This window comes from Lissotriton helveticus, chromosome 4_1 (assembly GCF_964261635.1).
Source record: "Lissotriton helveticus chromosome 4_1, aLisHel1.1, whole genome shotgun sequence".
Taxonomy (NCBI): Eukaryota; Metazoa; Chordata; class Amphibia; order Caudata; family Salamandridae; genus Lissotriton; species Lissotriton helveticus.
This window is the reverse complement of record NC_136063.1, coordinates 483,322,013-483,610,370: the sequence shown is the minus strand read 5'-3', so window position 1 is coordinate 483,610,370 and position 288,358 is coordinate 483,322,013. Positions and strand designations below refer to the sequence as shown.

The 288,358-nt window shown below is 44.9% G+C and overlaps 1 long non-coding RNA gene across 1 annotated transcript; it reads left to right on the top strand.

Annotated features, from left to right (window-relative positions):
* Positions 1-85,858: 85,858 nt before the first annotated feature.
* LOC144827200 (uncharacterized) lies at positions 85,859-267,739 on the top strand. Its single transcript, XR_013610074.1, has 3 exons — positions 85,859-85,989; positions 183,201-183,260; positions 267,615-267,739. It is a non-coding gene; the product is annotated as an uncharacterized LOC144827200 (long non-coding RNA).
* The last annotated feature ends 20,619 nt before the right edge of the window (positions 267,740-288,358 follow it).

The following is a 288,358-nucleotide window of genomic DNA, read 5'->3' as shown; positions in this document are numbered from 1 at the left end:
GGATGATACAGTCAGGGTCGCGATAGCTGGCAGCCGCAGGGACTAACGGCACCTCATCGATCTTAGATTCACTGGTGCCTCTGCTCCCAAAACCAAAAGCAGCCCTGTACCTGGACACAGCCGGAGGGGCGCAACAACACACTTCACAGGTTCTCGCAGTTAACACCGCGCCCGACACATCCCCTCGAGCACTTCAAAGCAGTAATTAATTCATCCGGTGAGGAGTTGGGCACAGCCGGCAGCTTCCGGTCCCCTCATGGGGTGTTGTTGCGTTCGCCGCCGGCCACAGTGGCCACGCAAGTCTCATACTTCAATGATGCACCGCTTCGGCCTCCGAGCACGCAGCGGGCCCTTAGCGGCTCCTATGCCTACCGCTCCCTCTCTGCCGGCCGATGCACCCTACGGCGCTGCAGGATAATAACAGAATTCTGGGGGCAAGGCACGGGTCACACGGAGCTACTGGCCTACGCGGCCATCTTGGATGCCCACGTAGCTCCTCCCTCGTGAATTGCATTTTGGAGAATGTGAATAGTTCTACTGTAGTACTGCTTTATATACTACAAAACACAGTTTCCTATTTGAGCCTTATGTTTTAGGTATAACTAGGAACTGTAGTGAGCCTCCCCTTAATTTTTAATCAGTAATCTGGTGTCTAAGTAGACTCTCATGACAGAAGACTTTTCATGTACCAGGGAAGATGTTACAGAAATTCTCTCCCCCATAAACCACTTTCTGCCTTGTCAATTCTGACCTCCTTAGACCTTGGGAAAGCTGTAATCCATCCTCCTCAACAGCCTGGTCAATGGTTCTTGTTGTGCAGCATGAGAGATAAAATGAAAACTCCTTTTCACACTATCCAAATTCCAAGATATCAAACTGCTATGTATGAACTAAGGTCAACAATTAAACGCAGGTTAATTTGTTTACTGTAAACTCTAAAACAAAATAATATACACCAGTCTAAGCATAATAGTATAGAAATTCAAAGCAAATAAAATTAATCCAAATCTCCAGAACTTTTCACCCTATATAGCAAAAAAAAATGACTAGTTCAATCACAGCCACATCAGGAGACAAAAATCTATGTTGGATTGTGTCAAAGTTCCATTCAGAAACCCTTACAAGTCTCTAACTGTCAATATAGTACCCTAAAGTGGAAATCCTGGTCTAAGGCATGTTTCAGTAAAGGTGAAAAGTGTGTCAGTTGTCAGAGTCTTCCGAAAAAGTAACTACAACCGGAGTCATGTATCATAAAGACACAGCATCCAAAGATGAGGTCTGTACCTCAAGGCATCCTAAAGTAAAAGTCTCAGCTGTTCCTAACTACATTTCATCACAAGCAATCACCGAATCAAGGTGCCTCCCACACTTTTACTAGTATTTTTTCTTTATTTCAGCATCCTCCAGCTTCTTCTCTCCACCTGCAAGTTCACATGTTGAGGCTTTTCGTATGTCCTTGGTGCCATCTCATCTCTAACGAGAACTTGTCCCCCATCCGTTATTGCAATTCTTCTCAGGCTTCTCTATCGACTAGAAACACACTAACTCTTTCTCTAAACTAATGTATATTTGTCCACCTGTAGTGGGTACACAAGATACATGCAACATTCAACGGTGCAAAACAAATATGCATTCAAACATTAGCTAGAAAATAATTTGGAAATGCGTTTCAGGTCTACAGTTAAGCTAAATTAACAACACACAGGTTACATTTTGTGAGCCCTTCGAAAAGCAAAAAAATCATACTTTTGATATCTACCTTAACAGTTATAAATTACATTTGATATCACAAGTATGACATTAAACCAAATTAGCAAACACATTAAGGGGCCTATTAGGATGGCGGACGGAAACGGGTTCCGTCCGACATGGGCGCGGCAAAAATACTCACGACCACTCCGCGGATAAACCGCCGGCGCGATTAGGATAATAATGTGAAGAAACTCCGACTGCGGCGGACGGATCACAGCAAACACCGTCCGCGGCGGACGGAGCACACCAAAGACTGCCGCAAGCGGACGGTACCAAAGAAACACCCTCCGCCGCGGACGGACATGACCGCGCGAACAGGCACATCCGCCGCAATACCTGCGGAGCCTCCGGCCTCGCAATTAGGATAACGCCGCCAGTCCAACGGAACTCACATCCTACCTCGACCGCAGCGGAAACAATACATCGACAAACGGAGCATGACTGCGGAAGGACCACAGGAACACCATTACTTCCGTCAAACCGATTACAAAATGGTTGATGGAAGTAAATGCAAAACACACTAAACAGTACACCCACCCACCTGAAACACCCAGCCACAGCAACTACACGACACAATGACACCCCCCCAAGCACCGAAAAATGCACCCAAGTCAACACACCGACAGAACACCTGACTGGCAACAACCATTGGGACACAACCACCACACAGAGTATAAAATGGATCCCTCCCACAACCACAATCCTTTGCTTCACAGCATAGCTGCAAGCAAGAGGCTGAATACCACGAACAGCAGACACACAAAAACACACATACAACCTGCACACAAAGACACCCACCACACAAACACCCATCACACCATCCCTACACACCACACACCTGCACATCCCACCACACCCCACCAACACCTTGCACATCACACACCATGGCACCAAAGAAAAATCCCAAGTTCACAGAGAGTGAGTTGAAGGCCATGGTGGATGAAATCATCCGTGTCGAACCACATCTCTTCGGCACCCTAGTCCAGCAGACCACCATGGCAACCAAAAACAACATGTGGGACAGGATAGTGACCAGAGTGAATGCGTCAGGGACCGTGCCACGCACCAAACACGAGATCCAGAGGCGGTGGCACGACCTCAAGACAAGGGTGAAAGGCATCAGGGCAAAGAACCACCTGCGGGCACACCACACTGGCGGCGGCACTCCCCTGGAGCCTATACCATATGCAGAATGGGAGGAGAAGGTGCTGGGCATACTGCACCCTGAGAGCCTGGAAGGTATCGAGGAGGGACTAGAGGCTGGTAAGTACATACCAATGACCACTAGCACACTGCCATGGTCTGCCTTGCACAACTGCCAACACACATCTCCCAGGCTCCAATCCATGCATGTGGCCCACATAGTCACCCAAATGTAAAGTCTTGGCCTCAAATGCACACACCATGACCAAACACAAATGTTGCCACCTACTTTTCCAACCTTGCATGTTGGCAAAGCAGCCAGCACTACAACTCCCAGCAGGCCCCCATGTCCACAGGGAGGGTGGTGGGGTGTGTGTGAGAGGTGGGTGGGGTGTGTGTTAGACCAGCACTACAACTCCCAACAGGCCCCCAGGTCCACAGGGAGGGTGGTGATGGGTGGGGTGTGTGAGAGACCAGCACTACAACTCCCAACAGGCCCCCAGGTCCACAGGGAGGGTGGTGGGGTGTGTGTGAGAGGTGGGTGGGGTGTGTGTTAGGCCTGCACTACAAATCCCAACAGGCCCCCAGGTCCACAGGGAGGGTGGTGGTGGGTGGGGTGTCTGAGAGACCAGCACTACAACTCCCAACAGGCCCCCATGTCCACAGGGAGGGTGGTGGTGGGTGGGGCGTGTGAGAGACCAGCACTACAACTCCCAACATGCCCCCAGGTCCACAGGGAGGGTGGTGGGGTGTGTGTGAGAGGTGGGTGGGGTGTGTGTTAGACCAGCACTACAACTCCCAACAGGCCCCTAGGTCCACAGGGAGGGTGGTGGGGTGTGTTTGAGAGGTGGGTGGGGTGTGTGTTAGACCAGCACTACAACTCCCAACAGGCCCCCATGTCCACAGGGAGGGTGGTGGTGGGTGGGGCGTGTGAGAGACCAGCACTACAACTCCCAACAGGCCCCCAGGTCCACAGGGAGGGTGGTGGGGTGTGTATGAGAGGTGGGTGGGGTGTGTGTTAGACCAGCACAACAACTCCCAACAGGCCCCCAGGTCCACAGGGAGGGTGGTGGTGGGTGGGGTGTGTGAGAGACCAGCACTACAACTCCCAACAGGCCCCCATGTCCACAGGGAGGGTGGTGGTGGATGGGGTGTGTGAGAGACCAGCACTACAACTCCCAACAGGCCCCCAGGTCCAAAGGGAGGGTGGTGGGGTGTGTGTGAGAGGTGGGTGGGGTGTGTGTTAGACCAGCACTACAACTCCTAACAGGTCCCCAGGTCCACAGGAAGGGTGGTGGGGTGTGTGTGTGAGGTGGGTGTGGTGTGTGTTAGACCAGCACTACAACTCCCAACAGGCCCCCAGGTCCAAAGGGAGGGTGGTGGTCGGTGGGGTGTGTGAGAAAGGTTATTGATTTGTAATGTTGGTACCAAAAACATGTCATGTCCACAGCATTGATCATGATAATCTTGTCCCTCAGGTGATCGAAACTTGACTGGCGAAAGCAGCAACCGCCAGCACCAGTCGCCCCCCTCACAGCACGGACTCTCTGGGGACGATCCCATTGCCAGCTCGGGTGCAGAGGACGATGCGGGCCCAAGCAGACTTCCAGGGCCATCAGGCTCCCAGGACATCACTGCCTCCACCACCTCGGCCTGTGTCACCACACCAACACCTGCCATTGTGAGCTGTGCAGCCACCTCCACCACCACCACCACCACCACCACCACCACTCCTGCCTGTGCCACACTGCCTGACCCATGGGCCGATGATGGGCCATCAACATCCCAGGCAAGCAGGGAGAGTGGACGTGAGAGGACACAGGTGAGGGCACAGCTCACAACCAGGAGTGCAGTTGTTAGGCGAGGTGGGGAAGGACACCCACCCCATCCTGGCACCGAAACCCTGGAAGCCATCACCAGAGTCCATGCCTCCTATGAGCGGTCGCAGGCAGAGTCTGATCGGGCCCACCAAGACTCACAAGAGAGCAGTCATCTGTTGCGGCCCATTGATACCCGCATAGGCCAAATTGTGGACCTCATGGGCCAGCAAACTGCTCTGTGGAGGGACTGGCTATCCCGCACCACACCACCACCCCCTCACCCAAGTGCCCAGTGGGACCGGTCACCAACACCACCGCCACCCACACCTGAGCCCACGGACAGGGAGGTGGCCCCTGACCAACCTGCCCCCACAGCTGTCTCCGCTCCGGCTCCAAGATGGAGGGGCCGTCCGAGGCTGGATCCCGGTGAGAGCAGCGGTAATGCCCCATCTACCCGCTCTATGAGGGGCCGCCAATGACTTCACCCTTGCTTGAGCCTGCCATTCAATCTGCCAACTATCCTGCCCCACAATGCCAAGCATTGGCACACGTCTGTTGGACTAGCTGGACATCACACAATGTGGTGTCCCCACGGTGTTTTCATCTGCCATGACCTTCAACTCTCACTCCCCCCCAACACTTCTTTGTAAATATGCACCAACATCAATCCTCAACCTGTTAATAAACATCACGTAAACACTTAATGATGTGTGGCCTCCATGTTTTAATCACATGATTGTCTTAGAATGTAATGTTACCAGGTGCAGGGATCAATGTTGTTGAGAATCATGCCTCTGTGGGAGTGACCTAGGGATAATGAGAGAACAACAAACACAGGTCAGGAAATGATACACACCCATCACAACACACTGTACTGCAACATCCCACAAACCACACTCATCACCAATTAAGTGGATCACAGGACACACATCAGGGAGCATTGAATGTACACCATCTACCACACACATTTGCAAACAGAACATACCAGAACAGGCATCATAGACACACCACATCCACACTCCACCAGCAAACATACATCACGCATTGTCTGGCTGCACAAGAGGTAGTTACTCACATTCAAGGGAAATAGCGATCAATGAGCTGACGCCTCTGGTCCACACCTTCTTCCTCACCACTATCCTCATCAGTCGACATGGGTGGGATGGGAGGTCGAGCAACCTGTTGGTCTTCAGGGTCCATGATCAGTTCAATGTTATTGCGCAAGGCCAGTTTGTGGGGCACGCAGCACGCAATCACGATTCTGAATACTTTGCCTGGTGAGTATGGTGGCCCCCTCCGGTTCTATCCAGGCAGCGAAACCTAGACTTCAGCAGTACAAAAGTACGTTCCACCACTCGACGTGTCCTCCCATGGGCATCATTATAACGCATTTCACCAGGTGTTGTAGGATTACGTATGGGTCGGTTTGGGTACGCAGAGTCACCTATGTGGGGGGAAGACAGACATTAATATCATTACCAGGATTGGTGGGTACACCATTCGACACATACAACACAACTGTCCTCACAGCATACTCACCTACAAGCCACGCACGTTCTGGACGCAGATTAGCCATCCGTTGGGGGACAATGCTGCTCCGCAGGATGTGTGAGTCATGTGCGGAGCCTGGAAATCTGGCACACACATGGGAGATGATGTTGTCAGCCAGGCACACCACCTGCACGTTCATCGAATGGTAGTGCTTTCGATTGCGATATACAGGCTAACGTGCCTGGGGTGGAATGAGACCGATATGTGTGCCATCAATGGAACCCAATACGTGTGGTATCTGTGCCAGGGCATAGAAGTCCCCTTTGACTGCTGCCAACTCTGCCGGCCGTGGAAAATGCATGTACTCATCTTTGTAAAGCATCGTGGCATTCAGAACATCCCGCATTACCATGCTGAACATGGATTGTGACCTCCCCCGGCATGTCCAACTGTGTACTGGAAGGTGCCAGTTGCAAAGAAGTGAAGTGCCGCCATCACCTTTGCTGTGGGTGTAATAGCTCCAGGATATGTTCTGCGTGGCTGCAGATGAGGTGACAATTGGGCTACAAGCTCCAGCAATCTACGTCGATCAAGCCCGAATTTGCGGATCACTTCCTCGTCAACCATGTCCTCCAGCACAGTGTATGGTCGATGCACATTTGGAGCCCTCCTGTGTGGGAGTAGATGGGAGCAGATGTCAACTGACTGACAACGCCTAGCTGTTCCACACTATCACATGTTGACAAACACAATACAAATAAGACATGTTGCCGACAATGCTCATATGTGTTATGTGACCAATATTTAATGCAATACAGATAAATACAAAACAAGTGTTGTGCCACACACAACATCAGGTGTGCAAACATGTCCAATGTAACGTGCACACATGTCTAAAGAAGTGCCAACAACACATGACTGAGGACCCAAATGTGGACAAGTGTCACCACAGACACACATGCATGTGCACACACAATATGAACATGGAACACACACTCCTTGTCTTCATGCACCAATGACCCCACCTACAATGCTGGGCATCCTCACATGACATGCATGGGCACACAACAGGCAACACACATATGCATACACAGAATGCATGAATACCCCCATCATTGTTACTTGCACACACAAACCACACACTCACAACAGCTTCTGAATGTGGTTAGACACCCTTGAAGTACTGTGTAGATGTGTATGAATTTAAACGTGTGTACGCAAAACCAAGATGTCAACACGTCGCCATGCACATGTGTTGCAACTTGGGTGCACATCAATAGCCATAGTTAACCACTGGCAAGGTCAATAGTATGACTACACATGACAAAAAGTGGATATGAAATGCACACGTGGCCACGGGCCATGGACTTGACACCATGATAGTTGCAGCATTCTGTACATGTCCTAAGACACATGTACAACTGTCAACATTACATGTGTGCGGAGACATGCAGTGTGTGTACATATGCCATGTGTGGACGCCTTCCACCTACACAGAAGATGATCGTTGTTCATGATATTGTGCATGACATATGCTGTATGGACAAGTACCATCACGGCCACACCCCTCATAACGCATGTGCGTACTACCGCGGCGGTGCATCATTTGAGAATGAACAGTCAGTGGCATTGCTATGGCGGTGCACGCATTCCGCGTGGGCAGTGCAGGCCAACACATACTTTAGAATTTGCAATACAAAATGGCAGTTGATACCCCCCCTTACAGTCACATTGCAGCACCCAGTCACCCACCGCCGGTCCAGGCCGGTCACCCACCGTCGGTCCAGGCCGGTCACCCACCGCTGGTCAAGGCCGGTCACCCACTGCCAGTCCAGGCCAGTCACCCACCGCCGTAAGGTGGCCGGTCAAACACCAACGGGTGCTGGCGGTGTGTGACCGGCCACCACCCGGCGGTGGGTGACTGGCCTGGACCGGCGGTGTGTGACCCGCCACCACCCGGCAGTGGGTGGCTGGCCTGGACCGGCGGTGGGTGACCGGCCACCACCCGGCGGTGGGTGACTGGCCTGGACCGGCGGTGGGTGACCGGCCTGGACCGGCAGTGGGTGACCGGCCTGGACCGGCGGTGGGTGACCAGCCTGGACCGGCAGTGGGTGACCGGTGGTGGGTGACCGGCGGTGGGTGACCGGCCTGGACCGGCAGTGGGTGACCGGCCTGGACCGGCGGTGGGTGACCGGCCTGGACCGGCGGTGGGTGACCGGCCTGGACTGGCGGTGGGTGACTGGCCTGGACCAGCAGTGGGTGACCGGCCACCACCCAGCAGTGGGCGACTGGCCTGGACCGGCATTGGGTGACCGGCCTGGACTAGCGGTGTGTGACTGGCCACCGCCTGGCGGTGGGTAACTGGCCTAGACCGGCGGTGGGTGACCGGCCTGGACCGGCGGTGGGTGACCGGCCTGGACTGGCAGTGGGTGACCGGCCTGGCCCGGCGGTGGGTGACTGGCCTGGACCAGTGGTGGGTGACCGGCCTGGACCGGTAGTGGGTGACCTGCCTGGACCGGCGGTGGGTGACTGGCCTGGACCGGCGGTGGGTGACTGGCCTGGACCGGCGGTGGGTGACCGGCCTGGACTAGTGATGTGTGACCGGCCACCACCCGGCAGTGGGTGACTGGCCTGGACCGGCGATGGGTGCCCAGCCACCACCCAGTGGTGGGTGACTGGCCTGGACCTGCGGTGGGTGACTGGACTGGACCGGCGGTGGGTGACGGTCTTGGACCGGCGGTGTGTGACCGGCCACCACCCAGTGGTGGGTGACTGGCCTGGACCAGCGGTGGGTGACCAGTTTGGACCGGCGGTGGGTGACCGGCCTGGACCGGCGGTGGGTGACCGGCCACCACCCGGCAGTGGATGACTGGCATGGACCGGCGGTGGGTGACTGGCCTGGACCGGTGGTGGGTGACCGGCCTGGACCGGCAGTGGGTGACCGGCCTGGACCGGCGGTGGGTGACTGGCCTGGACCGGCGGTGGGTGACCGGCCTGGACTGTCGGTGGGTGACCGGCCTGGACCGGCGGTGGGTGACTGGCCTGGACCGGAGGTGGGTGACTGGCCTGGACCAGCGGTGTGTGACCAGCCACCACCCAGCGGTGGGTGACTGACCTGGACCAGCGGTGGGTGACCGGCCACCACCCGGCGGTGGGTGACTGGCCTGGACCGGCGGTGGGTGACTGGCCTGGACCAGTGGTGGGTGACCGGCCTGGACCGGCGGTGTGTGACCGGCCACCACCCGGCGGTGGGTGACTGGCCTGGACCAGCGGTGGGTGACCGGCCTGGACTGGCGGTGGGTGACCGGCCTTGAATGGCGGTGGGTGACTGGCCTGGACTGGCGGAGGGTGACCGGCCTGGACCGGCGGTGTGTGACCGGCCACCATCTGGCAGTGGGTAACTGGCCTGGACCAGCGGTGGGTGACCGGCCACCACCCGGCGGTGGGTGACTGGCCTGGACCAGCGGTGGGTGACCGGCCTGGACCGGCGGTGTGTGACCGGCCACCACCCGGCGGTGGGTGACTGGCCTGGACCGGCAGTGGGTGACCGGCCTGGACCGGCGGTGTGTGACCGGCCACCACCCGTAGGTGGGTGACTGGCCTGGACCGGCGGTGGGTGACCGGCCTGGACCGGCGGTGGGTGACCGCCTTGGACCGGCGGTGGGTGACTGGCCTGGACCTGCGGTGGGTGACCGGCCTGGACTGGCGGTGGGTGACCGGCCTGGACCAGCAGTGGGTGACTGGCCTGGACCGGCGGTGGGTGACTGGCCTGGACTGGCAGTGGGTGACCGGTCTGGACCGGCGGTGTGTGAACGGCCACCACCCAGCGGTGGGTGACTGGCCTGGACCAGCGGTGGGTGACCGGCCACCACCCGGCGGTGGGTGACTGGCCTGGACCGGCGGTGGGTGACTGGCCTGGACTGGCGGTGGGTGACCAGCCTGGACTGGCGGTGTGTGAATGGCCACCACCCGGCAGTGGGTGACTGGCCTGGACCGGCAGTGGGTGACCGGCCTGGACCGGCGGTGGGTGACCGGCCTTGAACGGCGGTGGGTGACCGGCCACCACCCAGCGGTGGGTGACTGGCCTGGACCGGCGGTGGGTGACCGGCCTGGACCGGCGGTGTGTGACCGGCCACCACCCGGCAGTGGGTGACTGGCCTGGACCGGTGGTGGTTGAACGGTCACCACCCGGTGGTGGGTGACTGGCCTGGACCGGCGGTGGGTGACTGGCCTGGACCAGCAGTGGGTGACCGGCCTGGACCGGCGGTGTGTGACTGGCCACCACCCGGCAGTGGGTGACTGGCCTGGACCGGTGGTGGGTGACCGGCCTGGACCGGCGGTGGGTGACCGACCACCACCCGGCGGTGGGTGACTGGCCTGGAGCGGCGGTGGGTGACTGGCCTGGAACGGCGGTGGGTGACCGGCCTGGACCGGCGGTGTGTGGTGGGTGCTGCAATGTGACTGTAAGGGGGGCATCAACTGACATTTTGAATTGCATATTAAAAAGTAAGTGTTAGCCTGCACCGCCCACGCATAATGCGTGCACCGCCATGGTGACGCAAGGCTTTGATATTGTTCAAATGATGCACCGTGGCGGAAGCGCGCACATGCGGTTGCAGATCTGTGACCGTGACGGTCCGTGCACATGTAGCCAATAGAAATAGGTAACGCGGGGCGCGTATGCACATTCAAATGTAGCGGAAGCCATGCACCGCCACCCCAGGACCACTCATTGGCTCTTTTTGAATGAGGCATCCCGGGAAAACCAATAGCTGCAGACGTGTGCCACTGATATGAGCTCTGGGCCCTATATATGTGTGAATTTCGGCTGCACACATTCACTGCTTTCAGCCACTGCTGCCTGGGACCATCACCTCGACCTGCTGCTGCTGAGATATCCAACAACTGCTGCCTGTGGCCATCACCTCGACCTGCTGCTGCTGAGATATCCAACAACTGCTGCCTGCGACCATCACCTCGACCTGCTGCTGCTGAGATATCCAACAACTGCTTCGGTACTGCCACGTTCGTGAACGTTGCCATGCAGGGAGTGCGAGAGACCCGGTCTCGTCCCTTCTCCGCAGCGGAGCTGGAAGTCCTTGTAGACGGTGTGCTCAGCCAGTATGACTGGCTATACGGTGCCCCCGGACAGGTGGTAAGTGCAGTGTGGAACATGTTGGTGGCCATGAGGTGATCACTGACTCCTGGCTTCTGCAAGCTTGGCGGCGTGCTAAGGGGCACATGTGTTGTACTGAGCATGGCTGCATGAAGATATGTGTTTCTGCTATGTTTGTGAATGTCAAACGGTCCACTGACGTTTCCCTCTTGTCTCCCATCATGGTAGGTCAAGCTGCACCTTTGCAAGGCCGTGTGGAGGACAATGGCACGTGATATACGGGCAGTGGGGGTGTGCAAGAGACGACACACACACTGCCACAAGCGCTGGGACGACATATCCAGGCTGAGCAAGAATGTTGCCAAGATGACACTGGGGATGATTCCAAGATCAACCCGTCTGGCCCGACGCACTATGTTATGTTATGTTATGTTATGTTATACAGGTTTTTTGTATAGCGTGCGGCTACTCGAAAGAGTGTCCCGACGCTTTAAATTGCACACTAATCTCATAACACAACAGGGAAAATGAACAGAAACAGAAAAAAGAGGAAAACTAATAGGACCTGAAACTAAGAAGTGAAAAGCCAAGTTTTAAGCCCCTTCCTAAAGGCCAACAAGTTGGGAGTGCTGCGCAGGGACACAGGTAGTTTGTTCCACAGCTGAGGCGCTAATAATTTAAAGGAGCGACCACCGATGCGAGCTCTCTTCACGCGGGGCACAACAGCAAGAAAAAAGGCTTCAGACCTAAGCGACCTGGCAGGAAGGTAAAAGGACAGCCTTTTCTGAAGATATTTTGCTCCGGAGGTGTGCAAGGCTTTGTGTGCCAGGGTGAGAGTTTTAAAAACTATCCGCTTCCGGACAGGAAGCCAGTGCAGAGCCTCCAAGAGGCCCGAGGCTCTGGCACGGCAGGATAGTCCAAAGATAGCACGTGCTGCCGAATTCTGAACAACCTGTAATCGTTGAAGCAGGTATTCTGGCAGGCCGAGATAAAGGACGTTGGAATAGTCTATTCTCGAGCCTACAATCGCCTGCACCGTGATCTTCCTGTGTTCCTCCGATAACAAGGGAAGGAACTTGCGAAGCATCCGGAGTAAGCCAAAACAGGTGCCAGTGAGACCGATTATCTGCGAGCGAAGTGTGAGGCCATTGTCGATCTTAATCCCAAGGTTTTTAGCTACCTGGGACGAATTTGCTGGTGGAAACATGTTCTCAGGCCACCACTCTTGCCAATCCGGGTCCGAACTGCACCCAAAAAAGAGGACCTCGGATTTATCCGAGTTGCACTTGAGGCTGTTATGATGGAACCACTGAAACACAGCCTCAAGGCAACCCTGGATCCTACCTCCATCGAAGTCCGCACCCCTCTCACAGGTGAAGAGGAGCTGGGTGTCATCGGCGTAAGAAACGATCTGGGCCCCGAAGGACTCCGCCAGAGCCGCCAGAGGGGTCATGAAGATATTGAAAAGAGTTGGGCTCAGGACGGAGCCCTGAGGAACTCCGACACCCAATGGCGACATCTCGGCGGAGCAAGCAGAAGCCCAGACCGTTTGTCGCCGGCCTGCCAGGAAAGATCGAAACCACTGGAGCACCGTCCCTCGAAGACCGATCTCTGAGAGTCTAGCCAGCAGATCCTCATGAGGGACGGTGTCAAAGGCCGCCGACAGGTCTAACATCACCAGCATCACTCTCCCACCCGAATCCAGCACCTCCTTTATCGCCTCCGAGACTTCCAGGAGGGCTGTTTCGGTGCTAAGATTGGCGCGGAAACCCGACTGGGTAGGGTGCAGTAGGTCGTGGGACTCCAGGTAATCGGCAAGCACCTTATGCACGTGCTTTTCAATGACCTTTGCAAAAGCCGGCAGGAGCGAGATAGGTCTATAATTCGCTAACACCTCCACATCCAGACCAGGCTTTTTTAGCAGGGGAATAATCATTGCCTGCTTCCAGGACTGGGGAACCACACCCTGTGCAAGAGAGCAGTTCAACAGGGGGTTCACGAGTGGATTAATGACCGCTGCCATTTTAGCCAGAAATTTTGCGGGGCAAGCATCCCGAGGGGAACCTGACTTTAGTCCCGCCATCAGGTCAAAAGAAGCTGACAGCGAGAGAGGAGGGAACGCTGCCAAGGCCACCCCGGCGTTCGGTCGGGTAACAACGGCATTCTCCGCCCGACCTGACACCTTAGGCTCCAGCACAAGGAAGGAGTCCTGAATGCGCTGGATCTTAGAGGTGAAAACGTCCGCAATCGCCCTGACCCAAGGTGCAGGAGGGGGGGTCTGGGCAGGTGCTGCGCGAGAGGTTGTAAACTCCCGCACAATGGCGAAAAGCTCCTTACAGGAGTTGGACGCGGCTTCAATTTTTCTAGCGAAATAAGCCTTCTTCTCCGCGAGGATGTTCCGATGGTACGCTTTCGCCAGAGACCTGTAGGTGAGTTTCGCCGTCGCGTCGTATTTCACGCGCCATGCTCTTTCCGCTTCCTTGCATTGCCGACGGGAGGCCGCCAATGTTTCCGTAAACCAAGGGGCAGAAGCACCTTTTCCGGGTTTGCGGAGAGGTCTCAGAGGAGCAAGATCATTAAGCCTCTCTGAGAGCCAGACCTGCAGACGCTCCACATCCTCCTCTAAATTCCCCGTTAAAGCACAGGGGTGATCGGTGCAGGACTGTGCCAACAATTCCGGAGTAATCCGGAGAAGTGCCCTGAAACCCACGGAGGTCTGCCGGGGGACACCGGAAGGCTTCCCAGCTACTGAGAAATAAAATTTCACCAGCCTGTGGTCAGACCAAAGCACCTGGGTGGGGGCCAACATCTCTATAGGAATCGTAGAGAAGGTCAAATCAAGGGTATGTCCCTTCTCATGGGTCGGCCCGACATGATAGGGAACCAGGCCCATAGGGGCTGTGACCTCCAACATTTTCATCGCATCGGCGTCCGTTTCCACGTCCATATGGACGTTGAAGTCCCCGGCGACAATGCAATGCTCTGATGTAAGTAACAAAGAAGAGGTCACCGACTGGAACTCTTCAAAAAACGAGCCCGTGGGCCCCGGCGGCCGATAGACTAGGAGACCCTTCATCGATTGGTGTGGTGACAAGACAATGGCGAAAGCAAGGGATTCACAATCCTTGATCGCGTCCGATGGGATGATGGTGACCCCTCTAATGCACCGTATCATTGCTGTGACGCATCTTGACCTCTCCGCCCGACTGGGAGGGGATCAACAGCAAACTAGTGGTAAGCAGACTGTATGTGTGTGAGACTTGTGAGTGCATGCATGTGTTGGTGCTCATACACAGGAGTGACATCCGTGGTGAGTTTGTTTGGCTGCAATTGCATGTAGGTGCCATTAGCGGAGTGAGCGTTAGCCTCCATATCCGCCAGGTGGTCATGCCACTTGCTTTGTATTTGAGGGTTCCAGGACATGCCCTTGAGGTCTGTGGTCCCATGGCATGACATGTGTGCTGGACTGCATGCAGTTGCCCTGTTTGTATTATGTACATGTTTCACAGCCAACACCGGTTCTTTGCAATGAGGATGTCTGGTAGGGGTGGTTCGTGTGCAGGATGGGTGATACATGTTATTCGACTGTAAGGAAAGTTATGATTTTTTAGCATTCAATACGTGATTTGTGGCACCTAGGTAAAACTCTTTTCTCTCTCAGCTTTGGCAGAGGGCACGGACCCACAGACTACAGAGATGAGTGTGGTGGAGAAGTGTGGCTCAATGGTTAGAGCGGCAGACCCTGATGCAGAGGTCTAGCCTGGGACCAGGGTTCAATTCCCCGCCTCGGCGGGTCTTGGGCTCAAAATTCCACGGACCTGATAATTCTCGCCTCGGTGCCTATTCCAATAATGGAGTCCCACTCTGCAACTCTGGGCAATAGCTTGCTTAATCTCCACAACGGCCCCCACAACGCTAAGGATGCCTGGCCTCCACCTTGGGGGTGCCCAGGCGTGGACACCTCACAGGGAAAGCCAGGATGGGTTCCACAGCGGTATTCGTACAAGCGCCTTGAGACCCTTGCGGGTGAGTAGTGCGATATACAAGTATCAATTTTTTTACATTTACATGAGTGGTGGCAATGCATCCGGATCCGAAATCATACACACGCAGACTGACACTGAAGGGGGCAGCCACGGAGAGGGGGACAGAACCGTACCAGAGGACTCACAAGTGGAAACACCATCTTCCTCATCATCAAACAGTGTTGGTGAGTCACCACTGTTGTCACAGACAGGGAGTGGGCAATCAACACCTTCAGTCGGGACACAGCACACAGGGCCCACACTGCCACCCACTGCAACATGTACTGCTCGTGCTCGCCAGAGGAGGGGGATCAGAGTTGCCTTCGGTGCAGGCACCGCAGAGCCTGCCCCTGTGACACAAAGTGCACTTTGTGCTGAGGCAGTAGATCTGCTGCGACAGCTGTGTCTAGGGCAGACCAACATGATCAATGCATTCCAAGACCACGATAGGAAGTTGGGGCAGGAGGTGGCATTCATGGAGGGGATGCATGGCGATGTTGCTGGTCTCCACAAAATAGTTCAGTCATTAGCAAACACTGTGTCTTCAGCCATTGTACAGTCGCATAGACAGGGTGCTACTTCTGTACCACCATCCACACCACTTGATGTTTCAGGGGAGAGTGAATTTTCAAACCAGGCCTCTTATTCAGGTTATTTCACTAGAAGCAGCCACAGGCAGCAAGGCAGGGCACGGAGGGCACAGACACCATCCCCTAGGACTGAGATATCTTTCACCGAAGACGACGTGAGCTACACTGGAGTTGACACACAGGATCATCAAGGGGTGTTTGGGGAAATGGCTTCACATGGTACACAGGCATCCCCCACAAAAGGTACTCCCAAGGCAAGGGCGCCTCCCAAGTCCAGGGACACTCCCAAGGACAAAGACACTATAAAGGATAGGGCACCTACCAAGAGCAGGGACACTCCCAAGGACAAGGACACTACAAAGGAAATGGCACCTCCCAAGAGCAGGGACACTCACAAGGACAAGGACACTACAAAGGAAAGGGCACCTCCCAAGAGCAGGGACACTCCCAAGGACAAGGACACTACAAAGGAAAGGGCACCTCCCAAGAGCAGGGACACTCCCAAGGACAAGGACACTACAAAGGAAAGGGCACCTCCCAAGAGCAGGGACACTCCCAAGGACAAGGACACTACAAAGGAAAGGGCACCTCCCAAGAGCAGGGAAACTCCCAAGGGCAAGGTCGCTTCAAAGGAGAGGGACACTACAATGGACAAGTCTGCACCCAGGGACAGGGCACCGCCCAGGGATCAGGGACATTCCAGAGACAGGACACCTCCTACGTCCAAGGCACATCCCATGGCCAAGGGTTCTCCCATGGACACGAGCTCCATCAAGGACAGTCATACATCACCCCTGGCTGCACTGAGCCTGATGTTGTTGAAGGAACGTACAACACATGTGTCAGCGGTGGAGTCCCCCTATACCTTTACTCCCATCCACGCCCCGCAGAAGCAGAGGAAGGAGTACACTGTTGTTGCATCCCCCATTACACATGATGCAGAGGGCAGAAGGCAGGCCCACAGCAAACGACAGGCAGGGTCCAGCACGTCCCCAGAGAGCAGACCACCACAAGCACATGATCCAGCTTTGATGTCTGATGATGCCACTCCACTTACCAGTCCAGTCATGTCCGGGGTGCCCCTACATTTCACAAAGAAACGGAGGCACACACCAGTGACACCTGACCACCTCAATGTCGCTCCAGTACAGCTTTCCCCAGCTCCCACAGCCACCCTGCCTCCTGGCCCATACAGCCCTGTGGCTCATCATTTCAGTATTCCTAGTGGCTCAGCTGCAGTTCAATCTCATGTGTCAGATAGTGGCACTGTGTCTATTGTTCGCTGTCATGCATCATGTAGTAGCACTGTGTCAGTTGTGCCCTCTCCTGTTGCAGGTACTGGCACTGTGTGTGTCCGCCACTCTCATGTGTCAGATGCAGGCATGTTATTTGTTGGTCACTGTACAGGGACATGTCCTGGCAGTGTGTCTGGGTCTATGGCTCATGTGTAAGTCAATAGATCTGTGGCTGTGTCTCACACTCCTGTTTCTGGTGCTGGCAGTGTGTCTGGGTCTATGGCTCATGTTTCAGTCACCACAGCTGTGGCTGTGTCTCAAACTCCTGTTGCTGGTGCTGGCAGTGTGTCTGGGTCTATGGCTCATGTGTCAGTCAGTAGATCTGTGGCTGTGTCTCACACTCCTGTTTCTGGTGCTGGCAGTGTGTCTGGGTCTATGGCTCATGTGTCAGTCAGTAGATCGGTGGCTGTGTGTCACACTCCTGTTGCTGGTGCTGGCAGTGTGTCTGGGTCTTTGGCTCATGTGTCAGTCACTACAGCTGTGGCTGTGTCTCAAACTCCTGTTGCTGGTGCTGGCAGTGTGTCTGGGTCTATGGCTCATGTGTCAGTCAGTAGATCGGTGGCTGTGTCTCACACTCCAGTTTCTGGTGCTGGAAGTGTGTCCGAGGCGAGTAGTTCAAGCAGTCCACAGATTCTGTGATGTGAGGTTTAGTTTACATCACTCACATGTCATTTTACTTTGTGTGTAGATTGACAAATGTAACCACCCTAGCATTATTAATGTCCTTGGGACGGGTCGCTTGACACACGTACTTGGGTAGCCAGTGATGTACCTGTTCTGTGCAATGGACTGTTGATGCACTTAGCCCCTCTCACGTGCTGCCAGTGAAGTACCTGCTCTGTTGGCCACAATGCCCTGTTGCTGTTCTGATAATGCATTCTGCCCTCTCATATGCTGCCAGTGATATACCTGCTCTGTTAGCCACAATGCCCTGTTGCTGTTCTGATAATGCATTCTGCCCTCCCATATGCTGCCAGTGCTGTACCTGTTCTGTGCAATGGACTGTTGATGCACTTAGCCCCTCTCACGTGCTGCCAGTGATGTACCTGCTCTGTTGGCCACAATGCCCTGTTGCTGTTCTGATAATGCATCCTGTCCTCTCATATGCTGCCAGTGATGTACCCGCTCTGTTGGCCACAATGCCCTGTTGCTGTTCTGATAATGCATTCTGCCCTCTCATATGCTGCCAGTGATGTACCTGTTCTTTGCAATGGACTGTTGATGCACTTAGCCCCTCTCACATGTTGCCAATGATGTACCTGTTCTGTGCAATGGACTGTTGATGCACTTAGCCACTCTCACGTGCTGCCAGTGATGTACCTGCTCTGTTGGCTACAATGCCCTGTTGCTGTTCTGATAATGCATTCTGCCCTCTCATATGCTGCCAGTGATGTACCTGCTCTGTTAGCCACAATGCCCTGTTGCTGTTCTGATAATGCATTCTGCCCTCTCATATGCTGCCAGTGCTGTACCTGTTCTGTGCAATGGACTGTTGATGCACTTAGCCCCTCTCACGTGCTGCCAGTGATGTACCTGCTCTGTTGGCCACAATGCCCTGTTGCTGTTCTGATAATGCATCCTGTCCTCTCATATGCTGACAGTGATGTACCTGTTCCGTGCAATGTACTGTTGATGCACTTAGCCCCTCTCACGTGCTGCCAATGATGTACCTGTTCTGTGCAATGGACTGATGATGCACTTAGCCCCTCTCACGTGCTGCCAATGATGTACCTGTTCTGTGCAATGGACTGTTGATGCACTTAGCCCCTCTCACGTGCTGCCAGTGATGTACCTGTTCTGTGCAATGGACTGTTGATGCACTTAGCCCCTCTCACGTGCTGCCAGTGATGTACCTGCTCTGTTGGCCACAATGCCCTGTTGCTGTTCTGATAATGCATTCTGCCCTCTCATATGCTGCCAGTGATGTACCTGTTCTGTGCAATAGACTGTTGATGCACTTAGCCCCTCTCACGTGCTGCTAATGATGTACCTGTTCTGTGCAATGGACTGTTGATGCACTTAGCCCCTCTCACGTGCTGCCAATGATGTACCTTGTCTGTGCAATGGACTGTTGATGCACTTAGCCCCTCTCACGTGCTGCCAGTGATGTACCTGTTCTGTGCAATGGACTGTTGATGCACTTAGCCCCTCTCACGTGCTGCCAGTGATGTACCTGCTCTGTTGGCCACAATGCCCTGTTGCTGTTCTGATAATGCATTCTGCCCTCTCATATGCTGCCAGTGATGTACCTGCTCTGTTGGCCACAATGCCATGTTGCTGTTCTGATAATGCATTCTGCCCTCTCTTATGCTGCCAGTGATGTACCTGTTCTGTGGAATGGACTGTTGATGCACTTAGCCCCTCTCACGTGCTGCCAATGATGTACCTGTTCTGTGCAATGGACTGTTGATGCACTTAGCCCCTCTCACGTGCTGCCAATGATGTACCTGTTCTGTGCAATGGACTGTTGATGCACTTAGCCCCTCTCACGTGCTGCCAATGATGTACCTGTTCTGTGCAATGGACTGTTGTTGCACTTAGCCCCTCTCACGTGCTGCCAGTGATGTACCTGCTCTGTTGGCCACAATGCCCTGTTGCTGTTCTGATAATGCATTCTGCCCTCCCATATGCTGCCAGTGATGTAACTGCTCTGTTGGCCACAATGCCCTGTTGCTGTTCTGATAATGCATTCTGCCCTCTCATATGCTGCCAGTGCTGTACCTGTTATGTGCAATGGACTGTTGATGCACTTAGCCCCTCTCACATGCTGCCAGTGATTTACCTGCTCTGTTGGCCACAATGCCCTGTTGCTGTTCTGATTATGCGTTCTGCCCTCTCATATGCTGCCAGTGATGCACCTGCTCTGTTGGCCACAATGCCCTGTTGCTGTTCTGATAATGCATTCTGACCTCTCATTTGCGGCCAGTGATGTACCTGTTCTGTGCAATGGACTGTTGATGCACTTATCCACTCTCACGTGCTGCCAGTGATGTACCTGCTCTGTTGGCCACAATGCCCATGCTCTTGAATACTCTGAGATTATACACTTATTATGTTAAATAAAGCTAGAAAATCATGTTTTGTTGTTTGTCGTTGTCATTCCTGGTTGTGTACTTCAATTGTGGATATATTGATGAAATCGTCAATGTAGTTTCTCAAACATGACACTCCCCCTTCCAACGTCACAGCCCTGGCAGGTACTCCCCTTCCGACAGCAATTGGTGGGTTGGCATACCTGCGTCGTCGTCGATGATGGTCCATGACTTGCTGGTGGTGGAGCACGAAGAGTATCGGAAATGCCTGTAGTGCAGGGTCCATGACGGCGATCTGCTTGTGGTGGGTATCTCTGCAATGTGTTGAATCTTCGATGTGGGGAATCCGCCGTGTTCAGGCAAGTTGTTTTTCCGCAGCGATTTTATGTCTGTTTTCCGGCATCGTGATTTGGAGGACGGTCGGAGACGTCATTCCGTACGGCGGTGTCTCTGGCGGACGGAGTGACCACGGCAGGCGGACAGGAAAAAGACATTTTCCGCCTACTCCAGGTCGGCGATGGCCCTTCCGTCCGCCATCGTAATCGACCCCTTAGTTTGTTATCCCTTAACTAAGTATTAATTCTCAATCCTGTCAATTCCATTTCTGAAGTTCAAGTGATTTGCGTTAATCATGAGGAGACTTTAACATCTCATACTCCTCTTTCTTGTTGTTCATGTATTTGTCACACAGAATATATGCGAGTGCAGACTACCCGTGATTATAACACACTCCTACTGTCAATTCAAAAAACGGGCCCCAAATACTCTCCTCCATCCTCACCACTGGGACGTCCTCTCCAACAAACTTCAAGACAAATCCTCCCTTCTCATATTTGATCCACAGTTTGTGGTCACCTCTTCAGTTTCATGTAGCTGCTCAGCTGACATATTTCATAAATGACCTTATGACTATCCCCATCCCACACTCCGATCTTGGTCTCAGAAACAAAGAAAACAATGATATATGTGACACTTGCAATGCACTGTCTTTGGATTGTGTTGTTAAGTATGGCTCTCATAGAGAGTCTCTATCACTTATTTCAGTTTGTAGATGCCGTAACTCCCTGGTATGGCATACCCAGTCTTGCCATGTCAGAAAGGCCCTCCAGGCCAGGCTGACAAGCCTCCCTGAAAGCCAGTCAGTGCAGCGCTGCTTGTCTGTTTTGAATGAAAGTAGAACGCAGAGCCGCAGCAGAGGAAAGGAAAGCAGGAAAGTTTGTGGGATATTTTGTTACTTTTTTGGACAGGTATACATAACAGAGGCCATGTTATGCATATGCCATAGGCACCCCCTCATCCGTCTCTTTATAGCTGTTGAAAGCAGGAGCAGAAGATTTTGGAGGCATACAAAACATGAAATTCTAGATGGGTAAGGAGAGAATTATGGGGATATTTTTCACCTTTGGGTTCTGAATTACATCATAGATAACTCAAGTTACACTCTTTGATGTCACTCAGGACGCCTCAGTGAAGAACATCCCTGAAATTCACTGTTACCCATCTATAATTCTATATATTGAACATTAATCACCTTCACTCTCTTTTTACGTAGCTATACTCCTACCTACAAACTAATGGATTGCTTGATACTATTATCTCTAACATATGTACAAGGAGGGCAAACCCATGCTAGGATTTCCATATAAGCATTTACTATATGGCTTTCTGATTAATTTAAATTGAATTAGATTAATTTAACTTAAATGTATCTTAGGTGTAAATAAAATTTCTGTATGTAGATTTCTTTGAGCGACGGTAAGGTTCTAGATGCTTTAAAAACTGGTGTTAGAAATGCCTGGGTGAAAGGTAGACTCTTTGTATACCTCACCTAGTCTGTGATGGTCCCTGCAATAACTTGTTTTCATAGATGGATAATTTCCAAATTAAAGTAGCGGGTCATATTTTAAAAACATTTCTCTCTTAATGTAACTGTCTCCTCTTTCAATCATGTTTTCTTGCAAATTCTAGCATTGCCCAAAAGATGTACACGTCTCTGTGTATTGGCACTGGAGACGAAAAGATGACAAAATCTTGCTCAGGGGGAAGTTTACATTTTTTTACCTCTTGATGACAGTGTCCCAAGTTCTTATGTGGTCTACCAAGTGCCTATTTGTATTCTTTGTGAGGATATAATCATTTGACCAATGCTAGAAACTCGTGTGTAGTAGATTATGAATTTGACTCTTGCCTATAATTGAGCAGCTTCTCCCCACCAGCAGTATCAGGGGGGGTCCCTGGTCATTTGACTATGTGATTCACACATATGTAACTTTTATTTTGTAAATAAACAATTCAAACTCTCAACTTAGCATGTGAGGAGAGTAATTAGAGAAGTCACAGCAATTTAAAGCAGAGTATTTAAGACCTCCAAAAACCAGGCCCAACTTGCTGTGATGTTCGAATATGGGGGGTCATTGGGATGTAGGGCGGATTGCCACCGCCTGCATGGTGGTGGCGATCTGCCCTACATCCTTCCCTGGCAGCCACACATTTACCCCCACCACATTAGTATGGCGGGGGTACTGTGGCGGAAGGGAAGACCGTCTGACGCTTTTCCGCCTGGTCGACAAGTCGACCGGGCGGAAAAGGGTTTAATATCGTGGCAGTGTCTGCTACACACCGCCAGCCATATTAGTATGCGGGCAGAAACATGCCTTTCTGTGGTGCCATTGCCGCCAGGGAAAGGCATGCGGAGTTCACTTACGGGGGCCCATTACGGGCCACCAGGGAATCTGGGGGGTGGGGGTGCACATGGGGGGTACCTATGGTACCCCTCTGCATTGTCATGGACATGGTGGCAGGCACTTCGCGGTGCCTGTCACCTTGTGCATGACAATGCACGCAGTGCATTCCCAGCATTGTGGCGGGCGGTGCTGTGAGCACCTCCCGCCACAATGCTGGGAATGGATGATGCCACTGCCAGGGTGGCATCCTAATCGTCGGAGCGGGACCGCCGCACTACAGGCTAGGGTGGCGGGTGGACAGAAGTCCGCCCGCCATCCTAATGGCCCCCATAGATTCTACGGTACCTGGATTTTTTATTTGTTGTGGTTTGTGATGCTTCCTATTTTAGTTCCAACTCTCAGTATGACATCCTGTGACTCTGAATGATACAATAACATTGGTATATCTAATGCGTGTTCCTCATCAAAGGTAATGAAGCAGAACTATTTTACAAGATTTTAAAGTATACAACATCATTTCGAATTAACATTGTGTTCTAAGAGCAGTACGAAAAGCAAGGACTTACTGGCTCAATGAGCCCATAAAAACACAAACGTTCTTATTTTTGCATTTCAGTGCCAATCCATTTTATTGTGTTCTGTGTGCTAAAAGTATAAACATTCAAGACTGAACACAAGGCCTTGGAAATACCTACTGTAAATTGAGAATAAATCCCTGCTGGGCCGTTTTATGACTTCATAGGTCTTCCTCCAGCAAAAATGTACAGTTAAAAAGGTATTTATAGATGATGGATTGGTACATGAAGGCTAGTAACTCAATATTTTTTTTTATTTCACCTCCCACAGATAAATGAGTTGCTTTCCCTGACTCAGACAAAGGTTGCACAGCTGTTCTTTCCCTCTCCATGTTACAGTCACTATTAAGGCAACTAAACCTCGACAGAAAACTGGAAAAACGTTTGCCTTAAAGACGTGCGTTCGTTCATCTAGAGAATGGTGAATTTAGATAATCTTTTTCTTACTCAAATTATACTGTTTACAACAACGCTCATGCCAACATGATAATTCGAACTGACCCAAGTGTTGGTAGGAAACAATTTCCTAATCCATACCCGATAGTATCTGACCTTACTCTGAGCCAGTGTCCACTAAAATGCTATGAAACATACCCCACACATTGTCCCTCCTATAGCAGATGTTCAAGAAAGTTTCCATGGGGCTGTGTCCGTCGATTTCATAGACTTTCTAAAGCTTTGAAAATTGGTGCCTAAAGCTTCTAGTAGATTGACATCCAGATCTTTAACTACCAAAGTCACATTGTCACTGGACAAACATTGCTGTCACCCTTGACTTTTAAATAAGGAATTTATGGGAGTCAAATATCCTCGTCACAGCAAGGTTCGAAGCCACACTTGGGCAGTACTGCACAACATCAGATGCCTTATTTCTGTGGTCCTGCAGAAGACATGAACTTCCTAGCAAAAAGATCTAAGTGGGACTAACAAGAAAATCTTGTTTTCTAGGATTGCGCTTCTGCGGATTAGCCTTAGCACCTTGTCTCAATCCCACTTCACAACAAATATCTATCATCTTCATAGCTATTCCCAGACGTTGAAACTTTCATTAACATTTTCTATTATAGAAACCACAGACTTCTCAACCATTTAGTTCAGCAAGTGCTCCAGCCAAAGTACAGTCCCACTTTCCTGGCTAAAGATGCCTCAATTCCTATTCTCCCTGTGATTGTACAGCTGACCCTCAATATGGCATGCATCTCTAGAGAATTGAGAGAAAGCTTGTTCACTTAGGTGACCGTAGTATACTGCCTGCAAGTTCTTCTTGTCCTCCAACTTTCAGCAATTTCCACTTGGGCAACCTGAGTTTATAGGGCGTAAGCCAGCAAGGATTGAATGTTACCCTACCCTTATCGCTGTAAAATTTTAACACCCTCTCCACATATTGTTTGGAGTGTTCCTTGGTTTCCTGTGGTGAAGTGGAAATTTCATTTAGACAAACGATACGGGTTTCAAGTGATGCAGTATGCGTTGGCGCCTGCTCGTGTGTACGTAGGTATGTGAAACAAGTCAATGGAAAAAGGTGCCTCAGGCAGGGGGATAACCCCAGACCCTCAGGGTAGACACAAGGTCTTTGAACGAATGAAGCAAGTGGCCTGTGCACACGTGAAAAATAAAAGCAGGGTGAATACTGCGAGTCTAGAATACAAGTCTAAGCAACATAACAATTACTGTTGTCCAAAGTCGTGTTTTGTTCTTCGTTTAATGCCGATAGGATGCCCAGCCAACACGTGTTTCGTCAGGGTACTGGACCCTTGACTTCTTCAGGCCTAAAGAATGTACAATGGTATAATGTCAAAACACTGTTACATCCCCCATGGGGCTGTACATTACAATCGAACACTGTGACTCAAGTGCTACAAACACCCAAAGTGGCATTTGTAAGAAAGGAAACATACATCATGGGAAAGCACACAATTCATTCCCACCTTTGTCCTCAGCGTACTCCTTGATGGTAATGGCCACTGTATAATTTTAATGCTCATTTTTGTGGAGACACTCACCCACAGCAGCCAGGATGGAAGTACAACTGGCGTAGAGGTGAGCCTCCTGACTTTTACTCTTTCACCAGGACTTGTTGCATTGCTTTTCTAGTAGGGCTTTACTAATTTGGGGGTCTTATTCGCTTCTGATATCACAGATAGACCACCTCCTAGCCTATCGGCCTAATAGGTAAGTGCAGCTCTGTTGCCTGTGACCTTAGAGTACTCTCTCTAGTACTTAGAGACACTTGTTGGTTAACCCCTCTACCTGTTCCCTCTTTTTCCTCCTTTTTCCTTCCCCCTCCTCCCTCTTTTTCGGCTTCTTTGACAATCCTCTCCAGTATTCATTTGTCACTCTAAGATATTGTGGTTCGACTTGCCGTGCTTGTATACCCAAGCAAATGTGCATATTTCGAACACAATTGTTTTCGTACTTAGATAATGTTACTACTGCCAATTAATCAGTAATCTATGTGTGCTTGACAACACATTAACGTTGCATCGATTGCTAATTGGCATATGATCTGCCGTAACACAATGCACACATATCACAGGTCTGCCAATGATCGACGAAAGTCACATTGTGTACTTTGCCATTTTGTCTATTTCCTTTCTTACAAATTTCACTTTGGGTGTTTGGTCGCACTTGAGTCACAGTGTTCGCCTGTAATGTACAGCCCCATGGGGGATGTAACAGTGTTTTCACATTATGCCATTGTACATTCTTTAGCCCTGAAGAAGTCGAGGGTCCAACACCCTGATGAAACACATGTTGGCTGGGCATCCTATTGGCATTAAACAAAGAACAAAACGCAACTTTGGACTACTGTAATTGTTGTGCTGCTTAGACTTGTATTCTAGACTCGCAGTTTTCACTCTGCTTCTATTTTTCACGTGTGCACAGGCCACTTGCTTCATTTGGAAATGTCATTTAATTTGTAGGCGTGCATCATAATCACGTGTAGAGTGTACCCGCATATAATCTTGCAAAAATATGTAAAAGTGAAGTGCTAGAATTGTGAAATGTGTTAAAATAATTACGTGACGTATCTTAGGCTATTGACAAGTAGCATGGAGAACTAATGTAGAAAATGAATGTATCTAGCAGAAGGTTAACATGAATAACTTTTGTTGTGAAACTCACAATTATTTGTGTACTAAATGTGCTTATTAATTTAGTCATTTCATATGTGGGTAAATGTATTAGTAGAAATTGCATTAATGTTTATGTAGATTCATAAAGCTTACATGGTGCATTCTTATGTTAGCTGAATTTGAAGGCCTGAAATGCAAGTCCCTGGCAACTCTTGCTTTAAAATTTAATAGTTGAATTTTATGTGTGCTCTGAGGTCTGTTCTTTCTCACGTTTTTGTATTGATATCATGGAGGAAGATTGGGTGTCCAACTTTCAATCAATGGGCCAGGGCCCTATGGTTTACCTAGAGCAGACAGACAGGGACGTCAACACTGTGGCAGTGGTCTTTGAGCAGAAAGAGGTTGAGGCGGGGATTGCCAGCCTAACCTGTAACAAGACACCGGGCCCGTATGGCATCCCACCGGACCTCTACAAATCAGATCCATCTTTTTGGGTACCGATTCTTGTGGCTGTGCTTAACGCCGCAGCCAGGAACCGTTGCCCAGATTTTTGGGCTACTTCTAACATTGTGCCAGTGTTCCAGAAGGGTGACTGCAATAGCACTTTTTGCTAAAGGCCGATCTCCCTTCTCGACTCAGTAGTAAAGGTAACGGGAGGGGTGTTAATGGGGAGATTATCCTCCTCGGCAGAGCAACACAAGATAATTTCTGACATTCAATATGGGTTTCACCCTGGGCGGTAAACTGTGGCCCAATGCCTTAACCTTTGCCTGATCCTCGGGACGTACACAATTGCTCTCCCAGGTATGATCTACCCGGCCTTCATGGACCTTTCTTCCGCATTTGATTGCATCGATTGGGCCAAGCTGTGGCAGTCCATGAGGGTCATGGGGATGGAGGACAATATCGTCAACTTCCTAAAGGATCTGCATAGGGACTCCAAGGCGAACATCAGATATGCTCAGGATCTCCTTGTTTCCAGGGATTTTAAAGGCGGGAAAGGGGTTTGGCAGGGTTGCATTATGGCCCCTTTTCTGTTCAACCTCGATGTAAATGATCTAGATGGGGCCTTGGTCGGTACAGGGGCAGATTTTTTGTATGAAGTGGGACGGGGTTTCCCAGTCCTTCTATATGCGGATGATGCGGTCCTCATCTCTAGAACTGCTAGAGGACTCCAAACCCTGCTTGATACCTTTCTAAATGTTATGGGGTCCTGAGATTTGGCTATCAATAATGCCAAATCCTATGTTCTGCAGGTAAGGATGCGTCCCAAGAAAAATATCTCTTTAGTGTAGATCCCGAGAAGGTTCCCCTGACAACTGCTTTTTCGTACTTGGGGGTTTTACTGGATGACCGTCTGAAGTGGGGACCCCTTATCCAAAAGAAAAATAAGGAGTTTACAAGGGTAATCGCTGCTATTTTTAACTTTGCTTCAAAGATGGGTAAGCTCCCAATAGCAGCTATGTTGAAAATCTACCAGGCTAAAGGCGTACCAACCTGCCTGCTATGGCAGTGAAATCTGGGGACATACCACCACAGATGTATTGCATGTGGTTGAGAATAACTTCTTAAAGCACTTGCTGGGGGTGCCAAGTGGTACATCAAACCTGGTGGTCCAATAGGAACTGGGGGCACCTTTTTTATGTGACACCCTGGCCATGCACCCCTTAGTGTTCTGGCTTAAGTGCTGGCTGAATAAGGATTTAGCTCTCAGTCAGCAGATTATAACCGATTGTATGAGCCTTGACCACATGTCCCGTATTCCATGGCTAATATATATCAGAGGTTGTTTTGTAGAGCTGGGGCGTCCTGAACTTTTTTTAAAGCCTGACACTATTGTATAAAAGGTAGTGGAGTTTGTAAAGAAAGCCTTTAGCTGTATAAGGAAGCTAGAAAAAGGTGAGTTGGAAGGGCGAAAACCCAGCTTCTGTATGTTTCTGGCGCTAAAAACATACTCGTTGATAGAGCCTTATCTCCGGGGGTCACTGTCCACTTATGAACTTTTTTTATTGTCCAGGTTTTGTCTGGACCTTTTCCATTTGTTACTTGCTGTTCCAAGAGGGTGCTGCAGAGCTCAGGTGGTACAAAAGGGGTGGTGGTGATGGACGGAGCATCTGAACCAATCAAACACTCACACCCAGTCAACAGATCTGGGTTTAATCCTTCACCGTTCCTTAGGCCACTCTGCCACCCCCAGTCCAGACATGGCCATAAGCAAATCAGTATGACCATGTGCCTCATGGGAAAGTACAGCCTGAACTGTCAAGCCATGCCCTCCCTGGACTGGAAACAATCTTCCTAGGGCAGGTTTCTGGCATTTCAGCCGTCTTCGGCCAGGCTTGCTTGAATCCAGTGGCAACGTGAGCAAGGGACTCACGTCTGAGCATACCCTGCCAACTTATGGCGAACAAAGCGGTACAAAAGTTGGTGGTGATGGACAGAGCATCTGAACCAATCAAACACTCACACCCAGTCAACAGATCTGGGTTTAATCCATCACCGTTCTTTAGGCCACTCTGCCACCCCAGTCCAGACAAGGCCATATGAAAATCAGTCTGACACTGTGCCTCATGGGACAGTCCAGCCCGAACTGCCAAGCCATGCCTTCCCTGGACCGGAAACAAGCTTCCTAGGACCGGTTTCTGGCATTTCAGCCATCTTCAGCCAGGTTTGCTTGAATCCAGTGGCAAAGTGAGCAAGGGACTCACGTCTGAGCATACCCTGCCAACTTATGGTGAACAAAGTGGTTCAAAAGGGGGTGGTGATGGCAGAGGTCAGGTGTTAGCCGCCTGTGGCTGCGACGGCGTGTCTCCACAGGATTTGCTACACTTCATGTTACTCTGTAAATTTTATGAGGTACCCCGGAGATATTTTTTACTTCCCCTCTCAAAGAGGCTGAATTTTAACCAGGTTTGTCCGCGCTTTTTTATCTGCGACTGTGTAAAGCAGATTGTATCTTTTTAATCGTGGGCTACCGGAATCAACGGTGAGAACCAGGGCTTGTCTGGAAAAATAGCTATTTTATTGGTAGAAAGCACCTCTTGTTTTAACGTGTGGTATATATGTCTTTTTACCAATGGATCCATTTTCTCTTTCATCACTGATATGAACTGTAATTTTTTAAACCTCATGTTTTAAATGATTTTTGGATGCTGTGTACCTTTTTTGGTTTTCTATTTGTGTGTCAATCTCCGCAGGAAGGTAAAGAAGCAAAATGGTAGTAGACCCACTCTGATGCAAGAAATTCTGAATTTTATCTGTGACAGCTAGTAGAGCAGATTCACTACTGTAGATGGATCAGAACCTTGATTGGAACAGTCAAGCATGTTATACAAGATAATCAGTAGGTTTTCAGTTTACTCCCTCCAGAGTTTGGTCCAAAAAAAGCAGAAGAGAAATAGGCCAGCAAAAGAGAAATCGGCCTTGTGAGAAAGTTCTTCTTTTTGCATGGTAACCCATATTATTCTGCTGACTGGTATTGCTGTTTTTTTAACTTTGCACACTGGGGCTTTGCCGCTCAGGCCTCAATATTTATGCTCTGACCCTTGAACAAGGTAAAATTGGCTAATCCCTAAACTACATATTTAATTTAACAGGAAGGGCATAGTATATAGTGCACCGATTATATGGAAAGTTAAATATCACCTATCTCTAGAGCACCCCATTGTGCCATCCGATAGAGACAAGAAAACATGGCTTTTGGCAAATCTGTCAAAATAACACTTTTTGACAGGAAAGAATCTTCCTTTAAAATGTAAAGTAAGTCAACCCTAAATAGGTCTTGTAGGTATGATGCCTAGTATTTAAAAGTTGTACATGCAAGAATGTTGTGTTGGCGTGTGCCTACAGATACTAGCCTCCACGAGCTATTTTCAACACCATGTGATGTAGCTGTCCTATGAAAAAAACTAAAGTTCAGAGTAAACTCATAGTGCTATTACCTTTGTGGTGTAACAAACACTCATAATTCAAACACTCTTTTCAATGTTTATTAAAATCCAATTCAGTGGTTAAGTCAGATTTTTGATAAATATTTAGGAACTGTGACTACTAAAATGTTAGACTCTGTCCTCCTGAACTTCCAGTGGGCTAATTAGCGATGGCCTGCCAGCTTCTTGTCTTTCCGTACTTCCGTTAATGAGATGTGAAAACTGCCATCAGAGCATAAATATTGGATTAGGGCTCTTGGCAGGAAAACCAGGGTTTGAGGAATGTGACACATAGCAGCTCAGGAAGGCCAGCCTTGGGAGGGGGTGGGAACTTCTTTATCATGAAAGGCACCAGAGGCTTGGGGGAAAAAGCCTTTTGTTTTGTGAACAATTTGGTGCCAGCTTGGCACGAGGCCAGTGGGGGGGAGGGCTGTCCCACAACCGGTTTGGTTTAGCTGAGGAGGAAGGGATCTTTCATTTTGTCCTAAACACACCTTGTATTCACACTGCAGCCACCTCCAAGTGCAAAACGGTTGTGACATCTTGCATTTTGCTCAGAATAGTGCATTGTGTGATAGTTTGCAGTAAGGTAAGCAGGATGTGCTGCAAAAGTGGGAAAAATTGCCCATAGGAACATTCTTCTCAATGTGAGAAAGTGGGCCATTAGCTGGGGAGGATGGTAGTCCACCACAAGTAATAATGCTGCTGTTTTATCACAAGAGCCCAGAGGCTAATATTATGCATTATTCCTTTAACACCACTCCACCAACACTTGAAAGAACATTACATTATAAAACAAAAGGAAATCTAGAATGGAAAATTCACAACAGATAAGAAGTTTCATGGATGAATGAGGATTAAGAAAAACAGCAACTGTGAAGCTCCTTAGAATGATTGAACTTCTAGATGTTATTGTTGTGGGGATTCTGCTCATGCACAGAACTATGTGCAGGAAACCAGGACCTCAGTGAATTGCGATGTACCAAAATCTCACCTCAGTACCCAGAACCCCTATCTGACTAGCATCAGTGTCTCATTGGTTCTCCGTCCTACCACGAAGCTACCAATGATTAGACAACCCAGAACAAGCAACTTAGAATACTCTCAGAAAGGTGGGAATCAAGAACACTCTTTCGTTTATATTCTCATTCAACTCCACAACATGAGTAATCAGAGACACAGTAACATTTAAAATGTTTATTTTAAGTACGTGCTCTAAGATGCAGTATTTTGGCTAACATAAGCAGGCATATGATTTAGAAATAAAACAATCAGCATTGTTACAATTCCCTAAAACAGAAAGGGAGAAATCTTATTATAATGATAGTGGAAACAGGTCTTATAGCTCCTTGTGTACCACCCTCCCCTGGCTAGGAGCTAGGTTTTATAATAATAGAAGGTCTCTAGGTTTAAATGGGGAACCCCGTACCTCCAAGATCAGCTGAGGTGAATCACATCACAGGATCAGCAAGCTCTCTGTAGATGGAAAGGTTTTTCTCCAAGTGCCGGAAAACATGCATGCAGTGTAATATTAAAGGCACTCGAGTTTCAGCTATTCACATCTGGGTGCATGTTGTGTCTAGAGTGTGGGCCGATCAACCTGAATCAACAGCATACATTGTTATTTGACCTTGAAGCCTGCAGCACCAAATGTAGAGACTGAGGTTACTGTGTAAGTCTAGGGATGTGGAAAGCATACCGTTCTCATGTGAAGAAAATAAAGCAGTTTAACTTACAACAACAGATACATGAAGTGTTGTATACAAAAGCTGCAAAGTAGCAAAATAGAATTTAGAATTCTAATACGCTTATAGCAATGTGTGCAGGCCGAATCCGGTCTTCACTACACCCTCCCCTAATCGGACCACGAACAAAAAGGGAAGCAAGTTTAGGAAAGCAGAGTTCAAGTTCGAGTGAGATAAAAGCAAGTTCATATTTTGCCAAACCGTGTAATTGGAAGTGATAAGTTCGAAGTAGTGAGGCAAAAAATAAAAAACAAGAATGGTATACTGCCCAATATGGATAAAAAACAAAAGTAAAATGTAAAAAAATCTGAATTTAGTAAGCGCTCTTAGCTGGATAACTGCCTATTCAATTCAACAGCGTATAGGCACAGAATATTGCAACAGCGTCCCAAAAGGAAGTCATTGTTCTCATCAGCAAAGAGTTCAGCCATCCAATTTAATAAAGGGAACAAACATACTTGTTCTTCGAGTACTGGAGCCTCTAGCACCATCAGAGGACAACAAGCGTGTTCTTCGAGGTAAATTGGTGACAGGTAGTCATTTGCCGCCACACATATGTCCCAATTACCTAGCACTCCATGCGCAGCTGCACAGACCATAATACCGATGCCAGAACAGTCCAACTCATGAGCCACAAAGGGACTCATCAGTTGATCATAATCCGGGGCAGGAGACGCCGTATTTGAGAGTCACAAATCCAAAGACCATTCAAATGAACAATCCAGGCAATGAAACACCGGCTGAACGCAAGTAAAGTTTGAGAACCGGAAGGATAATCCATATACCACACTCAAAGTTGCCAGAGGTAGCATTCCATAAAATTCAAGCATCTGGTTGCGAAGCTGGAACAGCTGGGGCAGGCTGTCTGATGACACAGATAGTGCAGCCATTTCAGAGCAAGCAAATCAACAGCAGTACACCGGCAGCCAAGGGGAGAATAAAAGGTAACCTACTGAAGACGCTGGAAAAAATAGAATGAAAAAATGCCGGTATCACAACAAATATTGTTTGGAACGAGGTCACAAGGCCAGATCCCACAACTTTAAAAAAGTGTGCCAAGCCAGTTGCCTTAGAGGCATTGAATATGGTGTGGATCAAGGCGCTGAAATGAAGTGGGAGATCGGTATTTAAAAGATCAGGCACCTCTGTACGGGTGTTAGCCACGTGAAGGACAGATGTTTCATGAGAAGAAGTTAGGGCAACTTATTTTTGGGACAATAGAGCCCTTATTCTGCTCATTTTGTTGAACTCTCCTTTCAAGGTTGGAATGGAAGGTCAGATAGATACATCAAGTCTCTCACGCGGGGCGGGAAAAGCACTTTTTTGCAGAAAACTACACATTGGGAGACAGTTACAATGTACGGAATCCCTGCTAGCATCCCACAGCATGCTTTATTATTTAAAAGTAAATAACTAACATTAGCTTGTAATGTAAAAGCTGGTGTTATTGCCGGTACTGGAGTACCTTTTAAAATGCAAGTTAAATTGGGGGCTTCCGTGTTACACATTCCGTGCAATTGTATATTTGTGCACACCAGTGAGTGATCAGGTATGAAATGTACTTCTCGCCTTTCAAATAAACTTCTTTACCATTTCGCATGCGCCTGTATGTGAATGGCAGAGACCAAACTTCATGGGAAAAAACACTACCCAGTGGTTCATATCTGCCTAGGGCATAATGTTTCATACATGAACTAAATTTAAACAAGGGGAAAGGCAATGTTATTAACCTGTGAATAAGCCATACAGCAGAATTCGATTCAGTGACAGAAAATGGTAAGTGTGTCAATTTTTCTATATGCAAAAGTGAATCTGTTGCATCCTTCATGGATATGAACTGTTGTTTATCAGTTAAATTAAACAGTAAAACCAAAGATGAGGTATTCATGTGGTCCCAAGGAACTTTACCAGACTTAAATGTTTGCAAAGTCCAAGCAAATTGCATTATCGAATGCAATTGATTTTGACCATGGAACAAAATAGAAACATCATCTTGCACAACAACCACAACAGATGAAACAATAATATCTAAAGTGTAAATTCTGGAAGAAAGAGTATTAATGCTATTATCAACTACTGCAAGCACTTTTTTCTAAATTAACTTGATCAATAGCCCTTAATCTAGAAGAAGCTTCAATTTGAGACAATTTTCAAACTTCGTTGTAAATAGCATAAACCATCTTTTGGACCTGCCTTCTACAGGGCATTTAACAAAGTCATTCAAATCAACATTGTCAGTCAATTGTGATAAGTGCTGCTTAACTGATGCCAAGGTGGAATGTTTAAGCCAATTTTAACATAATTTGCATACGGAACAGGTAGTAACAGCATGGTAGTTTTCAAAATGGGGGTCCACCCTAACCTGCGTATAGCCCGGGGCCAGACCCAGAAAACAATGTTGAAATGAATCAGAACTTTTTTGCCATAGCAACAGATCTTGGGGATCCAAGCTGGAAATATTGAAGGCGGTATTAGTAAGTAGGGACTGCAGTTCATCAATTGACATATCTGTGTGATTGTCCCAAGTAGGATAAGCACCCAGATCAGGAATGGTAGAGGCTTTCATCTTAACAACATGTGGGCTGGGATAAGGCACGCGCGATGTAAGGCTTCTGTGCCTTGTATATACCAGGTTTTAGAACCCAAACAGATTTAAGATAAATGGTATCTTTCCACAGCTCATAGCCACCTATAGCTAATTGACCAATAAAGGATTTTGAGTACAATATTTTGCGTGAGTGAGTCTAACTTTGGAAGAGGACTTAGTAGCTGTTTTAAAATAGAAGGCTTCTGGTTTGGATTGACTAAAATCAGGGAAATATGTACATTTTTTCAAAAGAGTTTTCGAACTGCCTTCAATGGGGGCTGGAGAATGTTCCCATTGTGTATAATTAACCACATTTCTAAATGTATTTGCTTTATGCATCAAAAGCAGCATAATATTCCAAATCAGTAAAAAGATCCTCTACGGCTTGGACATCCCAATCATCAGAGCGTATGTTATGTTTCACAATGTCCCCCATAGAAACACGAAGTACATTGGGGACATTTATCACCTCTGTGTGGCCATGAATTTAAAATTGTACAGCTTACCATACAATCCCATCTTAAACAGGCCAAGCAGTTATATTAACAAAGGTCTGGTCCCTTTACATTCTGTGTGATGAGGAGTGGGGTGTCAAAGTTCCATTAACCAAACTAATTGCACATCTTTCAATTAGGTAATGTTCATTAATTAAACAAAAAAAGAAAAACGCAAATCCAATCGACATGAATAAAAAAATCGAGATGAATACCCACCAGATGTACGTCCAAGGGAGTATCAAAAAATGTCTTTTAAACCGAACAGAAAAAAGTGAAATTTTCGATGGGGCTATTGATCTTGTAGAGCTAGAGTCAAATGAAAAACGTGAATGGTCAGCTGCACTTGTTTGCACGCCAGGCAATGACACATCAGTGGGATAGGTATACTCAGTATCTTCATTGGGATCAACAGTCGGTGGATTCAATAATGGATCAGTAACTGTATGCATCTCAATGGCAATGTCAGGCCTGTTCGTATTTCCGGGGCCAAAACAGAATTTCTCAGCATTGCTGGACAAGAGGTAGCTGGAGTCACACTAAGAAGAATCGGCCACTTGCTCTAGTTTTACATTGTCAATGGAGAGGTGCCTGTTATCCTTGCGACCACGAAGTGGAGGTAACACAGCAGAATGATTATCTAAGTCAAAAGGAACGGCTGACGCCGCCATGTCTAGACCATCAAGGTCTGGGACAAACATTTTTATGCCAAAGAGCCTTTCGTATGGGGTCCGCCCACCCAGAGACCTTCTAGGGAGATTATTAAGTGCATGTTGTACGCTATACAAATGGGCGAACCAGTTCCTGCCAGTGCCTAAAACCCTAGCTGTCAAGGATTGCTTTAAGTCACGTTCATTCACTCAACAACAGAATTGCCCTCAGGCCAGTATGGAGAAAAAAAATTGTCTTGGACCCCCCAAAGACCTCATGGCTTCCTTGTACGCATTAGAGGCGAACGCTGGACCTTGGGCAGAATGGAAGGTACCACATGCAAAAATTCCCACAAAGACAAGCAAATCCCTGATGACAGTTCGAGCATCAGCGCTGCGTGGTGGCCAGACCCATAGAAAGCGTGTGCACGAATCCACTGCAACTAAGATGAACTTATACGCAGTATCAGAGGGGAATGGACCGCAGAGATCCAAATAAACACACCCAAGTAGCTTATTGGATATGTACAACTGTGTTTGTGGTGGACGCGCTGGCAAATGTCACAAGAGAGGACATAATCAAGCATTTGTTTGTACAGCCCGCGCCACCAGTAACGTTGCTGCAAGATAGTGACAGTCGCTAAAACGCCTGCATGAGCCAAGGCCATGTCCTCGAGCCGAGGCCATGTCCTCGTGTGCGGCTGTTTGGCTTGTCTGGGGTCCACGTTGGGAATCAATCTGTCACCAATGTTGTTAATTCTGACATAGGGAACTTTATCAGGACTTTAATGATAAGAGTACTTCGAAGGGAAACCTCTAGGGTAATTTTCACCCATCTATGTAGCAGCGATAACCGCCAAGATGTCATCATGAATCTTACTTTTGGATCTTGTAACTACTGCTACTAAGTATGTCGCCACTGCTGTCTTTGCTGCTTCGTCAGCTAGACTGTTACCAACGCGATACAAAAGGAGATGATGGACGGAGCGTTTGAGCAAATCAAACACTCACCCCCAGTCAACTGATCTGGGTTTAATCCATCACCATTCTTTAACTCACTCGGCCACCCCAGTTCAGACATGGCAATATGCAAATCAGTCTGACCCTGTGCCTCATGGGAACAGTCCAGCCCGAACTACCAAGCCATGTCTTCCCTGGACCGGAAACAAGCATCCTGAGACCGGTTTCGGATTCATAATCCTCATCAGCCAGGCTATCTTGAATCCAGTGGCCAAGTGAGCAAGGGACTCACGTCTGAGCATACCCTGCCACACTTAGGGCGAACAAAGCGATACAAAAGGAGATGATGGACGGAGCGTTTGAGCAAATCAAACACTCACCCCAGTCAACTGATCTGGGTTTAATCCATCACCATTCTTTAACTCACTCGGCCACCCCAGTTCAGACATGGCAATATGCAAATCAGTCTGACACAGTGCCTCATGGGAACAGTTCAGCCCGAACTACCAAGCCATGTCTTCCCTGGACCGGAAACAAGCATCCTGGGACCGGTTTCGGATTCATAATCCTCATCAGCCAGGCTATCTTGAATCCAGTGGCCAAGTGAGCAAGGGACTCACGTCTGAGCATACCCTGCCACACTTAGGGCGAACAAAGCGATACAAAAGGAGATGATGGACGGAGCGTTTGAGCAAATCAAACACTCACCCCCAGTCAACTGATCTGGGTTTAATCCATCACCATTCTTTAACTCACTCGGCCACCCCAGTTCAGACATGGCAATATGCAAATCAGTCTGACCCTGTGCCTCATGGGAACAGTCCAGCCCGAACTACCAAGCCATGTCTTCCCTGGACCGGAAACAAGCATCCTGGGACCGGTTTCGGATTCATAATCCTCATCAGCCAGGCTATCTTGAATCCAGTGGCCAAGTGAGCAAGGGACTCACGTCTGAGCATACCCTGCCACACTTAGGGCGAACAAAGCGATACAAAAGGAGATGATGGACGGAGTCCCATGCTCTCTGCACCACTGGAGTCAAGCTATCCAGGCTGATGAAGGCTGATAGCCAGAAACCGGTCCTTGGATGCTTGATTCCGGTCCAGGAAAGACATGGCTTGGCAGTTCGGCTGGGCTGTTCCCATGAGGCACAGGGTCAAGGCTGATTTGCATATGGCCATGTCTGACCTGGGGTGGTGTGGAGTGCAAAAAAACAATGGATTTAGGCCCAGATCCTTGTACTGGGGTGAATGTATGACATTGTTCTACATTCTGTCCATCAACTGTGTTTTTTGCAATTTTCACCCCGAGTGGGCTGGGTATGCTCAGACGTGAGTCCCAGGTTCTCCACACCACTGGAGTCAAGCTATCCAGGCTGACGAAGGCTGATAGTCAGAAACCGTTCCTTGGATGCTTGATTCCGGTCTGGGAAAGACATGGCTTGGTAGTTCGGACTGGACTATTCCCATGAGGCACAGGGTCAGAGCTGATTTGCATATAGCCAGTGTCTAACCCAGGGTGGCGTGGAGTGCAAACAAACGATGGATTTAGGCCCAGATCCTTGTACTGGGGTGAATGTATGACATTGTTCTACATTCTGTCCATCAACTGTGTTTTTTGCAGACTGTTACCAGCAGCGTGTACTCCTACTCTCTGGTGACCAAGAGTATGAATTACATTCACGAGAGACAGACATTCTTTTAGTTCTGCGACTCGAACCCAAAGCATTTTATGCTTGATTGTGCTACCTTTGGAACCACAATAGTCATTCTGAGTCCAAAAGAATAAATTGTCGTTGAAAGACTGAACACAGTAGTAAGAGTCACTTACAAATAAAGTAGTCACACAAGGGTCAGCAAACACTAGTGCAAGCACCAGAGCACGTAGCTCTGCCAGCTGGGTGGTACTTCCCCTAATGACTGCGTATGCACGACATCTGACTTGAATTCACCATTCACTGTGGTACCTTACGCAGGCCGCTGAATAAGAATGCTTAGGATCCGACACCGGCTGCACCAAACCATCTGTATAAATGATGCAATGAAAATCCTCAAGCGGGCGCATGGACAAAAGAGCAGGATGAACAAATTCATACTGTAAAAACTCCTGAGTTTGCAATGAGGGATCAAAGATAAACATGACATCCGGAGATGTCAGTGAAGTAGCCCATTGTTTCCAATGCGGATGTTAAGCTTTTGAATTAGGTACACTGGCTCTCGTCACTGCCTCAAGGGCAGGATACGGTGTAACAACCAACATGCATTTCCCCTGCGATAGCGCTCTTTCCTTTAGAATCGCCATCTGTACTGCTTTCAAAACCTTTTTGACAGTTGAAAAGCACATTTTAGCCAAAGTGTACAAGTGTCACTTGTAAGCATTAGGGACTGTGTCTCCTTCATTAAACATCAAGCATGTGAGACCCACTACACCTGGCATGATTCTTATTACCAGGTTTGTGTGGTTATCACGTGTCAGTAAGTATTTAGATTCGAGAAGATCAGATTGCAAGGATTGGAGTATATCTGTATGTTCTGGAAGCCAGCAAGATTTGGTAAAAGTAGGTTGTATCAAGGCATATAGTGGCTTGATACGCTGGGCATAATCGGGAATGTAAGCATGCCCGAAATTAAAAAAAACCAGTATAAAGTTGTAATTTTTTCAGTTGTCGTAGCGTGCAACCGGGGGCATTCCTCCGGGAAGTGAGGTGCTAAACCTCAACCTTCGTTTTTGAGGTCATAGCCCAGACACAAAACTGTGTACTCCTCAATATGGAATTTTGCAAAGTTGAATTTGTAACCGAAGTCCTCAAACATGACAATGATGCGGTCAACGCGACACAGATGGAGCCATAATTTGTCGTCAGTGAGATAAATATCATCAACATACGAGTACGCATCAGGGTCACGGCCGTCTAACAAAGAGACGACACGGGCGGCAAAGACGCCTGGGCTGTTTTTGTAGCACAGGCTAATCTTTTGAACTGTTCTTGTTTGCCGCCAGAAGTAAATGCTGTCCATTGATTACTGAGAGAGGACAGGTTATGAGTAAAAATGTCATTAGAAATGTCAAATGTGGTTTTAAACCTTTTTCTCACTAGACTATCCGCTAATGCAGAACTGTGGGTGTTCTGTACCGCACATGTATGACACAGAGTTCAATAATCCAAAACCAGGCGGTACGACCCATCAGCTTTGGTTACAGTGAAAAGAGGATTATTCATGGGTGAGACACATGTCTCAATTACACCATGATACTCCATGTTTTCAATGATTTCTGCCACAGGAGCCTTCGATTAAAGCCACAAGAGATATTGGGGATGTGGCTGTGGCATAGACCGCAATGAAATCTCATGGCTGGGCAAAAGTTTATTTCATCCCACCTGAGTACGGTATAACGCCGGTGCAAGCTCCAGAGCCCACTCTTCTGTTTAGTTCTGTGGCTGCTCCTTGGGCACAGTATCTGCGAAACTAGGGATGATTACCTCCTCCCCTCTTGAAGCAGCCAAAATGTAAGGCGGGGCCAGTCTGCGGAGGAATATGGCGCCCGCGAGCAAAGCGGAGGCGCTCGTCCTCTCCTACTGCTCCTCTGTATCTCTCTCCTCCCAGAGGCAGCATGTTTTGGGCGAATACATGTTTGTAAGCGCTAGCAGCTAAGGATTTTTTATTGTGAAAAAGGGCTTCTCTTCCCATTTCGCCCACTCTTACCTGCCACTGGGACGACGCCGGGACGCTGGAGCCACTGAATGTGGAGATTGTGGCGCCTGCTCTCATTCTGTTCACCGGCCTCGGCCGAGATCCTTGCTGAGTGGCTGTCCCCGGCTCTGACGGCCGTCCGCTTACGGTGATTTAGCTTTTCTTTCCTGTGCTCACTCGGCTGGGCCATCGATTTTGAATGTGCCCCGGAGACAGAGACAGTAACAACGAGTGGCTCCCGCGGCTCTCACGCCCCCTACTCTTGCCACGCTGGGCTGGTGCCGCCCTGGAGATCAGATGCGGCAGAAGTGCGGCGGCTCATGGTCTTCTCCACTGCCTTTCCCGGGGCAGTTCTAGCAGCGCCAGCACCAGCAGTAAACTTGGGATCGGTGCTTTTTTTCTATCGGCAAGTACTGCAGTTTCAGAATTACTCGCTTCTGGGGAAGATTTCATTGAGGCGGCAGTGACACTTCCTACAGAAGGTGGTAAGGGGGTGCTTGATTCAGTCGGAGGTAAAAGTGTGCCTTTATTAAAACAGGGAGACCTTCATTCTGTTGCCCCAAGGAAGGCAGCTGGGACACATGCTCTAAAAACCACCGAGTTCCCGAATAAAAGCAGGAAAGGGGCCAGGAAGACGGGGACGTGCTCTAAGGCTACTAAAGATTCCCTTTTATTTCACAGTGATACATGCACTCTGGCCCTAGGTGAAGGCACTGAATACACAGGCACTATATTTACTGATTCAAGGTGTAACATCTGGCTCGGGGGGACCCTCGAATCGGAATCGGATCTGGACTCTGATTTGGCGCAGGGTACTCCCCCAAAGGGGAACTCTGGAAAGAGGAAAGTAGTGAGGGGGGCTGGGAAGAAAGTAGCACTTAAGAGTAATACTGTTCGTATTACTCCCTCCCTGTGATCCTTTTTTAGGGTCCAGACCCAGGTTCTGAATATCCATCGTCAGGCTCCAAGCGAGATATATAAACCCCCTCCTGAGTTTCAACCCATCATGTCTTATTTTCTATCTATTGAGCCAAGTACCGGCCATTCTACTTTGACTGAACAACTACCTATTATAAGCCAACCACTTGGGTTAAATAGCAACACTCTTACTATTCCTAACCTTGATGAGCCTAATTCAAACAAGAGCTCTAAAGAATTATTTGTTGCTACACCCGGGTTTTCTCAGATCGCTGTTCTCTCTGAGACAGGTGAAGGAGATCTAGTAGAGTTTTCAATTGGGGCACTCCTTGCGTCCCTGAAAACAGATATAAAACAGGGCTTCACGGTTTTGGCCGATAATCAAACAGAAATCAGGGCAGCATGTGAGGTCCTGGAAAAGAAAGTGGACTTGCTTAATAGAAGAACTGAATCTCTTGAGAGCTCAGTAGATGAGCTTAAGGCCAATTTAGGGTCGGCTGAAACGAAAATTCAAGTCCTTTGAAGGGATGGAGATGCAATGAAAGAGAGGATGGAATCTCTCGAGAACTACTCACGAAGGAATAACCTAAGGCTACTGAAGGTTCCGGAGGGCAAAGAAGGGAGCAATATTAAAACCTTTGTTGCATCGTTATTGAAGGTATCTCTGGATTTGGAGGAATCTGTTGATCTTCTGGAGCAGGTTATTCAGAGGGTGCATAGAGAACGTTTTAGATTGAATACAGCCAGGACTATACCCAGAAAAATTTTGATCAATTTTCTTACCTATTCTCTAAAGGAAAATATATGGAACCTAGCCCTCAAAGTAAAATCTGTAAGGAGACCGGATTTCCCATTCGAGGTGTGCTCTGACTTGATCCAATGTCACTCTGGATCGCCAATGGGAGTTGGGCCAAAGATTGGAGAAATTCAGGTCTTTCGGTGCTACGGTCCAGATGAGATTTACCGCTTTTTTGAAAATTATGTACAACAATAAGATGTACAATATTAGATCACCAAGCGAGGCAGATGATCTGTTGACATCTTTAGGAGATATCTCACGCGAAAAGCAATGACATAATGAAATAATGGGATATATGACGTTAAAACGCATACTTTTACAACGCATACCGTTACAACGGGACTTTTACAACGCAAATACTATTACAACGCATGTATTTACAACGCATTTTTTTACAACGCAGGTACCTTTACAACGCATACCATTACAACGTAAGTATTGGTAAGTATATATATTTTTTTTTAATTGTATATTATTTAAAATTAATATAATTTAATGTAATTGTATTTAATTTAATTTAATTTAATTTAATTAATTTAATTTAAATTTAATTTTATTTTATTTTTACCCTGTACCCCTTTACCCAAAAACCCAAAACTGACCCTGAACCCTAAAAATACCCCTTTACCCAAAAACTGAAAACTGACCCTGAACCCTAAAAATACCCCTTTACCCAAAAACTGAAAACTGACCCTGAACCCTAAAAATACCCCTTTACCCAAAAACCCAAAACTGACCCTAAACCCTAAAAATACCCCTTTACCCAAAAACCCAAAACTGACCCTGAACCCAAAAAATACCCCTTTACCCAAAAACTGAAAACTGACCCTAAACCCTAAAAATACCCCTTTACCCAAAAACTAAAAACTGACCCTGAACCCTAAAAATACCCCTTTACCCAAAAACTGAAAACTGACCCTGAACCCTAAAAATACCCCTTTACCCAAAAACTGAAAACTGACCCTAAACCCTAAAAATACCCCTTTACCCAAAAACTGAAAACTGACCCTAAACCCTAAAAATACCCCTTTACCCAAAAACTGAAAACTGACCCTGAACCCTAAAAATACCCCTTTACCCAAAAACTGAAAACTGACCCTGAACCCTAAAAATACCCCTTTACCCAAAAACCCAAAACTGACCCTGAACCCTAAAAATACCCCTTTACCCAAAAACCCAAAACTGACCCTGAACCCTAAAAATACCCCTTTACCCAAAAACCCAAAACTGACCCTGAACCCTAAAAATACCCCTTTAAAAAAAACCTAACATATAACATTTTAAATATAATTATATACTTACCAATACTTACGTTGTAATGGTATGCGTTGTAAAAGTACCTGCGTTGTAAAAACATGCGTTGTAAATAAATGCGTTGTAATAGTATTTGCGTTGTAAAAGTTCCGTTGTAATGGTAGTGCGTTGTAAAAAATGCGTTGTAATGGGTGTATACCCAAATAATGACCTTTCTTTCGTGTTGAGTTGAGTGAGCGGTGATCTCTTATTTTATTTACTTTAAGGGGAAGTTTATAAAATAAAAATGAAAATAGATTGGGTTGTATGGTAAAGTGGGTGGGGAAGAAGAAAAAAAAAGTGGGGGAAGGAAAAAAAATATATTAATATATATATATATATATATATATATATATATATATATATATATATATATATATATATATATATATATATATATATATATATATAAATAATATAAATAAATAAATAAAGGAAGAAAGAAAAACAAACAAAAAACACTTACTATAAACATTAATAACTTAATAACTTCAAAGAAGTAAAAATTGAAGGGACCCAGAAATATGCCTTCATACTGATTAATGCGGGAAGTAATCTGTGCCCGTTTTGTAATCGTAATTTAGTATCTTTTCTTTCCCTTAGCACTTACAAATATTTGCGGGGTCTAGGGTAGAGGAGAAGATAAGCAGAGGGAGGTAGCTGGAGGACGAAAATTCTGGCTAACCACCTAGCCAGAGTAAGTAGGGATGGGTTTCCCAAGGGAGGGGGTGGGTTACGGGGGGTGAAAGGGTAAAAATTCCTCATTTGTCAGCGCCCGTCAGACGTCAGGCGTCTTTGAGCTTTATTCAGGTTGCCTTTTTGTCGAGCTTTCTTATGTTGGGGGCTGTAGTGATAGTTGACAAAAAGTTGATTCCATGACTTCTCTCCAGTGTTTCTCCTGGAATGTCAATGGTCTGCGCATGAAGGGTAAAAGGGATAGAATTCTTCAGAATTTGAGAGACTCCCCGGCCCAGATCATTGCAATCCAGGAGACACACCTCTTGAAATCTGAGACTACCGCCATATTGAAAAATCAGAAGTGGATTGATAATTTCATCTGTACAGATCAAACTGCAAATATCAGGGGGCTATTGTTTATTTTTTTTAAAAACAGCTAATGCACTAATCTTGCAGTACAACGAAGATCGTAGTGGTAGATGGCTAACTTTGAAAGTATCTTTAGGGGGGATGATTATTTCTCTGGTGGGGTACTACGGTCCGAATCAGTACGATCCGTCATACATAGAAGTTATTCGTTCCCACCTTCTAGGTGTTTTCGACCCTGTAATTTGGGTAGGGGACTTTAACATTTTGTTAGACCCCCTCTTAGATAAGTCCCCTAATTCAAGAGCTGTTATTCCCTCTAAGTCACGACAACTTCTTCTAACATCGATGGTGCAGCTTGGGTTAGCTGACATATGGAGAGATAGAGCTGGGGATCAACTAGGGGTTTCATTTATAAATTTAAATTACAAACACAAGTCAAGAATAGATTATTCTCTGTTCAGTTATAACATCAAAGACTCAGTTCAAAATATTTGCTATCTGCCATCACACCTCTCAGATCATTCTGCAATCTCTTTCAAGCTGATTCTTATACAGCAGTGCCCTCCCAGTTCCTGGTCTTTTGATCGCACTATATTGCTAGAGGAAGATGAAATTAGCTTCCTTCAGACAGAGACCAAGTTTTTTCTCGATATATATCTGCACTCGACTAAGGCCTCTAAAGTTTGGGATTCCTTGAAAGCCTTCTGGCGTGGCTCTATCACTAACAGAGCCTCTTATGGAAAAAAGAAATATAGAGATGCCATTAGGGGACGAGAAGATGAGATGAGCAGTATTGAGCAGAAAATAGGCACTGGTAGAGAAATCAGTGATGATCGAATGAGATTAGACTCTCTAAAATTTCAACTTGAAACCATACTGCAAGAAAGAATTGCACGCAGATGGCAAGTGAGCAAAATCTCCCACTTTTGAATATGGTGAGGAGGCTGGGAAACTTCTTGCCTGGAGAATAAAATATGACCAGATTCGAAATCACATAAAAAAAAATCGTGGTAGAAGGCGAGATCTCCCCCTGTCTGTCTAATGTAAATATTGGTAAAGCATTTCGGGATTTCTTCCCAAAAATATATAAGGAAGATATTATTGAGGACAGTACAAATAGGAAAGCCTGGTTAGAAGGGGTCTCTCTACCTAAAATCTCAAATGACCAGATGTTAGGTTTAGAGCTTGAGATCACAGAGGCGGAAGTAAGCAAGGCCATCTCCCAGTCTAAACGAGGAAAGGCGGCGGGTCCGGATGGGCTGCCAGGTGAGCGCTACCAATTACTTAAGGAAGACATTGTTCCTATCCTGGTGACAGTCTTCAATAATATACTTATTAAAGATGATGACCCTCCCAGTTCGTGGAGTGAGGCAACAGTAGTGCTGATTCTTAAGCCCGGGAAGGATCCCACTGATTGCGGTTCCTATCGCCCTATTTCTCTCCTCAATAGCAATTATAAAATCTTTGCTTCCATCTTGTCAAATAGGCTGGGGGGTGTTGTAGGCAACATTATCCACTCGGATCAAAAAGGCTTTATTACAGGCCGTCAATTATCGGATTTAACGTACGATCTGGTCGGCGCTATAGATATGGCATCCACCTTCTCACTCCTGCTCGCTGTTCTTACCCTCGATGCAATTAAAGCCTTCGACAGGGTTAATTGGGCTTACCTGTCTGAGGTCATGGCAACATTTAACTTGGGAAACAGATTCTGCCGAGCTGTTGAACTCTTGTATAAGGCCCCGACTGCCAGATTATTAGTGAACAGCTCTCTGTCCGACACATCACGAGAGGTACAAGGCAGGGTTGCCCGCTTTCCCCTCTTCTTTTTAATCTTTACATCGAGGCTTTTGCACAGGTCCTTAGGGAAGAGCTTAACATTGTTCCCTTTAAATTTGGAAGATGGGAAAAGCAGGTGGCATTATATGCCGATGACATCCTCATAATGACAGCTGACCCCGATTTAGCCTTTCCAACAGTGATTAATCGGGCAGTGGAATTTGGTAAGTTTTCAGGATATGAAATAAACCCCAACAAGACTGAAATTATGGCATGGAATATCCCTAGCTCACAACTTAATGTAGGATCCTCTTTGAGATATTTGGGGATAAGAATCACGCAAGAGGTAGGCAAGATCCCTGAACATAACTTAGATCAGGTGTTCAGGGAGTGCCAAAAGCAGATGAAATCCTGGGCTCTCCTCCCTTTGTCCATTCTGGGGAGGATTAATATAATAAAAATGTCCATCTTGCCTAAGTTTACATTTCTCTTTAACACTATCCCTCTGGCTTTTGACACCAAGCAAATAGAGAAATGTCAACGGGAATTAAACTCTTTCATCTGGAAATTTAAAACAACAAGACTTGCGTGGAAGAAGCTTAGGCGGAGGAGGGAAAAGGGTGGCTTGGCTTTGCCGGACCTACAATATTATGCTTGGGCCTTTCAGCTTTCGCATTCGCGAATGCTCCTAAAGGTACCTATTAATACATCAGGCGGAGAATTGTTTCGGGCCATGCTGAAAAGAGAAGGCCTACCAGAAGAAGGTTTTTTGTTTACATTTGGAGATCAAAATTGTTTTTTAAAAATTACGTTAAAAATTCTTCACTCATTAGCTAAAAGCTGGGCATCTTTAAGAAAGAAAGTGGGGCTTAGCTATTATTCAAACTTTGCACCAATATGGGACTCCCCTGCTACACCCCTCTGTTTTCAGGATAACTTGACTATCCTGGTGAGGGACTCAGGTATCTATAACTGGGGAGATGTGCTGCACGGGCAATCTATTCTGCCCTGGGAAGATCTACGGGAATTAGTGGGCCAAGGTCTTTCCAGATTCAAATATATACAGATGAAGAGCTGGGTGCAGGCACAATTCAGCAAAGATAATATCTTGGGTAAAGATAGTAACATTGAGGAACTCCTTGTGTTCAGGCCCCGGGGTACGAAGGAGGTTGCACTTTGGTACTGGGCAATTGAGGAGGAGGTAGATGGCGACTTTAAACTTGCCGACGAATTATGGGGAGATCAGATAAGCTTACAGTGTAAGGAGGTTTGGGTGAAGTCATTCAGTCTCCTGCATAAAATAGTAAAGCCTGCCTGGCTGAAACGTAATCATCTTTTTACTGCACATAGGGCATATTTTTCTCCCCTAAAATTATCAAAATTTCTGTCTGGGAAAGTTTGTAACAAATGTGGCCTTCCCGAAGCATCGGGTGTTCATATGTTCAAGGATTGCCCACTAATCAGCTTCTTTTGGGCTGAGGTGAAGAAAACTCTGGACTCTATCTTGAAGACTTCGCTGATCATCACTCTTCCTTTAATCATCTTCGGTCTCAACGACAATGTTATAGGCCAAGCTAGATCTCTTCTTTTCTATGCAATTCTTATGGCCAGAAGAGAAATATGCAAATTCTGGGTAGACTGTGCTGCCCCATCTCACTCAGGCTGGCTGACTTCACTATACGCAGTGTCTAGGATGGATCTGGCTAGATCCTGTAGCAGGAAAAAGTGTGATTTTTGGGATCTCCTGATATATTGGAAGTAGGATTTCTGTTTTTTGTTTTTTTCCCGGGTCCTATGATTATGCCTTTCTTTAGCTCCATGGGCCAGTTCCGTAGGTCTCCTCGCTTAAACAGTATGGTCCGTAGGTCGTAAAACACCTTGGTGGAGTAAAACCTTTCTACCCTCTCTCTGTGGATGTTCCTCCCGCCGCTCATTCCATCGTATCTTGGCCCAGTCTTAACATCCATATAAAAAACCCAGAAATTGTTCGGGATAGATACGCATGGTGGCTGGCGCACCCCAAAGAGAGCTAAGGCAAATGAGGACAAAAAAACAAACTATTTCATATAGTCTGTGAGGGGGTGCCACTCTAGTGTCAGCGGTTTCCACGGTAATAAACGTGTCAGTTGCTGTCGCCTTCAGATATGGACTCAGTGCTTGCTGCACTGTTGTAACCTCCACTGCACTGTCCAGCAGCGTGAGTACCCATGTCAGGTTCCGAAGCTGTGTTCTCACTATCTGTGGCATACCTTAATTTTTTCTGAAACTGAGGGCGTTGACGTGGAAAGTCATCCTGCTTGCCTTTACCGTCAGTTGGGTGGGGCTTCTCACGTCCTTATGGGGCACCCCGACCTCTGCCACGTTCTCCTCCACCAGCTGGTGAGCCTGATGTTTCCTGTGAAGAATGAGGAGAACGTTTATCAGGAACCTGAAATCTATCAGGAGACCTCATTTTCGGGCGGTAGTGCAAATCATAAGTGCTCTCAGTAGACACTGTAACTGAAGATGCAGGAGGCAACCCTTGTTTCTGCTTCCCCTGTTTTTTACCTTTACAATTCTGCTTTGGAAAATTTGGATGGTTGTCTTTAGGAGACTTAGTCGTCTGAGTTTGCGGTTGTGCTGCTGTTTTAGCAAAAGGCTTAACACCCAAACTATTGCTGCCAACGGTCCAATAAGCCGCCACAATGATTTTCAGTAATCTTTGGGGCTTCTCAGCATCCGGGTCAAGGTGCAAAGCATTAGACACCTGATAGTTAACAGCATCCCCCTTGACAGTGGCAAGGATTAGATCAGAAACTACGTCAAACACTCCGACAATCCTAATTCTTAATTCGACAGCCAACTCTGATTCCTGTTGATCCTGAACACGCTTGATAACGGAATGCAGTACAGTCATAGACAGTGTGCAGAAGTACTGTGAATATAACGCTGCTAATATTTTAACCCTCCGGCACTAAGTCTTTCTGCAAACTAATAGTGAGGATCCTGTGTTTTTCCACAGGTGTTGTATTCTGTAATTACTGCTTCCAGTTGGTCAAAGTTCTCAGCAAGCCAATAAGGTGCATCGTTCTTATCTTGGGGGCGCTTGCCCATAACTGAATTAACCATGACAGGACTAATCTTCATCCCAGCCGGTCCAACTGGTTGCATCGCAACCCCAGGTGCCCCCACCTGGAGGTTACGAGAAACATATTGTACTAAAGGCCTATGAACCCCAACCAAGGAGGTATAAAGTTGACGCAGATCATCAATAGGGGCATTTAGATAACAAGGATAAGGTGTGAATCCGGCCAAGGCTTGCCAAGTGGCCCCAGGGTTTGACAGGGGACCCAACCGAGCTGGAGTCACAGCTTGGGGAAGGGCCCCATTATGGTTTAATTTGATGCCATGCCGAAATCGGAATCTCTATTGTCCTATTTGGAACATAATTTGCTGGTACCGCGGTGTGAGTGTATATATGGAATGTATTATCATCTGCTTTAACTGCAGGAAACGTAACCCAAGAGTATAAAAGCTCAAAGGGGAACTCCGCATCGGCACTCACCACAAAGATTACCGCCATACAATTGTCAGGCACTCCAATCTGTGTTAGAGGACACCAGAGCGCTGCGCGACTATGCTGAGCTATGTCAATATCGGCCATAAGGACACAGAGAAGAAAAACAATTTATATAAATTGTAGCACAAAAAGGGTAGTAATTCAAAAATGTAAACCTTTATAAATCTCAAGCTTGAATGAACCTATAATCTATCCATATAGGTAGGTTAATCCGTCACTTCTGTCTATCGGAAACAGGAGTGAGGGTGTTGTGGACTAAGAAAAGCACTAACTATTAAAGTGTCTCGAATATAAGACCAAGTGTTAGGTGCGCCATGTTGCAGGGATTTTGCTAATGCACAGAATTATGCGCAGGAAACCAGGACCTCAGTGAATTGCGGTGTACCAAACACTCACCTCAATACTTAGAATCTCTATCCGACTAGCATCAGTGTCTCATTCGTTCTCCGTCCTACCGCGACACTACCAATGATTAGACAACCCAGAAAAAGCAACTTAGAAAACAATCAGGAATGGTGGGAATCAAGAACACTCTTTCGTTTATATTCTCAGTCCACAACATGAGTATTCAGAGTCACAGTAAAGTTTAATATGTTTATTTTAACTACGTGCTCTAAGATGCAGTATTTTGGCTAACATAAGCAGGCATATGATTGAGAAATAAAACAATCAGCATTGTTACAATTCCATAAAACAGAAAAGGAGAAATCATATTATAATGATAGTGGAAACAGGTCTTATAGTGCCTTGTGTACCACCGTCCCCTGGCTAGGAGCTAGGTTTTATAATAATAGGTCTCTAGGTTTAAACGGGGAACCTCATACCTCCAAGATCAGCTGAGGTGAATCACATCACAGGATCAGCAAGCTCTCTGTAGATGGAAAGGTTTTTCTCCAAGTGCCTGAAAACATGCATGCAGTGTACTATTATAGGCACTCGAGTTTCAGCTACTCGCGTCTGGGTGCATGTTGTGTCTAGAGCATTGGCCGATCAACCTGAATCAACAGCATATATTGTTGTTTGACCTTGAAGCCTGCAGCACAAAGTGTACAGACTGAGGTTGCCGTGTAAGTCTAAGGAAGTGGAGAGCAGACTGTTCTCATGTGAAGAAAATCAAGCAGTTTAACTTACAACAACAGATACATGCAGTGTTGTGTGCAAAAGTAGCAAAGTGGCAAAATGGTGTTTAAACTTCTAATACACTTATGCTAGCATAGCAATGTGTACAGGCCGAACCAGGTCTTCACTTCATTATCTGAAAAGAAAAATAATTGTTCAAGAATTGATTTATACAAACTTGAAGAGTGAAGAAAATACATAAATAATTAATTACATCAGTATCTAAAATCCTTCTATATTTTTCTTTATTACATTATTTTATGTATTTGTTGGTATTCTAAATAATGAATCCCACTGAATGGGATGGGAGGGTGGGATAATGTTAGGCTCTGTGGGCCATATTATCAAGAAAGGGCGATACATTATCACCGCTTTCATCAGTAGGAAACTGCCGCTAAAGCTGCGATAATGGGCTTGATAATATGCCCTTGTGAATTCCCATAGAAGCTCAGGTTAACACCAGAACCTGGGCTTCTATGGGAATTCACAAGGGCATATTATCAAGCCCATTATCGCCGCTTTAGTGGCAGTTTCCTGTCGATAAAAGCGGCGATAATGTATCGTCCTTTCTTGATAATATGGGCCTATGTTTTTAATGAAGTTGAGAATCTCTTGGCATTTAATTTGCAGAATCGCTATCTGAGGAGGCTATTGCAAGACTGAGGAGGCTAACATTATGCATGTAGGTAGGCCTCCAAGACCACATCAGACATGTGCTCAATTGGTTTACAATAATATTTAGCAAAGTAGCATTTGACCAATCAGCTACTCTCATGATATCCTCCAGTCTTCAACCTTTCCAAAAGGCTTAGCTAGCCATATCACCTCTCATAGACTGAGCATGAACTTTCTGAAAATCGACACTAGCCTGCAGCATAGTACATTTCACCCACCTTGCAATAGTTGCTGTGGTATCCACTTTAAAGGTTTTAACAAAATAAATCAATAATTGTTTGGTACCATCAGGGTAAAATTCGCTCCTTCTGGAATCATATTCCTTCAGGCAATCTATTACACACAATTACCTGCACAAGTAAAATCTTGGTTCTTATACCTACCTTTAAAGCCTTAACGTCTGAAACTCGAGGACAAGAGAGTTGACAGAGTAAGGAAGGTAGTTTCATAGAAAGTCTTTTCAATCCTAAAATTCTATTACATAGCCATTTGGAAAACAAGGTCAGAACCAAGTTAACATCTTACAAGGTTTCATATCTAAGTCTAGGTGGCCTCCTTAACCTGATGCTCTTAAGCACTCTACAAACCAAAACAAAATTTCCCTACACTCCTACCACTAATCAGACTGTGACCCTCTGAGATAGCTGATCTGTAGTTGATATCAGTTCTATAACTAAGGACCCTATATAACTGCTCTACCAGGAAGTTAACTACCTCAACTATAGGAGCCACCATAGGATCCAAGTCCCTTTCCTTGCATCAAGGTATCCAGGTCTTCTTAAATTCCCTCATACCTGTACCGGGTTCCTGGAGCCCAAGATTCCTCGAGGAGCTCTTCAGCTCTTCCCAAAAGGCCTAACAATTCCTAAGAGCCCCTGACACTTTCCATGCAATAAGGCAGGCAGTGCCTTTTGTGCACCAGAGGATGTTCCTCTCTATTTGTGTATTTCAGCAGACCCTCCATGGCAGGCAGGAAAAAAGGAATGTCACAAGCGAGCTCCAAAGTCATTGGGAACCACGTCTGTGAAACCCAAAACTGTGTTATCAGAATACGTCAGCATCTCTCTAGTGGCACTTTCTGAAGGATCCTCTGAATCATTGCAAAGGGGTGAAACGCTTAAGCTTTGCACCCCTTCCTACTCCAAAGGGATCCATTCACACCTAGAACACCTGGGTCTGGCATCCAATTGTAGCACTTCTTCAGTTGAAATGTCAGTTTGCTCAAAAAGAGGTCAATCTCCAGTGGACCTAATTTCCAAGGGTAGGCGGAGCTTGCAGAGTTTCACTATATGGAAATCCGCAGAGTTGCTTAAAAACTCAGTGGAATTCTGCTGAATTCTGCTCTGCCCTAGGAAGGACTTGAATCCAGCGAGAACAAGAACACAAATGACCTCCTTGCTCAGGGCTGAAGCAGAGGAGGGAGTCATTTCACACGGTTGACACTTTTGGAACTATCAGCCTCTCCCCACTGCATCTGAAAGCTAACAGACCCTCTCCACCCTCCCTCCATAGGCCTATAAGAATCTTCCATCCAGCTACCAAGAGATTCATCAGATGAAGAGAAGTCAGGCCTCGTGGTGCCACCTGACCAACCCTTTAGAGAAGCACATCCTAAACAAGGTTACTACAAGATACTACATACATAGCATTGGCCCCCAAAAACTGAGTAATGCTGGGATAATCCTTGAGGCAATATAATTGAGATGCAAAAACATAAATTCTATGGCAGTTGTAAGGAAAAGCATTGTTCATTTTCCATAAAACTGTCCTGCCTTGTAAACAATGTCTGCAACTCCTAAGAACATAAAGACCTGCCGTTAATTCCAAATAGTATATGTGATGCAACCTCTCTGTGTTTGACCACAATGTACCAGTTTTCTGTACACCCAAGACTGCACCCCAAATAGTTAGACTCGCATCAGACTCCAGAATGAAGTCTTGTGAACATCCAACGATTACCGGGCTGGTTCAGGCATCTAAACCTTCCAACCACCAACCCAGTTCCATCTTCACTTCTTGATCTAGCAATATCCTGTCCCCATACCATAATCCTCCCTGATGGGTCCTTGCCTTTATCCTTTGCAAAGCATGATAGTGTAAGGGGCTGAGAAAAATTGTTTGAATAGAAGGGGACAGTACACCTAAAAGTCTTGCTAACTCCCTCAGAGTTAAAGAATCCTGTTTGAGAACATATCTTCTTTCTTTCCGAATCCTGGTTGTCTTCTTTAAGGGAAGAACTGAACCACATTGACTGTATGAACCCTAAAAAGTCCAGAGAGAGAGAAGAGATAAGAATGGATCTTTCCTTTTTACTATGAACCCCAAACCTTCTTCACCAATATAGTTACTTACATCTTGTTTGTTTTGCTGTTCACCCTATGTGGGAAGGGTATGCCCAGACGTGGGTCCTGTGCTCACTAGGCCACTTGAGTCAAGCTATTCTGGCTGAAGACGGCTGATAGCCAGAAACCGGTCCTAGGATGCTTGATTACGGTCCAGGGAAGACATGGCTTGGCAGTTCGGGCTGGACTGTTCCCATGAGGCACAGGGTCAAGACTGATTTGCATATGGGCATGCCTGAACTGGGGTGGCTTGGTGAGCAAAATAACGATGGATTAAACTCATATCTGTGACTGGGGGTGAATGTTTTGCCATTGTGCAACATTCCATCCATCATCTTGTTTGTTTTGCTATTCACCCTATGTGGGAAGGGTATGCCCAGACGTGGGTCCCGTGCTCACTAGGCCACTGGAGTCAAGCTGTCCTGGCTGAAGACGGCTGATAGCAAGAAACCGGTCCTAGGATGCTTGATTCCGGTCCAGGGAAGACATGGCTTGGCAGTTTGGGCTGGACTATTCCCATGAGGCACAGGGTCAAGACTGATTTGCATAGGGCCATGTCTGAACAGGGGTGGCTTGGTGAGCGAAATAACGATGGATTAAACCCAGATCTGTGACTGGGGGTGAATGTTTTGCCATTGAGCAACATTCCGTCCATCATCTTGTTTGTTTTCCTATATAGTTACTGACACAAACACACGCTCACATATAAAGCCAATCTTACATCCACTCACTTACTCATACAGTCACTCATATACTCCATCACTCACCTATACTGCCTTTCACATTCCCATTTACTCACCCATAGAACTCTGACACATCCACTCTCTCACCCACACAGTCATACAAAGAATCACTCGCCCATACAGCCCCTCACATATGCACTCACTTATAAGCATGAGCCAAAAATCCGTTCCGCTCGCGAAATGTGTGGATTTTCGGCAATTTCACGATCTGCGAATCTCGCGAAATTGCCGCAAAATTCGCAAAGTCGCTCGCGGACGGATTATTTTTTTTTGCTTGCCAGCTCACTCAAAGGACCAAAGTTACTGGAGGCAAATCTTCTGGCCCTTTATGCAGCTGTAGTGTAGGAAAAGCACTATACATTTACCCAACGAGGGGGCACTTACTGATTAGCCAGTAGAAAGTATTCCAGTTGAGTAGAGGTATTGCACATGACAAAACGGTGGCATCTTCGTGGATAACTATGCAGGGCATGATTCATTCTGGCACGAGGCTCCTGTCACAAAAATTAAACCTCAACAGGATGGACTTACAGATATAAATAAAGCAGGTGCCCGAGTTGAAGCTCAAATTCAGTAACATTTTAATCAGCCCAAAACATTAGTGAGCACGGTCGAGGCTGGGCAAGTGTGCTTTAACCCCATATCTGCCGTCGAAAATTAGCTGTAATACTCAAGGGAGGTCTTTGAATCCATGAGTTTCTCAAACGCAATCCCTGTGTAGTTCCTATGACCAGGTGGCTGCTTTCTCCTCATCTGCTGCCCAGCTCACTCTCTGACCCTTTATACACAAGAGGCATGTTGACACGCATAGAAGCTTCTCAAATGGGCGGCGAGCGAAAGTACGCTCAGGTTCCAGCTGGCTCGTCGCAATTCTGACGACAGGGCGATGGAGGCGGCAACGGCATGGGAGACGTTGGTGCAGGCATTGCGAGACAGCATAATGGAGGAGGAGGAAGAAGTTTCCAACTCAGGGGCTGAAGTTCCCACAACCACACCAGGTACACTTTCTCCATAGTTAATCAATTACTCCTGATAGCTCTCACACATACACGCTAACATTGAGCTCGGGCGTAGGTGGGGGCAGGCGGGGGAGGGTGGGGGAGGGAGGTAGGGAGTTCAGAAGTTGGGGGGGAGGAGGGGTATGGGAGGCGAGGGGGGGGAATGAGCAAAAGCAGACTGGAGACATCCTCGTATGGGTAAACACTAACGTCCAGAGGTTGCTGTGAATGTTGATCCATCGCTTGACGCCGCCCGACCTCCGGGTTGTGGGCTTAAAGGCCGTGTATGTGTAGCAACCGAACGAGAAAAACGCACTGACGATGGCAGTGCAAGATGTTTATAACTGTATGCAATATATTTCAGTCCTGCAATAAAAAACGTTTTTAAAAAAAAAAATGATTTAGTTAAGGGCTGCAGTGTAGGCTGTGAAATGTGCAACTGCTTCAATTAATAGTACTGCATTATGAAGTTTGCAGTGCATTATAAACCGAAAACAAGGTGAGCTTCCCTGTGCCCACTCAGTCACCTACTAATAGTACATCATTTCATCATTCTTTCCTTCTTTCCCAGCCTAACCAAATATTGTAAATAATATCTCGGCTTGTGCTACATTTTTCTGCCCAAGTGACATTTGTCATGGCTTTCATTACAGTTTGACGCCTACTCCAAATTTTCCATTCTGTCAAGTTGTCATTCGTCAATGAATATGACTAAGCAAAAGCATAGCTAATGAACAGTGACACCCCAATATTCTACTATAGATAAACCTCTACCTAGCTTAATTCCTTTAACTTACCTTTCAGCAGAGTAACTTTCCCTACTGCCAAGTGAAGGGATTTGCTGAAAATAATTTGTGGTGGAGGGCAGGGTGTAATGTAGGACTACATGCCTGATTTAGAGTTTGACAGATGGAACACTCTGTGACAAATGTGCCAAATAAAATGTATCACGTCCTCTGTACTGCTGTGCACTGTCTTCTTATGATGGGATGGGATATTTGTCATATGTCATGTGTGTGATGGAATATTCAATCTGCCTCTAAATTTGGAGGCAGGGTAGAATTGGAGAGGCGTTGAAAAAGAGCATGACCATTGGAAACAATTATAATAAGTGCATAAATTATCCATTACAGCTGCCCTAAAAAATATACCGCAGAGTAGCAGACCCGCCAGCATGCCTCCATTAAATATGTACATATACTATCAAGTATATTTTTATTTGTGCCGCATATACGCCTTACTCATTAATGAAAGGTAATTCAGAACACACAATGAGTCTGTTTAGTTGCACTATGAAATCCTTACAATAAAAATAACTTTTTGATTATGGTGGTATTCTGCCTTAATTACTTGCGGTCAGTGCTATTGCATTATGTGATGCATGTATGGGGAAAACCTGGCCATCTGACTAATCATAATAATACATTTCAGCGGCCGAAGGGGACCAGCACTGTTCTACAACTGAGCCACTATAGTGTACACAAGTGTGTGCACTGAGCATTACAATTAGCGTTTTTCATTTTATTCTTTCTTGGTATAGCTACTCCTGCTGCTGGAGATCACCCATTGCGGAGTATATAGCTGCCCCGCTATGTCGGTAAAGAATGGAGGATATTGTGGCCAAATACGGCCAGCTGGTGGCCTTGGAAGGGGAGGAGGAGCAGGCAGTTCCTTGGGCTACCAACCTAGCCCCATCCATCCCAGCTACACCACTGCTAGTGCTGCTTGTAGCTGGGGTCATATTAGCATGGCTGGGGGGTCCGCGGCGGATGGAAAGACCGTCCGCCGCTTTTCCGCCCCGGTCGCCTTGCGACTGGGGCGGAAAAGGTCTCATATGGTGGCGGTGTCTAATAGACAATGCCAGCCATATTAGCATGGGCTTGCAGACATGCCTTTCCGTGGCGGTGATGCCGCCATGGAAAGGCATGCGGTCTTCACTATGGTGGCCCCCTGCGGGCCCCCGGAGTAAAGGAGAGATGGGGGTGCACACGGGGGGTGCATTTGCATGAACAAAGCGGTAGGCATCGCGCGGTGCCTGCCGCTTTGTGTATGCAGATGCATACAAGCATTTTTAGCATTGTGGCGGGCGCATCCTAATACCCCCCACGGGACCCCCGCCCTTATGGCGGGCGGTCCCTCCACACGACAGGATGACGGGCGGACCTTGTCCGCCCGTCATCCTAATGGACCCCCGAGTGTTTTGATAAGGGTTAGTCATTGCTAAATGCCAGCAGGGTGATCTTACCTCGAGCCGGTTTGATCCGATGTAATTTGTGGACACCAGGCCAAAAAATGAGCTACTTCGGTATTGGAGATTTAAAGACAGCCGGCATATCACGTGATCGCGGTTTATATGTATGCGCGATGATGGAACTAAAGAACAGACTCAAAGATTATAGTAGTTCTAGGCAACTCGTATCTCTAAATGTTATCGATCAATTTGTATTATTTCTGTATCGATAAACAGTTAGATCCGAAATTATTGAATAATATGGCATTCTCCGATGATAAATCACTATTTAGTCCCTGTTTATGTGTATTGAGGGTAAATATCCAGTAAACCTCTCTTTTTTCCAGATTTCCTCATTTCTGTTCTCATCTGAGTTATTAATTTTTTCCAAAATATTCCATTTGATGTCATTGGCCTCAGTACATGTATACCCGTACCGCACAGCACCATTATGCTCTTGCACCATGAAGTCTGGTGCCTGGATGCTCCTGATCCAAGTAGGTTGTACCACCGTCTGGTGCAGTCAAAATGTAAAGTCACAACTTGCTACACAGCACCAATAAACACATGTCCCCCCTGGCACCAGTATGCGCATGTACCAGGCGTGGAGAACCCGCATGCCACTGCACCCTACTGCCCAGCGCCAGCATATGCCTGTACGGGGCAGTTTAGTATGAGATGGGACATTGTCCAGCAGCAGCAGCTGCATGCGCCTGAACCCACTGAGCAGGATCAGAATGGCTTTGTACCAACACGTGCAGCAGAGCTATCTTGTACATCTGAAGGATTCTGGGGTCCTGTGTCAAATGTATTTTTGCATCCATGATTTTCCCGAGAGCCATCCCCGTGTAGCTCCTGTGACCAGGAGGCTGCTTTCTCCTCATCTGCTGCTCTGCTCGGTCTGTGACCCTTTATAAACAAGATGCATGTGAACTCGCATAGAAACCCCGCCCGTTTGGCCCCATCCACCACACTCTAGTGGTATGAAACGTCTTCCCGCCCGTCCCCACTATAATGGCCAGCTCACTCAAGGGACCTCGGCACCTTTTGGCGCGCTGGCAAAGTTACAGGCACACGTGGTCACATATTTGTGCAAATGGCACAAAAATCTGGGAGTCCGCGGGAAAATTAGCGAACTCGCTGACTTTTTTTGCAATTTCGCACTAATTTGCGGACCGCGAATTCGCAAATTTCGCCCATTCTTACTATTTAGTATGCAGGACATGGGGGATGGAGTCTCCAGGGCCAAAAGAGGCTTGGGGAAGGGAGTTGGGTAGGAAATGGGGTACCCGGTGCTGACAGTGGTTTAGGGAAGGGGGCTGCATGGCTCCCTCACCTAAGAAAAGATATTGGGCCCCAGGATATGAGGCCCCTGAGGCCAAAAACAGCTTGGGGAAGGGATTGCATACCCCTGCTCCTTAATATTTGCTTTAAGTCCTGGGGAATGGGGTCCCTAGGGCCAAAAATGGCTTGGGGAGGGAGAGCCACATGCCCCCTCTCCTTAAATATACCCAGCCCTGGGGGGGGGCACCCCGGGGCCATAAATGGGCTGGTGAGGGGCACCTTCCTGACGCCCTACTACCAATATAATTGTCTAAAATGGCAGTGGTCTGTTTTTTTCTGTTATACCACAGGACTCCTGTGTTATCAGGGCAAACTTTGCTGGTTCATTTGCAATTTCGGCCCTTTGGGGGTCCTTATGTTGTGTAGGGATATACTGTTGCAGGGTTGCACAGTATACACTGTTGCACAGAGGAGTGGAACCTCGGCAAATTAGGGTGTCCCAAAACTTACCTTAGCAACCAACTCACCCCTTACCGAGCTAGCTACAGTGTCTCATTGGACATATCAAACACCCAATGTTTAGACAAACCAGAACATGAACTTACAGTACCTCAGGGTACGTGGGACTCATGAACACTCTTTCGTTATATTATCATTACAAACCAGAACATGGAGTAAAGAAGACACATGTGCATTTGAAATGTTTATTTACTAATGCCGTCTTCTCAGGCGCAGTATCTTAGATAATACAAGTACACTTATTATCAGTAGCAAAATTATCAGCATAGTTACTAAGACATAAAAAGCGAATGGTGACAGCATGTTAACATGCTGTAATGAATAAGAGTTAACAACACTTATATCTCACCCTCCCTAACACATATATTATATTATTATCTAAGAAGGTCTCTTTGGGTTGTTTTAGGGCGGGCCCATACCTTAGTGTCCTAGCATGAAGGAATCACATCAGCATACACCAGCTCTCTCTGCATGTGCACCGCATCAAGTGTGTTAACAATTCTCGTGCAAAGCAATATCAATCCCGCCTCAAGCCCAAGTTGGCAAAGGCTGCACTTGTGTTATGACTATGAAGGCGTGGAGATCAGACCTCATAACAATTCCATATCGTGTTGCTCCTGAAACTTCAGCACTCTCCGTGCAGACATGGTTTATTAAACAAAACTGATATCAGAGCAATAACATATTATTCTCACATACACCACGGCAAACCACTAGGTTGAAAGCTAAGTCAACAAATAAGGGTCGTGTGCAGAAGTTGCAAGAAAGGAAAAATGGCGTTTAAATCCGAAATGTACCTATGCTAACTTAACACGATATAAGGATATTTAGAAGCTATACAACACCCCCCCATGATCCGAGAACGGACTAAATAAGGTAACAGAAGTGCCATCACATGAGAGCAGAATCCATGTATAAACGAGCATGAATAAAAATTCAATTATAAAAATTAATGCCAAAAAATAGCCCACAAATATAATGTGGCTCAAGCCAATAGGCAAGCAAAAAATAAAATGTCTTGACCAAAAGTCAATAAAATCAAGGAAATGCTATCAATCAGCATGTCAATTTGAGGCAGTGTCTATGATAAGACTGTATATGAAAAGTAAGCTGCAACAGCCTCCAGGAGGAAGTCATTGTCCTCATCCGAAAACAGTTCAGCCATCCAATTTAAAAGATGAAAGGAACATACGTGATCTTCCAGCACCGCATCCTCTATAACCATCAGAGGACAGCTCGGTGGGTTGTCAAGAAAACTCCGTTCCAAGAAATTTCGCGCTGCCGACAACACATCCCAGGGACCCATTAGTCCATGTGCCACCGCCAAGGCCATAACCCTTTCGTCAGAACAAACCAACTCGTGAGCAATGATAGGACTCATCAGTTGATCAAAATCGACGTCAGAAGATATTGGTCCGCAGAGACACAAATCAATGGCCCAAAGGAAATCACAGGTCAGGCAGTGAAATACAGGCTGGACACAGGTGAAATAGGAGAACCGAAAAGATAATCCAAACGCCGTGCTTAGAGTCGCCAACGGCAGTGTGCCAAAATAATCAAGCATGCGGTTGCGAAACCGCGTCAGTAGTAACTGTGCGTGGTCTTGCACAGGAAGGGCATCCATATTTAAAAAGGCAGAAAACCACCAATGCGCCAGCCGCTAATGCAAGCAAAAACGGGAACCCTCCAAACAAGGATGAAAAAATAGAATGGAAGAAAGCAGGGATGACTCCAAAAATCTTCTCAAAGGAAGTCACGAGACCACCGCTAACAACTTTAAAAAAATGTGCTAGGCCCGTTGTGGAGGATGCGTTAAAGATAGAACGGACCATGGCTCCGAAATGCAAGGGCAAATCAGTGTTTAAAAGAGCCTGAACCTCCGTGCGGGTGTTAGCAATGTGAAGCACGAAAGTTTCACGGGCCGAGCTCAAGGCCACCTCTTTCTGGGACAATAGAGCTCTTATTCTAGCCATGCCGCTGAATTCTGCTCCCAAGGTCGGTATCTGTGGCCAAATGGAAGACTCCCTATGTTCACGTGTGGGAGGATAAAGAACATTTCTGCAGCAAATAACTCGCTCACTAACCGTTACTATGAAAGCTATACCTCTAATTAAACCACAACAGTTTTCATTATTGAGCATTAAATAACTACCATTCTCTAACAATTTAAACATGGGGATGATAGCAGGAACTGGCGTGCCCTGTAAAACGCAAGCCATATTCGGTCGGTCCTTGTTACATGAACCGTGTAACTGTATGTGTCTGCACATTAAAGAATGATCTGGCGTCTCAGTACACTCATCCCCTGTTAGATAAACCTCTTGTTCATCCTTGAAACATCTGTATGTGTATGGGAGTGACCAGACCTCATGAAGAAAACCGCTACCTAAGGGTTCAAAACGACCTATTGGCACATATTTCATACAATTTGAAAACTTATATAAAGCAAAAGGCAGCGTTATTAAACCGTGGATAAGCCACGTAGCAGCAGTGGTCTCTGCCACAGAAAAAGGTAAAGATTCCAATCTCTCAATATGGAGCATAGAAAAGGAAGCATCACGCATTGAAAGCAAGCGTTGTTTGTCTGTCAAATTAAATGGTGCAAATAAAGAGGAAACGTTCATGTATCCCCAGGGAACTTTACCCATTTTTAGAGTCTGTAGTGTCCATGCAAACTGCATGATAGAACGTAATTGATTTTGACCATGGTATAATACAGACACTTCATCATGCACAATATCAACAACAGACGACACAATATTATCTAATGTGTAAATTCTAGAGGAAAGCACGTTAATGCTATTGTCAACCACTGCAAGCACTTTCTCAAGATTTGCCTGATCAATAGCCCTAAGGCGTGAAGCAGCCTCAATCTGTGAGAGTTTCCAAATTTCATTGTAAACACCATATAACCACCTTTTCGACCTGCCACTAGCTGGGCCCTTAATGAAATCATTCAAATCCACGTCTGCATTCAGTTTGGAAAGGTGATACTTAACCGCAGGTAAAGTTGAATGTTTCAGCCAAGCTTGACACAACTTGCCAACAGAGTAAGAGGTGACAGTATGACTCAAATCAAAACGGGGATCAGATCTAACAGTCTTAAACCCGTCAGTTATATTTAAAAATCTTTTTTGACAAGAATCAGCACTACGGTGCCAAAGCAGCCAACCCTTGGGAGTCATACTGGAAATGTTAAAGGAGGAATTCAGAAGCAGAGCCTGTATATCTCTAATGGACAATTTAGTAAAATTACTCCAATTCTCATATTCCTCCAACTCCGGGAAAGACGGGGTGTTTAACCTTTTAGATGTAGCCAATCCAAAGCACGTGGTCTGGGAAATGGTTTCATTTAAAAACCACATATGATTTGGGATGAGACATGCACGGTGCAAAGCCTCAGTGCCTTGTACCTGCCAGGCCCTTGAGCCCCAAACTGATTTAAGGTCTATGGTATCCTTCCATAACTCATACCCTCCAGTAACTAATTGATCCAGGAAGGCCTTTGAATATAACAATTTTGTATTTGTAAGTCGAACCTTGGACAGTGGCTGTTTGTGAAATTTAAAATAAAAGGACTCCGGATTGGACTGATTAAAGTCAGTGAAATAAGTATACTTTTTAAGAAACGTTTCTGAACTCCCTTGTGTTGGTGCTGGGCAATGTTCCCACTGAGTAAAATTAACCGCATCCCTTCGGGAAGATGTCTTGTGTAAGAAGTGATTGCCATAATGTTGGTAACAGAACAATTCACCATAATTAGCAGATTCTAAATATAAATCCTCAGCATCAAAAGCAGCATAATATTTCAAATCAGAAAACAAACTTTCCACAGCATTAACATCCCAATCATCAGAACGAATGTTTTGTTTCACCACATCCCCCATATTAACTCTTAGTACATTAGGGACATTAACGACTTCCGTTGGACCATGAATCTGAAAACGAACTGCATCCCACGCGATTCCATCCAGAACAGGCCACGCTGTGATGTTAACCAAAGTCAAGTCTCTTTTTAATCTGTGTGTAGAATGTGAAGAGGAAAGTGGGGCCAAAGTTCCATTCAAATGAGTAATGCAAGTTCTCTCCTCGACATAGTGTCCATTCATAATCCGAAAAAAATAAAACACAAAACCAATTGACATAAAAAGGTAAACTGAAAAAAGGACCAGCCAAATGTATATCCAAGGAGGTATCAAAAAATGTTTTTTAAACAGGCTAGCATATAATGCAATTTTAGAGGGTTTTTTCGAGGCAAGGGAAGCAGAGTCAAATGAAAACCTGGATTCCGTGGCTAAACGAGCTTGCAGGTCAGGCATGGATAAATCAGTGGGGTATGTATAGTCTGTCTCATCAAGGTTAGTTCCTGGTAAAGTATTCAATAATGGAGTGGAAACAGCAGGTAATTCGATGGCCACCTCAGGTTCATTATTAGAAGCAGTGGGCATAATTGAATTTCTCACAATGGAAGGACAGGAAACAGCCGGTGTCATGCTAAGAAGAATCGGCCACTCTGTGTATCTTGACATTGTCAATAGAAATAAACCTGTTTTCCTTACGACCTGGAAGTGGTGGTAAAATGACTGTTCTTGTGCCCTTCACTCCAAGCACTGGGACCGGAGCGCGATAGGAGGGACCAAACTCTTTCTTGTTGTCGATCTTCTCTCGAACCAGTTCTCCAACTTGGGGTAGCCAGCCAACTACCGGGATCTGCAACGCATCATCCGATGAGGAGGGCAAATGTTCCTTTGCAAGAGTGTCTCTCGTCTTTTGTAGATCCTGTAAAACATTGCAATGTTCATCTGCGTCAAAGGAAGTGGCGCGAACCACCGAGTCTAGACCGTCAAGGTCAGGGACGAACATCTTGATGCCAAAGAGCATTTCGTATGGGGTCCGCCCACCCAGAGACCTTCTAGGGAGATTATTAAGAGCACGCTGCACGCCATAGAGGTGAGCCAGCCAATTTCTGCCAGTGCCTATAACTCGGGCTGTCAAAGATTGCTTTAAATCACGGTTCATTCGTTCAACTACACTATTACCCTCGGGTCTGTAGGGTGACGAAAACTTGACTTGGACCCCCATCGAAGTCATGGCATCCTTATACGCCTTAGAGGCGAAAGCCGGACCCTGATCCGAATGGAAGGTACCACAGGCAAAAATCCCTATAAAGATACGCAAATCTCTGATGACAGTCCGGGAATCAGCGCTGCGATGTGGCCATAACCACACAAAGCGTGTGCATGAGTCAACTGCTACTAAGATGTATTTATACGCAGTATCAGATGAAAATGGACCGCAGTGATCTAAATAAACACAGCCTAGTGGTTTATTAGAAATGTACAACTGAGTCTGAGGCGGACGCGTAGCAGTTGAAGGTTTAATCTGCTGGCATATGTCACAAAGAAGGACATAATCACGCGTCTGTTTGTACAGTCCCCGCCACCAGAAACGTTGTTGTAGTTGCGTTACAGTGGCTGAGACGCCCGCATGCGCAGACGCCACACCTTCATGAGCCGCTGTAATCAAGTCTGTTCTGCGATCAGAGTTGGGAATCAGCCGTTCCCCAACATCAGGTATTGTCACAAAAGGAACCTTTTCGGGACTTAAGCGGTATTTATACTTCGAAGGGAATCCCGAAGGATGTTTACTTCCCTTCTCAGAGGCAGCAATCGCTGCCAAGATGTCGCTATCAATCTTGGTTTTCGACCTAGTAACTGCTGCAACTAAGTATGTAGATACTGCTGATTTCGCTGCTTCATCAGCAAGCGAGTTGCCAACAGCGTGAACTCCCACGCGCTGATGACCGAGAGTATGAATCACATAAACGAGTGGCAACACAGCCTTAAGCTCTGCCACTCGAACCCAGATCTTTTTATGTTTTATTGTGCTACCCTTGGAATCATGAAAATCATTTTGAATCCAAAAGAACAAGTTTTCATTGTAAGACTGGACACAGTAGTAAGAATCACTTACAATTAGAGTAGTAACACTTGGATCTGCGTACTCCAAAGCTAGTAAGAGAGCACGAAGCTCTGCTAATTGTGCGGTGCAATCGCCCAGGGGCATCGTGTGTACCTCCCTGGAAATGAACTCATCATCCAACATAGCACCGACCACAATGGCGCAAGCGGAAACGTAGGCATGTTTAGAGCCATGCGCAACCTGCGCCGACCCATCAGTGTAAATGATGCAATGGAAGTCCTCCAAAGGTCGCATCGCCAGAGGAGCAGGATGAACGAATTCATACTGCAAGTACTCCTGCGACCGTAAGGAAGCGTCAAAAATAAACATGACATCCGAGGATGACAATGACGCAGCCCACTGAATCCACCGAGGGTGCAAAGCTTTTGAATTTGGTACACTCGCTTTCGTGACTGCCTCCAAATGAGGACAGGGTGTTACCACTAGCATGCGTTTCCCCTGTGACAGAGCACGTTCCTTTAGAATAGCCATCTGTACAGCAGTTAAAACCTTTTCTATGGTGGGAAACCGCATCTCAGCCGAGGTGTACAAGTGTGACTTGTAAGCAATAGGTACTGTGTCACCTTCATTAAAAGTGAGGTAAGTGAAACCCACCGTCCCAGGAATTATTCTTATGACCAGGTTGGTGTGGTTATCACGAGTCAGTAAATATTTAGAAGCGAGCAGATCAGCCTGCAAGGATTGCAAAATGGCTGAATGCTCAGGCAGCCAGCAAGATTTTGAGAAAGTTGGTTGTATCAAAGCATACAAAGGCTTGATACGCTGGGCATATTCCGGAATGTAAGTTCTGCCGAAATTCAAAAAGCCCAGTAAGGATTGTAATTTTTTCAGAGTTGTTGGTGCGCGCAAATGTGCGCACTTCTCCAAGAAGTGAGGAGCCAAACCTCTACCTTCATTGTTGAGCTCATAGCCCAAAAACAACACTGTGTGTTCAGCAATGTGCGATTTTGCAAAGTTGAATTTGTAACCCATGTCTGCGAAGTTGCAAACAAGAGAATTTACTCGACACAGATGCTCCCAAATATCGTCGTCTGTGAGATATATGTCATCCACATACGAAAAAGCAGCAGGGTCGAGTGCCTCCAGAATAGAGACTATTCGAGCGGTAAATACACCAGGACTATTCTTGTAGCCCATTGGAAGACGCCGGAATTGCTTTTGGACTCCAGCGCTTGTAAAACTGGTCCATTGGGAGCTAAAGCTGTCCAATCTGTGGGCATAAAAACCATTGGATATGTCAAGCGTTGTCTTGAAACGCTTACGCACGAGACTATCCACTAGGGCAGAGCCGTGGGTATTCTGTACTGCACAGTTACGGCAATGCGAGTTTAAATGCCGGTAATCCAAAACCAAACGATATGATCCGTCAGGTTTATTCACAGTAAAAAGGGGATTATTCATCGGTGACACACACGTTTCAATAACTCCCTGATATTCCAATTGTTCAAGGATTTCCGCGACGGAAGATTTTGCTTCACGCCGAATGGGATATTGAGGTTGAGGCTGCGGCTGAGACCGCAACGGAATTTCGTGGCAAGGCGACAATTTATCCCAACCACATTGGTTACGGTACAGAGCCGGCGCGAGAGCCCGAGCCCACTCTTCTGCAAAATGCTGCGCATGCTCTTTCGAGACAGTGTTCGCGAAACTGGGTAGGATTACCTCCTCCCCTCGCGGCGCCGCGAGCACAAAAGGTGGGGGCCAGTCAGCCTCCGAAAGTAAAATATCATATGTAGAAGACAGATTCTCCCAAAATACACCTTTAACGGTACGCTGTATGTCACCTTCAATTAACAGGACAATTTCATATAGTCTTTCAGGGGGAGCAAGTCTCGTATCCGCTGTTTCTATCACAACGTAGACATCAGTCGCTGTCACCCTCAGTAGTGGACGCAGCGCCTCTCTGACTATGGTTATCTCCGCCGCGCTGTCCAGCAAGGTCAGAGCCCACGTCAGATTCCGAAGCCGCGTTCTCACTATCTGTGGCATATCGATGCGCTGTTAAGGCTGCGACTTTCTTTTTCGCAAACTGCGGACGCCTAGGCGTAGAATCCTCCTGCTTCACTGCGCCGTCCGTCTGGCGGGACTGGCCACGTCCTTGTTGGCCACCACGTCCACGTCCACCCCCTCCTCCACCGGTCTTCGGGGCCGATGTGTCCTGAAAGGAACGAGGAGAGCGTTGATCAGAACCCTGAAAACGATCAGGCGATTTAATCATCGCGCGGTCGCGCAAATCATAAACTTTTTCGGGTGGCGCAGGAGCTTGTATTGCAGGAAAAGTACCCTGAGTCTGCGTTGTAAGCTTCCCCTGTGTCTGTTTTTTAGGCCAATTTTGTTTCTTGGACTTGGGCTGGGCATCTGTCACTGCAGATTGTCCCTGTGGTTGTTTTTTCTCCTTCACTGGAAAATATTTCAGACCCCTACTTGTGCGGCCAATCGTTTTATAAGCGGCCACCACAATTTTTGCTAACTGGCGGGGTTTGTCGGCATCGGGCAGAGCAGCCAAAGCATTCGACACCTGAAAGTTAACTGCATCTCCTTTAACATTGGAGAGAATGAGATCACTTACAATCTCAAAAGAACCACACAGGCGCATACCCAATTCAACCGCTGCCTCTGGACCGTGATCATTCTGAACACGTCTAACGATTTCAGGCAGGGCAGTCATAGACGGGGTGCCGAAGCACCTTGTATAAACTGCCGCAAATGTTTTTCCCCAGCTGTCACAGTCAGCAAGTTCAGGAGTAATATCCTTCGGTAGAGTAATCGTTAACATTCTATGTTTATCAGCAGGAGTAGAATTCGGAAAAACCGCCTCCAGTTGATCAAACTTCTCTGCTAGCCAGAATGGGAAGTCATCGTTGTCAACAGGACGCGCACCAAAAACCGAATTTACCATCACTGGATTGAGACGCATACCGCCTCGTTCCATGGGAGCGGCCGCACCCCCCTGGGGACCACCAGGAAGATGTCGACCGATGTATTGCACTAAAGCACGAATCACGGAAATGGAAACTACATGCAGCCTGCGAATTTCAGCCAGGGTGCAAGCCCCGTGATTCGGGTGCGGGGTAAAGCCACCCAACGCAGGCCAATTAGTACCTGGAATTGAGAGTGGACCTAACCTCGCAGGGGACATAGAGTGGGGGAGGGCGCCATCAAACCAAACTCGATGCTGCCAATGATCAATAGGTATTTCCAATGCCCTGTACGGCGTATATTCAGCTGGGACATTTGAGGCGGTGTAGGAGTGGAACAAACCAGAATTAGCGTCCACAGCCGGAAACGTAACCCAAGAGTAAAACAACTCGTAAGGAAACGCCGGATCTGCACATACCACGAAAATCACAGCCATCCCATCTACTGGGACCTGGTACGTCTGAAGATGGTTGCGTACCGCTACGCGACTATGCTGCGCAATAGCCACCGCTGCCGCCATTACAGAACTGGAAACAAGAAAAAACAAAGAATACTTTGTAGCACAACTGGGTAGTAATCCAAAGAAACCGTTTAGGTAAGAATCAAGCTTGAATAAAGACCTATTCCAAGAAATAGGTAGGTTTCACCAACACCCCGTTTTCCGGAAACGGAAGTGAAGGGGTTAAGGCATGAACGATAAACTACTCGAGTGTCATGATATAAGACCACCGAAACCGTTGGGCGCCATGTTGCAGGGTTTCTGTACTCACACAGAACTGTGCACAGAGGAGTGGAACCTCGGCAAATTAGGGTGTCCCAAAACTTACCTTAGCAACCAACTCACCCCTTACCGAGCTAGCTACAGTGTCTCATTGGACATATCAAACACCCAATGTTTAGACAAACCAGAACATGAACTTACAGTACCTCAGGGTACGTGGGACTCATGAACACTCTTTCGTTATATTATCATTACAAACCAGAACATGGAGTAAAGAAGACACATGTGCATTTGAAATGTTTATTTACTAATGCCGTCTTCTCAGGCGCAGTATCTTAGATAATACAAGTACACTTATTATCAGTAGCAAAATTATCAGCATAGTTACTAAGACATAAAAAGCGAATGGTGACAGCATGTTAACATGCTGTAATGAATAAGAGTTAACAACACTTATATCTCACCCTCCCTAACACATATATTATATTATTATCTAAGAAGGTCTCTTTGGGTTGTTTTAGGGCGGGCCCATACCTTAGTGTCCTAGCATGAAGGAATCACATCAGCATACACCAGCTCTCTCTGCATGTGCACCGCATCAAGTGTGTTAACAATTCTCGTGCAAAGCAATATCAATCCCGCCTCAAGCCCAAGTTGGCAAAGGCTGCACTTGTGTTATGACTATGAAGGCGTGGAGATCAGACCTCATAACAATTCCATATCGTGTTGCTCCTGAAACTTCAGCACTCTCCGTGCAGACATGGTTTATTAAACAAAACTGATATCAGAGCAATAACATATTATTCTCACATACACCACGGCAAACCACTAGGTTGAAAGCTAAGTCAACAAATAAGGGTCGTGTGCAGAAGTTGCAAGAAAGGAAAAATGGCGTTTAAATCCGAAATGTACCTATGCTAACTTAACACGATATAAGGATATTTAGAAGCTATACAACAATACTGTTGAAAATTAGTACGTTTTGGTGAACATTATCTGCGCCATCTTGCCTCTTCCCCTGATGCCACACTTTTGTCGTGCGCACCCGCCATTTTAAAATGCCCCGATCAGAACGAACCCTTTTGCATGCCGCTGGCCCCTGACATAGCCCTTCGCCTTCACTAAGCCTGCACGCTGACCACCCCCCCGCTTGCACCTGCCTTGAATCATAAACCCCTCTTCGGCGCTGCTCTGCCCCAGGCCCTCATCCTGTTCCCAGCGCGACACCTCCCTTCTTCCCTTTCATGATCTCCGGCCCTTAGATGCAAACCCCCTTTTTTCCCCGTGTGCCCGTTTGTCTTCCCCGTTCCCAGGCCGACACCCAGCTCTGCCGATACCATTCCTTGCCCCTCCCCGTACAATAGAAAGCTTCCCCCATCAAAGGATCCCCGGGTTGATCAAAGCCCCCACTCCATGAGATCCGATCAAACCCCCCACATTCCGTGAATCGGCGGAATATCCAGCTGCGTGATACTCATCACCTGTTGTGACTAGGGTGGGGACTTCAACTGTAAATGTGTGTGGGAACGGGCCCAAAGGGGAGTTGCGGGAATGTCTTTTCCATACATCAAAGCTTTAACATGAATGTGTAATCTGCAATAAAGTCATAAAACAGTGTATAAGAGGCCAGGCCTCAGAAATGTATCTAGAGCACCTCAGAACGATACCTTCTGCCCGTTGTGTCGTGTTCTCCTCCGGAGAGAATAAAAACCTTGTTTCCTGCCTTCCAGTCTCCAGCGCCTGCCTCTTCATTGATTAAATAACTAGAGGGTCACAGAGGCAATACCGCCGGGCAAATACCGATTGTCCCCGACCCGACTTAGGTTTCAACAATTGGCGCCCAACGTGGGGCCCATCAGCGACTCGTGGATCCAGTGGGAGAGGTCCCGACGACAGAGTGAACGACTGCAACGATCGGGAGAGCTCTTGCCCAATAGACCCTCGTCTGGCAGCCGATCATCCGAACTTCACTAGTTCCGAACAGACCTCTCTCGAGTGATCTACGGTCCTGACTGGGGACCATTAGGAGTGCCGTGAGAAATACGAGAAAAAGAGGACGATCGGGCGCTGGATTCGGAAGACAAGAAACTGTCCACATGGTCCGGGTAAGGTCGTGTAATCACGACAAGGTGCGAAATGATTGCTTGATTGTTTGATTGCTTGATTATTTATAAAATACTAGTATTACTCTTTGTTTGACCTAATTGGAGATTCACTGTCTGCACACGGAGAAACAGTAGGCTCCTTCTCTTTTGCAAACGGTGAAGGATAGGTAACGTAACCGTCGCGCCTATCTTTCTCCCCCACTGACTCTATTATTTCTCAACGGTTTTTGGGAGACTCCCCACTCCCTCACTGATTAACTGGGTTCTTTAACCCCGAACTACTGTTCACAGATTGTCTTCTGGAGATTCTCTGTCTGCAAACCGGAAACAACAGCTTCCTCTTTGCGGTTAGTGAAAGGGTAGAGGACGCAGACTTTTGCGCCCTACTTACTCTCCCCATTGTCCTTTTTCTATCCTATTTATTTATTCATTAATTGCTTGATTGTTCCGCGTTCTTGGTTACTCTTTTTTATTTTTGTTCATGAGGTATTCACTGCCTGCAAACAACGTAGAATAGGAATATTCTGTCTAGTCTTTGCACCTAGTGATAAGATAGGCACTGCTGACTTATTAGTCCCTCGTTACGAGCCGTCATGTCTGTCTTCTCCCCATTGATTGATAATTGGTTCAGCCCGGACCGTGTATTAGAGGTGGACCATATAGCTCCACTAGAAGGCACCCCTAATAAGGACATGTTCATAAACTATGGATTAGTTACCATAGCCTATAATAAATTGTGGCACAGGTATACCAAAGAAAGTCAAGACAAACAGTGGCCACTGGCAGGATCCTTTGACCTTGATAAAATAGAAACGTTAGAAATAGCCCTTCGAAATAACAAGACAACGCCTATTATGCTCGACAGTCTCGGTATGTGGCGCAGAGAGGCTATGCAACGACAGAAAAAAGACGAGGACAAACCAAGTAGAGAAATATACCGACAGGACAACCCCAGGACACCGCTACCCACAACTTATCCCCCGACACTATGCAAAAGACGACCAGACTTAGGGCCAGACCAATGCGCTTTTTGTAGATATGTCGGACACTGGAAAGCCCAATGCCCGACTCTACTGAGCGTGAGTAAAGGCAAAGGGCCGACAGGAACGACAGACCGGCAGTACGAGAAAAAGCGCGAGACAAAGAAGAACCCGACTTACATAGACAGACCAGATAGAACCACCACGTTTGATTATGCCCGATGGCACAGATTTCGCCAGGACAATTTCAGCGGCATGCTCAAGTTCTCCTAGGTCGGGCAACGTCAAGACGGGAACCCAGCCTCGCTTTAAAATTCACAGACGGAAAGAGATAATCATGACCAATAACTGTTTTATATTCGTCTTGGGTCTTTGTATGTCGTACTTGTACTGTCCCCCGTCTGAGTTTGTGTGTATGTAATGTACGAATCTGCGTCATCCCTCTACACGTGTTTCCGTGTTACTCAACCTCTGTTAGCAGAAACTTAGCATAAAAGCAACCTGGAAAGAAAGAAATGGTAAAACAAAATCCGTAGACCATTGATGAACTTGAACTTTTAATTTAGCACAACAAACAAGGAATAATAACGGTAAACTGTAGAAAATGAAAGTCAAACAGAACATTCGCCCCCCCCCCATTCTGGAACCTTCCAAAGTAGGGCAGGGTTACGGCTACGCCCAACCAACGGCAACCCATATAAGGCGGGCCCGGCCGCCAACTCTTGGTCAGGAAATCTTAACGTATGGGGGAGCCGGAGGAGAGGCAGGAGCCAGCAGCCTGGGCAGTTGTAGGTAGTCCCGCCACATGTCTCCTCGGCCAGCCGCAACGGGCCTGGATAGACTTAAGTAGTCCCGCCACATGTCCAGAGAAGAACGAGGCACCTCTTCCTTTTCCCTTCCGTAACAGCCGCAGCAGCTCTGGACGGCGGGATGTCCTGCACGTACCTCCACAACAATTTGTCCAAGTTGGGCTGGGAGGGAGAGGCGACGCGGACGAGCCTCTCCCACCTCCACCGATAGGAGGTCTCCCAGCCCCCGGCCCGACGCCGAACACCCCCAGTCAGGCGATGGTGCCAATACTTCCACAGCACCAAACACACCATGGTGGCACCCCAGTACTTGCGCAGCACCGAACGTGCAATGGTGGCCATATTTTCGGAACACCGAACCTGCAATGACTGCACTGATACTCGTGCCGCGCCGAATGCGCGCCACAGGTGGCCATACTCCCACAGCACTGAGCACAGGACTTGGGGAACACCGGATGTGGAGAGACCTTCATGCGGGGCGATGAAAAAGAGAGCAGCATGGAGTGCACCGGGAGAAGGAGACGGCGCGAACGAGTCTCCCTCGCCCCCCAGGTGGGGGCATCACAGCTGCACCCCAGCTGAACGTCCCGCTTTCACACAACAGGGACCTCTTCCTTTCACTCCGAAGGATCTCTCCCACTCTTGCAAACTCGACGAGAGTGGCCCCTGTAGGGCCCCAAAATGGCGTCTGGGTCCGCTGGAAGGCGGGCCCCGGCCACTAGAGTAACTTTGACCAGCAATATAACTCAAACATTTGCCCACTGGGGCACGAGCCCCCATCTCCGACAGCATCTCCGCAGCCTTGAAGATCCTACAAAGGTCCCCGGCGGAACCTTCGGCCTCTGCAGGTTTCCGGTAAGGGACGGCTGCCTTGATCGCCAACGAAATAAACGTGACATTGCCACTCCCTCTGTTAGCATGAATTCTAGAACTGCCGAAAAGGACTCTGGTCCAACTGCCAGTAATGGGAAACATTTCCCCCTGATGCTGCTTCCGGACTGAGCCGGCCCCGCTCAAGATGGCGCTGGTATCAATCGGAACTTACGAACACCTCGTGGTGTTCCTTCGCACTAATATAAACTTGATGTTCTGAGACTTTATATGATCCTTTGTACACTTGGCTAGAAAAGACAAGGAGAGCTTACTCGACGAACAGTATGAAAGGATCCCGTTACAAATGTTGATTACAAATGTACAATGTATTATATTTTTTTATAGCTGATGTATAACCTCATCTACGACGCACACATACGGTATACATATAGGAAATCTGATTGCAACTATTATGATTATGCTTCTAAATTATGAAAATAAATGCCCCCCCGAACCCCCAGCCAATTAATAGACGTTTTAGTTTCTTACAAATGAATGAATAAAACTTTCCGATGTTTTTATTGCTGCAAACGACACCCCCCACTGTACGCACTTTAGCCATTGCCACGACCGGCCAAATACGACCGCACCCTCATAATCCACGTGCTGAAATGATTTTGCAAAATAAAGTTTTTTTTGAAACTATGGACGGGTATTGCATGCTTTATTTTTAAAATGTGGGATCGGTGGGAAAGTTCTTTTCTGTGCACCCTACTCTGCTCTCTCTTTAAGGTTAAAAGAAGATGGTTGCCCAGCCCTGGAGGACGGATCGGATCGACAAACACGACACTCTGCCTTCAAAGTACGCGACTGACCCATGTACTCTCGCGTAGAGGAAGACCTTGACTTCCAAGGATGGGTAAAACGAACGGTGTAAATGAGGGAATGTAAAAGGAGGGTGAAATGAAATGGTGTAAATGTTATAAAGTACAACGTTCCAAGGTATCAGGGAACGGAGCTGACCCAAGAACCGAAGAACCTTAGAACGCCACAGCGTTGAAAGAGGTTTAAGGATCCCGATAGTGAGATACATCCTTTTGACTAGATACCTCGTACTAGGCACCTCTGGTTTCCTTTTTACGTTTTCCCCGCACACGACCTATAAGGGCACACTGCCCCCCTCCCCTCCCGACCCCAGAAACCATACCCCCGGGGCCCTGCCCCGAGGAGGAAAGACGAGTAAGAGGTAAGTAAAGGACTTATGAATCCATGTATCTGAATATGCGCGAATGCTGTCTCCCCCACCCCCTTTTTCTTCCCTCTGCAGGTTACATCAGAGATTACAGCCGAGGTGTGGCGAAGATCCGAAGCCTTGCCATGTCTAATACACGAAGCAGACTAGCGCCGCAAGGTGGTGCCTAAGCACGCCTGCAAACTACTCACGTATCGAACAAACCCGAAAAATTAGCACAACCTGATAAGAAGTGATCACCCTTAAACCAGACCGGACGAATGAACCCATGTCACGTATGATGCGAAACTATGAGAGAATGTGTGTGTGTGACTGAGGCATTGACCCAACTGGTCGAAGGACCGAGAATGCGAGAAAGTGCGACAAAATGGTACCTCCTTTCTTCTTTCCTTTTTCTCAAGGCACGTCCCCTCTACCCTGTCTAATGCTCAAACTGCATGATTACGAGATTCTAACGCAGACCCGTGAATGCCCTTTACTGTGTAATGCACTAAATAGCCTTTCTTGAATACACTGCCACCCTCTCTGTTGCATGTGTACTATTTAGCCTGCCGTTGCGCTCTCTCTCTCTCTCTCTCTCTCTCCCTCTCTCTCTCTCTCTCTCTCTCCCTCTCTCTCTCTCTCTCTCTCTCTCTCTCTCTCTCTCTCTCTCTCTCCCTCTATTTTTGCACTCCCACTCTTCCGAGTGATTAGCCCCGAAATTGGCAGACTGCCACCCCTAGCACACCACCTAATTGGCTTCAAATACCGTCAGTATTTGCACAAAAAAACTTGTCTTTAATACAATCACCCTGAGACCGCGTCATTACCTCTCCTTTTCCGCTAGAAGTCAATGAACCGAGGTTGGGCCGTAAGGGAAAGGACAGGTAAGACGACAGAGGTTCCCTAATCTGGCCCGTAATAAGGGAACTACATGTCAACGGCTCCTATGGTATAAGAAAGGACCTCAGAATACGCGACCCTCCCCACCCCGAATTGTCGCAATACCCAAACAGGAAAAATGATCACCCCTGTTACATCCCCTGTATCAGCCGCCCAAAAACTGGAGTTATGAAACTACCCCTCATTTCCGGTTGTGAGAGAGGGGTCGATTTATGCCCTTACCACAAGTTTCCTATGTCCCTGGTTGTTTCCCATAAAACCCCTGTCCTTTCTAATTAAGTAATCGGGCTGTAAAAGGTTACGTAGGATCCAGAATGATGTTTTACAAGGTTAACAGACTAGTCCAAGGTAAAGAAATCATCGAAATGAACCCCGTAGTAGTTGAAAAGCAGGATGCATCGATAGAAAAGAAATGTTTAGCCATGTTCATCTCTCAGCAAAATGCCTGTGTAGTACCATGTTGACAACTCACAGTACCCTTTGTAAATGTAAAACTCTAGAGAACGGCATATCTTTGCCAGGTTCGTCTCACGAAGGTGGGTCACCATCAGATGAACTGTCGTGACTGTAATAAATAATTGTGAAGGAAAGTCATAGTAAATCCAACAGGCCCGTCACCGGTCATTCATATGCCAGTTGTGAACACTAATATAACGGGCATTTTCATCCTTTGCCTGGAGCTGGGAGAGAAATAGACTTTTTGATTATCTTCATCTGCAAATTCTCTAAAGACTGTCTTTTCAAACTTGTTTAAGGGTAATGCTGTTGAATTTGAATTTGAATTTAAAAGCATTTATTCAGCGCACTTCTACCTAGCGGTTTCATGGCGCTATTGCGATAACAGAGGATGTCAGCAGAGGGAGGGAGTTTAAACAGAATAGGCTTTAATGAAAAGAAAAGTTTTAAGATCCTTCCGGAACTGGGTATAGGAGGGCACAGTGCGGAGGGCAACAGGGAGGGAGTTCCAAAAGGTGGGGGCCAAAACAGCGAACCTCGCACCGCCAGCCCTCAGTTTCTTAAATCGAGGGATGGCTAAGAGGGCCGCGTGGGAAGAGCGGAGCTCTCTGCCGGGGAGGTAAGGGATGACAGCGGAACAAAGAAATTTAGGGGCAGTCCCTGCTCTTGCCTGAAAAGTGAGGCAGCCGAGCTTAAAGAGAGCACGCTCCCGCACCGGCAGCCAGTGTAGCGCCTTTAATAGTGGGCTGGCCCGATGGTATTTGGGGAGGCCATGAATCAGGCGCGCAGCCTGGTTCATTACCAGCTGCAAGCGGTGGATCGCGTAAGCGGGAGCCCCGTTATAGACTACGTTGCCGTAATCAATACGGGACAATACCAAGGCTAGCACGATGATTTTCAAGGCGGGGAGAGAGAAGAAACGGGAAACCTTCCTAATTGTTCTCAAAGAAAAAAAACAAGAGGAGACGACTGAGCTAACGTGTGAGTGAATAGAAAGTTGTGAATCCAGAAAAATCCCAAGGGTTTTAACTTTAGGCACAGGAGAAGGAGGGACACCGAGTGAGGGGGGCCAGAAGGAAGGGGACCATGGACTGCAACCACCTCCAGTCAAGACCAGCTCGGTTTTGTCTGGATTAAGTTTGAGGTGATTGCAGTTCATCCAGTCCTGGATGAGTCTCATCACTGACTGGACGTTCTGGGCAGATGAAGGGGAGTTGGAGAGGTTAAAAATTAGTTGGAGGTCATCGGCGTAATTGAACACCGTGACCTCCAGCTGCTGTAACATAAAAATGAGGGGGAAGATGTACAAATTAAATAAAAGGGGGGAGAGTGACGAGCCTTGGGGGACCCCACACTCAACCCTACGGGAGGCCGCGGAGAAGCCGGTGAGATGAACCGCCTGGGTTCTCCCGGCTAAAAATGACTCAAGCCACGAGAAGGCCAAGCCCTCAATGCCCGCCGCCCTGACACGGCAGAGAAGAATGGAATGATCCACCGTGTCAAAAGCGGCGGATAGATCTAAAAGTATCAGGGCTTGAGGGATCTTGATGTCAATGCCTTCCCGTAGCCTGTCCATCACCGAGATCACCACTTTCTCCGTAGAGTGCAGGGGTCTGAACCCGGCTTGATGGGAGGAGAGGCAGTCATTGGCTTCTACGTGAGCACTCAGAGAGGTCGTAACATGAGTCTCAAGGACTTTTGCTAGGTAGGGCAGAAGGGAGATGGGGCGGTAATTGGCAGGGGAGGTTGGGTCAGCACCCGATTTTTTTATAATTGGGACAACCACAGCTGATTTGTGAAAACTGGGAACAGAGCCCAGTGTAAGTGAGTCGTTGAGGAGGGTCAGGGCCGGTGTGGGACACGCTGCATAAATTTCCCTAAGGATGTAAGCTGGGGCGAAGTCCAAAGGGGAGCCAGACTTGACTCGGACCAGCAGCGGAAGAAGAGACTCGGTGGTTAACAGAGGGAAGGTAGTCAATTTAGGACCCGTGTGAGGAGGGGAGGGGTTGACAAATGTGGGGGAGGGAAGTGGGATGTTGAGTTTGATTTTAACGACCTTGTCAATAAAAAACTCATTGAGTGAGTTACAGAGGGACTGGGATGGAGGGATGGTAGGCGCGGTTCTGCCAGATGAAGCCAGTTCGTGAATCGTAGCGAATATCTCCTTGGGTTGAGACTCTGCTGCCATCACCCTGTTCGTATAGAACTCAGTTTTAGCTACAAGAATGCCCTTTTTGTAAACTTGTAACACGGACAAGTAGGCTGTCTTCTGCTCAGGGCTATAAGATCTTCTCCAGACTCGCTCAGCCCTCCGTGCGGCCAACTTCAGTTTTTTTAGTTCCGGGGTGAACCAGCGGTTGGCGGCATGGGCTCGTTTGACCGAAAGACGTTTTAAAGGGGCAAATTCGTCACCTGCCACGGTCAGCCAGTTGTCAATGGCGGCCAGTTGCGAGGCGGCTGTAAGGCCCGATAACTCTGGACTGGTGTTCGCCAAAGTCGAGCAGAGAGAGGGCATGTTGGCTTTGCCCCATTTCCTGACCCAGGTGTTTTTGGGAAGTTGAGGCTTAGTTATCGGGGCTAGGGCAAGAGAGAAGGCGATGATAGAATGATCTGACCAAGGGCAGGGAACTATTGTGGGGGATGTTGACGGAATGTTTAGTACCCAGATTTGGTCTAACGTGTGGCCGTGAGTATGTGTCGGGCCATGAACTATTGGTATAAAATTAAGACTAAGCATGAGGTTGGTGAAGTCCCTGGACTGAGGGCTCTCAGCAGGGTCATTCGGCCAAAAATTGAGATCTCCCAAAACTAGTACTGAGGAGTTATTGATCACCAGTGTGGCTAGGAGGGACTGAATGTCGAAAAGAAAAGAGGGGGTAGACTGAGGGGGACGATAAATTAAAGCAAAAGTGAAAGGAACCAGGTGCGAGGTCGAACGAGCTAATAGGTAGTCCACGTCAGGAATTGGGGGGGAGGGGAGAAGCTGGAAGTTGAAAGTTGTTCGAGCTATTAGAGCCACTCCACCGCCTCGCCTGCCCTCAGGGCGATCCGCTCGGATAGCCGAGTAAGTAGATGGTAGGGCAGTTAGCAGGTTGGGGAGGGAATCATCCTTGAACCAGGTTTCTGTCAAGAAAAAAAGGTCTGGTGCGTGGGAGTCAATATAGTCAAAGAGCTCGTACTGGTGGGTGACCGCAGAGCGAGTATTCAGAAGTGTAACAGAAGTGCTAGGTGCCGAGAAAGGGGGGGCAAGGGGCGAGGTGAGTACAGGAGGTGTAGTGGTGGGGGGTAGGACTAAGGAAGTTACCATCGAGGGAGGCAGCCGGGGTGGAAGGGTGAACAGGTCTAGCTGCTTCAAACGACCGATGGTATGACCGCCGATGGTCCCGGGGGCCCAGAGGGAGTAGAGCTGGGAGGACGAGTATATGTGGGGGCGGGCAGCGTCCGGGGCCCCTAGCCCCGACCGGCTTAACTCTGGCGCGACTCCGGCGCGAAGCCGGCGCGCCCGCTGCGCTCGTCCGCTGCGCTGACGCATGTAGGGCGTTAAGTAGGCGGATGCGAGGTGGTGGGCGGGGTCAACAGGGCGGGTTGGGAGGTGGGCTAAAACACAAGGCAGCCGCTCGTAATCAGCGGGATGAAAGACAGGGGACTGCTTGCCTTCAGCAGTAGCCAAGAATAAGGTAAGGTTTTTTAAAATGAATGCGCTCGCAGCCTCGCGCTAGCCCTCTGCCACCGGGCTTGTTCGCAACGCTGAGGCGAGAGATAAGAACGCCTAAATAGGCGGATGCGAGGTGGTGGGCGGGGTCAACAGGGCGGGTTGGGAGGTGGGCTAAAACACAAGGCAGCCGCTCGTAATCAGCGGGATGAAAGACAGGGGACTGCTTGCCTTCAGCAGTAGCCAAGAATAAGGTAAGGTTTTTTAAAATGAATGCGCTCGCAGCCTCGCGCTAGCCCTCTGCCACCGGGCTTGTTCGCAACGCTGAGGCGAGAGATAAGAACGCCTAAATAGGCGGATGCGAGGTGGTGGGCGGGGTCAACAGGGCGGGTTGGGAGGTGGGCTAAAACACAAGGCAGCCGCTCGTAATCAGCGGGATGAAAGACAGGGGACTGCTTGCCTTCAGCAGTAGCCAAGAATAAGGTAAGGTTTTTTAAAATGAATGCGCTCGCAGCCTCGCGCTAGCCCTCTGCCACCGGGCTTGTTCGCAACGCTGAGGCGAGAGATAAGAACGCCTAAATAGGCGGATGCGAGGTGGTGGGCGGGGTCAACAGGGCGGGTTGGGAGGTGGGCTAAAACACAAGGCAGCCGCTCGTAATCAGCGGGATGAAAGACAGGGGACTGCTTGCCTTCAGCAGTAGCCAAGAATAAGGTAAGGTTTTTTAAAATGAATGCGCTCGCAGCCTCGCGCTAGCCCTCTGCCACCGGGCTTGTTCGCAACGCTGAGGCGAGAGATAAGAACGCCTAAGGAGGAGGAGAGAAGGACCGGATGTGGGAGCACGAGGCCTGACTGCAGACTAAGGAACACCTGCGACATTAGCCAAGGCGAGACCACGACAGAAAAGAGCTGCAGGACGAGGCACTGTTTTCGACAACATGAGAAGAAAGGGCCGACCTGATGCCCCTGCTCGATGTCCAGTGTTTGCCGACAAGTCCCCGCTCTCTGAATTCGGTCACACGCCCGCCTATCTGAAGTCTCTCGTTCCCCTAGTTTGTTCCTAATTTGGCCTTGCTCCATCCCCCTTTTCCTCCGACCTACCCTATGGACTGTTTTGTACGCTCTTCTTCCATCTGAACTTTCTGACAATCACCTCAAAGGACACAGGGCGAAAAGGACCTTTCCGACCAGAAACGCGAGGAAAGGGTCGTGCCCTGCAACGCAGAACTTAGAATAGAGCTGGACTTGTAGCTCCACCGCCGGTGCTCCACAGCGCCAACGAAAGGCAACAAAGAATAATGAGAACTCGTTAAACTTCGAACATTTGACATCCTCAATCGCCGTTTCTGCTAGGCCTCATTTCTCTCCCAGCCGCCATTGTATTGAATGATCATGCTCCAATCCGAATCTGATATATGTAATAACCTGCCAGTCCACGTTATGAAATGTACTTGCTGCTCTCGCTACAGAATCGTTTTTGTATTGCATTCCTATGACTTTCCTGCTAAACAAATTGATCAAAGTTTATCAAATAGGTCCACCTCCTAAAAACTAGAAATGTTAAAATGTATTGTTTACAACTCTTTTCATCTAGGGTTCCTACCGTTTTCTTTCTCAGGCCCACCACAATAGAACCGAGTAGAAAATGAACCAGCAAGATGTCTTGAATATGTTAAAGGGAGGACTGTTGAAAATTAGTACGTTTTGGTGAACATTATCTGCGCCATCTTGCCTCTTCCCCTGATGCCACACTTTTGTCGTGCGCACCTGCCATTTTAAAATGCCCCGATCAGAACGAACCCTTTTGCATGCCGCTGGCCCCTGACATAGCCCTTCGCCTTCACTAAGCCTGCACGCTGACCACCCCCCCGCTTGCACCTGCCTTGAATCATAAACCCCTCTTCGGCGCTGCTCTGCCCCAGGCCCTCATCCTGTTCCCAGCGCGACACCTCCCTTCTTCCCTTTCATGATCTCCGGCCCTTAGATGCAAACCCCCTTTTTTCCCCGTGTGCCCGTTTGTCTTCCCCGTTCCCAGGCCGACACCCAGCTCTGCCGATACCATTCCTTGCCCCTCCCCGTACAATAGAAAGCTTCCCCCATCAAAGGATCCCCGGGTTGATCAAAGCCCCCACTCCATGAGATCCGATCAAACCCCCCACATTCCGTGAATCGGCGGAATATCCAGCTGCGTGATACTCATCACCTGTTGTGACTAGGGTGGGGACTTCAACTGTAAATGTGTGTGGGAACGGGCCCAAAGGGGAGTTGCGGGAATGTCTTTTCCATACATCAAAGCTTTAACATGAATGTGTAATCTGCAATAAAGTCATAAAACAGTGTATAAGAGGCCAGGCCTCAGAAATGTATCTAGAGCACCTCAGAACGATACCTTCTGCCCGTTTTGTCGTGTTCTCCTCCGGAGAGAATAAAAACCTTGTTTCCTGCCTTCCAGTCTCCAGCGCCTGCCTCTTCATTGATTAAATAACTAGAGGGTCACAGAGGCAATACCGCCGGGCAAATACCGATTGTCCCCGACCCGACTTAGGTTTCAACAATACATCAGGAGTGCAGGGGAATAAGGAAAGGTCAGAACATTGTAGCATACTCCTGTGAACACCTGCACATCGCAGCTCTGCACACTCCCTCTCTCATGAGACTTTGACCTCTTAGGAGAACAAGAACCACTGGGCACAGCCAACTATAACAGCCATAACCACCACTAATTCTCACCTTGACTCCCCAAGCAGATTCTCCAGCTTCCACCAATTCCCCTCATTTCAGAAGGCTGTCAATTCAAATGACTAGATCTGTGCCATTATGACCTGTAAAACAAAAGAAAAGAACAACAGACAAGCAATCCTCACAACTACGGTAACATGCAACCATGCAATGCATGCAAGCCCTTACTTACCAGCTTTGGGGAGGGTACTTTCACCACAGATTGCTCCTGGTGCGCAATTGCATTGATCCAGTTCTTTCTAGTCTTCATCATCTGTGATTGATCCTAGAGAGAAAGACAGACAATTAGCTGGGCATTTGTACACAGCGCACTATGTCTCAACAGTAAATTTAGGAACTTATGAACAATGCACTGTAATATTGAACCCTGAACCTATGATTTGCACATTGGGAATCAATTGTGCCTTCAGAGAACTGCACCAAGTAGTTTGGGAACATCTGTGTTTGCAACACAAATCCACATGCGACATAGCACTCTGCAAAGGCTTGAACGTCTCTAAGGTTCTAAGGAATTCAGTCCATTCTCGAAGGGGAACCTTGTGATAAACTCCTAGCACATACTGCAGAAGCCTATTCTTGCTCCACTTCTAAGTACTTCACCTCACAGTGGGAAAGAGAGGATCAAGTGGTAAGCTTGTCCTATCTAATCATCATTTGGAGCTATAGCAAAGTGAGAGCCTAGGTCACAAGCATATGCCAAACATGTTGTTATTAGGGGAGGGTGTTAAACTCCACTCCACTGGCTGTGTTCAGAGTTTTGGCCACTCCGCATTATGCTTGTAACGCTGAGTTCCAGCCAGACTCCAGTCACCGCTGTGTGGCAGAGTTTTTTTCCCTTTGCGTGGCTCACCAATGATGAGTTGGCGAGTGCAAGTGAGAATTGGCATCCTTTAGCTCCATTTTCAGGCGCTAGGAGAGCACCTGGAGAGATTTTTCCAATGCGGGCTGTTGCAGGCCATCCCGCCCATTCACGGTGAGAAATTTGCTGCAGTAGTAGAAAATTGACTCGAGTCACAGCAAATATGTAGTGCCCTTTGGTGTGGCACTATGTGCTGTTCCCACTGATTTTGCAGTGCAGTGAAAGCTCCTGGTGCTCACAATCAGCACGAACAGAGCAACATGTCAATTTACACCCACCTGCAGAACTGCGTGGAATCTCATGGAGTTTTCATGTAAATCTTCAGAATTCGTGGAGTGAAACTCCGCAAGCTCGGCCCTCTAGTTGTGAATCGCCCTACAGTTGAAGAGACTGGCTGCTTTTCTGCCTTAAGGCAGAAACGAAGAGAACATTCATTCATAACAAACCCTGTCTATGCAGAAGCAGCTGAGAGGAAGTCTTCTTTTCTCTTTAGTCCCATTCTCCTATCTCCTTAAGGGCTGTCTGATTTCCAAGTACACAGAGAACAGTAAGTCCTTGGGGGGAACTGGGAAGAAGGCCTCATTGATGTCATCACGACTCTACGAGATCGCAGTGCAGTTATAGTTAGGACTACGTTTCCAAAGTAAGCAGCTTTTTTGGTTTGCTAAAAGGCTCAATTTGACAAATCCTAAAGAAACTTTCCAACAATTTGCTTTTTTTTCTCAACTCCTTGCAGGAATGTTTCGGGGTGATCTGTCAAGCAGGGGCTGAGAAAAACGGGAGGTCACAAATAGCAATTCGTTTATGCAATTTCTAGTGGGATTTTTTAATAGGGCACAGCCCAAAGGGCTGATTGGATTTTCACCAAGTTTGGCAGAAAACTAGATCTTGGTCAAGAAAGTGTGCTTTTTGTGATTTGATGTGAATCCGTTCAGTAGTTGTTGAGAAATTAAGGTTCAAAAACATTGTAAATCTGAACATTTGGGTTCATGAGTGGCTCTCAAGAGCCCCATGGTCGCATGAACTAAAAAGACAGAGCCATCTGATGGGTCAAGTGGCTGATGGGGCTATTTTTCCATACGTCAGCTCGCCCAGTGGTAGCAAGGGCTCCAGCAGGAGCTCACGCTGTAATTGGCTGACCACAACATGAAGAAGCAGCTGCCATTTTAAAATGAGAAAAAATGAAATATAAGGGGGCTAGGCAGGAGAGTTGAGGCCTCTAACTGCCCCCAGTACTGGTTCATTTTACCCACCTAGACCATTTTATTTAGGTTTCTCCCGATGTTTGTGAAGATCTGAAGATATTAAGAAATAATTGAACCATGGATCTGGCGGGTATGAAAGGGTTTATTTTCTTTTTTCAAAAATCACTTCCGCTGTTTGCAAACATTAAAGTCAATTAAAAATAAAATATTGGTGAAAGCAATGGCTTTGGTTTGCATTCAAAGTTACAAGCCAGACATGCTGGTTTTGACAATCTTGTAGGTTGGGGCACACAGGAGCACACCGACGAGCGGCAAGTGCAGGGCATAGCAGCACAATACGGCAGCAGGGAGTCAGGGCTAGTGGAACGGCTTGGCAGAGGAAATCAAGGTCTTTAAAACAAGCAAAACATATTCATGGGTGGGTACAAAAAAAATCTCTTTATTCTATGGTTCACAGTCCGCCCACGTAAAGAACTCCCACAGGCTCTTACATTTCCAACACAGTTATAAGTACAATGTGCTACCAAGATCAAGGATCCGGAGGCTAGAACGATTATTGCTACACAAACGACCATCATCGTGAATGTCCTTCCGCCCTTCCTACAGATTTACAACAGATTGCTGGAAATACTGTGTGCCAAGCGCCTGCACTAAGGTAACCTTTTCTCTCCGTGGTTAGCCCTTTTGTTGTCCTTGTTCCCAATCGCCTATCCTCTTACCCTGTGGTATGTGTACATTTACAAATGATTTCCCTTCTGAAACCGCATGTGTTTTCATATAATTATGATGCATTTCATTGGAGCTAATACATGAAAATCTACGTTTAGTAAAATAAATGGAATCGTGTTTGTCAGTGTTTAAAACCATTAACGATCTTTCATAATTTCTCTCCACTTTTTCATATTCTTACTTTTTCTAGATGTGCTTTTAGTATGTGCAGACTGGAGTGTGTTTTTGTTCAGATTGAAGACCTAATGTGAACTGCCTCCCACTTCTTGAAACAGCATCCACAACTTGTCCATTCCTTACTTTATGAGGAGAGGTCTGTCTCTCCGACCTGAACCCCTCATAAAAGCTCTCTTTTAGACACATTCCCTTGGAAAGGGAGTTTACCCAACCTTCGTTAATGCATCTTACATGGTCCATGAAAAGGGACTGGTTCAAAGAGCACTTCGTGGGTTGTTTTGTATGTTTAATGTAACATTGATATATTCAATCACTGGTTATTGTGGCCTGCATCCCTGGGTACCTGGGGGCATATTACCGACAACTAGCGATAATTTTTGTCTCTAACTTGTTTAGAGACAAAAATTATCGCCGCACATCGGCGATTTTTATCGCAGATAAACCTTGCTATTAGCAAGGTTTATCGCAAATGCGATAAAAAACGGCCGCAATGCATGAATATCGCTGAAAAGTCAGCGGTATTCATGCATTTTCGAGCAAATGCTCCTAGCCATGTTATCCACCTCCCATTGGATAACATGGTGAAGAACTGCTCAGGGCAGGTGTTAGCTTTTGGAGATATTCGCGCTTAGCGCGAATATCTCCAAAAGTTGGTAATAGGAGATAGCGATGTTAGCGACTGTTTCCAGTCGCTAACATCTTGGCACGCCCACTTTGCATGTCATTAGTGATAAATATCACTGACATGCAAAGCAGGGCCCAAGATGGTCGCTAGCTCCTATTAGCTGTCACTAACTGGTGTTAGCGACAGCTTGGTAATAGGGAGATGATTTTATCTCCGCTTTCTTGGCTTTTAAAGCCAAAAAAGCGGAGATAAACCCCCTTGATAATATGCCCCCTGGAGTTCTCTGTCAGTGTTCTATCTACTCGTCCTTTGGCATAAAATATTTTAATGAATTGAGGGTTCAAGACCTACTACCTATGGAAGCAGACACTCTTTTGAGTGCTTAATTTGAAGGTGAGGCCTTCTTCCACTCATTTTTGGGGGCACTTATTTTTCCTCCACAGACATTGACCCAGAGCATGAGAAAAACATGCACAGGAAAAGATGGACTAAGAGGAAAGTCTGAGATAAAGGGAGAAACATAAGGTGGAGGCATTACTTGGCAGCTCTGGTATTTGGGACCTATGACATTTGACGACACGTGTTTCTGAGAAAAGCCAGCACTTATTCATTTACAGATTAAGCACTGACTTGTTATGCCACCATGGGAGCTATAGCTGGTGGCAGCTCAATGTGCCTCCAGTCTCATTGCCATCTTTAGCTGGAAGTTTAGATGCAATCAATTACACTGAAATTGACTTTAAAATGCCGTAATCGGCTCGGTATTTAGAGGTCAAGGTACATTGATAGTATATATTCATTTCTGAACACTAACAAGGCCTATTTTTTCGGCTGATCTCAAGATGAAGTGTGTTGGACTCGTGCAGGGAACAGTTTGGAGTTCTTGCCCTTCTCTCAAGGATTTTCTAAGATATCTTCACTGATTGATGTTTTTTAATGGTTCAAAGTTGTTCTCTTGTGAAGAATAGGATTCTCATGGAGTACTAGATATAAAGATTATCCAGTCAAAGTACTTCCTAGTGTTGGCATAACTTCACTAGATAAGAGGTTACCTATGGACGGTTGCTGCAGCCTTCAAAAAGGAGTTGTGTGCTTCACTTTCCGTAGCATAATTGATTGCTGACTCTTGGGCGAGTGAGTTGGAAGTATATTAAGCCTGATGGGTCAATGGTAAAATAGCTGGTTGTCTTTCTTTTAGGTCTTTAGCAGATTAAAATCTTTTTTCAATATGTGATCAACGACGTTATGTTGAAATTGGGTCGATTGATCATTTTTATAATTTGCATTATGCAAGCTCCCCAGTTATTTCAGAAGTATTTGGTATGCAGACTTGGTTATGATGTCTGTTTTCAGAGTTCATGGATCATCTCTAATATGGGCCACTCGTAATATGGATCCCTCATTAAATCCTTTTAAGCAGGGATATTCTGTTTTTGTATTATTTTAAGACTCTAGTCTTTTCTTTGGTGTTAAAAAAGAGTTTGGAAGCCACCCTTAGGAGTCATTTCCTGATTACAATCTACCTTTCATTTTTAAAGAATGATGGTGGAAGATGGTTTTCCCAGTTTTTGTCATTAGGAGAACATTCAACCAGTTTTCTTCTCATACCTCCCATTGAGGCCTTCACCTGAGCTATTAACAGCCTTTCTTCTGGGTGTTAGAATTAGTTCTTCATTTGTTTATCGGGTATGTTCCATGATAGTTATTCTGATGTAGCTCATTACTTAGGAGAACATATCAGTAGTAATGTGCCCATGGTTTTATTTTCTGTGCCCTCTTTTTGATTGTTTTTCAGCACCTTTGGAAGGTAGCTTGAACAATTCTATTTGGGACACTGGCCCAGTGGCAGGCGCTTTTGCTTTAGATATCACAGCCATCTAGCATATATTGGTTCAGTTCATGTGCTAATTTGACCACTGTGGTTTTTAGACTTATTTTTTTAGGAACTGGTAATTAAAATTATATGTGTCTTGCCACATAATTTGCCAGAGCAGCTGACTCCGGAGCGTGGTACTCACGGTTCGATCACCTGCAGCAGATCAGCTTAGCATAATGTGGCTCAAAGCAATAGCTCACTTAATCTCTCCGACGGCCCGCAGCGCCTTAGGACCCTAAGGGGTGATTAGTTTGCATTTTACAAATATTGGATTTGAGGTGGTCCCAAATCTCTTTTAGATTCTTGGTTGTTGAGTACTTCCTGTCACCTCTTTGTACAGATTGTCTTTTCCTGGTGGTCAAATCAAGAGAGAAATTGGCAAGATCATAGACATATTATTGATGCTTCGTGCTCAATTTCCACTTTGCTTTTCATGAGTCTTGTAGCTATGGAAGTATCATTGTCACTAGTGACTCTTCAAGGGTTTTGCTTTCACTGGAACACCCGTCATCCTTTATTGGTGTAGTAAAAATAAGATGTGGCATTGCTTTTTAATTTCAATATGAATTATGATCAAGTTGGTTGATCGCAATGAAGGCGTACTGCTTGGATTGACCCTCGTCAAGTAAGGAATGGGATGAGAATGGAAATAAGGAGGTAATGTCTAAATTACTTGCTTGTCATATCCATTACTCAGATTTACCCTTTCTCATCCCCGTACTTATGATCCACCCAACCTCACACATGAGACTACATTTGCAATATTAGCTTTTTGACTTGGTATTAATAGGAAATGCTTGCTGAGTGAGTCCCTTTTCAGAGACAACCTAATGCATGTTACGGAAAGGGTTGTAAACTCCCTTTTCAAGGGATTATGCCTAAAAGAGAACTTTTGTATGGGGTGCCAGACGAGGAGAGAGAGGCCTCGCCTCAATACGTAATTACTAGGACTTAGAAGGAACAATCAGAGTAATGAAGATTACCAGTAAGTATTCTAGACCTTTTTGTATAAGTAAAAAAAAAAAATGGTATTCACAAACTACAGGTTTAAGTTTGCAAATAGTAATTTTATGACAGCAGAGACTCTGCAGTGGGGAGGGAGAAGTACACATATAAGAAATTGGGTTACTGGTTAAGAGGGGTGAAACCATACTCAAGCAGCAACCACAATCCTTGTCAGGGTGATGTCACAAGCAAACCCTAAATTAACCTGTGCTTAACCTGCAAGGTAGCTTGACACAGAGCACTCAGGCTTAACTCAGTGGCCATACACAAAGTATATGTGCAACACTTCAAACAGTAACAGCATGAAAACATGCAGAAGAAAAATTCCACAACAAATTTGAAAATTAGAGACATTTTTATAAATAGAAGAAGACAAAACTACAAAAATCCAATCAACAGAATCGGAGATAGGCAAGTTTAAAGATTTCAGTGAAAATAGCACCAAAAAGTGCAAAGCTCCAACTGTAGATATTTAGTTGCACCGGGCTGGTAAAAAGTCACACACTCAGGATCACTGCAATGGATTGTTGGCCAGCTACAGGTACCCATTTAGCCCCTCTGAACAAGAGTACCTTAAATCCTGGTTGCAGAGTGTTATGATGTCCTACATCAGAGACGTGGCGTGCAGCTGAGGCAATGCAAGGTCCGGGTCGGAGATGTGTCACTCAGTGTCGGTTCCATGAATTTGCGAGGCTGTGATGTCCTGCATCGCCATTGAGGAGCATGTTGATTAGGGAAGCTTATGATGCAAAGTCCTGTGTTAAGGATGCGTCGCACATCTGCTACTTTCGAAGACAATGCAGGACCTGCAATACGAAGTCCGCCGTCATCAGCAAGGTAGCCGTCAACCAGGCGCTTGCTATGTAAGGGCTTGTGTCAGGGATGCATCACACAGTGGCAGTTCTGACGTGACTGTGGGCTGCAAGGTCAAAGTAGAGTCCTTGCATAATCCTGGCAGCAGAGGTGATGTGTCGGTTCTGCTCGGAGTTTTGCCACTCAGCAGAGGAGATGCGTCTATCCTGCTGAGTCCAAAGATGGACTGGCAGATCACCTTCAGGCCCACTTCCAAGGGTCCAGGATGGGGATGCCACCATTTCACAAGGTGGAACTCACAGTTGAAGAGTCCAGGTGCTTGTTACAGAGACTAGCCCTTGGAGTCACCCTGGTGGTCCTGGGTAAAGGTTGCAGGTCCTGTCTTTCTTATCTAGGTAAGAGGGTGGTAGACAGCAGATCAGCACAGCAGGCAGCCGTTCTTCAGGACATCAGTCCAGCAGAGGAACAATTATTTCAGCAGCACAGCAGTCCTTCTTTCTGGATGAGTCTTCCACAAGTCCAGAAGTGGATGAAGAGTTGGTATCTGAGGTCCAGTATTTTTACCTGGTGCCTTCTTTGAAGTGGGAGAAACATCTAGAGTATTTCTTTTCAAATTGCTCAGGATTCCTGCCTCACCTGCCCTGGCTCCAGGCTAACTACAGGGTGTATAGAATCCTTTTGTGTGAAGACAGGACACAGCCTATTCAGGTTTAAGTAGAGCTGTGCCCATCTATGCCCCCTCTCCTGCCAGTGATGGCCCATCCAGGCATGCCTATGCTCTTTTTTGTTTGTGGCTGTGTAGGAGGAATACACATAGACTGCCAACTACACCCAGGCATGTGACCCTGAGACAGGCTGCAGACACTCAATAGCTGTGACAGGACAATACCAACGTATTTCCTACTCTTTAAATAAATTGCCCTGTGAGCTATTTAAGGCCTACCTTAGGAGTGGCTAATATGTATTAAAAAGGAAGGTTTGGGCCTGTTGGAAGGTTTATTTTGCCAGGTGCAAATGGCAGTTTAAAACTGAACAAACATGTTGTAATGGCAGGCCTGAGGCATGCTTAAAGGGCTACTTAAGTGGGAAACACAATCAGTGCTGCAGGTTCACTAGTAGCATTTAATTTACAGGCCCATGGCACATTTAGTACCACTGTACTGGGGGATTACAAGTAAATTATCTGGAGGAGGAGGAGCTGACGGCCGAAATGGCAGCTCGGAGCTGCAGTTCCGTGAAGACTCCGGGCACCGCAGCACTAAAAGGCTATTTTTTCAAAACTAAGCCCATCCCAAAACAAATTTTCTGAGACCGGAATACCAGCAGCGGTGTTTGAGCTGTAAACCGTTGTGTTAATTCGACGTTTCCTACCTGATATCCGCCCTTGTAATCTTTCAGACCAGATTTCCAAAAGGGCGCCGGCAGATTTTTATCTCGATCTCAGCCAGGCCAAGAGCAATGTCAGTCCCCTCTGCATTTGACCTGTATCTTGAATTGGCCCTTTAAACTCCCAGACAGTGAAATCCACCCAAACTTCAGGGGGGCTCTCCACCTGACTGCGCTTGCCGTAGCTCCGGTCATGGCTGCATCAGTTTAACCCGAGTGACATTGATACTGACATGTCGAAAGTGGACATCTAAACCAGACTTGTTTAGCTGCCGAGGAGATTGTACAGTGTTTTTGTGGTCTCCCTCTGGGCCCCCGACGGAATCTCAGATGTGTTGACTACCCCGGGGAGACAACCGCTGCAGTGACTGACACAGCCCCGGGGCTGCCAGCAGTTGCGGGAGATGAGCGTGACTCCGGAACTCCTCTGTATCGGAGCAACGGGGGCTGTATAGGGAATCCCTCCTAACTTTGTGATCTGGCCTGGCAAATTTGTTTGAGGCCGATTTTCTCACCGAGAGACCCTTTCTGGGCTGTGCCTGACCTCATGATGGTGGCTAGGGCCATCCCTGATCACCACCGTGGCGGGCTCCTGATACTTCGAGCACTCCCACACCTAGCAGTACGGGCTCTCCAGCTGATACCCCCTTGCGATGGCACTCTATTCTGGGGGTATTTTTGGGTATCATCTTTAAGGATGGACCTGGACAATGCTTGACCTTAAGATGGTGCCTTCGACTTTTTAACTCCGTTCTGCCTGCAGCCGTCACCAGTTCTCTGGCGGCTGCCACCACCTGACGTCGAGCCCTCAATTGGACTGCGCCTTGATAACATCCAAACTTTTACCCCCATCCACACCTGGGTTCTGATCTGACTGCGGCTCCTATCTCTCCTACTCCCCATTTGAACTTGACGTTCTTTAGATAAACCCTGATCACTATCTTGACAGCGGAGTCTGAGCACTTTGGCTGATGCCCGGTGGAGCTGCCTCAACAGCTATAGAGGAGAATCGGCCCTGGTTCACCCCCTCTGCCGTCACCTACCCAGACGGTCAATAGGTATCGTTTCTCCCCGTCTCCTTGTTCATTTCACCTTTCCTCCCCCTCCCACCTACGAACTACCGCAACATTACCTTTTTGTCCTATGTTTTATCTATGCTCCTGTAACAGATGTAACTTGTAACTTGTAACTCATCGTTCCTCATGTAAAATGCTCTGATACCTCCGGGTCTAGCCAGTGCTATATAAAATTCCAGAAAAAAAATTAAATATGCCAAATCGGGAGAAAATAATATTACCATGTTTTAAACAGTGAGCACATACAGACACTTTAGCACTGGTTAGCAGTGGCAGAGTGAACAGAGTCCCAAGGCCAACAAAAATGAGATCAGAAAAATATGGAACAGCAAGGCAAAATGGAAGACGACCACCCTTTTTATATAAGGAGTCTCTGCAGTCATAAAATTATTATGAGTAAAGTTAAGCTCATTGTTTATGAATACCTACCAAACAAATAGTAAATCTACACAAAAGTGTAAGTTTACCTTTGTAAATCAGGCTCTTGGATTTTTAGAGCCCTTTTATACAAAAGTACTATAAAAACATCCTGTTTCACCACAACAAGTAAACTATTTGCTACCACCATATCATTTAGGGATCTCTACAGTGCTTTGTGAAAAAAACAAAAAAAGCATCCTTGTTAGCAAGGGGGACATACACAAATGGTTGAGCCCAATTTAAGTGCGTTTGGCTTTTTTCCTTCAACAACACCACTGGCAACCAACAACCATAAAGTGTAATACTGTTTAGGGGTGTCAGCCACACTGCATTACCAAAACTCAGAGAATATCTGCAGCCCACGATCCATAAACTCGCTACAATTGAATAGCAATATTTATACCAATAAAAAACAACACTTAAAGTAAAATGTAAATAAACAACTAAGCATAAGCAAACAAATAATACTATATTAATAATCAGCCTTGTCCAAGTCGTAAAGGTACTGTGATGCATAATCATATCTATCAGATGGTTAACAATATTTGTAATTGCATTATTTAATTAATGGTTAGGTGAGGAGCTTTTATTTTCTTTGGTGTTCGATTTATTGCTTGCATGGCTGTTATGCGCTTTATGGATTGAGGTCCTAACTATACTTTGTGACTTTCAGTGGTTTTGCAGTTTTAATTCGTAACAATCGCTGCACTTTAGCTGTAGTTTGTTAGATTAATTTCTAACTTTTGTTTAAACATATGTAACTATCATTTCACTTTAACCTTTGTTTTTTTCAGATATATAGTTAAAGATTAAGCACATTTCAATGTTTTAGCTACATTACTAGTACTTGCCTGCGATGTAAAATCTTCTGCTGTTATGACTGCAATATAATGACCCCCTGATGTAAAAACTAGGTTGAATAAATAGCATACCATTGGTTCTTTTACAAGCACAACTTTGTCACTGTTATAATTGGTATACTTCCTTTGTTCCCATATGGTTTCAAAACCCAGATCAAGAGTTTTTGTGGGAAGTGGGAGTACAGTCTCTACAATACCCATAAGGAGAGTGTCCTACTACTTTAGGTAGATTCTACAATTTTTAGTGTGCTATAAAATACAAGTAATAGTTTATCTGTCCTTTGTTACTTGTACATGGTATTGTGTAGGTATATGTAACGTATTTTCATATTGCGAACCTAGCCAAAAAACAGCGAAGGGCTACTTATTGTGAGTATCCACCTGTGTTAAATATTGATTTAAGTATTTTGTGTGACATGATAGACAAAGTGGTCACATATGTGATTCTCCTATGAAGAACCTTCAAATGTTTTTTCAATATTGCCTCTCTATTACTGTTGCATGCTTGTTTGCGTATTTTAAACACGCATTTTTGGATATCCTCGTTCCTAGTCTTTAGCTGAGGTATTGTGCTGGGTCATAAGGAGTTTCTACCTGTCAGTCCCGTCTAATTCTCAGAAATTGACCTACGGGTACATTCTCCCCCAGTGACATGGATGGTGACTGTTGAAGAGAAGAGAGGTCCTCTAACTGGATTTGTTGTTTAGTGCTGCACTTAATCTATATTACTGAATGTATTTTTAGTTCAGAAAAGGTTAGTTCATGCCCGCTCATACTGAGTGTGAAAAAAAAGATAACATTTAGCCCAGCCATTACTAAGCCATGCCGGAAATTGCCTTTCCAAATGACAAAGACATTATTTGTGAAGAAGAGGTTAGATATGTCATACACCATGTGCATTTCAAAGTTATGCACTTAAAGGTTTTCCAGGCTCACTGACCATACTAGTCTCCCCTGACTTCTAAGGAGTAGACTTGTTCTATTTGAAAATAGCTTCTTGTTAATACTAGTCTGGAGCAATCTAAAATGAAATGCCTTGGCGGGGCATGTGAGAGTCCAAAGGTTCAGCGATGGTTCTCAAACTAGTTTTTTGGGTAAGGCTCATGTATAGAACGTCCATGTTCATATACACTAACATCTCAATATCTTTTATTAAATTCAGAGAATCTTTAGTATTTTTTAGATATAAAGTTATTTTAAAATGAGGTTGCAAGACAAATTCTTGAACATTGAGACACAGGTTCCAAAAGTGAACCAATGCCTGAGACTATTGGTCTTCCTGGTGGCAGTGTTCTATCGTATTGAGCTTTGGGAGGCAGTATAAGCAAAGAACAGTCTCTTCGCCCATTAGAAGTCATGCACACTCCTTTTCTAACACCCAACCTTCTTGTTTGTTTTTCCATTAAAGACATTAACTCTCTCTTAATTGACTGTTGCACTCTCCAGTAATAACTAGGTCTGGTCGAAATGTTAATTAGGCAGAATAATCTGAGTAATTTCAGTATTGACTTTTTACTCTTGCAATGCCAAATTCCCAAAATTTCGCAATTATGCCAGTTCGAGTGACTAAGAGTTATTTCGGGCAGAAATCCTACAGCAGGAGTACACGAACAACTAACTAAGAGATTGAGTGGCTGTTCGTGTCCTGTATCATTAAGTGCTATTTTGTTGGTGCAAAATGTATCCGTGGGCCCATGTTGGACAGAAGGGTTGCAAAAATAGCAATTAATGCTGGATTCTGCATCTCACATAATTACGAGTAATTTTACGGTAAGTATGAGTAATTACGCCACAGAGAATTACGCCAGTTACGCACACCCCTATTAATAATAAGCATGGGCGTAAAATCCGCTCCGCTCGCGGATTTTTCGGATTTTCGGCAAATTCGCAATCCGCGAACTCTCGCGAATTTGTCGAAAATCCGTGAATCCGCTCGCGGCGGATTTTTTGCTTGGTTGCGGCGCGCGGCGTGGTGCACGGCGTTCACTTTCCGTCATTAAGCGTTTGCCGAGTTGTTTTTCTCAATCATATTTTTCTAGTGCCGCGCCATTTTAGATCTTGCTGCGTGATCCCGCGGGAGTTTGGCGCCCGCGAATACGTAATCGCGGCTTGCCACCTTGCACAGCCCACCTCGCGAGAGTTCGCAATTGCGAACACGTAGTTGCGGCGGAAAGGAACAATCTCGCACTTGCGAAATAGAGATTTTGCAATTCTGCACAAGAAAATCACCAGCAAACAGGATAAACCTTCAGAAAATTATGGTTTTTATCAGAATCACTCCTCAGGTTGACATTTGCATGGCCTTTTTTTTTGCAAGGAGTCCATTTTTGGGGGGGGGAGGAAGGAAGTGCCCCACAGTCTCCAACTTCCTGTTCCTGTCCAGCAGGCTCCTCCCAGTGCTTTGTCCATCTCCTGGTCACTTTCATTTGGATCTGGAGCTGGAAGGATTACTTTTTGTGGGTGCTGCTGGATATTTGGATTTGAGGCCTTTTTGACTGTCTTTGGATCACTTTTGGATTAGAAATCAACTTTCACAAGTAAGTTTGTTTGGGGCATTACAGTTGCTGCAAGTACAATTTTGGAACTTTTTCAGAGCATTAAATAAATTATATTGTGGGTAGCCACAGTATCCAGTAGGACCAGGGTTGGTTAGGGGTGCATGATACAACTGTTTTGTTGAATTTAAACACCATTGAGGCCATGGATGGGCTGGGATTGTGCTGATTTTTGTCGTTTTTTTGGGCCTGCTGGTGTGGCCCTTTGCCCAGGGGTGGTGAGTGTTGCATGGGCCTAGTCTTTCTGTGGGGTGTATTCTTGAATTTAAACATCATTGAGGCCATGGATGGGCTGGGATTGTGCTGATTTTATTGTTTTTTGTCGTTTTTTTGGGGCTGCTGGTGTGGCCTTTTGCCCATGGGTGGTGGTGCATGGACTGAGTGTGCCTGTGGTGTGGTCTCACTCCCTTTAATGTAAACATCATGGATGGCATTGGATTGTGGTGATTTCTGGCTGGTTTTCTGTTTTTTGGGGGTATACTGTTGATGTGGACTGGCCATGTGGGTGGTGGTGGTGGCCATCTTGAGTGCTGGCTGGTACAGGCAACATGTGCTTGGGGTGTAAGGGGCCATTTTGAAGAGAGGCAGTGTCTGAGGCCTGCACTTATTTTGCCTACTTTTCATCCATTATGCCCAGGGGTAGTGAGTGTTGCATGGGCCTAGTGTTTCTGAGGGGTGTCTTCTTGAATTTAAACACCATTGAGGCCATGGATGGGCTGGGATTGTGCTGATTTTATTGTTTTTTGTCGTTTTTTTGGGGCTGCTGGTGGGGCCCTTTGCCCAGGGGTGGTGACTTGCATGGGCCTAGTCTTTCTGTGGGGTGTCCTCTTGAATTTAAACACCATTGAGGCCATGGATGGGCTGGGATTGTGCTGTTTTTTGTTGTTTTTGTCGTTTTTGTGGGGCTGCTGGTGTGGCCTTTTGCCCTGGGGTAGTGGTGCATGGACTGAGTGTGCCTGTAGTGTGGTCTCACTCTCTTTAATGTAAACATCCTGGATGGCATTGGATTGTGGTGATTTTTGGCTGTTTTTCTGTTTTTATGGGGTGTACTGTTGATGTGGACTGGGTTGGGGTGTAAGGGGCCATTTTGAAGAGAGGCAGTGTCTGAGGCCTGCACTTATTTTGCCTACTTTTCATCCATTATGCCCAGAGTTAGTGAGTGTTGCATGGGCTTAGTGTTTCTGAGGGGTGTCTTCTTGAATTTAAACACCATTGAGGCCATGGATGGGCTGGGATTGTGCTGATTTTATTGTTTTTTGTCGTTTTTTTGGGGCTGCTGGTGGGGCCTTTTGCCCAGGGGTAGTGGTGCATGGACTGAGTGTGCATGTAGTGTGGTCTCACTCTCTTTAATGTAAACATCCTGGATGGCATTGGATTGTGGTGATTTTTGGCTGTTTTTCTGTTTTTTTGGGGTGTACTGTTGATGTGGACTGGCTTGGGGTGTAAGGGGCCATTTTGAAGAGAGGCAGTGTCTGAGGCCTGCACTTATTTTGCCTACTTTTCATCCATTATGCCCAGGGGTAGTGAGTGTTGCATGGGCCTAGTGTTTCTGAGGGGTGTCTTCTTGAATTTAAACACCATTGAGGCCATGGATGGGCTGGGATTGTGCTGAATGTTGTGTTTTTGTCGTTTTTTTGGGGCTGCTGTTGGGGCCTTTTGCCAAGGGGTAGTGGTGCATGGACTGAGTGTGCCTGTGGTGTGGTCTCACTCTCTTTAATGTAAACATCATGGATGGCATTGGATTGTGGTGATTTCTGGCTGGTTTTCTGTTCTTTGGGGGTGTACTGTTGATGTGGACTGGCCATGTGGGTGGTGGTGGTGGCCATCTTGAGTGCTGGCTGGTACAGGCAACATGTGCTTGGGGTGTAAGGGGCCATTTTGAAGAGAGGCAGTGTCTGAGGCCTGCACTTATTTTGCCTACTTTTCATCCATTATGCCCAGGGGTAGTGAGTGTTGCATGGGCCTAGTCTTTCTGAGGGGTGTCTTCTTGAATTTAAACACCATTGAGGCCATGGATGGGCTGGGATTGTGCTGAATGTTGTGTTTTTGTCGTTTTTTTGGGGCTGCTGTTGGGGCCTTTTGCCAAGGGGTAGTGGTGCATGGACTGAGTGTGCCTGTGGTGTGGTCTCACTCTCTTTATTGTAAACATCATGGATGGCATTAGATTGTGGTGATTTCTGGCTGGTTTTCTGTTTTTTGTGGGTGTACTGTTGATGTGGACTGGCCATGTGGGTGGTGGTGGTGGCCATCTTGAGTGCTGGCTGGTACAGGCAACATGTGCTTGGGGTGTAAGGGGCCATTTTGAAGAGAGGCAGTGTCTGAGGCCTGCACTTATTTTGCCTACTTTTCATCCATTATGCCCAGGGGTAGTGAGTGTTGCATGGGCCTAGTGTTTCTGAGGGGTGTCTTCTTGAATTTAAACACCATTGAGGCCATGGATGGGCTGGGATTGTGCTGATTTTATTGTTTTTTGTCGTTTTTTTGGGGCTGCTGGTGGGGCCTTTTGCCCAGGGGTAGTGGTGCATGGACTGAGTGTGCATGTAGTGTGGTCTCACTCTCTTAAATGTAAACATCCTGGATGGCATTGGATTGTGGTGATTTTTGGCTGTTTTTCTGTTTTTTTTGGGGTGTACTGTTGATGTGGACTGGCTTGGGGTGTAAGGGGCCATTTTTAAGAGAGGCAGTGTCTGAGGCCTGCACTTATTTTGCCTACTTTTCATCCATTATGCCCAGGGGTAGTGAGTGTTGCATACTTGCATGGCCCTAGTCTTTCTGTGGGGTGTCTTCAATGTAAACATCATGGATGGCATGGGATTGTGCTGATTTTTCTGTGTTTTGTCGATTTTTTGGGGTGTATAACTGAACTGATGTTCCTCTGTCTTCCATTGCTTTTAGGTGCACAAGACTCAAGAGAACCACCAGTGCCAGGAAGAAGTCCTGCAGCGGTGTGTGTGCGCAGCATAACGTCACGCGACGTCACGTCTGGACACAGACAACTCTGCAACTCGTGCAACTGCTGCCTGCTGTTCTGACCTGCTCTGAAGAAGATGGCCCCAAAAAAAGTTACCCGTAGCTCCTCTAGCAAGAAAGGTGCCAGTAAGGAGCAGAAGAAGCAAGTTACCAAGGAGACTGGTGTGCCGCCCGCCCCTTTTTTTGGGAGTAAAAAAAAAGTATGCCTGCAGCAGCAGCGGGATCTGCTGGGGACCAAGCTGGCAGCAGCATCCCCCGCTCCATTGGGTTCAGTGCCACCACCACCACCACGCCAACTTAAGTCCAAGCCCTTGAGTGCTGCAGAGGCAGCCAATCTACTTGTTCAATCACCATCGACCAGTGATGTTGGCTCATCGCAAGAAAGCAGCAGCAATGTCCCTCAATCAACACAGGTTGTTGTAGCTCATCTGACGAGTGTTGAACAACCACAGCCGCAACAACAATCACATGTGCAAGTACAAGCCCAAGTACATGTGGAAGGAGAGGCAGCGCAAGGAGATGCGCAAGCAGAGGTGCATGGAGGGTCACAAGTGCCCACAATAGTTGTTCCTCCCGAAGTAGGGGCACATCAGGAAATCGACAATCAAGGCGAGGTATCATTTGAGGAAGCCACTCCTCCTGATGATCATTCATTGTCTTCCACACCCCTAGCAAGGAAGAGATCAAGGGTGGTGTCTACATCTTCTTCAAGCACACCTCCTTCTGATGATATGGATCAAACTTGGGAACCAGCACCACTGCCGTCTGACAGTGAGGCACACCATGATCTGACAAAGGTAGTTAAGCGTAAAAGGAAGCTCGTCCAAAGTCTCAGAGTTATGGAGTGTGATGAGGCTCAACAAGAAGTGGCGGATACTGCTGCTGATGAAGACTCTGACAACGACGACCCAGTCATCATAAAGGTCACTGCAGCCCCAGCGGGCATGCAGCAAACAGACATTTTGACCCTAGCCCGAAGAGCTGCTGAGCGTGATGATGATGATGTTGTCGATGAGGAGGCAGTGGAAACACCACAATCATTGGAGTTAAGTAGTACACCAACTCGTCCCGCTTCCATATTTCTTTCTGGCAAGAAGGGACCTCCATCCACCTCGACCTTAATTAGTGGCGGTGAAAGTGCACAACGTACAAAAGTTGGGCAATCCAGATCCTCCACTTCAACTGGCATTAGCTTCATGACCACCACCACCAGTATCGCCGCCTCCTCCAGGCCCCACAGACACTTCAAGTCCCCAGTTTGGGACTTCTTTACTGTGTGTGAAAAAAATCCAAAGTTTGCCATTTGTACCCTTTGTAAGCTTGCAGTTAGTCGTGGTAAGTCAGGTACCAACTATGGTACCGGAGGCCAGAGAGGTCATCTTAGGAGACAGCACACTGTCCAATGGTTTGCGCACCTAGATGCGATCAAGGAAGCCCGAATTCAAGAAAACGTTGATGTTGCATCTGATGATGACGAGGAGGAAGAAGACGTGTCAAACACTTCCCTTACACCCAGTACCCCTGTCAGCAGCACACCCAATGTGAGGCACACTAAGAGTGTTGGAGCGAGTGAGACACCAACGCACAAAAGTTCACCAGCGAGCAAAATTGGGTCAACGAAGTCATTATCAGCCCGTAAATGCTTGGTCCAGGGCAACATTAGAACCATGTTTTCTTCTGACGTGCCATATGAACGCAACCACCCACTGACGCGTCTGTATAACACTAAGCTGGCTAAAATGCTAGCTGTGGACCTTCTCCCTTTTTCTTTTGTAGAAGCGGTAGGTTTTCTAGAATTAGTGGCAACGCTCTGCCCTAAATGGAAGGTTCCTAGCCGGTTCTATTTTGCCAGAGTTGCGGTTCCAGCACTACATGAAGATGTGCTGGAGGCGATTGGGGCAGCTTTGCAGAAGAGTGCTGTTCACACAATACATCTGACAACAGACATGTGGACCAGTGGCGCAGGCGCTGATTACATGTGCATCACTGCACAATGGGTCTCTTTTTCAGGTGTTAAAGCAAAGCTAAACGCAGGTGTTGACCCGGACCAAGTTTTCAAAGCTGCTCGGAAACATGCAACACTAGCCATGTTTGGCTTGGAGAAAAGTCACACATCCGAAAACATTTTGGACGAGTTTAACAAAAAGGTCTTGAAAATGCTATCCCCAAAAAAACGCCAGATTGGTTATGTTTCCACGGATAATGGTGCCAATGTAGTTAAGGCCATGTCGCTGGGTGGCTATTTCAGAGTGCCGTGTTTGGCGCACTGTATCAACCTGGTAGTTCAAAAATTCTTGAGTGATAGAGACAGTGCGGCGTTCGCGGTAATGGCCACCTGCCGCAAAATGTGCAACCATTTCAGCCATTCTTTTAAGGCCCGGAAGCATCTGAGGAGGCTGCTACTTGAACGTCGAATGCCAGTGAAAGCACTCATCCAGGAGGTGGCAACACGTTGGAACTCAACCTTCTACATGCTTGAGCGTCTGTATGAGCAGTATACGGTACTCGATCACTATTTCTTAACAGAGGGTACATCTCAGAAGGAGGACCTGCGGATGGCTGCGGCGCAATGGGACATAGTTAAAAGCCTGACAGACATGCTTCGTCCTTTTGAGTTCTTCACACGTGCAGTCAGCCAGGAGGACTGTAATTTGGGAAAAGCTATCCCATTGTTGTGCATGCTGGAGCACCAACTGATGGCGGTGTCTTCTGAGTTTGAAAAAGATGTAAAAAAAAAAGACCCTTTTATTTTGTCTGAGAAATTATTAGAGCGCCTACGTGGTGATGAACGTCTTCAAAAGATCAAGTCAGAACAGCATTACATTTGTGCTACTATTCTGGATCCACGCTACAAAAAGGCGCTGGCAGGCGAAGCATTCTTTCCTTTTACTGATGAAGATGTTCAAAAGTACAAACATTGGCTAGCCTGGTCAGCCAAGAGGTTTGAAAAAGAACGGCAGGTTATTGAAGGAGAAGGCAGTACATCAGCATCAGCAGGCCATCCCCAGTCACAAGAATCCACTTCTGCACCTGTGGCTGGGGCACAAGTGACCTCTCAGCCGTTAAAGACACCGGCAACTGGATCATCTGGACCACACACAACAGTAACAGTGGCTGCTGTAGAGGATTGGCTAAGTTTGCTTGGGTATGGTTCTCGAAAAAAAGTCACAGGCACAGCAAAAAGTAAGCAAAGTGGAGGAACCGCTGATGACCTTGAGTCGATGGTGCAGGACTATCTGAATGACTCAACAGAGGTCTTTCTTAATGATGAGCCATTGCAGTATTGGCATGGCAAAAAACAATTGTGGCCACAGCTCTCCAACCTGGCTATAAACTACTTGTCTTGCCCACTCGCAAGTGTGTCTTCTGAACGTGTTTTCAGTGCTGCTGGTGGCATTGTAACTCCCAAACGGAGCCGCCTCTCGCCCAAAAATGTAGAGAGGCTAACAATGATCAAGATGAATCAGCACCTCATACCACCAGATTACAAAGTACGAGAAAGCACGCCGCATGAAGACGAGGAGGACAGCAACGTAGATGAGGGAATTTGTTCTCTGTTCGGTGACGCTGACCTCATCCTGCCTGAATTCGCAGAGTATGATGACGAACTCTTATTCTTATTCCCTGACAGCGAGCCCTGAAAATGAGACAATGAATCAATAACTTTCTTTTTCGTCCTTATTCACTTTTATTCCTGTGTGTCTGTCTTTCTTTGTTTTGCACAGTTAATTTAATTCAAACTTTAATCACCTAACCACAAAAACAAGACCATCAGCAGAACTGTCTTCACTTGTTTGCTTATTGATTTGAAGGTGCCGCAGTCTACATTCCTCAGGTTCACAAGTTCAGAAGAACATGCTCCTCTATCCTCCTCCTCCAGACTGCGATTTCCCTCAAAGCAGAGTGCTGGATTACGCCCAATGAAGAAAGACTCAGCACTTGTAGGGGTGTTCTACTTCTTTGCGGGTGAGTTGACGGCTTTGGGCCCATTGCTGTCAAGCTCTAATAATGGATAAAAGTGTTTTGGACCAAATATGAGGTGGAAATTTCTTGCTGTTTTTGCTGACTTGCTTGCCTTTGAGGTGCTCTTTGGCGGGGTTCCGGGTGTTTGTGGGTGAGTTTTGGGGTCTGGGAGCACTGCTGCGACAGTCTCATCTTGATTGCATTTGCTTTTCAGGAAATCCGTGGTGGGAAACAGGAGTTATGATGATTGGTGACCTAGCTGCACAGCGCGTTTGGACGGAAGGCCGAGAGATATTGTAAGTATGAGATTTAGCTTTTTTGCTGTTTGGGGGTGTTGGCGCGTGCTTTTTTGCGGGTGGGTTGGCGGGTCTTGGCTGGGGCATTCCTGGGAAGGTCTAATACCGGATAGAAGTGTTTTGGACAAAAACCTTAAGGAAAAGCGTTTTTTTTGCTATTTCTTCTGACATCTTGCTCAATGTAGCGTTTTGGGGGGCTTCCTGCTGTTCGTGGGTGGGTTGCGGCCGGGGTCTCTGTCGAAGCACTGCTGCGACAGTCTAATCTTGATTGCATTTGCTTTTCAGGAAATCCGTGGTGGAAAACAGGAGTTATGATGATGACCTAGCTGCACAGCGCGTTTGGACCGAAGGCCGAGAGATATAGTAAGTATGAGATTTATCTTTTTCGCTGTTTGGGGGTGTTGTCGCGTGCTTTTTTGCGGGTGGGTTGGCGGGTCTTGGCTGGGGCATTCCTGGGAAGGTCTAATAACGGATAGAAGTGTTTTGGACAAAATCCATAAGGAAACACCTTTTGGCACTTTTTGTAAGTTAGGGTTCGTTAGGGTTAGCCCTAGCAGCAGGATTGCATGTGTTTCGGGGTGTTCTATTGCAACGCAGTTCTGGGGTTTTAGAGCACTGTTGGAGCGATGCTGGCTATGGATACTTTTGCTTGCTTGCAACTTGCAAGTGGTTTGAATACAATCCACGGTCGGTAAGGGTGTATTTGGGCCTACTGTTACTTTCAAAGTACGTTTTGTCACCATTTTTCTGCTAGGCATCGTTTTTGGAGATCTGATTGGGGGTCTTCTACATTTTTGCGACTGCCTTTAGTAAGGGTCTTGGTGGGAGCATTGCTGGGAAGGTCAAATTGTGTTCTAAAACACAGTTTACAGTACACCTACCTTGAGGGGAAAGATCCGCTATAATATTTTGGCCATACTTATTTATCCATTAAAAAGGTGACTCAGACAGAGCACGCAATTTCAAAAATATTGTACTGTCTATTAGGGAAATCAAAGTGTGACTTTTTGCACCACACAGCGTACATACCTTTTATTTATTTATCAGTGGTATTGTAATAGCACTTCCTGTTTTCCGTTCAATAATTACAGGCCGGGTTTCAGTCAACATCCGCCAGGCAGGCAGTGGACAGGGTGTCTTCTGTCAGTGGTCACCAACATTGATGGACGAAGCGTCAGCTGGAATGGAGGAGTGCCGCTAATAAGAGGAATTGTTTGCTGCATGCAACTTACTTACCAAATTCAACAGGACAACTCCAACAACATACAGAATACAGATACAGTATCCATTGTTTTATTCTATGAGTGTGACTGCATGTGCTTAGCTTTAGTTTGTACCAAAAGATTTCTTTATCTTCAATTATTGTTTGTCCAGGCTGTGCATTTTTTTTCTTCTCTCCACAAAACCTACCCAAAAAGAAACCCCCATTCCCATCCATTTTCCAAACCCTAACCCTCTTCCCCCGGGCTGTGTTGTTTTGCTTGATGTCTGACTAAAATGACATCAATAATTCCACACACTTGCTGGGGAGGATAAGGTCATAGCAACAGGCTGGCGAAGGAATACGAGGATATCTTCTAGACTTACTCAGCTTCAGTACTATTTCTTCTAGTAGTAGGAGCCAATGTCAAATAAATTCAACGCAAGTACTAGTTATACTTGCAAGCAAATACTTTACCATTTGTTAGGCTACATTATGGCACTGTTCTAGTGTACTGTCACCTGCTATATTCTCGATCGTACCGTAACTGTTGTAATGCTATAGTAAGGACAAACCAGGAAACGTTTTCTTTTTTTCCATAGGCATGCAACTGCCACTGTGTCACACCACTAGTACCACCGCAATGAGGAAATTTCACCCGCCCAGGATTGCCAACGTTAATCCCCATTTCACGTGGAGCCAGCCCTGGGCCTAGCCCTAATTTCTAACACAAATTACAGGTAAGATAAGCGTTTGGTGGGAGGTAGTATAATGGAGTATTAGGACTAGACGAGAGATTGACGGTAGTACTACTAAAGTCCTACGACTGTTCAGGAAAACAAACTTACTGTTACACCCCCGTCCCCCACCCACCAGACTGAAAAGCAGTAAAAAACAGGTATGGTCAGATAAAGTTCAAAAAAGTATATTTATGTAGCCCTAACAAAATAATCTCCCTCAAGACCCTCCCTAACCCCAACGATTGTCTTTGAAAAGTCCCAAAAAGAACCCAACTCCCAAATCCCACCCCCCAAAAGTCTCTAAAAAAGGGCAAGGGACACTCCGCTATTGGAGGGTGCTGGTGAATTTTGCGGCCAGGGCATCATACTCCTTGCGGAGGGTGGCAAGGTCGAAGCGGAGGCCCTCCACCAAGTTCTTGTACGTAAGGACCTCCTGCTCCAGGTAGGACATTCGGACTCCTAGGCGGCGCTGGCGTGCCTTGCAGCTCCTGTGGGGGGCAGCTGATCTTTCTGCTGCTTGGCGGCGGCGGTTGGCTTTCTTAGCCCGGCTCCGTACCGCTGGAGCACTGCGCATGCTGGCGGCCCGTGGGGTCACGGAGGAGGATGCAGCTGTCCCAGTCGAGGATGTTGTGGTGGTTGCACCGGTCGACTGCGTGTCCTCCTCCTCCTCCAGGGCCACCAGCCGCCGATATTCGGCGACAGTGGCATCCAGCCTCCGTTGCCGGGCCATTCGAGCCTGCTCCCTCCGTGATGTTGATTTGGAAGGAGCAACTATATGAAGAAAGAAAGACATAGTCTGTAACCAATGCTCCTTAGCATTAATAACACAAAGTGAATGAGCCGAAAGTTGGGTCACAGTACAAGTAGCAAATTGAAAGCACAGTACATAACTATTGAGGACAGTATCTATGTAACCTCCCACTTCTGCATCCTTGCTCTAACATTAGTGGTAGTTTAATGAAAAAATTCTACAACCACTATGGACTTCCATTACAGTCGACTATGACAGTACCCCAGTCTTATTCTTCTTCTTCTCTCTTGTTTAGGAAAATTGGTACGTTATCTTATGCAAGCCGGCAGAATGGCAGCACAGTGAACTTGCACCCGAGAAAAACAGTTGCACACCATGATGAGTGAGACACACTGGCGTTACTGTACCGGTCCAGTACATGCAGGTGGTGAAGCTATTACTTTTCTATTACGGGTGGCACTGAGAATACTCTGTTACAAGGGCTACTGCTTAATTAATTTACCTTTCACCCTACAGTGCAAATGAGTACTAGAAAAGGAAAATGAAGAAGCTAAATAATTTGATTATCTATCACTTCACATGGGACGTATTTGATGACATATGGGATGACTTTAGGTGCTTTGCTTAATATTGAGTGAACAGTGATACACCCACACATGAATGACGTACTACAACTAAACTAAAGTTATTAAGAGAGGTACGGAGTGTCCACCGTAATAACCGGATATATGCTGTGCTTGCAGTTGCAATACAAAGTACTGCTACTATTCATGGTAGTATTGGACACATTTACAATTTCTTTTCCTTGCCTTCCCTACACTGGAACGGACGCGCGGGTGCGGTGGTACATGCTCTTCAAGGTAACACTTAGTTCATCCAGCGACCATCTACTCTCTCTAGATACACATGTGCTATCTAAGAGTCAGAGAATACCATGCTCCAGGCATCCATTCATTCAAAGTATACGCACACATACAGTTTCTGTTTCACCCACCCAGGCTGCTGTCCTTCCACCCATCCTTGCTTCATCATTGACCCAGCCATGCACCATACCATATTCTTTCCTTCCCAGCCACCTCGGGGGCCAAGCAAACACATATCGTTCTTCTTTGCCAGCCATCATAAAATTTCGCGTCCCACTTACTTACACCCTTCTTTCGCTTTTCGTTCATCCCATCCATCACATTCATCTAAGATCTTATTGGGATTCTTCTCACCAAAAACTTCACAGCTAAGTCGGAGTACATTTCGAGGAGGCTACTACCTGGTTGATTTGTAATACACCTGTGCAGAAAGCACACTATGCAGTCTTCAATCTCAATAAGTAAGGAATATATAGCTTACCTGTTCCCGCCACCACCGTGGGAACCCCCACAGGACCGTCCGCCGGCTCTTGCACCGCTTCCTCCCCAGAGTCCTCCGAGTCCTCGCCCAACACCGCCACCTCCGCGCTGGCCCCGCCACCAGATGTTCCACCTACAAAGTACATTTAAGAATGTTAGAATACACCACTCACTACTATATAATATTTGGTCTAGGAGTAATAAAGAAATGTTAAAAAAACAGAATACAATGTAATAATTTGTGACTGTCTACTCTAAAGTAAAAATGTCCCTTTTTCCAGGGAAGGCTGTTGTCTTGCTGCACTTTTATGCACAACTGATGAATGCTTGCTTTTTATTTTTAACACGCACCACTTTTTCTCCTAACAGACAGAAGCTTGACTTCTAAGAACACGAGTCCAGGATCAAGTTCAAACCAGGTGAGAGCTCAGCTCGACCACAAGAAATGTGTCCAATTAATCGTCAGCACTAAGCACTTTTCCGTTTTCAGTTAAATAGTTTTATGACAAAGTTGATTTTAATAAATGTGTTTACCTTTAATAAAGCTATTAAACTTAAATAGACTCTGTGGTTTTTGGTCCTCCAGACTAGAGTGGATGAGCTAAAGGTTTTGGAATTTTTGCAAGCATGAGTGCCTCTGACACTTCTTGACTGTGACTCCGTACTCTTGTCCTGCGTAGGATAATCTAAAGATCATTGGGGATCAATCATCGGTGACTTCGGGAGCTAAATGACTCTGCCACACTATCTAGTCAGTAAGGAGACAGTGCATAGAGCTATTGCTGAATAGAATGGGAGTACAATGGAATTGCCAAATGTCCAATCTTAGTTAGCTACACAGACAGACTAATAAGAATAATCTAGTAATACCACATGGAGTCATATTCGAGGCAGGATAAGAATTTATATCCAGTCTACAAGAAGATCAAAGACGATTTAGAAAAAATCGAATGAGGAACGCTAGGAAAAAATAGGTACTCTTTATTAAAATTTAAACTTACTGGGGCCAGCAAAGGAGCCCTCGCCTGGCCGACCCTGGCCTGCATCCTCCTGAACAGCACCCTCCTCCTGTGCCCTCTTGCCCTTGGGGGGAGCTGATGTACAACATGAAAGAAAGAAAGACCAGAAAACATGGATGAGATTTGTCAACCAAATCAAACATTTCAAAAGAACAATAACAACATATTTTGGAGAAATAGCAAATAGATAGACAACTATTCCACGGGATCTATCTCATGTGGTATACTACGTTATTCGTATTGCCTGATTTGCGGACCGTTGACTTAGAAAGTTCCTATGTAACTCAATAAACAGACTACTAAAGAGGTTTGCCTAGGCCTGGCAGGCAGCAGTCCGCAGCACGCGAAGTGACAGACAAAGTCCATCCTGCTTGCAGATCAGTGAATACTCAAACTATCAATCCACCGACCACCGCCACTATTTCTTCTTATAGCCATGTGTCTAAAGGAAGGACTGGACTTCAGTCTGTTGGGGCTGATTTAGAAGTCCCTTGCGGCTCATTTTCCTCCATTGTTGCATGACTTTTGTGACGCAGCGGCAGAACAAAAGACTTGCCATGGTGTTGGTGCGGCGTATATATGCATCACGTTGTAAAGCCCTGCGCCATCAGGGGGCGTTCCGGCGCAAGGGAGGGCGTACCTGCGCAGGAACGAATCCTAAAAGTGGCTGAGGGAAATCTACAAGATGTCAATCAGTCACTTTTAGGACAATGATGCATGACTCAAACCCTGCGCGCTTGAAGCCGACGTACGGCTTGATGCAGCATTGGGGAGATAGGGTACCCCAGAGCATTGCTGGAGCTGCGCCATCGTTGGCACGCAACTCCAGCAATGCGCCGCCTTTACGGCACAGATGCGTAAGGCTTCTGTGACATTTTGGGCCAATGGGTGGTGGTGGCATGGCACACAATTACTGCCGCACCCCTGCTACTTTGCAGGGATGCGCCGGTAATTGAAAATATGACCCTTAGTGTCTAGCATTACACAGTTCTTATCTTTACACTACACTCATACATAATTTCTCAGGCCAATGAAATGAACACAAAATACAAAACAAATAAGCATAGTAGCAAGCAAGGCTACTGAGAAGGAGAGCAGTGCACCTGAAATGCTTAGAAGATTTTGAAATATAATTTACCTACAATGTAATCGGCAGCATTATTGCTCTTGGTAAAGAACAAAGATTTGCAAATGACAGAGCCGGATAAAACAGAGTAGTGATGAATAGCTACTACTACGCACCAAGCCCGGGGACCTCTACGCCGAGCGCGTCCAGCAAGTCCCGCTCCCGGTCCATGACATCTGTCCAGCGGTGGGTGGCCTGGTTATATGTGCGCCGGACCCCAGAGAGCTTAAACATGGCCCGGCACACCTTCTCCCACCGCTTCCGGCGCTCCCGGATGCCATAGCCGGTTGCGATCTTGCCGCCTCCCAGGATCGTCTTGGGGAGGCGGCGCTGGACGTGGAAGATGAGTGCGGCCACCTCCTCTGCGCTAAAGATCTCCCGTGGCACCACTTGCTCCCCCCTCAAACGCCCGCACGGGAGCCGGTCACGGGGTGCGGGACCCTTCCCCTTCTCAGGGTGCTTCCCGGCTCCCTTTACCATGGTCTGGGCAGAAATAAAGTTAAATGATAAAGAAGAAATAGAATAGTGAAGAAGAAAAGAAAAGAGTTTAAAAAAGTAGTTTAAAAGTAACTAAAAGCAGCAGAAAACACAAAAATATAGAGCTAGAAAAATAGAGGCATAGATTAATAAGTAAAATAGATCAAATAAACTTCAAACAAGCAAAGGATGGCAGAGATTCAGAGAGGATACAGAAAGCATGCCCAGAACCATAGCAATGAATGAGAAACAAGATGGCCGCGCCCGTTCCCGACCGCGTGGGTAAGTTCGCGCGAGATTTTCATCGCGAGCACGCGCGAAATTGTACTAGCGAGCAGCACAGTTTGCGAGATTACACATAGCAGCCGGAAACAGAATTACGTCACGCAAACAAGATGGCGGCGCCCGTGTACGACCGCTAGGGTAACTTGGCAAACGTATAGCTACAAGCGCCTCGCGAAGACGCACAAAATCACGCGAACATACACGTCGCAAAGAAAAACTTAGTGTATTCGCAAGCATTCGCGGCTTCCGAAATCGATCTCGCACGGATTCGCGCCCCAAAAAACACGCGAAATTGCAGAAAAAACGATGTTTGCTAAACTGAAAGCAATGAGCAGGTGCAAAAGTTCAAACTTAACATTAGTAACATTCACTCTAGTGCTTCCTGAGGGGCCCCTCCAGAGTTTGCAACTATTCTATGACCCTGCTATGACCCAAACAGCAGGCTCATAGAATAGCTACAAGTAGACCATAAAGGTCCTGGGAAAAAAAATTGCACTGCAACAGAAAGCAAATTACAGATAAGGAAGGAAGCAGGTGCCAGCCAGACTGGAACTTTCAAAATAACTGACACATTAATCAACCCCACATTAATTCATGGCAGTTGAAGTAGGGGAGGTGTGCTTGCTTTTTTCAACCCCCATAAACTACAGTGATAAACAAACCTAATGGGTGGCAGTGAGGATGTACCAGAGGGTGGCATGGGTGTCCCTGAGGGTGGCAGTGGTGAAACAGAGGGTGCTGTGAACCTGTGATGATAAACCAGACGTAGAAACAACATAGTCGCGGCCGTTGCGAGCCGAAAAGTAAGTTCGCAATTGCTAAATTGTCCCAAAATCCGCGCGAACGCTCGCCAACACAAAAAACGGGAAAATCCGCAAATCCGCGAGAGTTTGCGTATTCTCGCGGATTGCGAATCCGTAAATACGCAAATTCGCGTACGCGAGATCCGCTAGATCCGCCCATGCTTAATTAATAATCAATAGCTTTTGATGTCTGCTTAGAAGTCTATGGCACTTTGATAAGTAACCTTTTTCTGGACCTCTTTATCAGCTTGTTTTATCAAAATATTTTAATTTTTCCTCAAATCAGTAATTACTAGCCTTACCTTTTTTGCTCATCTTGTCAGAAACCAAATGTTTATGTTTTTTTAAAGTAAGACACAACTGCTTTTTCAAAGCCTAGTACCTGTTTGGAAACCATATTTGCTGTAGGGGTATATTTGGACTTATTATTCAGCCCAGTTTCAGTGTCAGTGGGGGTGTTCCTAGGTTTGTTGTAAAAATAGTAATGAAGCCTTACCTTCTTAACAAGTGTAGTTCAATCTTACTATTGAAATTGGTCATTTCTGTTAGTATGGACGAGCCTTCAGTCTCTTCTGAGAACTTCCCTCTCCAATGTATTCATAGGAATGCCAGATGGATCCCCAAACATATAACTAGTTGGTGGTGTTGTAGGGCTCCTGCTTGCCATAGGTGAATTTCCCCTCTATTCAGTGTGTATTTTGTGTGTTGCCCTCTGCTTTGGCCCCTTCATTCTCCTCTGTCTAAATAAGGTTGAGGCCCTTATTCTACGGGTTTCATAGAATGGGAAGTATTCAGGCCAAAAAGGTGCTGTTGTCTTTGGTGATTATGTGGTCCTTTGCCAATACTGCTTTCTTCACCCAGGCTAGATGTTCAGTTTCCTTGAGTTATGCTATTTATTCCTCTTATTTTGTTTTTTTTTGCTAGAATTCAGGGTTTTGGAAATAGTCTTCCTTGGTGTAGGGATACATTATCTCATGAGAGAACGTCTGGATATCCTTTTTCAATGTAGTTATTTTTATGTTAGTAAGGTATAGCAAGGTATTCTTTAAAGTCAGTGTTAGAAATGGGGATCTCTAGTTGGCAACGGTTTGAACCTTTGTCCAAATAGGGACCCTTCCTTCTAGTCAGGATAAGGAGGGTTAAACTACTGAAATAACCCCTGCTTACCCCCTTGGCAGCTTGGCACGAGCAGTCAGGCTTATCTCAGAGACACTGTGTAAAGCATTTGCACATAACCAACAGTAATACAGTGGAAAAAACTGCAAAAGGGCACCACACCAATTTTAGAAAAATAACCAATATTAATCTGTACAAACAAGACCAAGAAGATAAAAGACCAACATACAGTAATCAAAAATAGGCACTTTGCAAGAATAAATCTAACATGCAGTTCCTTGAAGCAGGTAGCTCTGTCTGGGAGGTGGCACAATCAGCAATGCAGGCCCACTAGCAGCATTTGAATTACAGGCACTGGTACTCTCAGTGCACTTTACTAGGGACTTACAAGTAAATCAAATAAGCCAGTCATGGACACACCAATCCATAATATAATATACAATAGTAGCACTTGCACTTTAACAATGAACAGCAGTGAGAAAGTGTGCAGAGACACTAAACCAGCAAAAAAAGAGTCAAAATCGGGAGGTAAGAAAACAAAAAGATAAGGGAAACACGCCAAAAGAAGGCAGGTCTAACTGTCAGTCATTGTATTGTTAATCTATTTTGTTGTTTTTACAGGCAGTAATTAGCGTACCATTGTTTCCATATTTGGCTCCTTCTCATTTGCTTTGTTGATGATAAGCACCCGCTAGTCTTGGATACATTGCATGCAATGTATGGCAGTTCCTTTCTGAATATCAGGTCTTCTAATAAAATTCCAGGTTAATTGGATACAATTAAGCTAGTAGAAGCCAATTGCCTCCTTAGGTATTCAGTCATAATTGCCTTATGTAAAGCAGTTTTTGTGATTTTTGTTCTAGAAGAGATAAAGATTGCTTTTTATCCATGTGAGTCATGACCTAGATAATATGTGTGTCTCTCAATAGAGATGGTGCTCATAAAATAGCTTGAAATATGTAATCTGAAAAAGCTGCTACATTTTGTCAGATAATTATTGTAGAAACCTTTACGGCTGTAGGACTTAAGAGTGCTGGTAGGAATCTAATATTAAAGCTTTTTAGTTGATAAAAAATATCTTGCAGGGCAACCAGTGTTGCTGGAACAACTCCTACTCATGGCCAACACTATGATCCACTGTAAAAATGCTCATGGAAGATAGGAAATGACACCATAGTACATAATTTCTTCCTGGTCTTTGGGCCTGATTTGGAGTTTTGTGGCTTGCTTACTGCATCTCAAACATGGCGGTTATCCCTGTCTGCAATATTACACTCACATTATATCCTATGGCACTTGAAGTAGGGTGGAGAGGATATCTGTTACATCTGTGACAGATTAACAAGTATGACAAACTCTAAATCAAGCCTGTTAACTCAACCTCCCAGATAGCCTTATAGTTAAGTGTTGGAAATGGCCCTTTTTTCAGGGCTATCCCCACACTTGTTGCTTCTTCCTCCTATTTTGTTCCTGGCTTGTTGTTGTTAGTGTTAGGACTCTGGGCGCTTTACCACTGCTAAAGTGCATAAGCTCTCTGTGTAAATTGTGAACATGATTGGTTATCCATGATTGGCATATTTGACTTACTGGTCAGTCCCAAGTGTGCCAGGGCTGGTAAATCAGATGCTACTAGTGGGTCTGCAGCACTGATTGTGCCACCCACATGAGTAGCTCTGAAAAGGTAACTCAGGCCTGCCACTGCAGTGTCTGTGAGCAGTTGTTAACTGCCATGTCAACTTGCTAAGTGCACCCACTTTCCAGACCATAGCCTTCCCTTTCCTTACATCTTAGTCACCCCTAAGGTAGGACCAAGTACCCCTGTGGGCAGGGTGCAGTGTATGTGAGAGGTAGGCCATGCCCTGGTGTGTGTGGCATGTAATGATAGTAAAATACTGCCAATTTCGTTTTTCACTATTGAAAGGCTATCTTGCCCCATAGGACAGAATGGGAGTTTATTTATAACATTTTATAAATATAAGTTACCATTGGGACCAGATAGGACAAATAAAGTTTAGTATGGCTGAATTTAGAATCTAAAAATGCATCTTTTAGGATAGTTGATTTTTACTTTCTGTGTTTGAAAACACCACTTTTAGAAAGTAAGTATTTTCTTGCTTAGCCATCCTGTGTGCCTGTCCCTGATTGTGGATTGACTGTCTGGCTTTGGAGTGCCAGGGGCAGGGGAGGTACAGTGGCTCCAGGAGTCTGGATGAGTCAGCACTAGGCTGAATAGACCTTATCTGCATTTGGAGTGGTGAGAGGAGTAGCACCTGTACCTGAATAGGGCTGTCCCTGCCTTCCACAATGCTGGATCCGCCCCCCTGTGGTGTATCTGGAGCCAAGGCTCACACTGATAATGGATGTTGTTGTGCTCTTGCAGAGTGCCCCCAGAAAGGGTTTGAAGTGGGGTCAGAGCCCCTTGCACAAAGAGAACAAAGACATTTTGGGGTATAAGTATTAGACCCAAAACCCCAGACTTTAGATCGTTCCTGGAATTCAAGAGGAACCTTTGCCAAGGAGAAGAGCTGGAGAGACTGAGGAGAAGTACTGCCCTTGCTGTTTTTCTGGGGTTGGCCTGCAGTTTCTGTTTCTGCCAAGGAAAGGAGAAGGACTTTGCTGTGTGCTGTGTCCCCTGCTTGAAAGCGATCTCCAATGGCCTGAAGTGAGCTGGCCAGTGCTTAATTTAAAAAATATGAAATCCAGGTGCTCGAATGTTTGTCGGAGGCCAGCACCCACTTTCCCTGGCTCCACCCACTCACTCTATTGACTCCACTCACATCCCCAACTGACACTGCTGAAAGCCAAATGTAATACCCAATCTGAATTTTAGCATAGGAGCCTTCCACAAGTAAAGTTTTGATAGGAAGCCCCCCGCCCTCAAACATTTTGAAAAAGATTCAATGAAAAGTGCATTTAAAGCATATGTTTGGAATAAATTAGCTAAAATGAATAATGCTTTGAAACGGGGCCTCTATGTGCCAATTTGGGGAAAGAACAACACTGGGATATGTGCAAAGGTGCTTTGTGTTGTCAATTTTAGCAGAGACTAATTGTGTGCCATAAGTTCCAAGATGCAACTTTTATATATGGCACAAAATAAACCAAAATGTTTTGAAAACAATCTAAGAAGATAACATGAAAAAAAACTCTTTCAAAGCAGTACTGTTGCAGCTCATGCACTAATACAGAGAAATTCAAAATTACATGTCTACACTTTACTCAAAGACAAACACTTAAAACAGGAGCCTCATGAGGAAGGAATTAATTGATGGAGAACCCAGCTGAGAGCCTAGTTTTATGTGAGTGCACACCTTACAGCATACACATGTCACTGTGAATTTGTCTGAGTTAGTGCATGACCTACAGGGAGCATAACTCAAACTATGAGAAGCAATCAGCGTTCATGAGCTGTAAAACCACTCGAGTATTAACACTGGCAAATTCTGAGTTAACTGCATTTGCTTTTGACAGTGCAATAGTGGCATAAAAAGAGCCTTACTGACCAACAACATCAGGCTTGCTCTGGGAAGACCAAGAGCTCTGAGGAGAACCCAGGAACATAAGGTGCCATGCAGCGCACAAGGCACCTTTCTGACCACCCCTATCCAGGCCCAGCTCTTTGAATCAAGGCCGGACTTCTGTATTGGGCATCATCAGGTGTTTCCTTGGGAGGATGGAACGCCGGTTTTGTTCATGGGAGGCCAGTTTTGCAATGCTGCACTGTTGGCCCCCAGTAACAAAATCAGCATACCAGATTAACTAACACAACAATCACTTTTGTTTTCAGCCTCCCAGCGTTTTTAAAGCAGGAGCTGCAGAGTTCTTTGCATATCAAGCATAATAAACTTGTCAAGATATCACTGGAGATTAATCTTTCTGCTGGAATTTCGACTCGTGTCCGTTTTAACTCATCTGGGCATCATTGTGTTTAACTCTTTACAGTCCATCGATTGTAGTTTGCTGAAAACGCATCTCGAGCATTCTGTGTCCCAAAAGTCTAAAAAGTGATAACAAAGTTTTCCTAGTTTCACTTCTTTTCTCAGAGGGTTAATATGCTTGAGGGTTAATATGCCTGCGCAGAGGGTTAATATGCCTGCTGCAAGAATGTGCATCATGCAGATCACATACTTGTATTTTATGTGCATAACTCTGTGGGATACTGCTTTTGTCACAAAATATCCTTTTGTTTCTGTACAGTTCATTACAATAGTATTCTAGCTCAGTGAGCTATGAACTGCCATCAAAAAGAGCTGCATGCAAACTAAATGGTACAGGTCAGAAAGTTATGTTTTTTCCTGTTTTGCTAAAAAGGGTTTGTTTGGGTAGAAGTAAATTCTTATGAGTAAATGTAACCCTAACCACTGTGTTACGTTTTGAATCCCAAGTTTGTGCTTCTCCAGCCCAAGCACGCTTACAAAATACCTACATCTCGTAGTGCCCTTGGTCTAATGTAACATTTTCTATATACTGACTTACACATATATTATTCATTGTCTCTATGTGTGTGTGATGTAAAGTGCTTCAACACCATAGTCTGGTATGTTATGGAGAGACAGGGGCATAACACATAACACAGCCCCCACGGTGCGGAGGGCCCCTATGCTCTAGGGGGCCCCTTCGGCACAGCACTTCAGTTGGAGCGCTCCTGATAGAGTACACATACCTTGCTGGGTGGCCCCCTCCATTTTTGTTACACCACTGTGGAGAGATGAGGGGCACTGTTGAAGGCTCATAGTGAATATACCATTGATGGGGTCCATTAATGATTGTCCTATCCTAGTGCATTGTAACGTTTCATTTACTATGCTTTAAAAGCTAATACAATTGAATGTATATTGAAAAGTGTGTTGTAGGATGCACCATTTTGCCATTTTGCCCCAAATTTTCTTGGGGGAAAAAACCCTACTAACCCTATTTGTGGCCGGTCTCACCTGCTACACAACCTATCGAGACTGGTCTGACGAAATTTGCCAAGGCTGCATTGGGTTCCCAGTCTGGACCCACTATGAACAGGGTTGGATTGGGAAGACGGCAATTGAGCGATGTGCCGGTGCCACAGGGTCACCTGTGAGCCGGTTTTTAGGGCCTCTGTAAACTGGCCTAAGAGACTTACCCTGCCAGGCCACTATAATGTGGTGCCAGAATCACAGCCACCCTCTTCCCGCCTCGTTTAACTTTCCCTGCTAGAAACCGTGTCACCCCCCCACTTGACCATGACCCATCCCAGGTCATGGCCTTAAGGCTATAGTGAGCTGGGGAGGAGGTAAGTAAGAGAAGTAGCCTCCCTAGGAGTGTTGTCACCTCTTTTGGTCCTTGTTTGGTTGGGATGGGGGGAATAGGGAGCTCTTGCATATGCCTCGACGTGAGACCTCCTTTCCTAGGGGAAAAAACAAATTGGATGTCCGATAAGTTGTATGGAGCGAAGCTGGCGCTGCTGTACTGTGCAAAGTCTGTTCGTGAGAGTGTGACTTCCACTGTCCTTCTTGTGGTTTCTTTGCAGTATGTAAACTTGTATTTCTGCCACCCACTTTCAATTAAAATATCATAAAAAATAATTTTCTGTATACAAGAGACAGAAACCTTGGGTCTCTCTCAGTTCATTAAAATAGCTTCTGTAATCCCACCTTGTTTATTGAGACATGAGGCTGAGCCAAGTCCAGGTATGGTAAACATCCAACAATGGGCCAGAAGAAGGGTCCTGGGTGGTAATTCTTCGTCCCTCTCCTTTTAACAAAATTTCCAAACAAGACGAAGATTGCTAAAAGCAGCAGGATGTTCGAGACCCTAACATGCTGTAGAATGAAAGTTACTGCAGACATAACCGACAGCTCCATTGCAAACAAGGGAAGGGTTGATTAGTCCAGGTTACAATCGCTGACAATATCAAAGACCTCTCTATGGACTCCCATGACCTGGGCATCATCGTGTTGAACTCTTTGCAGTCCATCAATTATAGCTTGCTGAAAACGCATCTCTAGCGTTGTGTCCTAAAAATCTAAAAGATGCTAACGAAGTTTTCCTAGTTTCATTTCATTACTCATAAAAATTGCCCTGCACATTTTCATTCAGTCACTGATGCAGGATGGCAGATTTTCAAACAGCGGACCAGGTGTTAGACGTGCAAGACAGCAACGGCAGCATTACCAAACAGGACTACACTTGCACAGGCAGATGTAAGAGCTCAAGAAAATCAACAGTTGGTTACCAGCTTCTGCACTGCACGCAGCTTCAAATTATAGTGCTGAACTGCCTGTGTGCCATGCGTGTGACCTCATCATTAGGCGGGTGGCGGCGTTCAATTTTAAAAAGGTTACGCACGCTGCCTTGGCTATGGCAGCCCCACATGACCAAATCCAGCCCAATCAGTGGCCTGCCCACCGGCAACACTGACTAAAGGCATGGATTGATTATCAGCTCAGCTCCTCATGGGGACTCGGAGACAAAGTGAGAATTTGAACACTTATTTTATTGTGTATGCACGTTATGCAGTTGCACTCAGGTCTAGACCTGACCCTGATAAATAAGTGCCGGTGCCAAACACGGGAAAGCACCAGCACAAATTAAGCACCGGAGCTGGCCTCCTGTTCTGAAGTCTCAGGGACACAAAGACTTCACCCCCAGCTCCCCTGAACTCTGCTCCTGTGAGTTCTGACCTGCCAGGAGGTGCCTGTGCCAGTTATGGGCCTCTGGAGGTTGTTGTTGCTGTTTGGGAGCTGGAAGCAAGAAGAAACTCACTACAGAAGAACTACAGAAATTAACACAACGCTTTTCTTGAGGATGTTTTCCCAAAGCATCTCCACGACACAAGAAGAATTTCCATGCATTGCTGCGGAAACCACCGCAGCACCTGTCGCTGTTGCAAGAATCGATGCATCGAGGGATCGCGGCTGTAGTGGACCAACGCAGTGCCGCTCGACGACACCGCATCAATCATCGACGCATGCCGGATGTCCACGCATCGTACCTGTGCCGCAAGTTCTTCTGACGCATCACCCATGGACTGGAACCATCACAAAGAATCAATGCATCACTCCCCGTACAGATCGGATTCGGGACAACCCTTCCTCTGCGTGTAGCGGGATTGTAGCATCACCTCCCCAAGGTCTCAGGTGTGTCGCATCTCTGTTTTCTGATGCTGCGGCTGTTTGGCTTGTGAACTTTGACGCATCTACAGGAACGTTGGTGAAAAGTCACAAGTTCTTTCACCCTCTTTAAAGTCATATTTTTAACTGTGTATGTTGGAATTTTGTCGTTTTGGTCTTGTTTAGTTTAGATAAAGATATTTTATTTTTCTAAACTGGTGTGTTGTCCTATTGTGGTGTGTTCAGTGTGTTACTGTGTGTGTTGGTACAAATAATTTACACATTGCCTTTGGGATAAACCTGTCTGCTCGTGCCAAGCTAATGGGGGGATGAGCACGGGTTACCTAAAATATGTATCCCCTTACCCTGACTACAAGCAAGGGTCTCTACTTGGACAAAGGTATCTAAGTCTGCCAACTAGAGACCCCCATTTCTAACAATAAGACAGAAAGAAAAGATTTAGAATTTTCTCGAACTGTGTCATTGTTCTCAATTCTCAATTCAGAGGTAAAAGTGTTTGAGAACGTTTCCCCATGTAATATTAACAAAACGTTCATTATTTTCTTTTTATCAATGTTTTGGCACAAATCTTATCTGAGGCCCAGTTGAAAGTTCTGAAAAGAGCAATATGTAGTAACTCTTTTAACATAGACCACACCTTGTGCTTTAAAACGTCATTAGACAGACATAGCGGTACAAAAGGGGGTGGTGATGGAGCACCTGAACCAATCAAAAACTCACACCCAGTCAAAAGATCTGGGTTTATTCCATCACCGTTCTTTATCCCACTCTGCCACCCCAGTTCAGACATGGCCATATGCAAATCAGTCTGAACCTGTGCCTCATGGGAACAGTCCAGCCCGAACTGCCAAGCCATGCCTTCCCTGGACTGGAAACAAGCTTCCTAGGACCGGTTTCTGGCATTTCAGCCGTATTCAGCCAGGCTTGCTTGAATCCAGTGACAAAGTGAGCAAGGGACTCACGTCTGAACATACCCTGCCAACTTATGGTGAACAAAGCGGAACAAAAGGGGGTGGTGATGGACGGAGCATCTGCACCAATCAAACACTCACACCCAGTCAAAAGATCTGGGTTTAATCCATCACCATTCTTTAGCCCACTCTGCCACCCCAGTTCAAACATGGCCATATGCAAATCAGTCTGACCCTGTGCCTCATGGGAACAGTCCAGCCCAAACTGCCAAGCCATGCCTTCCCTGGACCGGAAACAAGCGTCCTAGGACCGGCTTCTGGCATTTCAGCCGTCTTCAGCCAGGCTTGCTTGAATCCAGTGGCAAAGTGAGCAAGGGACTAACGTCTGAGCATACCCTGCCAACTTACGGTAAACAAAGCGGTACAAAAGGGGGTGATGATGGACGGAGCATCTGAACCAATCAAACACTCACACCCAGTCAAAAGATCTGGGTTTAATCCATCACCGTTCTTTAGCCCACTCAGCCACCCCAGTTGAGACATGGCCATATGCAAATCAGTCTGACCCTGTGCCTCATGGGAACAGTCCAGCCCGAACTGTCAAGCCATGCCTTCCCTGGACCGGAAACAAGCTTCCTAGGACCGGTTTCTGGCATTTCAGCCGTCTTCAGTCAGGCTTGCTTGAATCCAGTGGCAAAGTGAGCAAGGGACTCATGTCTGAGCATACCCTGCCAACTTATGGTGAACAAAGCGTACAAAAGGGGTTGGTGATGGACGGAGCATCTGAACCAATCAAACACTCACACCCAGTCAAAAGATCTGGGTTTAATCCATCACCGTTCTTTAGCCCACTCTGCCACCCCAGTTCAGACATGACCATATTCAAATTAGTCTGACCCTGTGCCTCATGGGAAGAGTCCAGACCAAACTGCCAAGCCATGCCTTCCCTGGACCGGAAACATGCTTCCTAGAACCGGTTTCTGACATTTCAGCCGTCTTCAGCCAGGCTTGCTTGAGTCCAGTGGCAAAGTGAGCAAGGGACTAAAGTCTGAGCATACCCTGTCAACTTATGGTGAACAAAGCGGTGCAAAAGGGGGTGGTGATGGACGGAGCATCTGAACCAATCAAACACTCACACCCAGTCAAAAGATCTGGGTTTAATCCATCACCGTTCTTTAGCCCACTCTGCCACCCCAGTTCAGACATAGCCATATGCATAGGGAAGGCATGGCTTGGCATTTCGGGCTGGACTGTTCCCATGAGGCACAGGGTCAGACTGATTTGCATATGGCCATGTTAGTGGGGAGGTTCTATGTACAGTGGGCTTAATTATGGAGCTATCTTTCAATAAATCTTTATTTCGGGACATTGTGGCCATAAAAGATACATAATGCATAAAACGTTAAAAACAGCAATTCATGGCTTCTTAATAGTAAAATGAATGGAGTATTACATACAGTTGGAAGGGAGTTTAAGGAAATACAATAAAAATACATAATTTAGTTAAGAAGGCAAATATAAAATCTTGTATATAAAATACATTTGTACAGTTCCAATGGTTCCTTAGGAGTAATTCATTATTCCTACCGATAGTTAAACAAACAGAGTAAAGCACACGTGTTTAATAGAGATTCAACCGATTATAACTCCAAACACTGCTTCTTGCGTACATAACTTACAGCCAGAAGAAATCTACTGACACAGAAAACAATAACTTGTCTCGTGTCGGTTTTAAAAACTCTGTAAGCTTCATTGCACGATTGCATACCTATTGCTTTGCACAATGGCTTAATGCACCTTTTCCTGGCTGTTACATAAGCAGTACAGAAAAAGAGGATATGGTTGTCATCTTCTTTTCTGCTAAACTGGCAACACGTACATGTCTCGCTTACTCTAGATGCATCTGATTGTGACCACCTTGCTAAGGTTACATTGATTTTCAGTATTCCATACCTAAACTTCAGATATAGACTTTTGGCCAACGGTGGACGAACCTCATCCAAAAAGTCCTCAAAGTTAGGAAAATCCTTAAAGGCCAAGAAGTTTCTAGTAATGGATCCATCAGCAAGGCTATTTGGGAGAGTATCGTGTATAAACTCCCAAAATTTTGCTTTCACCAGTTTTTTACAGCTATGCCTCAGACTTAAAGGCTCTTCCCAAAGGTGTGACAGCCCAATTCTAAACAGCCATGATCACACATGCTTCAACCACACGATAGTTTTATGACAATCCAACCTCATTATTTCCATGAGCCCAGCTCTGTAGTCACCTAGTTCAAGCGTGCACCAGAGTCTCACCCAGTAAGAGAGTGGGTGGAGAATTGCATAGTGGTCTGTACGCTTCATGCTTAACTCGAGCATTAGGGGAAGGAGAGGGGTCCGTTTTGGTATTTTTAGAAACTCCTGTAAAAGTTGTTTTCACCTTTCATAAAAAGGTTCCCAGCTATTGGGCCCCAGATTTCTGCGCCCTATAATGTGGCAGTCTGCGCCTTAAACTTGAACACTTCTAATGCCGGTGATACCGATTTGCTAAGGCTCTCCCTGTGTTTCTTTACAATCGTATAGCAATTCTGCGCCAGTATAGTTTTGCTTTTCTCTGCTTGAGTTTTCCACGTATTTTTTTAATCTAAAGAAACCCCCAAGTAGGTAATATTAGAAACAAGATCAATTTTTTGATTATTTAAAAATAGGTTCCCTTTAAAAGTTTTATGCGGATTCAGGGCCATACATTTGGTTTTATTCACATTTATTTCTAAGCCTTTTTTATTACAATAAATTTGAAATGAATTTAGCAATGCTTGAAGACCTTTAGGGGTTTGAGAAATTAGAATAGTATCGTCGGCAAAGAGAAGTGCAGGAACCCTTTCTCCATTTAGCTTAGGTGCATCATTAATGCACTCATCAAGATGCACTGGGATATCGTTAACAAACAGAGAAAAGAGCGTGGGAGCTAACACACACCCTTGACGAACTCCACGCGTTATTGGAACAGGTTTAGTCAGTTCTTCGTTATGTCCCCAACGCACTCTTGCCTAGTTATTTTCGTGGAGTCTTATGATCTGTTGTAATAAACAGACCGGCAACCCCAACGAATACAAACAATCCCATAAACGATAGCGCAAAACTAAATCAAAAGCGGCCCTCAGGTCTACAAACGCCACATATATATGACCTTTTCTTAAAGAAACATATTTCCAATGAAGGCAACAAAATCTAAAAACCTGATCTATCGTGCTTATGCTACTTCTAATACCAGCTTGGAACTTCGTGAGTATGGCATTCCCATCAATCCAAGAATTCATACGTGTTAAAATATGCCTAGAATATAACTTCTGTAAAATATCCATTAAACTAATAGGGCGATAGTTAGATGGATCGTTCCTATCACCCTTTTTAAAAATTAAAATGATTTCCGCGCCCCTCCAACTATCAGGAAAAACTGTACCAGCAGCCAGAATATTAAATAATCTATTGATATAAGGGGCCCAGATGTTAACATCGTGTTTATACAAATCACCTGGGATTTTATCAAGGCCTGGTGCCTTACCAATTTTTACTAAACTGATTGCCTACACAGTTTCTTCTAATGTAAATTCCAAAGTGCCAGTGCTAGTTGAATACAGGGGATACTCATTATCCTTAACCTCCATGTGTGATGGGACTTCATATAGATGGGTAAAATGGTCTACCCAAGTCTGTTCATCTAGAAACACGTCTTGGGCAGTCCTACCTACATGATTCCCATTTGCCACTAATCTCCAGAATCCCACACTATCTTTTGTCTTTGCTGCCAATAACATATTCTCCCAACAATCCTCGTCCCAGTCTGATCTTGCTCTTGTCTGAATCAGTTTATACTCTTTTCTTGTTTTCCTGATCATGTCTGGGACTCTACTTTTTAAAGCCTCTATAAGTGATGCCTTACCTACACGGCAGTCCTTGTTATACCACGGATGACTGCCTGCTAAACCAGTTTTGTTACATCAAATTTTCTCAGGCATTTTAGTAACGTAGGGTATTAATGATTTGAAAAACCCATAATGAAGATCAATAAAAACATTGTCTCCTGCCATTGAACTTGTGTAACCTGAAAATGTGTCAGCTAGAAGTGTATAAATGCCTGCTAGCGTTTCCCCATCAGCTAGTATTTGTGCCCATTTAAGTGATCGTCTGTTATTGCTTACAAATGGGGCGTCATTTAATATGTTGCCCAAAACACAGGTCGCGGTCACGGGGCTATTACTAGGAAATAAAGATTGGTCAATTAAAAATTGAAGGGGGCGATGATCACTTTCAAACCTAGGCATAATCTCAAGGTCTATCAAGTAAGGCCAAATATCAAAGGATGCTAGGATATAGTCTATACGGCTTTGTGAATTGTTTTTGACAAAGGTAGCTGCCTTTATGGAGTCAGAAGGGAGACGACCATTACAGGCCCTCAGCCCATATGCCGTTGCTAATCCTATTATTTGGACAGCTTGAGCAGTACACCGCACCATCTCAGTATTAGAGAGGGGTGGAATATTATTGGCCATATCCTCTTCTGCAAATATATCACCAAAGCCGCTATTAGCTCATAATTGCAGTTCAGATCACCACCTACTAGCATTCTAGGTATTTCTTCTTGGCTGCATATAACATTTTCTAATTTCTCCAGGATCTGGGACTCCTTCGCTAGACTGCAAGGCCTGTTGTAGACATTGAAAAGGACGATATTCCTCCTATCTTTTGTAGTAGCTTTCAGACCAAGTATGTCTAATGAGTCAATGATTAGTACCGTTATGTTAACCACAAGGATAGCTTAACCCATATAGTTAGTCCACCCGAGGGCCTACCTCTAATTGAGGGTACAGCCGCTATATTAAAAGTCTTATACCCAACTCTATGCGGTGTGTTCAATGCCCATGTTTCCTGTAAAAAACATATATCACTGGAGTCTATATAATTACTCCACTCAGGATCACACAAGTTTTTCATCAAGCCCGCTATATTCCAGGAAATAAGTTTTAAATTGTGCATAGTGCGACCCACCCTTTCCTCATATATTCTAACCTGGGTTAATTTGTGCATCAAATCTTCTGTAGGAATATTTACCCCAGTAGTAGCTTCTAACGCGCCCTGTAATTCAATATCAGTTGACCTGTTCAATACTGGGGCACCTGCATTACTTCGCAGTCCAGACAATTTGTTGCCTCTACTGTTTTCCGAGATTACCTCTGCATCAGGAGTTAAAGACAATAATGGTGTTAATCAATCAACCATCTCCAGGGTGGGTAGATCCCCATATCTATTAAAGACACGAGGTGTAACCGCCCTTTTGGCCATCCCCTTAATAGTTGATCGATAGAAATACCCCAATGGGAGGGCTTGAATGTTAGTATGAGCCATTTGGGATTCATCACAAACCCTCAATAAGTGGCGTAATGTATTAGGGTGGTTAAAAATTATAACTTTACAGTCCCCCTCTATGTCTTTATTTTGTTCTCCGACCCAGCATACCCTACGAACCATAATGATCTCATTCATTTTTTGTGGGCTAAATCTTTAAAAAAATTTTAACCAGTCCACTACCTTTTTCCTAAGTGTATGCCAAGTTTCTATTTGGTCTCTCTTTAGCTCTGGAACCCCTGTCAGAACAAGTACATATGGGCAAGCTGCTGGGGGTAATCTAAGATTATCGCTATTGGGGACAACATTAGGGTCACTAGACTTTGTGTTATATATAGGCAGGTTATTATTTCTGGAATTAACTAAACTCCCTGAAACTTGAGCCGGACTGCTACCACCCGGAACACTCGATTGGGATTCTAACTCATTTGGTGCTTGCATACACACACTTGGAACGGCCCTCCGAACCAGGGGAGCTATCACAGAATGGACCCTAGTATTCATGCTTGTGGACATTTCTTTTTGGTTTCTAGCTTCCTTTAAATTTCTCTCCGCTAGTAATTTAGTTCTTCCATCTAGGATATCTTTCCCCTTTTCGACTGTAACTTCCAGGTCCTTTAGCCCCGAATTGATGCTTTTGATTTTGTCATCAAGTTCCTTCATTCTGGTATCCATGAGGTCATTAATTTGCCCCTGAAAAGAGTGTAGGGATGTTCTAAACATATTGGCAACCACTGTTTCCAATGATTCAACTATATTATCGGAAGCAATTGAATTTGAAAAGTACACCATCTCTGTTTGTGTGCCGAACTATCTATTTTTAGGGTTATGATTATCAATTATTTCAGCCCGACCAACCACTGGGTTCTGGTTTACCTCAACTCCTCCCTTTTTATTGTAAGACCTTTTCCTTAATTGCATTGGTTTAGCTTTAATTTTTTCCAATGTCCTTTTTCGTGCCCCCTTCTGCCTGGTCTCCATCGGCGGTGATGTAGATACCTCCAGATCTGACTGAGTGCTGTCGGTAGAATGGATCTGAACAGCTATTGTCATTCCCGGTGTGGGCATCGGGGTAAGGTATCCTTATCTGGTATGTATGATGAATTAATAGAGACTGAGGGGCTAATAACATGATGAGGAACTATAGCTGAAGGTTCCAGGGACAACCTTTTTTCCACACGTGCAATCTCATGACTAATGAGCGATTCTGCACTGGATAAACATTTTTGGTTACTCATTTTGTTGTCCAGGGTTTGGAAAATCCCTCTACTAGTTATCTAGTTATGCAGGGATAGACAAAAAATCCCAAATGAATCTCCAATTGACAACTGGCGAGCAACCCCCACTTAACCGGTTATGCTTACAAAACGTCAGATCTAATCAAATGGCTATGCACCCACAATTCCACATACAAATCCCCAGCTGAAGTCATATATCTGTACCAAGTCCCCAAAGTCACAGTACCTAAATAGAAGGTCAAGGGGGGTGACCGGTCCTGGCCTCTTATGGCCAAGGACGGCCAAAGACGGTCCCGCCCTTGTCCCGGGCTTCTCCCGTGCGCTCCCGCGACGCGGGGGATGTGGCTCCAATTTAAGCGCCTCCTGGCGCGGATTCACCCTTTGCAGCTTCCGGCCACTAGGACACCTGGTAGGTGTAGTCTGTGTCCCTTGTTCCCCCCCCCCACTGTGGCCGCGCTAAGGTGGAAGCGGCTGCGGCGGCAGGGGGAGACCAGACGTAGCGGCAAGGGCAGAGAGAGAAAAGCGGCCTCGGAAAATGATCTCAAGAAGGACTGCAACACAGACGGCTGGTAAGTATCTAATAGAATGACACTTGGGTGTTAAATGTGTTAGGACTCTAATAGCAAGTCTCCGCTAATTGCTATAGGCCTCTTCCGGAGTACCCTGTGTTTTTCCCTGTGAAGGGCACCGCTTTCTGCCAGTACTCAGTGTTCAACTTCTTCTTTCCACGTCAATAACCTGGGGGAGGGCTGCAAATTACCACATCTGAGTAATGGAACGCATAGCTAAAATAAACGCCAAATCCGCATATTTAGCCTAAACTTCATGCCCCCTTTTCTGTGGATAGAGGCCCAATATGCAAGTTTCCACCAAGTGCCAAACGGTGCCACCCACCACCTTCCTGAGGGTTGCTATGACTAGGCCCCAAACTTTTTGCAAGGCAGTGCAGGTCCAAATCATATGAATTAAACCTGCATCCTGCTCAGGACATCTAGGACATGCAGCCGTGGTATTTGGGAAGATGGAATGTAATTTGTGCTGCATTGGGTAAGCACGCTGTGTTATTATGTACTGTATGAATCTGAAATGTGTGTTGCGGGATACTCATTTCGGGTAATGCCAATAATGTCTTCCATTCCTTGTCTGGAGGGAGACCACGTCGTGTCAGGGTGGCCGTGGGGGTGGGTATGCCAAGAAGTGGTATTTTGGGAGATTAAGCGGGAGTGTGTGCAGTATATTTTATTGCCTCTTTCCAGTAAGTGAGTGCAGTCTTGAGCAGCATCGCAGCTGATGGTGGGATTGTTGCACCCAGACATAATAATTTATGCAATATACCCTGGTCAATCATCTGAGGTGTGTAAGTTATCGCATGCATGTTTCGTCCCACCGCACAGTATGAGAGCCATTGTAATTGCCCTGCCAGGCAGTAGGCACAAAAGTCAGGTTCCCCCATTTCCCCGGCATCTGATGGGAGTTGTAGTTTCGCTAGGCTGAGATGTAGATAGCCTGTGCCCAAAATGAGGTCAATCAGTAATGTCTTTAATGCTATAAAATTGATCTGGGAATCACCACTGGCAGGTTTGTAAAAATGTAAAGGAGCCGCTGGAGCATCACCATTTTGAAGATTGCCAGGTGGCCTGCAACCGAGAGGGGAAGGGATGTCCAAAAAGTAACCTGTGTATACAAGAAGTTTATTGCCTCTGTATATTCCCTTTTAGGACGTCATGCAGGAGTCTGCAAATTTGAACTCCTAGGTATCGAAAAGTAGTAGGGGCAACAGTTATACCATGATCTTCAAAGGGAATTGTTTGTAAACGTAGTTCACTTCTAAAGGGTAATGCATATAATTTCCCAAAATTATTGGCCAGACTATCTATAGATTCGAACTAAGCAAAGGTATGTGCTACCATGTGTAAGTTCTCATGGGGGCATGGCCTGACGCCAATGGGGACGGGAGCTTGAATCGGAGCTCCCACTTGTGCTCCCCTCTCTAGTGCCATCCTGCCCTATACAGGGGGACCCCAACACCGAAACCAGCGCAGTCAGCGTCAGAACTATTGGGGCACCGGTGCAACCCGAATCATGGCATAGAAACGCGCTACAGGCGCCGGATGGAGCGTTTTGTGACGGATTAGCAAACCTGTACAAAATGGCGGCCGGGAACCCATAGAAGCGCTCAGAGCGCTCTGCAACGGCCTAGAACCATGGCTGAGACCTGCAGACACAGCGGCGGGCAGAGAACATTGCCCTACAAGCTCACGGAGAGCAATTCAGCACAGGGGAGATGAACGTGCCTATAATGGTGCACGCCAAGACAGCTGGAGACCGCAACTGAGCTCCGCGGGCAAAGTGAGGCACCTGCGAGCAGCGGAAAGCGGAGAATCCGGCCGGGCCGGGCGGCGGAGCCTGAATACATAAATATCGGTGAGCAGAGAGTGCCATTTGGGACTGGGAACAAGCAAGGGCTAGGGTGCGCAGACAAGAGGGCTCCACAGCTGCACGACTACCCGCCCTGCACTGAGATTGGAGGCTGGAGGAGGAGGAGACATAGGCGCCAAACCCCAGCAGTGGGTAGACAGATGGTGGGACTGCCCTGGGACTGCGAGACTGGGGCATATAAATGTAAATGTAAATGTACATGTATTTATATAGCGCAAATCACCGACACGGTATCTAAGCGCTTGCTTAGGGAACCCGTCCTGGTATTCCCCTGTGAGATACCCTGGCAGGGTATCCACAAGGTGAAAGCCAGGCATCCCGCCGCGAGGGGCCGTAGTGGCGATTGAGCAAGCTATTGCCCAGAGTCGCAGAGTGTGACCCCGTGAGTCGAGTAGGCACCGGAGCGAGAATTGTCGAGTCCGTGGACTTTTTGAGCCCGAGACCCGCCGATGCGGGGAATCGAACCCTGGTCCACGGCCGATCTCAGCTTCCGGGTCTGCCGCCTCTAACCACTGAGCCACGCTTCTCCAACATAGACATTAGCACAGTGGCCCACCACTCAAAGGAGCATTGGAGGAGAAAGTAGGGAGGCTGTGACCTCCACAGCAAAGGACTGAGTCAACCCTGGGATTAAAGCGCGGATGGCGGCTGCAACCTCCTAACAAACGCCAGTGGCGGCCCTGGAGAGGCCCGGCGCCCACAGAGACCCAAAGTCATCGAGGGCTCGGCCGCACAGCTGAGCCCGTCAAGTCTGGCAACAAGTAGAGCACTGGGACCCAGGTCTGCTGACTAGTGAAGGGGGTGCATTGCAGCAGAGTGTGAAGGGACGACACGCTCAGGCAGCTGTGAAATCTGAGGGAACCTCCTGGCCAGAGATGTCGAATGAGAGACATCATTAAGTTGGTGGGGCGTCGCGGGGTGCACCTCACTCAGATCCTGTGGAGCTCTCCTGGCAGTAGGTATCGAGTGGGGGACAATAACAATTTAGCGGGCATTGCTGAGTGAGGTAGGAAGAGCAGCGAGTTGACACCTACCTGATTCGCACATAGCACCGGAGTGCACAATACCTAACCTGGGAGTCAGGGGCAGAAAGAAAGGTACACGGTTTATAGGGCTGGCCTCCAAACCATCGCAGGCCCATCCCGGTGATCGCCGCATTAGGTGCAGAGTGTACCCACTTCGGTGGCATCATGGGCCGGATCACTAAGAGACGCAACAATAAGCATCCGGAGTCAACGAGTGAAGAAACTGGGGACTCGCGCTCACGCACAGCGACCAGGTCTGATGGGGCGATGCCCCAAGGAGAGCTTTCACTTTATGACATCCTGCAGGCCATTGAAAAATCACAGACGGCAGTAGAGACCAAGATTGACACAATCCGAGAGGATCGAGTCATGACAGTAGAGGAGGAGGTTGAAAGCCTGAGACCAGCAGTAACTGCGACTGCGCGCACAGTCAAGGACATAGAAAAAAGGGTCTTGGTCCTCGAACAGCGTGCGGAAGACGTGGAAAACAGGACCCGCTGAAATAACAGTAGGGTCACGGACCAGCCTGAAAAAGTCAAAGGAAATGATATGGTGGCACACCTTGAGCGCTGGCTGTGCACATCCGTGGCGGAAGAAGGCCTCTTACAGTTCTTCACCCTAGAACGGGCGCACATAGTCCCCACCAGGGCGCCACAACCGGGCAGGCCGCCGAGGCCGGTGGTAGCCCGCCTCCTCTTTTATAAAGACAGAGACCATGTGTTGAGCCAGGCGTGCCTCAATGGACAGCTAAAAGTTGACAAAAGCCTTGTCAGGATTTTCCCTGATTTTTCTTGGGAGGTTCAACAGCAACGAGCGTCTTTTATCACAGCCAAGAGGAAACTGCGCCAAATGGGGGTATCCTACTCGATGGTATTTCCGGCCAGACTCCGGATAGTACGCTCAGGAGGTACTACATTCTTCACTACTGCCCAGGATATTTGGGATTGGATTGAGGAGCAAGATCTCAGAGGCCAGAGAAAGGAAGACAAAAACCCAGTTGAAAAGGAACATACACGCACCCCGGACAGAGGAGCGACATCAAAGAGCCATCCGACGCTGGAAGAAACGCACTGGGGCAGACCAAAGGCGGTGGCCTCACTAAGCACAGCGGGAACACAGGGTGCTCCCTTGCACTCCGGGGAGGAGCAGAGAGACTCAGACTCTGAGACCAGCTTGAGCTCGGTTGGGGACGCTAGCCAGGCCCTGCCGCACATACCCCCAGATCAGCAGATGACTTGATATGAGGCAGTTTGAGCAAGCAAGTACAACCACAACAATATTGCGGGGAGGAGGGAAGTGGCTCCAGTGTCGCCGCACATAAGTCTCAGGGGGTCCCTAAGCAATTGAACCAGACCTATGCACTGGGGAGGGGGGATCTGAGGTGGCGGAGAGGACGGCTGTCCCACAGGTGGACATTGGCATAGTCACCACTCACGGAATTTGATTGTTTAGGCACTGGAGTGCAAGGTTTGGATGGGAGAGATGTTCTCACTTGCCCTGGGGTGGGGGAGTTGGGATGGCTTGTTTAGTTTCAGTTGGGGGCACTGCTGTCTTCCCCTATATGGGATCTTGGGTTACTGTGTGAAGGTTCTCATCCTGCCATACTGGGCGCCGGGTACCGGGAGGGGCAGGGGAGGCCAGACGGATGAGGAGAAGCTAATATACAATGTCCAATCAATCAGAATATAATCTTCTCTCCTGGAATATTCGGGGGATACACTCAATGCATAAACGATACAAAATCTTCTCTCAGCTAAATAGAGGGGGGTGCACATAGTGATGCTGCAAGAAACACATACAGTAGCATTAGAGGGGTAGGCAATACATCGTAGGTGGAGTGGCCAGGCATATTACACCAGGTATTCTGCTTTTACCAGAGGGGTCCTGATTTCGATCAGGACAGGAATCCCCTTCCAACACACCGCCCACAAAGTAGACCCAGAGGGCACATATGTGGTGGTCACGGGGCACCTCGATGAACAGGACATTACACTTATCAATATCTACGGCCCAAACATGGATCAAGAGCCATTCTTTGAGCAATTATCAGGGCCACTGGCTCCAAATATGACGGGGTCAGTCATCATAGGAGGCGACTTCAACTGTATAGAAGACCCAGTACTGGACCTCTCGCACCCACCGCTTCATGCTGCACCAGTCAGTAGGACAGCTAGGATGTTTAGGGAATGGCAATTCCACTGGGGGCTGGTGGACACGTGGCGTGGACGCACCCACTAGAAAGGGAGCACTCGACCTGCATGTCCGCCTGGACACCTTCCTATGCTCCCCGGACATGCACACCAGACTTCACAAAGCGGGATACCTCACCCGAACGGTGTCAGGCCACAATCCTCTGTTGGCTCGACTGCAATGGGGACACCAAAGTTAGCCCATCCCCACCTGCTGCTTCAGGCCGGAGGCACTGGAGGACCAGATGTTCCACCACAAAATCAAATAGCAAATCACCACATATTTTATGGACAATGCACACTCTAAGGACTCCAGGTTGACTGAATAACAGGCCTTTAAGGCAGTGATTAGGGGGCACTGTATGGCATTATCCTTTGGGGTGAGACGTGCACTGCTGATGGACGTTGAACGGGTGGATCGGGAATTGAGGGAGATAGAGCGCAGACGCCAACCAACCCAGATCTCCGGCAGGAATTGCTTGACGCAAAAGAAGAGGTGGCCACGCAGGAAGAGCAGTTGAGGTGCTTTGACTACCGGGCATATATGGACAGAATGCAAGTAGAGAGAGATAAGGCGGGTAGGCTATTGACGTGGCTCGCTAACCCGACCCGTAGGGAGCGAACAATCCTCAAAGTGACGGGACCGAACGGGCGACATATGTACCAGCAGCACGATATAAATGACAGTTTCAGCGGGTAGTACGAGACCATTTACAAGAGCGCGGGGCCCTGTGGGGAAGAGGACGTACAGGAATACCTGGCAGACCTCCCAATACAAACCCTGACAGGCGAAGATGCGGAACTCCTGGGTGCAGCAATCTCAGACCGAGAAGTTAGAGTAGCTATTAAGGCACTGGCGAGAGGGAAAACAGATGCGCTCCCTAAGGAGTTCTATGATGCATAGGCGGACAAACTAACCCCAAGGCTGGTTGAGATGTACTCAGAGGTGAGTGAGAAGGGCCAGTTACCGGGTACGACCAGGGAGGCGGTGGTAATACCGCTTTTGAAGCGGACAAGTCTCCCTTGGAGTGTGAAGCGTATCGGCCATTATCGATGCTCAATCTTGATTTAAAAATGTGAAGTAAAATACTGGCGACTCGCCTACTCCCTTATATGGTACCTCTGGTACACCAAGACCAGGCAGGCTTTATACCTCACCGGAATACAACCTTAAATATTCGCCGATTATTATCCATCATCGAACTCGGGACAACAGTGGAACAGAGAGGGGCGGTGTTCGCCATCGACATCGAAAAGGCGTTTGATAGCCTCGAATGGGGGTTCTTGTATGCAGTCCCATTCAGAATGGGCCTAGGAATGGGATTTATACGTTGGGTGCGGCTTCTATATACGGACCCGGTGGCAAGCGTCCGCACTGGAAGCACAATATCGACGCTGTATCGGATGGAGAGGAGGACACGCCAGGGATGCCCACTGTCCCCACTGCTATTTTCCTTGGCAATGGAATCATTAGCCTGTATAGCGAGATCCGGAGAGGCGTACCGGGGGATCCAGGTGGGGGAGACACGGCACCAAGTGGCGCTACATGCAGATGATCTCCTACTATTTCTAAATGATGCAGAGGACGACCTGCTGGGAGCAAAGGCAATGATGGAGCGCTTCAGCTCGTTATCGGGGCTGCGAGTGAATTTGCTGAAATCCAAATTATTCCCTTTGGAGAGAGACACGAGGCCTCCTGGGGAACCTGATATGGGAGCCCACTGCTTCCGCTACCTGGGGATTCACATATTCCACTATTCCACACTGTGGAGGACGTGAGGGAAGGTAATATAGGGAGAGCACTCTGCTCGCTTAAAGACACTATGATCTTCTGGAGGAGACTCCCCATCTCGGTGATGGGTCGCAGCTCCCTAATTAAAATGGTGGCTCTCCCTCGGCAGCTATATTTTTTTGTTACACTGCCGATTAGGATCTCAGCAGTCTGGTTCCAAGAGCTGGACTCCTGCATGTCGGCAATTAAATGGGGGAGCAGGACACAGAAGGATGGCCCTTAAGACGTTGAAGAGGCCCAGACTAGGGGGCGGAATGGCGATGCCCGACATGGAGGCCTACTATTTAGCAGGACAACTGCATAGGTTCACACAATGGGTGGCGGGAAGCAGAGAACCAGTCAGGGAAGTGCCTCCGTTCGCACTGGAGAGGACCACTGTGTTCCGAACCCTGCTAAGGACGGTCAGGCCTCAACAAATCGGCAGTAATGAACATAAAGTGATACACCATTGCTGGGGCAGATGCCTACAGATAACCAAAACAAAGCGCCCATATTCCCCGGAAATGCTACTGTCGTTGTTGGAAGCCCTTCCCCACGGAGGACAATGGTGGGGCCTGGACGACTGGGTTGATGCCAGAGTAACGAAGGTTGGGGATCTTTTCCGATATGGGGAGCTCCTCACCTTTGAAGACTTTAGTACTGGTTGGGACATACCACAGGGGCATTTTCTCCTATATGGGGTGGTCACAGGAGCAATAAGATGACATTGGGGCGTGGGGTTGAGGGAACCGCCGCAACACTACACATGTGAATATATGAGTTTGGCGGGTGGAACCATTAAGGCTGTGGCTTGCCTCTATAGAGCCACAGGGCGGGACTCAACACAACCCCTGGACAGATTAAGACACAAATGAGCGGATGATATTGGCAGGCAGCTAGATGATAAGGACTGGGACAATGTCTTAGAACGTATAGCCAAAGTATCTCGGAATGCCCGGTTTAGCTTGATCAGCTTCTATATACACCATCAAGCCTTTTTAACCCCAGAACGTATCAACCGATATTTTGACGGCACGGATGCTAGGTGTCCGAGGTGTCAAGATCAGGGGGCAACCTTCATACATGTGATGTGGAGCTGTGCCTCCTTAACACACTATTGGCAGGAGGTAACACAAGTGACAGCGAGGGTGACGGAGAGGGTGACCCCCTGCACGCCTGTCCATGTTCTGCTCCACCTATTTCCACACTCTGCTTAAACTAAAACTACAGCTAGGTTCCAGGATCTGGCATTTATTCTGGGCAAACGAAAAATAACCAGTAGCTGGAAGAAACCAGGGGGTCCCAGTATCCTCAGATGGAAGGGTCCTACTTCGGAATGCAAAGCGCGGAGTGGGAAACCAGGAAAAGGCGCAGGCATGGGAAGGACTGGTAGCGGACTCAATAGGAATTGGCTCGGCAGGGACTCAGAGGCTCCCACCCCAGAGAGGGTTCAGCATGTGGAGCACCCCCAGGGATCAGACTAAGGCGGCATACCCCAGTGGAGGCAGGAGAATGGGAGCATTACATGGCACCAACGCACATGGGTAAAAAAGGAGGTCACAACAGAAGGTCCCGGCGCAACGTCGGTTTTCACACCTAAAATGCAAGAGAGCCTACTGACTGATCTGAACAATAATTGAGGGGAGACAGCAGTGCGGGGAGGGGAGGGGGGCGAGGGACGTTTTGGCTTGTTGCCTTATTGTTGGGGGAAGTGGAGGGGGTATATCTTGCATATGTGGTACACTGGAAAGAGACGGCATTGTTTTGGTAAGAGAGGCAGGACACTGCTGGCTATTATTTTACTAAGTATTTTGTATTCCGTGTTTAGAAAAGAGAGTGGTCTGTTTGCTGCACTTTCCTTTTCATGTGAATGGTGAACATTCATAAAGAAGTGATTTAACCATATCAAAACTGGCCATGGTTGACAATGAAACACAACTGGAAGTGGATATTTATTTGGATTGGAATATTTAGGAGTGTATTCTTATTATTTGAGATAGTAACACCCCCAAAAGTTAGATTCATGTTTCCCTAATGGATGACAGCAGAAAAAGCTCCCTAGCCCAGTGGTTTGTCTTTATTTTTTAACTGCATTTCCAAATCCTCCATGGATTCGTGAATTTGTGAAGGGTCTGTGGATTAACGATGCAGGTCGCTCTAAAATCTAACCTCATCCTACCAGAACACTTTTTAAATGCAAATTAAGCAAAGGCACTTCTTTGAGTAAAGATTTACCTTAATGGCAATTTTTATGCAATTCCATTGAGCCGTTTTTTTTTGTACTGTGGATCAGATGATAAAATTAGAAGTAAAATGAGAAATGCCGCGTTTTTTAACTCCCCCAAGCCTTTTTGCACTTTCCTGGGTAGATACGCGCAAAACCTGTTCTAAAGAACTCAACATGGATACACTTTTTTATTGGACAGTTTTGCACAAATTCGGCAAACAACGCTAAAATTATAAAGAAAATTAAAATATTTTTTTAATGAAAACTCTCATCTACCCATAATTACACACTGCAATTTGTTCTCCTAAAGGGCCTTCATCAGGGACCTGTTGAGGGTCTATAATTCATTGCAGATAGGAATAAATGAGGTGAACACATTGGATGTAAGTTTTAAGCTATTGGAATATTTTAAATACATTGAGCAAATCAAATATCAGCAACTGATGGCTCATTAATTTGAATGAAGAATTGTAAAATTCCAATGTCAGGCTCCATATTTAGCACATTAAATTAGCCTGTCTGCCTTTGGTCCACATTCAACATGTCATAATCTTTCACAGAACTGGTGAAAGTGTCATTTAATCTAGACAATGGCTTTGCCATTACATAAGGCAACACAAGTCTGCTACAAGCTATGCGATATCGACGTTTCAAGGTTGGACACTAGACATGTAAGATAGGTGCACAGTCTAAATATCAAGATTGAAATATCGACCTACAAAAATATCGTGTTGGAAATATCGAAGGTACATAATATCGAGTTCAAGAATATCGTTGGACAGAATATCGACCCTAAGGTAAGTAATAACGATTTTTTTTATCGATGTAAGTAATATCGAAGTTACTAATATCGATATTTGTATTATTGTTATATATTTTATTATGTATGTGTAATATTGTTTTTTAAGTATTTTATTTGTTTTAAATTATATGTGTATAATTTTTATATATTAATAATGTTCTTTTTAAGTAAATTTTATGTTTTAGTACTGGAGCGGGTTGTGGGTTTATAGGGGAATAGGGTGGGAAGTAATTTAAATTAATGATTAATTTTTAGGATTTATAAATTAATTTTAATTAATGTTTGTGTTTATTTATGTAGCAGGTTGCGGGTTTATAGGGGAATTGGGTGGGAAGTAATTTGATTATAATTGATGAATGATTTATTTTTATTTATTGGAATGGGTAAATATTTTATTTTTAATTAATTATTAATTGGCAATTAATTATTTTATTTGATAATGAATTAATTGGTAATTACTGTTTTTAATTGGTAAATAATTGTTTTCATTGGGAATTCATTTTTTTAATTGGTAATTACTGTTTTTAATTGGCAAATAATAGTTTTAATTGGTAATTCATTTTTTATTTGGTAATATGTTTTCTTAATTGGCAATTAATGTTTTTAATTGGTAATTATTTTTTATTAATTGGAAATTATTTTTAATTAATTGGTTATCAATGTTTCATAAAAAGTATTATTTGGTATGAAAAATAATTTTATTGTTTAATATTTTTTAATTGTGAATTCATTTTAAATAATTACTAAAAAAAGTGTAATGAAAAATATTTTATTGTTCAATATTTATTATTTGGTGACTAATATGTATTAATTAATATTTATTGGTATTTATTGTTAATTTGTTGTTAATTAATTATTCAATTGTAATTATGTTTTTAATAATTATTAATGGGTATTCGTAAATGATGTAGAGTTATTAAAAAGTTAAATTTAATACAAATACAATTTTTTTTATAGGTATGTTATATTTAAATTCTACGCTATCCAATGTTTTTCCTACTGTTTCACTCTCTGGAGTTGGAATAGTAATTTTTACCCCTACGCTATCCAACGCTTTCCCTACTGTTGCAGTCTGTGCAGTTGGAATAGTAATTTTTACCCCCATGCTATCCAACGTTTTCCCTACTGTTGCACCCTCTGGAGTTGGAATAGTAATTTTTACCCCTACGCTATCCATCGCTTTCCGTACTGTTGCCCTCTCTGAAGTTGGAATATTAATTTTTACCCCTACACTATCCAATGCTTTCCCTACTGTAGCAACCTTTGGAGTTGGAATAGTCATTTTTACCCCCTCGCTATCCAACGTTTTCCCTACTGTTGCATCCTCTGGAGTTGGAATAGTAATTTTTACCCCTACGCTATCCAATGCTTTCCCTACTGTTGCCCCCTCTGGAGTTATAATTGTAATTTGTACCTCTACGATATCCAATGCTTTCCCTACTTGCCCCCTCTGGAGTTGGAGTAGTAATTTTTACCCCCACGCTATCCAACGCTTTCCCTACTGTTGCCCCTCTGGAGTTGGAATAGTAATTTTTACCCCTATGCTATCCAACGCTTTCCCTACTGTAGCACCCCCTGGAGTTCGAATATTAATTTTTACCCCTACGCTATCCAACGCTTTCCCTACTGTAGCACCCTCTGGAGTTAGAATAGTAATTTTTCCCTTTATGCTATCCAACGATTTCCCTACTGTTGCCCCCTTTGGAGTTGGAATAGTAATTTTTACCCCTACGCTATCCAACCCGTTCCCTACTGTAGCACCCTCTGGAGTTGTAATAGTAATTTTTACCCCTAGTCTATCCATCGCTTTCCCTACTGTTGCCCCCTTTGGAGTTGGAATAGTAATTTTTATCTAGCTATTTAATATTTTTATAATGTAGTATGTTATTAATTTAAACATATTGAAAGTATATTTAATTTTTATAATTTATTATATTTATTAAATATAATTATTTACTTTTTATTTATGGTATTGTTTTATGTGTGTAGATGTATTTGTAATTTATAATACTTTTTAATGATTTATAAGTTATGAAATAATTATTAAAACTTATTATTAGGTAAGTATATATTATATTTTGTATGTATATGTTTAATTAATGTTAAATTTTTGTATATGTGTTATTTATTAATTTTAAACATTATTAAATATGTTAAACTTTGTTTATTTGGTTTATAAGTATGATTTACTTTATTTTACACTTTTTTTTATTAAAAAACAAAACGATATTTTTAATTACAATATTTTTAACTTCGGTATTTTTGTACTTACCATGTTGTAGATAGGCTGTCGATATTCTTGCTTCCGATATTCCAACGTCGATTTTTGTGTAGGTCGATATTTTTTCCGTCGATATGGTATCAGTGATCGGTAAGATAAGCATATAATTTGAGTTGACATATTTTAATCATGCTAATTTAGACCGGTTATTTCTACGATTATTGGAAAATACCCTAATGTAGGCTAAAAGGCAATAGTCATCTATATATAAACTCCTTATATTCGCTACTGAATTCAAGAGGACTTCATACCAGGTTATCACAATATGTCCTGCTAGACTGCTGCAGCCTCCACTCTTATACCAAGAGTCGATACTGAGATAAGATGAGCTGAGCCCAGCTGATAATGCATTTTCCTTTTGAGGGACCACTCTGTCCCAGCAGAAATGTGATAACCACAGCTGATCCGCTATCAACAGGCATGCAGTGCACTGGGCCTCAAGAAACTCCACAGGCAAGTTAGCTACTACATGCTCACATAGGGGTCGATTCCGATTCGGTAAAAAGCGATCCGAATTGCCGTTCGGAGCGTTTTCCCCGTATGAATCATACCCTGCAACGTCCCGCGTACGTACGACGAAGTACGATTCGTACCAGGAGCTGGACTCCGTACGAATCGTACAGAGACCATACGAATCAAATCCCCGTACGAATCTCCCTCGGAACCTGCTGTACGAGACATCTGTACGTTTCGCTGCTGCTTTTTCCGACCCGGCAAGTACGATTCGTGTTGGGTACGCACCGTACGACCCTTTTTCTATGGGAGCTGAAAACAGCCGTAAAAGCAGAGTTCGCCCCGAAACAGGTACGGAACGCCCCCCCCGGTACGGTGCATACCCCCCATGATCGCAGGGGTATGCACCGTACCCCTGTGATCATGGGGGGTACGCACCATACACCCAGCGTACATGGGGTACGCACCATACCCCATGTACGCTGGGTGTACAGTACGTACCCCATATACGCTGGGTGTACGGTGCGTACCCCCCATGATCATGGGGGGTACGCACCGTACGGTGTGTATGTGAATGTGCGCTTTTCTGTACGAATCGCCCTTACCTGACGTGGACCGTACGAATTGCGTCCTGATACCCCGGTCCGGATCGTATTCGTCGAGTCGTACGGTGTGTGTACTAGTCGTACGGAGACGGCTCTGGATGCGAATTGTACAGACGAGAATTTTACTGGATCGGAATCGGCCCCAAAGTGTAGAGCATAGAATTAGTTTTAGGGTGGTAGGCTATTTGGAGCATACTAATTATGTTAGAACTGTTCAGTTTTATTCTTGATCACATAAACATACTTAAGTGGTGTTTTGATTATATTCTTTGTAGGTATTACTCACGCACTAAACAACAGTATAAGACTGTTGAAATAAAACATTTTAAAATATATATAGTGCCTTGTCTTAGTGCAGTGCTTCAATGTGCAATTCTAAAGAATGAAATTGGGTTTAAATTACCAGTGCATCCCTGAATCCTTTCCAAGACTGTTAGTAACACAGAAAGTACAGACACCACACCAGCAGGCTTGCTCAGTGGTTTATGTGATGCTACAATACTGTGGAATACCCTGCACAAGTAATTTGTGCTAAAGTCAGTCCCTGCAGCCATCGGTGGGGAAGCCAAACAATGGAGACCTGGGCTGGAGTCCCAGGTTACGCAACAAAGATAAAGGAATAAATATTGTTTTAAAGACCAGAGGAATAACTTTGAGTACTGATTAATGAAAGATGAGAGCACCCAGTGCAGTTTTGCTCTATCTCCTCTCTTAGGCTGGAATTGCTGCAACCCAACCACTCGTAATGAGATCCTTCGTAGTTGGTGAAGTTCATGATAGTGATGCCATCTAGGTGATGGTTTGTGCTATTTATAAGGAGGAGGCATATACAGAAGCCAATGCTATTGATGTGGCATAAGTGCGTTCTGTGCCTACTGGTCTGCATATATAACTGTGGGGACAGCTTTAAGAATTTACTGCTGTCTTATTTTGTTTATATTATTCGGTGCATAACTCTGTCCAATGTTCACTGTGTGTAAAATAGATACTATGACACAACGGAATGTGGACTCATAAGAAATGTAGGGAATGGGGGAGTTGGAGATCGGCAATTGAAGAGGGAGAGATGTGAAGCGGAATTGTCTTCTTTACATTGGTGGCAAGCTTGTCTGTGCAGTGGACAGACTATTGGGAGATTTTAACCGCTGGATGTAACATAAAATAAAAGAAAGCGTGTGGGTGATCTGAGGTTTTCCATAAAGGAAGGAAAGTAACGTCTCCAGCATCCATGTGGGGACTAACATGCACCTTTCTCTCTCTTAGCACATGTTAAATTGTCATTTTGATTGTGTGCTCGGAAGCCACAAGGAACATTAAATAGTCTGCAAGGTGTAGACACGGCGGACGGCACCCTGTTAGGACTGGACGCAAGCAACTGTTCCTAACAAGTTGCGGCACATGTGTCCTCTCTGGTATTACAAAAACTAAAAAAGAACAGATAATATGTTATAAGGAACACTGCCTCCTCTGATATAGGAGCCTCAAATGACAACTCCTCAACTCCCACTGGTAGTAAATAATGAAATGCTCCTTAAATACCAAAAGACCTCAGCCAGACATGGACGTGACCTCTGAAGAATTGTAATCAGCCGCCAAAACTAAGCGCCTTATTAAAGCCACAGCAGATCCATTCTACTCTACGACCTTATACACTAAGATTAAGAGAACCCCATGGTTTCTGACTATTTGCATACATTTGTTTAGTCCAAGTTGGCCCTGAAGAAGGTGAATTCAAATAAAATATCACTGAAACGTACGTAGGCCGTACGCATACAAAGACCCTCGAATATGACAAATTGAAAGATCATAAGAACTAAATTGGAAAAGAAATCCAAATCAAGATTACAACAAGAATATATAGATTGTTTCACGATTTAAGACAGACTGAAACTACACTACGAGGAGTCTTGTATTGGACATTGATAATATATCACCACAAAGTTTGCAATCATTTATGTATTTTGTCACTGTTGTTTGCATGTGAGTAAGTGTGAGTATGTATGCTGGGATGAATGCTCATATCTGCACATAAAAGAAAAATGAGGGGTTCTATTTAGAACAACAACTTCAGTTAATATGTTGCACCTCAACAAAACGCTCGTTAATTGGTATTTAGTTGTATTTATTGTGTTTTTATGTAAAAGATAACTGCTGAAAATTCAAAAAAGTATATATTTTTGTATAATGATGAATAAATTGATAAAAAATAACAAATATAATGATGAATAAATTGATAAAAAATAACAAATATGTGGTAAGTCTATTGTGTCATGAGATGCATCCCATGTATAAATAACTGACTTAACTGCCAAAAATGTTGTATGATATTTAGGTCACAATAAGAGGTTATTCCCTGTGTTTTTGTACTAATAGTCTGCAAGGTGCACACATAGAACAGTTGATTTACTAAGGTCGTGTGGGAAGATGATATTATTCCAAATGCTGATCATGGGGATTACTTAGGCTCAACTGTGGGAACGTTATTTTTCTGTTATATTAAAACAAGTATCTTAATAAGCGTCATATTTAAATGTACACTGCATGTGTCTGGCCATCAGATGAGGGATAAATATCAAGCTCTCTCAAGTCTATGTATGAGTCATTTTATAATCACTAATGTATGCAACTAAGCCTGAATCTTTCTACAATTACTGAGGGATTTATTGCATACGGTGGTCTGAGCCACAACCAGGGCCGGACTGGGAACCACAACCAGCCCTGTCAAAGTGCTTGGCCGCCCCCCCTCCCCCCTCCGCACTGGGGGGGGGGGTAGGTGGTGCCACCGAGCTCTTTGCCAGGGCCGGTTTTTAACCGATTTTGGTACAGGGCCGATTTTGAAGCTATGCTGCAAAAACGAACCTGTAACAAAAACGGCCCCCCAGGGGCCCAAAACCGGCCCCCACCCGTGCGGGGCACCGGGGATTGCCCAGTGCCCGCTATGGCCAATCCGGCCCTGGCCACAAGTAATCACAGTGAACCACGTGAAATGCTGGAATAATGTGGCTGTGCCTGTAAAGTTCTACATGAACGAGGGAAAAAGTGAGCAACAGCACTTCCAGTCTGCTTCGTAGAAAATTGGCCTCCTCGAGATTTAGAGAAATGCACTAAGCAACTAAACCTTAATAAGAATATAAAAAAGACTTTGAATAAGAGCAGACTCCATACTGGAACAGATCTCTCTGGTACATTATTTTACATTATTTATTTATTTCTGGTGGTACTTTGAGGAACATTACAGATCTGAGCATGGTATCTCCTCCAATATTTTTGGCAATGCCTGGGTGAGTCACCCATACCATGGAAACAATGGAATATTTTTTTTGAACATACATTTCAGCAATAGGAGGCAATGATTATAGTCCAGTTAGAAAGCAATGCATACTCTTGTCTCACTTAGTGGGTGAAGGTAGAAGACTGTATGAGGACTTACCAGATATATCATGAGGAATGGGCAATGGCCAAACGAGCAATGTATATGAGATGTGCACACAAATCTTAGACTTACAGTTTACTCTTCAAGTCAATGCTGTTTTGAACATAAAAAATTCTTTCCTAGATCACAGAAATTTGATGAAGATATAACATCTTATATAGCTGCTTCGAGGTGATTAGCTTCATGTTGCAAATGTTGACCAATTGACTGATAAGCTTATATTAGTTCAAATAGTGAGATGTACTGATAAGAAAAGAATAAAAGTAAAATATCACATATCAGAAGAAGCTATCTAGATAGCTAAATGTAGGTAACATACAGCAATGTGGATATAGGAAATGGTCAACTCTCTGAACAGTGAGGGTGATCGGATGAATGAAACAGAATGTGTTATAATTGATAAGAAAGAGGCGACGATAAAAGAAGAGAGAAAAGCAAAAAGATGGGACAGGAAGATATAGATCTAGGTTTCTAGGGAGGTGTCCCGCTATCAATATGGAGCTTCTGGACATATCACTTTGAGCAAGCCCTGTGCAGCAAAAAATTTAATCTGTAGAAACTGTGGAAGGTCAGTGGCATTACGCTAAGGTGTGCAAAACAAAAATGTCTACCAGGAAAGTGCAAGAAGTTGATGATGTATGTGAAAGCATACAGGAAGTAATGCTCAAAATAGATGAAGAGAGGGAAAATACAAGGAGGAATACCGGGTCTGTCATTTAGGTTATACCTGTGTTAGAAGATATTAAATTATAAAGCTTAGATACATTGGAAGCACTCAATTGTGAATTGTATATAGACAATGAATAAAAGTATTAGTAGCTTCTGGCAGTCTATGTACATTATCTAAACATATAACCAAATTTGGTCAAACAGTGATTATTCCTTATTTGAAAAGTCAGATATAAAAACAACGGGTGATCCTGGAAAGAGAATGGAAATCAACCAAAAGGACTTGAATCGTCTGATAAACTCAAATGGAGAAGAACCCCTGACTGTAGCTGAGACAGGGGAGATCAGTGAATAAGCAAAAAAACAAGAAGCATAATTTGGTCTACTGTGAGGGTTCTCTCACAAAATAGTGTTGAAAAAAGGTGCAAAACCTGGGGTTCATAAAGTAATGAATATTCCTAATATGATGACGTTACGTTAAGAATTGAGAATACTTGTACAAAAAAAGATTTTTTAACCCACTGAAGCTTCAGAATGGTTGGCATCTGTGGTAGTGGCACCAAAGGAAGGGGGACAGATTTGCATATGCATAGACCTGCATGACTTAAATAAACAAATATGGTTGAATCAACAGCTGCTTCTAAATATATTAGAAATGGATAGAGGGTCAGTTTTTAGTGGGCTTAATATGTCAGGCACCTATCATCAGGTTCATTACATGAAGAATCTTGACATCTAACATGATTTGAGACTACTTTAAGGGTGTTTCCTTAGTGCAGGATAACTTTTGGATTGGTTTCCTGTTTGGCTGTATTTCAAAGGATAATGATACATTTTTCAGGGACTAAAACAAGTACTGTGTTTACAGGATGAGATCCTCAACACGGGACAAAATGAAGAAGAACATAACAGGTTCTTTGGAATAGTAAGGGGACATTTGGAAAAGCATGGTATATCTTAAAGAAGAAAGGGCAAAGGTAACTTATTTGAGGCATGAAATAAATGGTGAGTGCATTAAGAGGCAACTATATGAAAGAGGTGATGGTTATGGAAGTCTAAGTATAGGGTAAGGACAGGATTTTGAATAAGGAGGTGTTTGGATTTAGGAGGTTAGTGAATTTCACAATTTGAGTGAGGTTTAGTATGATCTATGAGAAATTGTTGAGAAGGTGCTACCTATTATTCTTCAAAATAGCATACGATAAAGAGGAGAGTGAGGCAGTGTTTTTGGTGGCAGGGGATATAGGTTGCCATTGTAGAACTTGTGAAAAATAGTCATGCATGTGCCAATAGTGACAAAACCAAGATGGTAAGGCAGCAACCATTGAAATATGCTGATGTCCCTGAGAAACTCCTGAAAAGGCTAGTTATTGATTTTTAAAAAAAATAATACTAAGTGGTTTAGAGTGACAATTGAATATGTAAATACCTTAATGGTCATCGAGTCCTTGAAAGACATTTTTATGGATGAAAACATTTCTAAGGCTATGGCATCAGACAGCAGAGGGCATTTCATTTCCAAAGAGGTCAAGATTTTTTTGGCAAGAATAGGAACTGTTCATGAGAGGGTAGCTCTTTTCAAGCCTCATGCAAATGGATTGGGAGAATGGATTAATTGATTGGTAAAGGGTAAACTTACAATTTTCTTTAGCGAATTGACTTCTTTCGAAGGAAGAATTGCCAAAATTGATTTTGGTGCATAGAATGATTCCCCATTCAATGACTGGTGTATCATCATTTGTGTTTCTTAAAGGAAGAGAACCCAGAAGGAAAGAATGGACTGCATGGTTGTGTTAGAAAGCTTGATAATGTATGGATCGCAAAGTGACCTACTTAGATTATGGCAGAGAGAGTACTCCATGCCAGCAGTGACAGTGTACTCTCTGCCTAAATGAAGGTCTGCCTGCCTCATTTAGAGACTGGCAGGCCCTTATTATGTGGACAGCGGAGACTACTCCTTCTACACTGCTGACATAAACCTCTGACGGCACGACGGAGTAAGGACCATTGGAGATGTGGGACAGGCTCGGAGGGCTGAGTTTGTGGGTCCTGTCAATTAATGTTAATTCTTGAACAGAAATTATTATGATTTATTTGTTTTGTGCTCACACTGGGTGATAAACCAAAGCTGTGCTTACACTGAACAATTAACCAAAGCCAACATGCATTTCACAATGTACGCAATCTCAATGGCACTTCAGCAGGCCTTTTAAATATATAAACTTACCTTTTTAGAAAAATAAACCACCAACAGAGTGGAAAAAAAGACAAACATGGGTATAATTTATAAATAATGTATAAAAGGATTTGTTTAAAAACCAAAGTAACATGAAAGCATAGACCACACTATGAACAAAATAAACTGGAAAGATGCTCATAACATAAAGTAAAATAGAATTGATGCAACATGTACACATACTTTCATTTCAACATTTGTCCAGTTCCGTTATGTAAGAAATTGTGAGCACAGACAGACTCTGACACCCCTTTAAGAAGATATATCCTGTTGGAACACTAGTGAAGCCAGGCGCATACCTACATGTGAAAAAGTTAAATCAAACGAATTTGGTTGCGCGCACTGCATTGCATTTGGGGATGCAGTGCAGGCAACGAAATTTGTTTGATTTATTTAAATGTTTACCTGCAAACCTCCATTATCCATACATTACTAACCCCCACCCTGCCCCTCCCCCTCCCCACGTCACCGCCCCGGCAGGTACTCCCCTACCGACCGCGGCTGGTTGCACAAATCCTTTACCATTGCTTCTGAGTTAAGAGTAACTGCTCTGTACCAAGCTATTCGAGTGTTGAGCGCAGGTTAATTTAGGGCTTGCTTCTTTCTTCACCCTGATAAGAACTGTGGCTACTACTTGAGTAGGGTTTCACCCCTCTAAACCAGGAACCCAATTTCTTACGCACGATAACCTTCACATGGGTAGAAGCCATTGGAGGTTTGGCCACGTGTCTGCCCACCTAATTTTGGGTGAGCGAACATATTTCCAGTTTCCTTTGTCTGTCACCACTTTAATTTACCTGGTGGTAAGGGGAAGTGAAAACTGCAAAATGCACCCCTCGACATAGGAGAAAGTCACTAGTGTTAAATGGAAAGCGGTTGATTTGTACGATGGGACAACTTGGAGTTTTGGAAATGTGTATAAGATAAAGTACCAACAGAAACTGGAATAATAATATTATGTACCTAGGGGCAGATTTACAATAACTGGCGCATCCCTACGAATCAGCAGGGATGCGCCAGTTATTGTGGGCCGCAGCTCCGCGACCCTGGATGCGCCGCATTTATAATGCGGCGCACCATGGGGAAAAAACGGCACAGATGCGTCACGCATCTGTGCCGTAAAAGCGGCGCATTGCTGGAGTTGCGTCACAAGCGCGACGCAGCTCCAGCAATGCTCTGAGGGGACCTATCTCCACAATGCTACGTCAATCCTTACGCCTGCTTCAAGCAGGCGCAGGGTTTTGACGCAGCATGGGCCCAAAAGTGACTGAGTGAAATCTTGTAGATTTCACTCAGCCACTTTTGGGAGGCGTTCCTGCGCCGGAACGCCCCCCCTGCGCAGGAACGCCTCCTTCTGGCGCAGGGCTTTACAACGTGATGCATCTGGAGATGCGTCACGTTGTAAATATCCCGCACCATGGCGCATCTTTTGCACCGCCGCTGGGTCACAAAAGTGTCTCATCGGCTGCGTAAAAGAGGCGCGGGGGCTTCTAAATCTGCCCCCTAGTGTGGATATCATTCAATATATTCTTATTAGTTATTTAGAATTTTTGGTTAAGATCCATGTTTTAGTTTCTGTGTTATTTTTCCAATATTTAGGGGAAAATGTGTAGAGTTGGATATTCTTAGGATGCTATGAAATATTTGACATCATATGGAATGTAGGGGGAGTTTGAAATGGAGAGAGAGAGAGAGAGAGAGAGAGAGAGAGAGAGAGAGAGAGAGAGAGAGAGAAGGGGGCAGGGGGAGGGGAAGAGAGGGGGAGAGGTAGGTGCGTGTGTGGAAGGAGATTGAGAGGCATTGACAAATTAAAATACCTTCACACTTGAGGAAAGTGGAATTCTCATATTTACACTGTGCCACTGGAACGTAGGTGCACTTAACTGATGAGCCCATATCAGGACTCTACATCAGTAATAGGTTGCTTATCCCACTTCAAAGACTCTTTAATAAAATACTTATACAGGGAGAGCAAATTCCACCCTCCTGGTTAGATGCTACAATTACTCTGATAGCTAAACCAAACAAAGATCCCAGTAAGATAGTCATATCGACCAATTTCGCTTTTAAATTCGGATTCAAAAATCTACTCTGGTATATTGGCTTCTAGACTAGCTAAAATAATCAAGTCAATTATCCATTCAGACCAAAGGGGGTTTATACCCGGACGCCAATTGAACGAGCTAACATTCCAAGTCATAGGAGCAATAGATACAGCAATAGTAAAGAAGACGCCGCTTACTATTGTAGCAATAGACGCCGCTAAGGCGTTCGATCAAGTCAACTGGCTCTTCTTATGGAAGTCAATGTCAAAGTTTGGTTTCTCAGAGATTTTTATTAAAGGAATTGAGGCACTTTATAGAGGTCCCAGGGCGAAAATTTTGGTCAATGGTAGTTTATCTGAATGGTTGAATATCTCCAGAGGGACCAGGCAGGGCTGTCCATTATCGCCCCTTTTATTTGATATTTATATTGAGCCTTTTGCCTGTTCTCTGAGGCAGGACTCCGAAATTAGACCATTTATAATGGGAGACTTATCGCTTAAGACTGCTCTCTATGCTGACGATCTCCTTCTTTACACGTCTAATCCAGAGGTGGCAATACCAAGATTATTTGAACTGGCCGAAAATGTTGGTATAGTATCGGGGTATAGTATAAATAAAGACAAAACTGATATAATGAGTTGGAACAACCCTGCCCCGATCCCAGAAGCGAAATCCAAAATTAGATACTTGGGGATTTATTAAACACAAAATCTGGAAGAAACTCCTAAGACCAGTTGGTCAATAGTGGTAAAAGAAGCTAGAAAGCTTTTGACTAGATGGAACACCCTACCTTTAAACATCTATGGCAGGGTGAATCTGGTCAAAATGATAATCTTGCCAAAGGTTACTTTTCTGTTTAATTCAATTCCCTTGACTTTTAATAAAAAGGATATCTCTAATCTGCAGGGGAGGATCGGTTCTTTTATTTGGGCCACCAAGTCTCCCAGAATAGCATGGAAGAAGCTGAGAAGGGGATTGAAAATTGGCGGGTTGGCGCTCCCGGACTTACTTCTTTATTGTTATGCTTTTCAGTTTAAAAACTTTAGACTATTAGCTAATAAATTGGACTCTACTCCATATGGCAGACTCTATCATGCCATGCTATTGGACCTTCCATACAGTTCAGACTTTTTTCTTTTTAAGTTTGGAGATCAGAAGTTTTTAAAAAAAATCCGTTTAAAGCTCTTACGGACAGCCCTAGATAACTGGCAAAAGATACGAAATTTTTTAGGTATCCCTTATTACCATCCCCAAGCTCCAATTTGGGATTCCCCCGGTACGCCGGAGTGTTTGATGGATTTATTAGCTCTCCCGTTGAGGAATGCTGGTTTCTTGAAATGGGGGGACATGTGCAATAGCTCTACACTACTAAGTTGGGATTCCCTATCAAGTCTAACAGAAGGTACTATTACAAGATTTAAGTTTTACCAACTGTCTGCTTGGTGGGGATGCCAGATCTGGAATACTGCAGTTGAAAATCTCTTCTTTGAACTAATAGGTAGGGAGAAGGGATGGGAGGGTGAGGTAGCTGAATGGTACAGAATTCTAATGGGAAGTAAAGACAACATAGAGGATGAAATAACTAAACTATGGGACACTTCTACTGTATAGATTTCTGGCGATATGCTAAAAGTCTGGACAGATTCTTTCTCTCTCTCTCAAAAAATTATTAAACCATCAAATCTGAGAAGGAACCACCTATTTACAGCATATAGGGTATACTGGACTCCGGCGAAACTATCAAAAATCGGAACAGAACAGTATTCATGTCCAAGATGTTAGTTTCCAGCAGCAGACGATGGTCATATGTTCGTCGAATGCCCCGAAATAGGTGGTTACTGGAGACAGGTCTGTGGTTTCTTGGAAGAGGTACTGTCATTACCAATTACATGTACTCCCAGATTAGTCTTTTTTGGTTTCCTCTCTGACTATGATATAAATAGCAGTATATCACAGTTTATTTTTTATGTGGTGGTTATTGCCAGGAGGGAGATCTGTAATGAGTGGAAATCGGAACATCCCCCTAAATTTGTGGACTGTCTCAGAAATATCATGGCGGTTAGCAGACTTGATATGCTATGTGGAGGGGTAAAGTCTGTCAAGCTTTGGTCTGCTTTGAAAACATGATGTGAGAAATAATAACAAAAGTCCAATGATTATGCCAGAGGTTAAGTGGTCCCGTCCTCCCTATGTGGCAAATAACATCGTGAAAGGGAGTAGGACTGGAAACGGCCTTACCTCTGGGCAACCTCCATTGGCTATCCGCAAGTCCAAGGGCAGGAAAGGTTTGCTTGTGTCAGTGGTCTGGAGCACGCCCATTTAGAGCTAACATCTACTGGTGGCATATATGAGGACAAAAAAAAAAAAGTAATAGGTTGCTTATGTTCTGGTTTAGGGAGTGAGTACCTGACCTGGCATTTTGTGCTGGAGTGTACCTATTTAAGCAGTGTTAAGACTAATTTGCATCTGGCTGAGTCCAAACTGCAGTGGCATGAGGTCCAAAATAACAATGAACTGGGATGCACCTCTAAGTAATAACCAGTGGGTGAGATTAAGTCAAGCATTCGATCCATCATTGTTTGTGTACTTCAGTGTGACACACTCAGAGTAACAGGTAGGCCTAGACATGGGTCTAGTGATCACTGTGATTGCTGAGCTCCAATCAGGGTGAAACTGGTCTTTGTTGCTTGAGTTACTGTTCAGGGAGGACTAGGCCTGCCAGTTCGGACTGGACTAGACTGATTAACATATGGACGTGTCCAAAGTCTGGTGGCATGGTGTGCAAAATGACATGGACTGGGATGCGGCCTCGAGTAATTTACCAGTGACATATTAATTCAGGCTTTCCGCTCATCACGTTTTTGAAATATTCATCCTTGACGTATCCTTACTCTAGTATGTCTAATAGCAGTGAGATATCAGCTAAAGTCCCATGGATTCTGCGAAATGGAGCGCAACAGAGACAACAAATATATGTTTACCTCTGTTGGAGAGCGCCTACAGCCTTTGCAAATTGCGGCGATACACTTTACGTCTGCAATGTCCCACCTTCAGTGATTGCTTCACTTACTCACTTCAAATAACAGGAGCATCATTTCTTCAGATTGTATTCTTTTGCAATATGCAGCAACAAAGAGGCACATTTTTCTACGCGCAGAGCGTGTGCTAATGTCTTCGCCACACTGTAGCATCCTCATATTTGTACCGAATGTGGCACCACGGCATATTTCTTCCTGAGCGGTGGAGAGGAACAAACAAACACAGCAATACTTCTTTCTTCCGCTGATCTGCGGCGTGTTCCCCATCATATGAAGAATAATTACTTCACCACAAACATGGCCTGCTTTTGATAGAAAGTATTTTTTTATGCAAATTGCCATTGATCGGCCAAAACCCTCATTTGTAACATGAGGAGCATTACACAGCTGGGAACACACTGTGAGGAATGAGCAAATCCTTGATACCGCGTTTGGCAACAGCAGACATTGAAAGAATTTATTCTTAAATGATTCACAAGCCTTGCAATAATTAAGTATATTTTTCTTTTCCTGACAATTAAACATGCATAACAAACTATCGAACGTCAAAAATGACTATTTGTCGCCTTCCCGTCGCTTGCTCTCATTTTTCCTTTCCACTCAGTCAGTCAGTGCTCCAACGTGTGCACCCTGGCTGACGTCATCCTGTCAGACATTATTATGATCTCCAGCCCTATTTGTGCCCCCTCACCCTCATTTCCCCGCAGTGGTTTCCAATTTGCCTTCAGGATTATTTAAAGATCTTCTCGGTTATCCAAACGTCGCTCCCTTCCCCTGGCTCTCTCCTGCTTCTATATTCCGAATTATGCCTGGAATCGAATCACCCGGCTTTCAGGAAAGCAATTTGTACAGATACCGAACGGCGTTTTGCTCGTCTACCGTGTGACTGGGAGCAGCTGATCGTGTGTAAGGTGCCACATGCATATTTCATTCATTCATTGTATAAGTTTAGTTTCTGCCTGTTCAGCCTTCGCCGCTTCACCATTCACTCCGGGTTGGTACTCTCCGCACTCTTCTTCATTCCACTGCTAGTTGTGTTTCCAGATCCTTCAAATTTCGATTATGGTTTACAAAAATTAATTCTATCTTTTCTTTATTTATTCGTTTAATAGGTACAATTATACAACGCCGTGTTTTACCTGTTGGCTATATCCTACTGTTTTTTTTAATTCAAATATAGTTCAGGCACAACATTATGAACAAGTATGTATTAACAGAAATAGAAAATAATGTGTACTTCGTGTTCAATAATATGTGTCTATACAATTTAAAAAGGACGACTTGCTTGATATTTTGGAATGATTGATTGCAATATAATTGTGATTTTGAATATGTCGTTGCGTATTTGAAAACCGTTAGCTAACTCTGAAGCTGAGAATAGATAAGAATATATAAAACATTGTAAAAGACTTGTTTGCATATTGGCAAGTTAGCTTCAATGTGAAATTGTTTATCAGATATTGAAACAGTGCAAAGTAATTGTCGAATTTTCAATAAATATCATATTTAAATCAATTGTCTGGAACACCCTTGTTTGACTGGAATAAGGAATAACATAGTAACAGGACTGTCTAAAAGGTTAAAGCATAGCGCTCCATTTTGTTTCTTTCCCTTAGTTTTCTCTTGAGATTATTATTATCCTATTGGATCTAAGTGCCGCCTTTGATATGGTTTCCCATCAGATCCTTTTGCACCGTCTCATGGAGGCTGGAGTCGGAGAGAAGGCACTTGAGTGGTTCCGATCCTTTCTTTCGGATCGAACCTTCAAAGTCTCTACACCTCCGTTCGTCTCGGCCTCTCGCTCCATTCATCAGGGTGTCCCGCAGGGATCGGCCCTTAGTCCTACCCTTTTCAATTTATATGTTCAGCCTTTGGCGGAGGTAGCCCATAGTTTTGGTCTCACCATGGTGTCTTACGCCGACGACACACAGTTGGCGGTGGCACTTAATGGTGATTCCAATATGGATGCCCCTACCTTTCAGTCAGCCCTCAAAGCTGTGGCAGGCTGGATGGCGAACAATCGACTACAACTTAATGCCTCTAAGACCGAGGTCATTATTTTTGGTAGGGAAGGTGGACTCTGGGGAGATCAATGGTGGCCATCTGAATTGGGCCTTGTTCCCACCCCCGTTGCTGAAGTCAGAAATCTCGGGGTGTGGCTCGATGACAAACTTTCCTTCTCCACCCATACCAAACGTGTAGCCGGTACTTGTTTTGGTGCTCTGCATTGCCTCCGACCCATCTTCAAGTTTTTTGATGCGGACACCAGACAGATTATAGTCCAAGCTCTGGCTCTTACCAGATTGGACTATGCCAGCTCTCTGTTTTTGGGTGTGAATCAAGCAGAACTGGCCCGCCTTCAGAGGGTGCAAAATGCGGCGGCCAGGATGCTTGTCGGCCTTCCGAAGTTTGTCTCTGCCCGTCGCACTATTCACAATTTACACTGGCTGCCTGTTGGGCAAAGAATTAAGTTTAAAGCCCTGTACTTAACTTTTAAAATTCTTAAATCTGCCTCTCCTCCTATCTTATCGCAGACTATCCAACACTATGTTCCGTCCAGAACCCTCCGATCCTTAGGCTCAAATCTCGCCATTGTGCCCCGTTTTAAAAGAGCTAGAATGGGCGGTCGCTCTTTTTCAGTGTTGGCGGCTACTCTTTGGAATTCTTTACCCATCACTCTCCGTGCCATTCCTGATCTGCTCCCTTTTAGGAAGGCATTAAAAACCTTCCTATTTTCCTCAGTTTAATTTTATCTGCTCCCCTACACCTTTGCTGTGTTGTGTTTACCATCTCTGGAAAGCGCCGGGACGCCTCTTGGCTGCGGCATCTGAGCGCTATATAAATTAAAATAACATAACATAACATAACAGGTACCAAGGCAAATAAAGAAATCTGGAAGGAAGTGCGGGGGGCGGGGAGGTGTGGGGATGGAGGAAGATGGTAACCCCTGGTGAAATATGGAAACACTTTCTAAAGATAATAAAACAGTTGTGGGAGCTCTGGCAGGAGGACTCGGGCAGGTGGGACTCGGGTAGGTGGGAACAAAATAGAGAGGTGAGAAATGTGATGACAAAAGAATAATGTTAAGCATCAGTTGGAGACAGAAAAAATAAAAAGAATGGTTGAGGGCTTCATATCACAAACGTATAACCATGCTACAACACATCTCACTGTGCCACATTATATAATAACATTTTACACAATGCAACACTAATCCATCATATAACATCACAAACACACACCATGCAAGACCGCTTTACAGTATGGCACGCTACTTCTCAGGGTCCAAAATCAAAACTACACCATCCAATTCTACATTACACAATACCATACCACATCACACTGATCCTCACTAGATCACACCATCCTACACTACAACACTTTGTAACACACCACCACACATTACACCACATCTTATCACAAAAGACATAACCAACCAAAACATCGAATCATATCACATCAAGCAAGACCACACATTCTAACATCACTACATTCTACACTACATGACATAATAATTAATCGAATCATTGAACACCACACCCAATCTTGGTCATAACGTGCCAGAGATAGTCCCACCTCACTCGGTCAAACGCCTTCTCGGCATCTAACAAGATCATGCTGAGTGGAGTCGACTCCGTCCCTGCCACGTCAAACGACGTTATAGCCGTATTAACATGCATTGTTGTGTCCCTCCCGGTTATAAACCCATGTTGCTGTGGGTTAACAATCCTGGGCATGATAGGGGCCAGCCTTGATGCTAATATTTTCGCAAATAATTTTGCGTCCGCGTTGATCAGTGAGATGGGCCTATATGACCCCCACTCCTCTTTCGGTTTGCCCTTTTTAAGAAAAAATACAACGTTTGCCCTGTTCCATGAGTTAGGAGCTTTTCCGTTTAGCCCAACAGATTGTATAACCCTCAGCAGCAGAGGCTCCAATTCTTCCAGACAGGCTTTATAGATCTCGAGGGGAATAGTGTCTTCCAGTGCCGCTTTTCCTACAGGTAGTGCAGTGGTGGACTGATGAAGTTCCAACCCTGTTATAGTATCGGATAGTGAGTCTGTTCCTAAATTATCATATATATTTGTTAGGTTCTCATCTACGTAGTCTCGTATTGCATCTGAGCTTGGTGTAGATTCTGGCGTATATAAAACTCTGTAGAAATCAGCAAATTGTTCTAGAATATCATGTGGCTGATCGTAAATCTTGTTGCCAGTACCCCGAATATTAGTGATCAGAGTACCAGCTCTATCTTCCGCTGTTTTATAGGCTAAAATTTTACCGATTTTGTCCCCCCCCCCTCGTATTGCGCAATTTTATACTTATGTATTCTGACGCTGTTTTTTTTAAATAAGTTTAGCCTTAATATCACATTTCAATTGGCACGTTATGACCAAAATGGGGTTTGGGGGACAATTCTTAAAGGGTATACAGGCGTTGTATGATAACCCTATGGCTTGTATCAGTTATGGGGGTCTGACCTCTTCAGATTTTTAATTTCTCGGGGCACCCGTCAAGGTTGCCCCTTGTCCCCTTTATTATTTGCCCTTTCATTAGAACCATTTTTGACTGCTCTTCAGTCCCAATCTCGGATTGTACCTTTTAGGTCCGGTTCAGAAATACTAAAAATTACGGCATATCCCGACGACATTGCCATATACTCAAAAGATATTATCGAGGCACTTCAAGGGATTTCTTTTGAGGCCTACAAATTTGGGAAAGTGTCAGGCTACAAGCTTAACCTACAAAAGACACAAATTATAGCCAATTACACACCAGCGGTGGTGGTCCCTGAGATCTGTAAAGTTGCCACATATTTAGGCGTTAAAATCACGGCCAAAATACGGGAAATTAATAATATCAACTATAATGAACTAATTAAATCCACCATCTCATCATTAAAAAAATGGCATAGACTACCCCTGAACCTAATCGGCAGAATCAATTTAATAAAGATGAAGATACTGCCTAAATTTGTGTATCTCTTTCGCTCTATTCCATTAGCATTAAACAATTAATTTTTTAACCGACTAGATGGCATATTCAGTAGCTTCATATGGGGGTATAAAAAAGCGAGAAGATCATTGAAGCTCCTAAAAAATTGCACTAATGAGGGCGGTCTAGATTTCCCCGATTTTAAGCTATATTTTTGGTCTTCATTTGTAAAACGCCTTCGGTCCTTATTAAATAGAGAAGACGCACTATTCTTTCATGTATTTATGTTGAAAAGTGACTCAAGAATGTTTCTGCTCCGAACCAACGATCCCAATTACTACAAGAGGGTAAAATTTAAGACCGCTCGGGACATAATTAAGATCTGGGACAATATAATAACATTTTGTAAAACTTCTTTTTACCATCCGAAGCTACAATTATGGGACAACCCTGGCCTTCCGGGAATTTTCAATGATGGTACGGTTTCCAGATGGTCTAGGCTGGGAATCAATGTTTTGGGAGATCTTTATGGCACACAGGGATCTTTAGACTTTTGTACACTCAAACTCATATACGATCTACCTGAAACTATGAGATTTAAACATTTGCAGATACATGATTTTTTCACAACTGATTTTATTGATTCATTAGACAGAGAGTCAATCACAGTTTTCCACAAACAGGAAGATACTGTCAGGAGGCAAAGCATATTTCAATATACGTACGGTCTAATCAAGCAAGAGAGAAGAGGATATAGAAAACGGAAGAACCCCCCCGTCTACCCCCCGCCCCCCCAACTACCCAATGTCCCAGCTACCCACCCCTTATCCCACCCTAACCCAATGCACGTGATCACGACAGCTCCAACAATTAATCACAGTACAGCAATCATCGAGTGTCACTCTAGGCCCGGAGGTTCTCCAATATAAGCAACTCATCGTCCGGGGCAGCCGGGGGCTCTAGGGGCAACTCCCTGTAGTCAGCCCACCGTTTTCTGATTTTAAAGTGTTTCCGTGGGCACCCCCTGGCTTCAAACACAGGTCGTTCCAATCCCATATAATAATCAAGCCCTGCCTTCCAGGCCCCGAGAGGCGGAGCCCGGTCACTCTTCCATGCCCTCGCCAGGTCTCGCTTGGGATACATGATTTTTTGATTAACAAAAAACAGATGCACGACATTTCTGATTGTGAGATCTGGAACTGCTTATATTCAACTAAAAATAAATCAGTAATATGTGAGGCCTACAGACACCTAAGTGTATTCAAAGCAAATGACCGCTCGAAATTAGCAGAGAAATGAAGCGGACAGCTTGGCTTAAACAAAACACCTAAACAGATAACACACTCTTTATCGAATATTAACAACTTAGTCCAGTCATCTAGCCTAAGGCTGCAACAATTCAAAACCACATGTATGATATATTATACACCTGAAAGAATCTCGAAATGGTCTTCCAATAACACCTACAGTGATCGCACGAAATGTCCCAAATATTCCGGTGAGGCAGCAGATTTGGAACACATGCTGTTCTCATGCCCTAATATTAGGGAATTTTGGGGGGAAATATATAAGGTTATGAAAATCAAGAAGATTGAGCTGCCCGTAATCACTGCTGCAACAGCTCTACTTGATATATACCCTGTTTCCTCGCCTTGGTCTGCTCTAGCTACAATTTGTATGTCATGTGCAAAATTAACTTTGGCCAGAGCTTGGACCTGCCCTGAATCGCCTACTGTATGGCATTGGTGGGCCTTAGTAACAGAGATCCATTCAATGGAGCTAGCCTTAGCGAATCTCAGAGGAGTACGCTCATTGATCAAACATGAAAAGAACTGGGGCAACTTTCTTTAACATGATCATTATTAGATTATTAAATCCTTCTTCTTTTCGCAAATACCTATGCTTTAACTTTCAGTTCCCTGCTATCATTTTTTTTATTTCTCTATCTTTTTTTTCTCTTTTTGGTATTTATGTGTATGTACCCTATTTCCAGGGCAGGAAAAGTAATATTATTTTGTAACATGTAACAAGTGGAATCTTCCTAAGCAAGCATTGACATGAGAGTACATAATTTCTCCCTTCTATGTATCAATGATTATACTTTTTTTTTCTCTCTGTATGTATTAACACATGTCTTCCTGATCGGTTTGTAAAATAAAAAAAAATTTAAAATGAAAAAAAGAACACCACACCCAATCATACCACTTTATACCACAACATCCAGCACCACCTCACCTTATACTGCTCCACATCACTGTGTCCAATATCACATCACATCTTTAAATATCACACCATGAAAGTGAACCACAAATACTCTACTACTATGTTCCAAACATCACCAGCAGTACTTATTTTTTTTTATCATTGCAAACAAATATATACAGTCTTCATAGGAATTTGTTGGGCGTATGGATGATGATGCTGGTGGCAATGTCTTTGTGGGTGCCAAATCGTAAAGTGGTTCATGATTCTTTAAGATCTGGCATGTGCCTCTTTCAAAGTCATCTATCATCTGTGCGGCTATAGTACCAGAATGTGATCAAATACGCCATGCAGGGTAGATTACTCAAACCAGTGTGTTCTTGCCAGCTAGTACTGGTTTCACAGCCAGTTTACATTTGATTTAACCTAAATCTTAAATAACAATGGAGTGTGCTTAACATTTCTAATGATAACTGTCCTTGACTCTTCAAACCAAGGGCATTTAACAGAGTTGGATATAATAAAATGTAAGTGGTTGCAATTAATTAATGAATTCCCTAGCCATTTGATCAATGAAGTCAAAGCGTGCTGATGGAGCGAGGAGGAGAAACAACATTTTGTATACCCCTAGTGAAATCATTTAATCATAACTGTAACTTTTATTAATTGTGTGGTGTGGAAAATATTAATCAATATAGTAAAGAATGCACACACAAATACACGTGGGAATACTAATCTGCTTGTATGGCAAAAATATAACTAACTAATTAATGTTGTTAAATACTAAGATGTGTGGTATTTATTATAGAGATTTTGGCGCCTCCTGGTGAAATTGCACGAATTCTAAATTTCAAAAGAGTGTATCAACTGTGCTCAAAGCTGTGGAGAACCACTAAACTCCACAAACAACAAAGCCAAAGCTCTATATCAAATCTACTTCACTCCCAAGCACACGTTCTGTGTTGAAATGGTTTCCCCGTTAAAGTAAGACACAATAATTTTCAAAACAAAATATAAACACTCTCTTTGGTCCTTTCTTTTCAGGCTTTTATTCTTTTGATTTCAGCCACAGCCAACACGTGCCTCGTCGGATCCCGCAACTTCATCAAGGCTATATCTTTCAGTGTTTAGATTTTAAATGTGGTGATATTTCCAACCCACATTGGGGTTCCAAATTAGTATAGCGTAATTCCAGGTAAAATGTCTAGCTGCAAGTATCCTTTGTATCTTTCGTAGATTTCTTTAAATTAGCAGAGTATGGCCTCCCATACAATGTTCTGACTTCTATCGAGTGCGATGCAAAGCTTCGTATCGCACTCGATAGAAGTCAGAACATAGTATGGGAGGCCATACTCTGCTAATCAAAAGCAGTACCTGGAGCCAACTCACTTGAAGATTGTCTTCCTCTCCACATTAAGTAAGGGGCAACCCAGTGGTAAAATTAGTATATTTTTGTTAACCCCACAACCAATTGGAAATCTTTTCGCATACCTTGGTACCATAAGATATTTCCAGCAGTATGGTGTCTTTAAACATCATGTTAACCCTCTCAATCACATCATTACCTTGGGGACTATAAAGAGCTGTAGTCAAATGCTTGATGCCACAATCACGTAAAACCTCTGCATAGCATGTGACTTAAACTGTACCCCATTATCTGTCATCAATATTTTAGGTAAGGTTTTGTAAAAGGGAATCAGTGGGCACCTGCGTGTTAAGTTGTTTAAGAAATTTGCTCTCCATCCATTTGAAATGATGGTCTACCAAGCCTAATGCTTACCTGATCTCTTCCTGTAAATTGTACAATGATCTATTAAAATCCAAACCTGAATTCTCTCAAGGCAATTTAGGTAATTCCACAGGTGACAAAGGAGTATTATTAGCACAGAGAGAATTATCTGGTTACTTACATACGTTATAATTTGCCACAAACATGTCAACCCCATGTCCATTCTTGGCCACTGATAATACTCTTGTAGTCTTCATATCATACCAGTCTGATCAGCATGTCTTTGATGATCAATGGAGAATTGCTCCATGACCTTGGAGAATGATACACTTCCTTATCCAACATGTTTTCTCTTCGCCAAATCTTCTCTACAAACTGTCTTAACAAAGTTTCACAACCATCATTTTGACAATTCATGTAATTTTGAAGAGTGACAACTTTTCCTGAAATCATCACTCCATCAATCAATCCAACTACACAATCCACACCATCCATATTATGATCACTACAAGTGCCTTCCAGAGGACATCACAATAAAAAAATCTGCTCTGGAATTTTTCCCACCAGGAATGTGCCTAATATTAATTAGAAATTCATACATCATAGATAAAAGCCTGACAAGCCTTGTGCTAGCTTTAGTAAAACTTTTCATTGCCAGAAAATGCACCAAAGGCTTATAATCTAAAACCAAAGCGAATTTCCCCCCCCCCCCCCACAAAAAAGTGGAAAAGGGATTTGCCTCCCAAGCACATGCCAACACATCTTTCCCAATGGTACTGAAATTGTGCTCTGATTTAGATAAACTGCTGGAAGTGAACGCTATGGTATGCGCTTTACCTTCCACCATTTGACTCAAAAGTGCCCTCCAACTTATCCTCCTGGCGTCCACCATAATGATAGAATTTGCATTATTATCAAAACCTTGTAAGGCATATGCAACAATGATTTGGGTCTTTGATGATTTAAACACTTCTTTTTCATCTGCACTCCACTCATTGAACCACTGTTCAATAACTTCCTCAACGGTTCAGTCTGAAATGCAACATTTTTCGATAACTCTATAATAATATTCACACAACCCCAAAAAAGACTGTCATTGATCCTCATCAGTTGGAGAAGGACTGTTTCATTATGGCCTCTACCAGATCAGATGTGGGCTCTATGCCTTCACCAGAACAGACGTGTGTTCTATACCTTCACCAGAAATGCAATTTTTTAAATTTTTATTTAGGATGTTTTCTATTGCGCTACAAGACCCGAAGGTAACAGAGTGCTTTACAGTAAGAGAATGATAAATATTCCGCAGGAACATGACATATGAAAAGTAATAACAGTCAACGCGTGTCAATAGTGAAGGAGAAAATTTGGACAGCAGAATTTCTTTGGTAGCAGGAGTCAGCATAGTCACATAGTTCAGGGGATGCCATCTGAACCGTGTTATCCATAAACTAGGGAACGAATAAGGAAAAAGGACTTAAGTTGACTCTTGAATTCCATGTTAAATGGAATGGTTCTGATGTGCGGGGGGATAGAGTTCCAGATTTTGGGGGCGTTTCCTGTGAAAGAGCAGTCCGCTGTTCTTTTCTTTCTGGTTTTAGGAAGGATGAGCAGTAGGGAGTGAGAGCTTCTCAGATTTCTGGTTTGGCCTGCTTTTTTAAGTTTATTTGCCAAGTATTCAGGTTTGCCGGTGTGGAGGGCTTTGTGGGTTAGGCAGGCCGTTCTGAAGATACTACGCATTTCTGCAGGGAGCCACTTGAGTTCTTTGAGTGCCGGGGAGATGTGATCAGATTTTTTGACGCTAGTGATCAATCTGCCTGCCGCATGTAGTGTTGGTTTGATCGGTGCCAAGTGCGATTTGGGGATGCCTGTTAGGATAGCGTTCCCTTAGTCCAGTCTTGACAGTACTAGTGATTGCGTGGCCGATTTGAGGTCCTTGTTGGGAATGTAGGGTTTGATTTTGTTCAAGAGTCTGAGATTAAAGAATGCACTTTTTGCCGCGTTCTTAATGTGATTTGTCAAGGATAGTTTGGGGTCTAGGGTGAAGCCCAGAGATTTAACGGAGTCAGCTAGAGTGAGATTCCCTTTAAGCGCATCGATTGTCTTTAGCCACTCGGTGATTTGAGGGTTGTCTTATTTGTTTGAGAAGAGGAGTGTCTCAGTCTTGTCTGGGTTTAGTTTCAAGTGATTATTTGTCAGCCATTCTTGGACATCATTCAGGACGTCATTTAGTCTGTGGATGTCATTAAGAGAGGAAGTTTCCAGATAGATCTGTGTGTCATCCACGTAGAGGTGAAAGCGGATGTTGGTTTTCCTGAGTAACTTGGCGAGCGGTTCCATATAGATGTTAAAGAGCTGAGGAGAGAGCACTGATCCTTGGGGGACGCCCTTGCTGACTTGCTCGATTTCGGAGGTGAAGTTCTTAATTTTTATTATTTGCGTGCGGTTGTGTATAAAGGAGGAGAACCACTTGAGAACTACCTCGCCGAGGCCAGCTCTATCTTGAAGAGCCTTGATGAGGAGCTTGTGGTCCACCGTGTCGAAAGCTGTGGAAAGATTGAGAAGAATGAGGAGGCAGCATTTGTCTGTGTCAAGAGATCTATGGATATCATCTATGATGTTCAGCATCGCAGTTTCTGTGCTACGGCCTTGTCTAAAGCCAGATTGGATGGGGTCCAGGAGATTAATCTTGTCAAGATGTTGAGTCAGTTGCAGAAGTACGCAGCGTTCAAGTGTTTTAGAGAGCAAAGGGAGGTTAGATATCGGTCTGAAATTGTTCAAGTCTGTTGAGTCAAGACCGGGTTTTTTCAGCAGAGGGGTGACTTGCCCCATTTTTAGACAATCAGGGACCACTCCATTTTTTAAGGAGCTGTTTATGATTTTGCCCCATTTAGGTGCTAACGTAAGCTTCATTTTCTTGATTAGTAAGGGAGGAACGGGGTCTGAGATATGAGCTGATGGTTTGGAGGTCGAGATCAACGAGATTATCTCTGTTTCCAGGACGGGGCGAAAGCTAAGTTTGGGAGAGGGAGATGAACCGGGAGGGAGGGCCTGTGGTACATCCGAGCTGCTCTTCTTGAGGTGTGAGTTGTTGATGTCTAATGATAGTTCGATTCTTGAGATCTTATCGTTGAAGAAGTTGGCGAAGTTATCGCATAGTTCTTTGGACGCCTGTAGAGATGAGGACACAGGCTTGGAGGTTTGTTGTCTGATGATGTTGTAGAGCTCCTTCGGTCTGTTTTTGGCTTTGTCCAGTGCCTCTAGGAAGAAGCTGGATTTCTTGTTTTTGATGTGGTTGTTCGATCAATCAATCATAACACTTGTATAGCGCACTACTCACCCGAAAGGGTCTCAAGGCGCTTGGGGGAAGGGGTCCACTACTGCTCGAACAGCCAGGTCTTGAGTTGCCTCCTGAAGGCGAGATGGTCCTGGGTCAGCCGAAGGTGGATGGGGAGGGAGTTCCATGTCTTGGCCGCCAGGTAGGAGAAGGATCTGCCTCCGGCGGTGGCTCTTCGGATGCGTGGTACGGGTGCGAGGGCGAGGCTAGTAGATCGTAGCTGGCGGGTGGGCGTGTATAAGGTCAGGCGGTCGTTGAGGTACTTGGGGCCCAGGTCGTGGAGAGACTTGTGTGCGTGGGTGAGGAGCCTGAACGTGATCCTCTTGTTGACGGGGAGCCAGTGCAGGTCCCTCAGGTGGCCAAAGATGTGGCTGCGTCGGGGGATGTCCAGGATGGCGGGCGGAGGCATTCTGGATGTGTTGGAGTCTTTTCTGTAACTTGGCTGTGGATCCGGCGTAGAGGGTCTTTCCGTAGTCCAGTCGGCTGGTGATGAGTGCCTGGGTGACCGTCTTCCTGGTTTCGGTCGGGATCCATCAGAAGATCTTGCGGAGCATGCGAAGGGTGTGAAAGCATGATGAGGAGACGGCGTTGACTTGTCTGGTCATCGAGAGGGAGGAGTCCAGGATGAAGCCTAGGTTGCGTGCGTGGTCTGTTGGCTTGGGAGCGGTGCCCAGGGCGGGGGGCCACCAGGAGTCGTCCCAGGTGGAGGGCGATGGTCCCAGGATGAGGACTTCTGTCTTGTCTGAGTTCAGTTTCAGGCGGCTGTTCTTCATCCACTCGGCGACGTCTTTCATCCCTTTGTGTAGGCTGGTTCTGGCGGTGTCGGGGTCTCTGTTGAGGGAGAGGATCAGCTGGGTGTCGTCGGCGTAGGAGATGATGTTGAGGTTGTGTTGGCGTGCGATGGCTGCAAGAGGTCTCATGTAGACGTTGAACAGAGTGGGGCTGAGTGATGATCCTTGCGGTACGCCGCAGATGACTTCGGTGGCCTCGGATCGGAACGGGGGGAGGCGAACTCTCTGTGTTCTTCCGGTGAGGAACGAGATGATCCACTCCAGTGCCTTCTCTTGGATGCCGATGTTGCTGAGGCGTTGAACTAGTGTGCGGTGGCAGACAGTGTTGAACGTTGCAGAGAGGTCCAGGAGGATGAGTGCCGCTGTGTCCCCGTTGTCGAGCAGGGCTCGGATGTCGTCGGTGGCTGCGATGAGGGCGGTCTCGGTGCTGTGGTTGGCTCTGAACCCGGACTGCGAGGGGTCGAGGTATCCGTTCGTCTCAAGGAAGGTGGCAAGCTGTTTGTTGACGATCTTCTCGATGACTTTGGCAGGAAAAGGGAGGAGCGAGATGGGGCGGAAGTTCTTGAGGTCGGCGGGGTCCGCTGTTGGTTTCTTCAGTAGAGCGCTGAGCTCGGCATGCTTCCAGCTCTCCGGGAAGGTGGCGGTGTTGAAGGAGGTGTTGATGATGTTCCGGAGTTGGGGTGCGATGGTGGAGTCGGCCTTTTTGAAGACGTGGTGGGGGCAGGGGTCGGTTGGAGATCCGGAGTGGATGGTGTTCATCGTGCGGGCTGTGTCTTTGGTGGTCACCGTGGTCCAGGCGTGGAGCGTGGCGGTGGAGGGCATTGGTTCGACGGTTGGGTACGTGGATGGTGCGCCGAAGCTGTTGTGGATGTCGGCGATCTTGTGGTGGAAGAACGAGGCAAGAGAGTCGCGGAGATCTTGTGAAGGAGTGATGTCGTTGTTGCCGGTGCTGGGGTTGGAGAGCTCCTTGATGATGCTGAAGAGTTCCTTTCTGTCGTGGGCGTTGTTGTCTAGTCGTTCCTTCAGTGATTGCTTCTTGGTGGTGCGGATAAGCTGGTGGTGCTTGCAGGTGGCGTGCTTGAGGGCGGTCATGTTGGCAGTGGTCTTGTCGAGGAGCCAGGCTTTCTCGAGGGTGCGGCAGGTCTTCTTGGAGTCCTTGAGTTCGTTGGTGAACCACGAGGCCTTCTTGCTTCTGGGTCTGCTGGGGGGGTTTTTCAGTGGTGCGAGGTCGTCGGCGCAGGCGGTCAACCACTACGTGAAGTTGCGGGCTGCTTCGTTGGGGTCCGTTGTGTTGGCGGGTGGGTTCTGGCTGAGGGAGGTGGTGAGCTGGTCGGCGGTGGTCTTGCTCCAGCTCCTGCGAGGAACCTGTTGCGGGTGGTGGTGGGTCGTGGTTCTTCTGAAGCTGAAATGGACGCAGCTGTGGTCGGTCCAGTGGAGTCCGGTGGAGTGGCTGAAGGTGATGTGCTTGCTGGACAAGAAGACGGGATCGAGCGTGTGGCCTGTGTAGTGGGTGGGGGTGTTGACCAGTTGCTTGAGTCCGAGGTTGGCGAGGTTGTCCAGCAGGGCGGCGGTTTTACGGTCCTTGTTGTTCTCCAGGTGGAAGTTGAGGTCCCCAAGGAGGATGTAGTCGGCGGAGGGGAGGGCGTGCGGGCTGATGAAGTCCGTGATGTCTTCGCTGAATTGTGTGAGTGGTCCCGGGGGTCTGTAGACGAGGGTGCCTCTGAGGGTTGTCTTTGGGTCGGTATGTATCTGGAAGTGGAGGTGCTCGGCGGCGGAGAAGGTGTCGTCGGAGTCGGTCGTGATGCAGATGGTGTTCTTGTGGACGATGGCGATGCCTCCTCCGGTCTGGTTGATGCGGTCCCTCCTGATGATCTTGTACCCGTCCAGGATAGCGGTGGCGATGTCGGGGGCTGAGGAGGCATTCATCCAGGTTTCCGTGAGGAAGGTGATGTCTGGTGATGTTGTGTTGAGGAGGTTCCAGAGTTCCACGGCGTGTCTGTGGACGGAGCGGGTGTTGAGCAGGATGCACTTGAGGTGGTTGCTGCTGGTGCTTGGCTTGGCGGGTGCGGTGCAGGTCCGGAGGCAGGTGAACTTGCAGGTCTTGCAGGTGAAGGGTCCGTGTGTGTGTTTCGGGGTGGCCCGGCAGCAGGCGGGGTTCCGGACGGCATTGAGTGCGTAGAGAGCGGCGGCGTTGTAGGTCTGTCGGGTCGTCTTGCCTCGGCGGGGGCCAGGGGTCCTGGCGCTGGGCGCGGTCCAGGTGCGGACGGGCGCAGACGGGCTTGCCTTTGGCACGCCTTCGGCGCACAATCGGCGCGCCCGCTGCGCGTGACCGCTGCGCGTCTGCGCGGTCTCCATTTATGGCTAAGTGGGAGGGAGGAGCAGCTGGGAGGCGGGAGCGGGGAGGACACGAAAAAGGGGCATGGCCGTGAGGACGACGGCGGAAATAGGAGAGAGGGGCAGACACAACAATTACCTAAGAGCACAACAGTTTTTCACAAAAAAACAAATACAAAGTGCAGAGAAACAGAAAAGAAATATAGCACAGCTGGGGGACAGTGCACAGAGGCGGCAGCTAGGGAGGCAGGCTGAGGGTGAGACAAGGCTGCGAGCAGCAGCGAGGGCGCACGAGGGGCACACACAGCTGGGGGCCGTGCGGCGCGGGGGTGTCCTGAAAACAGGTCACACTCACCTGTGCCGCGCGGTCTCCATTTATGGACAAGTGGGAGGGAGGAGCAGCTGGGAGGCGGGAGCGGGGATGACACAAAAAAGGGGCGTGGCCGTGAGGACGACGGAGGAAATCGGAGAGCGGGGCAGACACAATAATTACCTAAGAGCAAAACAGTTCTTCACAAAAAAACAAATACAAAGTGCAGAGAAACAGAAAAGAAATATAGCACAGCTAGGGGACAGTGCACAGAGGCGGCAGCTGGGGAGGCAGGCTGAGGGCGAGACGAGGCTGCGAGCAGCAGCGAGGGCGCACTAGGGGCACACACAGCTGGGGGCCGTGTGGCGCGGGGGTGTCCTGAAAACAGGTCACACTCACCTGCGCCGCGCGGTCTCCATTTATGGACAAGTGGGAGGGAGGAGCAGCTGGGAGGCGGGAGCGGGGAGGACATGAAAAAGGGGTGTGGCCGTGAGGACGACGGCGGAAATCGGAGAGCGGGGCAGACACAACAATTACCTAAGAGCACAACAGTTCTTCACAAAAAAACAAATACAAAGTGCAGAGAAACAGAAAAGAAATATAGCACAGCTGGGGGACAGTGCACAGAGGTGGCAGCTAGGGAGGCAGTCTGAGGGCGAGATGAGGCTGCGAGCAGCAGCGAGGGCGTACGAGGAGCACACACAGCTGGGGGCGTGCGGCTCAGGGGTGTCCTGAAAACACTTCCTGCGGGCTGATTTTAGTTGGACGCGAAGAATGGAAGTTGGGTTGTTTCTCCACTTTCTTTCTTTGGCTCTAAGGTAATTCCTTTCTGCGTTGAGGTCAGCATTGAACCAAGTTCTGGATGGGGTGGCTCGGCTTCTTTTGAGCTTTAGTGGCGCTAGTTTGTCCAGAATGGACACTAGCTCAGAATTATAGTAATCAGTGAGATCATTGGTGGAGAGGTGCACTTTGTTGTCCGGAAGAAGTGAGCTTAAGTGACCTTCCAGGATATCTAGGGGTACTTGGGAGAGGTTTCTCGACCATTGGGGGGGGGGTCCAGAGGGGGTTTGAGAGAGATGGTGGGGTGATTGATATGAAATAAGATCATATGGTGGTCTGACCAGTCGACGGGAAGTATGTGGTTGACCGTGATTGAATTCTTTTGTGCAATGATGGCATCCATTGTGGCTCCTTTGTAGTGAGTTTCCTCAGTACAGTGTTGTATAAGGTTGCTATTATCGAGGAGGCTGGATAACGATTGGATTAGAGGATTGTGAGTCTCGTTCCATCGGAGATTCAAATCACCAAGAATTAAGTTTTTGGAATCGCCGAGTGCGTCTTGTGCTATCAGGTCGGATAGTTGTTCTCCAAACTCGTTGTTTCTGCCAGGGGGGTGATAGAGCAGGTGGCACAGTAAAGAGAGGAAATGAGGGAGAAGTCAGGTGGTACCAGCATGTCTAGGCAGGGAGGAGATGTCTTAGCAAGGTCTCCGTGAGGAACGCAACATCAATGTCATGAGTGAGGATAGCTTCAGCTATGTCCGTTGCATGTAGTGAGGCCGATCTGCAGTTGATTCGTAGGCAGTTGGTGAATTTTTCCTGGTTGTTGGCAGTTCTGTCATTAGTCTCCTTGGGTATAGGGGTGAGGACTGGGAGTCTCTGTGGTTTGTTGTTGAGCAGGTCTTTTCAGTGGCCTGTGATTACTTGGATTTTGGATTTAGGTGACTCTGTGAGGGGAGATTCGTATGTAGCGGCTAGTAAGGTTGCTTCACTGTCTGTCATAGGTGCTTCTGATCTAAACGGTCTTGAGGTCGGGTGTTTTGAGATCAATAGACTTGAGATCGTGGGCCTAGGGCAGGGGGCTCCGGTTATTTCGGGCTTCTGTGGACCGGAATCCAGGATCCTATGGGGGGGATCGAGAGGCTGGGAACTAAGGAATTCTGTGGGCCCCTGGGTGTTGTTGGCGTTGGCGGAGTAGGATGTCCGGGAAGGGGATTTCGGGGCTCTACAGGCTATTCAGAGGTTAGAGAGGATTTCCATTAGGCCTTGGGTGATAGTGTCAATCTGGTTTTCAAGGGCCCCAAGCCGCTGTGCTATGGAATCATGGGAGGGGTTGTGGGCATCAAGGGCAATGACTTAAGTACCCTAGTCCTCATTTAAAATGATTTGGCATAGGGCAGCACCACAAGTGATATTGCTGCACTGCCCTTTGCCAAATTGAAAGAGCAGGAATGCCGCGTATTTTCGAGATCCCATGCATTCCTGGTGCCTAGGACCAACGAAGGCACCCTTGCTCCAAGGGTGTCTGCGTTGTTGGTAGGATTCATTTTGTTCAGGAAGAGAAGCCTTCCTGCACAAAAACAATCCATGGATGTGTTTTCCTCTTACTGTGTGTGTTGCAAAATGCAGCACTCATAGAAAGAGAAAAGAAACCAAGAAGAAATAAACATATTTCTCCTTGTTACAGCTGACCTGGGGTGGCATACAGTTTTGATGCATTCCCAGGTTAACAGATCCTTGTAAATCTGGAATGTGTCAAAACCCATGGGCGTTACATGGGAAATCCCACTGTAACACCCATGGAACACCCCTCTGACACAGTGTAAGGCAACGTAGTGACTTGTGCTGCGTTGTCTTACTCCATATCTGCAAGGCCACGAAAAGCTACTCAAGTGCCTTTGCATGGCCTTGTAGGTATGGGTCTGCAATCTGTGACTCTGGAGTATCATAAATGGTGGCACATTGTCAGCACAAGGGTTTTGTAAATAGTCCCCAGTCTCTTTCACCATAAATTGGCACTTTTCAAGTTTCACTGTAGCACCATGAGCATGTAAAATCCTAAACACTTTGCTTAGCACTTGCAAATGGTTTTGCTCAGTGTCAGAAAATAACAGGATTCCATCCTGATATGCTGAAATATTTTTCATAGAACCAAACATTTGAAACATACATTTTAGGAACACTGATGCCACTGAGGCTAAGCCAAAGAGTATGTGAAGAAAATCTAAAATCCCTGAAGGGAGTGTTAAATGTTGACAAAGAATGAGAGTCATGACTGAGCTCACCTTGATGATGTCTAGCTTTTAAGTCTAAGGTGGAAAAAATTCCTTGCCTGACCAAGTTGAGCTAACATTTCTCTTGGGCAAGGGAAAACATCCACTAAAATATTCAATGACCTAAGTTCCACAGATGAACTCAAATCTCCTGTTTTTCTCTTTGCTACGACAATAGGAGAGATGGATAGAGATGAATCAACTGGTTCAATTACTTTTTCAGAATACGAGTTGTCCAAATGGTCCTCGAACCTATTTCTTAAACTCAACAGAACATTCCTCACCATTTGGATTACTGGACTGGCATCCGGTTATGAAATGATTCGTACTGAAATCCTTTGATAACACGCAGGGTTTTCTTGAATAACGAATCATACTTATCTAACAAGATTCCCATGAAATAGCAACAGACTCTTGAGTAACAACCAATGAAATCTAACAGTCAGTGCCTGATCTCAAAACCATCCCAAATAACCCCTGGTCTCTCCATCCCAGTACATTACACTATCTCTTTCCAACATATACATTTGTACAATCCATTCTGACTTCATAGGTACATTTTTGAAAGAATTTTAAATACTCTATGCTTTGAGATAATTGAATTGTTCATTAACCAACCCAACTTTTTGAGTACTCCGGCATTCTTTGGCAAAATGTCCAGCTTTCCAGCATTGTCTGCACTTTTTTCCCAACACTTGGCAAGTCTTAAAATTGGCAAGATGAGACTTGGAACCACATCTAAAGCAATTATTTGTTGCCACCTACCTAATTTGCAAGATGAGTCAAATGTGTTGAGTTACTTAGAAACAACACTGGGTTTTGAAAAGAAAGCATTCACATGTTCAATTTCAAACACATGGTGAACCTCCCCAACTCCTTAAAAGCCATGCATGATCTTCCAATTTCTTTGGCAACCTTTGTGAACTCCTGCACATAGCGATTCCTACCACAAAATAATTTCTCCTGGGTCTTTCTATCAAAACAATCTGATCCCTCAAAGAGTTATGAAGATTCCCATCAAATTGTAGAGGCAATAAACCCGAGTTCTGCCAAACATCTGTCAGGTAATTCATGCTGTTGTTGACAATGGGTACAAAAAACTGTGCCTTTCCACTATGATGCTGGTATCATCTTAAAAATAGTTTTTTAGTCTGTTAACTGCTTCAACATGTCCTGTTTCCTCACGGGGAAAAAACTTAACTTAGTGCCATCAGTTGCTGTCAAATAGCTATAGAATGTTTGAAACCATTGTTCCCATTTAAGCTTCTGTCCAACAGGTTCACGGAAAAAGCAAGTTTGCACTTTGCTTGTTAAACATAGCAATAAACAGAAGTGAAAATGTCTGGGTGAGCATCACACATTTAAAAAATAATTTTTCAATTTTAAATGTATGAGTAAAAAAAAAAACGCCACCAAAATAGGAGGGAATGGCAGCCAGCAAGTCTTTCCACCAATCACTGTGCAGATCGCAACCCATAATGAGAAGCCAGAGAAATGAGCCAATCAGTGAGCTTTATGTAAAACTTGTCCAATGTAAAACATCCTGCTACATGAAAAATCAAAGTCATTGAGGATTTCAATATATGAGTTAGGTAATCTTCTTTTGATATTGATCCTCTAAACCTTCAGTTTTAATGGCACAGCAGCAACTCGGCTAGTGCACCAAGCCTGTGTAGACCAAGCAATCCCAATGCGTGCGATTATCCCTTCATGTGGCCTGTTGCAAGCAATCCTTTCCATGCGATGTGAGTCCATCGCTAATGCCAGGCTGACAGTGCAGATTGTCACCCCAAAACTGCTTGAGAAGCACTTCAGGTGCGGGAAATTTTAAAAAATAAACATATCTGTCCTTCATAGCGCCGAGCCAGCGAATGAAGAATCTCAAAGTGCATCTGTCTGTGCCAGTAGCTGATCACAAATGGTGCAGAGTGGAGTGTTGTTCCTCTGGGCCCTCAAACTACTCATCATCAAATATATGTTGTGGTGAAGGAAGAGGCACACAAGTAAGTTAGGCATAAAGCAAAGTATTCCAAAAAGAAAGAGGAATAACACACAATGTCTCCCAGTGAATGTTCCAGGGCAGGCTCAAAACTGAACATCATTCCTCGAGCCTAGAATGACCCACAAAAGACACCAACAGTAACATTAAAAAACTTAGGGGCATATTACCAAGCAATAGCGATAATTATCGCTATTGCTTGGTTAGAGACAAAAATTTACCGCTGAGCTGCGGCGAATTTTATCACAGATAAACCTTGGTATTACCAAGGTTTATCGCAAATGCGATAAAAAACGGCCGCAATGCATGAATATCGCTGAAAAGTCTGCGATATTCATGCATTACCAAGCTAATGCTCTTAGCCATGTTATCCACCTCCCATTGGATAACATGGCTAGGAACTGCTCAGGGCAGGTGTTAGCTTTTGGAGATATTCGCGCTTAGCGCCAATATCTCCAAAAGTTGGTAATAGGAGATAGCGATGTTAGCGACTGTTTCCAGTCGCTAACATCTTGGCACGCCCACTTTGCATGTCATTAGTGAGAAATATCACTGACATGCAAAGTGGGGCCCAAGATGGTCGCTATCTCCTACTAGCTGTCGCTAACTGGTGTTAGCGACAGCTAGGTAATAGGGAGATAATTTTATCTCCGCTTTCTTGGCTTTTAAAGCCAAAAAAGTGGAGATAAACCCCCTTGATAATATGCCCCTTAAAGACCTAGCCAGAATATTGTATAGCCCATAACAAAAGGTCTGTCATGACCTTAGGAACAGAACTTGAGGAAAGTTTTTTGAGTAAAGTAACTGGGATGTGGGTAGCAAAAATCCAGTTGTCCTAAAGTGGCAATGACCTAGAAAAATTGTTGGAACCGCACAAGTCTGCATTTCCCATGGACCATGTAGAAGAGGGCCCTTAGAGGGGCAGATTCTGGGGGTCCTATCCTTCTCACTTTTTACCAAGCACAACACATCTAAGGTTGTATTAAGTATGTTTAGGGGACCCCTAGGAAAGTGCCATAAGGAACTTCTAGAAGGATTACACCAGTCTCATGAGACCTCAGATCATTTACTAGATATGTTTTAAATCACCGGAGGACCTAGAGAAATACAGCACTGTGCTTAATGTACGAATCTTGACAATTTGATAATAATGGAGCACATTTCAAAAGCTGTTTTTTAAGTCTGGCCCCTATTTATTGGACCCTGAGATCATTGAACTTAGAGATCTTAGGAGTGAAGTGTTTCAAGAAAATCGCACAGAGGGTTTATCAGAAGGGTAGATGAGAATGCCCACAGACACAGAGGTAAGTTGGATTGAGAAACAAAACTCATATTTTCACAATCCTCCAAACATTTAATAAAAGAAAGAGTCTAATGATATTGAAAATCTTGTGAGCAAGGTGGGGAGGTAACGCCATATCACTCATCAGTAGGGTTTCCACCTGCCTGTTTTTTTCTCAACATGACCGGTATTTTTATGTTCTGGCAGGTAGAAGAATTAGTAGGACCACCTTTTGCCCATATTTTTTCCCCTCATGAGTACATACTTTAAAACAGTAAACATAAAATGAAATCATTTGTGTTCTACTGCTGCCTTAATGATCCTTGACTGAAAATTGAAGACAGTTAGGCCATGTTAAGAATAAATACCGTTGTTTTTGTAAAGTCCTATTTAAGTGTTACAAAATAGTTGTTTTATATACTAGAACATGTGGATTAAATTAGGCATGTTTTGGTTAGCATATTTAAGCTACACCAGCCCACATTGACAATAATTCATGGAATGCTGCGAAAAAAGTGCTTTTTCATTTTAGGTGTACAAGATACAACTTCAACCATGGCATGCTCTGTGTTAAAACAAATGTGTAACAGTTTGGTCTTCTCTCCAGAGGGAAGGATGCATTTCTGTTCACAGCCACTTAATGAGCTCTTCTGTAGTTCAACAAGCTATTGTATTTATGTGTTTCATAATGTATGATTTCATCTCCTCAATTAAATAGGTACACTTTTAACCAATAACATTCCTTAGGAAGTAGGAGTTAATAGTGGTGTTGAACCAACTAATAGATTTATTGGTTGTCATGAATGAAGTATTTATAATCAACCCTTCTATGTAATGCTATGAAAATGTGTGTGACATTTGTCCCAAAAACATTATGAAAGATGTGTTGTTTTGATATAGTATAGGAAAGTGCCCCTTTTTGCATGGTTGTCCCCCACTTTTAATGTTGATGTACTTTGACCAAGTGTGCCCTGGGTTCCTGCCAACCAGGTACCAAGGGAATATGTTCTTTGCCTAAACTGTACTGTTGCAAAACCCAACTGACAACTCTCTGGGCACATGTAAGTCCCTTGTAAAAGGTACCATAGGTAGCAAGGGCACTCTGACAAGGAAAGGTCTCTAAGGGATGCAGCACTTATTATGCCACATTTAGAGGCCCTGTACCTTTACACACACACATTGCCATTGCAGGCTGCATGTTTTGATGCAGAACAAAGTGAAGGGTTGACATGGCACACACTCCTGTGCCATGACTACAATCCACTGCCCAGGCATAGGTATTCCACCCCTCTAGCTGGGTGCACTATATCAGTGGTGAAGGTACAGGTGCATGAGCCTTGTACCCCTACAGTGTCTAAGCCAATTCTTAGACATTGTACGTTCAGTAATGCCATAAAGAGTATATGGTCTAGGAGTTGGTGCAGCAGTTCTTTATGGGGCGGAACTGTGGGGGCTCAGTAACTTAAAAAGGTTGACGGGTGCGCAAAATACATTTTTGCGCAACATCACAGGCTTACCGGCTTCCACTCCATTGATCCCTCCCTAAGGAATGTTATTGGTTAAAAGTGTACCTATTTAATTGAGGAGATGAAATCATACATTATGAAACACATAAATACAATAGCTTGTTGAACTACAGAAGAGCTCATTAGGTGGCTGTGAACAGAAATGCATCCTTCCCTCTGGAGAGAAGACCAAATTGTTACACATTTGTTTTTTTTGTGTAATTGCTTTCTGTTGCAGTGTAATTTTTTTAACAGGGCCTTTGTTGTTTACTTGTAGCTATTCTCTGAGCATGGGCGGATTTTGCGAATTGGCAATCCGCGAACTTGCGTATTTACGGATTCGCAATCCGCAAAATCCTCGAACTCTCGCGAATGTGCGGATTTTTTTTTTGTGTTCGCAAAGATTTCTGCCGTGGAGAAGCGTGGCTCAGTGGTTAGAGGCGGCAGACCCGGATGCTGAGATCAGCCGTGGACCAGGGTTCGATTCCCCGCCTCGGCGGGGCTCGGGCTCAAAAATTCCACGGACTCGACAATTCTCGCTCCGGTGCCTACTCGACTCACGGGGTCACACTCTGCGACTCTGGGCAATAGCTTGCTTAATCTCCACTACGGCCCCTCGCGGCGGGATGCCTGGCTTTCACCTTGTGGATACCCTGCCGGGGTATCTCACAGGGGAATACCAGGACGGGTTCCCTAAGCAAGCGCCTTGATACCTTCGAGTGATACGTGCGCTATATAAGTCGCAATACATACGCAATACATACATACAGTTCGCGAGGGTTCTGTACCAGTTCGCAATTGCGAACTTACTTGTCGGCTCGCAACGGCCGCGACTATGTTTTTTCTACATCTGGTTCATCATCACAGGTTCACAGCACCCTCTGTTTCACCACTGCCACCCTCTGGTACACCCATGCCACCCTCTGGTACATCACTGCCACCGTCTGGTTGGTTTATCACTGTAGATTATGGGGGTGAAAAAAAGCAAGCACACCTGCCCTGCTTCAACTGACATGAATTAATTTGGGGTTGATTAATGTGTCACTGAATTTAAACTTCCAGTCTGGCTGGCACCTGCTTCCTTATCTGTAATTTGCTTTCTGTTGCAGTTCACTTTTTTTTCACAGGACCTTTGTGGCCTATAGTTGCAAGTAGGCAACTGAACTCTGAAGGCGCCCCTCAGGAAGCACTACAGGGAATGGTTACTAATGATAAGATTGAACTTTTGCACCTGCTGAGTGCTTTCAGTTTTGTCTGTAATTGCTTTCTGTTGCAGTGTAATTTTTTTAACAGGACCTTTGTTTTATACTTGTAGCTATTCTCTGAGCCTGCTGTGAGGGTCAGAGCAGGGTCATAGAATAGTTGCAAGTAGGCAAATGAACTCTGGAAGGGCCCCTCAGGAAGCACTACAGGGAATGGTTACTAATGATAAGATTGAACTTTTGCACCTGCTGAGTGCTTTCAGTTTTGCAAAAATCCAAATATCCAGCAGCATCCACAAAAAGTAATCCTTCCAGGTCAAGATCCAAATCAAAGTGACCAGCACATGAAGAAAGCACTGGGAGGAGCCTGGTGGACAGGAACAGGAAGTTGGAAACTGTGGGGCACTTCCTTCCTCCCACCCCCACCCCCGAAAATGGACTCCTTGCAAAGGAAAAGTGCAGGCAAATGTCAACCTGAAGAGTTATTCTGATAAAAATCATAATTTTCAAGGTTTATACTGCCTGCTGGTGGATTTCTTGTGCGAAATTACAAATTTTGCAATCTCGCAATTGCGAGATTGTCGCTGCCCGCCGCATCTACGTGTTTGCAAGTGTTTACTCCCGCGAAATTGTATAGTATTCTAGTTGGCAAGTGCGACCAAGCAAAAAATCCGCTTCGCACAGATTTTACGAATTTTCGGCAAGTTCGCGAGAGTTCGCGGATTGCGAATTTACCGAAAATCCGCAAAATCCGCGAGCGGAACGGATTTTACGCCCATGCTTACTCTCCACTATGATCTAGGGTCTCATGGCCTCGAGGATATGGCCAGATACAGATCGGTTGCCTACTGGAGGAGATTATGGGTCACCCCAGAACTCTCCCAGTATGCACGGGCCTTCCTCGAGGTGAGAGACTCCGATAAGGCCCATAAAATACTATGGATGAAGGAGGTAAAAGCAATATATTAGGCTATGGGATTATCTCCATTGTGGGATGACCCAGTAGGGAATCCTTTTCCACCTAGAAAAACATTTCGAGACCTGTACTGGAACATGCTGGACGCAAAGAGATTTGGCCGCTGTATTGAACCATCTTTTACAGCAGATTTCCTAGAACTTAAGCATTCTCCGGCCTTTGAGGCTTATTGGGACTGGATTACCATCCCAGGGGACAGGAAGAAATATCATCAGATTAGGGTGGGGACATTACCACTAAATGCTCTCACTGCAAAATGGCGTGGGGGACAAGGTTCGGCCTGTCCCTTTTGTCCCGATCAGCGGGAAGTCATTGGGCACGTTCTCTTTGCCTTTCCAGAATATAAGGTACCCAGGAGATCTTGGTTAAAACCTATTTGTGTCCAGTTAGGTATCAAAACGGGTTGTGAGGCTGTCAGGATTTTACGAACTGACAACTCCCAAGCCGTTGTTATAGCCATAGCTAAATTCCTCCACTGGATGTGGATAATTCGGGCCCGTAAAATGAGCCTACAGTAATTTCGGCCTATGACACCTGAGACTGTAAAATGTTCTTAGTGATTAATGTACCTAGTGATGAATTTTAAAATATTTTTTTAAAGAATGAAATGAATTATATATCCATGTTCCTTTTTTTCTTCTTTTTAACATAACTTATTTAATGACTGTAATCTATGGGTTTTATGTTTGGCGGTAGGCCAATAATTGTTAATTGAGGGTTGAAGTGACAACTGTGGATTTTACTAGCTGTCAATGAAGGGTAATTTTAAAATATTAAATTGTAACTGTCTTTTATGATTGAAAAAAAATCGAAATAAAGACTTTTTGAATTTGTCTAGGAGTTTCTCATTACGAACTCCACAGCACCATAATGGCTTTACTGAAAACTGGGAAGTTTGGTATCAAACTTATTGGCCCATTAAACCCCCACTGATGCCAGTGTGGGATTTAATAGAAAATGCACTCAGAGAGCATCGTAGAGCTTCCCCCTGAAAAACGACCTAAGTCTGGTGTCCTGGCTGAGTGTCTGCTTGCCAGCAGCCACCACCAGACATGTTTCCTGACCCCTGGTTCAAGAGCCTGCCGCTCTCTGGGCCCTGAAACAAAGCACATCCTGGGACGAGGTGCCAAGCCTCCTGCCCCAGGATGGACAGGTTCCACGAAGGGGAAGCTCCAAAGGCCTGCCACCTTGAGCTATCCTAGCCATTTGCTGCTCCCAACAACTGGCCCCCACCAGTTCTGACCCCACCTGGGTTGAGAGAGTCAGTGGGAAAACCAAGCACCCCCCTTTGCCAACCCCACCTCTCAAGTAGGGAAGGCGAGGTGAAGCACAAACTCTTAGTACCTGCCATCCAGAGTGAGGCTTATGACCCCTCCCACTGGAGGGTGGCATAGTAGGGGGTATATCCACTCTATGGAAGGGACCCATTGGTCCAGACCTGTACCTACCTGTAACACCCCTAAATTTAGCATTTAAGGGCAACCTTGAACCTTGCCTACTCAGACCAGAGGCAAAAAAAAGAAGCAAGAAGAAAAAGGACCAAACAGTCGCGCAGAGGGAAGAAGAGGAGGACATCAACTGACTTGGCCCCTGTCCCAACCTCAAACTCCTCCAACAGAACCTCAGTTTGTCCTGCAACCAGCAGTCCTCAAAACCCCAGAGAACCTGCCCGGCCTTTGGATCTAAAACAGACTTTTGTCTCCTGTGAGCACTGGACTTGCCCAAAACCAACCAATTCTGACTCCGGCCTACTCAGTGAGTCTCCCCAACTCTGCTCCTGGCTCCCGGAGCCTGAGTGAACCAACACCCTAAGGAGGTTCTCCTACCAATCCTAGCCTGGATCCCAGTGGCCCCTGAACCTCAACGAGCTCCCAAATCAAACTTGCAGCCAACAACAAGAAGTTCCCCTCAAGCGCGACCAACGGTGACACCCTGACCGATTCCATAACTGAAGCGGTCCAGAAAGAGCAACCGCAACTGTCCAACCGACTCCGTCACCAAACGCTTGTAGTCACAGGTAGACAAGTCCCAAAGACCCCATTCGCCTCAACAGCAGCTGACCGACTCCGAGGGAACCGCAACCGAATATGCATAAACAGCCAAGACCGCATCCTACACCCGTCCGCACCTGTTCTGTTGGTGATGTAGTTCTTGTGTTGGTCACTGGGCTCTACCATGCTGACCTCGACTCCAGGAGCTTTTGTTTTCCAATCTGGTGGCCTGCTCGCTGCAGTCTCCAAACCCACAACCATGCTTAATACCTGAGATAAGACACCAAACTGACAGCACTATAAGATAGTATCCAAAAGTTAATTCTGCAGTGAGGAACAATACACAGATATGATGACCACATGTAGTAATCTGAAAACACCTAAGGAGGCATATAGAGAACTAAGATTCGGAGTCTCAGAGGGTGAACTCCATAATATGAGTGAAAAAAAGCAAGAACAAATAAGAGACAAAGAACAGCAGAAAAAGAAATGAAACCATTTTCATGAACTCTGGGGATTTACTGGAAGTCTTTGTTCTGTGAAGTGCTATGAAGTACCAAGGCGTGCTGCAACTCTCCCAAAAAGCATTCTAGACCCAAGCAATTTCAATATGAATAACAAATTCCCAAAGGGAAGGGGGAATGGAATAAAAGAGAAATGTATCTGATGTGATGCTTTCTTCCCATCAGACTTCACTTCAGGAAGCTCACTTCTGCTTTCTAGTCTACGAAAGAAAATGTTACTTATCAACTAGATTCGAAAATCACTTTGATTTAAAGTAGGTTAATCTTGCCGTACAAGCACCTCTTTCTCATCTACTCCACGTCAATGTATTACATCGCGTAAGTGTATCTATAAATACACAGTAATTACTTCTCATCTTGTGTGTTTTGCTGTACACCCTATGTCGGAAGGGTATGCCCAGACCTGGGTCCCGTGCTCACTGCTCAACTGGAGTCAAGCTATCCTGGCTGAAGACGTCTGATAGCCAGAAACCGATCCTAGGATGCTTGATTCTGGTCCAGGGAAGACATGGCTTGGCAGGTCGGTCTGGACTGTTCCCATGAGGCACAGGGTCAAGACTGATTTGCATATGGCCATGTCTGAACTGGGGTGGCTTGGTGAGCAAAATAACGATGGATTAAACCCAGATCTGTGACTGGGGGTGAATGTTTTGCCATTGTGCAACATTCCGTCCATCATCTTGTGTGTTTTGCTGAACACCCTATGTGGGAAGGGTATGCCCAGACATGGGTCCCATGCTCACTGCGCCACTGGAGTCAAGCTATCCTGGCTGAAGACGGCTGATAGCCAGAAACCAGTCCTAGGATGCTTGATTCCGGTCCAGGGAAGACATGGCTTGGCAGTTCGGTCTGGACTGTTCCCATGAGGCACAGGGTCAAGACTGATTTGCATATGGCCATGTCTGAACTGGGGTGGCTTGGTGAGCAAAATAATGATGGATTAAACCCAGATCTGTGACTGGGGGTGAATGTTTTGCCATTGTGCAACATTCCGTCCATCATCTTGTGTGTTTTGCATTACTTGTTATGCTGACATCCGCTGAAGAGACAATAAACAAATACCTGTAAAATACCTCACCCTACTTCTAATATTTCTCTGGAAAAAAATAAATCAAATGCCATAGTATCATAGGAGGTGAGTTGACATCACCGACAACTGATGTTTGCAGATTTTAGGTGATTTTGGTAATACTGTTGTGGCATAACACAACCCAAAAATTGATTAGATTGTGAATAAGGTTTAAATATTGAGAAATAGTATAAATAACAAAAGTCACTGGTGCTTTTTGTTTCTGTTATTCTTATTTCTAAGGCAGAGCACATGCACTGATAGGCTGATCAGCAGTTTCATCTCCAGTTGTCCAGAGTTGAAAAATAAAAAAATTATGAACTCAGAATAGATGGACCTGCTCAAACCTATATATGTGTCCCAATATTCTTCAGCAACTCAGTATACACTTTCTAAAAAAAGAAGCATTACCACTCATATTTATCATGGCATTTTACAAATATTCTTAGCACCAGTCTTTCTTTATTATCATTGGATCAAAAATTATTGTAACCTCTACTTGCTTACTTTTTGAATTAGTTATATCAGCGTGTACCACAATTTTTCATGTAACATTGGTATCATCAGATATATACCTTTTCTATTAACTTGTACAGTTCCACACCATGATCTAAATCGTTTATTATGTTTTTGTTATCATTTTAACTTTAGAAACCATCAAGTGGCTGTGGTATGATATACTTATCACTGGCATGGTACGCACATGTGGGGATACAGAGAGGGTGTATCAATGCTTAGTATGGGGGTGCTGGTATTTTAAAGCATGCATGGACACATGAGAAGGACATGAGAAGGACACTTCAATATATAGCTGAGTGTGAGTTAATTAGCCACCAGGATGTGGGTCTCTTCAGGGAGGAGACATCTGCAGCATCTTGATGCTTCACCATATCCTAAAATGTTGAGGAATGTACAATATGCATTACAATACCTGTTTTATTATGTAGATAACATTCACTCCTTTTCCTATAGACATTGCATGCCATTCAGTGATATCACACATTTTCAATTGATGGATTTACTCTACAGTGGATGTTCACTTTTGAGAATCTCCATTTTCAGTCAAAATAAATCAATCTGCTGTCACAGAAGACATAATGCAACAACAAAATCAAATCTATGAAACTTGCGAGCCAGGCAAACCATATTTCTTTTCTTTTCATGTAGGATGTCATCGACAAGGCTTACATTAAAGAAGAGAAGAAAAGAGAATGGCAGAAATACAAGGTGCGTTACACTTCATGAGAATGATGCTACTACATATAGTAATGCTATAACTACTGCTAGTAATACAACAATACCAAATAGGATGAGGTTACCTCTACCATTTATTGTAAGTCTCCTTCAAGCCACCAAAGCATTAGATGAGAATATAGTGGAGGGAGACTGAATGCCAAGTTTCTTCATAAGGTAATGGCACTCCAAAGTGGCTTTCAATGTCATTTTAACTTAGGATGGATGGTGTTTTTTCATATGATGCCTTATAATGGACACAATATTTTTCTTTTGCTCTGTTATGTCAAAGCGAGAGCACGGTTGCAGACATGTAAAGAAAATAAGTAATCTGTAGTGTGAAATTAAACATCTCAATATGCAGCTAGTATATGTTTTCAAAATAAGCACTTTTATGTCAGTACATTTTCAAAATGGCGACAGATTACAGGTTTTGTAAGAAGAGTTATATCCCTGCTTTTCTGCAAAGAACTCAGAAGAACAATGGGTTCTTCATTCATTGTAAAAGTTCTAGAGACTCCTTCCTTCAGTCCCTGATTCAATGTTTAAAATTCCACAAAAAAAACGGTTTACAGCATTGAACAGATTTGAAAATGATATGCAGCATAACATTGTAAATGGATAATTGTGCATTACGGATGTTTTTCTCTCGGTGTTTTAAGTGATGATATAGATAGTGCCAGCTTTGCTCTCGTCTATTACTTGACACTCAAAGTTACCTCATTGCACAAATGCCACATTTACACATTTAGAACTCTTTAGGCATGTATGGCTTTCATTAAATGGCAGCAGTGTGACTACCTGATTTTAATATTGGTTATCCACTGTCACTACATGATAGCAGAGGAAAACAAAAATGCTTTTCCACTGTAGCGGCATCATAAGGAAACCCACATGATGACTGGGCACTCAGAAAGTAAATTATGTTCTATTTCAATTGAGAGCATAAAACAAAGCTTTAGGTGGGAGGGTAGATGCAAGGGGGGAGTATGGGAGCATGGCAGGAGGCCAAGTATTATTATATTATATTTATGTGGCGAAACGGGGAGAGATGAAGAGACAGTGGTGTGGATGGATGGCAGGATGCTTGATTTTTAAGTGGGGAGGATTAGAGAAATGTAAAGGGTATTGAGGCTGGGTTACAGGAGAAGAGGTGCACATGGGAAGAAGAGTTACTTTTCTTATCCTTTGATGGAGGAGGGGAGCAATGACCAGAAGGTTTTGGATGGATAACAGGATGCCAGGTATAACATGGGCAGGATGCTGAGGCAGGTGAGACCAACTTATGTATGATGCACCCTTGAGTCTTCTACTCTTCCATAGATGATAAAGGCACGGGCAGATGTGTTTAGTGGCAATACATAACATAACCTGGGATTTTTTGCAGCTTCACTTTATTGAAGACATGATGAGAAGATTATATGACACAAATTACTTTAGTACTGATCCCAGCACAGCAGTTGTACCACATTCACCTCTTCAGCTCCACTGCTATACATTTTTTAGCCTATTTCTATAACCCATGTTTACTGGTATTAGGTATCGTTTCATTGTGACTTTGCTATTTAGCACCAGAGTAGGTGTGCTCTGGCCCATAACTGGAATTGGCAAAATCAGTTTTACTTAACTGGTCTATTTAACTTTCCTGTAAGGCCGTAGGGTGGTATAGAAAATGCACCACTAGTCTGGGATTTAAATATACGTATGGGCGGTTGTGTGTACTATTTACACCACTTACATATATGACAATAATATATGGCTGCCAGAAGCACCCTTGTGTTCTTGATGAGCTGTATTTTAAAGGGACTGCTGTAACAAATGACAAAGAAAACCTGTCTTTGTTATGTTAAAAATTATATTTATATATATATTCTCGGAAAAAACCATAGGTTATAGACCATATATAGTTAGGAATTAGCATTTACAAAACCTTGAAAATTCACTGAAAAAACCATAGGTTATAGACCATATATAGTTAGGAATTAGCATTTAAAAAACCTTTTTTTACTCACACAAAACCATTGAAATTCCATATATAGTTAGTAGTACTAACTATATATCGCGCACCCGCAATCCACTGCTGATCATGTCACATATTACATCATTCATGACATGGTCAGTGACATCACTGATGACATCACTGATGACATCTCAACTGACATCACTGATGACATCACTGATGACATCTCAAATGACATCACTGATGACATCACTGAAGACATCTCAAATGACATCACTGATGACATCACTGATGACAACATCCAGTGACTGTGTATTTCTGTAAAGTTAAAATATGTCTTACATATTGAAGAATGAGTGGATGTAGAAGTGTCTGGATGAAGGATTTAGTAGGTGCATGACTGACTGTATGAGTGAGTGGTTAAATGTGTCTCACTGAGTGCATGGGTTAGTGACTGAACTGTGTTAATTTGTGCATCATTATGTTTGTTGTACTGTAAACTGCTGCATGTGTTGATCAGTAGCTATATGAGTAAGTATATGGGTTATTGATTGGTTGCTCGAGTATTTGTATGGGAGACTGAGTGTGTGTGGGTGGCTGGGAAGTGTATGACTCTGTGCATAGATGTGTGAGCAGTTGATTCACTCGATGTATGGGTTCAAAAGTGCACGTGGAAACAGCTGTATGGGTGGTTGACTGTGTGCATCAGTGTATTGGTGAGTGAATGGATATCTCAGTGCTACATGTCAAAGTAAGTACATATGTAAAACACAGTACATGTGAGAGTTGGCATATATAAATAACTGTGCATAAGAGCCAGTGAATGTGTGAGTGGCTGTATGGATGATTGTGAACTTGTATCAGGGATTGTAAAAGAGAGTAAATATGTGTTAGTATATGTTTGAATAAGTAAGGTGTGTATAACTGTATAGTTGAGGAAATGGAAGTGTGATTGATTCTTTGCATGACTGACTAGGTGTATAAGTAACTCCATGGATGAGTGACAGTCTGTGAGTGTCTGTTTACACTGAGTGTATCTAAGGTTATATTAGAGTCTGAAGAGGTTCATCGTATTATCACATGAATGATGTCATCAGTGATGTGATCAGTAATGTCAAATGAGATGTCATCAGTGATGTCATCAGTGATGTCATTTGAGATGTCATCAGTGATGTCATCAGTGATGTCATTTGAGATGTCATCAGTGATGTCATCAGTGATGTCATTTGAGATGTCATCAGTGATGTCATCAGTGATGTCACTGACCATGTCATGAATGATGTAATATGTGACATGATCAGCAGTGGATTGCGGGTGCGCGATATATAGTTAGTACTACTAACTATATATGGAATTTCAATGGTTTTGTGTGAGTAAAAAAAGTTTTTTTAAATGCTAATTCCTAACTATATATGGTCTATAACCTATGGTTTTTTCAGTGAATTTTCAAGGTTTTGTAAATGCTAATTCCTAACTATATATGGTCTATAACCTATGTTTTTTTCAGTGAATTTCAATGGTTTTTTAATAGCAAATATCATAAGCTGTCGAATGTCAAGTACGTGGTAAGAATTTTTTTTTCGTGTTTATGCACACTGATCTGCTTTGAATGCTGCCCCCCCCTCATTTCTATTAGGAGTACTCTCTCTTTGCAGATAGTGAAGGGTAGTTAACGCAGGCCTTTGCCCCCGTTGTAATCCGTCGTGCCTGCTTCTCTCTCCATTTGATTGATTGTTATCCAAGCATTTACTGTTTTAGAATTGGTTTTCTTTGGTTCATTCTCTATTTACAAACAAGCACAGAGTCGCAATACTCTGTTTAGTCTTTACAGATAGCGAAAAATCGTGTAAAAAAACAAAAGGAATCGAGCAAAATCAGTAGGCCACTAATGGGATCTCTTTTTGACCTCGCTAAAATAGAAACATTAGGAACAACCCCTCATGAGAAATACGAAACTAGTGAGATGAACTGAACTCCACACCATGATGGCTGCAAGACAGCTCGGCTCCGCCACCCACCCCGCCCAAAATAACGATAAACTCTATGCAAATATTACAAATTTATACAACACACCAGCAAAGTAACAGGGTAAAACATTTTATTAAATAACTATTTACATAACTATTTTATACTTTTTGTTGCCCGATCCGGCTAGCTCAATCGATCGAGCATGAAACTCATGCACTCTGATGGTTCAAAGTTTTGAGGAGTGCTTGTAACACTGTCTGAAGCCTATTTGCACTTGCTTCAGCTTCACTATTCTTAATGTAAGTGGGGGCTGTTTGAGGACGTGACTGCATTTGAAAACAATGTGATGCGGTGCCACCCTGAACCGCTTGACGGAGGCCCCCGAGGGACAGTGTCATGGCGCGGACTCGGAGGGGGCGCTTGGCTCCGGCCCCCTCCCCAAGTCGTGTTGCCCTGGTGTGGCCTGAGATCGCCCCCGACATAGGTGGCCGGCTCCCGGGGTCAAGCGGAACTTTTTGCCTTTTGGTGACTCTTTCATTCTTCACCTTGTCCCACAATCCGTTTCACCTAAAGACACGCTGTAGTGGGGCGCCCCTTTTCCGTTTCAGTTGCCATTCAGCCCGCTTTTGCTACACTGTGCCTCTTCCGCTATTCAGCTGTTTACCGCCCGCTCTTTCGACTACAGTGTCTCGCTCACCATGTACTTGAGTTGCTCCCGCTCTTGCGGTGCAGCGATAGGCGGATGCCACAGGACTCTCAAAATGGCGGCCGGCTCTTCAGATTTGGGCGTGGTCCACTAAAATGGGCCTGCGACACCTTGGAACTCGGACGCTTGTCTGCTAGAGCTTGGGCTCCATTCTCGAAAGCGTCCCCTCAGCCTTGAAGATTCTACAAAAGTCTTGGGGGCCCCCGACTCCCGCAGGCTTCTGGTGGGGAGCGCCTAGCATGATTGCTCGTGGAATGGCCACGACGGAGCTACGAAATGGTGGTGCTCTCATGCTAACGCCAGCTTCAGTCTGAAACATCCAGAAACACTGTAGACTACCAATTCGATCAGTTCCGGTAGCGCCCCAACGTGACCCGGTAGAGAAGAACTTGCCCTCCCCTCTTTGACTGATGGTTCTTGTTGCCTGTCCCTTCTGTTGTCATTTAACAGAACTATTTAGCCTGCTGAAAGGGGTTGTGTTCCGACCGCTGGTTGGTGGAGACATTTTGACTATATTCTGGACCTGTGTTGTCGCGTAATGCGTCATATGACGCGCCGCGTTAGTGCACCCGGAAGTGCTCCGGTGCGCGAAGCGCAGCTTCCCGGAAGCGATCCGGGGCGCGGCGCGCAGCGCGTAACGTAAGCATAACAGGTCATGTGACTTGTTAATAAAACTTTTCATTGGTTCATTTTACTTTTCTTATTCTAATGATGAAAGGCTTGGTCATATGACCTAAAAATTACGCTTTTTATTACTTTCGAACATTATTTTTTCTTAAACATATGTTATAATGTTCCAGGCTAATGTACTTTCCCGGAAAATTTACAACTGTCCTGCAAGTAAAATATATTCCTTTTTCGAGAAAAAGGGCGTTTCTTCGTCCCATGATGGAGCCGTTGAGCAAAAGAGGCTCGGCCTGCTGTCTTAGTCGCCGATACGCCTGAATATCAGATTCTTAACGATCACTTTATGTTGCAGGAGTAGAAAACACAACAGCCCTCGACCATTTATCTTTACTGCGTTCCTGCGTATTATACCTTTTACCCTTCATGTAATTGGACTGCTTTATTTCACTTGCCTTTTACTGATTCTAAAACAGTGACTATTATTAAAAACTTTACCAATGTAAAAACTACTACCATGTTTTCTTTTAAAAACCTTTATTGTGAAAACGTCAGTATACAAATACGGGCCTATAACCACGTGGGCCGGCCACGGAGCAAACTGTAATCGTATATGATGAGTAGACATTTACACTGTAGAGGAACGTAACGGGCGGGCCATTAGGTTGCAAGAACTAAGGTGTCTAACAGTTGCGGAATCGGTGGACGTACATTTAATAATTAAAATACGACAGAGCCAGTTACAATAAAATTATCTAGATATACATTTGCGGGCAAGTACCATGGGTGACGTTAATTCGAACTTTCAATAGTACAGTAATCAATAACACATCAGAACTTAATATCAATAGGGATGTCGAAATATTCAATCAATTCTCGTCCCCGCCCGCCATGTGCTTCAAAACTGCATACGTATCTCGTGATTTCAAGGTTCTGCAACCAGTACACAACAAGGAGTTACGAGTCCCATTTATTCCGGCGCCATTTTGGGCGAGGACGGGCAGGTCCAGGATATAGTCAAAATGTTTCTACCAACCATCGACTATGATGATGTTCATATGCTGTATTTATTAGAGTAACACTCATCTGTCCACATGAAATTAATTTGCCACAATCTAAACATGTCATTTTAATCTTTCCAAAGTTCTTCTAAATATTTGGGACCGTTTCCCTTGCCTCTGATGCTGTCAGTGCCACTTCTTTGGTGAATGTACTGGCAGATCGGGGGTTCTCCTCCAAATCTCTCTTTTATGCAGCACTATAATTAATCGGTGCCACCTCTCCATATGACGATGCATGGTATAGTTACCATAACTATATTTTTTTTCGGTTCCTCTGGAGAGTACATCGTGGCAGATGAGGCGTGTAACGTACCGGGCATTTACCTTTTTTTGCATGTAGAGGAAAGGAAAAAAAATTCGAGCGTCCGAGTTCTAAGGTGTCCCAGGGCCATTTTAGTGGACCAGGCCCAAATCCAAAGAACAGGCCGCCATTTTGAGAGTCCTGTTGCAGCCGCCTGTCGCTGTAGCATCAAGAGCGGCCGAAACTCAGCTGAATGGCAACTGAAACGGTAAAGGGGCGCCCCACTACAGCAGACGAGCCTCCACCTGGGAAGGCCCGTTCACGCCGCCTCCTCCCCCCTCCCTTCGGGCACCCCACGCCGTTATTCGGAGCAGGATTGTAGGATGGCCACACCAGTGCGGCAACTTGCTAGACACCACCTCGGTGCCAACCGAATCTCAGCGCCTTGTGGTGTCTTCTATTCAGAAAATATTGTTGTGCTGCCTTCGACCTATTCGCCGCAAGTGCGCACGCAACTCAGCTGCATAGCGAGTGAAACACCAAGGGGCGCCCCACTGCAGCCGAGGAACCTTCATCTTGGGGGCGACGCACAGCATCACATTGCTTTCCAATGCAGTCAGATCCTCAAACAACCCCCACTGACTGACGCGAACTCACAGGCCAACGGAGCGCCCCACGCCAACTTTCGGCGCAGCATTGTAGGATGGCCACACCAGTGCGGCAACTTGCTAGACACCACCTCGGTGCCATCCGGATCTTGGCGCGTTGCGCTGCCTTTGGCCCTATTCGCACATCGGTCCGCTACTGACGCCACCTCACAGGCCAACGGGGCGCCCCACGCCGACTTTCAGCATTGTAGGATGGCCACACCAGTGCGGCAACTTGCTAGACATCACCTCGGTGCCATCCGGATCTTGGCGCGTTGTGCTGCCTTCGGCCTATTCGCACATCGGTCCGCTACTGACGCGAACTCACAGGCCAACGGAGCGCCCCACGCCGACTTTCAGCATTGTAGGATGGCCACACCAGTGCGGCAACTTGCTAGACACCACCTCGGTGCCATCCGGATCTTGGCGCGTTCTGCTGCCTTCGGCCTATTCGCACATCGGTCCGCTACTGACGCGAACTCACAGGCCAACGGGGCGCCCCACGCCGACTTTCAGCATTGTAGGATGGCCACACCAGTGCGGCAACATGCTAGACACCACCTCGGTGCCATCCGGATCTTGGCGCGTTGTGCTGCCTTCGGCCTATTCGCACATCGGTCCGCTACTGACGCCGCCTCACGTGCCAACGGATTTTCTACGCTTTTTATACCCTATGCCGCATAACAGGTCATGTGACTTGTTTATAAAACTTTTCATTGGTTCATTTTACTTTTGGTTTCCTAATGATGGAAGGCTTGATCATATGACCTAAAAACAACACTTTTCATTGGATGAAACCTTTTTTTTTTCCCAAACGATGAAAGCCCCACCTTGTTTCTGGATGTTTCAGACTGAAGCTGGCATCAGCATGAGAGCACCACCATCTCGTGGCTCCGTCGTGATCATTCCGCGAGCAATCATGGCAGCCGCTCCCCACCGGAAGCCTGCAGGAGTCGGGGGCCCCCAAGACTTTTGTAGAATCCTCAAGGCTGAGGGGACGCTTTCGAGAATGGGGTCCAAGACCTAGCAGACAAGCGTCAGATTTCCAAGGTGTCCCAGGGCCATTTCAGTGGACCAGGCCCAAAAAGGAAAGAGCCTGCCGCCATTTTGAGAGTCCTGTGGCAGCCGCCTATCGCTGCACCGCAAGAGTGGGCGCAACTCAGCTGAATGGCGGATTTTGACACAGTGTACCAAAAGCGGACGGAATGGCAACTGAAACGGTAAAGGGGCGCCCCACTACAGCAGACGAGCCTCCACCTGGGGAGGCCCGTTCACGCCGCCTCACCCCCCCCCCCCGGGGCGCCCCACGCTGTTATTCGGAGCAGCATTGTAGGATACCAAAACCAGTGCGGCAACTTACTGGACATCACCTGGGTGCCATCCACATCTCAGCGCGTTCTGCTGCCTTGGGACTATTCGCACAACAGACCGCTACTGACGACCCACCCCCCGGGATGCCCCACGCCGTTATTCGGAGCAGCTTTGTAGGATACCCAAAACCAGTGCGGCACCCAGGCAACATCACCTGGGTGCCATCCAGAACTCAGGACGTTGTGCTGCCTTGGGACTATTCGCACAACCGACCGCTACTGACCATTGTTCCTTCTTTTTTCCTAAAAATGTTTAAATGTTTTTACTGTTTTTGTTGCGTTGTATATATTTATAAGTTATTAAAGTTTTATAATCCTACTACTTTGTTGGAGTGCTATATATTTTTAATGTGACACATAATTGTAAAAACTTTGATGTACAAAGAGGCATCCCTGGAATCTTCCGCTTCAGGCTCGGTCCCCTCCCCAATCACAATACAGGATGGTTTTCAGATAGTAGGAACGCGTGTGGTGTGACGGATCTCATCGGGTGTGGGCCTTGATCTACTATAACTCCTTTGAAGAGGGGTGATTCTTTACAGCTGGGGCCATAAACTACATCTGTAGGGCTACCTGATAGCCTGGGACCGGCCTGGACAATCGGACACAGAGGAAGAGGAGTGTCAGAGGGTGCGGTAGTGAATAGGGCGAAAGGGAGGTGTCGGGCGGGCACAGGGTGTGATTCTCAGGGAAGAACAGCGCAGATGGGGGGAGGTTTATTGCCCATGCATAAGACAGAGAGCGGGGGTGACCAGTGCCTGGGGGAGATGCTTGCGAGGGTGGGGAGCCATGCTAAGGATCGACAGCGTGCAGAGAGTGGGTCTGGTCAAGGCATCTAAAATGGCTGCCGTGCACGACAAAAGTGTGGCATTTGAAAAAAGGCAAGATGGCGCAGACAATGTTTTTCATCACTTCCTGATTTCCTTCGAATCGAACGTTAACAGACGTTATCTCTCCCACACTACCGGTCCCCCTGGGCTTAAACGCCGAGATGGTAGGGACTGCATCCCGTGGAGATAGGCCGAGACGTCACTCAGCAGAAAAAAAAGAAAAAAAAGTCTATAAACATACAATAAGTTAAAAGTCAATCATTCTTGTTTCCTTGTAGTACGCTCCCCAGTCCGCTTCCCGTTACGCTAACCGGGCGCACCCCACCAAAAAAACGATTTTTTTTTTTTGCCCCACGGAGCCCTTTTAAAGCCTCCACATCAGGAAGGATCTTCTATGCCCCCTTATGGTCATTTGCCCCTTCGCTTTGGCCTCCTCTTGTCTCTCGATCCTACCGAGAGACAAGATGGCGGCCGCTCCGTACTGTTTGGAATGTTTACAGACACCGGAGAGCCAATCAGCTTCGCTTCGCAAAGTTCCGTAACGCGAAAAGTACGCGAAACGGAGCGCTACCCGGGACACTGTCACAGATATATATCTTTTTTTGAACGTTATTTTCTCAAAATCCACTGCAGCACATATATTGAGACCCAGCAAAGGCACATCGGGCTACCGGTCCCTACAATTTTGCCAAGTTTCATGCAGATCCATTCACCCGTTCGATTTATTATTTTTTTTGTTTGTTTTTTGCCCCGCGGGGCCCTTTTAAAACCTCCACATCAAACCTAGGGGGTCAGGGAGGATCTACTATGCCCCCTTATGGTCATTTGCCCCTTCGCTTTGGCCTCCTCTTGTCTCTCGATCCTACCGAGAGACAAGATGGCGGCCGCTACGGACTGTTTGGAATGTTTACAGACGTGGGAGAACCAATCAGCTTCGCTTCGCAAAGCTCTGTAACGCAAAAAGTACGCGAAGCGGAGCGCTGCCCGGTGCGCTGTTACAGATATATATCTTTTTTTGAACGTTAATTTCTCAAAATCCACTGGAGCACATATATTGAGACCTAGCAAAGGCACATCGGGCTAACAGTCCCTACAATTTTGCCAAGTTTCGTGCAAATCCATTCAGCCGTTCGGGCTAAAAGTGAGGCCAACCGCCCTATGGAAATTAACATGGGAAAAACGCGTTTTGGGACCCCCCTTTTTTCTCGCCCCCCTTGACAAACCCCCCCCAAATTTTCAGGGGCTGCTCAGAAACAAAATGTTCCATTTTCCTGAAAATTTCAGCCAATTCCGTCCACAAACGCCAAAGTTATTAGACATAGAATTTTCGAAAATCCCATAGGGAAAAAATCCTAACTATATATACCTACTGGCGACGGCCAGTAGGTAATATAGGTCACCTTTAAAGAGTACCTTTTAAGCCCACAAGGCAGATGTCAAATAAATACAAATTGGAGCATACTCTGCGTTTAAAAAGCGTACCCTTGCAGCAACTGAAGGCCTAAATGCTATTTTATTGTGCAAGCATATGTACAAGTGCAATTTCCATAGGACAGGTCTTGGTATGATTCAAATATGTAAGATCTGGTATATTAGTGTTTGGCAGACAGAGTACTCTGTCATAAATGTGATGGAGTACCCTGTATGCCAACCCCCCGGTCTAACGCTCAGGTTTGAGATGGGCGGACTGGGGTGTGATGGTCCCGCTATGTCCTGGGGGGCCTACCCGCAGGACATTGCTGTTTGCTATGACTTGGGGGGAGCTTTACCACTCCTGTCAAGCCATGGCAACCGCTGCTCTGCTTTCAGCAAGCAAGTGTACTGTATAACAATAAAGGATACGGTTCACAAAGAGTAAGGCTGAGCACTTTAAACCAGACAACCAAGAAAAATGGCAATACTGCTCTAAAGAACCATAAATCAATACAACCTTCAGCTCATTAATAGCTTTTATTAAAATAGCACACATTTTTGCAGTTATATCTCAAAGGGAACATTCTAATAAATGTGATGGATCTAAATAAATTGTAAATACACCAAATTCAACGGAAGAAAAACAAGCATTGGAAATGCAATAGGTCTCGGATTTATTTGAGTTCGAGCTAATGGCATTGTAAATGGCAATGTCTTTTAGCCATGTGTTATGGAGTGTATGCATGTGCTGTGTAATGGAATTATGTGGTTTGGATTGGAATTGTTCACCCTGCACACTCACACACTGTTCACCCTGCACGCTCACACACTGTTTACCCTGCACGCTCACACACTGTTTACCCTGCGCGCTCACACACTGTTTACCCTGCGCGCTCACACACTGCTCACCCTGCGCACTCACTACTCTGCACTCACTACTCTGCACTCACTACTCTGCACTCACTACTCACTACTCTGCACTCACTACTCACTACTCTGCACTCACTACTCTGCACTCACTACTCTGCACTCACTACTCTGCACTCACTACTCACTACTCTGCACTCACTACTCTGCACTCACTACTCTGCACTCACTACTCTGCACTCACTACTCTGCACTCACTACTCACTACTCTGCACTCACTACTCACTACTCTGCACTCACTACTCAGCACTCACTACTCTGCCCTCACTACTCACTACTCTGCCCTCACTACTCACTACTCTGCACTCACTACTCTGCATTCACTACTCACTACTCTGCCCTCACTACTCACTACTCTGCCCTCACTACTCACTACTCTGCCCTCACTACTCACTACTCTGCACTCACTACTCACTACTCTGCCCTCACTACTCACTACTCTGCACTCACTACTCACTACTCTGCACTCACTACTCACTACTCGGCACTCACTACTCTGCACTCACTACTCTGTACTCACTACTCTGTACTCACTACTCTGTACTCACTACTCTGTACTCACTACCCTGCACTCACTACTCTGCACTCACTACTCTGCACTCACTACTCACTACTCTGTACTCACTACTCTGTACTCACTACTCTGTACTCACTACTCTGCACTCACTACTCTGCACTCACTACTCTGCACTCACTACTCACTACTCTGTACTCACTACTCTGTACTCACTACTCTGTACTCACTACTCTGCACTCACTACTCTGCACTCACTACTCTGCACTCACTACTCTGTACTCACTACTCTGTACTCACTACTCTGTACTCACTACTCTGCACTCACTACTCTGCACTCACTACTCACTACTCTGTACTCACTACTCTGCACTCACTACTCTGCACTCACTACTCTGCACTCACTACTCTGCACTCACTACTCTGCACTCACTACTCTGCACTCACTGCTCACAACTCACTACTCACTACTCACAACTCACTAGTCACTACTCACTCACTACTCTGCACTCACTACTCTGCACTCACTACTCCCATGATTATGTAAGGCACAATTGGCATGAAAGCTGATCAAATGTCTGCCATGTCTAGATCACCCCTACACACTGAAAGCGGGAAATGTATATTACACAATGTATGCTGTAAAGGAGCACATTAGTAATTAGTAATTAGTATAATATGGGTAGGCCGGCAGTTTCAATGGGCATTGAGTGGAGCCATGTTACAGAATGTTAACAGTGATAACAGTGTGAATGCAAAAGTTAAAAATTGACGACAACTTATGATCCAGGGTCGTACATTTGCAACGATTACGAGAGTAAAATCAAGCTGTGAAATTTGTATAGTCCCATGCCTGTTGGTATGACAATATAGCACAGTGGCATAAAGTTAGGACAACAGGGCAGCAAGACAGTACAGCCCATAGGTACGTAGCTAAACAATATGTCCCCTTAACAGATATGCCAGCAATTACGTAAGTATAAAACCAGTACTGAGTGGTTACAACAAAGATGACAGGACTCAAGGCTGGCATGTTATTACAGTATACATCCCAGGGCCTTCTGTTGGCAGATAATGTTCCAGGGTCATAAAGCTATAACAGACTGACCACAGACTGTCGCAGTTACAACTGTATAATCTGGGACTGTGCGCACACAACAGAGTGACCTCAAAGATGCAGTTTGAACTATGCTACCTATCCCTTCCCTGCTCCAACCTGTTGTGAAATAATAGTAGTGTAGCATAGTGTAGCACATAGTCAGTGAGAGATGGTTCACACAAGAGGATTTACCTGCGCAGGAGATAAGCCAGTTCCTGTGCCAGATCCACGTTCTCCTCCTCATTCTCCTCGCCACTACCGTGGCGACCTGTGGACCGGCCCTCCGGCGGTTCCCCGGCACCGCCACGACTCGTGCTGCTACTGCGTAACCCCATCGCCCATGTCTGAGGGAAAGGACATCCACTCAACCTGGCCTCAAAGTGACAGAATCTCTACAACACTGATAGTAGGATATTTACAGAAAATGCTACCTCGTGGCGGTACACGTTATCGACTGCTGTCCTCACTACATGATATCTCGCCGTGAACTGGTAGGAACTGAAGCCACGTGACACTCAAGCTCCCTTTCGGATACTTTACAACATTTACCCGTGACCCGCTAGCCTGGAATAGTCCCGAGGCTGCCTGGCCATCATCACACTTTCAGTAAATACTACCAACCGCCCACACACGATTTTAAACGATCCCAATCCACCCCAAACCGTGTGGTATCTGCTACAGCTCACCCACCTTAGATGTTTGGCCTCCCTTGCTTATGAGCAACAATCGTTCCGATCCTGACATTGATACCAAACTTACACTCTTGAAGTAACTTTCACTAAACGCATGCCTAAGCAACACCAACACAGAACAGATAATACACTAAATTAAAGCTCGATCTCTATTCCAAAGGACAGACACTAAAGTACCACCTACATAGCTGTAGGCAGTACAGTCAAGACACTCGTCTGATATAGTGCAATCAGAGCCCAGAATTTTGAGGGACAAAACGCAGTGTAATAATGTCTTACGCTTATGCAACGACACTAATTCACTGTTGCTTTTATTCAGCCTGACACCTATCAGTACACAACGCACCAAAATACATTCACTGATGTCTGTTTTATAGTCGACTCTAACACAGAAAAAGTCCGAATGTTCTACCTACCAATCATAATAGAGGTAAATAGCCCTTATCAACCAATCGGAACAAAAAGGTAATTAAAACGTAAAACGCGACCAAAACTAAAAACACCACCTACAACCCAGCTAGCCTACGAGGGCAGAGGACGCAGGGCCGTCTGAACACGACCGACCTCCTCTAGGAACGAGGAAACCCAAGTGACCCTGAACTTCAAAGTCTTATCTAATCAGAGCAAATGGGCTAGTGGCCCGAGAAACAGCGCCGCAAGCGATCGACAGAACAAGCAGCTGGATCCTAGATGACGGTCGTACGGGGTGCGCGCGCACGGTGTTTACATCTTTTTCACTGGGCGCTGAACGGTACAGTCTGCTTCCGGGTCACGTGACGGAGTAGGGCTAGCGTGCTAACTGCTGCTTTTAGGATTGGACGGTGCTGTTGCTTGTCAAGTGTGTGCTGCACCTACAAAGTGTAGAGGGAGAGGGAGGGAATTCGGAAAAGAAGACTCGAAACCGGCCGACGCGGGAATCGAAACCAGTGGTGCGCGCGCACCAGAGGAGCGGGGAGCACGATAACACGCCGAGACGAGGTAGGAGATGTGTGTGTGTAAGGGGGGGGTTCTGTGTGTGTATGCACGGCGGCGGCGGGGGGGGGGGAGTCTGTATGTGTGTGTATGCGCGGCGGGGGGGCTGTATGTGTGTGTATGCGTGCGTGTGAGTCTGCTTCTCAGGAGCCATGGGAGACAGGAAGCGCGCGCGACCTGATCCCAGTTCCAAGGTTGCGCGTGCACCTCGCTTGTCTCCTGTCTCCCTTGACTCCGTAAAAGCGAGAATGATTACAATAGAGTCTCGGAACGACAGATTGCTTCGCAATCTGTTCGCAGTTCCGAGACCTAAAAAGGGGGGGGAATCACTTCCACTTACATTCAAACACTTCCATACAACCATTCACTCTAACCAGACACCATACACACTACTCATACTGGGGGCAAAATGTAAAACACTTAAACAATCTCAATTGCACCCCAACTGCCAAACAAAGCTACACTTACCCTCTAATTTTAGAAATGCACCCTATACAATATTTACAACAATTTACATTAAATACAATATTTTCCTTAATTGGGCACAATGCAACCAAATCTAATAAATCAAAACAGCTTTTTGGCAACAAAACAACGTGGTCAAACCCCCTTGTTTTTGGGGTTCTCATCAGGACCAAACAGCACTGTAAGAAACAAAAAAAGAAAAGAATATGACTGTCGCCTTTACTAAGCAACAAGCACGCTCTCACAACATTAGCCACCTCTGCTATCTCTTACCTCATTTAAATATGCTCCTGCACCATGTTCAGTCAGCTAGCCCTGTGGCTCCTAGATGCATAGGAGAAAACATTGGTCTCCTTTTCATATACAGATGTGCCCGATTCGAGGCCGCCATCTCCCTTTATGGTTCTTGCATCCCTCTTTTTTTCAAATAATTTAAAGTTTAGAGCAGTATTGGCATTTTTCTTGGTTGTCTAGTTCAGCAAGCAAGAGCAGAATTGCTTTTGAACAGAGGGACGTGTATGTTCAGCAGCTCCCTCTGTCCAAAATCAATGGCAGCTTCCACAGGATGTGGGGAGCTGACAGGGACTGCTGGGACCTTGATGCTCCCTCATGGTCCCCATCAGTGACAAATGTGTGCCCTGAATGGGACCAGCAAAACACACAAGATGATGGACAGAATGTTGCACAATGGCAAAACATTCACCCCCAGTCACAGATCTGGGTTTAATCCATCGTTATGGGACCAGGGCGCCCACAACAGAGGCTGAGCACTGGGGGATGGGGACCCAGTGGCTCCCCTACCATTATGATTATTTTTTTAATTAAAGAAAGAAGCTGGGCCCCAGGGGATGGGGACCCCATGGCTGCAAGTGGCCTGGGAGGGGGTCCACTTGGCCCCCTTCCCTTTATTTTTATATTTTAAATGCTAGGTCTCCACACAACAGCAAGGAACTCTTCAACATCGTGAAAGAGCTCTCCAACCCCAACGCCGGAAACAACGACATCACCCCTTCGCAAGACCTCTGCAACTCCCTCGCCTCCTACTTCCACAACAAGATCGCGGACATACACAACAGCTTCAGCACTCAACCGACGCACGCCACGACCGAACCACCGCCCCCACCACCACCCTCCGCGCCTGGGCCCCGATCAGCACCGAAGACACCATCCGCACGATGAACTCCATCCACTTCGGATCTCCGACAGACCCCTGCCCTCACCACGTCTTCAACAAGGCCGACGCGGTCATCGCACCCCACCTGCGGGACATCATCAACACCTCCTTAGACATCGCCACCTTCCCGGAGAGCTGGAAGCACGACGAACTCAGCGCTCTACTCAAGAAACCATCAGCAGACCCTACCGACCTCAAGAACTACCGCCCCATCTCGCTGCTCCCGTTTCCGGCAAAAGTCATCGAGAAGACCGTCAACAAGCAACTGGCCGCCTTCCTCGAGACGAACGGATCCCTCGACATCTCGCAGTCTGGCTTCCGGGCCAACCACAGCACCGACACCGCCCTGATCGCAGCTACCGTTGACATCCGAGCCCTGCTCGACAACGGAGAAACAGCGGCCCTCATCCTCCTGGACCTCTCCGCGGCCTTTGACACTGTCTGCCACCGTACCCTAGTACAGCGCCTCAGCAACGTCGGAATCCAGGAAAAGGCACTGGAGTGGATCACCTCCTTCCTCGCCGGAAGGACACAGAGAGTCCGCCTCCCCCCGTTCAGATCGGAGGCCACCGAAGTCATCTGCGGCGTTCCTCAAGGCTCCTCGCTCAGCCCAACACTCTTCAACGTCTACATGAGCCCCCTCGCAGCCATCGCACGCCAGCACAACCTGAACATCATCTCCTACGCCGACGACACCCAGCTGATCCTCTCCCTCACCAACGACCCCGCCACCGCCAGAGCCAACCTGCACGAAGGGATGACAGACGTTGCCAAATGGATGTCGAACAGCCGCCTGAAACTGAACTCGGACAAGACGGAAGTCCTCATCCTGGGATCCTCACCCTCCGCCTGGGACGACTCCTGGTGGCCCCCCGCCCTGGGCAGCGCACCCAAACCAACTGACCACGCACGCAACCTGGGCTTCATCCTGGACTCCTCCCTCTCCATGACCAGACAAGTCAACTACGTCTCCTCGTCGTGCTTCAACATCCTTCGCATGCTACGTAAGATCTTCCGGTGGATCCCCACCGAGACCAGGAAGACGGTCACCCAGGCCCTCGTCACCAGCCGTCTGGACTACGGCAACTCCCTCTACGCCGGAACCACCGCCAAACTCCAGAAGAGACTCCAGCGGATCCAGAACACCTCAGCACGACTCATCCTGGACATCCCCCGCCGCAGCCACATCTCCGGACACCTGAGAGACCTGCACTGGCTCCCGGTCAACAAGAGAATCACCTTCCGGCTCCTCACCCACGCACACAAAGCCCTACACAACCAAGGACCAGGATACCTCAACAGCCGCCTCAACTTCTATGCTCCCAAACGCCAGCTTCGATCGACCAGCCATGCCCTCGCAGCCATCCCCCGCATCCGAAGAGCCACCACAGGAGGAAGGTCCTTCTCCTACCTGGCCGCCAAGACTTGGAACTCCCTTCCGACCCACCTCCGCCTGACCCAGGACCACCTCGCCTTCAGGAAGCAGCTCAAGACCTGGCTGTTCGAGCAGTAGCGGACCCCGTCCCCCCAGCGCCTTGAGACCCTCCGGGTGAGTAGTGCGCTATACAAATGCTCTGATTGATTGATTGATAGGATGGGGACCAAAATCAGCCCAGTGAGGGGGGGCACATATCCTGTCTCGCCATTGAAAAAGGACCAGCTCCGGCAGACAGGGTCCCAGGGCCTAAAACAGCCCAGGAAAGGGGGGCTATGTTTGCTATCTTCATTCCCAAACCAAGCTACTGGCATTTCCTCCTGCAGTATCCTACTCAGAGTTCAATTGCGGTATACTTGGGAATTGTAGTTTAGAAGCGCTTATCATAGTGTTACTGGTTTCTTTGGATGCTTAACCAACCCAAATTGTGCATTGTGGGTGTTGTACTTTTTTAGAATTTAGACAACTCAGACATGTTATTTAACGCAGACGTTAAACTCCAAATTTCTGAATCAAGTGTGCTTCTTTCTGAAGCAATACATTATCGACATCCATCAACTCTTTTGATGTATTTAAAGAAGCCAAGACTGTCCATTTGAACTGGCTTTCGCTATGTGCCTTTTCAATGAAGTTTTCAACCATGTTATAACTTTCTTTTTAATTCTGGACTGATGTTGTGTAATCCTGGTGTTAATTTGCTGGTTCGTCTTGCCTATATATATTTTAGAGCAAGGACAAACGATTGCATAAACTACATTTTTAGTTTTGCAGTTGGTAAAATCTGTGTGTTTCCATTTAACCTTATTGTGGAAAAATTCTGTTCCTTCGATGGTTCTGTTACAGGCTACACAAGTCCCACACTTCCGATGCCCTTCGATCGGTTTCAAATGCCACTGTGTCAATAAATTGCTTTTTGTTTTTGTAGGGAAGATATCGGCTCTCACAATTTGTTGTCCTATACTTTGGTTTATCTTCATGGCGAAGAGTGGTTTTGGAAATGGGCATTCAGAATTTTCTAACAGATGCCAGTTTTTCAATATGATCTGGCAGAATTTATTGGTGTCTGGACTATATGTAGACACACACACTACTTTCTCCAATGGTGGTTTCTGCTTAATTTGTAGGAGATCTTCTCACGGTGTGAGCCTGGCTCTTTTAGTAGAATGCTTCAGCAATATTTAGGATAAACTCTTATGACCATTTCTTTGCAAAATACATCTGCATGTACCTCAAAGTTAGAATTTCCATAGCAATTTCTATAGCAATTTGTTCTGATTTTAATCTTGAAGACTACTTGGATGAGCAGTCTGGTGGTGCAAGATGGTATTTTTTATCCGTCTGCTTTCGGTGAAGAGACATGATCAATTGATTTTCAAACAGACAAATTTCGACATCCAAAAAAGTCAACCTACTTTTATTGGAATTGACTGAAAATGTTATATCTTCATCGCGTGTATTCAACCATTCATGGAACATCCATAACTCTTCCTGGTCCCCCTGCCACAGGCACCAGATGTCGTCAATGTATCATATCCATTGCTGTATTTTCCCTTTAAAGGGGTTGTTATTAAAAATAAATTTCTCCTCATATTGGGCCATGAAGAGGACCGCCATCTCTGGAGCAAAAGGACAATCCGACTTTACCATTAAAGAGGATTTAACATTTTAACTCATTTGGGTGTAAACATCAAAGTCACATTTGTTTGCATAGTTAATTAAAACTATTGCATACCAATACAAACCTTTTCTAATATATTTTTTTCAAAATACAAACCTAAAAACCTATTGCTCTGATGCAGTACACCTCTGCAAAGGATTACTGATATTATACAGCGAACCTCATTGTTGTGCAATTTGTCATGTAATTAAAATACAGCTGTGAATAAAGTGCATATAAGTGAAAGTGCGAGTCCATTGTTTGGCTTGTATTTCACCTGTCCTTACTCAATTAGCAGGAAAAAGTGCAAGTGCCTTGAGCAGACCAGTGGTGTGACCGATCATCAGACCTTGCTGATTCATTTATCCCCTAGCAGCAGTTCATTTGCACCTGCACCTGTCCTCACTCAGTTTAAAATAAAGGTGCAAGTGCCTTGTGCAAACCTGAAGTCTAGCAGATCATCAGACCTTGCTGAGTGACTCGCTCAAATTGCAAAGAAAGTGTGAGTATCTTGTGCAGAGCCATGCTCTTACCTGTATGCCAACCAAGCTGTATTATTTGCCCCCTGCAGCAAATTGTCTAGTGCTGAATGGTTTGACATTCTAAAGAGTAGCCAAGACTGGCTTATTCACAGAAAAAATGCTTATGACTTTTTTTGTTCTTAAAGGACGCCAATTCTTGCTGTTTTGATGGCATGCTTTTGATAAGATAAAGAACTGCGAGTAACTTGTGTTGATTTGGAGCTCCTGAGAGTTGCCTAGCCTTGAATATTTGTTCTAGGAGAAAGCTCCTAATTGCACCAGGACTTGCTCATTCACTTGGCTAATTCTTTGAGAAGTGGCATTAGGAATTTTACTCCCTTGCAGGCTCGGGGGATTGAGGTGAAACTAACCAAATGATTACCGCTATTCAAAAAGAGTGAATTTTCAAGTTTATAAATATTGGTGCTTCCAGTGGAGGGGGTGTCATTCACGAGAAGTAAAAGCGCCTATCAAGTGTCATCAATATTGGGTTCTACACTTCTAAAACACCCAAGACCCTCAAATGTTGAGCTAAAGGCCAAACTTATGACAATTTATATCCTGTGCACTCGCTCTATACATGTGTGAAATTACAAAACTACAATCAGTGTGGAAAAAGGAGGGATAAAGTTCTGCAGCTTTTATTTTTTTTTAATTTTAATCCAACAACGTCCAGTCAACACATGTTTCGTCGCTTTGGGTTAACTCCACGACTTCTTCAGGGCTGTAAGGCTCTTTAAGTCCTAAATTAAAGTACTCTCTGCCAGTTATACTTCTGACCCGGCTGGTCAATATATCCAAACTCGACTACAATTTCTATTATGAGGAGGATTAACAAGTCCAACCGTATCATTTGACTGAGTGGCTTGTCCACTCAAAGTGAAATAAAGTTCTAAATGTGGCAATCACAGATGCGAGTACACTATCTTCGATTGACATTCAGCGCCGGATTCAAGTTCTGACCCGGAAGCGCCACATTTAGAACTTTATTTCACTTTGACTGGACAAGCCACTGCACTCGGAACTTCATTCAGTCAAATGATAAGGTGGGACTCGTTAATCCTCCTCATAATTGGAATAGTAGTCCAATATTTAAGGATAGCTATTTGAATTGTATTATTTGTTTATTGTTTAGTATCCGCACTATCTGCACTATAAGATTGGGTAGGAAGGAATTGTGTATATATATATATATATATATATATTGAACAGACTACGAGACTGGGCGCATTTTTACATTCGCCCAAAAATATGACGCACTAAAAGTATCACACCGCCCCCCCACCCGCAGCCCCGGGGACTACCACCCCTCGGGGCTTTGATATGAATGATGGGGGGGCCTCTAAGGCCTCAAACCACCCCCTGGGGCTTTATTAGGAAGCCCCCTGTGAGCCCCCCCCCCGCAGCCCCGGGGATCGCCACCCCCCGGGGCTTCGTTTTAAATAAAAAAATTAAAAAACGGTGTGGGGGGCTCAAGCCCCCCCACACGCCCTGGGGACCACCCCCTCCCCGGGGCACTAATATTTAAAATAGGGGGGTTGTGACAGACCCCCCAGCCCTGGGGCTTTACAATTGTTGGGAGGGGGGCCGCGTGGCCCCCCTCCTGGAGCCCTCGATGGCCCTGGGGACCGCCACCCCCCAGGGCCGGCTCCTGCAGTGTACCGGGCTGCCTACCCCCGGGACACTTCTGTTTGCTATGGTTTTTGAAAGAGAGAGCAGGAAACCTGCTCTCTCTTTCAAAAACCAATGCGAATTGCTTTTCTGCATGTGGAGCAGCATGTTAGCTGCTCCCCAAGCAGAAAAGCAATGCCGGTGCGGCAAATGATGCGGGGAGCCGGCAGGGACTATGGGGGGCTTGGCGACCCCCCCACCGTCCCCAAGGGAGTGGGCCAGCCCCGGGGGATGGGGTCCCCGGGACCAGAAGTGGCCCAGGAGGGGGACTACGCGGCCCCCCTCCCAAAAAATAAATGAATGCATTTTAAAAAAGGCCGGCCCCGGGGGGTGGGGTCGCCGGGGCCAAAGGTGGCCAAAGGAGAGGGGCAAAGCAGCCCCCCTCCGAATTAAAAAAAAATAAATAAAAAAAAGCCCATGCCCCGGGGATGGGGTCCCCGGGGCAGAGTATGGCCCCCTTCCAGATTTTAATTTTTTTTTTTTTTAAATTGGGGGAAAGCCCTGGAGGATGGGGTCCCCAGGGCCAAAAAAAAAGAAAAAGAAGGGGGGCTACACAGCCCCCCTTCTTAAAAGTAAAGAAAAAAAAACGGGATCAGGAAGAGGCCACGCCCCCTCCCTGCACCTCTCTGCAAACGCACCCCCTGGTGCGTTTGCAGAGGGGGAACTTATTCCCCTTGCATACTGGGGGTTCCTAGGGGCTAACTAGCCCACCAGGAACCTCCAGTAAGTGCCAGGGGGCTGCGTTGCAGAGAGGTGTAAAAAGGGGCGTGGCCTCAGAACACCTCTATGCAACACAGGCCCCTGGCGCATACTGGAGGTTCCTGGTGGGCTAGTTGGCCCCCAGGGACCTCCAATATGCCAGGGGAATTCATCCCCCCTTTGCAAACGCACCAGGGGGCTGCGTTGCAGAGAGGTGTAAAAAGGGGCGTGGTCTCATTACACCTCTCTGCAACACAGCCCCCTGGCACATACTGGAGGTTCCTGGTGGGCTAGTTGGCCCCCAGGGACCCCATTATGCAAGGGGAACTAGTTCTCCATCTGCAAACGCGCCAGGGGGCTGCGTTGCAGAAAGATGTAATGAGGCCCGCCCCTTTTTACACTTCTCCGCAACGCAGCCCGCTGGTGCATACTGGAGGTTCCTGGTGGGCTAGTATGCACGGGGTCTTAATCCCCCAACTTAGAACGCGCTACGGGGTGTGTTTGCACAGTGGTGAAGGTAGGGGGCGGGGCTAGAGGTGATATGTGTGCAAACATGCCCTTTGGCCCGTTTTAAGTTGGGGATTTAATTATTCTTCAATCCAGAGGTCCCCTAGGGGCCAACTAGTCCACCAGGTACCTCCAGTAAGCGCCACGGAGCTGCATTGCAGAGTGTTGTAAAAAGGGGGTGTGTCCTCTGAACACCTCTCTGCAACGCAGCTTCCTGGCGCATACTGGAGGTACCTGATGGGCTAGTGGGCTCACAGGGGACCTCAGGATTAAAGAGGAATTAATTCCCCAACCTAAAACGTGCCACAGGGCGTGTTTGCACACGTCACCTCAGGCCCCGCCCCCTTCCTTCTCTATTGAGAGAAACATTCCTCTAACATCAGCCGAACTACTAATTCCGATTTACTTACCTGTTGTCATGAGAGACGTCAGTGCTGCATCTTTGAGCCCAGTACGGACCCTGAAAAGTAAATCTAACCATACTTACAGTAACTTGAATTTTCTTCCATAGGCTAACATTGACTGGTTTCACTTGGAAATTTATCTAAGTGTGGAGTTTTGGAAGTTTAAAAAATTCCTCAAAAATCAGCCGAACTATGAATTCTGATTTACTCACATTTTATCAGGAGAGACCTCAGTGCTCCATCTTTCAGCCCACTACTGATCCTGAAAAGTAATTCTAATCGTAATTGCAGTAACTTGAATTTCCTTCCATAGGCTAACATTGACTGGTTTCACTTGGAAATTCTTCTAAGTGTGGAGTTTTGGAACTTTAAAAGATTCCTCTAAAATCCGCCGAGCTGCGAATTCCGATTTACTCACCTGTTATCTGGAGAGACCTCAGTGCTGCATCTTTCAGCTCACTACTGTTCCTGAAAAGTACATTTAACTGTACTTACCAGTAACTTGAATTTCCTTCCATAGGATATAATTTCCTGCTATATAAAATATATATAAATTAAAAAAATATAACGTAAAAAAAAAATATTACAATTTCAATATTTTTAAAAACAGTTTTTTTCAATTTATATTAAAAATATGTAATGTAATTAAAAAATAAAATATCTAAAAATAAATACTTTAAAACAATGTAGTATATTAGTTTAAAAAAAATAACAATTAATACATTTAAAAATTATCATTTACAAAACCTTTGAAATTCACTGAAAAAACCATAGGTTTCAGCCACGTTATAGTTAGGAAATAGCATCTAAAAATACCTTAGAAACTCACTGAAAAAACATAGGTTTCAGCCACGTTATAGTTAGGAATTCGTATTTAAAAAACTTTAGAAATTCACTGAAAAAAACATAGGTTTCAGCCACGTTATAGTTAGGAATTAGCATTTATAAAACCATAGAAATTCACTGAAAAAAGTATAGTATAGGTTTCACACATGTTATAGTTAGCTGGACATTTCACTCATACAAAACCATTGAAATTCCCCCGTTATAGTTAGTTCAGCTAACTATAACTCGCGCCCCCGCATTGCACTGCTGATGACGTCACATATTACATCACTCATGACATGGTCAGTGACATCACTCATGACATCACTGATGACATCTCGAATGACATCACTGATGACATATGAAATATATGAAATTAACATTTAAAAAACCTTTGAAATTCACTGAAAAAACCATAGGTTTCAGGGACGTTATAGTTAGTTGGACATTTGACTCATATAAAGCCAAAGAAATTTGCCAGTTATAGTTAGTTGAGCTAACTATAACTCGCACTGCTGATGAAGTCACATATGACATCACTCATGACATGGTCAGTGACATCACTGATGACATCATCCACGTGATAATCTGATGCACATACTTATGCCCTAATATAAACTTTGATACACCCACTCTAAAATACAGACTACTATTTTTGAAACCATACACACAACAATGCCAGATACTACATACTACTGACTATTTCCTAGGTCTATACACACATCCAGTCACTTATACATGCAGTTACTCATCAATACAGTACTATAATATGCACTCATACACCTATACATACAGTCACACTCTGCCACTCATCCATAGAGTTACTCAAACACCTAGTCAGTCATGCAAAGAATGAATCACATACTAATTTACTCAGGAATACCATTATACACACCAACTCAGTTATTTATACACACACCACATCACTTATTTACACAGATACTAACAAATACGTACTGTCTTATACAATCACTGACACAAGCAGACACTCATTTATAAACCCACTCTTTAAATAACTTACTCTCACGTATAGTCATTTTTATACTCCCAACACTCACATATACTGCCTTAAAACATATGTAGATACTCACACATATACCACTGACACATTCATTCACTCACCAACACACCCATACACACACTAACCCAACCATACAGCCCTTCCCAGATGCACCAGTGAATCACCCACTCAGACATCTATGCACAGAGCCATATCCCCCACCCACCTACACGGACACTCAGGCACCCATACAGATACTCAGAAAACAAATCATTAACCCATATAGACACTCATGTAGCTACTCACCAACCCATGCGGCCGCTTACATACCAACTGAGAGACTAATACAGACTTTCACACAGTTTAGTCACTAACCCATGCATTCAGTAAAACAAGTTCAATTATTCACTTAGACAGTCAGTCACGCACCTACTAAATAATCCATTCAGGCACTTGTAAATCCACTCATTCTTCAATACACCTTGGCATAGATATATATGAAATTTAAACTTTACAGAAACACACATTCACTGGATGATGTCATCGGTGATGTAATTTGAGATGTCATCAGTGATGTCAATGACCATGTCATGAGTGATGTAATATGTGACGTTATCAGCAGTGCATTGCGGCGCGCATGTTATAGTTAGCTTAATTAACTATAACTAGTGAATTTCTCTGGTTTTATATGAGTCAAATGTCCAACTAACTATAACGTCCCTGAAACGTATGATTTTTTCAGTGAATATATATATGTATTTATTTGTGTATATGATTTTTATGTTGTGTTATTTAAAAGATAAACATATCATTTGACGACAATTGCTGTCGTTGGTACTGCAGTTAAATCAAATAAGGTTACAGAATGTATGCTCAACGTGAGGGATCAATCTGTTTTTTCCTTAAAAAAATAGAGTTTATCTATTTATTCCTCTGTATTGCTGTTTGCATTTACAATAGTTTTTGTGCCCGGATACATGAGGATTAACAGGGCAAATCCTGATTCGTAGTAACCCTGGGCGTAGTGGGCGTAGTGGGGCTTCGTGGAGCTACGTGAAGTGGGCGAGAAACTACGCCCACCTCCGCACTCCGCGTAGCCCCACTACGCACCGCAGGCCTCCCTCCCGCCCTCCCTAAATACTTTAAATTAAAAGTGGAAAAGAATTAAAAGGCACTTACCTTGCCCGCCGCTGCCCGCCGCGTCCCCGGGGCTCGCTATCTTCATGGCTTCCGTCTTGTGTATCTAATGCGCATGCGCGGGCGACCGCGCATGCGCATTTCTCGTGAGAAATGCGCATGCGCGGCCGCTCGCGCATGCGCATTAGATACACAAGACGGAAGCCATGAAGATAGCGAGCCCCGGGGACGCGGCGGGCAGCGGCGGGCAAGGTAAGTGCCTTTTAATTCTTTTCCGCTTTTAATTTAAAGTATTTAGGGAGGGCGGGAGGGAGGCGGGTGGCGGCCAGCTACGCTCCGTCTGCGGAGCGTGCATAGTGCCGGATTCTACGCCTGCTACGCAAAATGTGTAGAAGCCGGCACTACGCACACTCCGTGCACGGAACGTAGCCGCCCGCCCAGGGTTAATTCGTAGTAGGAGACTCAATCTGAAGTTAGCATTTATTAAAATGTAATAAGTTAACCCAGTGTTAGTCAATGGCATAGATAGGCCTTACATCAATGAAACATGGTTTTAGGAGTTCTTCACTTCGAGGGCATCTAAAATATAAACCACATGACCTACTGGTCAAAAACCATGCACCCTGCCCTATGAACCTTTAGGTCCTGCCATAAGAGTGACTTATAAGTAATAAAAAGAAAGGTTTAGGTCTGGCAAAAGCTTTATTTTGTACTTTAGTCAGTGTGCCATCAAGTACCAGAGTCAACTTGCACTGCTTTGTGGGCAAAAACCAACAATAATTAACCAAAGAATCTAATTATTTTCCAAGTAATTCAAAGTAATCCTTTTGTTGTCAAATGCTCCAAAGTTCACACGGAGGCATCGGGATTTCAAACACTTAATGCTGAAGGCATGCCCATCCAGGCCTTATCCGGCAACACGTTGAATTTCACTTTTCATCCTGGATGAGTGCTCAGAATGCAGATGAGCTTCACCTTCCTGTGTTTGTAGCTGTCTAGAGGGAATGCCCAAAGTTTAACTGTCACCCAACCCAGACTTATATTTGCAACAGGCTGCAAAGTATACAGAGTTGCAAGCACAGAGAAATGTCCCCTTTCTAAGAGAGCCATTTCAGAAATACTAATTCAAGTCCAACTTTACCAGTAAAGAGTATTTGTCATTATCATTCCAAACATGTGAAACATGAAAATGCTACTCCTTTCTAATCAGGAATTACAGCTTAAAAATGTATTAAGTAATTCCCAATGTTATCCAATGGGAGTAGTAGGCCTTACTGTAGTGAACAAAGAAATAAGCTGGAAAACATAAAGGTACATGTGCTGCCTTTCATTTACACAGCACCCTGCCTTTAGGGCTACCTAGGGTCTACCTTAAGGGTATATATACACGTAATAAAAGGAAAGTTTCAAGCTTGGCAAGTAGTTTTAAATGCCAAGAGGGTTCTCCGAAAGGTATTAGATCTCCTCCCCATGGACTCCAGGAAGACCATTGTTCATGCCCTAGTAACCCCCCATCTGGACTATGGGAACGCCTTGTTACTGGGCTTGAGCAAAAAGGGACTTTACCAACTCCAGTGTGTCCAGAATGCCGCTGCACGTCTTGTACTCAAGCTTCCTCGCAGAGCCTCAGGGAAATCTTCCCTGTCCAAACTCCACTGGCTCCCCATTGAGGAGCGAATTAAATTTAAAGCACTATGCTTTGCCCATCGCATTGCTCATGGCACAGGGCCAGATTATCTAAAAAGCCTTCTTACTATACACCGTCCCACCAGAAATCTTAGGTCTTCTGGGGCAATGCTGTTTAAAATCCCTAAAGTCACCAGAGCCAGGATGAGTGGCCGTTCGTTTGGATATCTGGCTTCTAAGTGCTGGAACGAGCTCCCACTCGAGATCCGTATGGAGCCCTCTGAAACCAGGTTTCGGGGAAAACTGAAAACTTTTTATTCCCACGCACTTAACTGTTCCCCTCCCCCCCCATGAGTTGGCTCTCCCGCTCTCCCTTCTCTAGCGTCATTGCAGTTTTTAGCGCGGGGACACTCTGTTCTTGAGTAACCAGGCGCTTTACAAATGGCTTTAAATTAAAGTCAAAGTGGCAATAAACTGCACGCACAGCCACTGCATTGGCAGGTGAGACACCATTAATCCCCCTCTGTAAATACGTATTACATAACATGCAGAGAAAAAAGACAACCCCATGCAACACGCAATTGTTGATGGAAAGTCATATGTCAGGATCTTAAAAATAATAACTTTGATGAGTGCTAGCTATGTTTTATTGCCAGCTGCCCTTCCCACCGAAGTCAAAACTTTAAAGCATATTAGAACATTGGAATGTTGGGAGCTCCATTGAAAACAATGGAGTGCTACACAGGCTTATAATGGCTGGAATAAGCCTGGAGCTTCCACATTTCAATGTTTCTTTGTTCACAGCTTGGCTGTGAACAAAGACTTCAGGGAACCTGAGGGGATTCCAAACCCCTCACGCTCCCATAAGGCTTTGTTTTTTTGTTAGAACATTCTGCCCTCTAGTGGCAGAATGTTCTAATAGCCTTATAGCCCTTCGTAGCTGGGCAATACCGGCTATTAAAGTCCCTCTCCCTTGTTAAATGCCCTCGCCTTTGGCTCTGGCCTTTAACGCTGGAGAGGACCTTTAATAGCCGGTATAGGCCTCTATGGCGGGCTATAAGGCTATAAGAAGAAACCTACCTACTTAGAGCAAAGTCACTCACTGCTGGCTCCATTTGCCCAGATAATTGCTGTGTCCTGTCTTCCTTTTGCTCTTGAAGGCCCTGTGTTCGGCTGTCCTCGAGTGCCATGATTCCACAATCTGCCGTCTAGAGGCAGCAAATAAAAGCAAATTCACACCCAGACACAGATGACCAGTGCCTGAAGACACACGTCCCCGAGCTGCGAACTAGGCACAAACCAAGAGAAAGATATTATAAAATGAATAGACACAAAACTTGTGTGAGAACCAAAAGCAGTGCGAAAAATGGTATTGCCCTGAAATTTTACACCGAGTTTGACAAAAAAGCCAATTCTTTTGTTTCAGAGACGACAATCCTCAGGAGGTAGATTTTGCCTGCTTTGAATTCTAGTGAAAATGTTTGCCGACCTATAAACATGGGGATTTGTAATTAGTTCTAAAAAGTATTCCAATTATATAATGTTTTTGTTCCTGTCTTTTAATGACTACTTTGCAGACATCTCCATTAATTGCTTGCAGTTATCCAGTTACTCGTCTATTATATGTGAAATAATATTTTTGCAATCATGTATTTAGATGATGTTGTTTAGTTACATGTTAATTTATTTCACCTCGGCCCAAATGTGGGGTTTATATTATACTAGATATATTATTTTTACTGTGAGCGAAGTTCCCTGCTGGACCTTTCCAGTGACACTCCAGTACAGTCTCTCTATATTACAATCTGCCTGTGATTGCTAACGTTGTTTAGAGGCTACTTATATGCAAGTTTGTAACTGAACTGATCAAAGTCTTGTGCCGATGCCATTTCTAGTGCTATGTACTGTTACATATTTGGGTAATATTTATTTAATGCATAAAGTGGGTTTTATTGCTTTACACATTGGCATTTAATGTAAATCAGTACTCTATGAATAAATAAATGCATAAGCAGACAAAATGTTGAGAACATTGGCAGTGTTAATGAACAAGAGGGAGCACCAAACAGAAAGATAGGAAGCAAATTGATTCAGAAACTGATTCCAAATAAGGAAAACAAATTAAGACCCAGGATATGAGAAATTGGTGAACAAAGCAATTGTTTAGCATGGTGTAGTTTGGTTTGAACGTTGACTATAAAACATGTGGAAAAGTGTTATCAGAGATTTTTTTGCTACTTTTTGTACTTGCATTATTTATATGACAATTCGAGGTTCATCGGCCTGAATATCAACTCGCAAAATATTGATCTATAACATTGAGGTCAAAATATAGGCAACCAGGGTATCAACAATTCTATACGTCCAACTAAATTATCAAAAATATCGATTCTAATATATTGTTCTACAAAAATATCTAAAGTTAAAAATATTGAATGCAATGCTATTGAATTTTTTTAATTCACTTAACATTTTTTTTGTATTTTATTTTCATTTTCTGGAATCCAGATGCAACTGGGTGTATTAAAGTTTCCACAAATACACGGAATATCAACAGCAGGGTAGAGAGTTTTCATAATTCCAACATTTATGGATGAAATGCACATATACAGAACCACAATATAGTGGTAGCACTCTTTACTTTAAAATCTACATGTTATAGATCTAGATACATACATAAAATAGCATGTAAAGCCACTCATTCTCTATCATTGAAATTCAGATATGCCTCCCCTTCCAGTTCCATCTTTTCTGTGTCCCAGATGTTCCTACCTCAAAGGGTCAGGTTGCTTACATTCGAGCTTCCTGAGGTAGACTCCACTGTTACAGGAGTAAACACCTCCTGTAACATCTCTCCCCATACTGGTCATTCTTCTTCAGTTCTATCGTCTGTCCGCACCTCCTGAATGTGTCTCTCTTCTACTAATGGCCATGCTGCTACATCCATTGTCTACGCTTGTAAAGTGAAACTGTTTTTGGCCATCCATGTATTGTGATTCTACTCTTTGACAGTTGCGGCCCCAGTGAAGCAAATTCACAGTTTATTTTCTTAATCTTGGGGCAGTGGATAGTCCCAAGAGGCAATGTATGACTGGCAGTTTAAGGAAGATCTTCCTCAGTCTTTGGACTATCTCCCTCCAAAAAGATTATTTGTGAAAATTCAGCATCCCCTGCTGCACATTGTGCACATGTGTCTGGAATATTTAGGAAATACTGTGTAGGCTTGTGGGTGTGAGATATGTGCAGTGTAAGATATAGAAATAGTAATATATGGAAATGTGCAATTTTGAACCAAGCATTGCCAGACATCTCTTGTACCTGTGGATATGCTTTACCCCAATCCCCCACAGTAGGGATTCCTGCATGTCGTCCTACCACTTAGAATTTTCATTCAAAGCTACTAGCATCCTGTCCCTCTTTAATGCTTCTTCGAGGTTGGAGGCTAAATGTCTTGGTGATCCCTCCAGATCTGCGACTCCTTTGGGGCTGATCAGATATGTCCATATATCTATTTTTTGGAGAATTGCAGGAATTGACATGGGCCCATATGAAACATATCCTGCATATCCTTGAATGTAATGCAGCAGTCTCCTGGGTATAGGTCACCTTCTTCCACTGTGCCATGCACATTTTTCTATTTATTCTCAAGAAAGGCTGTGATCACCAGATCAGTAGTTTTCTAGAGAAACGCATAGCTACTTCTGTTGCAGTTTCCCACATCGGAGTCAGCCAAACTATGTAACGGCATGATCAGTCCTGTTAGGCATACCAGTAACTTTGCAATCCCAGGGATACCTGCTAGGAGGGTTTTTCCCCCCAATTGTCCTCTTCTGAGCGCTGGCAAGTAGCATGTTGGAGTTGTGTCTCCATGTAAAACAATTCTAGATCAAGAACTTAAGCCTACCCTCCTGTGTAACATTTTAGGACTCAAAACCCACTCTGCTTATCTTACCCACCCATATCAGGGAGACCAAGTGAATATCTATCTCTCTGAATGTGGCTCATTGAATTCTACAGGGCGTATACCATCTAGGAAGAAAGACCGTCTTAGCTATTTCAATTCTGCCCTCGGCTGACACTGGCAACTTGTTTCAGAATTATATAAAGGTCCACAGGCCAGTTAATGACTCTACCAATATAATAGGCAAGTTGCTTTTCTCCTGTATGTGCCACCTGGATCCCTAGATAGCGGAACATGTCAATCTCCCATCTCAGCTCTACTCTAAGAAGTGCCTCAAGGAGCATCCCAGTAGGCCAGCCAGTAGAAACAACATTATCTTTCCTTATTGATGTGTAGTATGAGACATCTGTGAAAGGCATGCAATTCAACCAGCAACCATGGGATAGAGGCCATAGGTAAGCAGATAAAGGCATTGTGTGCACATAATAACACTGAATGAACAATCTCCCTCCTGGATACTCCTCCCCCCAACAATGTGCTTCGCAGATGAATGGCCAATGGTTCCACGGCCAACCCAAACAGGGAAGGGCCAGAGGATAACTGTGCCTGCCACCTCTCTCTAAGTCTCATATGTCTGAAATGTGGCCCCCAAATCTATTCACTGCAGTAGGATCTCAGAATAGCTGAAAGATCCAATTTTAAAAATTGGACCCGAAACAGTGTTTTTGAAGAACCACCCACATGTAGCACCAGTCTATGACATTAAGAGTCTTTTCTATATCTAATGCCACTGGCCGTTCTTTTGTATCTGAGCCCTTTTGGCATGCATAATCTGTGTACTTAGTGCTGAATCCTCAAGGTTACTTCTTTTTGGGAATAAAGCCACATTGCTCCTTGTGGGCAAATTAGTTGATCACCTTTTGCAGTCAAATAGAAATTGTTTTAGGAAACACCTTTGTAAATTATGGATGAAAACAGGTATGATCCTTGCAGTGAATGATCCCTCTTAACACAAAAAGAATTGGGGACAGGAGCTATTTAGAAAAGGAGGAGGTCCAGTACCCGTGCTCCCAAAGAACAATATGGTATACACTGGGGGGTAGCTGTTCCTAAGGTCTCAAGAGAGTGGCAACCAAACTCTGGTTGGTAGAGAGGAATAATGGAAAGTGGTCTATCTCAAAGAGGTTGGGTTTATAAATAGTGATGGGGGAATCCCTCCTTTTGGATATAATGCCTTCACACACCCTTGTGAGTGTCATGCATCATCATCGGGCGTTGCTCCTTGTGGGGGTGGCACTGCTGTCCCCCAAGGGCCCCGCGAGAGGGCTCTGTGGCCGAGATTTTTTAAGGAGATGCCACAGATATGTTAATCACATTTATAAAGCGCACAGCTACCCTAGGGTGTCCTGGCGCTAAGCACTGTCTGATGGGAGCCGTGAAGGTGGATGCTACTGTGAGAAGAGCCATGTCTTTAGCGCTTTTCTAAAAGAGAGGAGATCTGGGGCATTCCTGAGATGTAATGGAAGATCATTCCATGCCCTAGAAGCACAAGTTATGAAGCTCCTGCCTCCCCAGTTAACTTTTTTAAATGTGGGGACTGGAACTTTCTTAGCTCCTGTTGATCTTAGCCTTCTTCCCGGGACATACCATTGAAGTTTATGCCTCAGAAAATTGGGGCCTACACCGTTGATGGCCTTAAAGACTGTGTAGAGTGCCTTGAAGCACACTCTTTGTTTGACCGGGAGCCAGTGAAGTTGCCTGAGTTCCTCCTTTACTGAGACAAATTTTGGGGTCCCTGACAGTAATCTTGCCGCTGCGTTTTGGGCAGGTTGAAGGTGATAGATATGTTGCTTTTGAGCATTGAGATATAAACTATTACAATAGTCAAGACGTGACCTTATAATGGCCGTAACCACAGTTTTGAGCTGGTTTCCGTAAGAAAAAACTTGATTTTTCTTCTGATTGTTAGTACCAGAAAATAGGCAGAGGTCACCATACTTATTTGGTCACTCATGGTGAGCTTATTATTCACCCATGCCCCAAGAATATTTGCTTTCTTGGTAGGTAAGGGGCAAGGTCCAAGGTCCAAGGTCTTCTGGTCACCATTCTAGAGTCTGCACAAGTGGATCATTTCGGAACTTTATGACCTCGGTCTTGTTGAAGTTTAGTTTCAAACAGTTGGAAGACATCCAGCCAGAGATGGCCAACATGCAGTCGTGAAAGTGAGCCCCTGTTTCATTTTCCGCCCCCTCAGTCTATGACAACACTATTTGAGTATCATCAGCATAAGAAGTAATTTGGAGCCATAAGGATCGGATAACTCCTGCTAGGGGTGCCACATAGATATTGAAAAGCGTCGGGCTAAGTGACGAGCCCTGTGACACCTCGCATGGAAGGGTGAACGGTTTTGACGTATTACCGTTGAGGTCCACCGTTTGCAGTCTATCAGATAAAAATGACTGCAGGAGTTTCCAAGCTTGACCTTCTATTCCTACTTCCTACAACCGGTCCATCAACACTTCGTGGTGGACAATGTCGAAGGCCGCAGACAGATTTAATAGGATCAGTATGGCATTTCCTCGCCTATCCAAGGCCTCTTTAATTTCCTTCATTGATTTAATGAGAGCCAGTTCAGTGCTGTGGTCAGCCCTAAATCCATATTGAGAGGGATCAAGGGAGTTATTGGATTCAAGAAATGCACTGAGTTGGGTATTCATGGCTATTTCCAAGATGTTGGCAGGAAATGGAAGCCTTGAAATTGCCCTGTAACTAGTTGAGTCTGTGGGATCCAGCGTCTGTTTTTTCAACAATGGAACAACTGAGGCCAGTTTCCACTTTTTAGGAAATATGCCAGAACTTAGTATAGCATTCAGTGAAGGTGTAAGTGCTGCTCCGATAACTTCTGGGATAAGTTTATTGACCCGTACTGGGCAGGGATCGGTGGGAGCTCCAGAGCGAATTGAATTCAGAAGTTTAATAGTTTCCAGTACCTCCAAGGGTATAAATTGCTTAAAGACCAATAAAGGCTGGGACTGTCCCGTCCGCCCATGTTCGGGCGCATTGGTGCCCTTTTATCTGCTTTAGTGAATGAGGAGAAAATAGTTTCAACTTTTTGTTTGAAAAAATCAGCCAGCTTATCACAGAGTTCAGGGTTGCTCTGATTCTTGGGGACATTAGGAGTGGCAAGTTTTAAAGAGTTCTTTTAAACTGGATTTGGCTAATGCTGTTTGCCTTGTAAAGAACTTTATTTTGGTTTCTAATAATAGCTGTTTGTAGGAGGTAATTCTGCGGCTGTAAATTTCCTTATCATCACAGGCATACCCTCTCCTCCAGGCCCCTTCCAATTGCTTGCAGGCCAATTTTTTGGCTCTATGTTCCTCAGAATACCAGGGCGCTGAAGGGGGAGCCCGTTTAGGGGTCTACTTTTTTTCGGGGCTAAATGGTTACAGGTTGCCTCCAGCCATTACGTATAGGCTGAAGTAGCCTTCTCAACTTCAAGAGGTAGAGTACGCATAGATCGCCTTAAGGTTTCTTCCAATACCTTAGTGTCCCCTCTTCCCCAGGTTCTAATGGCAATCTCCTGGACTGATTTATCACTAGCTATAAGGCCCCTACCACTCTTCAATTCAAATTGAATAGCGCAGTGATCCATTAATTGACGAGGGGGAACTGAGGTGCCTACTAGATCTTGGTTATTAGAGTATATACCATCCAGGGTGTGCCCTTTTTCAATACTTTTACCAACTGCTTAAGATCTCCAGCCCCCCTGATTTGCTCCAGTTGACAAGTGTCTGGATCCAGGGGGACCTCAAGATGGAAATTGAAATCTCCTATCAACGGTTAGGAGTCTCGGCAAAACCCTTCCTCAAGCAGGGTTCCTAGATTATCCCAAAATCCTTTTTTTGGGCCAGGTGGACGATAGAGCAGTATACAGTTGTGCATGTGGATGTGTGGGTCTAGGGAGATAAGTGCGTGAGTGAATTAAAATTACCAGATGGTACTCGAAACCAATGTTTATTGGTAAGGTAAGAAATATATGTGGATCCTGGAGCCCCTCTCAGGAACAGATATAGAGGGTGGATATGTGACTGTCCGCTGCTCTCAGAATCAGTGCACAACTGAATTAACAACATGTTTGCACTCCTTATTGGTCCTTCAGGGATCCATTGGCGCTTCATCAGGACCGAGAGGTTAAGTGAAAATAGAAGAAAAAGGAACAGGTCTCAGGAAAAGAAAGCCCTGTATACCTGTGGTACCTAGATTCTGAGGTGTATATGCGTCCTGTGCAGATTGGAGCTGTCAGTGTGGGTTCCTACCCCTAACCTGCTGATACAAAATGGAGAAAGACACACAAACAAAAGCTTTAAAATGCACAACACATATTTGATGGACATCATATCATTGTGATGCATCGTGCCGGTCTTGCATGCACAAGAGGGAGCATGCCGATGTGTTTAATGCCAGGGTGACATAATTACATGGACAAGTTGAAAACGTTTCTGAGGGTGCTGCTGTCAGCTGTGCAGATGGGGAATCCTATAGACGGTATCTATGTCTGAATGCTCTATAGATCCCCATGCACAGTGCCAACTGCCTGAACACAGCACAGATGTGGTGGACCCTGGTGAGGTCTATATGCATCTTCAAACAGTGATCTACTGTGTGATGACGGTATGAACTGGGAATACAAGCCCACACTCGTGTAGGACTGTCAGTGATCACAGTGGTACAATTAAGTGATTAAAACATGGCTATGTTTGGGACGATGTGAAAGCCAGTATGGCTCAGTGGTTGAATACACACATACACATACCCCGCTCACCCCATTCACAAAGTGTAGCATACATTCGCTCTACACATACACTTGGGGAATCCTACCCCTTATTAAGGAAATCCAGCTTCGGTGGCACACACTCGGTGAGAGGCTGAGTTTCTGTCAGGCAATAACGATAAAACAGTGCAGTGAGTATGTAGGCGAGCGTGGCCCTCACACTTGAGGGTGTTGTTACCTTGATCCATGAGGATGTGGCACTGGAGAGTAAGTACTCACATTAGCTCTCCTCTTCCTGATCATTCACCTACCCCTCCGTAGCAGTGCGCCAGGATCGGAGGGGAATGAGGATGGTCTGCCCAGTTATATTCTCCAGTATTGAAACCCCGGCAGGATGAAGTGGGCGAGTCCAAACATGCGCGATGACGTGAGGCGTTGTGGGTGGGACTACGGAGACCTGCTCTGTTCTCCTGTAAGCTTCCAGAACGTGGCGGCCATCTTGTAGCGGAGTATCAAGGCTGGATTTATAACCAAATTTACTGCTCTTACTGAACATAGAGATTACTTGATACCAATAATTGCAATTATTTAAAAATGGGAGCTAATGAATCAACACTGGTGAATAGCGGTGTAGATTCAGTGGTGTTAAGAGTGGATGTGTACCGCTAACATCGGTCATCTAGGGGTGGTGTCCTCATCACAGATGCCTTTATGTGGTCAAAAACAAAGCTGGTGGGCAGAGTTTTGTAGATGGAAAGGCCGTGATGGGGCGTGTGGTGATGGCCCTTGGTTCCCAAATAATATAGACCACTTAATATTTGTATCAGGGGCGTTCGTAGGCGCCCAAGTATAATAACTAGGTAGTCTTCCTCAAAAACAATTATTTTTTGGGGGGCGAGCCTACATTCATGACAAGACTAGTGACATGTTCTGTGAAGCGAAAGTTCCGTATCCACATGCATGATATCTCTTGGGTTCCCCTGGGGATAATGTGTGAGATTGATGGAGAACAATCAGGGGTTGGTGTAGGTTACGTGGATAGAGAGGAAATTCCTGCTCTAAGTCACTAATTCCACCCAACGTATTTCATTGTTAAGTCCTCGGTGTCACTCCTTAGCCTGTGAACCCAGCGCTGTTCCTGCCTAAAAAGGGTTCTATTGGTCCAGCTGGTGTTGGACTCAATGATGGTCCACCTCATACTCTCTGCAGTGTGATTGTTCTCCCGAAAGTGGGTGAGCAGCTTGGTGTCGGTTTTTTCCATGCCGTATGGTGCTTTAATGCTCACCAATACTAATCCTGACCTGTCTGATGGTCATGCCAAAGTATCTCTTACCACAGGGGCATAGGATGGTGTAGATACAGTTTTTTGTGTTGCAATTGGTGTGTTTTGTTTGGCTCCAGGGTGTGGCTAGACCGAGGTCAATCTGTGTGGAAGCTGTGGTGTGAGGACAAACGGAGCAGGAGCCGAAAGGAAAATGACCCGCCACAGGTAGTAAGGCCCAAAGAGTTGGTTGTCTCATTTGTGGTATTTGAGGGCGGGTGTGGACCAGGTGGTCCCTCAGATTCCGGTGGAACTAGGCGTGAATTTGATGACACATGTGATGGCTTCGGATTTTGGCCAGTCCCTCACATCTAGGAGTGCAGCTCTGGGGTTGTTTCTCGCTCTTTTGTGTGCCTGGCATATAATGTTCTGAGGGTAATTGTGCCTTCTCAGATTTTCTGATAGAATCTCGGATTGTTTCTCAAACTCAATGATGGTGTAGCAATTCCTCCGCAGTCGTAGAAATTGTCCGACTGGTAAGTTGTTCCTCAGTGCTTTCGGGTGATGGCTGTCATAAATGAGGAGACTGTTCCTGTCTGTGTGCTTCCTGTAGTTGGTTAAATGTAAGAAACCATTGTCCAGAGAGATAAGCAAGTCTAGGAAATGGATGGGTTCCCGTGATTTTGTACTTGAAAAATTTGTGAAGGGATCCAAAGTGTTGATGCATCAGCAGAACGTCGTACATAATTCCTCATCCCCTTTCCAGAAGAGGATGATATTGTCAATGTTACAATGCCACATTAAAGTACTGTGTCAGTAGGGGTTGGCCTCCCCTAGGATATATTTCTCTTCAAAGTCTGCCATGTAGAGGCAGGCCAGACTGGGAGCAAAGGTGCTCCCCATGCTGGCGCCCTGTACTTGGTGGTATAGTTGTAACTTGAAGGCAAAGAAAAGTTCTTTGAGTGCTATTGAGACACATTCATAGATGAAGGAGATAGGAGTCTCATAAGGCCATGGTTCAATGTTCTGTAGGGTGGACTCGAGCACTTCCAAGGTGGCATCCTGGAGAATGTTCGTGTATAGAGCCTCCACGTCTAGAGTGACCAGCAAGTGAATGGTTCCTGGATATGGAAAGTTTTCTATCAAATTGAGTACTTCTGTGGTGTCCCTTAGGCAAGACAGGGTTTTACTCACCAGGGGACGCAGGTAGAAGTCGCAGAACTTGCTGAGCGGTTCTAGGACAGATTCAATGCCAGAAACAATAGGTCGTCCAGGCGGCGGATTCACTCCTTTGTGAATCCTTGGTAGGGTATAGTATTAAGGGGTCCGGGGGTCCTCCTTGATAAGGAAGTCCGCCTCCTGGTGGGAAATCCAAACTTCGGTGCCGCTTCATTGACTATGCCTGTGATCCGGGTGATGAGTCTCTTCGCCGGGTCTTCAGAGATGTGTTTATAGTATTTGGTGTCCGTGAGTTGACACAATGGCATTCGGCATCATATGTATCAATGTCCTGAATGACTATGGCCCTGCCTTTGTCTGCTGGTTTTAAGATGATATTGGTGTCTTCTGTGATGGATTTCAGAAGGGTCCACTCTTCTTTAGACAGATTTTTGTTGGGACATTCCCTGAGACAGGTCTCTGTGAAAGAGGTGTCAGGTTTGTTCTGAAAGAAGGCACTGAGTCTAACTTTTCTGAAGAATTGGTGGAGTTATTGATGCAGTCTGAATGAGTCTTCGGTTGGAGTTGGAATGAAACCCAATCCCTTCTCCAAGAGTCTGGATTCGCCCACAGGTTAACCACTAAGGTCTCTGCCCCATCGTATTGCTTTGGAGTGTCATTGGTTCCGGGTCTTGCCACAGGACCATCTTGGATCCTCCTCTTCTTCTGCCTCTTCCTTTGCCCCTCCGTCTGTTGTTAAAAAGGAGGGTTCAGGAATTGGTGGTATTGGGGTGGTTGGAGGTGGTGTTCCGGTGGTATGTTCCACTTTGGTGGGGGTCCCATCCATTGACCTGGGTACACCGGTGGTTGGAATGGTTGCTGTAGGAAAGTCTGGAATATTGGGGATCGATGTTGTCTTTGTGTTTCCCTGGCACGAGGTGTATAGTTTCTTACCTCGTAGCTTGACTCACTACTGAAAGATCCAGATCTCTTTGAATGATTGCTACTTCGTTCATCGGAGGTGGTTTCATAGTTCTGGATCACCTATTCTTCCAAGTAACCCTCTAATACCACTGCTACATGAGCTTGAAAGTTAGTGTTCCTAAAAACCTTGGGGTTAAGATTTCCAAGTGGGAGTGGCCAGAACACAACAGCTCCATATGAATGCTACCAACAGGAGACACTAAACTGATATAAAGCTGCTTAGGTGTTCTACCGCCTTTATGTGAACCCCCAGAAATCATGAAAACAGTATCCTATTTAGCCTTTTGTTTGTTCCACACATGAAGAAAAGTATGTTACCTCTTTTTTCTCAGGGCTGAATGACGTCCATAAGCCTATGCAATCCAGTCTAGCCATCACCTCTGAGAGTGCCCCCATCATGTAGGTTTTATTAGTCTTTTAGAGTCATTCTATTTGTCTCCTCATCTAGGATACAATTAAAATCTCCCACCAGAGGAAGGGGATTCCTACATATGATGTGAGACCTGTCAACACCACCCAAAAGAAAAACCTATCATCAGAGCAAGGCGTGTATATGTTCACCAGACAGATTCCATCCCCATTTAATAGTCCACATGCTACAATATACCTATCATTTTCATCAGCATGTGATAGCCAATCCTGTAACTGTACCCCTGATGCAACCCAAATAGTCCACACTCTTGCCAAGTCGATTATGTGGAGGAAGGACTTTCCCCTCCATTTCTCCACCAATGTAATGCCTTCCACAACAATTAAAGTTGTCTCCTGCAGCAATTCAAGCCCAAACCCAGATTGCATGTGATAGGAGTACACTCCTTACCACTTGGTGTAATTTTGAAGGTTCTTGACATTCCAAGAAAAAAACAATGCACTGCCACATCATTACTGCTGTTCTATTTTTGTGGTACTCCCTTCACAGAAGAGGCACTGTGAGGTCTCTCTTGAAACTTTTAAAAGTTTCCTTAAACATTCTGCCATGCCTAGTCTCCCTCATTTCATTCCATAACATAACATTACGTAAGAAATCATAGTGCCTGCACCCCTCGGCCTCGACTCAGAAATGAGAAAAAAGCAAACATAATGTACGTGTGACCTGCAATCTATTCTTTATGATTTCATTTTATATTCATCTGATCTGACCGCCTTCATTTCCGAGAAGGTCCTCACATTAGCGCATCCACCAATGTTTTGGCTAGGCAACTATCCAGTAGGGAATATAAATATCCCACCACTCCCTTCGTAGCATCTTGTTCCTCGTTTCAGGGGCTCATCCAGCCCATTGTCATGCTCCACCTTCTTTTCTTCCAGTCAGCATGGTCTGCTTCGACTCTGCTCCTGCATTTGTTGCCGCTCAGCGTATGTGGTTCCCCAGCCCCATTTTGACTGTCTAACCAATCCTATATGTACTCAGGCCATGTGAAAAACTAAGGCTAGCTACTTTGCATCAAAGCATGGGCTCAAGTGTCTGAACCTGCCATCAGCACAGCCTCACTGCAATCTTTAGTGGGGCTCTCGGGGCAGGGCCACATCCTCAAACAGCCTCCAAGTGAGGTGCATTTCTGCAGTTCTCTTCCACAGCATGTCAGTCTGGTGTTTTCTGTGGCCCTGATTTCTAACAGGTACTGCACCACACTGGGGAATCATAGGATGATTAAGGGTGTACCAGAGGCCCAAGGAGCCTCGGTTCAAAATGTGTTGTTAGCCATCTTGTGCCATAAAAATGTTGTCATCAATTATGTCATTTCAGATGTTTCATTGATGTTATCAATGATGTCATCGAGCATGTCAAGAGTAATGTAATCTGTGTGGTCATAAACAGTGGATTAGCCAGGAACACCAGTTATAGTTATTTTAATACATGTGATATACTTGCTTAAGATAACTATGACTGGAATTTCAGTGGTTTTGTTCATCTTCCAATGGTATGTTTTAACTAATATTTTCCCCAAACTACAAGGTTCCTTTAACCTTTCATTCTTTTCCTAGTGAATTTCGATGTTTTTTTTTTATTCAAAGTATGATATTATTAACTTAACTAACTATAATATCACTTTAACCTTTGTTTTTTCAATGACTTTCTAGGGTTTTTTAACATAAAGTAAGATATACATTGTTGTGTCGGTCAGTGCACAACCCTTTTTTGATCTTTTTTGGGCAGGTTCCGTGGATCCACGGATCCACTGCAATGGTCAGAGTGACATCCCTGGGGATTCATTCCTGATTTGCAGATTCGTTGCAAAGCCCAAGGGGTGTTGTGCTTGGCATTGAAGTGGATCCAAGGATCACTTTTAAAAAAATTGGATCCTAACATAGTCTGAAGATAGGAGTGGCCGCAAGTTTTCCTTTAAGTTGCGACCAGCCGAAAACAATGAGTGGTTGAGTTCATGGATCAGTTTCAGATCCTTCTCGGTTTGATATATACATATGTTTTGAAACTTCATTTTAAAAAAACTACTCAAAAGATCAACATCAAATCACAAAATGATGCTTTCTTGACTATGTTCTCGCTCTATACCCAATTTAGAATGATTTCTTTTAGCAGTATTAGCGGTCTTGCTGTTAAATTTTCCTATGGAAAAATGAATGAAGGAAATGTGTCTTGAGACTCTCCCTTTGTCTCAGCCACCCTCCTAATGGATGATCCCAAAACATTCCAGGAAGGAGCTGACCTGAATGATGCACCAAAATGATGAGCAAACCAAAACATGATTTTCCTATTAAAATTCTGACCTACCTCGAACAACCCAGTGGCAACCACCAATGGTCGGTCGGTCTGTCTGTCTGTCTGTCTGTCTGTCGGTCTGTCTGTCTGTCTGTCTGTCTGTCTATCTATCTATCTATCTATCTATCTCTCTATCTATCTCTCTATCTCTCTATATCTATCTATCGATCGAAACTAGGCAGAAGTCGCACAGAAGACACCCGCACTCGAAGAATTGAATAATCCAAATTAATGTATTCACTAATCCATATTGCAGCACTGAGAAGGTGACATGTTTTTGTCTAATACAAACCTTTCTGAAACCAAAGTTTCCTGTTTCTTTCATAATTTTGTAAACATAAATACAAAGCACAATTACCTATGGCTTGTGGCTTTGCAATAAAAAATACATTTGATACTGCTATTGTCCCAATATATAATAGGTATAGTAAAATACATTCAATGCAGATTCTCTGTATCACGTTACAGCTTACACGACAGTTGATTTTTAATTCATGACAATTTCTTATTTATTTTCAAAACCACAAAAGAAGTAATCCAAAGTTCCAGAAATATTTGTACATGTGACATCATTTGATCATTTGCAACTGGGTCAGCAGGTCGGTACTGATGCCAACTCTTCCCATCCTTGGGCAGAAATGCAAACAGAAAAGGAAGGGTTGGGTTATGTGTGAAAATGTGCATGTGCATTACTGCCATATCATATTTCATACAAGCAAAACTTCTAAGTTTTAAAATCAGATGTAAATCGAGAATCATGTATATATTCCTTCTTTAACTGACTTTTATTTAACACCATTATATACCTGGTTTGAATATTAGATGTATTATCTGTTAATGAATAATACATTAAATTATGCTGGTGGTTGCTGTAGTTGGGCACTGGGACTCATTTTTGAGAGCCTGGGCTCCTGTTTCATCATCAGATTTTGACCCAGAGCAAAAGACAGAAAAGGGCAATAAATGGAGAAACGGGAGAAAAAGAAAGATAGAAAATCGTGACAACGGAAGGAAACAGGGATGAAAAAGAACCTGCAAGAAATAAAGTGAGAGGGCGTGGAAGGTGGTGGAAGGAGGAGGCATGAGGTCGAATCAAGACAAGATAGGACTTAGAAGCGCTGGCAGCGGCCTCATGAGCAGCCCTTGAGACCTGCACTTAATTATTTTTACAAATTCAGCACTGCTCTGGACCTCCCCATCACCAGCAAATAAAAGGCTTCTGAGTGGCCACATTTGGGTGTAAACACTGTGCTATCCTCGGGCATCAAAGGGTGCCAGATGTCACTCCGCTAGCCCTTGGAGTTTGGTGTATATGAATATTTATCCATGGGACTTCCACATTTATCGGGCATTGACTGGGAAGGTGCCTTCTTGAGTCGAACATCGAATTCAGTCCTGATCTTTGTAGGCCTCAGCTGTTCCTTTCCACAGTTTATACAGTGAAGTGCACATTTTAAATATAGTTGTTTTACCAGTGATCTGCGCTGTCCTCTTTTACCAACTTGTTTGTAATATTCGTAAAATAGTTTGCACGGTGAAAACACTGATCATATGAAAGATTGATAAGGTATTCTTGTCAAAGTAAGAGAAAAGAGCAGGAATTTAATAAAAAACACATTACTTGGAACGAAACACATTGCTTTGTGAGCATTTATTAACATAATGATATAAACATGTTGGGTGAATACATGTAAAAATGAATTATCCGTCTGAAGAATCTTAAGTCCTGCCTGGAAAGCATTATCAGACAGGCAGGCGTTGTACAGCATCCACATCTAGAGAAAATATTACAACAGCAATCGCTAGAGACTGCAAGTGAAAGACAGGCCCAAAGCTCCCTGGCAGGGCCAGTGGAAACTGTACGTAAAATAACAATCTCATTTCATTGTTTACATTACAAGGACGTATCAGATGTAGACATAAAAATGTACTTCCCTAAATTATCGAAACTCAGATTGATACAACTTTCAGGTAGCGCTTTTAATATTCAGGCTTTTTTTAGGGCTAAACCCTGCATTACATTTAGTATTATATTCATCACTCATACGAGGCAAAAGGAAAAACATATTTAGATAACAGGACAAACATGGCGAGACAAATAAAAAGTTCACATACATGAATGTACATGCACGATTATTATTTGGTGTGGCTGGGAAATAATGTGCAGGCAGCTGTGTTACATTCTGAAGTATTTTTTACGGTATTCTCAAAAGAGCTAGTGTAAAGCCTGAGGCTTTTTAGTCAATATAGTGGCAGATTATGCTGTTAAACGCATTGTTTGGCCTCATTAAAAAAGGAAGCCGGGACATGGTACATTTGACTGCCACGCTGTAGGAGAAAGAGTTCAAAGAATACTTGATGGGAGCCCTGGCTGAGAGAACCCACACTGCATTTGGGTGAGGTTTGTAAACCATTCGTAACTTGGACCTAATTACAAGCCACTCCTCAAGGGAAACTAAGGAGCAGAAGCTAAACATTGTTTTCAAGAGTTCTGGAGAAGGAGGAAATTGTGCCGTTGAAAGAAATGCTGACATTGCTGCATTGAAAAATCAATTACAACGGAATAAACCCTGGCAAAGTCAATTAGCTTGATTTCTAACTGAAAGTGCCTTTTCATTGATTGATGACTTTGTGTTTTTGGTGTTGTGCATGATAAATGGGCGAATGCAGGAACGCTTACCTGAGTTATTAAACAGATCGTTTTCAATGCACAAAGCAAATTAAGGTAAGCCTGCTGCAGTTTCATGCGACCATCACTATGGCTTGGTGGCTGAGGCTCTACCAATAGAAACCCAGTGGTTCCCTCGCCTTGAAATGAGGAATGGATCTGCACTTCTCTGGTGGTGCCTTGACAAAGTCTCAATGACTCGCTATTTTTTTTCTACACTGGCAGAAACACCCACAGGAGATAGGTTGCTACAGGGGCTCAACACTTGGTGAGCCCCCTGGACATGTGATTGGTGTAGAGTAGCGGGCGCTATGCCCACATACTTAGAAATAATGCACACGGACACAGCGGTATGGTTACTGGAACAGGCCCTTGGCATGTGTGCCCGGCTCACCTGACAGGTGACGCATGTGATGGGTGAGTGTAGAGTGCAGGTACAGCACACTCCCGAACACTAGAACATGTCCAGCAGGACACTACACTTACGTTTCTTAGCAGATGCCATTGACTTGTACATCATTCATAACTTCCATTGATCTGTCAAAACTGGTCTTGTGGAGACCAGATTGTGCATGATACCAGGGTCCCAATATGCATCCCATCCAAAAATGACAACTGGTGGAATATCAGTTAATGAAAACGTACCTTTCCACTGTGGCACTGAGTGTTATGACTTTTCCTGCAAGGTTGAATAAGAAAAAAGAGCACTATTTAAGTATGCTAAGCTCTGCGGGGCACTCAGTGAGATGGTGGGTTTTTTGCAAGCAGCAGCTTGAAGTTGTCCTCCAGTCATCCTGCACCTTTGTTTTGTTTCGACTTTCTCCATGCATCCTCAATTTCTGTAGGTCTCCTATTGTCAAACAAGATCCAGCAGTCCTCCAGTCCTGCAGTGGTAAGTTCTTATTATACTTCCCTTTCAAGGATATGCTGTAACTAGTACATTTCGTAATTATTCTTGTAGATCTTACCATAATATGTAACAACCACCAGTCCAGCCGGAGAGGCACCATCCCAGTGGACAGTTCACCCGGTCCCCTCTTCTTCCAATTTCTCTGTTTCCTAACCCCTCTTCCCTTCTGCCCTTATCACCTATATTTTAAGGGCATATTTTAGTTCTTGTGTTTTGTATTTTGCATTTATGGCTTAGGTTAGTGTTAGACCTGGCAGTCTTAGGATGATCGTGTCAAACGTGTTGCCCTCTTACCTTCACTTTTTTCGGTATTCTTTTTGTTCACCTTTGGACTCTGAACACTTTACCACTGCTAACCAACGCTAAAGTGCATGTGCTGCTCTCCTGAACATGGTTTCTTTGACTGACACAATTGGTATATTTAATTTATCTGTAATTCCCTAGTAGAGTGCACTGCCTGTGCCAAAGGCCTGTGTATTGAATGCTACAATGGGCCTGCAGCACTGACTGTGCCACCCACACAAGTAGCCCTTAAACATGTCTCAGGTCTGCCAATTAAGAGCCTGTGTGTGCAGTTTACACTGGCATGTTGATATGACGTTTAAATCCCCTTGACAATCCTTAAACCTCCCTTCTATTATATATAATTCACCCATAGGGTAGACCCTAGGTAGCCCATAGGACAGGGTGCTGTGTAAGTAAAATGTAGGACATGTACTTTAAAGTTTTGCATGTCCTGGTAGTGAAAACACCTATTTACTACTGTGAGGCCTATCCCTCTCATGCGTTAACATTGGGAATTCCTTATTACCCTTATAATTTCTGATTCCTGATTGAGGAGGAGTAGCTCTGTCATGTTTAATATCATTGGAATGGTAATGATAAATCCTCTTTGCTGTCAAAGTTGGATTTAACATTACTATATTATTAAAGCCACTTTTAAAAAGATCAAATATTCAGAAGGATTCCCCTACACAATAGATTTGTGTTTCACTTCGGTGGACCTGTAGAACTTCTGCACCCCCTAGGGCAATAAAGGCCCATGGTGTAGTATGAGAGTTACCTGACTTGAACGTGCGGCCTCGAAGAAAGGAAGATCCGGGAGCACACTTCCGCCTTAACTACATCTACAGTAAACGCACACAGAAGCAGGCGGTCCACCAAAAAGGAGGTATATTGCCAACCTGATTAGCAAGCTAAAGTGCACAACTAGGACAAAGGTGCATGGAATACCCACAAGAAACACAAGTATGATGGTGTCCCAATGAAACATACATTCAGCACTGAGGAAGAGCTTTGTGAAAGCAGCAGGATAAATGGGAAGGTCGAAATGTACTATAAAAGTGGCCAGGGGCATACATCCCCACAAAAAATTTAATGGATAATGGGATGACCAAGGAGAATATTAACATCTTTTAAAAACTAAAGTGATACCCAGCATTTTGCCCAAACCATAGCCACAAAGGTTCACATGATACCTACAGGATCAATTCTTTGAGGGAGCACAACAAATTTCAAACTTTACTTAGTTGATAACTTTGAGTGTTTTCATTTGGACACGTGTTTAATTGTTATGACTTTATAGTCATTGTATATGGAACTGATACTGGATAATAATGTGTATGTAAAAAGTAAATGACAGCTAAATTATTTGTATGTCCAAAAAACAGTATGTTTGTCTTGTATAAATGCCATAAAGGGTACTACCCACGGGCCACTTAGTAGTGGCTCAGGCCATGAAAAGGCAATCAGAAACAGACATCCTAATCCCTACGGCGGTGGCTGGGCAGGCACCACCTTCATTGTACGGATCGGATTCCAACAACTGCCCGATGGGATCCTAGATCCTGTCGAAGGCGGTGGTTCACCCGACAGCAAAAGGTTTGACCGCCAGTATTAAATCCATCAGTCAGACCGAAGGGCTTTCACCCGGTTGGACTTCCCCCAACAGGCTGTCGGTGGCGGTCCAACCGGCATCCAAATGAGGCCCTAAGTGTTTTCACATTTCACTTTGAAACTATACAGAGAATAATCTGATAAAGCGGATTCAAGAAAAGAAATTGTCTGTTTTGTGTTAGAATATGTCAATTGTCCGAGATTGTGTATTAATGTACAGATGCCAGTTCTTAATAAGAGATATATTACCTACTGACAGTCGCCAGTAGGTAGTTAGAGTTAGGCAGACCGTTCTTTTATTTGCCAACAACTTAGGCATCATTTGATGAATCCTCACAAAATTTTCAAAACTAGTTTGCCACTCACTTCAGCTGCTGTTGTGAAAGTTTTGGGGTGATCCGTCAAGTGGGGCTTGAGAAAAAGGGGGGTTCCAAAACGTGTTTTTGCCCATGTTTATTTCCAGAGGAACTTTAGACAAGGCTACCGCCCGGACTGTCGAACGGAATTACACAAAATTTGGCCGAAAGGTAGATGTTGGTTTAGGGTTGAGCCTTTTTGTGATGTGATTTAAATCCATTCTGTAATTGTGGAGTTATTCAAGGAAATGTTAAATTGTATGTATAGGGACATGGAGGAATTGCGACCCCTCCTGATCTCGTGCTCAGATCTGATTGGCTGCCAACACTTCAAACACAGAAAGTGTTCACAGCCATCCTGTTACGCCGAGTCCCAGAAAATACATTAAAAAAAAGAGAAAAGGGTACAGGGTAGAAATACAATCATCCCTGGGTCTCTTGGGGGGAAGGTCCCACAAAACTGCCCAGGGCCATAAAAGCAAGGCATCCGTGCTTTGTTAGTTACTGGCCCCCGGGTGGGCCAGGGAGGGGTTGCACACAGGCCCCCCTCCTGCGGCTTATTATTGCCCTGGGGACAACCACCTCTCTGGTGCCTATTGATTTATAAATGAAGGGGCCTCTTGGAAACCCCTCAGGCCATAGAGACTACAACCTCCAAGGGGCCACATGCCACCAAGTAACCAGGGGGCCTCATGGACCCCTCTTTTCCCTGGGGACCACCACCTCTGTGGGGCTACTATATTTTAATGGGGGTGACTTGGACCTTGTCCCAAGGACTACCACCTACCCAGGGCTAAAGTCATGTATTGTATTGGGGGGCCTCTGGCCATCTCCCAGGGGCCATCTTCCTTTACAATAATTGAAAGGTGGCCACGCACCAGCCCTCCCGGGCCGTTCTCTGGAGCAGTGATTTCATCAGTGATGTCATTGACTATATCATGAGTGATATAATATGTGAGGTCATAAATAGTGCATTTCGGGGGTGTAAGTTATAGTTAGCTCAGGTATCTATAGCTGCTGAATTTCACTGGTTTTGTATGACTGAAATCTTAGCCTAACTATAACCGCCATGTAACCTTTGATTTTTTCTGTGAATTTGTAAAAGCTTTTTAATTTTATTTCCTAACCATAACGTCACTGTAATCTTTGTTTTTAAGTGACTATATATAGTCAAAAAATTATTAAGAATACTGAAAAGTAAGGCCTGGCAAGGAGCATACCAAAAAGAAATCAGGGGCCTTTATTGCCCTAGGGGGTGCGCAGCACAGAAGTGAAACATAAATCTATGGTGTTGGGGGCATATTTCTGAATATTTGATTACTCTGATCCTGCCCCTTATTACCCCAACAGGATCACCCCCTGTATGCTAGGTACTTTAGAAAGATGGCATTTCTCTCCTCTCAAGCTCTGTGTACATGCAGTCTGTCTCCAATACACATCTAGTGTGGGTGACAGCTTGAATTTATGCATTCCCTCAAAACAGTCACACACAAATGAAGGTTAGGTGTGACTGAAGGGCCATGTGCATCCGAATGGGCCATCATGGAGAGGATGGGAGGGAAGAGCTGACACTTACACCTGAATGGGCAGTGTCCTGTCCCCACACAAATGGTTGCATACCCCCCTGTCGTGAATCTGGAGTGAGGGCTGTTAAGAGAGGACCTCAGTGCACTTTAAAGCCCTTCTTTCAAGTCCCCTCCACTTCAAAGGCACAACTGAGAATAGGTACTGGGTCTCTGACCCTACCAAATCAGACACTTCTGGACCTGCAAAGTAACTCTGCCAGAAAGAAGGACTGCTGTGCTGCTACAAGGACTGCCAGCCTACTTGACTGCTGCTCTGGAAGAACTGCTTTTCTGCTGTACTGTCCAGCTGCTACCCTCTGCCTGTGAAGAGGACGAAATGTAATCTTGCTTGAACCCAGAGTGTACTCCAAGGGAATGCTAGCTTGCCTCCTGTTTTGAGACTCAGGGATATTTAAGTGTCACCCCCTGGTCCATTGGAAGTGAATCCAGGTGCTTGTTCCAGTTGAGCTGAAGCATCATCTACGGTGTTAAGCAGACTTGATGCATCACCGCGTTTGCGGGAACAGAACTGGTACATTGCAATCGGAACCATCACATCACCTCCAGACCGATGCATCAGAAGAACCACATCGCCACCGCTGCAGTGAGAGATGATCGATGCATTCTCTCTGACTTAGACAAAAGGCATCAGTTATTGCCTGTTTAAGCATTGCTACATCCAGATTTTATTACGCCAATGAAGTTTATGTTTATCTGTGAGCTCATAAAAGACTTCAGAGATCACATAAAATAGTGCTGTCAGACCATCTACATATTATACCTCTACTGTGGGATCTATATTGGATCAATATTGTATACATATCAACAAGTACACCAAATTGAAGGTATTGAGTATGAAACACTGCATTATAATACCAGACCACTTTTACTTTCTCGCTATGGAGTCTAATGTGATACTGCCAGCTTGACAATATTCCCATGCTTTTGGAAAACATCTATGTTTTACGAGTACATTAAATAATTTAAATTGGCTGTAGAGGATATTACTAAGCATCAGTAAAAGAGAGTACCATCATACCTTCCCTCTACACCTTTCAACAGTTTATTGTGCATGCCAATTATAGCTTTATATAAAACAGGAAGAGATGACAGTTGTCTCCATAGACATATGTTAAACTGGTAGGCAGTGAGTTATCTAACATGTAAGAATTTCTGTGAGATATGTCTCAAAAAGGCTGCACATCAAATTCTGTTTAGGTATTATAGACAAAACAGATGAGAAGTACATAATAGTGCTCTAAGTTATAGTTTTAATTAAGTATCATTGTTCATTAATGAGTTTAATGCTATTAAAGAAACCACCTGCTTTCATTCAGTGTTAATTACCGACTCCTAAATACCGAATTTCCTGAAATTCGGTACTACCGATTTTTCCTACATCTCTTTTCTACGGTTTCCTATTTACCGATTCAGTAAATAAGGAATGGGTAATTCCGATTTGGTAATTTTGAAATCGGTAATGATGAATCGGTATTTACCGATTCATAATTGCAGAATCCTTCCCTACATCTCAACTGCCTAAATACCGGTCAGTAACAGTGAAATTTACCGAATTTCACTGTTACCGACTGGTATTGGCCCACCTACTTCTGGCCCTAGGTGAGATAATACTGAGACATTGGACAGTGCTGTGTAAGTTATGGTTATTTGTATCATATAATTCTACCTCAGTAATGTTGTGCAGGAGAAATAGAGGCATATACACAAAAAATAATAAAGAAAAGACTAAGGAAGAAAGAAAGGAAATAAATAAATCAAAACCAAAGTCAAGAGGTACTAGTAGTACCTGTAGATGATCAGCATCAACACTCAGGGGCTGAGCATGTTGGGATTATGAGGTTTATGTTAGACACTAAACAGAGACTTGTGTGAGAGGCTTACGGACTCCTTTGCATAGTGATAGAACAAATATTTAATATTTTACTATGTCTAGTTTGCCATGGGAAGAGTTGGAGGATCATATTATCTGCTCCCCTCAAAAAGGTTAGCCTATTCTGAAGGATATTTTGTCAAAGTCTTTCCAGTTACACAGAACTATTTTGCGTGCCAGCATCAAGTTAAGCAGGAAACGGTCATTATCATTTTTTAGTTCCGGATCATGGAATACCATTAGAATATATGATAGCTCTTTGATTGGGGTGATATGTAATGTCTGGGTGATGTATTTAAAGATCTTGTCCCAAACATTGTACAAAAAAGAAGCATGTGTGATTGGTCCCCTATTTCTGAGTTACAGTTCCAGCATTGTGAGGATTGGACAAGATTACGCTTATTTAGTCTTGTTGTGGTCTAGTTGCTCCTATTTATAATCATGTACTTTGTCTGAGATAGTGTGGGGATATTTTATGGTGATTTGCTCCCAGTCCAGCTTTATTGCCTTACTAGTCAGCTCAGATTCCCATTTCTTTTCAGAAAAGCATATGGGCTTTATGTGGGCTTTACGTGGTTCAGGGAGTAAAGTCTTCTAAATTCTTGATACCATGTACCCAGCATTTAACAAGTGGATCAGTTTGATAGGAAGTGAGGGGGATTAGGCTTTGGAGCTAATTTATAAATTTGTACTTTAAGTTTCAAGAAGTTATAAAAGTCTAAGTCAGTTAGACCCCTCTCTCTTTTAAGGACAGAGAAGGGTATGGGGTGGTACCCTCATGATCAAGTTATTACCTCTTTGAGACCAATTTTGCCAGTGTATTGGCCGTCTATACATGTTTATTTTGTGTTTTTAACACATTGATAACAAGTTTGATGCACAACGTTTTGTGCTGGAGTGTGTATCTGGGCGGGCCAAAGCTCTCTTAGGGGGTCATTAGTATTGTCTGCCCGCCATACCCCCGGGAATAGGGACTGCCCGCAATGCTTGCGGCGGTCCCGCACCCTCAATTAGGATGCACATCGCGCATTTGCAACATTGCGACGGTGGTGCTAAAAGCACCGCCCACCGCAATGCCACAAAGGCAAGTTGTGCCTTTCAATGCACAAAGTGACAGACACAGCGACTGGGCGGAAATGCGGCAGATGGTCTTTCCATCCGCTGCCGACCCCCCAGCCATCGTAATATGTGGGGGTCTTTGCTGCATGGATGGCGGTTGGATCGCCCCCGCCGGACCCGCGGAGACTACCGCCAGCCCGGCTGGGGTGATCCGCCCGCCATCCTACGGGGGAGCCCTAAGTGTTTTGAATTATGTATTTTGAGTGCGCAAAGAAGAAATGTGCATTGCCATGATAGCAGGGAGTGGAATGTCTTTTATCAAATTCTTTTCTACATTTAGCCACTGGAGTTTGTACTCAAACTTTTCCAGAAACCATGCAGCTCCTTTTTTTACAAAGATATGCTGTCTGGTAATTCTTAAAATATGGTAGGGCATCTCCTCCCTTGTTTATTGGGTACTTTGAGCTTTCCTAGTGAAATCCTTGTTTTTTTTCCTCTGCTATAGAAAGCTATTAGGAGCCTTATCGATTTTCTTTAGGACATTGTCTGATAGCATCATAGGTAACATACTAAGTTGATAAGAGGCATTATCATCATTTTAAGTGTTTCTATTTTACCCAACCATGACAGGAATGTTGGTTACCATCCATTCAGTAGTTTTGTGATTTTTTTAAGAATAATAGATTCATTTTCTTCTAGTCTAGTGATAAGGTCGTTTGACCTTAGTATTTAATTGTACCTGTCTGCCATGTCAGCCCAGAGTCTCACCATACATCCCTACCCCCACATAGATTAGATAGTTTAACTTCTGTCTTTCCCTTGTTAAGGATGCAGCCTGAGACCTCTGTAAATTTGTGAATAGAACTCATGTGAGCCGGTATGGCCGTGGCTCCTTCCTATGAGACAACCAGTATGTTGTCTGCATAAGCTGCAACTTTGAAATTAGTTATGCCGAATTCTATATCTTGGATGATCTGATTTTCCCTTAGGTATTGGAGGAATGGTTCAATTGCTGATAGGAAAAGTGAGGGAGAAAGGGGACAATGCTGTCTGGTCCTCTAGTTTAATGGGACAGAAGAGGAGAGAGCTCCTCCTGCTCTAACCCTTGCCTTTGGGTTGTAATATAATGCCGTGATCATTCGTATCAAGGAATCTCCTAAAATAAATGTTTAACCGTTTCATTTAGGAAAGTCCAAACAACTTTACTGAATGGTTTTTCTGCATCGAGTGTTATGGCAACAGATGGAGAGCTAAGTAGTTTTGCCTTTTCAATTGCATGGCAGAATATCCTAGTGTTATCACTAGAGAGTCTTTGTTTTAGGAATCTTGTTTGAGAAGAGTGAATACATTTGGCAATGTATTTTTGTAATCGGCTATTACTAGGGAGATTGGTCTATATTTCTTAGTTAGAAGAGTATATTTACCTTCTTTAGGAATGACCGTGATTCTAGCTTCAGCTGGTGTAACTGATATTTGTCCATAAGATGCAAAGTGGTAGTATAGAAGTAGTAGTGGTTGTCTTAGATGTTCAGCAAACGTTTTGTGGAAGGTGGCATTATAACCATCCAGGCCAGGTGCTTTGCCAGATTTGAGCTTCTTAACGGCAGTTTCAAATTCTTCCATATTGATCAGGCCATTAATAGAGTCCCTTTCTTGGTCGCTTAAGGAATTGAGTGATATCCCATTGAGGTATTCCTTGATGTTCTGGTGGATCACGTTTGGGTTAGAATCCGATACGTTTTGGTAAAAATGTTTAAATGTGTAGGCAAACTCATGTGGGTTGGTGCGGACATTGCCTGCACTGTCCTTAATTGCGTTGATAGCATACCTCTGGCTTTAAAATGTTAAGTACGGGGCTAGCATCTTACCTGCCTTATTAGCCTCACAGAGTCGAAGACTTTTCTATTTATTTATACAGATACCTGCTCTAGTGCTAATTATTTTATTGTATTTATATTTTTTATTTAAGATCTTGGTTAAGGTTTCTGGGTAATTTGTTAAAATATGTAGGTTTTCCAGATTGGAAATTTCATTCTCTAGTCTTAGTAGTTGTGAGTTTGCTTCTTTATACATATTTGACTTTATTTTTATAACCACTCCCCTAACGGTGGATTTTAACACTTCACATGTTACAAGGTGTGGTGTTTCGTTCTCTTTATTTTCTATCAAGTCGTTTTTAATTTCATCTTCAATTACTTTAATATTATGCTGAGAAGAGAGGACATCTCCTTGAATCTCCATAGCGGTTCTTTAAGCAGAGTAGATGAGTCTGTAAGTCTTAATATAATGCAGGAGTAATCAGATACCACTCTCAGTTCTATTGTTGTTTGGTCTATTGTATTTATTGCATTCCTTGATATTAAAAAGCAATCTATACAAGAGTATGAATTGTGTGGAAAAGAGTAAAATGTGTAGTCTCTTACTGTCAGATTCTGCAGTCTCCAGGCTCCTATCATGTTAAATATATTACAGGGGTTTTGAAGAGCCTTGTGTGAATTGTTTGGTTTGAATTGGCAAGAGGAATTTCTGTCTATGTTGGGATCCAGAGGGAGAGTAAAATCACCAGCAATGATCGAAGTAACTATGTCTGGGATCAATTTAATGTTTCCGTCTAGATCTTTCCAAAAATCACTATTGTCATTTGTGGGGGCATTTATATTTGTTACAAAGAGGACAGAGTTCTCTTTTTTGTAATTTGGAAATGACTCATCTCCCTTGTTTATCCATAGAGTAAGAAATTAAATGTATCCTGGATTTCCTAGAGATCAGTGTTATTACATCATTCATCTTACCTATAGAACTTGAGCAGAGTACCTTTGAGAATTGGGTGCCTTTAAGTGATGCAGCAGGTTGATGTATGCCTTTTGTTCACAAATATAGTCAAAAAGTATTTTTTCTTTTGACCGGATGGTTAAGGCCCTTTCATGCATTGATCTAATTTTAATATTTTTAAAGGATGAAGTCATCTTTTTTGGTTTTAATTGATGTCGCAAGACTGGTATTCACTGAAAAGGACCGAAATACATATCCCCTGTAAGTCGTATCGATCTGGTTGTTGAGAGATCTATGATTATCCTCAGAATTTTGTAGTGGTTAGCTTTTTTAATATTGTGCTATTTTAGTGTTTATAATATTTCGAAACAATGTACATTTTAATTTTACTTTTACTTTTATTTTCAATAGATTTATATATGTTATTGGTAATATGTTTGCTAATTTAAAACTTTTAAGTAATTGTCAATAATATTAATGCATTTTTACTAGTTTTATTTTTGGAAACATTACTTAATTAAAAACATTTACATTCATAATTATTCATTAATTAGGTACAAATATCTTGGTTATGTGTATGTGAGGTAAATTTTACCTTTACGTTGTTAACCTTTTGAATGCTATGGGGATTTTTCCCCTGTGCTGGAAAATCATGATTACCATTATTCATGACGAGCTGGGCTCGTCATGAGCGTAGCAGGAGGCTACTGCATGACGAGCCCAGCTCGTCATGAGCGTCGAAGGGGTTAATATATTTAATGTATTTTATAGAGATGGTTAATTACGGTGTCTATATGTCTGTCTATCTATCCATCTATCTAGCAATCTATCTAAATATATACATATAAATATAAAAATATGTGTATTTTTCAACATTACTTGTTAAAATGATTTAATATCTTATAATTATCAATGTTAATATATTTTTTTAATTACTTAGAATGCTAGATATGTTACAATTTCGATATTCCTACCTTTTTGGTGATATTCTGCTACACTATATTTTTTGACACACCATTTTAGTGGTTTTCCCAAGGAGGTAAGTTTGAAATTGTTTGAAGATGATATTTTTGACACAGTATTCTTGTATGTTGGTATTGTTATTCACATTATTTCATCATATAACCATTTGCGAACCTTCATGTCTTTACAAAAATGAAATTTGCCTGTGTTCGGAGGAAAAAAAGGCTTTTTTGTGAAACTGACAATAATACTTTGGGGAATTAAGCTTATTTATCCAAAATATCACTGATAATTATTTTTTTTTTTGAGTGATAAATTCATGCTTACCTCATGAGGTCTGATGTGTGTTTATAGGTGCCCAAGAACACTTAAGCCCTCATTACAAGAGACCTGCATTCCATGATGGGGTTGGTATCCTTGTTAACCATCCCATCAGGAAGTTCTTCATAATTACCGCAGACTTCATGTTTACATGGGAGAGTTCAGCTGCTGAAAAACAAGTTCTCAAAAATTCCTGTTTATTATGCAACCCAGGAGTTAATGTGCCGTTGAGTCTCTTTAATTTCAGAGGTATAGCATTAACACCCATGCAGAAGGTAGCTCATAATGAACTTAACATTTGTACTGCTGTTATTTTTTCACTTGTGTATAGTCATTACATCATCTATATTATTTAAGCTTTTTAAATACTATTTCAGCTGCTGTTTGCTACATTTTCAGCTAAGACTGTTGTAACCTGTCTGCTTTCTGATCCTGCCAGATCTCTTTGCATGGAGAGGCATACCAGTTGGTTGTGCTTGTGAAAGTGGTTTAGCTTTGCTGCCCCTGCCTGTGATTGTGATATTTTATACCTCTTGATTGTCCAACTATATCCCTTCCAAGTAGACTTCAGACCATAAACAAATTACCAAGAATCTATTTGGAGGAAATTGGGAGGAAGTTAAATGAAGAATTGACTAAATGTGCTAGATACATTTTCCAAAATGCTAACTAATGTGAAAGGTCATAATTATTGTTTTAACAGCTTATAATACGTATAGCTCTTTAGTGACATTTTTAGTTAACTTTTCCTCAGGGAGAGTGAATCCCCAACACCCATGCAAAGGAATGGCTATGGCTAGCACACCACATGGGGTTTTTGAAAATATATACTCCCTTCAGATTCTCTAGATTTTTGGTAAATTGTTGTAGGAATTATGCTACAGAATGCACATCTGAACTGTTTTCTTTCAAAATATTTTCCATGGAATTCCCCATAAAACCTCTTTTGAGGAAGCCAGGCTCAGTTTCTGTGTTTGATTGAATGGCCAGTGGACAGGTATTTACTCCCATACCACGTTAAAACTTCCCTAGGCTCCACTGGCTAACTAACATCACAGTCAAAATTGGTAAGCATTCAGAACCATGTTTAGTAAAATGTAACTCAGCACACCGCAGAGCAGCAAGTCACCTTCCTGCACTGTATTACAGAGAAAGGACAGGAATCCGCTGTGGGTATCACAATAGGGCACATTCCTACCTCTTCACAGTGCTGGTGCACAATGTGTTGTCTAGCGCCAATGCAGGCTCTCCTGCACCACGGTGCAAGGGTACCTGCACTGTAAGAAGGATTGTTTTCTTGCAGGAAGGGGCAACTTCCTCCACAAAAACAGTCACCTGAGACAGTTTCCTCTTTCTGTATGTGCTTCAGAATACAGCACACATATCAAGAGAAACAAACTAGATTAAAGATATTCCTCCTCGTCACACCTCCCTTGGAAAGGTGTATCATTTTACTGCATTCCCAGGCTTAGCAATAAAGGTAAATCTGGGAATGCATCAAAGTCCAAGGCTTTTGCTTGGGTAAACCCACGCACCACCCATGAATCGCCTTCCTGGGGCAGAGTAACGCAATGCAGCGATTTGTGTTGTGTTGTATACTTTGGATTTATCAAGCTACTCAGAGCCAAATAAATTGATAAATTGGATCTTAAGGGTTTTGTCACCAGCGGTGGCCAGCACAGGTAAGCGTGGTGGGGTGGGGCAGGGCACGGCAGGGGGGAAGTTGACAGACAACAAAGCTATTATTTATTTATTTAATTATACCTATTTCGTCATCTGTCGACTTCCCTCCCTCCTACCCCGCCCCAGTGCATTTACATGTGCCGGCCGCTACTGTGTGTCACTATTGCATCACATTGCATCATGCAAAAGTGATGCAACCCTTTGATCAATATGGCCCCGAAGATGCCAGAGAACAGCTGCAGCCCCTTCTATAGTGTGTAAATGTCCTGTGTGCCTAAACAACAGCTGCCTAGGGAAATATTTCTTCAAAATGTAAATGGAAGATAGTTAGGGTGTGCAAATGAAATACAATCATTGTGACAGGCTCTTGAAATCACAGCTATGCAATTAGTTTTAATCCTTATTATTGTTCTTCCATTGTCCTCACAGTGTGGTTAAAAGAATAAAACCTATGGTTTGTGAAACTAAGGGGTCCATTAGGTTAACGGGTGGATCACCACCGCCCACTCTGCATTTCCCCCCCGCCACATTACCATGGCGGAGGGACCCCGGTGGACAGAAAGACACTCCGCCGGTTTTCCGCTCGGTCGCACAGTTGACAGGGCGGAAAAACAGCTAACATGGTGGCGGTTTCTGGGAGACACCGCCATCCATATTAGCATAGGTTCTAGTGTTGTGCCTTTTCGTGGCGGCAACGCCACCACAGAAAGGCATGCAGTGTTTGCCATTCGGGGCCAGTAACGGGACCCCAGGTATTCTGGGTGGTGGGGGGTGCACATGGGGGATACCTATGGTACCCCCTGCAGTTCCATGCACAAAATGTCAGGCACCACGCGGTGCCTGCCACGTTGTGCATGGAAGTGCACAACATGCCTTCCTGGCATTTTGGCGGGCGGTGCTGAGAGCACCGCCTGCCACAATGTCAGGAGTGCAGGTTGCGCCCGCCAGTGTGGCGGGTGCATCATATTGTCTGCAACGGGACCTCCGCACCAATAGCAGGCAGTCCCGATCCCCGGAAGGATGGCAGCCACCCTAATGACCCTCTACGTTTCTAGGGTGTTGTATCAAAGTACATTTCATTCCCTATAAGATTAGGTGTATAGAATTTCTTACATTTTGTGATGAAATTACCTTCTGTAGTCCAGAAAACATTTTAAGCCAGAAACAGTTGCGGAGGTAGCAAATCAACACAGTGCAATTCAACATTTGTATACACTGTCCCTTAGAGCAGGAATTCCTCCTTCCTGAAAAAAAGAGCTCTAATAAGTGGATAGGTATTAAATATCCCACTTATCAATCCAAATTCTATTGATGGGCAAAATGATAGAATTAAGTATAGTCCTGCATATTTTTACCAGTTCTTAATTTGAGCCGGTGGTGTCAGGTGATCGGCTCTGGCACTTAATTGTCAACACCGGCGTTGTTAACAATTAGCCACAATGTTGTGCTGTCTTCTAAATTTACAGATGACTACTACAACAGTTATTTTTAAAATATATAAGATTAATAATTGACTATTACCTGTCACTCAAGCCATTTTCACAGCTTTAGGGGCCTGAAATAGTCAGAATTGTCACTTGTAGGAGTGAGATGGTTTTGTTACTATAATTGGCAGTATGACAGGGGTAATTTGTGGTGCACACTTCAGTGGCCTCTTAAAAAAAGCCCTACCACTTTTTTTTATATAAATTAAGCACTGATTTTTACCTTTCAAATTAGCAATTTATTTGTACAATTTGCCACTAAGAGACAAGCATAGAAATATAATTTTCACCTCGCAGTAAGGTAGCATAAAAAATGCTTTAGCTTTATAGCTTTGACTAGGGATGTGTGACGTTCTCTCGTAAATGAGACAGTTACAGCCCATAGTTGGCAAAGTATTGATGGGCAAAATTATAGAATTAAGTATAGTCCTGCATGTTTTTACCAGTTCTTAATTTGAGCCAGTGGTGTCAGGTGATCGGCACTGGCACTTAATTGTCAACACCGGCGTTGCTGACAATTAGCCTCTATGTGGCGCTGTCTTGCTAATTTACGAATGACCACTACAACAGTTATTTTTAATATATATTAAATTAATAATTGACTATTACCTGCCACTCAAGCCATTCTCACAGCTTTAGGGGCATGAAATAGTCAGAATGTTCACTTGTGGGAGTGAGATGGTTTTGTTACTATCATTGACAGTATGACAGGGGTAATTTGTGGGGGACACTTCAGTGGCCTCCGAACAAAAGCCCTGCCACTTATTTTTTTATAAATTAAGCACTGATTTTTACGTTTCGAATTAGCAATTGATTTATAAAATTGTCCACTAAGAGACAAGGACAGAAATATAATGTTCACCTCGCAGTAAGGTAGCGCAAAAAATGTTTTAGCTTTATAGCTTTGACTAGGGATGTGTGACGTTCCCTCGTAAATGAGACAGTTAGAGCCCATAGTTGGCAAAGTTTTCTACATGTGGGTTTTCACATTATGTTATGCTTTATTGATTTATACAGCTCATGTCTGCCCCTTTAAGGGCTTCCCAGCACTACCTGCTGTAGTGTAGTTCCTATAGTCCCAATAGGCTCTGCGCATTGGAATAATATATTCAGTAGTGTAGACGTAGGACTGAGGTTATCTAGGTCTTTACTGACTATATTAGACTTAAGTGTTTGCCAGCTAGCTCAGAGTTCACTAGAAACTTTCTCGAATAAGCGAGGAGGAGTTTAACCTCCCTGGATAGACAAGAAGGGATTTAGTTTCTGACAACCATAAAACATGACAACTTTGCTCTCCCTGATTAAGAGTATATCTCTAGAGTCGTGTGAAAACAAAAGACAGCTATTTCACTCGGTCAAAGGTGCGTACTTAGTTTCACCAGATTGCAGAGAAAAAGAGAAACGGGCGTTTTCAATAAAAGGTGTTATTTATTGAGCAGTCTCTTTCCTCATACAAGAGAAATGAATTGCTACAATTGCAATACTTATAGTTAAGTAAAGTGCATACAGTAAAAGCAGGATTATGAAATAATTCTGTAAAAGCATTGATATGGTTTCTTAGCCATATGATACTTTAAAATGGATAAAATAGATACATACATATATACATTGACTAATCGTACTCAACTGGTGCTTCTAACTACGCCTACCCCGGTGTACCTGACCTAAGCCTAATACGTGGGAGGGAGTAAGTAAGTAGCAGTTTAAGTTAAGTTTGGTTTGCCAAGAATCTGACTCAAGAATTCTCTGTAAGGGTTTAGTCAGTTCAGTACCTGGGTATTAGAAGGCAGGAGGGCTGGTATCTCTCTCTCAGGACTTGGTATCCCAGTCACCCGCAAGGGTAGGCTGGAAACGCCGGAGGCTGGATTTCTCGGCAAGAGAAAAGACAGCGTCTTTCTCAGCGCGTCAAAAGGGAGGGGCAGCGTCTGTGGGCTCTCGCATCAGCTGGGCTCTTCGGAAGTAGTAGCTGCTCTGCTCCAGGATTACCACCGTGTGTTTGCTTAAGGCAGCATCGGTATATTTATACCTGAAAGGTGCCGGGGTTGACGTAAGGATGGACATAAGACGTCAATAAAGATGTCAATAAGAACTGGTCGTTCTTACAGTGCTTTACAGGAGTTCTCGGACGAAATCAAAACAATAGCAGCGGGGATTTCCCAGGTTGCTGGAGGCTTGGATTTGTTTAAGAACTCGGTGTGCTTTCTAGGGGGCTGGAGGAATAGGCTTACTTAATGTGACAGCATGCGCTATGACCGAATTATGAAAAAGGGTTTCTATGCCGTTGCAGGGATATTATTGATTTATAACCGGACAAGGGCAGAGAATAGAATATTGATTCAGGTACCTAGATAAAACACACTACACCCACTCCACGAATTCATGTCCATAATTACTAAACTAAGCAATAGTAAACATATCTAACGGTGCATGTGTATACCGATCCACCCCAAAATACATTATTTTGCATCTGAAATGGTATATGCGAAATACACGAAAATGAGTATAGGTACTGTATGCTTTCAAGCAGTGTAATCATTCAAAAAAAAAAAGGATGCACATATATCTCAGCATGAATGATTTGCGAAAATTACACATGAAATGGCTCTTAATACAGAAAAGAAAAGTGTGAGACCATTCCATCACATATAAATACAATCTTTTGTAAATATGCTAGAGGCTGAGGTAATATATTGTCTCTAGAGTTCCTAAATATAGAAGCTCTGTTCTCTAAGAATAGTTCTACTTTAAGCAGATGATGAGTGCCAAAAAAAAAGTAAATATTTTGAAATTGGGGAAAAATAGTTTCGTTTTTCAGGGGAAGAAGTCAAAACAGTTCCAAATATTTTCAGAAGCTTTTGTTTTTCAAAGCTGAAGGCCAAATTCAGAGTTCAGGGAACGCTGAGTGCTCATTTGCTTAAAAGTTTATTCTTTCTGTTCGGGGGAGAACATCATTTCAGACAGACTTTCAAAAAAGCAGTTTACCGCTTCAGGTGAAAGTTCGACCAAGTTGGAAAATGCCGCAACTGTGCAATCGTGAGCCTGATTGCTATCATCAATGGCAGGATCAGCAGTGCTCACAGAGGGTCGTACCTGGTTGATGCTGCTCTCATCTTGCACTTCACTACCCTTCAATCGCAGTGGTGAAGTCTCAACGAATGCCGTCATCAGGATGGGTAACCGCTGGGGACAACACGATGCATGAGCCTTTACTGGGTTCAGCAAAGTATTTGTATCCAATGGTACTTCTGATTGTAGTGTAAGACAGACGTCTAACACGCATTCTTCTCCGCACAGCATACATCTTAACACAGGTAAGATACAGTTTTGCCAGATGGGTCTGAATGAAAGAAACCAGGTCATATTCAGATCTCTTAGCCGGGCTAATCCAAGGACTTTAGTTATGCGTTCCCGATAGCGTATAGCTAGGATCGTTTCTTCCATTGTTGCTGGAGTCTTGTCTGTGACATGGCTTGCCATAACGAAGCAGGAGAGTCAAAAATAAAATGCCTGCTACGAGTCCCAACAGGAGTGGAAGGCCGCCAAAGAGTGAATGGACAAAATTAGGAAAGATGCCCAGGACTGCTTTGAAAGTTGTCAACAGTCCCGAAAAAATGGACTTAAATACACTCGCGATACCATTCGTATCAGAAATGTTTAAGATTTCATTTAGCATTTCTGCGAAGTGTAGGGGGCAATTTGTTGATAAAAGGTTATGAATCTCTGCCGTTGTCCTTGCAACTTGGAGATCATACGTTTCTTTTGATGACGTCAAGTGCACTGGCGTCTGTAGAAGAACACACTTCATTCTGCTTAAAGTATCAATTCGAATAGAAGAGATTTTCAGACTGGGCCAAATGTTTCCCTCCCTGTCTGGAGTGTCGTTGGGATACAATACTTGCTCACAGCAAGTGACCCTGGACGTTACGCTCACGAGATAAGCTTTTCCTGGCACCAGGCCACAACATCTGTGGTCCACTATTAGATTGTAGCTCCCGTTAGAAAGCCGTCTAAAGAATGCCTCTATTCGAGTTGCAGGTGTGCCAAGCTGGTGACATGAAAGGTTATTTGAAGTCCCCTCACAGGCCCCATGCAAATTTATGCCCTGACACAGAAGTATACCACTTAGTGATTTTTCACAATTATCACCACTAAGAAATACATTCTGTCCTTTTTCACTATAACATGTGTGAGTGTAAGGTAATTTCCATGATGACTTGATGTATCCTTTACCCAACCTTTCATACTGGCCTGCCTGTATATACTGTTGGCAGTATCGAAATTGGAAAGTCGTTATCGGAATAGTTATTATCCCGTGTATTATCCATTCAATGACAGGTCGTTCTGACATTGTCAATGGTAATCTCTCAAGTTTTTCAATGCTCAGAATTGTATATTCTGCTCCCTTTTGTGCCAAGCTGATTTGTATATCAGTAAGGTTAAAGATAGAGAATAGTGACGTTGTGTTGATTAAATGCCAAGGCACGTAGCCTGAACGCAGATTTTGTAACGTCCAGCCAAGCTGTACAATAGAACGCAATTGGGACTGACCATGTTGTAACATTAGCATGTCCTGTTCTATTATATCGATTGCAGATGATACAATACTGTCCAGTGAATATATTCTGGAAGACAGAGCCATTGTCCACAACAGAAAGTGATTTTTCCAAATTAATACGGCCAATTTCCCGTATTTTCTCTGCTGTTTTAATTTGAGTTACTTTCCAAGCTTCGTTATAAGCTGCATATATAGAGGCCACTATGAAACGTTTTTGACGCTGTTTGCGTGGTCCCATAATGAAATCACGCAAGTCAGCACCTTCTTTAAGTAAAGTCAAGTGTTGCTTAATTTCTGCCAGTGTGGATGTATGTAGCCATTCGAGGCATAGTTTACCCACACTGTATGTTGTTACAATCCCTGGATGTTGTCGCTGGGAGTATCTAGGGTCTGGCCTGGTCAATTTGAACCCCTGTATTTTGTTCAGGAATCTATCTTGACAGTTATTTGTGTCTGTGGGCCAGATCAACCATTTCGTCCAATCAGGATGTGTTCTGTTTTGGTTAAAAATATGGGCTACGTCTATCTCAACATCTGTAGTGCTATTACTATCAGGTGATGGCTTTGGAATAGACGGTTTGTTTAAGTCTTTAATTTTGGCTAGGCCAAGACAGGTTGTTTGTTGAATTGTGTCATTCAAAAATATAATTTGTTCTGGGATCATGCAGGCTCTGAATAATGATTCTATACCTTGGACTTGGCAGTCTTTAGTACCCCAGATTGTTTTTGTTTCAATGTTATTCTTCCAGAAATCAAAACCAAATGTATTCATTTTTTCATAAAACGATTCTGAATAGATTAATTTTGTATTTGTTAGCATGGTTTTCATTCCTGTCTTATTTAACAGTTTGAAATAAAATGGTTCTGCTTCACTTGTGTTAAACCCTGAGAAGTATGGGAATTTCTCATAGAACGTTTTTGAACTACCTTTTGGTGGAGTTGCACAATGTTCCCATTGATTATAATTTAAAACATTTCTAGGCTGAGCAGATTTATGCAAATAATGGTTACCATAGTGGTTGTAGCAGTACATCTGATCATAATTTGATGAACCCTGTAAATAATCATGTTCTGTAAATTTTGCTGACATAACTAAGTCTGACATCATATCATTAATACTTTCAAAGTCCCAATCATCAGAGAATGTACTCGGTTTTACAAAGTCACTTAATGAAACCTTAAATTGATGAAGATACTTCAAGAGTTCGACCGGGCCATATATATCGTAATCTGTTTTGTCCTATGCTACCCCACCGGTCAATGGATTGGCTATGAAGTTCACTGAAGAAAGTTCTCTTTTCTCGATGTGTGAAGACTTGTGTGGCTTTAGGACCAGGTTGATGTTCTGGCTTGCTGTGTCCATTGTAACATATTTTTCCTCAATGAAGTGTCCCAAGCATAGCACCATGATGAGCCAAAGCAGGAGGAAAAGTACACCTAGCACCACCCAAAATTCAATCCATGGGAAATCAGATATGTCTCCTTTAGTTGATGAAAGAGTTTTTTAGTCTTGTCTTTAAAAGTTGTTGTTGATGTTGGCTGTTCCTCAGGTTCGCTCGGATCCTCAGAAAAGTCATCGAAGTTGATGAAGTAGCCTGACGTAGTTCTGTCAATTATTGGAATTGCTTCTGGATTTTTCCTTGTTTTATTAGTATAGTCTGTGGCTACATCGTTGTAGACAGGTGTTTCTTGACGAATTGTTGTAATTTGGGTTTCAAAAGGCATAAGTTCCATGTCTTTGTTGCATAGTCCTTGTTGATTCACTGTAGGTTTATCAAATGTGATCAGTCTCTCAGTTTGAACCTCTTGATTTGTAGCAAACTTTGGTGTTCTGCTATTTCTTGGGAGTTCACTTGGCCTACTACTTATTATTGGCCACATGATTGTGGTTTAACCAGGTCGATGGATACAATTCGGTTCTCCTTTTTACCAGCAAGGGGCGGCAGTACAACTGATCTTGTTCCGTTGACAGCTAAGACAGTGACTGCTTTTCTGTAAGAAGGCCCAAATTCCTTCTTCACCACGATTTTCTCTCTGACCAGATCCCCAATCTTTCGAATCCAGACAGGCCTTGCTGGGACAGGTGGTTTCTCTTCAGTGGCTGTTGGCTGTTGTTTCAACTTTATGTTGCTCAGGTCTTTTCTTGTTTCATTTAAGTCCTGTAAAATAGCCAAACGATCTTTGATATCAAAGCATTTTCCTTCTACCACTGAAGTCTGACTATCGAGATCCTGGATATGCATTCTAGTCCCGAACAATAGTTTGTACGGACTGAAACCTTTTAGAGAATTTCTTGGCAGATTGTTAAGACTACGTTGGACACTTATTAGATGTTTGACCCACCCAACCCCCGAACCTAATACCTTTGCCGTTATAGATTGCTTCATGTCTCGGTTTTTTCTTTCCACCATCCCATTTCCCTCAGGAAGGAAGTGATAAGCTTCCCGCAATGCAATGCCCATGCTGGTCATGGCCTCCCTATAAGCTTGAGAGCTAAAAGCAGGACCCTGGTCAGAATGTAGCATGCCAATTGCGTCTATGCCGCTATAGACTCGCAAATCTTTTATAACAGTTCAGACGTCAGCCGAGAACATTTTAAGTGAAGCTAGTCTTAAATAATATACATTGGGACGCAGGTTTCCTGTTTAATCATGCGAATAGATCGCTTTATGCTTTCTATTATGTGTTCTGGCACTACTTCGGCCGGTTCGCCACTGCGATCTCTGTTGCAGTTTTCACCATTTTTTGCAAATTTGTGATTATCCACGCTCATTTCCGGCCACCAGTATTCTGATTTTAATTCTGTCAGAGATTCTTTGATCATCTGATGCCTTAAACCTAATCCCATATGTGCTTCTTGTGTTAAGAAGCCTCTTCTGTTCCTGTTTGGAATCACTCTATCCCCCACTCCAGGGATTTGAGCAAAAGGAACGGAGTTTGCATCGATTACGTATGTATAATTGAGTGGATAGTTGACAGGTAGTGCTGAACAGTCGCCTTTTGATGACGTTTTTACCGCCAGCATCGTTTCCCCGTCTACGTATTTTCCTGAACGCTTTTTTGTAGCTACGGAAGCCGGCTTACTTGCTTCCGCTTTGGCTGTCTCAGCCAATGAATTCCCTGGAACGTGAACGCCATCACGTTCATGACTCAATGAATGTATCACGTGAGTCTTTGGTAGTTCTTTCTGTAAAAGAAATACTTGTTCCCAAAGCGATTTTTGCTTTATTGTGGCACCTGTGTCATCTTTGTAACCGTTTTGAACCCAGTTCTGCAAGTCGTTATTGTATGATTTGACGCAGTAATACGAATCGCACACTATTAGTGTCAAGAATTCGCGATCCGTATTATCTAGCGCCATTTTTAACGCTATTATTTCAGTTTGCTTATCTGAATTATTTTCTACAGAGTGTGATTTTGTTACCAGTGGTCTCAATTTACCTCTGCGCCACACGTATTTAACAATCTCGCATGTGGCGTTATAGCCTTGTTTTCCCCAAACCGAAGGTTGTGCATGTCCGTCTGTGTTTCACACCCAAACTATCTCTTCCTAGTTCTTCATAGGATTTTTCTATGATTCTGGCAAGTTCAAATGGTTGTTCTGCTATATCTGTTTCTTTCAATTTCTGGCGGATCGCCACAGATGCTGCTTCTCCTTTTATGTTAGATAATAATAAAGCTGAGACCTGCTTGAAGTCTTTCCGTAATTTTATACCCAGAGCAGGTTCTGGACCGTATTCATTTTGAATCTGTCTTAGCACATCGGGTATTACCGCCATGGACGGAACACCATGTGTTTTTGTGTAAATGGAAGCAAAGACTGTGCCCCAAGTGTCACAGTCCTCCACATGTGGTGCGATCCCCATTGGAAGGCAGATAGTCAGAATTCTGTGTTTCTCAGTAGGGGTAGTATCCGGAAATACTGCCTCTATTTGAGTGATTTTTTGTGCTAACCAGAATGGAATTTGTTCCCGTTTTGCGGGTATTTTACCCAGACATGACTGTATGTTCTGTGGTGTAATTTTGTTTGTGTTCCCCTGATGAGGGGTCAGCTGTGGAATGTCAGTAGCTGGTTGGACTGTTGAAGTCTGCATTACATTTTGGACTAATTGTCTATGTATTTTAATCAGTTGTTTTAACTGTACCAAAAGTTCTGGTATTGACATTTTTTCGATGTCGGGATGTGGTGTGTAGCTGGCTATAACCGGCCACGTTGCTCCTGGTCTACCTAGTGGACCGAGCCTGGTGATGTGATTATTATGTTTAAGGGCGCCTTTAAACCAGAGCAGATGCTCTTGGTATTTTACTGGGATTTCCACCTCCTCGAAAGGGGTGTACTCTTCCGGAGGTTCCTCTACTTTGTAATAGTGGAATTCATGTGTGACAGCGTTTGCTACTGGAAAGTTTATCCATGAATAGAATACCTCTGTCTGCAGATATTCATGTGCCTCAATTACGAATATGACTGTACCACCTCTCGATGTTAGTCCATTCTCTATTAGTTTAAGAGTTATAGTTTTTCTTATGCTGACCGGGATGAGTATTGCATCCGGGTCTTGCTGTAGGAGACTTGTGTCTTCCGCTAGGAGTTGAGCTGCTATTCTAGCTGTCTCCCTATCTCCTTTCACCGTCTGACATTTTACTGACAGGAAGGTTTTTTTTTTTTGTTGCAGATCAAGTTTTCAAGGAAACAAAGATTAGGTGCACAATATTTTGGAACACTGTATCCTTCAACGTTGAATAAACCAACAACTATACATAGAAATCTCTTTCTACTAAGTTCCGGCGGATTTTAACCTTTGACCCACTCCAGACGTCTTTGGAGTATTTACGGGAGAAAGGGTCTGTTTGAAAAAGCATGACTGAGTTACTCTAACGTCTTGCGTTAGATTTATCGCCTTACCAAACGTTGGGCGCCATGTAGTGTAGTTCCTGTAGTCCCAATAGGCTCTGCGCATTGGAATAATATATTCAGTAGTGTAGACGTAGGACTGAGGTTATCTAGGTCTTTACTGACTATATTAGACTTTAGTGTTTGCCAGCTAGCTCAGAGTTCACTAGAAACTTTCTCGAATAAGCGAGGAGGAGTTTAACCTCCCTGGATAGACAAGAAGGGATTTAGTTTCTGACAACCATAAAACATGACAACTTTGCTCTCCCTGATTAAGAGTATATCTCTAGAGTTGTGTGAAAACAAAAGACAGCTATTTCACTCGGTCAAAGGTGCGTACTTAGTTTCACCAGATTGCAGAGAAAAAGAGAGACTGGCGTTTTCAATAAAAGGTGTTATTTATTGAGCAGTCTCTTTCCTCATACAAGAGAAATGAATTGCTACAATTGCAATACTTATAGTTAAGTAAAGTGCATACAGTAAAAGCAGGATTATGAAATAATACTGTAAAAGCATTGATATGGTTTCTTAGCCATATGATACTTTAAAATGGATAAAATAGATACATACATATATACATTGACTAATCGTACTCAACTGGTGCTTCTAACTATGCCTACCCCGGTGTACCTGACCTAAGCCTAATACGTGGGAGGGAGTAAGTAAGTAGCAGTTTAAGTTAAGTTTGGTTTGCCAAGAATCTGACTCAAGAATTCTCTGTAAGGGTTTAGTCAGTTCAGTACCTGGGTATTAGAAGGCAGGAGGGCTGGTATCTCTCTCTCAGGACTCGGTATCCCAGTCACCCGCAAGGGTAGGCTGGAAACGCCGGAGGCTGGATTTCTCGGCAAGAGAAAAGACAGCGTCTTTCTCAGCGCGTCAAAAGGGAGGGGCAGCGTCCGTGGGCTCTCGCATCAGCTGGGCTCTTCGGAAGCAATAGCTGCTCTGCTCCAGGATTACCACCGTGTGTTTGCTTAAGGCAGCATCGGTATATTTATACCTGAAAGGTGCCGGGGTTGACGTAAGGATGGACATAAGACGTCAATACAGATGTCACTAAGAACTGGTTGTTCTTACAGTGCTTTACAGGAGTTCTCAGACGAAATCAAAACAATAGCAGCGGGGATTTCCCAGGTTGCTGGAGGCTTGGATTTGTTTAAGAACTCGGTGTGCTTTCTAGGGGGCTGGAGGAATAGGCTTACTTAATGTGACAGCATGCGCTATGACCGAATTATGAAAAAGGGTTTCTATGCCGTTGCAGGGATATTATTGATTTATAACCGGACAAGGGCAGAGAATAGAATATTGATTCAGGTACCTAGATAAAACACACTACACTGCTTCTACTGTGACCACCTCCAAGACCAAACCCCACCCAGGCTGCAACAGCCAGTTCTTCAACTGTTTTCTAAAACAAAGGTGATTAGGATTTTTCTGCACATGTGTAGCCAAGTTATCCCTCCAAAGGAGCATCTTCCCCTTCTCGACAATCTAAAGCGGTACTACTGCCAAATAGGAGTATGCTGATCTTAATGTCCTGGTTTGATTCTAGGGCTGGGTCAAAGGCAGCAAACTGCGCGAGCCCTGCTTATTCATGATCCAGTGAACCACACACAACACTTAAAACTGAATACGCTTCTATATGGGAAGCCACTGCAGATTGTGGGGTTGCAGAGAGACTGAACAGAATTTCGGCAGGCAACATCATAATCTTACAGCCATGTTCTAGACAATCTTCAGTCTGTTTTTTATCTGCCTGGTTTGACCTAAATAGAGGATGTTGCAATAATCACGATGTGAGATGATTAAAGACTGCATGATCATCTTCCGCACCTGAGGGCAAAAGAGACCAATAATGCTTTCACAGCTTTTAAGGGTTCAAAAGCAAGCCAAAGTCAGAGCATTGATTTGGGGCTCCAAAGATAAAAAATCGTCTTACCAGATGCTCAGATTTGTACCAGTATATTTAGGCTTGGGTGCAGACTCTAGCACACTGGGCCACCAATGATCACCCCACTATTGCGAGTGTTTCCCTAGCAGAACAATCTCTGTTTGCATTTAACATCAGGCAATTAGAATGCACCCATTCTGCAACAGCTATCATACAGCTTTGAAAATTGATGGAACCAGCTACAGTCCCCGCAGAGAGTGATATAATGAGCTGTGTATCTTCTGCATATGATACTACCGATATCCCAAAAGATTTCACCACATCTGCCAGTTTTCTAACGTAAATATTAAAAAGAGTAGGAGTTAGGGCTGAGCCTTGAGAAACACCATGCTCTAAAGTACTCTTGGTCAAGGCAAAAGGTAGGGATATCACCTGAACATACAGCTCTTTTTGAAAAGAGGCAAGCCAGGACCATACATTGCCTCTGATCCCAATCTCATACAGTCAATTCAGGAGCACATCATGGGACACTGTATCACATGCTGCGCTTAAATCTAACAGAATAAATGCTCTGTCACTTTAAGAAGGGAAGGGTCGGTATTACAGGCAGGTCTAAAGCCACTCTGTAAAAGGTCTAGCAGCTGATTCTTGTCTAACCAATCCACCAGGAAACTGTTCATGTCCTTCTCTTTCACTTTCCCCAGGAAGGGAAGGAGAGAATAGGTCAATACTTTTTAGGCAGGGAGGAGTCTAGAGTAGATTTTCTTTTAGAAGCAGATTACTTTGATGTTTCCACACAGCAGGCACCACCACAGTGTACAATGAAAGGCTGAATAGCCTTACAAAGATGGGGATAAGAATCTCCTCAGCTTTATATGGCAGGTCTGGATTAAACGGATCATTAGCGGAGCATCACTTTACACATAAGGTCCTTGAAGGAAGATTCATCCAGCTGTTCAAGCTCTACCATCCTACCTGTCTGTGACAAGTTACCAATCTATAAATTTGTGCATCCAGAATTGGAACTGGGGTTATCACTTTAAAATGTGTAGAGATGTCATTAACTTTTTAAATAAAATTATCCACAAGCATATTACACTTTTCATCCAATGTTTCACATGAATTTGAGTAAGCCTCAGCCTTGAGCAAGCGATAGATTATGGTATAAATCTCTTTAGAAGGAGCGCCACTTCTCTCAATCTTATCCACGTAAACATCAGCATGTGCCTTATTTATATAAAACATTGTACTCTTTTTTGCAGCAGATATAACAACCTTTGACAATATAACAATACAGCATTGACAGTGGGTTCCTGAGATCCTGTGCCTCCCACACCTGACCCCCCAACCCCACCAATATATTTAAGTAGGTCCATTAGTGAATATACATAGTCTTAGGCTCATTGTATATACTGATTTGATTATTGAGTAGCGACCCAGATAGACTAGCTCTGTTGATGGTGATTGCCTCTGTAAGTCGCTCATGTGCTCCGTATGTTCAGGTGTTTTTAAGTACATCCTCAAGCCTCAGAGATCTGTTGCCTAGTCACACCCCAATCCATTCCCCTTTTCCATTGTGCAGTCGATTGTGGAGTGTCTAATTTCCATTGCAGTGCAGGCCACCACAAGCCCCAACCAAAGCAGTATAAATCTGTAGCAATTAAAAGATAGGTCAATGGTGAAGTCAGTTTGGGGTCGCAGGGAAGAGGATGATCTAGGATTTGTTCTAGGCAGGATAACACCTGTTCCCAGTATGAGCATAATTTCAGGCATCCCCAGGTGGTGTGGAGGGAATCACCATCTTGTATGATGGAGAAAATCCGTTTCCAGAGAGAGAGCTTTTGCAGATCCCGATGTGATTCACCTCTGCTGTTCTTGGAGGTATGAGGTTCCCCATTCAAGACTAAGAGACCTTCTATATTTTATAAAACGTAGTTACTAGCTAGGAAGTGTGGCATACAAGGCACTATAGGACCTGTTTTCACTATCATTATAATATGATTCCTCCTTTTGTGTTTTATGAAATTGTAACAATGCTGATTGTATTATTTTTAATCATATGCCTTCTTGTGTTTGCAAAAATGCTGCATCTTAGAGCACGTCGTTAAAATAAACATTTTAAACTTTATTGTGTCTCTTTTTACCCATGTTGTGGACTGGTATGAGAATAACAAAGAAAAGAGTGTTCTTGATTCCCACCATTCCTGGGAGTAACCTAAGTCGCATGTTCTGGGTTGTCTAATCATTGATACCTTTGCTATAGGACAAAGAGCTAATGTGACACTGATGCTAGTCGGTTAGGGGTTCTAGGTACTGAGGTGAGTTTTTTGGTCCACCACAATTCACTAAGGTCCTGGGTCTCTGTGCACAGTTCTGTATATGAACAGAATCCCCGCAACAAGATGGCTCCTTATCAATATGGCCTCTCCCTTGCAGCATTTCATAAATGCGGCATGGGGGCTCTGCCTATAGCCATAGTGGGTAAGAAAGGGGTCTTGTTCCCTAATAAGTGAGTCTCTTGGAGAAATAGGATGTTTGCCTTAAACTGCCTGGCATAGCAGATTAGCAATTCTCATTTTTTTTTATAATATACCATTTACATTCCACGACATGACAGTGATTTTCATAAGCAGGGCTGCATTGGTGCGAGTGGTCATCTGGGGTAAGCGCTCTGTCACAGGACGGATTGACTCGAGGACAGGGCAAACCAGCATCAAATCCCTTTATACTTTTTACAACAAACAAATGTACCAGTACCCACTGTCCAAATTAGCGTTGTTGACAGGGAAACTCCCACAGGTCATTGGGCGGGATGGGGGTTATAGAGAGAGGGGTTCTCTTGTACTTGTCGAGCCTCATATCTGAAGTAAATGGGTGACTGTGTTGTATTTGATTAAATATCAAGGAGGCCTTATTAAAGGAGGAGTAACCGGATAGGATATTGAGTAGTTGTCAAGTTGGAACAAATTGCATAGGTATGAGGGCATAGTGTTGCCAAAGCCTCCCCTAGCGCACTCCAGAGATGTTGCAGCCTAAGCTTTGCCTGGGTAGTTGATTTTACCATGTTTGTTTTGCCAGGATGGGCAGGCGCGATCTCCACCCTGAGTGTGTTTGTACCATGACGGTTATCTTTCAGGTCATTGCTGAGTGGGGCTGGAGTCCTGCGGGAGGCATATGAGAGCGAGGGTCAATTGTCTCATCTGTCCATTGAAAGATGTCCTCAGGTAGTCAAAGAGCAGGGCTTTGTCTCCGTAGATAATCTTAAGTTTAGCAGGGTACATTAACATATACTTTTTTTTTTTTTGGAAAAGATTTTTATTGTGCAAAGCAACATGATACAAGCATGGGCCTACAACCACAGGGGCCGGCCGCTAGATTATCTTAGGCGTGGTCGAACATCAGAAAGTATCGGCCGGTAGCCCAGAGGCCTGGTACATACAGTATGAGAGGCTCCGCAAAACAGGATGAACTAAGGACATCATAATTTTGCTTTTAGAAAGACACAAAAGAAACAAACAAACAAACAAAGCTCAAGGCGGGAACCACGGTAGACGAAGCCTGCTCCAACGGGGGCGGGGGGGACCCACAGTAAGGACAAATGACCAGGAAATAGACAGAAACCGCCGGGGGGGCAGGTCAGTGGGGAAGCTGGTGAATCAGAAGAGAAATAGAGTCATCCAGGAATGCCGGATCAGGGGGACGGAGAAAGATCAAGAGTGTAATCCAGTGGGGGTGAGCAAATGTTTCCTCAATAAGAATTCCATTGACTCCAGATTTTATTCCATGCCTTAGGTTTGCCCCTAGCCAAATACACGGTCTTTTCCCGAAACATACACCAGTCCATATTCTCCTTCCACACAGAGACGGAGGGGGCCTGTCGGGAACCCCACCGTTGTGCGATGTCTCTCTTCGCAATCATGTTCCCGAGGGCCGCCCACCGGGTCTGAGCAACGCTGTAATCATTCGGCTCCCACACATTCAACAAGCATCTCCGAGCCTCAGGTAGCAGAGCAACCCCGGTAACACACTCCATTACAGCATGCACACGAGTCCAATACACAGCTACATCCCTGCACTCCCAGATGATATGAAGGAAAGTGGCACTCGAACCACACCCGCGTTTACACAACCCATCCGGGGAAAAGCTCTTGGCAACCAATCGAGGACCAGTAACATAAATCCGATGAAGAATTTTAAGCTGGACAAGACGGAGACGGGCCGGAATGGCGACCTCCTTCGGGGACGACACAGCCGACTGCCAGTCATCGTCATCCAACTCCAGCCCGTCCCCAGTCCAGGCCACCCTGAGACGCACAAGAAGATCAGCCCGAACATTAATCAGTTTCTTATATATCAACGATATCGTACTATCGGGCAGGTGACCATCAAGAACACGATCTTCAAGCGGGGAGGACTCGGGAACGTCAGTGCCAGCGGCGAAGACCGATGTCAGAGCATGGCGGATCTGCGCGTACCTAAAGAACTCTCTATCACTCAAATCATACTCCGTCTGAAGGACCGCAAAGGACTTAACCGTGCCCTTCACCCAGAGGTCGCCCACTCTGCTTATACCTATCAAGTCCCACTTCTCAAAACCCTTCGATGTCCAGAGGCTTCCCAATTTTTCTGACGCATACAAAAAGGTGGCTCGCCTCAATCGATCGGACCATCCCATGGCCGCATTCGCATCCTTCCACACACGCACCGCAATCCTAGTTGGACCAGTCGAATCCCTCCCCGCTGCCCAAGAATAGAGCGCCCTATTGTAGTCACCACCCGGCAGTTGATACCTGTCCATCTCGAAAGCAGGGTTCGGACTGGGAGCATACAATGCGTGATTGATAGCGGACAGCTGGGAGGCCCAATAATACTGCCTGATATCCGGGAGCGCTATGCCCCCGTCGTACCAGGGAAGAGTCAATTTTACGAGGGCAATTCACGCGCGGCCGTCCCAAACGAGCCGTCTCTGCAAGCCCTCCACCTCCCGAAAATAACTCGCAGGAATGACGTCAAACAAATTCTGGAGAGCATACAGAAATCGAGGCAGAGACATCATTTTAAAAAGTGCGGCGCGGCGAGTGGCCACAACGGCAATTTACGCCACCGCGCCACGTCTAGCCTCAACCGACGGAGAGGAGGAAGGAGATTATGTTCATAGTGGGCAGCCCGATCCAGAGATATAAAAATTCCTAAATACCTGAAACCAGAACGAGAAATCTGAATGGGGAATCTACTTGGCAACGAGGGAAGGCCACCCGAGATGGCGTAGACACAGGATTTCAACCAATTTATGATCAATCCGGAGTTCTTACCAAACGAAGAAAGGACGTCAAACAATACGTTGAGAGACTTACAAGGAGAAGTGAGATACAAAAGAATATCGTCTGCGTATAACGAAACTCGGTACTCGAACTCGGGGGCCCACCGAATGCCCTTAATCGACGGCTCCCATCGGAGCCAGGCCGCAAGCGGTTCCAGTGCCAGAGCAAAAAGAAGGGGGGATAGCGGGCACCCCTGTCTGGTGCCCCTCCCAAGAACAAAGGGCGCGGACACCCGACCGTTTACCACAACCTGCGCCAACGGTTCCTTGTATAAAAGTTGCACCCATCCAACAAAGTCCGAACCAAAACCGAATTTTGCAAGGGAGGCCCAAAGATAAGGCCATTCCATCGTATCAAAGGCCATCGTGGCGTCCAGGGAGGCCAAGATGGCCGGCTCCGAGAGAGACCCAGATCTCGCGAGAACGCCGTGCAACCGCCGCAGGTTGAGGGCAGTGTTGCGATGCGGTAAAAAACCGGATTGATCTGGATGGATCAGGTCACAAATAACAGAGAGCAGACGGTTAGCAAGGACCTTAGCAAGAACCTTGGGCTCCGCGTTCAGCAGGGAGATGGGCCGGTATGAAGAGCAAAGGTCCCGAGGCTTACCTTCCTTAGGAATGACCACGATCGTTGCCAGTCGCTGGTCACAGGGGAGAGTGCCCAGGTCACGAGACTCCAAAAACATATCACGGAGATACGGAGCAATTATATCAGGCCGTAGTTTGTACAGTTCGACAGGCAAGCCGTTCGGGCCCATAGCCTTGCCCGAACGGAGAGAACGGATCGCTGTCGCAATCTCATCCACGGACAGCGGGGCATCCATGCGCCTCCGATCTTCCTCAGAAAGACAAGGCAGCGCGATGTCGCACAGCAACAAATGAGAGTCTTCCTCATCCCTGTCAGACACCGGAGAGTACACACCACGAAAATAAGCCGCAAAACATTCCACTATCTTATTCGGTCAGTCACGGTCACACCATCTAAAGTCTGAATCACAGGAACCACACGACTCGCTCTCTCCCTCTTATCAAGCCATGCAATCAGTTTACCCGCCTTATCCCCAACATCATACAGTTTACCCTGTTGCTCCCTAGACATCGACTTGGCAGCATCAGTAACAAGAGATTTATAATCCAACTGCTTCAGAGCAAGGGCGTGGAGTTTATCCTGGGTGACACTGAATTCTAGGTCAGCTTCCAACCCCAATATCTCATCCTCCAGATATACCACCTCCTGATTCCTGACCTTCTTGGCTTCCGCAATGAGGGATAGGGCCTGTCCACGGATAACAGTCTTAAAGGCCTCCCATAGGGAAATAGAGGAAGAAACAGACCCTTCGTTTTCCAGGAAATAGAGGTCTAGGGACTTTACCAAACTGTGACGAGTTTTGGGATTACGCAAATGCCAGGGGTTAATAGGGGCAACTCGTCCCGCAACACTCATCCCAGTGTCCATACAGAACCACAATGGAGAGTGATCGGAGATGCCCCGAGCCAAGTGCTTAATTTCCCTGACAGAAGAGGATTGGACAGCGGGCATAAGAATGTAATCAAGTCTGGAAAGACTCCCGTGGGCCCCAGAGTGAAAGGTGTACTGACTCTGTGTCGGATGCATCAGTCTCCAGCAATCCACCAGACCAAAAGTATCCAGGAACCCACGCAGCCATGACTGGGAAGTAGGAATATCCCTGGGTGGGTGACGATCCAAAGTGCCAGACAGTACCGCATTAAAGTCCCCACCCACAAGGAGGGTACCCTCAGGGAGTTCCAGTAACAAACGACCAATATCAGAGAAGGTAGAAGTCTAGAGACCCGGGGGAACGTACACAGTGAGCAAAGTTAGGGTCCTACCCTCCCACCGACCAGCGAGGGCGGCGTAGCGCCCTCTATCGTCAAGGATCACATCATCAATCTCGAAAGGGAGAGAAGACCGCACCAAAATGCCCACCCCTCTAGAGCCAGTGGTAAACCCCGAATGAGCAACAAGCCGATATCCCCACCTATTCATGGCATGACACACATTTCCCACCAGATGCGTCTCTTGTAAAAGTACAGCGTCAGGCGACAAGCGACGCAGATATTGCAGCACTACACCCCGTTTTATACGGTCTCCCAATCCATTGACATTCCAAAGACATCAATCTCAACCCACTACCCCCCACCCCAACAGATAATGCATGAGTCGCCCCACAGAGAGCAGAGCAGTCGAAAAGTGAAAAAAACCAATACGCCGCCTTGAGAAGAAAAAACAAACTTACGAACATCCCCCCCACCCCCCACCAACACCCGTTACAACACCCCCCTCCCTGCACCCCTGCAATAGACTAAATAGCCACCCCAACATGCAGTGTGCCTGTTGCCCTAACAGTCCCATTCTACAAAAAGACCCCGGAGGAGGAGAGAGACCCTTCTCCCCCGCCACCCTAAGAAGAACAGCAAGTAGAAACATACATATAAAAACCCCAGAATCCAGCTGACCAATGTCAAATATCGGGAAAGAGGGACCGAGTCATCAGATTTAGCGAGGCTCTCCACCCTCGGCACCACCAGGGTGCTCAGTGTGATCGCTCCGGGCGGGCAGTGAATCCAGCCAGTCACTCACAGGTTCCGGTCGATCAAAGAAAAGCGTCCGTTCCTCGTACTCCACACGAAGCCTAGTAGGAAAAAGCATTGCATATTTCAGGCCCCGATCTCGAAGACGTCGCTTTACCCCTTGAAAACTCATCCTTTGCCTCTGGACGAGCTGAGTAAAGTCCGGGTAAAAGTTGACAGTTGAATTCTCGATTTTCACCGGGCCGCCCACCCTCGAAGCCTGCAGGATAGCATCACGGTCTCTGTAATGAAAAAGTTTTTGCGATGATAGGCCTCGGAGGGGCGCCCAGTTTGGGCTTACCACCCGGAACTCGGTGGGCACGTTCCACGGCAAAGAACTTGCTCAGACCAGAAGGGGCAAGATGGTTCAGGACAAGATCCTCGACCAGGAGATCAGTCGGGAGATCTCTGGAATCCTCTGGAACACCTATGACGTGAATGTTATTGAGCCTTGCCCTGTTTTCAAAATCCTCCAACCGCTGAGACAGGAGATCACCAGCCTATTTCAGCGTGCCAGTCTCGGTCTGAAGCTCAGATACGTCAGCCGTAAGGCTAGCAGTCTTAAGGTCCAACGATTTCACCTTCACGTTGGTTTTAGCCAGGTCAGCTCTGATCAGGGTGATATCGATCGCCACCGTGTCGATTTTACTGGCAAGAGCCTCATACTGCTGGCCTATGGTCTCCTTAAAACTGGCAATGGCGCCCATGATATCCTGGAGAGACAGCTCCGTAGAGGCGATGGAATCGTCCTTAGGGTCCCCCGGGGGCTGGCTGGTGCCACCAGGAGAACCTTTGGATAAGGTGTACCGGTCAATAACGTTGGTTTGGACCGGGCCTCCTCGGAGGGGCGTCTTAGTCTTCCGTTTCTCGACGTCGATCCTGGCAGTCATGCTGGAAGATGCGCCCCGGAGGGACCCGTGGGACCTGGTGAAAATGGCCGCTAGCGGGCAAGGCGACTACAGTCCACAAATTCAGGTTCGCTTGACCAAAGCAGAATCGCAGCCAGACCCGATCGCCTAAGGAGCCAGAAGCACACGCCAACCGAGCCGGCTGAATCCCGATGGGAGCCGTTCCGCAGTTTGACAATGCCAGAAATCGAAAGCGAAACTGAAAGTTAAGGCAGGGCGACTGGGGGACAACCCCTCCGCCGATGTTGTTCAACTCTGTCCCGGCGTTACAATCCACCAAGACCCCGGCTCACCTTCGGGCGGGCCTCAAAAGTTCAAAACGACTCAGTTACGGTTCCCAAAGTCCAAATCAAAATTTGAAAAGAGTTATGGCATCAGCCAAGGTTCCTTAGCAACGAGCTGTCCAGAAATTCAGGATTTGGGCAGGATGAGGTGCAAAGAGTGGCGAAGGTCCGGGGAGCTCTGTGCTCACGCGGCCATCACGGACGCTCGCGTAGCTCCTCCCCCCATTAACATATACTTGATGTTCAGGATTCACAGTCTCTTTTTTTGCAGCAATTAAGGATTGCTGTTGTTTTTTTGACTAATTTAGTGTAGTTTGGTAATATCATCATTTTATATGATTTAAAGCTGCAGTTAGTTTCTAGTCTGGTGTAGCAAAATATTGCATCTCTGTTGACACTGTTCAAAATGTGCTCAAACATAGGCCAAGGAGGTGCTCCCTGGGGCAGTTTTTGGGCCAGCACTCGGTGAACGCACTAAATAATAAAGCATGGCAAAAGGGCATCCCCAGGTACAATGGAGCACAGCCATTGATCCTAAAATTATTCATGAAAGGATTCCTTGCAGCCTTCCTGGAATCCTACAAATCTAAAGTTGTTCCTACGGGCCCTCCCTTCGACATCCTCCACTCATTCTGTGAGTTCCTTTGTTGTCGAAGTGAGTCTTGTGATATTACATTGCACATCCATCATGGAACCTTCTATGTTGGAGACTCAGACTTCGGCTTCATCTGATTCCATTCCCCACTTGGCACAGACCTTGCCTCCGTAGCATGACATTTGAGCCAGCCACCTACATTTTGGTTCCAGCGCATCACAGGAGTGAGTGATTATCTGTTAGAAATTTGTAAATGGTAGGGCCTGTGTGGTCAAGATTAATCTTGTGTGTCGTCCATTATTGCCTTGGAGGACTGAGCAAATGTATCTCTTGTTCCCTGCTTAGCAGGGGGAGGTATTTTACCTTTGGCCATGGTGGGTAGCAAATGGTTGGTGGTATCTCTTGTGCCCACAAGGGCTCAGACCTGCCTGGCTCTAGTAGGCCTCTAGGGCGGGACAGGCACTGCTGTCTTCTCTTATCCGGAGGCCAACTTCAGGGCCTAGCTTCCGTGGGCCAGTTAAGCGGATCAGTGGTGTTTGGGGTAGCAACATGCCTTGGACTTCCCAGTACCCTTCACACCAGTCCTTGTGCATCCCAAGCGAGCATGGGAAGCAAGCCACTCAGGCTCCACCAAGCTGGAGAGCCTGCTGCAGAGAACCTGCCATGTAGGGATAAGCCTCCTCTCAACCGAGGTCTAGGCTGCTAGTGTTGGGTGCACCAGCCAGCACTGACTCACTCCTCCTCGGGGGACATGTCAGCGGGCAGCTCGGGCCCAACCCGCTGTTTGCAAGAGCACTGCAGCCACTGCCCCGAGTTCGGACTCACCGGCCTGGCACCTCAGCCACTTCTCCCACTGCTCAGCTCAGTCAGAGCATCCTCCAAGGCAGTGGAAGGACCTTGGCTCACCAGCGGGGCCCAGACACTTGACAGTTGTTCTTCATCTGGTTCGCCCCCAGAGGGTCGTGCTTCTCAGGATCCACGACCTTCTTTCCTTGGTGTTACCCTGAAACCAGTCCAGAGAAGACCTGGCTTGGCAATTTGCACTGGACTGTTCCAATGAGGCACAGGGTCAACACTGATCTGCATATAGCTGGGTCTAAACTGGGGTGGCGAAGTGAGCTAAAGAACAATGATGGAATCAACCCAGATCTGTGACTGGGGGTGAGTGTCTGAATAGTTTCAGTGCTCCGTCCATCATCTCCTTGTGTTTTCTTTCCTTTAATGGCACTGCATAGTAAATTGCTTGTCATGAAAGATGGAGTTGGATTCGAGGTTGGTGTCTCGGAGCTCATTTAACTCACTACCGCCATCTTAGATTGTCAAGAAACACAATCCAACATGAGCCTATTTAACCAATTCTGATTAGCTTTAATGGTGGTCATTTATTTCTTTCTCAGAAGTTTTTCTCCTTGTGCCTTTAAGCACCTTACTGCGCTTTTTTTCCTCAAAACAGACGGTCTCTTTTTCTGCATGCTCATACGCACAGGGATCACAGCATCCAAGGTAGATGGTAACTAGCAGTTCAGTTTTGCTACTGGTACCTCGATGTTAGAGTCAATCTTTGCAATACTCTCTTTGATCAGATCACAGAAACTCTTAACATCTCTCCTATGCCATTTCTTTCCTTTATATGTTTGATTTCTTCCACCTTCAGAATATCTGAAGTCATCAAGTTTATTGGGACCACGTTTTGGTCTGAAAATCCAACCGGAAATGGGGTAGATACCTTGAGGTTAGGCACTCTGGGGAAAATAGGATCCAACAAATGCCCCCCTTATGTGTGGGCCAAACCACCAATTGGGAAAACTAAATAAACTCCAGATCACTGTTTGCATTAAATACTTGACTTGAGCTGTACTGCCAAAATTTGTACTAGCCAATTTCACCCACCCTAGATTGATCCAGCCGAGAGGTAAAACGATCTTTAATCCCAACCCACCTCCCCGCCACTAATCATGTCCCACCATTTGATGGTCAAAGTTTTCTGTGTGTGGGTTTTTACATTAGAATCAGAGTATTATGCTTGTCGTTATTTGCATTAAAATCAAGATTTTCGTTCCTCTTAAAAAATCTACACCATCCTGCAATTTCAAAGTCACGAGGGAAAAGTATTTTTCATTTAACTTCCGAGAAAAAGTGCACATTCCTTTTCACTGCCAGCTAGCACTCATGTAGAATATTGGTATTTGCTGTGGGAAAACTATGCCAGGGCACATAGACTTAGGAAAAGTAGTAAAGTCTACAAATAAGAGTAGGCCAATAAAGCCAATCTATTTAAGACTTTGCTTGCATAATGAAATATTGCAGGTCCCTGGTTCTAACTCATGAGATAACTTTCCCTGCTCAGTGGTCTCTTTCAAATGGTGGCCTAACACTGAGTTTTGAATTTATGGACTTTCAACATCCCATCACTCCCTTTGGAATGTACTCTAATGCCACTTCTTTACATTTCAATACACTTTCCACACAGAATAGGACATCACCAGGGTGAGGAATACCCTTTCATTACTAAAGGAGCATTTGAACTGCCATCCGGACAACAGTCCCAAATGCATCGAAACTGGAAGGGCCATGCGTTATTTTTATATTTCTATTGTCTGATAAAATATTATGGATATATTCATTTTTTATGCTTATGCATGCTACACTTGGGACGACAAAGTAACTAATGACAATACAACATTTTAAATGACCTCGTCTAACGTTACACAAAATACCGTTATGTGATATTATTCATGTTTGTTCAATTAGTAGATGTAATGTATGCTAACTTTGAACATATGGAACTTATTTTTCTTTCTTTAGGAAAAAGCCATTAAGGATGCGATCTATTACTCTGGAACTTTGCCAGGTGTTGGAAGATGGAATCACGAATGGATTAAACTAAAGCCCACCCAGAAAAAGGCGCGGTCCCTTTGAGGAATTTAGTGTCATGGAGAAAGTATTGAATTTATTTCTGTTTTGATGATTTCCATCAGTTTTAGATTAAAGGTCTTCTGTGGTTATGACTGTGTCTTTAATTATCAGATTATTATTTGCTTGAAAAAGACTCACTGACTAGTCTCTCTGCTGGTACTTTTCCAAAAGTGTTCAATATCTTCATAAACTTGATTCAACGGTCCAAATAACTCACGTTTACACGCTACAGTGTAACTTATAGCAAAACATGCTTTTAAGCTGGTAATTATCAAATACTAATGGGTAGTAAATGGCATAGTTAAATACAATCTGCAGGAGAGGCACACCGGATGTAGGTTTGGTTTTCACATCTTGATTAGGATAAAAATACGTCAGGTTCGAATCCTCTCTAGTGCCTGTGAAATTCTCATCCAGCGTCAATCCTTCTTTCTCCATCCAAAGTGTCTCAAGTCCCTTAAGTTCCGTTTAAGGGGAATATCTATTAACATTTTTCGTATAAACCCCTGCATTCTGGTAGCCTTGCCCTTCCTTCTCTCCTTGACGGACTTCCCCCTTTTACTTTAAGTAATCAACGTATCAGATTTGAACAAAATGATTTTTAGGTCAAGCATTCGAGACCTCTTGTATATACTTTAGTACATACTTATATGTGTATGTACTTTGTGGGCTCTGGAGATCAGCCCTAGGACTTGTTTGCTTCAGCTTAGGGACGTTTTTTTCTGTTCAACTACCTCTATTTAACTTTCTCGATAGACAACGACCAGCAGAGGTCAGTAAAATACCAGAATCACTTTAGCATTCTCTAGATTCCAGTCCTTAGAAATTGTCTTCCACAAGCACCCGTAGACAATAATATTTTTGTAAATCTTGGATTTTCAGTGATATGACTACCTGATATCATATTAAAAACTAAGCTTTGGATTATATAATTTCCTGCTAAAAGGCAATAATCCTCTCCATGTGTTCCCATACCTGGCATGTCACGCAGTTTGGTGCTTACTTTCGCTCCCTGTTAAAGAACACTCGATGTTTCAGCACCCAGGCTAATGTGCTGCATAGATAAATACATATAAGGTCCCAAAGGTGAGACTGATTGCATTGCAAATGGTTGTTATAGAAACATCAACTGGTAGATAGAACTGTAGCTGACGTCTGAGCCCACCAAGAGAATGGCGCAGTTTTAATATGGTTCACATGGCTCACCATGGTAAGATTGGCATGCACAGCTAGACACTATTTAGCTCAAATCTGAGAGAGACTCAACAATACAGCTATAGAAATAATTACCTCATATCAGAGCAGCACAAGGCTATCCAAGGGGGTTGCTTCTTGGCCAAAAGCATTTTCTTTTTCACTTTGGTACTCTGGAAATCCCAAGTGCGAAGCTTTTGTCCCTCAAATAACACACACCAACACAAGATTTTATCAGCCGCAGCCCGTGGAGGGAGTCCTGGTGGGGCAGACAGGCGGGGCGGGTGAGGGGCAACGTGGGGGGTGATAAACACCGGAATATGGATGATTGCAGGTAAGTAAACAATTAAATTAAGAAAACGAATTTCGTAGCGCGCCCTGCATCGTATTTTGCGGTGCAGGGCACGGAACAAAATACATTTTAATAATTTAATTGTTTACTTACCTGCAGAGCTCTTTTGGGGGCATTGGATTTCTTACTTGTTGGCTGCATACATAGACGCTGGTCGTCCTGCTTGTCCTTGAGTCCTCCCGCCGCCGCACCTACAACTCCCGCGGCCGCCGAGAGGAGGACTACGATCCCCTGGGCTCATAGCGGCAGAAGCCGCCTACGTCATTTGCCACGCCTGGAGGTGCTTTAAATCGCGCTCACTCCCGGTGGAGCGGGTGAGATAGAACTCTTTTGGGGGCATTGGATTTCTTACTTGTGGGCTGCATACATAGACGCTGGTCGTCCTGCTTGTCCTCGTGTCCTCCCGCCGCCGCGCCTACAACTCCCGCGGCCGCCGAGAGGAGGACTACGATCCCCAGGGCTCATAGCGGCAGAAGCTGCCTACATCATTTGCCGCGCCCAGAGGTGCTTTAAATCGCGCTCACTCCCCGCGTCGCAGGATCCCGCGCGGGACACGCCGGGAGAAGCCCGGGACAAGGGCAGGACCGTCTGTGGCTGTCTGAGGCCAGAAGAGGCTGGGCTGGGCCACCCCACTAACTTTTGCATGTTCACATCGGACATTGACGAACTCCATAAGGTACTCCCAACAATAACATGATTTAAAAGAGACAAACTTAATCTGGACAAACCTGTTAGGGTTGTTTTGCTTACGAATTTAAAAAACTATCTCTCCTGGGGAGGGAACATTGCCTGTAGTGTTTTGTGCCCTAAACATTTTATTAATGTCTAATAAGGGTAAAAATAACATGTCTTCTGCTTCCCGCCCTATGACAAGACACCAGGCTGCTACGACTCAATCCCTCCCGAGTCTAACAGCCATAGACAAAATGCTCCAGAAAACTATTGTGGTAGTGGCTACAGCCATAGAGAATACAGAGAGGAGATTATCAATCCCCCCTACTGGCCCCTTACTACCACAAGCGGGGGATCTTTCTGTAGCTACTGTCAACCCACTCGACTGCAGTTTTTCCCTGACGTCATCCTTTGCTGAGCTGCCCTGTGCACAGCCTGTTAATGATTTTGTTGATGTTGTGGGCAGTCCGCCTATTGCCAAATCTTCCATCCAAGCTGCAGGGAAAAAAGCTTGAAGACCCCGCATTACAAATAAGAATCCTAAACCCCCAAAAAAGCCAACTAACAGATTCGTGTCTATTGATGATTCTATAGCGGATACTGCTGGTTCTTCCACATCCCCTGTAGGAACACCTGTCTGGGTCACTCACTTACTTGTTGACTTCCAAGCCCACATCGAACAGATTATTGGCACACACATTAAACCATTGGTATCTAGGTTGGATAGATTGGTTTCCACAATTAATAACATAGGTCTGGGGAATGTCCAAGTGCAGTCTGCGAGCCCACTGGGAAAACATGCTAACAGAGCGACTACTAGCCGTTCTATCGGAGACAATAACAGTCTTACTGGGAACCCTGTTATTGGGCTGGTTCCTGACACTACTAAGTCAACTGCGGATGCTAGAGAGTTTCCTTCCCAGTGTAAGAATTGGCTTTTGTAGTCTGGTCTGCCCTGTTCCCATGATGCACTGGGCCAGGGACAGACTAATTTGCATACAGCCAGGTTCTGAAACTGGGATGGTGCAATGAGCGAAAAAACGGTGTTGGATCTAGCCCTGATCTCTTGACTGGGTGAGAGTATTCTGCTTAATTCAGAGACTCTGTCCATCACCACCCCTTGTTGTAAATAATTTTGTCCACCCTAAGCGTGGAAGGGTATACTCAGATGTGAGTCCCTTGCTCATTGCACCATCAGGATTCAAGCAAGCCGGGCCAAAGACGGCTGAAATGCCAGAAACCGATCCCCGGAAGCTTGTTTCCTTCCCAGTGTAAGAATTGGCTTTTGTAGTCTGGTCTGCCCTGTTCCCATGATGCACTGGGCCAGGGACAGACTAATTTGCATACAGCCAGGTTCTGAAACTGGGATGGTGCAATGAGCGAAAAAGCGGTGTTGGATCTAGCCCTGATCTCTTGACTGGGTGAGAGTATTCTGCTTAATTCAGAGACTCTGTCCATCACCACCCCTTGTTGTAAATAATTTTGTCCACCCTAAGCGTGGAAGGGTATACTCAGATGTGAGTCCCTTGCTCATTGCACCATCAGGATTCAAGCAAGCCGGGCCGAAGATGGCTGAAATGCCAGAAACCGGTCCCCGGAAGCTTGTTTCCTTTCCAGTGAAGAATTGGCTTGGTAGTTTGGTCTGCCCTGTTCCCATGATGCACTGGGCCAGGGACAGACTAATTTGCATACAGCCAGGTTCTGAAACTGGGATGGTGCAATGAGCGAAAAAACTGTGTTGGATCTAGCCCTGGTCTGTTGACTGGGTAGGAGTGTTCTGATTAACTCAGATACTCTGTCCATCACCACCCCCTTTTTGTAATTATTTTGGCCACCATGAGTGTGGAAGGGTATGCTCAGACATGAGTCCCTTGCTCATTGCACCATCAGGATTCAAGCAAGCCGGGCCGAAGACGGCTGTAATGCCAGAAACCGGTCCCCGGAAGCTTGTTTCCTTTCCAGTGAAGAATTGGCTTGGTAGTTTGGTCTGCCCTGTTCCCATGATGCACTGGGCCAGGGACAGACTAATTTGCATATAGCCAGGTTCTGAACTGGGATGGTGCAGTGAGCTAAAAAACGGTGATGGATCAAGCCCTGATCTGTTGACTGGGTAGGAGTGTTCTGATTAACTCAGATACTCTGTCCATCACCACCCCCTTTTTGTAATTATTTTGGCCACCATGAGTGTGGAAGGGTATGCTCAGACATGAGTCCCTTGCTCATTGCACCATCAGGATTCAAGCAAGGCGGGCCGAAGACGGCTGTAATGCCAGAAGCCGGTCCCCGGAAGCTTGTTTCCTTTCCAGTGAAGAATTGGCTTGGTAGTTTGGTCTGCCCTGTTCCCATGATGCACTGGGCCAGGGACAGACTAATTTGCATATAGCCAGGTTCTGAACTGGGATGGTGCAGTGAGCTAAAAACGGTGATGGATCAAGCCCTGATCTGTTGACTGGGGAGGAGTGTTCTGATTAACTCAGATACTCTGTCCATCACCACCCCCTTTTTGTAATTGTGTAACACATTCTAGACACAACATTTTGGCAGCTGTGAGCCAAGTACGATTCTGGCACCTTTATCATAGCACACTTGCCATGATTTCACACACTTGAAAGATTCCAGGGATGCAGAGAGCCTTGCTGATCCAGATGCAATTTACTCTTACTGAGCGGAAAGGTAATGGGGTCCCCCAAAACAAGCCCAAGAGAACTTCCTTAGTTTATTATAATACATAGTTTCTATATAGGGAGTGTGTCAAAACTAGGCGCTATATAACCTGTTTGCACTTTTATGGAATTGTAACCATGCTGACCATATTATTCTTAATCATATGTATGCTTATGTTGACTAAAATACTGCGCATGAGATCACATCGTTAAAATAAATATTTTAACCTTACCTTGTCTCTTATTTACTCCTGTTGTGGACTGGTATGAGAGTATAACAAAAGAATGTTCCACCATTCCTGAGATGGTCCTAAGTTGCATGTTCTAGGTTGTCTAATCATTGATTCCTTTGCTATAGAACAAAGAGCTAATGAGACACTGATGCTAGCTGGTTGGGGTTTTCTAGGTACTGAGGTGAGTTTCTTGTACACCACAATTCACTAATGTCCTAGGTCTCTCTGTGTAGTTCTGGTAATGGGCAGAAATCCTTGCAACAGTACAAGTCCTACCTTTTAAATACAATTAACCCTGACCTATGGGCTACTTAGTGCCTATCGTAGAGTTGACATATGTATTAAAAAGGAAGGTTTAGGCCTGGATAAAAGGTTTTTTCGATAAGTTCAATGTGGCAGTTTAAAATAGCACATTCAGGCTGCAACTGCAGGCCTGATACAGGTTTCAAGGGTTATGTAAGTGGGTGGTACAGTAAGTGCTGCAGGCACACTTTTAGCATTTATCATACAGCCCATGGGTGCATATAGTGCCAATTTACTGCAGACTTATAAGTAAATTAAATGTGAACATTTGATAAAAGCCAATTTTACCATGTTTAGAGGACAAGCATTTTAGAAACAGTTAGCAGTGGAGAAGTGTGCAGAGTCCTAAAAGCCAACAAAAACACGTTTAGAACACAGGAGGATGAAGGCAAAAAGTCTGGGGATGACCCTGCAGAAAGGGCCAAGTCCAACAGAAGGGATTCCACCCCCCTCAACCACAAACCCGATTTCTACTTGCCAAACCTTACTCTCTTCACATTATTAAATGTGTGCACAACGATTGACCAATAACCCTAGTGCTAGTTTAGACACCAATGTCTTCCTATTCAACTTGCTAAATACTTTCGAGACCTAGGAAGATTAGGTACTGTCTGGTGGGTTTTTGGACAAAATATTGAGTTCTAAATAGCGGGAGAGAGAAATATCATGAAAATAATAGTATTTTTCGGGTAAGTAATATCATTGTTAAGAATATCATGGTTGTATATATCATTTTCAATAATATACTTCTAAAGAATATAGTTTTTAACTAATTCAATGTGTTTTAAATTATATAATAATTGTATGTGTTAGTATTGTTTGTAGAATTGTTATTATTTCTTCATACATAGCTTGTAATTTTAAGTGATTTAGAATTTGTAATCGTTAGTAGTAATTTATATTGTTGTAGTAGGTTGTTGGGTTTGGAGGGGGATAGGGTGGTAAGTAAATTAAGCCATAATAATGATTAATTAATTAATAATTTTTAAGTAAGTATGTGCTTGATGTTAATCAAGTATATTATGAAATATTGATGTATTATACTTATATTTTAGATATAGGTTGCTATGTTTGTAGGGGTATTGGGTGAGAAGTTAATTGGGAAATAATGAATTAACAATTAATTTAAAATGTATTAATATTTATTTAATAGATGATTAACTATGTAAATTGTATAATAATCATGTATTTTAGCTACATTTTAGGTGCAGGCTGCTCGCTTTGTAGAGGTTTAGTGTGGAAAGTTAATCAAGTAATAACGAATTACTAATTAATTAATATTTAATATTGATTATTGAATTGATTATTGATGATCTACATTGTGAAATATAGATTTATTTATTTATTTATTATTTATATTTTGCTGCGTGTTGCTTGGTTTGTAGGAGTATATGGGAGTAGTAGGAGTATGTGGCGGAAAGTTAATTAAATCAATAATAACAAATTATTATTATTAATGTATATTTCAATATTTAATTGATTAATAACTGTATACATTGTGTAATATTTATATATTTTAGGTGTGCACAGACTGGAGTGGGAATAGTAAATCTTACCCTCTGAAGTCCAACGCTTTCCCTACTGTTGCACAGACTGGAGTGGGAATAGTAAATGTAAATGTAATCCCTCTGAAGCCCACTATTTTTTTTTGCTTTTACAATTGGTTTACATTTTTTAATTTTATTTGTTTAATAATTTATTTAATGTTTTGGAATTGAATTTTTAATGTTTTTTCTGCTTTGCGTTATATATATATATACATGTATATATTATATTAAATTTGTTTTTAATTGTAATCGTTAACGTAAACAATTAAACCATTAGTATAATGTAAAATATATATTTTTTATAACTGTTTTACTACATATATATATTTATATATATATCAAAGCTCAATCCCTCCCCGGTCCCGGGTCGGAAAATAAGGACTGCACACACGGGAATATTAGATTTCCAACAGCAACTTTACTTTGCACAGACGCGTTTCGGAAGCTGCGCTTCCTTCCTCAATGTAGTTACAACGCACCGCGCTTGTAGGCGCCATTTTATTACCCAAGAGCACACAGGTCAGATCATGGGACATAGAGAGAGGACTGGCGTAGTGCGCGCCATGTTATTAGTACAAAAAGATCGTAAGTACCAAAACGTTATGCAGAATAGTTTAAACAAAATAGCAGACCTTAAATAAAGCATGCATATTTAGAAGAAACAATGAGAAACCTCATCCGCAATTTACGCCGTGAATCGGCAATTGTCCTCTCATATTATTACATTTGGACATGAGACAAAGAAATCTTGCCGTGGATCGGCTTGTGGCAACCAATTTGGTTGTCCACTTATAAAGTCCCAATGCCCATTTGTTCAATACTATCCCCCTCAATGTGTCCTGATTAGATCATTGGAATAATACATATAATGGAATCTTTTCAGTATCACTGACAAATTCTTATAAAATCCTCGAATATACATACTGTAAGCATTATGTCCATTTCATGAAAGGAGATCAAAGTTATTCTTATACATTTCTACCCCATCTACCAAAGAGAGATAACAGACTACCAATTTACATATGTCACAAATTCATAAATTCAAGCTGATTAACTGCTCAAATGTACCGCCAATTCCTCCCCACAATTTAATCCTTCCGGGGTTTTTGTCTGACAGTCTATGATATATCGTGACTCCAATCTACGTAATTTCTGCAATTTATCTCCTCCCCTGATGTTATCGGGTATTGCATCCACGCAGTGATATTGTAGGAGATTCCTGTCACTATTGTGTTTAATGGAGAAATGTCTTGCGACTGGATATGAGAAGTCCCTATTAGATATGGCCCTCATATGTTCCAAGATACGCAATTTTACGGGATTGATAGTGCTCCCTATGTACCTGAGCCCACAAGTGCACTTTAGACAGTAAACCGCAAATGGCGTACTACATGTTAAGAACTTGTTAATCTTCTTTTGCCTGCGCCCTGTAATTTCTTACAGTATGTATATTCGAGGATTTTATAAGAATTTGTCAGTGATACTGAAAAGATTCCATTATATGTATTATTCCAATGATCTAATCAGGACACATTGAGGGGGATAGTATTGAACAAATGGGCATTGGGACTTTATAAGTGGGCAACCAAATTGGTTGCCACAAGCCGATCCACGGCAAGATTTCTTTGTCTCATGTCCAAATGTAATAATATGAGAGGACAATTGCCGATCCACGGCGTAAATTGCGGATGAGGTTTCTCATTGTTTCTTCTAAATATGCATGCTTTATTTAAGGTCTGCTATTTTGTTTAAACTATTCTGCATAACGTTTTGGTACTTACGATCTTTTTGTACTAATAACATGGCGCGCACTACGCCAGTCCTCTCTCTATGTCCCATGATCTGACCTGTGTGCTCTTGGGTAATAAAATGGCGCCTACAAGCGCGGTGCGTTGTAACTACATTGAGGAAGGAAGCGCAGCTTCCGAAACGCGTCTGTGCAAAGTAAAGTTGCTGTTGGAAATCTAATATTCCCGTGTGTGCAGTCCTTATTTTCCGACCCGGGACCGGGGAGGGATTGAGCTTTGATTCATACAGCGCGAGGCTCCGACGCGCTTGGATTGCACCCGCCCACCAGAAGTGCCGCGCATTTTGGGGCAGAGAGCGAAGATTTATATATATATATATATATATATATATGAGTTCAAACAGACGATTTCGAACCTCCAACTTGTGGACAAAGACCAACGAATCCCAAAATTAAGGCAAAATGACTTTATTGCACCAAGTTCAAAAAGCGCAGCAGACTGACGCGTTTCGGCCGGATGCCCTTGATCACAGATTTCCTCATATATATATATATATATATATATATATATATATATATATATATATATATATATATATATATATATATATATATATATATATATGAGGAAATCAGTGGAACAACCTCAGCAGCTTTGTCGTCACTACTTCTCAGCAATCACGGACACGGACCAGCAAAATCGGTGCAAGTTTTTTTATTGTGTGCTATATAGCCGCCATAATGTTTCAGCTCCTGGGAGCCTTGATCACATGACAACGTGAACTTATAATGACACCGTATTTAACGTGACTGTTCAGGAAAAAGAACCCGATCATGTGATTGGACACTGGGCTAAACATAGAAGGCATACTTTGACAAGAAATAACAGCTTTGGTATAAATCTAAGCACATAAAATACATTAAATACATCTTAGGTGAAACACTTAAGAACATATTGTATTATATTGCTCCAATCCAGTTCATAGTGCAAGTGCAAAATAATGCACCTGTGAAAAACATTGCAATGTAAATATTTGTATAGCTTGGTTTACAGTAAAGATTTACCCCCTTCGCTGCTGGCCCGTTTCCGCCACTGTGCGGTAAACAAACGAACAGGGCGGGGCTGTGACGAACCCCAGCCGTCATCAGCACACGAGCACCGCGGAGCGTGACGGCTGGGGTTCGTCACCAGCATGCAAGGGGTTAAAATACCGGTTTAATTGATTAATCCTCTGGGTGTATCCCCCAGTTTATTGCCATTTATAAAATAAACAGTTGTCCTTGTTTAAGTTAATGGCAAAGTGTACCCTTTTGTGTAATAATTGGTGCTGGCTGAGCGGCGAGGAATGATGCATATGCTCTATATCCTATACATCCTATAATGCTGTAAGCTGTACATACATTTTGCAAAATTTACTAATAATGTGCAATGTCACGCTTAAGTGCTAATCATCACTTTAAATAACCCTAAAATAGGTATAAAAAAAATACACTTGTTGAAAACATTCGCGGATAAATCCACTTATCAAAATGAGCCCTTAACATTGTACACCTTAGAGGCAAAATATGCCAGCCATTTGCTCCTTCCTCATATAGCTCATATTTGGGCTACTTTAAGCAAACACTGTCTGGATTAATCGATATTATCCATCTGAACAAGTATAACTGATCTCAGTATCATGTTCCAACCATAAGGTTAAGTGTCTCCCTATGTCAAAATTCAGATAACTTAATATTGGAATTGAGCTGAACAGCTTACTTTACAAAAATATAGATCAATAGTTGGATGAATCCCTGATAATGGAGGTATGTCTAGTCTCCCAACCTATCCTACCTCACTTGATCGGTCTGGATTCTGTAATTAATGAGGAAAAAAAGTGCAAAATATGTGATATGAATGTTACATAACAATTCACTAAAAACATACGAGGGGAAGATAAACAACAGACTAACTGCGCGGTGGACTGAGCCCAGTCTCACACATCAATCAGTCTAATAGTTATGTGTTCTTTTAAAAAAAACACTGTGAGCCATACATTGTAATTAATACTATCTGAAACAATGTATCAAAAACTAAGATCTCCGCAAAGCTACTGAAGATGACCAGACTTAGGAGGCAAGAACAGAGAGAGAAACAAGCAGATCCTATCAACTAGCTGAAGCTGCCACCTGCAGCTAGTGATAATGCATCTTAAAGAGGGAAAATTCTCAATGTAATATACATCACAGAGCTAAATTGAGTTGTTCAAAATAGAGGACTAGCTAATTTGTCGATGTGACATGGACTGTACTGAATATAGCAAATCAAAAAACAATAAAATATTGTGGATCTAAAACAATAAATAGTTATCAAATGGATAAAACCATGATAAGACCAATCATGCTACATTAGACAGTTCAATATATGTCATGTATAGAAATTCTAAAAATACCCCAACACTAAAATAAACTTGGGTGAAAGTCCTCAGTAATGTTCAGTCCCCCTGGGTATTTAGAATCAAGCTGTAGAATGTACATTGTTTCTAGTTTGCAAAGCTTGGCTTCTCTGTCACTTCCTTGTCTGCTTGCTACTACTGCATCAATCACATAATACCTGAGCCCTTTATTGTCACTCTGATGGAATTCTCTAAAATGCCTGGGTACAGGATAGGTATTATCTTGATTCACTATAGCCCTAAGATGTAGCAGGATGCGTTTGTGTACCGCATGTTTAGTGCTTCCCACATATCTTAGGTGACAAGGGCACTGGAGAACATAGATGGCATATTCGGTTTTACAAGTGAGGACCTTGTCAATCCTATGTTCCTTGTCACTGAAACCATCTTTGAATGTTTTCATGTTTACTCCGTGAGTGCAGGACTTACACGTTTTACACTTGTAAAAACCACTATTGGTTTGTAACCAATTGGTTTTTTCAATGACCTCCGGGTTGGTGTTGACCAAACGGTCCTTCATAGAAGGAGCCCGGCTGTATGTGATGGAAGCTTTGCGGGGGAGAGTGGGACCAATATCGGGATCACTTAGAATTGTTGGCCAATTATGATTGACAATATGGTACAATTCTCTAAGTTGTCTGTTGAAACCGGTAATGATTCTAAACTGATTCATTTGGACTAGCTGCTGGTCACCTATAGCTGTATTAGTAGGAATTCCAATAAGTGCTGTTAGATTGTAAGTATCAACCAGTTCCTGTCTGTTCTTTGCATGGATTTCTTTATGGCCCTATCTATTCTCGTTCAGCATAGCCCCTTTCAAGAAATCTGCTCTTGCTGGCTTTTTGAGCTGCACTAATATCTGCCTCACTGCTGCACACCCTTCTCAATCGGAGCATCTTTCCATAAGGGATGCTAGATATCAAATGTGTTGGGTGCGCACTGTCCGCATGCAGGATAGTATTGCCTGCAGTTATCGTTCTAAAAAGCCTTGTCTCAATCTTACTGTTGCTAATGTATACTTCTGTGTCCAAAAAAGCAACACTAGTTTGGCTCATAGTCACAGTGAAAAGCAGACTTAACACATTGTCATTGATCGCAGCCACCAACTCCTTAGCTTTGTCTCTTCCCTCTCTCCAAACTACAAACAGATCATCTATATAACAGTACCAAGCACCAAGTTCCAGTGTTAAATGTAGTCTTGTGGTCAACCTTGAGGACCAGTTCCTCCCAAGCCCCCATGTGTCAAGAGGTGTAACTTGGAGAGAAACTGGCCCCCATTGCCACTCCTTGTAATTGGCGGTAAAGAAGACTGTTATACATGAAGATGTTGTTGTCTAGACAGAATTTGAGCATTTGTAGCAACATGATGTTATGGTCCTTTGATAGCTCCGTTCGACGTGGAAGATAATAATGTACAGCAGCAATCCCATCTTCGTGTACAATGCTCGTATATAGTGACGTCACGTCCAGAGCTAGCATCCAATAATCATCCCTCCAAATTATTTTTGGGATTTTGAGCAGAAAGTCCCCAGTATCTTGAATATATGAATCCAAGGCTTTCACATATCCCTGCAAGAAAAAGTCAATATAAACAGATGTACTTTCCAACAGGCCACCCCTGGCAGAGATGATCGGTCTGCCAGGAGGGTTAGTCATGTCTTTATGGACTTTCGGAATAAAATAGATAAGAGGAGTTACTGGGCTGTCTTTTTTTAGATATTTGTATTCGTCTTTCTGAAAACATTCTTTTATTCTTCCATTTGGCCAGGTTCTGATGATATCCTAGCTGTGTAGCTTTGATGGTTATAGTATTGATACGTTCATAATGTTTTCAGTTGGAGATAAGCTTCTTCATCATAATTTATTCTTGTTACGAGTACGATGTTACCTCCTTTGTCACTGCCATGTACAATAATGTCTTTGTCTTTATTTAATTTTTCGATCACAGCTATATATATATATATTTTTTTTTTTTTTCTCCAAACTACCTCCAATGCAGAGATAAGGCTTGCTCACGCGTGAATTTCTAAGGTTTTTTAAATGCTAATTCCTAAATATAATATGTCTGAAACCTATGGTTTTTTCAGTGAATTTCAAAGGTTTTGGAAATGACAATTTTAAAATGTATTTATTGTTATTTTTTTTATACTGATATTCTACATTTTTTTAAACTGTTTATTTTTAGATATTTCATTTTTTAAATTACATTATAATTACATTATACATTAGATTACAAAATATACTTTATCAGAATGAATTACTTTAGTTGAATGTGGGACCCACTGAGCAGGCCTAGGGGGTCAGGGTGTGTCTACCCACCCTCCTTTTCACATTTTGTGGCATTTGTTTTGGCCAATACTTCCTGATTTGGAGTGTTGACAGCCAATTAAAATACAGCTCGTGCATGGCGGGGTGCGCATAGGCTTCGCTTAGGGTACGCGGACCCTCCGAGCCCTGGAATTACTGAACAGATTTACACCAAATAAGCAAAAGGTACGAGTCTGAACCAAGGACTCCAAATTTGGTGTAATTCCGTTCAGCAGTTCGGGCTGTAGCTGCGGCTAAAGGTCAAATGGGAAATTGCATGGAGAAAACACGTTTTGGGACCACCCTATTTTCTCAACCCCAGCTTCATGAATCATCGTGAAACTTTCAGGATAGGAGCGGAACAGGGCTGGCCAAAAGTTTAGAAAAGTTTGCGCAGATTCTTCAATCGGTGCCAAAGTTATTCCAAATAGAATGTTGCGGATTTCCTATGGGTAATAGGTCCTAACTATAACTACCTACTGGCGACTGCCAGTAGGTAATATTGATATAAATATATAAATAAGGAAAGGGGGTAGGGTAGAAACATGTTGACCCTCTAGGCCTGCTCAGGGGGTCCCACATGGATCTTTAGGCCCCCAAATTGTTTGTTTTTTTAAATAAAAAAATCGCGGGGTACTTGTATTGTATGTGTACGTCGTGGAAAAGGAAAAAAACTAGAAGACTGTTTTATTCTTAATTAGCCCCCGGGGGGGCTAAATCCCGGGGGCATTTTTTTTCCATAATGGGGGCTTGTAAGGCACGCCGAGACCTGGGGAAAGGCACTCCCTGGGGTTTTATTTTGAAGTATGGAAGCGGGGGGCCGTCTGGGATCGTGGGGGCATTGCGGCCCAAAAAACCAGTTCTTTTTTAGAACTAACTTTACTGGTTAAAAAAAGAGCTATATTTCTATGATAGTATGTAAAACATTCAGTTTTTCTTATGTGTACCAGTTGTACTCTCTACACATGCTCAGCCTCGTTTCCAAGCCCATGTTTCTTTTTTTATCTTCAAGTTCGCCAAGCAAAGCTGTCCTCATTTCAGGTATTAAATTTGCCACTTTCTTTTACCGGGCCGTGTGTGTCATCCGCTGCTATACTTTTGTAATATATGAATTATCATATTCTATCTATATTTATTTGAAACGTATTGCCGAGGCGCCAAGCGTTGTTTACATACTCCGTCCACCACCATTTTAGCAGTTTTCTTCCGTTATTTTTATTATACCTGTTAGTTTCATTTTACCCTCCACCTATGTTCTCTGTGATCAATGAGATATCCTGCCACAGACACCACGGTGTTTGTCACACGCATTCCTAAAATCCAATTTGAAGCACGTAATCCACAGCCATTACAACGCGTGTCCGTCACCACAAAGCCATTAGGATGTGTATTGCTTTATTATTATTAAATGTATACTAGTTGTAAAAGTATGCGTGGTAAAGCCATATGCGTGCTAATGAATTTGTGGTGAAGGTCACGCGTGGTTATGACTGCGTTGTAATGGCTGTTTCCCCCAGGACACTGTAGGAACCGGGTCTGGGTGTTGCAGACTCCAGGGCATCAGGCGGTGAGCCACGCAGCCTCCCTCACACAATATAGAAATCTCCGGGGGGTGGTCATTTTCGTGGTTTAAGGTTCGTCATTGAGGCCAACACAGTTAATTTTGTAGGGCGGTCGGTTTGCACGTGAAATTGTTGCAAGAGGTTTGTAAATGTGGTACACATTTTTTTTGTTTAACTTTGATTTCCTTTCTATATTGTAGTCCATCCAGAGAACATATAACTAATTGTACAGCCAGTACTTTTCAACCATACTGTCAAACATCTTACTATAGTACTTCAAATTATAAATATTATTTTTGTTGTAGACCGTCCCCCCAAAAAAACAAGTATATAGTTTTTTTATTAACTTTTATTAAAACAACAATAACTGTAAACGTAACTTAAAGATAATGTAATAAACAACTAGAAAAATAACTTTAATAAAACAGTATTATAATCAAATTGTGATGTAGACTCCAAAAGACGTTGGGTAGGTAATCTGCAAAATAAAAAATAAAAAAAGAGTTTAAAGTTATGTAGAAGTGACTAAATACGGTGAAGAATTACAAGTGAAGGTAACAGTACAATTTTACGTGTGCAGTGTGCCGAGTACATTTCATTTCTGTTATAGTCCATCGTTCAAGCGGTGTCTATATGGAAGTGCCTACTGCGTTACTGACACAAAAGTGGCAAAACGGGATTGTAAATATGCCGACTTATTTCTAATGCAATGCAAAATCTAGGCCGCTGTGCTTACCTTGTATAAACACTGCAGCCCCCGGAGTTCACAACTTGAATTCAACAGTGCTTCTCCACGTCAAAGTAGACAGCAGTGTCTATAACTTTAAAAGAGAAAGAGAAATGATGTCACAGAGAGAGAGAGAGTGAGAGAGAGAAAGAGAGAGAAAAGAACATTAAAACTGTCTTGCAGAGTCTGGAGTTGAGATTTTTTCTTGAAAAGTCAGACGTAGATTTACCAGCTCCTTGCGCCATTTTTACCATGTTAAAAGTGACACAAAAGTGGCGCAATAAGCTTGTAGATCTGTTTCTGAGACTGTTGTTACCTATCTAAGTGAAGGTACACTACGGTTTTACGTGTGCAGTGTGTCTAGTATATTTCACTTCTGTTATAGTCCTGTGTTCAAGTGGTGTCTATATGGAAGTGCCTACTGCGTTACTGACACAAAAGTGGCACAACAGGATTGTAAATACGCCAACTTATTTCTAATGCATTGCAATGGAGGGATTGTATATCTAGGCCGCTGTGCTTACCTTGTATAAACACTGCAGCCACCGGGGTTCACAACTTGAATTCAACTGTGCTTCTCCACGTCAAAGTAGACAGCAGTGTCTAGAACTTTAAAAGAGAAAGAGACATGATGTTACAGAGAGTGAGAGAGAGAAAGAGAGAGAAAAGAACATTAAAACTGTCTCGCAGAGTCTGGAGTTCATATTTTTTCTTGAAAAGTCAGGCGCAGATTTACCAGCTCCTTGCGCCACTTTTCCCATGTTAAAAGTGAAACAAAAGTGGCGCAATAAGCTTGTAGATCTGTTTCTCAGACTGTTGTAACCTGTCTGTTGTCACTGCTCGGAGGAAATTATATATTTCTACATAGTCAAGCTGCTGCACACTACCCACTCTCTCCTTTCACAAATAATTTGTTGTTGTTTCGGAAACAATGGGGCATATTATCAAGGTACGGTGTTAAAATTATCGCTGCTTTAGCGGCAGGAAACTGCCGCTAAAACGGCGATAATATGCCGTAGAGAATTCCAATAGAAGCCCATGTTAACACCAGAACATGGGCTTCTATTGGAATTCTCAAGGGCGTATCATCAAGGCCATTATCGCTGCTTTAGCAGCAGTTTCCTGCCGCTAAAGCGGCGATAATTTTTACGCCGTTCCTTGATAATATGCCCCAAAATTCTTTGTGACCTAGTGCCATTGGCGTGATTGAAAGATGGTGCTCTATGTGTCGAAGAAGCCTTCACTGTAATCAAGAGAGTTAACCACCTCAATTCAGATAAGGTTGTATACAACAGAGTGAAGATAGCAGTGTCAAAAACTTTAAAAAAAAAAGAGAAATGATGTGAGAGAGTAAGAAAGAGAAGGAGAAAAAAGGACATTAAAATGTGGGAAAGACACACACGACAGGGGGGGTGTACCTGAAGCCAGAGGCGCAACCACAGTCAAAAATATCAGGGGGGGCTTAAGTTCAAGCAAAAAGAAGAGTGGAGCTGCAGGGACTGTAAGCGGGGGGGACATCAAAGCCTCATTAACAAGCAAAATGTCTTTAAAAAACCTGTGACGTACACTGGTGCGACTGTGTGTGGGGCGAGGAAGCTATGTCATCATAGCTGAAGCCCCGTTAGCCCAATGTGTGTTTTGCGTGCCTGCTGCATACTACACATTCTCTCCTTTCACAGATAACTTGTCGTTGTTTCAGAAACAAGCTTCTTTGCTCACCTTGAGCCATTGCCGTCGTCCTCGTTACATAATCCATCGTGAAGCTGTACATCTAAAAGATATTAAACGAAAGATGTTATGATTGGTAATTGTTACTATATTAATTTGGTGTTAGATAACATCGCGCTTTTATACACGTTCATTCTCACATTTCTACGAACTGTTTGTATTGGTAATATTCCGGACATTTCAGCGATTATGAAAACGTTACTGATATTGGGAAAAAAATGTATGCATGTAAATTAATATACTATATAGGAGTGCGTTTGTCTAAAATACTAAGTCGCATTTTTGTATGTAGTCAGCTACAACCCTTTGCCTCTCTCCGATGCGTACTCAAGCCTCACTGCTCACCTTTTCGTGGAAAAGACATTTTCTTCATAATGTAGTCCCGATCTCCAACAAAGAAGTCTCATATATGGTGGCGAGTCTTGATATCTCTATGGCTAACGACATACTTCTGCTTCCATCATCATCATCGCAGGTTCATCACCCGCTCAGTGCTTCGGCGACCACTAACTCAGTGACGAAAGAAGCCACGCATGTAGTAGTGGGCCCCTTGTTCGGTGCTTTGGGAACAACTCTAAAATGGCGTACAACACATGCGCTCCATCTTTTTTATACATAGGGTCACGTGTGAAGTGACGGATACGCTGAATGGGTGTGGTGTGTGTGTTTACCAGCCATGAGGGAGTGTGTGTGTCGATCTGACAACTAGACCTGCAAATAAGAAATCACTATAATGGAAATTTGGGTCTTGTACTGTTGTTGTGTTTTCCTGGTAGCGTAAGAGTGGCTTTCTTTTTTCTATGTGCGTTACGATACAGTCACCATGTATGTAGCCTATTTTGTGACGCATTTTATTGTACAATGCGTTTCAAAAACTAGTTGTGGTAGGGTGCATTTAAATTAAACTGTGTACTCTGCTTACGAGTTTGTTGAGTGTAGAAGTATTTTTTTTGCTATTTTCTATTCTATCATAATTGTGCTGACTTTTCTCCTTTAGCGTGCAGTACTATATTATTTTATAAAATGTATAACTGTTGAAATCATCTTTGAAAGAAGAATGGAAGTATATATGCTGCTCTTTGTGACGAAAAGCAATGCCGGCTCCCGCAGGAGGTGGGGAGCCGGCTGGGACCGTGGATGCCTTGGGGCTCTTCCACGGTCCGCAACGTTACATTTGAGCCCCGGGGGATGTGGTCCTCGGGTATTATAAAAAAATTGTGATAAAGGCTATATTTAATGGTAGATTTATCGTACGCGTACCAAGCATGTATGGACGACGTACGGTGCGAAGATTGGAAGTCGTCCTATAAGCGTACTGAAGGGAGAAAAAGAAGAATATTTTTCAGATATTTATGAAGTCTATGTGTTTAGATGTTGGGTGGCTCTAAAAAGAGCCCTTGTGTTTATTGGGAGATTTTAGTACCTACAAGTAAGTACCAATGCAGAGACAAACGTTCAAGAGGAAGAGTCTGTTACCCTCATCTGTAAAATGTACACCGTCTCTCCTATAGATGTCATGCATATTGAAACACAGATTGTTGTGGTAGTGGTACCCCATTCGATAGTCTCGGAGGAAAGCAGAAACAGGTTTCTCAATCTGTTGACAATAGTGGTTGGACCAGTTCCATTTCTGCCTTTGGCATATATTAGAATAGACAAAGTCAGTTTTGGGGAAAAGTGTCATCAATTGTGCAAAGGTGTCCTTCATAAGCATTTCCAGACCTACCTCTGTCAAAGTGCCTAGGTCATTGCCAACACAGTGCACAAGTATGAGGTCGAGGTGTTGAAGATGTAAAAACGATTTCACCAATGGCATCAATTGGTGCCTTTTTAATCCTCTCTGTCCAATCCATTTAATGTCTACATTTGGTAAACGTAAGTCTTTGTGAATTATTTTCTGTCTGCGTACCTTTGGCTCCAGAAAATATAGCTGTGTCCCACAATCCACACTGTAAGCATATTGAAGAGAGGCCTGGGTGCACTCTGATGGTCTCTGTAAATGAATGGCAGTTTGAAAAGTAAGATTTTTCTAAAATGGTGGACAACATGCAGTTTTGAAAAGAGAAAAGAAATGATTCGTTTTTTGACAACATTCTACACAGAGCTAGGATGCATGGTTCTGTTTTTTAAAAGCCTGATTTTTATTGGTTAAAAAAAACTGATAGAAAAGAACGTTACATAAGATAAGCTGGTATATTCTCAAGTCAAGCACACTTGCTGTTTTAATTTGCAACAATGTATGATGAACTTTTCACCTGTGTGCTCAGTTAGGTGTTCCCTGAAGTGTTTCTATCGTAACTTGCAGAATGTGGAATGGGGAAAGGGTTGAAAGTTTTGTCAGTTGGAAAGGGTGCAAAAGTTCAAGCAATATAAAAGTGTGTTTCGTTTTGATTTAATATGGGAATGAATGTGATTTTTTATTTAATTGTAAAAGTGTGTAGATTGAGTGTGTAGATCATGGGTACTCACAAACTTTCTCTCGGGTGCCAAATTTACAGTGTGGTTTGTGTCCGAGGGCCGCACCGGTGGGGCGGGATCAGTGGGGGAGGGGGTGGGGCTAGAAAAAAACTGACCAGGAAGTTTATCACAGGTCCCTGCAGCGGACCCCTTCGTCCACTGAGCCACCAGACCAGGCAGACACACATTTCTCTCTCTCTCTCTCTCTCTCTCTCTCTCTCTCTCTCTCTCTCTCTCTCTCTGTCGTTCTTTCTCTGTCGCTCTCTCTCTCTCTCTCTCTCTGTCTCCCTCCCTCTATCTCTCTCTCCCTCCCTCTCTCTACCTCTCTCTCCCTCTGTCTCTCTGTCTCCCTCTGTCTCACTCACTCTGACTGTCTCACTCCCTCTCACTCCCACTCTCCCTCTGTCTCACTCACTCTGACTATCTCACTCCCTCTCTCGCTCGGTCTCACTCACTCTGACTGTATCACTCTCTCTTTGTCTCCCTCTCTCTCTCTGTTTCCATCTCCCTCTCTCTGTTCCCCTCTACCTTCCTCTATTTCTATCTCCCTCTCTCCTTCCTTCTCCCTCCTTCCCTCTGTCTCCCTCTCTCTCCTTCCCTCTCCCTCCTTCCCTCTCCTTCCCTCGCCCTCCTTCCCTCTCCCTCCTTCCCTCTCCCTCCTTCCCTCTCCTTCCCTCTCCCACCTTCCCTCTGTCTCCCTCTGTCT